The following is a 215,807-nucleotide window of genomic DNA, read 5'->3' as shown; positions in this document are numbered from 1 at the left end:
TCCATTACACTCAAAGTTTTCTATTTTAGTGACTTCAAAACAGTGGTGTTCCTATAGACCTCAAGATCTGCTGATCACTTTTAAAGCTCTTATGGGTCTGGGCCCAACCTATATTTATGATTTATTGTTGTTATGTGAGCCCCCCCCCCCCTCCAAAGTCAATGTTAAAATCTAAAGGTGGCCGAGCATTCACCATCAGGGCCCCTCGGCTTTGGAACGACCTGCCTGAAAATATACGGCTTGCAGATTCAGTAACTTCTTGTAAAACACTTTTGGAAACGTATTTATATAGACTGGCTTTTAATTGATGGTGTCCTCTATTTTAATTAGTTTTCATTTATTTTTTTATTTTTTTAATAACATTGTTTTATTATTTTATGGTTCTTGCTTTTAAACTGGGTACCTCGTCTCATCAATGTCCCTTGACGCCACTGTTGCATTTAAAAATCTGTTTTATACTGTTTTGCTTATTGATTATGTATTTTTTTGTTTGTATGGTTCTTGTTTATTTTTTATTGTCTATAAAAGCGCTTTGTGAATTTCATTTCTAGAAAAGTGCTATATAAATAAAGCATATTATTATTATTATATTAGTATTATTATTCGTAATATTCGTACTTTGGACAGTAAGGGACGCTGTTGGTTAGTGAAACGAAGTGAACAGACTTGACTTAGTGGATGCAGAGCTCTATTCTTCACAGTTTGGTCAGGGAGAAGGACAAACTGAGGCGCTTGAGCAGAGGGACTGAACGCAGATTCATTCGGAGCGAGGACTTTTAAAATCAAAGGATTACTTGAAGAAACTGCTTCTGTTCTCTGCGGACTGTATTCAAGAGGCTGCTGATATCGCCCTTTATTCACGCAATGGCGTTTGAAAAATCATCTCGCAATTGTCAAAAATGGCGTTTCCGTAGCAGGTCGGTATGGTCGTTTCTCCTGTCGCTGTGCTGCCTCGTTCACGTCGCGTCTGGCCAAATCAGATACACAATCCCAGAGGAGCTAAAAAGGGACTCTGTTATAGGGAATGTAGCTCAAGATCTTGGATTGGATGTGCAAAGGCTCCGTTCTGGCCGCGCCCGTATCGTGAGCAGACAACGCGCGCAGTACACGGAGCTGAAAGCAGACAAAGGCGTTTTAGTCGTGAACGAGAGAATAGACCGAGAGCAGCTTTGTGGAGACGTAACACCGTGCAGCTTCAGCTTTGAGGTGATTTTAGAAAACCCGATGGAACTACACCGAGTAACGGTCGAAATAATTGACATAAATGACAATTCTCCGACATTTACAAAAGATGAAATTAAATTTGAAATAAGCGAAATATCCACACTTGGATCACGATTTCGTTTGCCAAGTGCCGAAGACGCAGATGTCGGCGGTAATGGTCTCCAGAAATATATACTGAGTACAAACGACAAATTTAGTTTGAACCAACATTCGAGTCCGGATGGTCGAAAATATGCGGAGATGGTCCTCCAAAAGCCTTTAGACAGAGAGAGCGAGCAACGAATATCATTAAAGCTGATCGCTGTTGACGGTGGAAATCCGCATCGATCTGGGACAGTAAATATAGATATCGCGGTACTTGATGTTAATGATAATCCTCCCATATTTAACCAGACTATCTACAGAGCTATTATCTGGGAGAACACATTAAAAGGCGCATATATTACCACAGTAAAAGCAAGCGATGCAGACAGTGGATCAAATGGCCTTGTCACGTACAGGTTTTCAAACATGAAAGCGCAGCTCCTTGATTTATTTAATTTAGACCAAATTACAGGGATAGTAACTCTTCAGGGGCCAGTAGATTATGAAAAAAATAGGAAATATGAAATTGTGATCGAAGCCACCGACCAAGGAGGTCTGTCAGATTCAAGCAAAATGGTAATCGAGATTATGGACGTTAACGATAATGCACCGATCATAAATGTGATGTCGTTCTCCAGCCCCGTCCTCGAGGACTCTGCCTTCGGTACAACAGTGGCAATAATAAATGTGATGGATGCAGACTCTGAGAAAAATGGTAAAATTAGTTGCACAACAGACAGCAGGCTCCCATTTAAAGTCAAACCGACATTAACTAATTATTATGCATTAGTGACCGACTCAGTTTTTGACAGAGAATCTGTACCGGAATATAACATTACTGTCAGAGCGACTGATTCGGGATCGCCGCCATTGTCAAGCACAACTATATTGCGTCTGAAAATCTCTGATGTGAATGACAATGTCCCTGTATTTGATCAACCGAGTTACGTTTGTCACGTTATGGAAAACAATTCACCAGGAATGTCGATATTTTCTGTGAAAGCAGAAGACATTGATTGGAATCAAAACGCTAGAGTATCCTACTTTCTCGAGGACTCTCAGATCAATGGCAGTCCAACTTACGTCTCCATAAATAGTGAAACAGGAGTTATTCAAGCAGTGCGTTCATTCGATTATGAACAAATAAAGCAACTTCAGCTGGTAGTCAAAGCGCAGGATGGAGGCTCCCCTCCACTCAGCAGTAACGTCAGTGTGAAAATACTGATCCAGGACCAGAACGACAACCCTCCTCAGGTTCTGTACCCGGTCCAGACTGGAGGCTCTCTGGTGGCTGAGATGGTGCCTCGTTCAGCAGATGTGGGCTACCTGGTGAGCAAAGTGGTGGCTGTTGATGTGGACTCTGGACAGAATGCCTGGCTCTCCTATAAACTGCAGAAAGCCACAGACAGGGCGCTGTTTGAAGTGGGCTTACAGAATGGAGAAATCAGAACTATCCGCCAAGTGTCTGATAAAGATGCTGTGAAGCAAAGACTGGCTGTTATAGTGGAGGACAACGGGCAGCCCTCTCGTTCAGCTACAGTCATTGTTAACGTGGCGGTGGCGGACAGCTTCCCTGAAGTGCTGTCGGAGTTCACTGACTTTCCCCTCGACAAGGAGTACAATGACAACCTGACTTTTTACCTGGTGTTGGCTTTGGCTGTAGTTTCCTTCCTCTTCATCACCTGTTTGGTGGTTATTATATCAGTGAAGATCTACAGGTGGAGACAGTCTCGCATCCTGTATCACTCCGGTCTCCCTGTCATTCCATATTATCCTCCACGTTACTCGGACACTTTGGGGACAGGGACTCTCCCACACGTGTACAATTACGAGGTGTGCAGGACGACTGACTCCAGAAAGAGTGACTGTAAGTTCGGCACAGCTGGTAGTCAGAACGTGCTGATAATGGACCCCAGTTCTACGGGAACGATGCAGCGGATACAGAGTGAAAAGAGCATCCTGGATGAAGCAGACTCTCCTCTCGAGGTGAGGCTTTCCGTTTATAACCCGTAAGGCTTTTGACATGACCATCAGAGAATGTAAATAGATAACACAAAGAGTAACACTCCTTCTCTGGATGAGATGTGTTTCAGCACTAAGGACAGCGCAGGACGAATCCTCTTTAATAATTTTAATGTAGGACTTCCTCTATGAAAGGAATTAATGTAAAAGTTAAAGTTAAACATATATTTACTTCAGTGTGTTTATGTTTGAATATGTGAGAGGCTTTGTTTTCTTGTTTAATTCTCTATAATATTGTCGTATTATGTATTTTCATCATTTGGGCTTCAGCGGGTTGTTTTAAAAGGTTTGGTGAGTCAGATCATCCTGATACAAAATGTTGAAATCAAGCTTTAATGTTGACGGACTCAATTTTTTACATTATTATTCGTTAGATTAATGTAATTTCAAATTGAGCTCACGACCCCATCAAAGTATTCGCCCTAATTTCTCTGATTGGCACTTCTACCGTTTGACGTTAAAAAAAAAAAATAATGAAAAAAAAATCACGTGCTCTTCGTGATGAGGTCATTGTAATTGTAGAAACATTAATATTTTATTGCAGAACGAACAAGCATGTTTTAGTCCTTTTTCACGCTTCCTTTTAACACATAAAATCCTGTGCATAACGTGACTTGAAGTTATGCCAGACATGCAGTCTTGAAGGATTCACGCAAACCTGTTTAGGATGCGTTTCTTATTCTGCGGTATTTGTGATCACGTTGAATGAATTCAGGCTTGATCACTGTGTTCTGAACAGAGATTTCGTTCATGCTGCTTTCCTGCAGTTTTATAATATGAACTCTTAGGGCCGCTGTTGACCAGAGGGTCCGTCGGTTGACGGTCTCGTTGTTGCAGCACCTCCCGGTAAGATCGACATAATAAAGAAAGAGCACGACGGGAAAGCACAGAGACACGAGCAGTGGCGGATATTTGGAGAGGAATCTTTCATATTTAAATTCGTTTTTCTTATTTGGACGATCCAAGTGATGAATCAAGTTCTCCTGCTCGAATTCTTGGCATGTTTATAGGATATAAACTCTCTCAATCGCACGGATTTAATTCGGAGAGAACAATGACGAGGCAAGTACTGCTGTTTATCGCTCTCCTCTTCATCCGCTCCGTTCATGGACAAATCAGCTACAGCATTCCGGAGGAAATGAGCAAAGGCTCCTTAGTCGGAAATATAGCGCATGATTTAGGTTTACAGCCCAAACGTCTATCGTCAGGGAAAGCTCGAATTTATACCCGAGACAGCGACGAATACATCGAGCTGAACAGAGAGAGAGGAGTCCTCCTGGTGAAGGAGAGAATCGACAGAGAGGCGCTCTGCAGACGGGCGACGCCGTGCGCTCTCCACTTTCAGATCATTTTGGAGAATCCCATGGAATTTTACTCCGTCGCCGTCCAGATCACGGACATTAATGATAACGCACCAACGTTTGAAAAAAGTGAAATGAAATTTAAGATAAGCGAGTCAGCGAATCTCGGAGCAATATTTGTTCTGGAAAGAGCCGCGGATCTCGATGTAGGAACGAACGATCTTCAAAGGTACGAATTAAAACCGACTGATAATTTTATTCTAAATCCGCAAAGCAAAGCTGACGGGAATAAAATCGTGGAGATGGTGATGCAGAAGCCTTTAGACAGAGAGAAAGACGAGCTGATATCTCTCGTGTTAACGGCTGTAGATGGAGGAGAGCCGCAGATGTCAGGAACAATGCTGATTGTCATCACAGTTTTAGATGTTAATGATAACGCTCCCGTTTTTACACAGCCGACATACAAAGCTACAGTTACTGAGAATTCACCTAAAGGCACCTTTGTAGCCGCTGTTAAAGCCTCAGACGCAGATCATGGCTCTCATGGAAGAATTACTTATTCAATCACGAATACATTAGATAATGTCAGGAAGATATTTGAGATGAACAAAGATAGCGGAGAAGTTACTTTGAATGGAAACGTTGATTTTGAGGAGTCACAAAACTATAGAATAAATTTACTTGCCAGTGATGAAGGAGGACTCACAGATTCGTGTAAATTAATTGTTGATGTGACGGATATAAATGACAACAATCCCGAAATTAACATAATGTCGAAATCAAATGTGATATCAGAAGATGCAAAACCAAATACAGTCGTTACAATGATAAATATTGAAGACAAAGACTCAGGAGAAAACGGAGACGTTAAATGTTACATTAGTGAAAATATACCTTTCACTTTAAAAGCATCTGCAAACAATTTCTATAGTTTAATAACGGACAATGATTTAGACAGAGAGAGATCCTCTGAGTATAATATCACAGTGAGCTGTTCTGATGAGGGAGTACCCTCCCTCTCCAGCAGCGTCACTCTCACTTTGCAGATCTCTGACGTCAATGATAACGCGCCTGTCTTTGAGAGGAGCTCATATGAGGCCTACATCGTAGAAAACAACACACCAGGTCTCTCTATATTCACCGTGAAAGCTAGAGACGCTGACTGGAAGCAGAATGCCCGTGTTTCTTACATCCTGGAGGACTCCTCTGTTAACGGAGTGCCAGTCTCCTCCTTCGTGTCCGTCAGTGCTGACAGTGGAGTCATCCACGCAGTGCGCTCTTTTGACTACGAGCAGATCAAAGATTTCCACTTCCGCGTCAAAGCGCAGGATGGAGGCTCCCCTCCACTCAGTAGTAACGTCAGTGTGAAAATACTGATCCAGGACCAGAACGACAACCCTCCTCAGGTTCTGTACCCGGTCCAGACTGGAGGCTCTCTGGTGGCTGAGATGGTGCCTCGTTCAGCAGATGTGGGCTACCTGGTGAGCAAAGTGGTGGCTGTTGATGTGGACTCTGGACAGAATGCCTGGCTCTCCTATAAACTGCAGAAAGCCACAGACAGGGCGCTGTTTGAAGTGGGCTTACAGAATGGAGAAATCAGAACTATCCGCCAAGTGTCTGATAAAGATGCTGTGAAGCAAAGACTGGCTGTTATAGTGGAGGACAACGGGCAGCCCTCTCGTTCAGCTACAGTCATTGTTAACGTGGCGGTGGCGGACAGCTTCCCTGAAGTGCTGTCGGAGTTCACTGACTTTCCACACGACAAGGAGTACAATGACAACCTGACTTTTTACCTGGTGTTGGCTTTGGCTGTAGTTTCCTTCCTCTTCATCACGTGTTTGGTGGTTATTATATCAGTGAAGATCTACAGGTGGAGACAGTCTCGCATCCTGTATCACTCTGGTCTCCCTGTCATTCCATATTATCCTCCACGTTACTCGGACACTTTGGGGACAGGGACTCTCCCACACGTGTACAATTACGAGGTGTGCAGGACGACTGACTCCAGAAAGAGTGACTGTAAGTTCGGCACAGCTGGTAGCCAGAACGTGCTGATAATGGACCCCAGTTCTACAGGAACGATGCAGCGGATACAGAGTGAAAAGAGCATCCTGGATGAAGCAGACTCTCCTCTCGAGGTGAGGCTTTCCGTTTATAACCCGTAAGGCTGTTGACATGACCATCAGAGAATGTAAATAGATAACACAAAGAGTAACACTCTTTCTCAGGATGAGATGTGTTTCAGCACTAAGGACAGCGCAGGACGAATCCTCTTCAATAATTTGAATGCAGGACTTCCTATGAAATGAATTAATGTCATAGTTAAAGTTAAATATATATTTACTTCAGTGTGTTTATGTTTGAAGATGTGAGACGCTTTGTTTTCTTGTTTAATTCTCTGTAATATTGTCGTATTATGTATTTTCATCATTTGGGCTTCAGCGGGTTGTTTTAAAAGTTTTGGTGAGTCAGATCATCATGATACAAAATGTTGAAATCAATCTTTAATGTTGACGGACTCCATTTTTTACATTATTATTCGTTAGATTAATGTAATTTCAAATCGAGGTCACGTCCCCATCAAAGTATTCGCCCTAATTTCTCTGATTGGCACTTCTGCAGTTTGACGTAAAATAAATATCACGTGCTCTTCGAGATGAGGTCATTATAATTGTATAAACATTAATATTTTATTGCAGAACGAACAAGCTTGTTTTTGTCCTTTTTTACGCTTCCTTTTAACACATAAAATCCTGTGCATAACGTGACTTGAAGTTATGACAGACGTGCAGCCTTTGTCTTGACGGATTCACGCAAACCTGTTTAGGATGCGTTTCTTACTCTGCGGTGTTTGTGATCACGTTGAATGAATTCAGGCTTGATCACTGTGTTCTGAACAGAGATTTAGTTCATGCTGCTTTCCTGCAGTTTTATAATATGAACTCTTAGGGCCGCTGTTGACCAGAGGGTCGTCGGTTGACGGTCTCGTTGTTGCAGCACCTCCCTGTAAGATCGACATAATAAAGAAAGAGCACGACGGGAAAGCACGGAGACACGAGCAGTGGCGGATATTTGGAGAGGAATCTTTAATATTTAAATTCGTTTTTCTTATTTGGACGATCCAAGTGATGAATCAAGTTCTCATGCTCGAATTCTTGGCATGTTTATAGGATATAAACTCTCTCAATCGCACGGATTTAATTCGGAGAGAACAATGACGAGGCAAGTACTGCTGTTTATCGTTCTCCTCTTCATCCGCTCCGTTTACGGACAAATCAGCTACAGCATTCCGGAGGAAATGAGCAAAGGCTCCTTAGTCGGAAATATAGCGCATGATTTAGGTTTACAGCCCAAACGTCTATCGTCAGGGAAAGCTCGAATTTATACCCGAGACAGCGACGAATACATCGAGCTGAACAGAGAGAGAGGAGTCCTCCTGGTGAAGGAGAGAATCGACAGAGAGGCGCTCTGCAGACGGGCGACGCCGTGCGCTCTCCACTTTCAGATCATTTTGGAGAATCCCATGGAATTTTACTCCGTCGCCGTCCAGATCACGGACATTAATGATAACGCACCAACGTTTGAAAAAAGTGAAATGAAATTTAAGATAAGCGAGTCAGCGACTCTCGGAGCAATATTTGTACTAAAAAGAGCCGCGGATCTCGATGTAGGAACGAACGATCTTCAAAGGTACGAATTAAAACCGACTGATAATTTTGTTCTCAAACTGCAAACCAAAGCTGACGGGAATAAAATCGTGGAGATGGTGCTGCAGAAGCCTTTAGACAGAGAGAAAGACGAGCAGATATCTCTCGTGTTAACGGCTGTAGATGGAGGAGAGCCGCAGATGTCAGGAACAATGCTGATTGTCATCACAGTTTTAGATGCTAATGATAACGCTCCCGTTTTCACACAGCCGACATACAAAGCTACAGTAACTGAGAATTCACCTAAAGGCACCTTTGTAGCCGCTGTCAAAGCCTCAGACGCAGATCATGGCTCTAATGGTAAAGTTACGTATTCAATCACGAATACATTAGATAATGTCCTGGAAGTCTTTGATGTAAATGAGGAAAACGGTGAAGTTACTTCTATTGGAAATATTGATTTTGAGGACTCGCGAAATTACGAAATAAATTTACTCGCCAGTGATGAAGGAGGACTCACACATTCTTGTAAATTAATTGTTGATGTGACGGATATAAATGACAACAAACCCGAAATTAACATAATGTCAAAATCAAATGTGATATCAGAAGATGCAAAACTAAATACAGTCGTTACAATGATAAATATTGAAGACAAAGACTCAGGAGAAAATGGAGACGTTAAATGTTACATTAGTGAAAATATACCTTTCACTTTAAAAGCATCTACAAACGATTTCTATAGTTTAATAACGGACAGTGATTTAGACAGAGAGAGATCCTCTGAGTATAATATCACAGTGAGCTGTTCTGATGAGGGAGTACCCTCCCTCTCCAGCAGCGTCACTCTCACCTTGCAGATCTCTGACGTCAATGATAACGCGCCTGTCTTTGAGAGGAGCGCATATGAGGCCTACATCGTAGAAAACAACACACCAGGTCTCTCTATATTTACCGTGAAAGCTGGAGACGCTGACTGGAAGCAGAATGCCCGTGTTTCTTACATCCTGGAGGACTCCTCTGTTAACGGAGTGCCAGTCTCCTCCTTCGTGTCCGTCAGTGCTGACAGTGGAGTCATCCACGCAGTGCGCTCTTTTGACTACGAGCAGATCAAAGACTTCCACTTCCGCGTCAAAGCGCAGGATGGAGGCTCCCCTCCACTCAGTAGTAACGTCAGTGTGAAAATACTGATCCAGGACCAGAACGACAACCCTCCTCAGGTTCTGTACCCGGTCCAGACTGGAGGCTCTCTGGTGGCTGAGATGGTGCCTCGTTCAGCAGATGTGGGCTACCTGGTGAGCAAAGTGGTGGCTGTTGATGTGGACTCTGGACAGAATGCCTGGCTCTCCTATAAACTGCAGAAAGCCACAGACAGGGCGCTGTTTGAAGTGGGCTTACAGAATGGAGAAATCAGAACTATCCGCCAAGTGTCTGATAAAGATGCTGTGAAGCAAAGACTGGCTGTTATAGTGGAGGACAACGGGCAGCCCTCTCGTTCAGCTACAGTCATTGTTAACGTGGCGGTGGCGGACAGCTTCCCTGAAGTGCTGTCGGAGTTCACTGACTTTCCACACGACAAGGAGTACAATGACAACCTGACTTTTTACCTGGTGTTGGCTTTGGCTGTAGTTTCCTTCCTCTTCATCACCTGTTTGGTGGTTATTATATCAGTGAAGATCTACAGGTGGAGACAGTCTCGCATCCTGTATCACTCTGGTCTCCCTGTCATTCCATATTATCCTCCACGTTACTCGGACACTTTGGGGACAGGGACTCTCCCACACGTGTACAATTACGAAGTGTGCAGGACGACTGACTCCAGAAAGAGTGACTGTAAGTTCGGCACAGCTGGTAGTCAGAACGTGCTGATAATGGACCCCAGTTCTACAGGAACGATGCAGCGGATTCAGAGTGAAAAGAGCATCCTGGATGAAGCAGACTCTCCTCTCGAGGTGAGGCTTTCCGTTTATAACCCGTAAGGCTGTTGACATGACCATCAGAGAATGTAAATAGATAACACAAAGAGTAACAATCCTTCTCAGGATGAGATGTGTTTCAGCACTAAGTACAGCGCAGGACGAATCCTCTTCAATAATTTTAATGTAGGACTTCCTCTATGAAATGAATTAATGTAAAAGTTATAGTTAAATATATATTTACTTCAGTGTGTTTATGTTTGAATATGTGAGACGCTTTGTTTTCTTGTTTAATTATCTATAATATTGTCGTATTATGTATTTTCATCATTTTGGCTTCAGCGGGTTGTTTTAAAAGTTTTGGTGAGTCAGATCATCCTGATACAAAATGTTGAAATCAAGCTTTAATGTTGACGGACTCCATTTTTTACATTATTATTCGTTAGATTAATGTAATTTCAAATCGAGGTCACGTCCCCATCAAAGTATTCGCCCTAATTTCTCTGATTGGCACTTCTGCAGTTTGACGTAAAGAAAATATCACGTGCTCTTCGAGATGAGGTCATTGTAATTGTATAAACATTAATATTTTATTGCAGAATGAACACGCTTGTTTTTGTCCTTTTTTACGCTTCCTTTTAACACATAAAATCCTGTGCATAACGTGACTTGAAGTTATGACAGACATGCAGCCTTAGTCTTGAAGGATTCACGCAAACCTGTTTAGGATGCGTTTCTTATTCTGCGGTATTTGTCATCACGTTGAATGAATTCAGGCTTGATCACTGTGTTCTGAACAGAGATTTAGTTCATGCTGCTTTCCTGCAGTTTTATAATATGAACTCTTAGGGCCGCTGTTGACCAGAGGGTCGTCGGTTGACGGTCTCGTTGTTGCAGCACCTCCCGGTAAGATCGACATAATAAAGAAAGAGCACGACGGGAAAGCACGGAGACACGAGCAGTGGCGGATATTTGGAGAGGAATCTTTGATATTTATATTCGTTTTTCTTATTTGGACGATCCAAGTGATGAATCAAGTTCTCATGCTCGTATTCTTGGCATGTTTGTAGGATATAAACTCTCTCAATCGCACGGATTTAATTCGGAGAGAACAATGACGAGGCAAGTACTGCTGTTTATCGCTCTCCTCTTCATCGGCTCCGTTCATGGACAAATCAGCTACAGCATTCCGGAGGAAATGAGCAAAGGCTCCTTGGTCGGAAATATAGCGCATGATTTAGGTTTACAGCCCAAACGTCTATCGTCAGGGAAAGCTCGAATTTATACCCGAGACAGCGACGAATACATCGAGCTGAACAGAGAGAGAGGAGTCCTCCTGGTGAAGGAGAGAATCGACAGAGAGGCGCTCTGCAGACGGGCGACGCCGTGCGCTCTCCACTTTCAGATCATTTTGGAGAATCCCATGGAATTTTACTCCGTCGCCGTCCAGATCACGGACATTAATGATAACGCACCAATGTTTCAAGATCAGGAAATCAAATTTAGAATAAGCGAGTCAGCGAATCTCGGAGCAAAATTTGTTCTGGAAAGAGCCGCGGATCTCGATGTAGGAACGAACGATCTTCAAAGGTACGAATTAAAACCGACTGATAATTTTATTCTAAAACTGCAAAGCAAAGCTGACGGGAATAAAATCGTGGAGATGGTGCTGCAGAAGCCTTTAGACAGAGAGAAAGACGAGCAGATATCTCTCGTGTTAACGGCTGTAGATGGAGGAGAGCCGCAGATGTCAGGAACAATGCTGATTGTCATCACAGTTTTAGATGCTAATGATAACGCTCCCGTTTTCACACAGCCGACATACAAAGCTACAGTAACTGAGAATTCACCTAAAGGCACATTTGTAGCCGCTGTTAAAGCCTCAGACGCAGATCATGGCTCTAATGGTAAAGTTACTTATTCAATCACGAATACATTAGATAATGTCCAGAAAGTTTTCCAGATAAATCAAGAAAACGGTGAAGTTACTTTGATTGGAAACATCGATTTTGAAGACTCCCGTAACCATGAAATTAATTTACGTGCCAGTGATGAAGGAGGACTCACAGATTCGTGTAAATTAATAATCGATGTGCAAGATATAAATGACAACAAACCCGAAATTAACATAATGTCGAAGTCAAATGTGATATCAGAAGACGCTAAACTAAATACAGTCGTTACAATGATAAATATTGAAGACAAAGACTCAGGAGAAAACGGAGACGTTAAATGTTACATTAGTGAAAATATACCTTTCACTTTAAAAGCATCTACAAACAATTTCTATAGTTTAATAACGGACAGTGATTTAGACAGAGAGAGATCCTCTGAGTATAATATCACAGTGAGCTGTTCTGATGAGGGAGTACCCTCCCTCTCCAGCAGCGTCACTCTCACCTTGCAGATCTCTGACGTCAATGATAACGCGCCTGTCTTTGAGAGGAGCTCATATGAGGCCTACATCGTAGAAAACAACACACCAGGTCTCTCTATATTCACCGTGAAAGCTAGAGACGCTGACTGGAAGCAGAATGCCCGTGTTTCTTACATCCTGGAGGACTCCTCTGTTAACGGAGTGCCAGTCTCCTCCTTCGTGTCCGTCAGTGCTGACAGTGGAGTCATCCACGCAGTGCGCTCTTTTGACTACGAGCAGATCAAAGATTTCCACTTCCGCGTCAAAGCGCAGGATGGAGGCTCCCCTCCACTCAGTAGTAATGTCAGTGTGAAAATACTGATCCAGGACCAGAACGACAACCCTCCTCAGGTTCTGTACCCGGTCCAGACTGGAGGCTCTCTGGTGGCTGAGATGGTGCCTCGTTCAGCAGATGTGGGCTACCTGGTGAGCAAAGTGGTGGCTGTTGATGTGGACTCTGGACAGAATGCCTGGCTCTCCTATAAACTGCAGAAAGCCACAGACAGGGCGCTGTTTGAAGTGGGCTTACAGAATGGAGAAATCAGAACTATCCGCCAAGTGTCTGATAAAGATGCTGTGAAGCAAAGACTGGCTGTTATAGTGGAGGACAACGGGCAGCCCTCTCGTTCAGCTACAGTCATTGTTAACGTGGCGGTGGCGGACAGCTTCCCTGAAGTGCTGTCGGAGTTCACTGACTTTCCACACGACAAGGAGTACAATGACAACCTGACTTTTTACCTGGTGTTGGCTTTGGCTGTAGTTTCCTTCCTCTTCATCACCTGTTTGGTGGTTATTATATCAGTGAAGATCTACAGGTGGAGACAGTCTCGCATCCTGTATCACTCCGGTCTCCCTGTCATTCCATATTATCCTCCACGTTACTCGGACACTTTGGGGACAGGGACTCTCCCACACGTGTACAATTACGAGGTGTGCAGGACGACTGACTCCAGAAAGAGTGACTGTAAGTTCGGCACAGCTGGTAGTCAGAACGTGCTGATCATGGACCCCAGTTCTACAGGAACGATGCAGCGGATTCAGAGTGAAAAGAGCATCCTGGATGAAGCAGACTCTCCTCTCGAGGTGAGGCTTTCCGTTTATAACCCGTAAGGCTGTTGACATGACAATCAAAGAATGTAAATAGATAACACAAAGAGTAACACTCCTTCTCAGGATGAGATGTGTTTCAGCACTAAGGACAGCGCAGGACGAATCCTCTTCAATAATTTGAATGTAGGACTTCCTCTATGAAATGAATTAATGTCATAGTTAAAGTTAAACATATATTTACTTCAGTGTGTTTATGTTTGAATATGTGAGACACTTTGTTTTCTTGTTTAATTCTCTATAATATTGTCGTATTATGTATTTTCATCATTTGGGCTTCAGCGAGTTGTTTTAAAAGGTTTGGTGAGTCAGATCATCCTGATACAAAATGTTGAAATCAAGCTTTAATGTTGACAGACTCCATTTTTTACATTATTATTCGTTAGATTAATGTAATTTCAAATCGAGGTCACGTCCCCATCAAAGTATTCGCCCTAATTTCTCTGATTGGCACTTCTGCAGTTTGACGTAAACAAAATATCACGTGCTCTTCGAGATGAGGTCATTGTAATTGTAGAAACATTAATATTTTATTGCAGAACGAACAAGCTTGTTTTTGTCCTTTTTTACGCTTCCTTTTAGCACATAAAATCCTGTGCATAACGTGACTTGAAGTTATGACAGACATGCAGCCTTAGTCTTGAAGGATTCACGCAAACCTGTTTAGGATCCGTTTCTTATTCTGCGGTATTTGTGATTACGTTGAATGAATTCAGGCTTGATCACTGTGTTCTGAACAGAGATTTAGTTCATGCTGCTTTCCTGCAGTTTTATAATATGAACTCTTAGGGCCGCTGTTGACCAGAGGGTCGTCGGTTGACGGTCTCGTTGTTGCAGCACCTCCCGGTAAGATCGACATAATAAAGAAAGAGCACGACGGGAAAGCACGGAGACACGAGCAGTGGCGGATATTTGAAGAGGAATCTTTGATATTTATATTCGTTTTTCTTATTTGGACGATCCAAGTGATGAATCAAGTTCTCATGCTCGAATTCTTGGCATGTTTATAGGATATAAACTCTCTCAATCGCACGGATTTAATTCGGAGAGAACAATGACGAGGCAAGTACTGCTGTTTATCGCTCTCCTCTTCATCCGCTCCGTTCATGGACAAATCAGCTACAGCATTCCGGAGGAAATGAGCAAAGGCTCCTTAGTCGGAAATATAGCGCATGATTTAGGTTTACAGCCCAAACGTCTATCGTCAGGGAAAGCTCGAATTTATACCCGAGACAGCGACGAATACATCGAGCTGAACAGAGAGAGAGGAGTCCTCCTGGTGAAGGAGAGAATCGACAGAGAGGCGCTCTGCAGACGGGCGACGCCGTGCGCTCTCCACTTTCAGATCATTTTGGAGAATCCCATGGAATTTTACTCCGTCGCCGTCCAGATCACGGACATTAATGATAACGCACCAACGTTTGAAAAAAGTGAAATGAAATTTAAGATAAGCGAGTCAGCGAATATCGGAGCAAAATTTGTTCTGGAAAGAGCCGCGGATCTCGATGTAGGAACGAACGATCTTCAAAGGTACGAATTAAAACCGACTGATAATTTTATTCTAAATCTGCATAGCAAAACTGACGGGAATAAAATCGTGGAGATGGTGCTGCAGAAGCCTTTAGACAGAGAGAAAGACGAGCAGATATCTCTCGTGTTAACGGCTGTAGATGGAGGAGAGCCGCAGATGTCAGGAACAATGCTGATTGTCATCACAGTTTTAGATGTTAATGATAACGCTCCCGTTTTTACACAGCCGACATACAAAGCTACAGTTACTGAGAATTCACCTAAAGGCACCTTTGTAGCCGCTGTTAAAGCCTCAGACGCAGATCATGGCTCTAATGGTAAAGTTACGTATTCAATCACAAATACATTAGATGACGTCAGGAAGATATTTGAGATGAACAAAGATAGCGGAGAAGTTACTTTGATTGGAAATATTGATTTTGAGGACTCGCGAAATTACGAAATAAATTTACTTGCCAGTGATGAAGGAGGACTCACAGATTCTTGTAAATTAATTGTTGATGTGACGGATATAAATGACAACAAACCCGAAATTAACATAATGTCGAAATCAAATGTGATATCAGAAGACGCTAAACTAAATACAGTCGTTACAATGATAAATATTGAAGACAAAGACTCAGGAGAAAACGGAGACGTTAAATGTTACATTAGTGAAAATATACCTTTCACTTTAAAAGCATCTACAAACAATTTCTATAGTTTAATAACGGACAGTGATTTAGACAGAGAGAGATCCTCTGAGTATAACATCACAGTGAGCTGTTCTGATGAGGGAGTACCCTCCCTTTCCAGCAGCGTCACTCTCACCTTGCAGATCTCTGACGTCAATGATAACGCGCCTGTCTTTGAGAGGAGCTCATATGAGGCCTACATCGTAGAAAACAACACACCAGGTCTCTCTATATTCACCGTGAGAGCTAGAGACGCTGACTGGAAGCAGAATGCCCGTGTTTCTTACATCCTGGAGGACTCCTCTGTTAACGGAGTGCCAGTCTCCTCCTTCGTGTCCGTCAGTGCTGACAGTGGAGTCATCCACGCAGTGCGCTCTTTTGACTACGAGCAGATCAAAGATTTCCACTTCCGCGTCAAAGCGCAGGATGGAGGCTCCCCTCCACTCAGTAGTAACGTCAGTGTGAAAATACTGATCCAGGACCAGAACGACAACCCTCCTCAGGTTCTGTACCCGGTCCAGACTGGAGGCTCTCTGGTGGCTGAGATGGTGCCTCGTTCAGCAGATGTGGGCTACCTGGTGAGCAAAGTGGTGGCTGTTGATGTGGACTCTGGACAGAATGCCTGGCTCTCCTATAAACTGCAGAAAGCCACAGACAGGGCGCTGTTTGAAGTGGGCTTACAGAATGGAGAAATCAGAACTATCCGCCAAGTGTCTGATAAAGATGCTGTGAAGCAAAGACTGGCTGTTATAGTGGAGGACAACGGGCAGCCCTCTCGTTCAGCTACAGTCATTGTTAACGTGGCGGTGGCGGACAGCTTCCCTGAAGTGCTGTCGGAGTTCACTGACTTTCCACACGACAAGGAGTACAATGACAACCTGACTTTTTACCTGGTGTTGGCTTTGGCTGTAGTTTCCTTCCTCTTCATCACCTGTTTGGTGGTTATTATATCAGTGAAGATCTACAGGTGGAGACAGTCTCGCATCCTGTATCACTCCGGTCTCCCTGTCATTCCATATTATCCTCCACGTTACTCGGACACTTTGGGGACAGGGACTCTCCCACACGTGTACAATTACGAGGTGTGCAGGACGACTGACTCCAGAAAGAGTGACTGTAAGTTCGGCACAGCTGGTAGTCAGAACGTGCTGATAATGGACCCCAGTTCTACAGGAACGATGCAGCGGATACAGAGTGAAAAGAACATCCTGGATGAAGCAGACTCTCCTCTCGAGGTTAGCTTGATCTTTTTTATAATAACATTAATAATAATAATAATTCTGCAATTTCATATGATTGGATATGAATTCAAACTATTGCTTAGCGTTGATGTATTTTCTCTTTATGCGTTCATTAAGAGTGAATTGCTGATCGCTCTGGAGGCAAATCGTTGTTGTTGCACCATGGACAGCATCTCAGTGTTTGATTTCTTGCTGCTGCTTTCACATTGCGAGTTTTTCAGAAGGAATATTACTGGATTCACGAATCATGACACATTGATGATGGGTAACTTTGGTTTTTGTTCACATATAATAGCAATAATTTAATTGTTAATTGTTTAAAGTGGTTGATCTTTCTTTACGTACAAATTATGAATTTAATTGTATCATGGCATATATTTTTTTTATTTTAGACTGCATTGATTAGTAAATTATTTGACAATTTATTCTACTTTTAATTGAGATCATTTGCATTTAGTCCTTCAGGTCATTTTTAGAATAAGTTCAGTCATATTCTTTCCTTCAACTTTTTTTCTTGCGTGATTCAACAATTTATATTGTGAACAATGTCCTAATAATATTAGTTCTAGTCGTATAGGTGTATTAATTGTGGATTATTTTCAGAAATAAATTCTCATTAACTTTCAAAGTGCACTTCACTGCTCTCACCAGATTATTCTAAAAGGCTGAAGAGTTTTTCGCTCATTCAGAGTTCATTCATTGAAGTACAGCAGATGCCCAAATAACTTATTCACTCACAAGTGCTTTTTTAAATCACTGCTTGCAGTTATTTTAATGTAAACGTATCTTCGGTTTTATTTTTTATGTTAATTTTCCTGTATTCATAATAGAGACAAAAGAAAGTCATATTTGTCCCTTTCCAGTCTTTCATTTCCACCTTTGAACCCCGTATTCCTGATTTTCCTGCTAGGTCTAATGACCACATGGCCTTTTTTCTCTACTATTCTCTTTAAAAAAAATGTTTTATACATAATGGTTATTTCAATTGTATCTTTCCGTTGATATTACGTCCAGTATATTAATTTAAATATTGTAGTTTAATGTCCACATTATTTCATGAGTACTCCAGAGCTAAATTTTATCTGATGTTCTGCAGTTTTAGAATATGGGCTCTTAGGGCCGCTGTTGACCAGAGTCTGGATGAATGAGAGGAGGTTTGTTGCGCCTCCCATGTAATATCGACACAACACAAAGACATCACGACGAGCAAACCGGGATTTTTTTTTCTCCTTGTGGATTCTTGTCGACAAAGAAGAAAACATTTCGATCTGATCTAAATCTGCCTGGAACTAGAGGATAATACAGCTCTTTATTTTAAATTATATCTTGAATTTCAACGTATATGGGATTGCTTTCATGCTTGGAATATAAAAAGAACACGGAGTCTCACTGGAAGAGATCGCATAGAACAATGAATCGGCAAGTACTCCTTTTTATCTGTCTCCATTGCCTTAATTCGGCGGTCGGGCAGGTCAGCTACTCCATACCCGAAGAACTGGCAAAAGGATCGCTCGTGGGAAATATAGCACAAGATTTAGGTTTAGAAATGAAACGTATGATATCAGGAAAAGCTCAAATCTACTCAAGAAACACCGAAGAGTACATCGAGCTGAACAGAGACAGAGGCGTCCTCCTCGTCAAAGAGAGGATCGACAGAGAGGCTCTGTGTACAGAGACGGCCCTGTGCGCTGTGCATTTTCAAATTATTTTAGAGAATCCAATGGAGTTTTACTCTGTTACCGTGCAGATTACTGATATAAATGACAATCCACCTGCCTTCGAAAAAGGTGAGATGAAATTCAAAATTAGTGAGTCGGCCATAGCTGGAGCAAAATTTGTTCTGGAAAGAGCTGCGGATCTCGACGTAGGAATAAATGACCTGCAAAGGTATGAATTAAAACCAACGAATAATTTTGCTCTTAAACTACAAAATAGCCCCGATGGCAGTAAAATCGTGGAGATGGTGCTGCAGAAGCCTTTAGACCGAGAGAAAGACGAGCAGATATCTCTCGTGTTAACGGCTGTAGATGGAGGAGAGCCGCAGATGTCAGGAACAATGCTGATTGTCATCACAGTTTTAGATGCTAATGATAACGCTCCCGTTTTTACACAGCCGACATACAAAGCTACAGTAACTGAGCATTCACCTAAAGGCACCGTTGTAGCCGCTGTCAAAGCCTCAGACGCAGATCATGGCTCTAATGGAAGAATTACTTATTCAATCACAAATACATTAGATAATGTCAGGACACAGTTTAAGGTTAATACGGAAAACGGAGAGGTTTCATTAATTGGCGACATTGACTTCGAAAAAGCGCGACATTTTCAAATAAATTTACTTGCCAGTGACGAAGGAGGCCTCACAGATTCTTGTAAATTAATTGTTGATGTGACGGATATAAATGACAACAAGCCGGAAATTAATATAATGTCGAAATCAAATGTGATAGCAGAAGACGCTAAACTAAATACAGTCGTTACAATGATAAATATTGAAGACAAAGACTCAGGAGAAAACGGAGACGTTAAATGTCACATTAGTGAAAATATACCTTTCACTTTAAAAGCATCTACAAACAATTTCTATAGTTTAATAACGGACAGTGATTTAGACAGAGAGAGATCCTCTGAGTATAATATCACAGTGAGCTGTTCTGATGAGGGAGTACCCTCCCTCTCCAGCAGCGTCACTCTCACCTTGCAGATCTCTGACGTCAATGATAACGCGCCTGTCTTTGAGAGGAGCTCATATGAGGCCTACATCGTAGAAAACAACACACCAGGTCTCTCTATATTCACCGTGAAAGCTAGAGACGCTGACTGGAAGCAGAATGCCCGTGTTTCTTACATCCTGGAGGACTCCTCTGTTAACGGGGTGCCAGTCTCCTCCTTCGTGTCCGTCAGTGCTGACAGTGGAGTCATCCACGCAGTGCGCTCTTTTGACTACGAGCAGATCAAAGACTTCCACTTCCGCGTCAAAGCGCAGGATGGAGGCTCCCCTTCACTCAGTAGTAACGTCAGTGTGAAAATACTGATCCAGGACCAGAACGACAACCCTCCTCAGGTTCTGTACCCGGTCCAGACTGGAGGCTCTCTGGTGGCTGAGATGGTGCCTCGTTCAGCAGATGTGGGCTACCTGGTGAGCAAAGTGGTGGCTGTTGATGTGGACTCTGGACAGAATGCCTGGCTCTCCTATAAACTGCAGAAAGCCACAGACAGGGCGCTGTTTGAAGTGGGCTTACAGAATGGAGAAATCAGAACTATCCGCCAAGTGTCTGATAAAGATGCTGTGAAGCAAAGACTGGCTGTTATAGTGGAGGACAACGGGCAGCCCTCTCGTTCAGCTACAGTCATTGTTAACGTGGCGGTGGCGGACAGCTTCCCTGAAGTGCTGTCGGAGTTCACTGACTTTCCACACGACAAGGAGTACAATGACAACCTGACTTTTTACCTGGTGTTGGCTTTGGCTGTAGTTTCCTTCCTCTTCATCACCTGTTTGGTGGTTATTATATCAGTGAAGATCTACAGGTGGAGACAGTCTCGCATCCTGTATCACTCCGGTCTCCCTGTCATTCCATATTATCCTCCACGTTACTCGGACACTTTGGGGACGGGGACTCTCCCACACGTGTACAATTACGAGGTGTGCAGGACGACTGACTCCAGAAAGAGTGACTGTAAGTTCGGCACAGCTGGTAGTCAGAACGTGCTGATAATGGACCCCAGTTCTACAGGAACGATGCAGCGGATTCAGAGTGAAAAGAGCATCCTGGATGAAGCAGACTCTCCTCTAGAGGTTAGAAATATTTATTGATCACTACGTTTTGTTTGTATGCATGTCATGATACTGGTACATTAACTTCATCTAACATGTATTCAATAATAGTCTGACCAGAACACAGAAATTGACATTCCCATGCATTCAGCACCAAGGACAGCAACACTTACACTTCACTCCCATGAAGCAGCAAGTGTGTTGTTCTTGTTGTTTTTCGTCTGCTTCATACTTGCCTTTCATTCTCAAAATCCAGAACCGTTTAATTTCGTATTATAGCATCGAAATATATTATTATAGCAATTTGAGGATCATTTTATATTTATGAAAAAATATTTTGGGGAAATATCTGTTTAGGCTAAAATAATAATTATCTGTGGTTTTCAGATCGCCATCATTACTGGCCTATCACAGAATTAACATGCACGGATCTATTTTATTCGTTGTAATTTGCATTTTCAACTCAAAGTGTCGCTGTTGGAAAGCGTGTTGCGACATAACTGGATGAGTTATTTATTTATATTCTGCGTGCGACGTGCCCCCTTTATACGTCGGCCACAAGAGGAGAAGCACAGAAAACACAATACGCGCTCATGCGGATCCTCGTGAGGACTCATTTCCACTGGATGTATATATATTTTAAATTGATCTTGGATTTTGTACGATTTTTTTCATCACCCGCCCTGGCCGTTTGATTTAATCGAGTGATAAACTACCTCGGACAGAACAATGAGACGGCAAGTACTGTTGTTCGTCTTGGTCCTCTGTCTGCGATCCGTGCTCGGGCAGGTCACATATTCTATTCCTGAAGAAATGACGAAAGGATCTGTCGTCGGTAACATCGCTCATGATTTAGGTTTAGACCTTAAAAGGCTGAAATCAGGGAAGGCTCGCGTGTATACAGGAGCAAGCGTAGAATATATCGGTCTGAATAAAGAAAGGGGAGTCCTTCTCATCCAAGAGAGGATAGACAGGGAGGCTTTGTGCGGAGAGACGACGCCTTGCGCTTTGCATTTTCAGTTAATTTTGGAAAATCCAATGGAATTATTTCGTGTAACCGTTGAGATAACGGACATAAACGACAACACGCCCAGTTTTACAAATGCGGAAAAACGCTTTGAAATTAGTGAGTCGGCTGTGATCGGATCAAAATTTATTTTGGACAAAGCTTTTGATTCCGACATTGGATTAAACGGCTTGCAAAAATACTCACTTACCCCGGCTGATAACTTCCTATTAAAACCTGCAAACCAGGCAGATAGGAGTAAAAAGGTGGAGATGGTTCTGCAGAAGCCTTTAGATCGAGAAAAGCAGGCATACATTTCTCTGCTGTTAACCGCAGTAGACGGAGGAGAGCCGCAGATGTCGGGAACAATGAAGATATTTGTCAATGTGTTAGACGCGAATGACAACGCACCAACATTCGCTGAATCATTGTATAAGGCAAAAATACTGGAACATTCTCCCGCGGGCACGAGCGTCACGACTGTGCGCGCATCTGATAAAGACATTGGCGCGAACAGAGACATATCTTACCTTATATCGTCAAGCGAACGCATTCCTGATCTCTTTAAGATTAACACAAAGACAGGCGAAATTATCTTAGTTGGTGACATCGATTATGAGAAGATGAGAAGATATGAAATGCATATAGAAGCTGTGGACACTGGAGGTCTATCTGATTCCACCAAAGTCATAGTTGATATCATTGATGTAAATGACAATAATCCTCATATAAACGTTCTTTCGAGATCCGAATCCATATTAGAAGACTCGCCTCCAAATACTGTTATATCTATGTTAAGTGTAAATGATCCGGATTCGGAGAATAATGGAGAGATAAACTGTGTCATAGAAGATAACATTCCATTTAAAATACAATCTACCTTGAATGGATTTTATACTATAATTACTGAGATGGCTTTGGACAGAGAGGTCGCGTCTCAGTATAATATCACAGTGAGCTGTTCTGATGAGGGAGTACCCTCCCTCTCCAGCAGCGTCACTCTCACCTTGCAGATCTCTGACGTCAATGATAACGCGCCTGTCTTTGAGAGGAGCTCATATGAGGCCTACATCGTAGAAAACAACACACCAGGTCTCTCTATATTCACCGTGAAAGCTAGAGACGCTGACTGGAAGCAGAATGCCCGTGTTTCTTACATCCTGGAGGACTCCTCTGTTAACGGAGTGCCAGTCTCCTCCTTCGTGTCCGTCAGTGCTGACAGTGGAGTCATCCACGCAGTGCGCTCTTTTGACTACGAGCAGATCAAAGACTTCCACTTCCGCGTCAAAGCGCAGGATGGAGGCTCCCCTCCACTCAGTAGTAACGTCAGTGTGAAAATACTGATCCAGGACCAGAACGACAACCCTCCTCAGGTTCTGTACCCGGTCCAGACTGGAGGCTCTCTGGTGGCTGAGATGGTGCCTCGTTCAGCAGATGTGGGCTACCTGGTGAGCAAAGTGGTGGCTGTTGATGTGGACTCTGGACAGAATGCCTGGCTCTCCTATAAACTGCAGAAAGCCACAGACAGGGTGCTGTTTGAAGTGGGCTTACAGAATGGAGAAATCAGAACTATCCGCCAAGTGTCTGATAAAGATGCTGTGAAGCAAAGACTGGCTGTTATAGTGGAGGACAACGGGCAGCCCTCTCGTTCAGCTACAGTCATTGTTAACGTGGCGGTGGCGGACAGCTTCCCTGAAGTGCTGTCGGAGTTCACTGACTTTCCACACGACAAGGAGTACAATGACAACCTGACTTTTTACCTGGTGTTGGCTTTGGCTGTAGTTTCCTTCCTCTTCATCACCTGTTTGGTGGTTATTATATCAGTGAAGATCTACAGGTGGAGACAGTCTCGCATCCTGTATCACTCCGGTCTCCCTGTCATTCCATATTATCCTCCACGTTACTCGGACACTTTGGGGACAGGGACTCTCCCACACGTGTACAATTACGAGGTGTGCAGGACGACTGACTCCAGAAAGAGTGACTGTAAGTTCGGCACAGCTGGTAGTCAGAACGTGCTGATAATGGACCCCAGTTCTACAGGAACGATGCAGCGGATACAGAGTGAAAAGAGCATCCTGGATGAAGCAGACTCTCCTCTCGAGGTTGGAAACCCTTGTATTTATTTTTATTTTTATTTTTATTATTATTATTATTGGTATGTCAGTATCTGTGTCAACTGTCGTCTGTTAATTTTAGCATATAGAGTATTTTCTTTTTTCAATTTAGAGTCGTAATTTTGTACATACAATAGCTGGGGAAAAAAAATCGTTTCACCCTATAAAGAATCATATTTCTCATGTGCTTTCTTCCAACGTTTGCTGTTTGGGGTAACGAACAGAAAGGGCCGCTATTGGCCAGAGTGTGGCAGTCTTCGATAGGCTGTAACAGCCCCATGTGACATCGCAGACAATAAGACACGCACCGAACGCCTCCCGTTCTTTAAATAGAAAATGCGCACGGACAATGAACCCTGCGGTTTATTGTTGATCATTTACTTGATTCTTGGTTGAGGATTTCTACTTTTTTCGCATGGATTGCGGATTTATTAAAACGACAATGGAATACACCGACAGAAGACGGAGACGGCAAGTGCTGCTGCTGATCTTCGTCCTATTTGTGCCCTCCGTATTCGGGCAGGTCAGCTACTCCATTCCAGAGGAAATGGAAAAGGGTTCACTGGTCTGTAATTTAGCTCAGGATTTGGGTTTAGATTTTAAACGTCTGAAATCTGGAAGAGCGCGCATTCATTCAGGAGACCTTGTAGAATACATCGAGCTGAACAGAGAGAGGGGCGTCCTCCTTATCAAGGAGAGAATAGACAGAGAAACGCTTTGCGGAGAAACGACGCCCTGCGCTTTACATTTACAGATGCTCGTGGAAAACCCGATAGAAATGTTTCGCATCACAGTAGAGATCACGGACATAAATGACAACGCCCCGAGTTTTGAATCGAACGAAAAACGTTTTGAAATCAGTGAATCGGCCATTATTGGTTCTAAATTTGTGCTGGAGAAAGCTATCGATGCTGACATCGGTACGAACGATCTCCAGGGCTATTCTCTTTCTCCAGCAAACAACTTCGCATTAAAGCTGGAGAACCAAGCGGACGGTAGTAAAAAGGTAGAAATGATTCTCCAGAAGCCTCTGGACAGAGAGCAGCAGGGGCAGATAGCGCTGTTGTTAACAGCCGTAGACGGAGGACAGCCGCGCATGACGGGAACAATGCGCATCACTGTTAACGTGTTAGACGTAAACGACAATGCACCAGTTTTCACCAAGTCGAAATACAAGGCAACAATAAAGGAGAATTCGCCGAGAGGAACCAGCGTGGTGACTGTTAGCGCGACTGACAAAGATAGAGGAATTAACGGAGAAATAACATACGCGATATCAAATAGTGTCCGGAGATTAACGGACCTATTTCAGATTAATAGAGAATCCGGAGAGGTTATTTTAATCGGTGAAATAGATTATGAAAAAACGAAGCTCTTTCAAATTGATATCGAAGCTACGGACAATGGCGGACTCTCTGATTCTAGTAAGATCCTAATTGATATTACAGATGTTAATGACAACAGTCCACAGCTGAAAGTACTGTCTCAGTCGCACAGCATCTTAGAAGACTCTGCAGAGAATACTGTTATCGCTATGCTAAGCGTGAACGACCCAGATTCTGAAAGGAACGGAGAGGTGAAGTGTAACATGAATGAAGAAATTCCGTTTAAAATCCAAGACACAATGAGCGGATTTTATAGTTTGGTTACAGAGATGGCTTTGGACAGAGAGGTCGCGTCTCAGTATAATATTACAGTGAGCTGTTCTGATGAGGGAGTACCCTCCCTCTCCAGCAGCGTCACTCTCACCTTGCAGATCTCTGACGTCAATGATAACGCGCCTGTCTTTGAGAGGAGCTCATATGAGGCCTACATCGTAGAAAACAACACACCAGGTCTCTCTATATTCACCGTGAAAGCTAGAGACGCTGACTGGAAGCAGAATGCCCGTGTTTCTTACATCCTGGAGGACTCCTCTGTTAACGGAGTGCCAGTCTCCTCCTTCGTGTCCGTCAGTGCTGACAGTGGAGTCATCCACGCAGTGCGCTCTTTTGACTACGAGCAGATCAAAGATTTCCACTTCCGCGTCAAAGCGCAGGATGGAGGCTCCCCTCCACTCAGTAGTAACGTCAGTGTGAAAATACTGATCCAGGACCAGAACGACAACCCTCCTCAGGTTCTGTACCCGGTCCAGACTGGAGGCTCTCTGGTGGCTGAGATGGTGCCTCGTTCAGCAGATGTGGGCTACCTGGTGAGCAAAGTGGTGGCTGTTGATGTGGACTCTGGACAGAATGCCTGGCTCTCCTATAAACTGCAGAAAGCCACAGACAGGGCGCTGTTTGAAGTGGGCTTACAGAATGGAGAAATCAGAACTATCCGCCAAGTGTCTGATAAAGATGCTGTGAAGCAAAGACTGGCTGTTATAGTGGAGGACAACGGGCAGCCCTCTCGTTCAGCTACAGTCATTGTTAACGTGGCGGTGGCGGACAGCTTCCCTGAAGTGCTGTCGGAGTTCACTGACTTTCCACACGACAAGGAGTACAATGACAACCTGACTTTTTACCTGGTGTTGGCTTTGGCTGTAGTTTCCTTCCTCTTCATCACCTGTTTGGTGGTTATTATATCAGTGAAGATCTACAGGTGGAGACAGTCTCGCATCCTGTATCACTCCGGTCTCCCTGTCATTCCATATTATCCTCCACGTTACTCGGACACTTTGGGGACAGGGACTCTCCCACACGTGTACAATTACGAGGTGTGCAGGACGACTGACTCCAGAAAGAGTGACTGTAAGTTCGGCACAGCTGGTAGTCAGAACGTGCTGATAATGGACCCCAGTTCTACAGGAACGATGCAGCGGATTCAGAGTGAAAAGAGCATCCTGGATGAAGCAGACTCTCCTCTCGAGGTTAGAAATATTTATTGATCACTACGTTTTGTTTCTATGCATGTCATGATACTGGTACATTAACTTCATCTAACATGTATTCAATAATAGTCTGACCAGAACACAGAAATTGACATTCCCATGCATTCAGCACCATGGACAGCAACACTTACACTTCACTCCCATGAAGCAGCAAGTGTGTCGTTCTTGTTGTTTTTCGTCTGCTTCATACTTGCCTTTCATTCTCAAAATCCAGAACCATTAAATTTCGTATTATAGCATCGAAATATGTTATTATAACAATTTGAGGATCACTTTATATTTATGAAAAAATACTTTGGGGAAATATCTGCTTAGGCTAAAATAATAATTATCTGTGGTTTTCAGATCGCCATCATTACTGGCCTATCACAGAATTAACCTGGATCTATATTATTTATTGTAATTTGCATTTTCAACTCAAAATGTCGCTGTTGGAAAGCGTGTTGCGACATAACTGGATGACTTATTTATTTATATTCTGCGTGCGACGTGCCCCCTTTATACGTCGGCCACAAGATGAGAAGCACAGAAAACACAATACGCGCTCATGCGGATCCTCGTGAGGACTCATTTCCACTGGATGTATATATATTTTAAATTGATCTTGGATTTTGGACGATTTTTTTTCATCACCCGCCCTGGCCGTATTGGAAATGCGTTTAGAAATTCGTATGTCTAATAATGTAATGCCAGCTCATTTTAATTTCCAATGAAGTGCGTTTTCAGTGCCACGGATAGCGAAACAGCACTGTAGTGTTTTTTTTTCTCTTGAAAGTTTTCCATTTCCTTGCTTCTGTTTCACCAAACAGAATATTTACTCAGCTCTCATGGGCCAATATCCGTGCTCATCTTATCTGACCAAAGATCAAGCTCTTTATTTTATTTTTTTTATGTTATAATTGCAGCAATTCCCCCGTTGTGATACATTCTTTGCTGGTAAACTGAAAGGCAAAAAAAATTGTAAGTCATGTAGTTTCATTTTGTGAACTCGTTGGGCCGCTGTTGACCAGCGTCTGGTGATTTAGATTTATATATAAATAATACGACCTCCTCTCTGTACTTAAAAGCGAGATACTGTGCAGCGCAGCGCACTGTCGTCAGCGGATGATACGACAATTACGGAATATTACAATGGAATAATTTCATCGTTGATCAGGATTTAACAGAAACGTCTGCTTTTATCATTTTCATTCCTTAAACGACTGCAAGAGTCGGTCGGGGGCGTTCGTTCGTTTTACTCGATGGATCTCCCTGGCAGAACAATGAGACGGCAAGTACTGTTGTCTATGGTCCTCTCTTTCTGCTCGGTGCTTGGACAGATCAGCTACTCCGTTCCTGAGGAAATGACTAAAGGCTCATTTGTCGGCAACATCGCACAGGATTTAGGTTTAGATGTGAAACGGCTACAAGCCGGTAAAGCTCGGATCCACACGGGCGACAGTACAGCGTATGTTCAGTTTAACAAGGAGAAAGGGCTTCTCATGATCAAACAGAGAATAGACCGCGAGGCTCTCTGCGACCAGACAACGCCTTGCGCTTTGCATTTTCAGATTGCATTAGAAAATCCGATCGAAATATTTCCGATTACCGTCGAAATAACTGATATTAACGACAATGCGCCCGTTTTTGAGAAGGAAGAGCGGCGCTTTGAAATCAGCGAATCGGCCGTCATCGGCTCTAAATTCATGCTCGAAAAAGCGATCGACCCTGATATTGGGCTGAATGGTCTTCAGAGCTACACCCTGAAGCCCAGCGAGCACTTCATGCTGAAATTGCAGAGTCAATCAGACGGCAGTAAAAAGGTCGAAATGATTTTACAGAAGCCGCTCGACAGGGAGAAGGAGGAATTCTCCTCCTTACTGTTAACCGCTGTAGACGGAGGAGAACCGCAGAGATCCGGAACTATGCAGATTCATATTAGTGTTCTGGACGCGAACGATAACGCTCCTGTTTTTACGCAAAACATTTACAAAGCAAATGTCAATGAAAACTCTCTCACAGGGACACTCGTTACAACGGTTAGTGTCTCGGATGCAGACAAAGGCTCGAATGGAGAGGTTAGCTACGTCATTGGAAGCAGTATTAGTGGCGTTTCCAAATTCTTCCGCATTACTGAAGAAGGTCATCTGATGCTAAATGGGCCTATTGATTATGAAAAAGCGAAAAAATATGAGATTGATATTGAGGCGATTGACCGCGGAGGGCTATCTGATTCAACGAAAGTCATAATTGATGTTGGCGACATTAATGACAACAGCCCCGTTATTAATATGATTTCATCGTTGAATTCGGTCGGAGAAGATTCCCATCTAAATACAGTGATAGCTGTGATGAGCGTAAATGATCCCGATTCAGAGGAAAACGGTAAAGTCCGATGTATAATCAATAGGAATTCACCATTTATCATTACGCCTACATCGAGAAATTTCTACAGCATTTTGACAGACAATAGTTTAGACAGAGAGAGATCCTCTGAGTATAATATCACAGTGAGCTGTTCTGATGAGGGAGTACCCTCCCTCTCCAGCAGCGTCACTCTCACCTTGCAGATCTCTGACGTCAATGATAACGCGCCTGTCTTTGAGAGGAGCTCATATGAGGCCTACATCGTAGAAAACAACACACCAGGTCTCTCTATATTCACCGTGAAAGCTAGAGACGCTGACTGGAAGCAGAATGCCCGTGTTTCTTACATCCTGGAGGACTACTCTGTTAACGGAGTGCCAGTCTCCTCCTTCGTGTCCGTCAGTGCTGACAGTGGAGTCATCCACGCAGTGCGCTCTTTTGACTACGAGCAGATCAAAGACTTCCACTTCCGCGTCAAAGCGCAGGATGGAGGCTCCCCTCCACTCAGTAGTAACGTCAGTGTGAAAATACTGATCCAGGACCAGAACGACAACCCTCCTCAGGTTCTGTACCCGGTCCAGACTGGAGGCTCTCTGGTGGCTGAGATGGTGCCTCGTTCAGCAGATGTGGGCTACCTGGTGAGCAAAGTGGTGGCTGTTGATGTGGACTCTGGACAGAATGCCTGGCTCTCCTATAAACTGCAGAAAGCCACAGACAGGGTGCTGTTTGAAGTGGGCTTACAGAATGGAGAAATCAGAACTATCCGCCAAGTGTCTGATAAAGATGCTGTGAAGCAAAGACTGGCTGTTATAGTGGAGGACAACGGGCAGCCCTCTCGTTCAGCTACAGTCATTGTTAACGTGGCGGTGGCGGACAGCTTCCCTGAAGTGCTGTCGGAGTTCACTGACTTTCCACACGACAAGGAGTACAATGACAACCTGACTTTTTACCTGGTGTTGGCTTTGGCTGTAGTTTCCTTCCTCTTCATCACCTGTTTGGTGGTTATTATATCAGTGAAGATCTACAGGTGGAGACAGTCTCGCATCCTGTATCACTCCGGTCTCCCTGTGATTCCATATTATCCTCCACGTTACTCGGACACTTTGGGGACAGGGACTCTCCCACACGTGTACAATTACGAGGTGTGCAGGACGACTGACTCCAGAAAGAGTGACTGTAAGTTCGGCACAGCTGGTAGTCAGAACGTGCTGATAATGGACCCCAGTTCTACAGGAACGATGCAGCGGGTACAGAGTGAAAAGAGCATCCTGGATGAAGCAGACTCTCCTCTAGAGGTTTGTGATTTCGAGTTTATTTAATTTGGAACTTGTTAGCCGGTATTTCGTTTACTATCTGTTGGAGCATTAATGGTCACTTTGTGTTCGCTCGGTCATCAGCACCATGGACAGAGATAACATTCCCGTCTTGAATGAGATTGACTCATCAGTCTATTTGAAATATTTGCTTGTTTTGAATTGCAACTGTTTTTTTTATTACCTGCAACATTTGACCTGTGCTACTTAGTAGATATGAATACATGTATGCTGCAATCCCCTGTCTTTTTTGCCGCTCAATCTCTTCCACTCCCTCTCTTCCCGCGTTGTAATAAGAATTACCAGATGCGTGCATTTTTAACTGAAGATATTTCGTCACCTATCTTACAAATAATCACTATTTTCTTGTGGAATTTAATGCATTCCGTTGCTTTGTTGTTACTGTCTAAAACCGTTGTTAAATCAGACATTTCACTATTTCCTCCTGAGAAGGCTTCGAAAATTATTCTGCAATTTAGATTTTGAACTCAAAGGGACGCTGTTTACCAGTACGTTTTCGTTTTATACCAGATACTGTATGTAGTACCTCCCAGCGTCATCGTATATTTTGGCTCGCAGCAAGGAGGTGGAGTTGGAATAAAGCACACACGCGTTGCAGATCAGACAAAACGCCGATGTTTATTTCGTCTCTGATGTGATTCTAAAGGGTTTTTTGGCCGGTGGATTTTAAAGGTGAACTGAAAGGTTCTCACTGCGAAGATGAAGTCGGATTTAACAATGACACGGCAAGTACTGCTGTTTATCACAGTCCTCTCTCTCAACGCAGTCCTTGGGCAGGTCAGCTACTCTATTCCCGAGGAAATGGCGAGAGGTTCCTTCGTCGGTAATATAGCTCAGGATTTGGATTTAGATGTAAAACGGCTGAAATCCGGTAAGGCTCGCGTTTTCACTCGCGACAGCGCGGAATACGTCGAGCTAAACAAAGAACGAGGCGTCCTCCTTGTCAAAGAGAGGATAGACAGAGAGGCGCTCTGCGGACAGATGACGCCTTGCGCTTTGAATTATCAGATCATATTAGAGAATCCAATTGAATTCTACAGTGTGAATATCGAAATCACAGACATGAACGATAACCCTCCGTCATTTCAAACAGATAACGTGCACTTTAATATCAGCGAGTCCACGCCCACTGGAACAACATTTATTTTAGAAAGGGCGATTGATGTCGATGTAGGCGAAAACGCTTTAAAGACGTATGTTTTAAAACCCTCGGATACATTCTCACTCAAAATTAACAGTCGCGTGGATTCGACCAAAATTGTGGAGATGGTTTTGCAGACGCCGCTGGACCGAGAGAAAAACGATCGTTTAGCGCTCGTTCTGACAGCCCTGGATGGAGGCGAGCCGCAGATGACGGGAACAATGCGGATTGTTGTCTCTGTTTTAGACGCGAATGACAACGCGCCCGTTTTTACACAGTCTGTTTATAAAGCCTCCGTTAACGAAAATGCATCCGTAGGAACAGTTGTAGCGAGAGTGACTGCAGCAGATGCAGATCTTGGCTTCAATAGTAAAATAACGTATTCAATTTCAAATACTCTAGATGAGTTATTTGAAGTAAATAAAGAGACTGGTGATATTACTTTAGTTGGAGCACTTGATTATGAAAAGTCAAGAAATGTTCAAATGAATATTCGAGCAAGTGATGGTGGTGGGCTAACCGGCGCTTGTAAGGTGGCAGTTGATGTCTTAGATGTAAATGATAACAAACCCGATATTCATATTATGTCTAAATCAAATGTCATATCGGAAGATGCAAACATGAATACTATAGTAACAATAATAAATGTTGAAGATGCTGACTCTGGTGAAAACAGTAAAATAATTTGTTTCATCAGCGATGACTCGTATTTTACATTGAAGTCCACGTCAAATAATTTTTATAGTTTAATAACGGACAGTGATTTAGACAGAGAGAGATCCTCTGAGTATAATATCACAGTGAGCTGTTCTGATGAGGGAGTACCCTCCCTCTCCAGCAGCGTCACTCTCACCCTGCAGATCTCTGACGTCAATGATAACGCGCCTGTCTTTGAGAGGAGCTCATATGAGGCCTACATCGTAGAAAACAACACACCAGGTCTCTCTATATTCACCGTGAGAGCTAGAGACGCTGACTGGAAGCAGAATGCCCGTGTTTCTTACATCCTGGAGGACTCCTCTGTTAACGGAGTGCCAGTCTCCTCCTTCGTGTCCGTCAGTGCTGACAGTGGAGTCATCCACGCAGTGCGCTCTTTTGACTACGAGCAGATCAAAGATTTCCACTTCCGCGTCAAAGCGCAGGATGGAGGCTCCCCTCCACTCAGTAGTAACGTCAGTGTGAAAATACTGATCCAGGACCAGAACGACAACCCTCCTCAGGTTCTGTACCCGGTCCAGACTGGAGGCTCTCTGGTGGCTGAGATGGTGCCTCGTTCAGCAGATGTGGGCTACCTGGTGAGCAAAGTGGTGGCTGTTGATGTGGACTCTGGACAGAATGCCTGGCTCTCCTATAAACTGCAGAAAGCCACAGACAGGGCGCTGTTTGAAGTGGGCTTACAGAATGGAGAAATCAGAACTATCCGCCAAGTGTCTGATAAAGATGCTGTGAAGCAAAGACTGGCTGTTATAGTGGAGGACAACGGGCAGCCCTCTCGTTCAGCTACAGTCATTGTTAACGTGGCGGTGGCGGACAGCTTCCCTGAAGTGCTGTCGGAGTTCACTGACTTTCCACACGACAAGGAGTACAATGACAACCTGACTTTTTACCTGGTGTTGGCTTTGGCTGTAGTTTCCTTCCTCTTCATCACCTGTTTGGTGGTTATTATATCAGTGAAGATCTACAGGTGGAGACAGTCTCGCATCCTGTATCACTCCGGTCTCCCTGTCATTCCATATTATCCTCCACGTTACTCGGACACTTTGGGGACAGGGACTCTCCCACACGTGTACAATTACGAGGTGTGCAGGACGACTGACTCCAGAAAGAGTGACTGTAAGTTCGGCACAGCTGGTAGTCAGAACGTGCTGATAATGGACCCCAGTTCTACAGGAACGATGCAGCGGATACAGAGTGAAAAGAGCATCCTGGATGAAGCAGACTCTCCTCTCGAGGTTAGAAATGACCCGCTATCTTTTATTTTATTTTAATCACACTTAATCAACTTCCTCGTTTTCAGGACCATGGATAGTGGATTGTTCACCCATAGAACACCATGTATTTTCTCGGGCTGTATTTCAACTCATCTCTTTAAGTTTGTAACTATATATTTGCATTAGTGCCGCCGTCTTTACCAATACAGTAATCATGATGAGTATTCGTTCCTGTTCTACACATTTCTTTTGATGTTGTTACCCACGGAAATGTGTTTTTAAAGTGGCGATAGGCTGTCATCCTCCCTCGAGCTCATGTCCAAAACAATTTACATTACATGTACATTTGCCCCCCCAAAAGAACTAGAGGATACATGTGATGCTGATGTTTGTGCTCTACAGTATTATATTATCTTCAAATGAGACTTATTTATCTAGTATAGTGCTTTCATTTGCTGTTTCTTATTTTGAACACAGACATATTGTTCATGCCCATGCAGCTCACATGCTGTTTTACATTTTGAACTCAGAGTGCCGCTGTTCGTCTGCGTTAGATTTACCGCAGACTCGTTGTATCTTTATTTTCTACAGAGAGAGAGAGAGAGAACGAAGCAAGGCACAATGTCTGGGATTTAACGGAGATAAAGAACACGGAATATTTTTTTTACGCTGGACTTTTGCGTTAAAACGGATTTGATACAACAATCTGACGGGAATTAGATACTTAATATATATCGTTTCATTATTTGGTCTAACGTCGGACAGAACAATGAGGGGGCAAGTATTTCTGTTCTTCGCCGTCCTCTCCCTCTGCTCGGTGCTCGGCCAGGTCAGTTACTCCATTCCTGAGGAAATGCCGAAAGGCTCTCTTGTAGGAAACATGGCGAAAGATTTTGGTTTGGATGTCAAAAGATTAAAATCGGGTAAAGCGCGCATTTTTACTCGAGACGACGACGAGTATATTGAGCTTAATAACGAAAGAGGAGTGCTCCTCGTCAAAGACCGGCTGGACAGAGAGGCGCTCTGCGGGCAAACGACGCCCTGCGCGTTGCATTTTAAGATTATACTGGAGAACCCGATGGAATTTTACGGTGTAACTATCGAGATCACAGATGTGAATGATAACCCTCCATCTTTCGAGAAGAACGACGTCAAATTTAAAATAAGTGAATCCGCTGTTACCGGGTCAAAATTCATATTGGATCGGGCAGTTGATCCTGACATGGGCTCCAATGGACTGCAAATATATAGGCTTGAACCGACAGATAATTTTGCTATTAAATTATACGATCAGGTAGATGGAACGAAAAACGTGGAAATGGTCTTAACAAAAGCTCTAGACAGAGAAAAAAACGAACATCTCTCCTTGGTGCTGACGGCGGTGGATGAGGGAGAGGCTCAGATGACGGGAACAATGAAGATCTCAATCACCGTTTTAGATGCTAATGACAATGCTCCTGTCTTTACGCAACCTATTTATAAAGCGACCATTAAAGAAAATGCGCTCGTAGGAACAGTTGTCACGACAGTAACGGCGACAGACGCAGATGTTGGATCTAATGGCAGAATAGTTTATTCAATTTCAACGAAATTGGACGATTCACGTGGTCTATTTGAAGTGAATAGTCAAAGTGGTGAAATTCGACTCAAAGCGACTATTGATTATGAAAAAGCGCGAACATTTCAAATAAATATTCGTGCCAGTGATGATGGCGGACTGGTTGACTCTTGCAAAGTGATAATCGATGTCATTGATATTAATGATAATAAACCAGATATACATATCCTGTCAAAATCAAACGTGATATCAGAAGATGCTAAACCGGGCACTGTTGTAACAATGATAAATGTTGAGGACGCGGACTCGGGAGAAAACGGCCACGTTCAGTGCGCAATAAATGATAACATTCCGTTTACGATGAAATCATCAACCAATGATTTCTATAGTTTAATAACGGACAGTGATTTAGACAGAGAGAGATCCTCTGAGTATAATATCACAGTGAGCTGTTCTGATGAGGGAGTACCCTCCCTCTCCAGCAGCGTCACTCTCACCTTGCAGATCTCTGACGTCAATGATAACGCGCCTGTCTTTGAGAGGAGCTCATATGAGGCCTACATCGTAGAAAACAACACACCAGGTCTCTCTATATTCACCGTGAGAGCTAGAGACGCTGACTGGAAGCAGAATGCCCGTGTTTCTTACATCCTGGAGGACTCCTCTGTTAACGGAGTGCCAGTCTCCTCCTTCGTGTCCGTCAGTGCTGACAGTGGAGTCATCCACGCAGTGCGCTCTTTTGACTACGAGCAGATCAAAGATTTCCACTTCCGCGTCAAAGCGCAGGATGGAGGCTCCCCTCCACTCAGTAGTAACGTCAGTGTGAAAATACTCATCCAGGACCAGAACGACAACCCTCCTCAGGTTCTGTACCCGGTCCAGACTGGAGGCTCTCTGGTGGCTGAAATGGTGCCTCGTTCTGCAGATGTGGGCTACCTGGTGAGCAAAGTGGTGGCTGTTGATGTGGACTCTGGACAGAATGCCTGGCTCTCCTATAAACTGCAGAAAGCCACAGACAGGGCGCTGTTTGAAGTGGGCTTACAGAATGGAGAAATCAGAACTATCCGCCAAGTGTCTGATAAAGATGCTGTGAAGCAAAGACTGGCTGTTATAGTGGAGGACAACGGGCAGCCCTCTCGTTCAGCTACAGTCATTGTTAACGTGGCGGTGGCGGACAGCTTCCCTGAAGTGCTGTCGGAGTTCACTGACTTTCCACACGACAAGGAGTACAATGACAACCTGACTTTTTACCTGGTGTTGGCTTTGGCTGTAGTTTCCTTCCTCTTCATCACCTGTTTGGTGGTTATTATATCAGTGAAGATCTACAGGTGGAGACAGTCTCGCATCCTGTATCACTCCGGTCTCCCTGTCATTCCATATTATCCTCCACGTTACTCGGACACTTTGGGGACAGGGACTCTCCCACACGTGTACAATTACGAGGTGTGCAGGACGACTGACTCCAGAAAGAGTGACTGTAAGTTCGGCACAGCTGGTAGTCAGAACGTGCTGATAATGGACCCCAGTTCTACAGGAACGATGCAGCGGATACAGAGTGAAAAGAACATCCTGGATGAAGCAGACTCTCCTCTCGAGGTTAGAAATATATAAAAATAAATTCAGCACCATAGATAGAGACACTTCTTTCTTTCTGTCTAACTTTCTCTCTGTATTTATTTCTGTCAAGTTATATACATATCAATATTTCTGCATTTTATGTTTTCGTCCCTAAGTGCCGCTGTTGGTTAACGTGATGAAAATAAGGACGTTTACAAAGTGAAGTCCGCCGTCATCCCTCTGATGTTCGGGTTGGTCCATTGCGTTATCGAGCTCCATTTTAATCGGAACTATTGCCTGACATTGACAGCAGCTCCGCTCCCAGCAAAGGATTCGTTATGAAATATTTCGTCGGGTTCTGACGCGGGGATTTCTTTATTTTATTTTTTTTAGCGAGGTTTAATCGGTTTTGGAAGGCTGTCGCCATGACGGAAAATAAATTATCGTTGTTGTTCCCGTTTCTCGTCTGCCTTTGTGTCGCAGACACGGCTCTCGGACAGGTTCGTTATTCAATACCCGAAGAGATGGTGACTGGTTCGATTGTCGGAAATATCAATCAGGATTTAGGCGTGGACATAAAGCGGATGAAATCAGGCCGGGCCAGGATTTTTACCGAAGACGGCAGTGAGTACATCGGTCTGAATGCAGAAAAAGGAACTCTGATCGTGGCTAAAAGGATAGACAGAGAAGAGTTGTGCAAGCAAGCGTCTCCCTGCTCGTTGCATTTCCAAATTATCCTAGAAAACCCAATGGAGTTGCACCGAATTGACGTAGAGATCACAGACATCAATGACAATGCGCCGCTCTTCTCAAAACGGGAATACGCATTCCAGGTTATTGAATCTGCTTCGCCAGGTTCTCGCTTTTCTCTCGAACGTGCCAGAGATCCAGATGTAGCCCAAAATACCATTTCAACATACACACTCAACCCTGCTGATCATTTCAAATTAAACATTGTTTCCCGGCCTGACGGAACGAAATATACTGAGATGGTTCTTCACACCTCGCTTGACAGAGAAAAACAAGAGGAGCATAAATTAACCCTGACCGCATTCGACGGAGGCAATCCTCAGAAATCCGCATCTGTTAAAATAAATATCGTTGTTTTGGATGCGAATGACAACGCGCCGGTTTTCACTCGGTCGGTTTACAGAGTGACCGTTCCGGAAAACGCGTCTCGCGGTGCCGTTATTTTAACCGTCATTGCTACCGATAATGATAAAGGATCGAACGAAGAGGTGTCCTATTCTTTCTCCCGGCACACCGACAGCGCGTCGTCCTTATTTAATATGGACTCTCACACCGGGGAAATGACCGTAATCGGTGTGTTAGATTATGAGAAAGCGAAGCGTTATGAACTGGATATAGAAGCTACAGATAAAGGAGGGCTGACGGACACAAGTAAAGTCCTCATCGAGGTGAGTGACGTGAACGACAATGCCCCAGTTATAAGCATCATTTCTCTATCGAATCCCATCGCAGAGAACTCGGCTCCCGGCACTGTTGTTGCGATGCTCAACGTCAAAGACATGGACTCGGGTAAAAACGGCCAAGTTAAGTGTTTCATTAGCCCCCATTTACCCTTCAAAATCAGGCCGTCGTCCACTAATTTTTACACCATGGTGTCTGATGACGTTCTAGACCGCGAAGCAGAGCAGGAATACAACATAACTATAACGGCAATGGACGACGGCTCCCCTCCTTATTCGGCAAACAAGACGATTCATTTGAGAATATCGGATGTAAACGACCACGCCCCGATGTTCCCGCAGCCGGTTCTGACCGCGTTCATGTCTGAAAACAATTCACCTGGCGCGTCGGTTCTTTCTGTCAAAGCAAGCGATAAAGATTCCGGGAACAATGCGCGCATTTCCTACTTGCTTGAACACATCCAAATGAATGGGGTGTCAGCCTCAGACTATTTCTCAGTAAATGCAGACAGTGGGGAGATTCTTGCCTTGCGTTCCTTTGACTATGAGCAGACAAAAGAGTTTAATATTCGCGTCAAAGCGCAGGATGGAGGCTCCCCTCCACTCAGTAGTAACGTCAGTGTGAAAATACTGATCCAGGACCAGAACGACAACCCTCCTCAGGTTCTGTACCCGGTCCAGACTGGAGGCTCGCTGGTGGCTGAGATGGTGCCTCGTTCAGCAGATGTGGGCTACCTGGTGAGCAAAGTGGTGGCTGTTGATGTGGACTCTGGACAGAATGCCTGGCTCTCCTATAAACTGCAGAAAGCCACAGACAGGGCGCTGTTTGAAGTGGGCTTACAGAATGGAGAAATCAGAACTATCCGCCAAGTGTCTGATAAAGATGCTGTGAAGCAAAGACTGGCTGTTATAGTGGAGGACAACGGGCAGCCCTCTCGTTCAGCTACAGTCATTGTTAACGTGGCGGTGGCGGACAGCTTCCCTGAAGTGCTGTCGGAGTTCACTGACTTTCCACACGACAAGGAGTACAATGACAACCTGACTTTTTACCTGGTGTTGGCTTTGGCTGTAGTTTCCTTCCTCTTCATCACCTGTTTGGTGGTTATTATATCAGTGAAGATCTACAGGTGGCGAAGTGAACGCATGTTTTTCAAATCAAATAGGAATCTTCCTGTTATTCCATACTACCCACCCCTGTACGCAGACATAGGAGGTACTGGTACTTTGAAGCAGACACTCAGTTATGACGCGTATGGAACTGCTGACTCCAGAAAGAGTGATGTGAAATGCTCCCAGCCCTTCACCCAGAGCACGCTCAGCGTTGAAAGGACACTGCCAAGACTTAAACCTGAGTCAGAGACCATGCTCACAGAGGTGAGACAGAGTCTTCTTAACATCTTTAAAACTCATCTCTGTCTTTTTTCAGACTTTTTATTTTAACATCCAACCGATACTCACTCATTAGTTATATTGCTCAGGTTTGGTATACTGTAGTACTTTCAATGTGTTATTTTTCTCCAACTTTACTGTCCAGAACATTCCCCCGTTAAATTATTTAGATGTTTGTGGTTGTAAAGGATGTTAGGTCGCTATTTATTTTATGACACAATACTTCCTCGACATACTGGTTTATTTTATATTTGCTGTCACTACTTCCTTTGCTGTTTTTTTAGAATTTATTTATTACAGTGCTGGCAATATACTGCTTTGAAATATGACATCATGTGCAGAAAAGAATAACATTATATTTAGTTATTTTTACATCTAAGAACTGCAATGTGAGAGATATTTTAGTTTATTCCCATGCTGAAACACTGCGTCTTGTAGAGACATGCAACCATGTACTGCACTATTTTTTCAGTGACCTAATTCCCTTCATTATGCGCTACAGCTATGGACATAGTTTTCACACACACTGAGGAAAGGGGAAAAGTGCAGAGGATGGATGAAACCTATAAACAAGGCATGTGATCCAAATCAACAAGACATTTAACAGTGAGAGTTAGAAAGAGGATTTAAAATTCAGGAGGGGGGGAGAGAGAACAGTCGCTGCTGCTGGGGAGATTGAGAGTGAGGCAGCAGAGAGAGACTGATGGGAAGAAGAGGAGAGGCAGTGGGGGAGGGGAAGAAGCACGTGGTATAGCAACACAGGCTCCACCATCCCTGTGCAGCCTTCTTGTCAGAGATGCAGGGCAGCCATTTTGATGTGTAGTCCTCTTTGTCTGCTGAAATTGAGGGTTGGGGGGGGGGGGGGGGAGTTCTGTTTGAGAAACAGTTGTGACACATAAAGGGTTGATGAGATATAAAAAAATATTAAGGGAATCGATGATGGAGAGAGATACACAGAGAGGGAGAGATCTGCATTAGTTACACAGCAGATAGCAAGCGCATCAGGAAATCAGGGCAGAGGATGAAGGTGACATAGGCCTTTATTAAAATGTATCAAAGTCTACAAGGCAGTGACATTAATGAGCATCATATACGCTTTAAAAGTACCTGTGAGGGTTTGTGTTATATTTTAAATATAAAAGCATTGTGCCGTTGTTGTTGTTTTTAAAGTGGTGATGTGGTGAGGAAATTAAAGGCAGATTAAGTATGTTGGCTTTTCAATTAACCCAAAATATAATGTCTTTAAAAGGACATGTCTACGACTTAATATAAAAATGCAAGACTGTTAAGTTTACTATGAGACAGGAAGCGTTAGATCAGTGCTTGTGCTCGGTCTGTTCATGCTGGTTCATGCATGCTTTTTACTTTCCATCATAAATTCTTCTGGACATTCTCTCCATGGGAGTCAAACCTCAAACAAACACCTTTGCAAGCAACTAAATGGTTCCCCCTCATTTATATTCACTGCCCCTCCTGTGCGTCGGCGCTTTGTCTTTCTCCTGTTTGAGAGGCATACCTTGGGGCAGTCATTAATTAAAAAGACCAAATCATCACTTTGTTAATTTGTCACCGACCACAAAACTACAACCACATGCAGAACTCCTGCTTCCCACAGACCTATGATCTTAGTTAAATGTCCCACCTTCAAAGCTAAGCTGTCTGGGGAGCAGCTGTGTGTCCATGTGTGTGTCCATGTGTGTGCCGGTGGGGCTTGTCAACACACTGTGCACTGTGTGTATTTCTGGATGCAGGATGTGGTTAATGTTTGTAACTCCTCCTTTTGTTAGCAATCTATCCCACATATGTGAGATCAGAACAGACTTTTTAGCACAACACGCATAAAATTATTATTGTTAGCCGAATAGCATAACGTCTTGGGCAATGCCTATTGGCAATGGGCAATTATGCTATGAGGCTAACGATATGTACATGTCCCTATTGTATAATTCTATGTCTCCATCTTCCACTTGTCTCTCCGGAAATGTTGTTTTGTTGTTTTATATACCAGAGTGCATTTAAATTAGTGCAGGACGGGGTCACAGAGCTTAAACTTCAAGCTCCTCTGTAGCACGTATCCACACTGCTCAGGCGTCATGAACATTACGTGATTCTGGTTCTGACACTGATTTATTCTTTCCCTGTTCAAAGGGGTCAAGAAAAAAACACACACCGTCTCTTAGGAGGACGTCATAAAATCCAATGTCATTACTAGCAAGGCACACATATAGCTTGTAATATTATGATATGTTGTTTCGACAAATACAGAAGTATGTGTATTACTGCTTTGAATATCTTAATGTAACTGATTTGTGTATTTATTTTCATCTGTATTTTATTCCCAACTCACCACCCTTTACTTTTCATATGAGAAAATGAACAAAGACTTCACTTCTAAGGCAGCCATAATGAATACAATGATGATATTATTACTTCATATTGCTTTAATATAATTAATATTTCACTACAAAGTGATTCAATGATAATTTCATTTAACATTTACACCTATCTTATTCTCTGCGGCTACTATTAGGCCAGATTTCAGCTGAAGCTGGATGACCACTGTTCAGAAGTCTTGCTGGTTTACAGAGCTCTTCCTTTTCCCTATTCTGTATCCCTCCCCCCTCTCCAGCTGCAGCAGTCTGTCGCAGAGAGAAAGAGATGAAGAAAAAGGGAGAAGGACATGGCTCAGTGTCAGACATTTTGTTCAGTCTATAAAAAGTCATTATATGTTACATGGTGTTACCCTATCCCTTTGTAGGTCACCACAAGATGAAATATCTAGCTTGTATCATTTTACGGCTGCTTATCTATAGAGAGTCTTTATTAGCTAACAGTCCTTAAACCTGCACTTTATTTAACTAACAACATTATACAAATATGGGTCTGTCTGAATATAATTTGTCTCCTCATTTATCATCCCTGTTGTTTCTACCATCATTGCCAGCTCACAGGATACAGGGTGGGATGCAAGAAAACAGGGTGGGATGTGTTACCATAGCAACAAGCTGACTCACAGGCAGGGCTGTTCCATTTTCAATTGAGCCATGGGGGTTCAGCAGCAGATGCATCCAATGAGCTGTGATGGCTTTGTGTATGAGTAGGTAATGGTTGAATGTGAGACACCCCTGCTTTTGGCAAGCAGATGCAACATCCTCAGATCTGGGGTGTCTGCTGATGGAGAAGGAGGTGGTGGGGGGGGAGAGGGTGATCATGGTTGCTTTTTAGACATTGCTTTTGCACATGGTGCTTTGTTTATTTGACCTTCTCTTTTTCAGTAAACCCATGTCCATTTAAAATTGCAGTTTTATATTAAAACAATTTCTCATTTAATGATCTGTATCATTCAATGATCTGTATATGTGAAAGCTTCATATTATATAATCTCAACATTATTTCTTTTCTTGTTGACTTTAATTCAAGTTTAATTTGGACACATTTATGTTTTGGACCCACTCTCTAAACCTCATGATATTCTTAAATTTCCTACATGTGCAGGAACAAAGGCACATTCCCTGCAGTTTATTGCTTAAGCACTGCTGCAGCTTTGCTTTGTCCTAAAAGGTTGAATTGGAGCTCACAAAAACAGTGCAGACATCAGCTGTGACAGACAAATGAGCACAGAGTGACGAATCCTCTTAATGCAGCATGCATTTGTATAAGGGGCATCGCCTTGAGGCCCTCTGCTGTTCTAATGAGGGTAGTGGCTTTGTGCAGCAGTGCAGTATTTTGTCTGTGATTTATACATCAGTGGTATCAGGAGATGCTGTTGTGGTTGTACAGCACCATTTTCCTACATATAGCATAATCATACATGTCATAAACTATTGACTGAATTTTGTTGAATGAAATTATTCATAAAGCTTGGCTGGATATATTTTTATTTAGGTGGTTATAACTTCTTATGGAGTGTTATTCTTTTTCATGTGTTCTTTTTGTTTCAAGGCATTTATTTTGACAGGGAGCAATGAGCAGTAATGTAAAAGGAAAATTACCTTCTCTCTCTCTCTTTCTCTTTCTTTCTCTCGCTCTCTCTATAACACACACAAGCAAATTCATACATAAACAAACACACTTGCATGAAAATGTGATTATTTAAATGCCTTTGATACTTTAGACTCTGACATTCTTTCCTCAGTTAAAATGATTGTTTTTCATTTGTTTTCTTTTGAGTAAACAATAACAGGAGTTGCTATAGCTTATTGTGTTGACTGATCAAACAACATATCTCTGTCCCACACAAATTCTTTAACTGTGAGCCACACGGTAAGTATTCAAATTTCCTTACTTCCAAAAGCCAGAACATCCATGCTGTCCACCAGTCTAACCAATATCCTGTCTCTCTCTCTCTCTCTCTTTTGTCTTCCATGTGTTCCCATCATCGCCCGATGCTGTTCCTGTTTTCTCCTTAAATCCTAACTCGCAAAATAAGGTAAGACACAGTTTTAATCTAAATCCCAGAACAAATTACTGATTAACTGATGACGCTACAACACACTCTAGATCACTACAACAATAGTTCAAAAATAAATATAACACTGATATGTTTTATAGCATCTGAACATGATGCATTTGACACGACACTGAGCCAGACAGCTTTTTGTATTTGTTTGTGTGCATCACAAAACAACCTTCACCACTGATAGTTTCTTCAACATTACATTGACGGTGAAACGTTACGAGTTATTTAAAGCTCAAAATAGGATTGGATTTATCTTGTCTGTTCCACTCACTTCCACTTCCAGTTCATTTGCTCTTCCTACTTACTGGCTTGTGTGGTTCCGATCAGTTGAAGTAAATACATTCTACATTCATACACCATATATTGGTTTGTATCTTTTGTTTTGGTGCTCTGGACCAGTATCGTTTTTACATATGGTCTATCATAAAGCAAGGTAAGTTGCTAGACAAAAAAAAAGGCAAACAGTGTATCCAACAACATATACGTGTTTGGTGATGCAGTTTATGGTGCTGAGTGGTGTTTCCTTTATCTTACCCTCACTAGCATAAGTTTATAGAGAAAAACTTACAACAGCAGTTCAACACATCACAAACTGCAGCCTCCGTGTGTGTGTGAGAGAGAGAGAGAGAGAGAGAGAGACATGGGCAGAGGCAACCACTCCCAAAAGCAGAAAAAAAGCATTTTAATAATGCAGATCATCATAATACACAATGGCATAGCATAGATACATAGTGCATTTGTGGCCTGATGATCTTGTGTTATAAGTGTTTTACATTCTACTTGCATCTGTTTAATCAATAAGCCACATTTTACCAAAGGTCATCCTTCAAATTTAAAGTCTTTATTCACTGTGTGGTTGTTTTCAACACTGATCAATGACTGATTATAATTATTATAGGTGAGTGCACAGCAATGATGACACGGGCACTTCACAACACGTTTGAATACACTTTGTAGGACTGCAGTGTTTTTGGTGGATTCTGTGTGAGTGTTTACCCTACACTAAACAGATGGTCCATCTGTAGCAGGATTTGCTCCAGCCTGCAATATATGTGGGCATGTAGGCGTGTGCGAATGAAAGGTATTGTTTAGTTCACCGTCTGACAGTGACCACATGCATTAGCAGGAAATGGAAGGTGTAAATAGGATCCTGTTTGCTTCTGATCATTTACATCAGGATTATTATGTCTGGTCATAATGCCCAGAAGACATGGAAATAACATCACTGATCAAGTAGCAACATTACACCAAGACAAAATGTCATGTTTTAATCCAAACTTAACCCAGACAAATTTAAATTCTAATTATATGACAATACAATACAATATATTACTATTTTCATGCTTGTTTTCCTGCAGTAGAAATTAATCAGTTGCTCCTCTGGTAGATCTCACTACTCTTCCTCTACACTTCCTGTATTTAGTGGTGAGGAGGCGGAGGATTGGGTTTTTTTTACCGGCTGGATGCTGTCGTCGGTCAGACTGGCTGCCTCTCCGGCGTCATGCAGCAGCAGCAGCTGGCCGCCTGTGTGGCGCTGTCCACTCTGTTGGTGCTGAAAGCAGCCCCAGCCTCCCTCAGCCTCCCTCCGTCTGTCCCGCTGCCTCTCTACATCTCCCTCTGTCGCCCATCTTTATTTAGAGCACGTGGTTATTTCAATATCCAATGCTTTACTTATCGTTTGTTTTTCATAAAAATTTGGATATGCTATGAATGTTTATTTTGCCATTTAAAATGAATTTACGTTTGATATTTACAAAGAAAATGTAGAGTATTCCTAAATTGAGAGAGAGAGAAAGAAAGAGAGAGAGAGAGAGAGAGAGCGAGAGCGAGAGAGAGAGAGCGAGAGCGAGAGAGAGACGCGCAGCCTTTCCCACACTATCTGCGCTCCCCCTCCCTCTTCGTTCGCTCTACAAACCTCCATCCGGGTATTTTACGCTGGCTGCTGACGGTATTATTTCTCTGCGGTTGGGTGAGAGCTGAGCCGACGTAATGACGTGTGCCGAGACTGCACTGGCATTTTCTGGCCACAGGAAGGCAATGAAGAACCTTGTCAGCCACTAAGGCAGGTGCATGCATGCAGGCAGACATGGAGGAGAGGCATTGATCAGAACAAAGGATTAGAAGTGATCTTATAATGATCAGTTATTTCGAAGAGAGAGTACTAGGTCATCTATTTCAATAATATATTAATAAAATATGTGTGTATATGTGTATTTGACATTATCAATATTATACAATTATAATAGTATTAGCAGCAGCAGTAGCAAAGGTAATAGTATTGCTCTTGTTATATTTCTAAATATAAATACAAACATGCTTAATTTAAAAAAAAAGGTTGGATTCAATGTGAGATGAATAGTACCATGATAATATTTCACCTCTTCTTACGTCACTGATCTGTAGTTTTAATCTGATGCTATACGATTGGTGTAATGGGTATATTCTGTCCACCAATGAAATCGAGTGTTGTAAAAAGAGATCTTCTCTCTCTCTCTCTCTCTCTCTCTTGCTCTCTCGCTCTCTCTCTCAGAGAGGCTCCCGCTTATAGCGCAATATTCTGCACGGGAGGAGAGGGGTGCACATGCAGACGCAAAGCATGAATATCACTCTTATGTTGGAGGGCGCGTCTACGTTGGAGTATAGATCATCTGCATTTATTCATTTTAGAAGCTGGAATTGGAGTGGACAGAAACGGGATTTATGGAACGAGGAATAATGATGAAAAAAATGCCTGCGTGGCAGGTGATTCTGTGGTGGCATCACTGCGTTCTCTTGTGGAGTACAATAGAAGGACAGACTCGCTACAGTATCCCAGAGGAACTGAAACAGGGCTCTCTGGTAGGAAATCTAGCCAAAGATCTGGGTCTGGTTGTTTCTGACCTATATCGTCGTAAATTACGGATAACCTCGGAGGCTGGTAAGAAATATTTTCGCGTGGACTTGGGGAAGGGCGAGCTGGTGGTGACCGATAGAATAGATCGGGAGGAACTGTGTGAACAAAGAGCTTCATGTCTATTGCCTTTAGAATTGGTAATAGACGACCCTCTACAGCTGCATAGAGTCGAAATTGAGATTCTGGATACAAACGATAATCCGCCTTGTTTTCTTACTAAAGAGAAAGTGGTGAAAATTGCGGAGTTGGTAAACCCAGGCGCGCGATTTCCGTTGGAAAGCGCAAAGGATCCTGATGTCGGCACCAATTCTGTACGCTCTTACCTCATAGGTAGAAACGACCATTTCAAATTGACTGTTAAAACACACAAAGACGGAAGAAAAATCCCTGAACTGGTCCTAGAAAAACCGCTCGATCGAGAAAAGCTGCCCGTGCACAGGCTCGTCCTCACTGCAGTCGACGGCGGCGATCCGGTGCGTTCAGGGACGTCTGAAATCACAGTTATTGTACTTGACAACAACGACAATGCGCCACAGTTTGAAAGACAGATGTACGAGGCGAGTATCAGTGAAAAGGCTACACCTGGAACTGAGACACTGCAGGTTAAAGCGACAGACGTAGATGAAGGGTTGAATGGTGAAATTGAATATTCTTTTGCTGAGCAAACAACAGGTCTGATTTTATCATTGTTTGACATTAACCCGTCCACTGGCGCTATTATGGTTAAAGGACCTTTAGACTATGAAACGAACTCCTTACACAGATTTGACATAACTGCCAAAGACAAAGGTAATCCTGAGTTGGAAGGACATTGTGGCGTCGAAATTAAAGTAGTTGACATCAACGACAATATCCCAGAAATAATTGTTACGTCTTTGACAACGCCTGTTCCTGAAAATGCAGCAGTAGGAACTGTTATTGCGCTAATAAGCGCAAAAGACCCGGATTCAAGTGACAATGGGAAGGTCTCATTGAGCGTCTCTTCCAAATCCCCTTTTAAGCTAAAACCATCCGTCTCTAATCATTATTCTTTGGTAACGAATGGGCCACTTGACCGTGAAAGAAATGATCAGTATAGTGTCAAGATAAGTGCTATGGATTCTGGTAAACCTCCATTATCCAGTGAACGAGTGATACTGGTTGAACTGTTAGATGTAAATGATAATCCACCCGTTTTCTCTCAGCCTTCTTACAACATTTATATCAAAGAGAACTATCCTTCCGGAAATATTTTGTGCTCGGTGTCAGCGTCTGATCCTGATTTAGGTGAAAACGCAAAGATCTCTTACTCCATTCTGGACTCTAAAGTGCAGGACGTTTCTGTCTCGTCCTACGTTTACATTAACTCAGATAACGGCAGCATCTACAGCATGCACTCGTTTGACTACGAGAAACTGAAGGTGCTTCAGATTCAGGTTCAGGCAAAGGACCAGGGCTCTCCGTCTCTCAGCAGCAACGCCACCGTCCATGTTTTTATCCTGGACCAGAACGACAATGCCCCCTCTGTTATTTACCCCTCCTCCGCTGCCCAGGGCTCCCTCTCTCACCAGAGGATGCCCCGCTCCGCTAAAGCGGGTCACCTGGTTACCAAGGTGACGGCTGTGGACGCTGACTCGGGACATAACGCCTGGATCTCCTACAAACTGGCGGAGGCCACGGACGCCTCTCTATTCACGGTCAACCGGTACACGGGGGAGGTGAGGACTAAACGCACTGTGTCCGAGCAGGACGACTCCTCTCAGAGGCTGCTGATAGAGGTCAAAGACGACGGGGAGCCGGTCCAGTCCGCCACCGTCACGGTGTCCATCCTGCTGGAGGACGGTCTCCACGAGCCCGTCTTAGACCTCCGACAGAAAGCGGCCGAGCCCAGCAGGAGAAATGGGAGAATCGCCCTTTATCTGATTGTCTCCCTGGCCTCGGTGTCCGTGCTGTCTCTGGTGACGTTTGTCATCTTAGCGGTTAAATGCATCCGGAGCAGCAGGAGCAGCGGTAGTTGCTGCGTTAGGCGGAGCGACTGTGATGATCACAAGAAGCCCAACAGAAACCTGCAGCTGCAGCTCAACACCGATGGACCCATAAAGTACGTGGAGGTCCTGGGGGGAGACATGTTGTCTCAGAGCCAGTCCTTCAGGTCCTGCATGTCTCCGATGTCAGAGTACAGTGATTTCACTTTGATCAAACCCAGCAGCACCACTGACTTTAAGGAGGTGATCAGTGTCCTGGACGCGTCTTTACCCGACAGCACCTGGACCTTTGAGAGCCAGCAGGTGAGCAGAGGATAAAATGATCCTTAACATTTTGTAATATTTGTAATGACGTATACTAGGAATTACATTTGAGGAATTAACGAGCAACTGATTTTGGTAACCAACAGCTAATGAGTTATTTTATGTATTAAGATGCTATTGATAACTTAATCATTACATTATTATTTAAGATATGAGAAATCAATCAATACTTTTTTATGTTTAATATTTCTGGAAAGGTATTGTAATTATTTTTCATTATGGAAATCACAGATTAATTATTTGTTGCTGTTCGATGCCTTCTTCGAGAGTAGCTCCTGCTTGAGGAGCTGTTGAAGACACTAAGCTATAGAAAGAACAAACTGGGCTCTTAATTTCTATATAAGATATATCCGCTGAAATGTATACATCTAAAGTCTATAACATGGTTACATCGTACTCCAAAAAATGTCTTCTTTCTTTTTTCCTCTTTAGTTATTATTATTATTTTTATTATTATTTAATGTTTAGAAGAGAGAGGGAAAAAAAAGAAAGAAAGAACAAACTGGCGACCAATTTCTTATCATATAAGCGGCTGGTTTCCTTCGCACCTTGTCGTCATACCTCATGTTTTCTAAAGCTGTTTATTAGACTCGTTTTACGTCATCATTATCTTGGGATTCCTGACACATTTTGTGTTTGCCTTTAAGTAAGAATCAAATGTCTTATTTGTGGTTCGATTTGTTTTAGCCTCTTTGAGATTTGGATCTCGTGTTGTGCACTTTGGACGATGAAATTCTTAATTTAGGTGCTGTGGAACATTTAGGCAGTGGCAGTGGATGATTGTGTGATTAAAGTAACAGCTAAAACCAATTAGTGCAACACCTGAGAGTATATGAGAGTTGTGTTTCTGTAAGTTAAATAAAATGACCCTGTTGTGTACCAGAGCTATATGTGGTTTATTTAAGTTTTAGTGAGTGTAATTTTAGAAATTTCGATATTAATTATTATACAACAGTATAGTTCAAACCATATCAAGCTAAATAAAATAAAAAATATTAATTATACATTTAATAAACTGCCCATATGTTTTGCGTTGTCTATAGTAGCCGTGCAGGCATTTTGCCATTTCAGCCAACTGGTTCCAGACTACACTGCTGTTTCAATCTGACTGGGTCTCGGGTGGATTCTGCGCACCAATAGCATAACGAGTTGTACAAAGAGATCTACTCCCTCCCCCGTCATGCAGCACTGTAGCCAGTATATTGCTTCGAGCTCGACGTGGAGGTTGCGCTTCAAGTCTCCTGTTAAATAATACAAATGTAATTTGGACCACAAGATGCGTAAATATGGCTACATGTGGAGGACATCGAACTCGTCTTTGTTGGATTTTCATTTTGACATCTTCCTTTTGAGTCGTATTTTAACGGCTTGCAACGTCGTTTTGTAACGGACCGGGGATGACAAAGAGAACGGGATGCAGAGGCTGGAGATGGAAGGCGCTCTGGTGGCATCACTTCTTTCTCTTGTGGACTACAATAGACGGACAGACTCGTTACAGCATCCCGGAGGAGCTGGAACAGGGATCTATGGTTGGAAATCTAGCCAAAGATCTGGGTTTGGGAGTTTCCGATATTTATGACCGTAAACTGCGCGTTGCCTCGGAGGCTGGGAAGCAGTATTTCAGCGTGGATGCGGGGAAGGGCGAGCTGGTGGTGAATGACAGGATAGACAGAGAGGCTTTATGCGGACAAAGCGCCAGCTGCGTTCTACCTCTGCAGGTTGTTTTAGAGAACCCGCTACAGTTACACCGGATAGAAGTTGAAATTAAGGACGTGAATGACAATGCCCCGAGTTTTCGTAAAAGCGATCACGTAATAGAAATTGCCGAATCCACCGTTGTAGGTGCGCATTTTCCCTTAGAGAGTGCAGAGGACGCCGATGTCGGCAGCAACGGATTAAAGACGTACACGCTCAGCAGAGACGAGTGCTTCAGCGTCAAAGTTAAAGAGATTGAAAACGGAAGAAAAATACCAGAACTTGTGTTAAATAAATCATTAGATCGAGAGAAAAAAGCAATTCACCATTTATTTCTCACCGCTGTGGACGGAGGGAATCCGGTGAAGTCCGGGACTTCAAAAATAACCGTAAAAGTGCTTGACATTAACGACAATCGGCCGTTATTCGAAAATAAATTGTATAAAATCGCTGTTAAAGAAAACAGTGCAAACGGATCCTTTGTAATCAGTACAAAAGCGACGGACATAGACGAGGGTCCGAATGGAGAAATAGAGTACTCGCTTGGTATTCACACGCCGCCGTCAGTCCTGTCAGTGTTTCAAGTAGATGATGTGACAGGAGATATATTTCTGAAAAAACAGCTGGACCACGAAACTCAGGCCTCCTACAGAATAGATATCAGTGCAAAAGACAAAGGCTTGCCGAGGATGGAGGGTCACTGCAGTGTGCAGGTGGATGTTTTAGACGTAAATGATAACGCGCCAGAAATCGTTCTGACTTCAAAACCCACCTCTGTGCCCGAAGACGCTCGCAGTGGGACAGTCGTGGCTTTAATCAGCGTCCGTGACCTTGATTCTGGTGATAACGGTAAAGTGGCGTTAAAACTCTCTAAACATTTTCCGTTTGCTCTTAAGCCATCGTTCTCTAATAATTACGCACTGGTGACCAGCGGTCCTTTAGACCGGGAGAGATTCTCCGAGTATAATATTGAGATTACAGCCACTGATTCAGGCTCTCCTCCTCTGTCCAGTAAGAAAGTGATTCCTGTCAGCATCACTGATGTGAATGACAACCCTCCTGTGTTCACCCAGCCCTCCTATAATGTCTATTTAAAAGAGAACGGGGTACCGGGCTCTATCCTGTACTCGGTATCAGCGTCTGACCCGGATTCTGGGGGGAACGCAAAGATCTCTTACTCCATTCTGGACTCTAAAGTGCAGGACGTTTCTGTCTCGTCCTACGTTTACATGAACTCAGATAACGGCAGCATCTACAGCATGCACTCGTTTGACTACGAGAAACTGAAGGTGCTTCAGATTCAGGTTCAGGCAAAGGACCAGGGCTCTCCGTCTCTCAGCAGCAACGCCACCGTCCATGTTTTTATCCTGGACCAGAACGACAATGCCCCCTCTGTTATTTACCCCTCCTCCGCTGCCCAGGGCTCCCTCTCTCACCAGAGGATGCCCCGCTCTGTTAAAGCGGGTCACCTGGTTACCAAGGTGACGGCTGTGGACGCTGACTCGGGACATAACGCCTGGATCTCCTACAAACTGGCGGAGGCCACGGACGCCTCTCTGTTCACGGTCAACCGGTACACGGGGGAGGTGAGGACTAAACGCGCTGCGTCCGAGCAGGACGACTCCTCTCAGAGGCTGCTGATAGAGGTCAAAGACGACGGGGAGCCGGTCCAGTCCGCCACCGTCACGGTGTCCATCCTGCTGGAGGACGGCCTCCACGAGCCCGTCTTAGACCTCCGACAGAAAGCGGCCGAGCCCAGCAAGAGAAATGGGAGAATCGCCCTTTATCTGATTGTCTCCCTGGCCTCGGTGTCCGTGCTGTCTCTGGTGACGTTTGTCATCTTAGCGGTTAAATGCATCCGGAGCAGCAGGAGCAGCGGTAGTTGCTGCGTGAGGCGGAGCGACTGTGATGATCACAAGAAGCCCAACAGAAACCTGCAGCTGCAGCTCAACACTGATGGACCCATAAAGTACGTAGAGGTCCTGGGGGGAGACATGTTGTCTCAGAGCCAGTCCTTCAGGTCCTGCATGTCTCCGATGTCAGAGTACAGTGATTTCACTTTGATCAAACCCAGCAGCACCACTGACTTTAAGGAGGTGATCAGTGTCCTGGACGCGTCTTTACCCGACAGCACCTGGACCTTTGAGAGCCAGCAGGTGAGCAGAGGATAAAATATGATTATGGAATCTCAAATAACTGTTTAGATACAAGTAAAATAAATATAATGGATCATTACTTGGTATCATTGTATTTCTAAAGGATCAAAATGACGGTGTAGAAATCATCGTCATGCCTGTAATTCCTGAAACATTTCAGCACCACGGAGAAGGACAGCGACTCTTTGTGGAATGCAGGGAAACATGGTGATCTTTAGGTCTTTTCATTTCTCTTCTTTTTCTTTCTTTTTTTTGTGAAAGCTGAAAACTGGCATCTCATCAGCTGCATATTCTGATAAATAGTGAAAACTATTTTGGTGAAAAGTCAACATGAGCAGAGCGCTTCTCATTGCAAACATGCTTTCAACTTACATCGAATTCTGGTGTTTGGCCGACATGTAGTTGGAATGTCTTGAGTTTTACTGCGTTTACTTTGATATTTTTGCTGCATATTCGTTTCTGAGAATACACATTTGTATACTTTGATTTCATACTCAGCATATTGTTTTCGCAATAGACTTGGAAACCCCCAGAGATGCGATTAAATTGACAGCCCATGGCAGCACATTTAAAGGCGGATTGTGACGTCGCTGTTGTGTCTTTAAGAACACTGCTCACCCCCCTTCCTATTGGACGCGAGCGCTGGGTGCTGCGAGCCAATCACATACAGAATTGTACAAAGAGATCTGCCCTTCCCCCTCCGAGGCTCAGCACGGTAAACCTTAACAGTAGATGGAGCACGGCGGGTGATACACTCATATTCCGGAGATGAAAAGCGACTTGATGATTTAAGATTCAGCATGACAAAGAATGGTGCTTACATTCTTTTGGGAATACCGCCTGATTATTGGATTGGAATATTATGATTTTCTTGATGGGGAGTAACATATTGTAACGGATAATGACAAAGAGAACGGGATGCAGAGACTGGAGATGGAAGGCGCTCTGGTGGCATCACTTCTTTCTCTTGTGGACTACAATAGACGGACAGACTCGTTACAGCATCCCAGAGGAGCTAAAACAGGGATCTGTGGTAGGAAGTCTAGCCAAAGATCTGGGACTGAGACTGTCTGACATATTTGACCGTAAATTGCGTGTCGATACGGAGGCTGGGAAGCAGTATTTCAGCGTGGATGAGGGGAAGGGCGAGCTGGCGGTGAATGACAGGATAGACAGAGAGGCGTTATGCGGACAAAGCGCCAGCTGCGTCGTACCTCTGCAGGTTTTTCTTGAAAATCCTCTTCATTTACACCGGATTGAGGTGGAAATAAAAGACATAAATGACAATTCGCCTCGTTTTCATACAAAAGAATTGTCCTTAAAAATCTCTGAAGCAGCAGCAGTTGGGACCCGGTTTCCTCTCGAGAGTGCAGAAGATTTTGACGTTGGTAGCAATTCAGTCAAATCCTACGTGTTATCTAAAAACGAATGTTTTACGTTGAAAATGAAGGAAATCGAGGACGGTAAAAGAGTCCCAGAGTTAGTGCTGGAGAAGCCCCTCGACCGAGAAAAGACGGCCGTTCACCAGCTGCAACTCACTGCGCTAGACGGAGGAAACCCAGTCATGTCTGGAACCTCCGAGGTCATTATCTCCGTGCTTGACGCAAACGACAATTTTCCAGTTTTTGATAAGAATATATATAAAGTCTCCTGCGCGGAAAATGCTGCAAACAATACATTTGTTATCAAAGTAACAGCAGCTGATGCTGACGAGGGCCCGAACGCAGTGCTTTCATTTTCGTTTGGCCCGCGGACACCAGAGTCCGTCTCATCAGTGTTTAAAATAAATCCCTTAACAGGAGAAATACATTTAATAGGGGGGGTGGATTACGAAAGAACCCCTTCGTATAAAATAGAAATAACTGCTAAAGACAACGGTATTCCTGAAATGGAGGGCCACTGCCGTCTCCAGATAGACGTCGTTGATGTTAACGATAACACTCCGGAGATTATTCTCACTTCTGAACCGCAGCCAGTGCGCGAAGACGCAGCAAGCGGCACAGTGGTGGCTTTGCTTAAGTCACGTGATGCTGATTCCGGTGATAATAGCAAAGTAACACTGCAGGTACCAAAGAGGTTTCCTTTCACTTTAAAACCATCGTTCTCTAATAATTACGCACTGGTGACCAGCGGTCCTTTAGACCGGGAGAGATTCTCCGAGTATAATATTGAGGTTACAGCCACTGATTCAGGCTCTCCTCCTCTGTCCAGTAAGAAAGTGATTCCTGTCAGCATCACTGATGTGAATGACAACCCTCCTGTGTTCACCCAGCCCTCCTATAATGTCTATTTAAAAGAGAACGGGGTACCGGGCTCTATCCTGTACTCGGTATCAGCGTCTGACCCGGATTCTGGGGGGAACGCAAAGATCTCTTACTCCATTCTGGACTCTAAAGTGCAGGACGTTTCTGTCTCGTCCTACGTTTACATGAACTCAGATAACGGCAGCATCTACAGCATGCACTCGTTTGACTACGAGAAACTGAAGGTGCTTCAGATTCAGGTTCAGGCAAAGGACCAGGGCTCTCCGTCTCTCAGCAGCAACGCCACCGTCCATGTTTTTATCCTGGACCAGAACGACAATGCCCCCTCTGTTATTTACCCCTCCTCCGCTGCCCAGGGCTCCCTCTCTCACCAGAGGATGCCCCGCTCCGTTAAAGCGGGTCACCTGGTTACCAAGGTGACGGCTGTGGACGCTGACTCGGGACATAACGCCTGGATCTCCTACAAACTGGCGGAGGCCACGGACGCCTCTCTGTTCACGGTCAACCGGTACACGGGGGAGGTGAGGACTAAACGCGCTGCGTCCGAGCAGGACGACTCCTCTCAGAGGCTGCTGATAGAGGTCAAAGACGACGGGGAGCCGGTCCAGTCCGCCACCGTCACGGTGTCCATCCTGCTGGAGGACGGCCTCCACGAGCCCGTCTTAGACCTCCGACAGAAAGCGGCCGAGCCCAGCAAGAGAAATGGGAGAATCGCCCTTTATCTGATTGTCTCCCTGGCCTCGGTGTCCGTGCTGTCTCTGGTGACGTTTGTCATCTTAGCGGTTAAATGCATCCGGAGCAGCAGGAGCAGCGGTAGTTGCTGCGTGAGGCGGAGCGACTGTGATGATCACAAGAAGCCCAACAGAAACCTGCAGCTGCAGCTCAACACCGATGGACCCATAAAGTACGTGGAGGTCCTGGGGGGAGACATGTTGTCTCAGAGCCAGTCCTTCAGGTCCTGCATGTCTCCGATGTCAGAGTACAGTGATTTCACTTTGATCAAACCCAGCAGCACCACTGACTTTAAGGAGGTGATCAGTGTCCTGGACGCGTCTTTACCCGACAGCACCTGGACCTTTGAGAGCCAGCAGGTGAGCAGAGGATAAACACCCGCGTTTTCGTTCCTATTTCGTATTTATTTATTTATATACATTCTATTTGCATCTATGACCAAAACAATAATTAGAAAAAATTGACTCAAGCTGTTTTTTATTGTCTTTGATTTTTTTTAAAAATTATTATTACTTTATAGCCTCAACATTTATTCAGTTGATATTACAGTTCCTCAAAAATCAAGGGTTGTTTTTTTAGACTTGTTCGATCAACGTCTGTCTCTCCCGGGCTATATTTAATGCGATATTATCTCCATGCTTTCTCAGTCATTTTCATACTTGTCGCTCCACGTGTTTTAAACTTTCAGGGTGATTAAAAAGGGAACATTTTAGCTTCAAAGTTGAAAATTGTAGTTTTGATATGGCATTTCGTTTCAGCACAATGTATTAAACAACAGTCTTGGTTCATTGTTTAATTGTTTTGCGTGCACAGATTATATCGAATTGTTTCAACAATGTTCATAAATGGAGTAATCCTTATTTTTATCGAAGTTATACGTGATTATAATTTCGTCCTATACCGTAAATTCCCAGCAATGGAGAAAGTCCGTCATGATGCGTAATCGAAACGAGAATAGAACTTGAATACATTCTGGCGGCCTTGAATAATTCTGCCGCGTGAGATCGGAAATCATTTCATTGGCAATAGTGGTTGTTTACAGATCACATATTATACTCTTTTTCCACAAGGTATTGCAGTTTCCAGACATTTGTATGAAATCTCTGTAAAGGTTTTTGTCCAAACACACGTTGCTGGACAGCATCCGTTCCTTCTGCCTCAAACAGCTCTGTCAGAAAAGCCTCTGAGAACGAAACTGCAACTAAGTTAATTGGGTGCACCTGGGCAGCTGCGTACACGCAATGAATGTGCATGCATGTGCACGCACATCTTGTGCACGTTCGCCCTCTGTGACATCACAGGGAGCGAGATTTCTGAGATTTATAAAGTTAATAATAAATTAATGGTAGAAAGTATATGCAAATATGCACATATATTTTCATTTGAGAGGACAAGGTGCTCCACATTCTATTATTGACATCGATTTCGATATTTTCCAGTTGCACTATAGGAAGATTAGGTTCCCAACTGTTTTATAATTAAAATCCGGATGTTTTCTTTAAAGGTTTTTGTTGTCATTTTTGTTCTTCGTGATGTCACTGTACACATAAATTATGATTGCATTCCTTCAGTAAGATTCATGAAAGTGCTTTGTGACCTAAAGGGGGGGTGCAGCAGCTTGAGCAGTTCGTTCTATGTGATTGGATAGCAGGGCTTGACGCTGTGAACCAATAGCATGCAGGACTGTACAAAGAGATCTACTTCATCCCCCCCACACAGACACATTCAGTCTCACCACGGTAACCCTCGCGGAGCTGGGAGCTGCAGAGGAGATGCGCTTATTCGAAGGCTCCCGAAATATTGTATATTTGGATATCGAATATTTGAGCAGCTATTAATACAGGACTATTTATTTCGGAGATGGATTTGATTGCTGGCATGAGGAATAATACTTCAAGATGAGGAGTTGTAACGGACCGGGGATGACAAAGAAAACGGGATGCAGGGTTTGGAGATGGAAGGCGCTCTGGTGGCATCACTTCTTTCTCTTGTGGACTACAATAGACGGACAGACTCGTTACAGCATCCCGGAGGAACTAAAACAGGGATCTGTGGTAGGAAATCTAGCCAAAGATCTGGGTTTGGGACTATCAGACATTTTCGACCGTAAATTGCGTGTCGATTCCGAGGCTGGGAAGCAGTATTTCAGCGTGGATGCGGGGAAGGGCGAGCTGGTGGTGAATGACAGGATAGACAGAGAGGCTTTATGCGGACAAAGCGCCAGCTGCGTGTTGCCTTTACAGGTTCTAACAGAGAATCCGTTGCAACTACACCGGATAGAAGTGGAAATAAAGGACATTAACGATAATTATCCCAATTTTTTAAGGGAGGAAAGAGCATTAAAGATAGCAGAATCTACTGCGACGGGCATTCGTTTTCCTTTAGATACCGCACAAGACGAGGATATAGGTAGTAATTCAGTTAAATCGTACACTTTGAGTAAAAACGAGTGTTTCAGTTTGAAAATGAAAGAGCTACCTGGTGACCGACACGTTCCGGAGCTCGTGTTAGAGAAATCTCTTGACAGGGAGAAAAAAAGTCTACATCAATTATTGTTGACGGCACTAGACGGCGGCAATCCGGTCAAAACCGGTACCACAAAAATTATAATTACTGTATTAGACAATAACGACAACGTCCCCGTTTTCAAAAAACCATGGTACAATGTAACTGTGAACGAAAATAGCGTCTCGGGCTCTGCGCTTGTAAAAGTTGAAGCGACAGACGCAGATGAGGGCGTGAACGGAGAGATTGAATATTCCTTTGCTGAGAATACACCAAAAACTCTCTTATCGATATTTCAGTTGGATTCGAGTACAGGGGGGATATCATTAGTGGGTGCGTTAGATTATGAAAGCAGCACAGTGCATGAAATACGCATTACCGCAAAAGATAAAGGCGTACCTGAAATGGAGGGGCACTGTCGCGTGCAAGTAGCAGTAATTGACATTAATGACAATGCCCCAGAAATAGTTCTCACTTCGAGCCCAACCCCAGTGCGCGAGGACGCAGCAAGGGGCACAGTGGTAGCTTTAATCAGAGCACGAGACCTTGACTCCGCCGATAACGGTAAAGTGACGTTACACCTCGCAAAGGGATCACCTTTCACTTTAAAACCATCGTTCTCTAATAATTACGCACTGGTGACCAGCGGTCCTTTAGACCGGGAGAGATTCTCCGAGTATAATATTGAGATTACAGCCACTGATTCAGGCTCTCCTCCTCTGTCCAGTAAGAAAGTGATTCCTGTCAGCATCACTGATGTGAATGACAACCCTCCTGTGTTCACCCAGCCCTCCTATAATGTCTATTTAAAAGAGAACGGGGTACCGGGCTCTATCCTGTACTCGGTATCAGCGTCTGACCCGGATTCTGGGGGGAACGCAAAGATCTCTTACTCCATTCTGGACTCTAAAGTGCAGGACGTTTCTGTCTCGTCCTACGTTTACATGAACTCAGATAACGGCAGCATCTACAGCATGCACTCGTTTGACTACGAGAAACTGAAGGTGCTTCAGATTCAGGTTCAGGCAAAGGACCAGGGCTCTCCGTCTCTCAGCAGCAACGCCACCGTCCATGTTTTTATCCTGGACCAGAACGACAATGCCCCCTCTGTTATTTACCCCTCCTCCGCTGCCCAGGGCTCCCTCTCTCACCAGAGGATGCCCCGCTCCGCTAAAGCGGGTCACCTGGTTACCAAGGTGACGGCTGTGGACGCTGACTCGGGACATAACGCCTGGATCTCCTACAAACTGGCGGAGGCCACGGACGCCTCTCTGTTCACGGTCAACCGGTACACGGGGGAGGTGAGGACTAAACGCGCTGCGTCCGAGCAGGACGACTCCTCTCAGAGGCTGCTGATAGAGGTCAAAGACGACGGGGAGCCGGTCCAGTCCGCCACCGTCACGGTGTCCATCCTGCTGGAGGACGGCCTCCACGAGCCCGTCTTAGACCTCCGACAGAAAGCGGCCGAGCCCAGCAGGAGAAATGGGAGAATCGCCCTTTATCTGATTGTCTCCCTGGCCTCGGTGTCCGTGCTGTCTCTGGTGACGTTTGTCATCTTAGCGGTTAAATGCATCCGGAGCAGCAGGAGCAGCGGTAGTTGCTGCGTTAGGCGGAGCGACTGTGATGATCACAAGAAGCCCAACAGAAACCTGCAGCTGCAGCTCAACACCGATGGACCCATAAAGTACGTGGAGGTCCTGGGGGGAGACATGTTGTCTCAGAGCCAGTCCTTCAGGTCCTGCATGTCTCCGATGTCAGAGTACAGTGATTTCACTTTGATCAAACCCAGCAGCACCACTGACTTTAAGGAGGTGATCAGTGTCCTGGACGCGTCTTTACCCGACAGCACCTGGACCTTTGAGAGCCAGCAGGTGAGCAATAGGACAATGAGTGGCAGATACATGCATTCCAACCTACAGTAAAATAATTAAATCGTATCACTTCCTCCAGCAGTAAAATGTCCACGGATCTCCCTAAATTTGTGTTATTTCTTACTTTATTTAAAATGAGTTTTTCTCCGACATAAAACGTGTAATATTTATTTTTTAGTTTCACTTTGACATCGTTTGTTGCTCTTCGACTGTTGTTTCATTTGATGTGAAGAGTGTGTTGGATGTTTGGTTTCTTGCTGACCGGTTCAGCACCACAAGAACGGACAGCTCCTCTGACCAGCGGGGCAGCCGCTGTTGCTGCAATCACCTTTACTAAACCTTAACAAAGAACGAATTCATTTATCTCCTATCTAAATGATAACCATTTCATTTTTACATTCACGTAATTATTAATTTGCATAACACTAAACTATATTCATTTATAAAGTTGCTTTCAGTGAAATATCGTTTCAGTACATCCTGAAGATATTAATGGAATCTCTTGCTTCTTCACCTGCTCTTTCATACTGGCCAAAAGTGGGTAGTGTACCTTTAACGATTCTGCTCAGCTCTGCTCTCATTGGACGAGAGAAGGCTGCTGTGCACCAATAGTATCAAGAACTGTACAAAGAGATCTACCCCCTCTCCCCCCTGCCATTTCAGCACCAAAATGCTCTTGAGTGGGAGGAGAGTGGGTAAATCGCGCATGCACCCGGAATATAATTTTAATTGTATATTTTTTAAATCATGAAAACGCATTTTCTTAACGGAATATGTCACGCTGCTGGACTACATATTTTTACGTTATTTTCTCTGTTCTTGTGGAATGGAAATGATGCATTTCACTGAATCAGTTATGACAAAGAGAACGGGATGCAGAGACTGGAGATGGAAGGCGCTCTGGTGGCATCACTTCTTTCTCTTGTGGACTACAATAGACGGACAGACTCGTTACAGCATCCCGGAGGAACTAAAACAGGGATCTGTGGTAGGAAATCTAGCCAAAGATCTGGGTTTGGGACTTTCCGATATTTATGACCGTAAGCTGCAGCTCGCCTCCGAGGCTGGGAAGCAGTATTTCAGCGTGGATGCGGGGAAGGGCGAGCTGGTGGTGAATGACAGGATAGACAGAGAGGCTTTATGCGGACAAAGCGCCAGCTGCGTTCTACCTCTGCAGGTTGTGATAGAAGACCCGCTTCAATTGCATCGAATTGAAGTCGAAATAAAAGATATTAATGACAATTCTCCAAGTTTCGTTTCAAAAGAATTGTTATTAAAAATAGCGGAATTAGCATTAGTTGGCACGCGTTTTCCGTTAGAGAGCGCAACGGACCCGGACGTTGGAGGTAATTCGTTAAAATTATACACTCTGACTAAAAACGAGTGTTTTTCCCTTAAAATAAAACAAAGTGAAGATGGAAAGATTGTCCCTGAACTTGTTTTAGAGAAACCTCTCGATCGGGAGAAAAGATCTGGCCATAAACTCTTACTAACGGCGTTAGACGGGGGGAACCCGGTCAGATCCGGAACCTCACAGATTACTATAAATGTACTTGACATAAATGATAATTTTCCAGTGTTTGAAAAAAGCGTCTACAAAGTAACCCTCGGTGAAAAAAGTGCCACGGGCGCTATTGTCGTGAAGCCCAAAGCAACGGATGCAGACGAAGGTTCAAATGGTGAAATCGAATTCTCATTTGGCTCTCGGACTCCAGATTCGGTGACGTCATTATTCGATATAAACCCGTTAACGGGTGAAGTCACTCTGAAAGGGCCGCTAGACTATGAAACCACCCAGTTATATGACATCGATGTAGCTGCAAAAGATAAAGGCAGTCCCGAAATGGAGGGTCACTGTCGCGTGCAGGTTAATATTTCTGATTTTAACGACAACGCGCCAGAGATTGTTCTCACCTCTCATCCAAAACCGGTGCGCGAAGACGCACAAAGTGGCACAGTGGTTGCTTTGATCAGTGCTCGGGACCTTGACTCCGGTGATAACGGTAAAGTGACGTTACACCTTAACAAAGACTGCCCTTTTAATCTGAAACCATCGTTCTCTAATAATTACGCACTGGTGACCAGCGGTCCTTTAGACCGGGAGAGATTCTCCGAGTATAATATTGAGATTACAGCCACTGATTCAGGCTCTCCTCCTCTGTCCAGTAAGAAAGTGATTCCTGTCAGCATCACTGATGTGAATGACAACCCTCCTGTGTTCACCCAGCCCTCCTATAATGTCTATTTAAAAGAGAACGGGGTACCGGGCTCTATCCTGTACTCGGTATCAGCGTCTGACCCGGATTCTGGGGGGAACGCAAAGATCTCTTACTCCATTCTGGACTCTAAAGTGCAGGACGTTTCTGTCTCGTCCTACGTTTACATGAACTCAGATAACGGCAGCATCTACAGCATGCACTCGTTTGACTACGAGAAACTGAAGGTGCTTCAGATTCAGGTTCAGGCAAAGGACCAGGGCTCTCCGTCTCTCAGCAGCAACGCCACCGTCCATGTTTTTATCCTGGACCAGAACGACAATGCCCCCTCTGTTATTTACCCCTCCTCCGCTGCCCAGGGCTCCCTCTCTCACCAGAGGATGCCCCGCTCCGCTAAAGCGGGTCACCTGGTTACCAAGGTGACGGCTGTGGACGCTGACTCGGGACATAACGCCTGGATCTCCTACAAACTGGCGGAGGCCACGGACGCCTCTCTGTTCACGGTCAACCGGTACACGGGGGAGGTGAGGACTAAACGCGCTGTGTCCGAGCAGGACGACTCCTCTCAGAGGCTGCTGATAGAGGTCAAAGACGACGGGGAGCCGGTCCAGTCCGCCACCGTCACGGTGTCCATCCTGCTGGAGGACGGCCTCCACGAGCCCGTCTTAGACCTCCGACAGAAAGCGGCCGAGCCCAGCAGGAGAAATGGGAGAATCGCCCTTTATCTGATTGTCTCCCTGGCCTCGGTGTCCGTGCTGTCTCTGGTGACGTTTGTCATCTTAGCGGTTAAATGCATCCGGAACAGCAGTAGCAGCGGTAGTTGCTGCTTGAGGCGGAGCGACTGTGATGATCACAAGAAGCCCAACAGAAACCTGCAGCTGCAGCTCAACACCGATGGACCCATAAAGTACGTGGAGGTCCTGGGGGGAGACATGTTGTCTCAGAGCCAGTCCTTCAGGTCCTGCATGTCTCCGATGTCAGAGTACAGTGATTTCACTTTGATCAAACCCAGCAGCACCACTGACTTTAAGGAGGTGATCAGTGTCCTGGACGCGTCTTTACCCGACAGCACCTGGACCTTTGAGAGCCAGCAGGTGAGCAGAGGATAAAAGACAGTTATTTTAAACAGATTAATTTTTCAAATTTTTATCAAACTCACAATAACACAATTGACTGCCCTATCTTGCTGAGGTGATATAAATAATTCATTAAAAAACATTCTCTATTTCTTTAATTGTGCATGACCATGACATTTATTTTGAATAATCTGGGATTTTGTATTATTTATTTTTATGAACTCTAATCTTTGTCTAGTTTTTGATAAACCCTTCTTTCACTGGTCAACCACATTTTTATTTCTTATCGTGCTACAACAATGACGCTGAGAGAGCGTTAACCTTCCTGTGACGTCCTTCTGTGCGTTTTCTGCGATGAACGAATAAGCGATTGAATATTAGATTTTATGTCGGCAGAAACCAGTTTGGAAACCACGCCCCCATGCGGTTACAAATAGTATTGCTATAAATAACAGCTGTGTCTTTGGCTCAGGTCTTTGGCTCAGGTCGCTCGGTGGAATCACGTGACTGAGTTTTTATTTTTTCTATTCTCAGTCGGATAAAATCTATGATTTTATTTTATTTGATAGTGCCAGATTTGCATTTTTGTTTGTTATCTAGCTCTCATTGTCCTCTAAACTCTTGACGTTGACAGCTCAGTTGGTCTTCTCCTCTCCTCTCCTCTCTCCTCTCCGTGGAAACGGAGTCACTGAAAAGTTCTCACTCTGCGCGCGCGCGCGCGCGTGTGTGTGTGTGCGTGAGCTGCCTGGACCGAGCAGTTCCAGCCCAGTCTTCCAATGAGAGGGAAGGCCTTGGCGGCCTCTCCCCGCCCACGAGTGGAGCGAGGCGGGGGGAGACGCAGCGGAGTTTCACTGGAAGCAGAAATTACTTTGATTTTCGTCCTCGTTTGCGCGTAAAAAGAATGCCGCCATGATAACATCAAAGCTTCCTATCGATCTATTTTTAAAACGGAGACGACCCGGCAGCGCTGTTTTAGTTTTGCGATGGATCCGCAAGGGTGAAAGAAGAAGATAAAAAAAAAAAAACTTTCCCATTCTCCGATCCTCGGAGCGCAGCACAATGGACTCCAGACAGAGGAAGCGCTCCGGAGGAGGGAGGCTTCGGAGGCTCTGCTTTTATCTTGCTTGGCTCTCCTGCGCGTCCGCTCAGCTCAGTTATTCCGTACCGGAGGAACTCAACCCGGGCTCTGTCGTTGGGAATATCGCTAAAGATTTAAGTCTGACAGTTGACGGGATTACGCAGAGGAGGTTACGGGTCGTGTCAGACTCCACGACGCAGTACTTTGAGGTGAAACAGACGACTGGAGATTTGGTCATAAAACAAAAAATCGACAGGGAGCACATGTGTGAATTAAGTTCCGAATGTTCACTGTCCCTTCAAGTGCTTTTGGACAATCCTTTGGACTTTCACCGCGTCGTGGTGGACATTCTGGATGTGAATGACAACGCGCCGCAGTTTTCAACAAGCAACATTTCTCTGGAGATATCAGAGGCGGCTGCGCTGGGCACGAGGTTCCGTTTGGATAGCGCGCACGACCCAGACGTCGGGGCCAACTCGTTACGCACGTACCACCTCGTGGCAAATGACTATTTTGTGTTGAATGTAGAAACTAAAAGCGACGGCAGCAAGTTTCCAGAGCTGGTGGTGCACAAAGCTTTGGACAGGGAGACGCGGGACTCGTTTCGCCTGTTGCTCACTGCAGTAGATGGAGGTCAGCCGGAGAAATCTGGCTCAACACTCCTGCTCATTAAAATCCTGGACGTAAATGACAACGCGCCCGTCTTCGTCGAGTCGGTAAAGAAAGTAAGGCTATTGGAAAATGTGGCTCCCGGCACTTTGGTCACGAAACTGAACGCGTCTGACGTGGATTCGGGTAATAACGGAGACGTATCGTTCCTGTTCAGTAAGTACACGCCGGAGCGCGTTCTCAACCTCTTCAGCGTGGATTCTAAAAGCGGGGAGATCCGTGTGACCGGTGACGTGGATTACGAGAAAGCAGCTGCATACCACATCACCGTGCAGGCCAGAGATGGGGGCGCGCCTGCTTTGGAGGGCTCCTGCAACGTCATCGTGGACGTCATTGATGAGAATGACAACGCACCAGAGGTCACGCTGACGTCACTGACAAGTCCTATCAGTGAAGACTCTGCGCCGGAGACCGTGATAGCACTCATTAGTGCACGAGACCTGGACTCCGGTCTGAATGGGAAGGTCACTCTCGCTGTCCCGCCAGGTTTGCCTTTCAAACTCAATTCAGCTTTTGGAATGCATTACAGTCTCACCACGGCTGGAACGCTGGACCGTGAGACGGTCCCAGAATACACGGTGGTCATCAGGGCCACAGATGCTGGTTCTCCTCCCCTTTCATCACAAACCACCTTTGTTGTGAAGCTCTCTGACGTTAATGACAATGCCCCCACCTTCTCTCAGCCGTCCTACTCCGTGGACATCCCTGAGAACAACGCTCTCAGTGCCCCCATCGCTGCTGTTTCAGCCACTGATCCGGACCTCGGCGACAACGCACGGATCTCCTACTCCATTCTTCCCAGCATGGTCCAGGGCTCGCCCATCTCCTCTTATGTCTACATTAGCCCAGAGAGCGGCCACATCTACAGCATGCGCTCTCTGGATCATGAGCAGCTTAATGCGTTCCGCCTTGAAGTGCAGGCCCGGGATGCTGGGGTGCCGGTACGGACAGCTAATGTCACCGTGCACGTGTTTGTTGTGGATATAAATGACAATGTGCCAATGATTGTGCATCCCTCCTACCCAAAAGACAAAAGACTGCAGCTCACTGTGGCCCCATCTGCTGTCCCGGGGCATCTCATAAATAAACTGGTGGGGATCGATGCTGACAGTGGGCATAACGCGTGGCTGTTCTATTCCATCGTCCCTGGACCGAACGCTGGCATGTTCCGTATCGGGGCACACACAGGTGAGCTCAGGACGGCTCGTAAGTGGGCAGAGGAGGAAGTAGGCTCCACTTACGATATTGTGGTTATCATTCAGGACAACGGTGACCCACCAAAGTCCAGTTATGTGAATATTACAGTAAGTGTGGATGAGAAAGCCACGTCCAATGAAGTTCCAGCAAGCCCCCGCCACACACCTTTCTCCCACCGGACTGGGATGTCGGACATCACCCTGTACCTCATCATCTCTTTAGCTTGTGTTTCGGCTGTGTCCTTCATCACTTTTATCGTCCTTATGGTACGCTGCCTGAGACACCGTACCCCGGGGCTGGACGACCCCGACTGCTGCTGCTGCTACGGCAACCATAGGTCCAGCCGGTATCATCACAGGCCCAGCAAGGACCTACACCTGCAGCTTAATGCAGACGGACCCATACGCTACATGGAGGTGGTGGGAGGACCCCAGGATCCGCACTCACGCACCTACAGACCCTGTTACTCCACCCTATCCAGCCGGAGTGACTTTGTATTTATGAAGACGCCCATGTTGAGTCCCAACAACACACTCAGCACAACACTCAGCAGGAAGCACCTCATGAACTCAATCAGCGAGGTGAGAGATTAAATGGGAGATCACGCATGGTATGGGATATACACCATGTTTGGGTGAGAACAAAAGTTGAAATGCTTGAAATATCTCGAGGCCTGTTTTTTTTCAACATACAGTTTGACATAGTGATTCTAGGTTTATAGAATAATTGGGTTAAAAGCAAAGTTTTGATGCTCGTACTGTTGACAGTGTTAGAAGATAACCCAGATTTTCTTTGTCATGTTTCCCTGCAGTTTCCTTTTTTAATCTCCTCTTGTATTAGCAGGAGGATTCGTCGCTCTAAGTAGTGAGAAAGCTCTCAGAGCTTTGTTGTCCTACAAAACTGGTTTGGGCTTAATATTTAATGTTACCACAGGCTTTGAGTTATGACTTCTATTTTAGACTTCCAGTTGCTCATCACGCACAGAGTTTCTGTTCTTAATGGATAATAAAGATTTACACAAAGGAAAAAGCCATTCAGAGAGAAGGTAGCAGGAGGAGGGGAAGTGAGAAGCAGAAGTGCTTCTGACAGATGGAACGGATCAGACAAATAAATGAGGAAAAAAACCTTTAGTGTTGACTCTGTGCTATGACTCTGAGCCAGAGGGGAACAGGAAGACAGAGGGGGAGACGGAGGGTGAAGGAGAGGAACAGGGCCAAGGAAAGAAAATTGTGACAGGGCTAGGGAGGAAAGAATAAAGCGGGAGTTGAAAAACAGGAATTCACGGGGTCAGTGGCCTGCCCTCTGACTTCCTGTTGTCTTCTGAACTCTTAATGATCAGCTCCAGGACATCATTGGACAAGTCAAGCTGTGTTAGCTCTGCAGACATGTGCAATTTCCATTCTTGCATGATTTGTCAGACATTTTGAGTCACAGACAACACGTTTCATGTTTGAAGCACAAGATTAGAAATAGAAGATGACTGATAGACGTTTTCTCTTCGACTCCACTTCACAGTCATTCAGCCCGAGGGGGTCATCCCGAGTCACGTCGTGTTTAATGTAGGGTTGGTAACCGAAGATAAATATGTTTCAGCACAAAAAGTGTTTCTTTAATATCCATTATGTTTTCTCTTCAGCCTGTTACATTTCCGCTCTGTGTGCTGAACGAGCTTCTTCCTGAGATCAGCAGGATGCCATATGTCCCCTGCTCTAGTGACACGTATGCAATGAGGACAATGGCAGATAATAGATGGGTGGGACAGATAAAGGAAATGGAAAGATGGCTTGATGGACGTGTGCCACGGCAACAGACTGCACAGGCGATAATAGCATTAGAGCAGCAGCAGCCATCTCTATGGGAGCTGATGCTTATTGTGTATACAGAGCATCCAACATTAGCAGCCCTCTAGTAGTATGTAATATTAGCCGGACCCTGGGGCCTTTACGCCTGGTTGTTTGTCACTTCCCTCTACGTTGTGTCCTTTGTTCATTTGCAGTGTGCTGTTTTGGCGGACTTCACCTCACGTGCTACATGCCTCCTTTTTCCAGCCGTTAGAGTTTTTGGTAAATTTACCTTATTATAGATGATAAACCTGCACATTTGCCAAACTGGCTCATGTGGTCCATGAAACTGTCCCCAGGTGTTTTGTCAGTTGAGTCATGGTATTTGTTTAAGGAAGTTGAAGATTAAAATCAGGCTCCACCCTTTGTGGTTCTTCTCAGGGCTCCGCTGCTGACTACTAATTATTAATAAAAGCCAGCGCTTTAGTGTTTGGACATCCTATTGTTCTCTGTATATGCATGTTTGTGTACCTGTAATTACTGCTTTGTATTAAAGGGCATAGGGACGGAGGAGTGAATGCACGCTTTATGGTGGCTATGTGAGCTGAAGGTTATCGGATTAATAGAAGAAGCACAGCTTCCTCTTTTCAGACAGAGCGGCAGCTGCAGTCCAGTCACATTTCTTTCAACATCAATATCCTCTATATGTATGTATGCTATATGTATGCATATCCGTTTTGTGTATTTTCCTACCCGTTGTCAGAGGGTAGGAAAATACAGGAATTCATTTTGTAGGCATTGCACTGAGAAGGTTCCATCATGAGTTCATCTGGAGCTTCCACAGAGCTCTTAGTCCAGTTTAGACAGATAAGCAGTGTGACAGCACGTAAAGATTCACGCTGGAATGAAATTCTTCGTATGGTTTGAGAGTTCAAGCCAACAGAACTGTAAACCCTTCACATCTCCCTGAGTTGCCTATTTGACCTTGCTCTCGCTCTCATGCCTTTAGATTTAAGTCACATCAGAGACAGTCTAGTGAAAATCAAACACAACTAAAGATGGTTAGATAAGCAGAGCCAAATGTTTTGATCCCTCCTGCATGCCATTAAATGGTTTGGAATGTTTTTTTTCCTGAGCAGCATTTTTTTTTTGTCTAAACCACCTTGACTTGAGAGTTTAGCAACTTTTAACAGTTTAGTATTTGGTTCAGAGAATGACAGTCTCGGCTTATCTCTCTCCTCATGCCATGTTTGTGTTGATATCCTGTCCGTGTGTGACTTGACATTAATGATACAGTAAAGATAAGGTGTTAACCTGAAGCTAGCAGTGCTGCCCAATACGCAACCCTTGTTCCACTCGCCCGCAGTGGGATCTGACCTGTGAAATGACAGACGTGCGCGTGTGTGTGTGTGTGTGTGTGCGTGAGTCCCTCTGTGATGAGAACAACTCACACACCTGGAATGCTCGGCCTCTCTGGATGCTTCCTCCAGCCAGTGTTGATTTTCTGCCTCCCCACCGAAGCTCAGACAGACTCGTGCCCACACACAGAGTACAGTGCGTACTTATCTCTGAGTCTGTTTTAAGATAAATCTTTGCCAGAGCTTGTGATTTGTGATTTGATAGGACTGCTGGGCCCCATCCGCATCTTCATCCTTATCCGCTGTGGTTTTATGTTGTACTCACCGATGGTACCGATTGAACAACAAGATGAAACAAAGTCTCTTGAACAAGCTTAATCCAGTGACATGGATTTCCATGACGTGCATTATATGGTTATTCAAAGACATTGCTATGCAAAACTTTTTGTGAATTGGCTGTCACTCAATTTGTCGAACACTCTTCCATGTTTCACACTGTGCCGTTGTGCCTTATTTACCTGTATTCAAATCAGCATTTCTATAGTCACCAGTTTGGCCTGCGTGGGTATGTATCTTGGGATACTTTTTCAATCCTGCTCCCTCATGTTTTTTTCATTCCCTTGGGAAGAACAGCTCTTTTAATAATGCAGCACATCATCCTGTTGGCCTCTCCCTCTGGGGAACTCTTGTGTCGATTAAGCAGCAGAATATGGAGCCGGGCCAAGTCTATTCACCACATCAGTGAACAACAAGAGAGCCTAAGAGACGGGGAGAGTGCTAGAGAGATGGAAAAGACATGGTGACATGTCCACTGAGGCAGACATGGACAAGAAAGGACTTGAGGACATTTATAGAGAGCCACTACAGAGCCTCTATTAGCCCTACCTGTATGGTGTTAGATAACAAAGGACGTCAAGGACCCTCTTTGTCAAGCATCTATCAAAATGTTTTATAGGGGGTACATCTAGCAACAGACAAGCTGGATATTAAATTCTGTATTTTAGGTTGACTTATTTTCAGTTGCAAGAACTTTGTGTGTGTGTGTGTGTGTGTGTGTGTGTGCAGAATTGAATACATGGCAGCTGCAACACGGCAACACTGAACAAACGTGTATTTGCTCCCATCTGTAATCCGTTATCAAGCCTCACTACAAAACGAAAAGGGTTTCTAAGTCACAGACAGTCACAGACAGTAACAGACACACACCATCACACACAGACGTGTCAATCACAAAGCAACACCATTTAAACCCAAGTTTGGGTTTCAACCTCAGAAAGGAAGCCACTGTTGATGCAACGGAACTCACAATTCATGATCAACCCTCTTCTCTCTTCACAGCAAAAGCCTCCCAACAACGACTGGCGCTTCACACAGGGACAGAGACCCGGACCTAGTGGGTGAGTAAACTGACACAAACACGCACATGCACTGATAAAAAAAAAAAGACATGCTGTGTTTTACAAGGTTAGCTCATGGCAGAGATGGAGGCAGTGATAAAGGATGAGAAATATACACAGAAGAGGAATAGGAGTGAACTAGTATCGACCGGTAGGGAGCTGATAGTGAGACGGCGTTTACATCAAAATCTTAACACAACCTGAACCCGACTTTGATTTCGAATGAGGCGACACATTTTTACTGCATGATTCGGCATCTCTGCCTCGTTTCAGGCTGCGTTATAAAATGGCTGCTGCAGCTTCCACTCCCCTCCCCCTCCCCGTTCCTCTCCTCTCTGCGCTCCCCGAGCCTGTGCGCCATCACTCCTACTGATGAGGGACGGCGGCTACGGCTAGCAGGGGGGGGATGGGGCACCATGTTCTCCATCTGATGCATCATTCCTTTGATTGTAACCCTTGAACCCAGTGGCTGCTCTGACAACTAGGAGTAGACGAGCTGCGTTTCAGTAAGCTCTTGTGTAAACGGTTGATGTTAGCCTGTGTAATGTCAGCTGAAATGCAGCACATGCAGTAAGAGTTCTCACAACAATGATTGCACAACACATTCTGTGAGTCGAGGCTTCTCTCTGAAACGTACCAGCTGCAGCTGAAAGTTATGTCGAGTTAGGAAAATGTTAGAGACACAGACACGCACCGCTGTCATTACGAAGCCTCCAGGCTTCTGGACTCATTGGATGCAGTTCATGTTAGCAGTGAAGAAGCGGAAAGCTGACTCTCTCCATCTGTGGTGTTTTAAATTGGCATGACAGACTTCACATATTTTCCACTGAGATCTCCAGCACAATATTTCTACACCATGGTTCTTTCAGACTGTATAACTTGTTGTGTCTTTAGTCCCCACATGCCATACGGTACACACATACGATGGACGCCGAAGGACGGGACAAGGTACCAATTTAGACATACAGAATGGTTGGCTTTCGGTCCTCAGCAGCTGATCGGTGTTCACTTTTGTCCACTCATTTGGTGAAAGAGGGACCTGATCACAAATCAGCTGACGAGGGCAGAGAGTCTCTAAAATATTCTAGCTAGTGCACTGCAGTTGAATGCTGTGCTGTGTGTAGATGTACCTAACCCATAGCTTCTGTTAGTCTCCCTGAAAGTTTGATGGGGTCTGTTGATCAATGTGCTTAGGCCACAATGCCTGCTGTGGCATAGAAAAAAGGATTGTGACACTTTTGAGTTTGCGTGCAGTGTTTTATAGATTTGTTCAACCTTGTATGTGTGCTATACATATAGTCATGTTTTGCAATTGATTATGTCCGTGATGGTAGTAATTTAACATCACAGCAGCATCATCTGATTTGTCCAATGATTGACTTCAGGGACTAAAAAAATGCAGACAGCTCTCCCACGATTCATTTCTTTAAAATGCCTAAGGACTAAACAGCTATTCAATGAAGTAAGCAGCTCTTTATGGTAAATGACTGTGGTCAACATTAGGACAAGCCAGTGTGTGAGACATGTGACTGTCTTTATTGGCTTTGGTAAGACTTTGAAGTTATTACTGTATCTCAAAATGTCTCTGTAAAACACCAGGCAGGAAATAAATCACATTATGTACATTGTAGAAGACAAACCATGGGCCATCTGGTCAACAAAGGATATCCCTTTCATGTCTTGCCCACAGGAAGTGATAACCCTAACCACAGGAAGTGCTTAACATGGTCACAGGATGTGATAAGTACAGAGAGGTGCTAATTTAGCACAAATGAAGCATTCCATGTTATCTGAGGTGATGTGTTAGAGCAGAGAATGACTCGACTCACAGAGTTTTTGCCCAGCCTGTTTCTCATTTTCCGTCTGGCACAGGGGACACATCTTTCGAGTCTCTCTTTGGCACTGAGCTGAAAACCAGTTTAGAGGTTTGGCAATAAGATCTGGCAACCTATTCTCAAACAAATTCCTGTATGTTAGAATTCCTTTGCACTTTTTACCTCATTGTGTCCTTTACTTTCTCTGGTGACTAATTTGTCCAAGAGATTTTGTGGTTTTAAATGGTAAAGATTAGGGATGATCCGATCCGATCACGTGAGCGAGTATGTCTGCGTGTGGAAGTATTTTGAAGTCGATGACAAAAACCTTGCGATTGAGTTGCTGTTTATTTTATTTTAAATATTCATATTTAATATTTCCTGTTGTCCAAGTCCAAAGTGAAAAAAGTATTTTATTTATTACTTGAATATTCGAGCTACGCCACAGAAGTGCTCTGTTTAAGAGTTAAATGTTGAAATAAGATGAATAGAATAAAAAATAGGGACATCCTGGATTCGTTTCTTCACTCTTCTTCAATTTAAAAAAAATGTATTATAGAAGTATCGAATCGGGACTCTGTGTCGGTTCAAAATCAAATGACTCGGACTGATCAGGACATCCCTAGTAAAGATGGTGTATTTTAATCAATTATCCCAACTACAATCTTTCTATCCCAATTTATTAACGCAGCCCATATTTGTTAGGATATTTGAAACTTCTAATCCCAAATGTGTCCCAAAAAAATCTCCTTTCTTGAATGGTTACTTCAGAACCTTTGCCTCAAGCTTCTGTGTTCTTAATGCTCTGCAACAATTATAGAAGCTGGCTATTTGGTTTTAGATTTCGATACAGTTTAGATACTGGATTTGCACGGAATTAAAATGGCATTATTAGGTCTTTGTTGACTTAGTGTACAAGAAGTATAAATCAATAAATAAAAAACATGCAGCAGCACAATTAAAAGTTCAGAAATTAAGGTTTATCAGCACTTCAGGAACAGGGGCAAAGCTGCGGCTAAAGTGTTGGTTGTCCCAGTCGTCGTTCTAGCGCTTGAGTCGGCGTGTCACATGTGAGGGATGTAAATAAGTAGGTAACCATAATAGATTGCAGGTCTGCTTTCTCCTCTGCTGCCCACACATGCAAATTCCAGACTTAAAGTAAACAAGCCTTTGAAGGTGAAGTTGGCCCAGATGGAAATGATCAGTGCTCAGTGATCACTGCATGTGTGGACTACGCAGACGGGTATTTCCTCTAAAGGTATGATCATTAAATATTTAATAAGCTTACTTAACTAGACGGTGCAGTTTTCGTGCTCATGCTGCAAAGAGAGTGAACATTGTAGGCTTACTGTGTGTGAATGGAAACACGCTTTGCTACTGTGTGTCTGTGTGCAGACACAATTTGCTTATGCCTTAACAGGGCTGTCTTTAAGAGTGCGCCACACCCTGTTTTGTAAAGTATACATCCTCCTTGTTATCTTTGCTGAGGTCTCTTCAGGCTGTACCACGCTGTCCAGTTGCTTTGCCTTTACATCATGAATCACCAAATGTTAAGCCAGCAAGTTCAGAACATGCAAACACTGGAATTGGACACACCACACTACATTTTCAGATTTGTTTTCTCCTTGTTTTTTCCACAGAGCAACTGGAGGACCTGAGGTTGCCATGGGAACCGGTCCTTGGCCCCAGCCCCCAACTGAGGCTGAGCAGCTCCAGGCCCTGATGGCTGCAGCTAACGGTGAGTCCTGTACCCACCTCATCATCTTCCTCCTTTTCTATCATCTCCAAATCCATTTTTAGCAAAGTCGTGGGTGGGAAGCGTTGGTTTGTTTGGTCGTAGGAAACCTAGGTTAGCTCGTTGATAAAGCTCCATGTGTCCACATTGGTGTTGTCTGAAGATAATCTGAAGCCATATTGGTGGCTTCATATTCTGTAAAACAGTGATTATTACTACGTTCGCTTCCTCTGATTAGCAGTACAACTGTATGTTGAACTGAAGAATAACAGAGAAATGCATATTTCTACAGCAGAAGAATAGATACAAATTGTGGATCATTCATAACCAAATATTTCCACATTCCACAACCTCAGCTTGTGTAAAAACTCACAACAAAATACAAATAAGCTCACAGAGATATTGTGGGACAAATTCAGCCTAAAATGTCTTGCAAAATAAGCTCAAGTCATTGTTTCCACAGTTATTTTAAGTAGCGACGCTCCCATTTTCCTGTCTCCCCAGACACACCCTTCACCTCTTAGATGCTGGACATGGTGCAAAATGGGGAAAAACTGAGGGATGGAAAGAGAAAAAGCTGCCTTGAGTTTCGCGGTAGCTTGTATGTTAGCACAGGATCCGAGCCATTACTGCCATCAGGAATGAAAGGACATGTTAACATGTTAAATAATGATGCATCCTGCTCACTGCGATGGCACTTTGGGAACCATTTTGGTTGCCATGGCAGTGTTTATTATAAGATTTAGCCTGAGAGGGAATTCGGGATGGGGGAGGGGTCATTTGTGTCTCGGGCTCTGCATTGCAGGGGCTGTGGAAGAGTTGTGAGCTCAGCAGCTACGTCATGCATGCGCACACATTCACGATGGAAGATCAGACATACAAAGGAATATTCTGGGGAGGCTTCGTCGTTCCATCTGCACACGCAACCATCTTCTAACACAGCTCATGTTTCTCTTTCTCCTCTAATCTCCCTCCAGTTAAATATATTCTGCAGCACAGAACCTTTAAAAGGAATATCTTTCATCTCCTTTTTAGACCTTTTTTCATTTCACTACTTTAACGCAACACTGTCATCCTAAATATTTCTTCCTATCTAACAAGTTTCATCCCTCTCTCCACTCCCTTCTCTCCCTCCTCACCCTTTATCCCCCCCCACTCTGTCACCCTTCCCCCCAGAAGTGAGCGAGGCTACAGCCACCCTGGCACCCGGCACCATGGGCCTGAGCACCCGCTACAGCCCCCAGTTCACCTTGCAGCATGTGCCCGACTATCGCCAGAACGTCTACATCCCCGGCAGCACGGCCACCCTTACCTCCAATCCCCAGCAGCAGCAGGCCACAGCCCAGCAGGCCACCCAGCAGGCACTGCCCCCTCCCCAGGTCTCTGCCCAACCCGAGCCGCCGAAGGCTGTCCAGACCCCTGCCTCCAAGAAGAAGTCTACCAAGAAGGAGAAGAAATAGAGTCGGACTGGAAGAGGTGAAGGAATGATAGACCCAGTCTGATCTAATTGAGAATTTGAACGCCATCACCCACACCCCCTTCCCATTAGGTATCTTCTTGCTCTGTGGTCACTCGTGCGAGCCACGGTCAGAATAATGTCAACACATCACTTCTGACAGCATGGACGATGTTGATGTTTCTTTAAAAGAGTGTCTTGAGGAATTTGAATGTGCTGAAGGCCGTTACAGGTGTTGATATCCCAAGCTGTGCTTAAGGTCATGTATTTAGTATTTCTCATGTAATCTTCATTGGTGGATCATTTTGGCAGGGTATGGGATGTTAGAGAGATTTATCCTTTGTTTGTTTTTTTGCAAATTCAAACTCATTTGGATAAAGAGATTCAGTGTGAGGAACTTTGCTGGGATGATGAGGCTAGTGCATTGAGAGATGAAACGTTAATGTCTTTCATGTTTGATTTATTATGCTGTTTTCCTCTGACGGAAAGTTAGAAAATGTAACGTAAGCTAGGTGCCATCCATTAGAGTCCTACATAGGGTCAGCCTCGCAGGGTCTTGGGCGGGGTCCTGTGGATACGAGGCTCTGATTGACAGCTTTTACAAACTCTTCTGCATGCTCTTTGAAGTTCAAACTGCTTATTCTAGTTTAGAGTTGCAAACGTATGCATTGCAAAAGCAAAGAGGAGGACACCCTGAATCTGTTTACCCTCTCTCCAATCGCAGGTCAATAGAATGCACATGTAGCATCTCATTGACAACAAATGGGAAATTACTAGGGTTTGAATCTCCTGATATTTTTATGACCTGAGCATGCATCCAGAGGAAGGGCTGGCAGAGGTTGGCATGGCGGTTGTGTCCCTGTTGTCCATGCATGTGGTCCAACAGGAGGGAATCGTTTCTTGTGTGAAACCACTAGATGGGCAAAACCATGAAGTGCTGCCCTGTACCCTCTACCTCTCTTTACGCTCAGCTTGTGTCCTCCCCTCTCTCACTGCCCCACGTTGAGAGCCAAACAAAGAAGCCTGCACTGTTCATATTGTGATAAGATGATGTAAGGGTAGTATTCACGTTATTCTTAGTGAGATGTGGTAAACTCGAGTCGTTCTAGAGACTTTGCAAGCCACTCGAGTATTTCTCTTCACTATCTATGAAACTGAAGAAACGTCTTGACACCGTAACATTTTTCGGGGAGATAATGATTCCATAGCTTAGAACATTTGTTTGTATAAGAAATAACGTCCCTTGCCCCAACCGTCCATCTGTCTGTTCGGCCTCTTGGCCAGATACAACTGCATGCGAAAAGACAGCATGCAGGCTCCATCAGGGGAGGGGGGGCTGAAGGGGGTGTGGTGAGGGGTATACAGACTGAGGTGGAACCATTATCCACCTTGGGTGGGGATAACAACCTCCGTTCTACCCACTGAATGTACAGAGGGTACCACTGTTGACCCGCCCACCCCTAAACTATCTCTTATGCACTGACCCAGGTAGGGGTCAACAGAGCCAAGCACAGCTGACCCTGTTGGTGAGGAGATGCCACTGGAGACCCTTTGAGCGATCCGTCCTCCACTAGAGTCAGTGGGGCCTTAGCCTCTGTACCACTCCCCCCCCCCCCCCCCCCCTGCACGCCCTGCTCCTGTGAGGCTCTTCTCCCGCTGTAAATAAACACAAGTCCCGTCGATGGTATGAGCCAGTTGTTTGTAAAGTAGGGACCATGTCTAACATTTTCAAAATAAAAGTCCCTCTCCACAAGGCGTGGCTTACTACTGGAATGTGTTGCATTTTGTTTTTCAAGAAAAATAAGAAAACCACATCTTAAAAAAAAAAAAAAAACATTATAAATAAATGTAAAAAAAATCTGAGATGTTCTTCAACAGTTTGTGTTGCAATGTAGTAACTAAGCACCATGGAAGCCAACTAACTCTTCAGTGTAAATAACTGAATTAAAGATGACTTTAGACAAGTACACAACGTGACACATGTAGACTAGTTAACTTGTGATATGTGTTGCGCATATTTTTATGTTCATTTTCTCTCTACTACCTTTTATCACCCTGTATAGAAACCCCCCAAAAAATATGGAACTGTTTCTATCCTTCTGTAACATCTTAATGTTTTTTTGCGGTGATTTTTTCTTGTGCATTTGTGAAAGAATGCCTCTCATTCTCTTTCTGTCCATATGAATAAATGATTATAAATATTATATATGTGTAAGTCCGTCCGCTGCTGAATTAACTACTCTATCCTGCTGTATTATCTTTCTTATCAAATGCTTAGCCCCCTCGCTATATCCCTGTGTTACTCTTATTTTTATGCTAATATTTATATTGCTGTTTTATTTTCTCTTGAACACTGACATTTCAAATAAAAATATTCTGAAATCATTTAAAGAAAACGCTTTTGTGTGTGTATGTGTGGTTTGTTTTGTGCTAACGGATAACTCCCATGCTGACTCCAGTTTGAGTGAGATAACGAAGAGCATCACTTAATTCATGAGACTCACTTAAAGAAAACTTTTTATCTGTGTTGTGCTTTTAAATAAAAACTGTTGCTTCTTGTCTGTGTGACCCACATTCACCAGGAATGAAGCATTCCTATTCCAGGAAGCCTTGCTGTATCTGTGGCCCATTTCAGGTTCTTATGGTGTTGGGGAAAGAAACCACACAAAAACAGCATGCGGCTGCCAAATAGTATATCCAATAATGTGCCTCTTGTCACGTGTAAAAAGAGACATGAAACTTTGCTGCCACGCCATTTCTGTTGACAAAATGATTCAATTATTAAGCATGAACAAAAATGAGCCACATGTTGCTTATAAAGTCACCGCAAAAAAGAAAATGAGGTCAGGAAAAGTATTGGCCTGCACAGAAAAACAATGTCTAAGCTGCTAAATGTAATATCTGATGCTATCTTTAGTTTGGATCAGTAGTTCAGATGAGAGCTAGAAGCATCACTGTTTACTTACAAACATGTCAGCCTAGTTGTCCTTGTAGATGATTAATGCCAGCAGAGAATTCACCAACAACATCTGTAAATTGATGCTATATAAACGCCTGATCTGATAAAGTCTGCCAAATACATTAATGGAAACCAGACTACAGGAAACCATCGAAATAATACGATCCATTTTCATAGAGATCATTCTACTTTAACTCATGTCTAATCAACTGACTCATTATTCCAGAGCCACATGTTATTCTGCATTCCTCTCACAGATCTTGGGCCACCAAAGAGAACGAGGCGACCTGCTAAGGCTGATCGTGCTTTTCACAAGGCATAATATATATGTGTCCCTAAAAATAGCCCACAGGACGTCACCGAGCACAACAAAAGGAGCAGCCTCTGCTGCAGATGTAGGGGGGTGGCAGGAAAGAGCTGGGATGCAGACGATGTGAATCAGCAGAGGGGTCCAGCACATATTTCCACTCATTTCTAAATTTAAAAAATCTCTTTCTTTCTTATTAAGCATTTCCCTTTTCAGGTTAACCCAAATAATTTTGCCTCAATAGTCTGGTTTTTCCCCCACAGGAGCACTCTCGCATCAAACACCGCAGATTCACATACCCAAAATGGCCGCCTTCGCTCATTGTGTTATGTTGTTGCCACAGCAACTGTCAGCCGCAGCTGCTGATTGGTTTTCTCTGTTCTGCACATCTTCATTACACATCTATGCAGTGGCCATTATTGGATCGCCCTGCCTGGGCTGAATGAGCCGCCGGGAGACACACTTATTCAGTCAATAGTCAAACCTGATGGTGACGCATGCAGGAAACATGGCAGAGCGGACACTGTGGGTTTGTCCCAGACTGACTCACTGGAGAACTACAACTTCCACCTGAGGGTAATATATTAACTTTGGGTAACAATTAAAGGAAACAGAAGTAGTATTTATAGTATTCTACTGTGTACATAAACTCTTTGCCTTTAGTGTATATTTTGCTTCATCGGGTGACGTTTGTCATCCCGTGATTCAGAGCTCCTACTGTCCCCATGTGTCAAGCATTTCTTGGAAGGGAGACCCAGCAGAACAGGGAAGTTGCTCTTTAATTTCCTCCTAAAGCCTGCCTCCCCATCGCACATAATTAATCACATTCCCACTGATTATATGCACTGTGGCATACACAATGGAGTGACACACACACAGCCAAAAAAACAAACAGACAGTGACTTGTCGTCTGGAAGCTGACAATAGACTGTTTGTGCACTGTAATCACATTAGTCAGACTGCTCGGGCACCCGAGAGAATAAAAGCATCGTCACATTCTGGATGTACATGTGATAAGGCACGTGGCAGGCCAGATAAACTGGAGCACGGTGGTCAGAAACGTTCAAATACATTTTGTAATAGAGAAGTGGGAAAAAAAAAATCTGGAGTAGCCTCGTAAAAAAATAAATATTGTAGTTCATCCAAGTTGGAGCAGAAAGTGGAGCAGAACTGCCAGGGCTATCAGGTGCCAGAACAGGATGTGATGCAATAGCTGCTTGTGCCGGGACAGGAAGTTAGTTTCCGAGCCTCCCCGATGCTCCATGCTCAGTAGTCACTGACTGGAAGGAACATTGTCCCTTGTCCTTCCCCTCTAACTTCCTGCCCCCCCCCCCCCCCCCCCCTGACTCAATTCACGCCTGCCTCCTATCCTGCAGCTGTCTCTGCAGTTTTGGGTCACCACATGTTGGAGGACAGAGCATTGCTGTGTGGAAACACAGGCCGGATAAAGACCAGCTTAATCTGATAACAAGTGACTGACTGAGGAGAAATGTATATACATCTGCATGGCCTGAATCCAAACAGCACGGTTATTGGAGATTAAATATAAAAGTTTAACAGATACAGAAACAGATAACATTGGGATGTGATTTATTTCCATATAGAGGCAGAGCGATGTTCCTGATTAAGACTTAACAGGGAGAAAAGGAATGGAGTCTTTTAATTATGTGGCACACGCAGTAAATTCTAAAACAAATATATATAGCCCAGACTTTGTATCTATACAATATCTACATAATTTGAGTAATACCCACTGATTGGTTGCTTAAAGCACCTTCTCTCTGCATTTCTAAGCACACTATGTTTAACATATTTCTTGAATAACTGCCTATTTTCTCTTATCGTGTCAGCAGAGAGGAATGTGGCCATCAGGCAGAGCTGAGTTCAGTAGAGGCCATGAAGCAGCAGCGCTGGAGCCGGAGCATTACTAAGACTACTAAGGCCAACAGAGCCCTGATTTAAAGAGACAGTAATGTGTTGGCTGCACAACCAAACCACAGCAATGGAACTGGAGCAATGTGGAAGAAGAACACAATGCCTGCTTTCAAAGCAGCAAACTCTTTTTCTCTTCATATGAAAAGCCTGCCCTCATCTTCACTGCCAAGAGTTCTAGGACCTGTTTTCTCAGCTGGGGGATGAAAATCAGACAGACGGGAGACGAGGAATGGAGGGGGGAAGGAGACGGTGAGAGTTTGATTTCAGGCGATGAAACTTAAATGCCGCATTATTATTTTTTACTGCTGCAGGTCGAAGAGAGCAACTGAGAAAATATGGCTGATTAATATGATCACGAGGGTCACGTCAAGGACATTAAAGGTAATGTAGAGGAAACGACAAACAATGTCTGCCTTTCCATTCAATCGATAACAAGGTGCAGCTTTTGAGAGGATCAAAAGCCTCCATCTGGTGCAGTGTGGTTTGAGGCCATCTCCGACCCCCACCTCATTTCTACAGCTACAACTACCCTCAGCCAGAACCCCGATCCCTCTTTACGAGCCGTGCACCCCCCCCCCCCGGATTCAGCAGCAGCTGCCACACCCCCAAGCACAGACAGAGCAGAATATATCATCCATTTCCTCCACCACTGTGGTTGTCATGGAAACACAAAATTCCCCCATCAGAGTGAAGAGAGAAGGAATTGAGTACGGAGGGAGAAGAGAGAATGCTGGGAATTCTCTATTTAACAAGGAAAGCCTAAAATGGTCTTTATGCATTCTTAATATTACAACTGCATGTTCAACACTGCTGCCCTGTGTGTGTGTGTGTACGTGTGTGCGTGTAGGTGTGTGTGTGTGCGTGTGTAAATTGATGGCGACAGTGTTCATGGAGGATGCTGTAGTCCATGCATGATATTTTGCACATGGCAGATTATTAGTATAGAAAGGAGTGTCGCAGGACTTGGACACGCTGTGAATGTGCAGCGTCTCCGTCTCAGGCACGCAGACACTGGCACAGAGGCATGTCGACAGCTCAGCGTGATGGCGACAGGTGTTGCCATGGAAATGGTGCAGCTGCTACGTGGATATTTCAGGGTAATTTTTTAAGATTAATTTATATATATACTGTATATTAATATATATCCGGATTGCTCTCAAAAGTTAATGGAATCTAAGTTCGACCAAGACCCATCTTCAGATGTTTTTTTCCCCCCCGATCAAGATCCATCACGCATTGTTCCCGTAATTCTGCTAACAAACACACAAACAGACAATCAGACAAATGGCATGAGAAACACAGCGACAACTACCTACATTGTAGCTAATCAAACACTATTGGACATCGTGGGGACAGAAGGGATTCTGCTTCACGCTGAGACACCCTGGGACAGCTGCTGCTGGGTTTAGCAGCTCGCAAAGCTGGAAGTCTAAGTTTTCACCATGGGAACGGGTAATACTGTAATACAAGACGTGCCAGGGAACGATCATTACTACAGATAAAGATGTAGATATGGGCTGCGTGGTGGCATGTTGTGAGTTGGCTCCACCTCTGTCTCACACTTCAAAAGGATGCAACAGTGCTGACTGGAGACTTTAAATTCCCTGTTGGAGTGAATGTGGTTGTTTTTGTCTCACCATGTGTTCAGACCTGTGATAAACTGGTGGCCTGCAAGAGCAAACCTCACCGCTCACCCAGAATCAGCTGGGACAGGCTGCAGCCCCCGATAATATATATGCTCAATACATAATATTACTGTAACAAATAAACAAGAAAACATATCCCACGATCCATATTAGTCTTTTTTGTGTAGGATCGACGTACTGACGTATCCCAGTGAGCGTATTGTGTCACTTCCTGTTTGCTTGTTTCACGGTTTGGTTGTGTACTATTTTTACCATGAGCCTTAGGTTCCGTTCAAGGTTTCTGCCTGTTAAAGGGAAGTTTTTCCTTGCCTCTGTCACCAAAGTGCTTGCTCTCGTGGGTCAAGATGGGCTCTGTGTTTCCCTGCTACCCCTTGAGATAACGTTCTGTTGCGATCGACTAATACCGACTAATTTGTTTACTTGTATGTCGATGGACGACAGTAACAGGAAAGCAGGGGCCAGTTAGTAAATACTGCAGGACAGTCCGAGAATTCAAGAGAAAAGAAGTGGAGGGAGGAAAGAGAAAAAACAAGCTCAAGTGCCCTAATTTACAGCTCTCATGGCACGTCATCCTCCCTCCCTCCCTCCCTGTTCCTTTGTTCTTGTGCTCCCATCATCTACTATGCATTTCTCTTAAAATAAAGAACTAATTTAAGTGGTCAAAATAATTTTATATCCCCCACCCCACCTCACACCTACACACAATTGGTTTTTCTCTCACTGTCTCTACTATTTTCTTCCCCTCTTTGCTATCAAACAGCACGCTCTCTGCCCTAAATAAAATGGAGGTCTGTCAGTCTCCTTCTGTGGCACGCCCCCCCCCCCCCCCCGTTTCTCCATCCAGGGTTGCAGTCAAGGTCCAGAGAGCATTTTATGTCATTTGTCTCTCTGCGTCCATAAAGCTCAAATATTAATGTGCCCGTTCTGCGCTGTGCAACAACAAGATGATGTCGGGGAGCAACAGACTCCTAGTTTCCATGGCAACCGCCACCATCCGTCCCCTCCTCTCTCTGACACATGGTAGAGAGGCATAGCGGTGGCTGCAATTGACTTCCTGTAGCACAAAAAGGTGAGGTGGGAGCATAACAATGAGTAGAACATTGGGAAGTGTTGGAAAGATGGAGGAAAAGGGAAAAAATTGAAATATTTAATGTTGATTTCAGAGAGGAAGAAGAGGAAATTAAAAAGGAAAGAGGTTTTTGTGACAATAACACATCTCTCAGCAGGGAGGGACACTAAGATGAGTGTCCCAGCCCTTCTGCTGTCCCTGCCAGTCCTCCCTCCCCTCCTCTGTGATGTCTCTTTGTCCTGTCAGTCCAGCAGAGGGACAGTAAGCTGCTTACTCTCTAATGCGTCTACACAATGCCTCTTAATACTCCTCTTTTAACCCCCCCCCCCCATCTACTCTGCCTGTCTGCAAAATAAATTGCAATGAGGTGCACTGCCCCCCCCCCCCTTTTCTCATGGGTATCTTTACAGTGGGTGCTTCGGTGGTGTAGCTTTTCTGACCGAGAAGACACTGCACTAGAGTAGAGTAGAAAACCTAAAAAAAAAAAAAAAAAACGTTAAGCTGAGCATGCTGTGAAAGCAGTAGGAAAGAGGGCACGAAAGAGTGAAAGAAAAGCATAGGAGTCGGGCCGCGAAGAGAACGATACCTGGACGAGGAAACTCAGACAGAGATGTAAGGAAACCAGACTAGACACACAGGAAGGGGGAAGAAAGAAAAATCACGGGAACTCTGGTGTGGGTGATGATTTGTACAAAAAGGAGTTGAGTGTATCCATGGTAACGAGGAAAAAAGAGTGACGTCATTGACTCTGGGTGCTTGGCATGGTGGTGGTATTTTTAGGGTTGGCATTTTAAATCTTTTCTTGACTCTGAGCAAATCACTGCAGCACATCAGGAGACAAAGAGTCACAATCTTGTAGATGAGTTTAAACATTTGGGTTTTGTGAGTTTCATTTTGTTTGTGCAGTGCCATGGCATCACCACCAGGCATTTTTTATATTGTATAATATAAAAAAGCAAATCCTCAAATCTGAGAGGCAGGAAAGCAGTAATGTTTTGTATATTGGATTATAAAGATCAATCATTTTAACATTTGGCATCATTTAATGTGGATTAATTTACTTCTGTAGCACTAAAATATGCTAAAGCAGATGGCAGTTTAGATTTTCTCATTTAGAATAGCTGACATGTCGACTTGAAAGACATGGGTGTGAATCTGTACCATATACCTTCTACAAAATGATACCCCAAAACATAAACGCTAAAGCTTTCCTCATCCTAAAAATGCAACCCAGGCCTTCTGTGAGGTCAAGCTGTCTGCTGATCTTAGTATCAGCACTTTATAACCTCTAAATGTCACTGTGTATTAAGCCTTATTATTATCACACCATTCCCAACCTCTGGAGATGGTGCCATAGCTCATCTCAAACACCCGCGCGTGCATGCAAACTAAAAACACACACAAAAACAAAGAAGTCCAGACCACTCCCTGAAATTTACTGACCCCCCAGATTAAACCAGATTGTCGCAGGCTCTGTTAATGTAGGTCAGTGGACTGACAACTGCACTACCGCCACAAATGTGTATAGACAGATAGTAAGCAGAGGGGAAGGGCAGGCATAGCAGACAAGCCCTAAACTCTGATCAGCCCATGCGCTGCTGGCTTTTTTGTTGGAATAGAGAGGTCTCACTCTGTTTCCAACGCGCAACTCCAGATCTGCTAAAAAGTAACGACAATAACGATCTATACATATCCGAGTCGTGATCAGGAGCTAACGTCCGATTCCGATCGAGTCTGCAAGCACGTTATCAGGCCCGATTTCCGATCACATGATTGGTTCGGGACATCCCTAATAAGTAGTAGTTAGCTATGTTGAAATGTTCTGGCAATGGCAGTTAGAATTTTGCACTACTGTACTCACAAACTTCCACAATGCATTGAGTAAACACAGATTAAAAACTTGTTTGTTGTGGGCTTATTATAAATATCAGGAAAATTGATCAGAAAACAGGTCAAAATACAAATTCTTCTGATTGATAATATATGTTTCTATTAATACTTAGATGTCTTCATAAAACAAATTGTCTAATATTTTACAGGATTCTATGCATACGTTGTCTTAATATGTTGGAAGACCTCCACTTTTTATAACATGACGCCTGTTACATGGATAAAGTGTCTGCGGACAATTCAGGACATCTGGTCTACAGGAAAATGGATTGATGCCTGTCACATTGGATCATCATAATGTTTTATTTAAATATTGTAAAAAAAAACATCCTTTGTTTCTATATGACAAGACACAAGCAGACAAATCAGAATGCAAGCAGATGTTCGATGGCAAATTAAATAAAAAACAAAGGAACGTGACTAAGAACATGTCAAAAAAGCATAGGTACATGCAAGGGGGCAGAAAGTGAATCACTGATGCAACAGATCTGATGGAGATGTCAGTCAGTGTCACGGCACAGCCAATCGGTTTACAGATCACCAGCGCATGATAATTGTCTGCTAATCACGTGTCACATGATGAGTGTTATACAAGCAGCCGTGTAATTTGATTAAGAGGATATTAAGATATGAAGGCCGATGCAGAACAACTGAATGAAGCAGGTCAGGGCGCTGCTCCGAGTAGCAGGCATGGAGAAATTTCCATCTACTTGTAGGTAAATAGTCATGCAAAATAAAAACAATAAACTATATTTAAATTCACGATCAAACAGTGGAAAAAAGAGCTGGTTTGTTAGTCAAACCCTGTTTCTGCAGGGTTTCAATGCCGCAGTCGTCCATCTCATTCCTGAAACAGGGGAAAGCTGAGGAAAAAAGCCAATCGAAACAAATGAAGAGTCTTTATTCCACACTTCTCAGAAATGGAGGCTGAGAGAAAGACGGAGAAGCAGTGGAGTGTACCGCCAAGTTAAAGACAAATGAGACAAATTTATGTCAGAGCCCTGGCAATGCGGATGCTAGTAGCAGCCAGAGGAATGAGAGCCAGCCAATCACAGGCTTGTGCACAAATAAAACCTTCTGGGTCAGAAGGGGGGAAAAGAAAGCTCGGTCATTGAAGAAGGGATGAAAAAATATTTATCATTTAACATATAATCTATTGTTTTCCTCTCTCAGCTGAGGTCATATGTCCTCCTCTATATCCTCTCTCCCTTCTCCAGGAGCAGGAGGAGGAGGAGGAAGAGGGGTGGCAGAATGCTCCGAGGCTCACTTTGCTACCTGGAGACCGACAGCCTCCATCAGCCAGCCAATCACAGACTGTGAAAAACAGACAGCTGCTCTCCCATTGGTCCAGCGCTACCAGTGGCCGTGTGATTGTGTCATCTGGCAGTGCTGAAGCCAATTATACTGCCCCCGTTCTTTGTCCAGACCTTTTTATACCCAGCAGACCCCTGAAGAGACACACACAGACACACAAACACACCCTGTCTCTGCACCTCCACAGTGGGCTTTGAACCCGGTACCTTCTGGTTGTGACTCCCCATTGCTATACCAACTAAAGTACTAAACCATCTGAAGACCATAGTTATGACACAGACTATTACACTTCAGTTTAGTGCGAACAAGTTAAACTTGGCAGATTAACACTTTGAGTGCCATTAATGTCTAAAGACGTTTTCTGAAACCCAAACATTCACTGCCAACCCCGGCATTGAAATCTGCCTTTCTTCCACCAGGAACACACTTTTTTCTAATGAAAGAAGATACTTTGGTCTTTCATTTTGTAGGTTCATTGTTTGCAACGTCATAGTAAAGAATATTCTGTGTGGCTTGGAAAATCAGGAAAAATGCACAAACCGGGGCACTCAGCATATCGCCACGCTGAAAGTGGCTGGCACTCAATGAGTTAAATTAGATGCTTCAAAAGGTATACAAATAATCTACAATATGCAAATGCTGCGAACCATCAAGCATTTTTGAACAATTTTCCAGCTTCCACTGACACAAAGGTTCCTGAATTAGTATTTCCCGAACCAGTGTTGTTAAAATAGTAATGGGGAACCACATGAAACATATTAGCTGTCAAACTGAGAAGTGTTTGTTATTCCATTTGAAAATGTCTGTTCTTTTTTTGCTACGCTATCACCAAGTGAGTTTGCAGCTTCCTCATGAGTATAGTGGACACTATGCCTGGAAGTACAAATCTGTGAATATCGTTCCAACTTCACCAAACCTTAGCTTCAGACACGATTTACAGAGAACGGGAATTGATAGAGTGTGTCACGGTCACCAGCCGAATTGTCTGAACATATAGACATACCTGTCAACCCCCTTTCACTGCCCGCCGTACTCAGAACCCATGAAAGCCTTCCAATCGGATTAGAATCAGATGCCGAGAGGAAGAGCTATACACGAGGAAAGAAGAGAGATATACACGAGGAAAGTCACATAGCCTGAATCACTGTGTGGCCTACATGTGCCCAAGCAACAATCCTAAATGAAAGAAAGTTGGGGCCTTCTGGTTTATTTCAAAAGGAAGTTAATGAGGTGGAAGCGGACAGCAGCTGCAGCTCAGGTCCAAGCTGAGCGATTCATTTACAGAACCAGAGAATCAGCGCAAAATCCATTTCCTCTTTTCCAGGTTTGTCACGTGAATTCAATGAATAACTCGTTTTCTGATGTCCAGGCCGAGCTAACACTGTTCAACTGTCCTTAATAAGAGGAAGAACAAACATCCAAAGATGACTCGCACAAGCATGTTACAAAAAAAATCTAGGTTCTGATCTGAAAGAATGACCCGGGCACATCAAAGTATTTAAGACATGTTTAATAGTAGTAAACAGAATGTTCAAGAAGAAATCTCTGGAGAAAAAAAAAGAAAAGAGTCCTGCCTCCATTCAAATACATTAAAATAATCAACCGTAAAAATCTGCATACAAAACATTGTTAAAAAAAAAAAAAAATCAACTCTAGGAATGATCCAAATTAGGAAACAAATATTCCAGTGATGTTCCGATATCCTTTTCGTTTATTGTGTGCGTTTCTTTAACGCTGAAAAGCGCCACTTTTCAGTATATGGTGCTTGATGAGGCGAGTACAGCATCACAGACCAACAGCGATCAAGTCGTCTCTTATTGCAGCGACAACACGTTCTGTGATGAAGGCAAAGCAGCGCAGCTTTTGCGTCTAATCATTCTAAGCGTTAGTGGAATCAAATTAACCACCAGCACAAATTATATATCTATAAATTAAAGAAAAAAAAAAACAGTTCTGATATTTCCAATGACATTCAAATTGTGTTCACCAAGGGCACGAAGCACTGACCTTCCACTAGTCCATCCAGCAGCTTCTACATCCTGACTACAGTATTGTGTTTGCATAGGAATACAAAGAGCAGCAAGGCCATACTTTCAGCAACTACTGTTGCAGTTCAGTGGGAGGGAAGGTGGGTGAGCAACACAAACACACACGTGCTCGTCTCAGCAGTATTTGGGCAGTTTCCAGTGTCATATATTCTTGGGAACAAGTCCACAAATCCGTTTATGAAACCTCGTATTTATGACAACAGACAGGAGCCTGCAGTCACTCCAGATGGACACCCACATGCACGGACAGAGGAAGTTGAACATTCACCAAACTGAAAAAAGGCGCTTTACTTCACACTTTCTAGACAGGCATGTAAACTGCTTAGATCTTGATTTGTATGGATACACCGTTTACAAACTTCCTGCTCCTAACTAACTCCACTTCGCTCTGGGGTTTATGGCAATGTTCAATTTCAGGTATGCAACTGCTATGACAAGTTTGTCTTAAAAAGATGATCAAAAATGTCCCTCTTTTCATGTGAAATCTAAATAACGCATGCACACCGTGAATGAAATCCCTTCTCAGTACAACGAAAACACACTCTGGACAAAAATGTCCGAGCAGTCCGCGTGTCAGCCCAGTGTAGAATGTGATATGACAAATCTGGAGTCAATCAGCCTATATTTCCATTGGTTGGCACTTGTATTACAATAATACAGCAAAATGAATAACAGTATAGTAACATCTGATAGACAATTATAAAGCAATATGTTCAGGTTCTATGAGAGACAAGTGAAAGAGCATGTGGTGCTGCCTCGGAACAAACACAGAAGATTATGCAGCCTTCATTCTGGAACAGTCTCAGCTTAAATTTGGGATTTGGAAACAACCATGAAAGAACTGTGGCTATGTCCTGACTCAGTCTTTGGAATCACTCAAAATGCCTTTGCAGGAATGATGGGGGGGGGGGGGGGGGAATTCAAGTGACGTAGACAGAAACAGATGAGAACATTTGAATGGACATTATGTGGCAAAGACGCAATGACTGATGGGGCACCCAGGGGTCATATGGCTGACGTTAGAGCCCCTCACCCTCATCCTGTCCTCCCAGAAAACCCAGAAAACAAAGTCGGTGCTGAAAGCTGGTTCTTTTAAGGCAAGTGTGAGGGAAATTCTGATTTTTACTTATCGATTTATCTCAGTGGATATCGGCCCTCGGAATGAATGTGGATTAAGTTTGTGTTTGGATATCACCGACTGACGAAAACCACTTTAGGCCCAGGATGCCTAACTGGACCGACTTGGAGCGGCGTCCAGTAACTCCTCCAACGACACTGCTCCTCCTAATGCGGGCTCCTCCGCCTCTTCTGGCTTCTTCTTCTTCTTGGTGGGCACTGCGCTGGACGGAGGCGTGTCTTCCTGCATCAGCTCTTTGGCCAGGATGTTGGTCACTGCATGACCAGCTCGTCTGTGGTTGGCTGAGAAAGAAAAAAAATACATACATAAATGTACATTTCAGTGAGGTGGCGTGTTCGGATCAGAACGACTCCACACATGTCGTTTGCAGGCCTCGGCTTAAAGGAGCACCAATGAAGGATTTCCAAAACATATATATTATCCCTCAACCGTACAGCAAACAATTCCAGGCTGGAACATCACAGGATTTTCCCTCCATCCCAACACACTCGTATTAAACTGACAGGCAGAAATGGCTTAATGGTGTGGATGCGTATGCATGTGGATTAGAGTGACATCTGGAACAACTCGCTGCTAATGTCAGCTTATCTGGAAGAAGAGGAAAAAATACGGAACATAAAAAAACCCCACACATTTAGCATAAAGACAAAGATGAAGACAAACTGACAAGATGAGAGAGTGGAGATGGCGATTGTCAGGAGATGGGAAGGGAAGGAGGGATAAGAGCGAGGAGTGAGACAACCAGGAAGAGCAGGATAAGTCACACTGTGGGAAGATTCGAGGCACGGATGAAAGAAGATGAGATGAATACGGATAGTGAACGAGCAAGAGGAGGAATGTATGGAACGATAAACGGAGTAAAATATCTCACATGCAAACGGTAACCGCAGTGAGGAGGTGAGAAACATAATCATGACAGAATGTGCCCTTAGGCTGCTTTCATTGCTATTCTACCTGCTTACTCTGGCTTTTCCTCCCTCTTCTCTCGCCCCCTCCCTCCCCTCTGTGTCCTCTACCCATCTTTATTCTCCTGTGTGGGTAGACAGCTGTGCAGTAGTGGCCATTTTCCATTTTGAGTTGCTCTATATAGGTCAGTGGGAGGATTGCGCTTTGATATTTCATGCCAGTCACACGTTAAGAGCTCTTCATCCCGAGCATCGGTCCGAACGTCATCATAAATGCAGACATGCGAATAGATGCGAGGAGTTCCTGTGCAGCCGATCCCGTTTACAACATCATGCTGCCAAACCAAACGACCACGGCATGCAAATGATCCGTGTCTACACACACGGTTCTGATGCAGCAAAAACACACACAGTGTTACCGAACAGGTCTCCAGAACCAGTTGTGACAGACACAAGTGAGTCTGGGGAGAAAGAACGTTTGTTGATTTAGACAGTCTTTATTTGTGAGCCCCAGCTGGACGTTGAAAAGACACAACTGGTGTCAATTTATCGGATCGTCCACCATCCTTGAAGAAACGCACAAAAAAAAAAAAAAGTGATATATTTTCTTTTTTTTAAAGCTTAACATATGAACACATTTATTTTTCCCAAATAGACTCTCACGTCTCTCCTTGATACCCGTTTGCAGGCCGATCCAATGCCCTCCTTTATTCAGACATATACCAATGACTAATTATGCAAATGAGTAAAAAAACAAGAGACGGTGTGCCTCGATGTAGGACTGTTGCAAGTCTGTTCTAAAAACAATAAATTAAGAAACACGGCAGAAAGGATCTTAAAAGGCCGTCAGGTCAGCTCAGCTCCTTTCAACCCAAATCATCCAGTCCCTCCTGAGGGACAAGTCAGAGGAGGAAGAGAAAGGAGGGTGATCAGGATAAGACAGTTGCTCCATGGGAACAGCATGCCTGCAGATTAAAATGAGGTTGTCAGACATTTCTCTTAAAGTAAACAACCTTGAACAGCCTGAGGAGATGATCATTTCGAGTACGCTGAAGCCAGACGGGTTTTAATCAGCACATATAGTTGAACTCTAAAGTCAAGGCCATTCTCAGAGGTGATTCGTGGTGAAACGGCTGGATTAGAACAGAGGAACACCAAATATGGAGAGGACTACCGGTACTTCCTGGAAGTTCATACTGCCTGTTTGACAATGGGCTCCGACACAGGTTCAATCTGCCTTTAAATTGAGGATGTGATAACATGCAGCAGCTGAGGCTTAGGTGGTCCGAGCCACAGCCACAGCCATATTTTTTTAAACGACAAGAGAAATGAGCGCAGACGTGAGAACGGCAACTACCTGCACCACCAGGAGCTAAAAGAAAAAACTCCGCCTAGAACAGAATATTTCCGTGTCATGACATTTAAACAGTCAAAACGCAATGTTGAAATTATCCAGTCATGCCTGCAGCAACATTCAGATTTTCTGTCCTTATAGCCGTCACTCAAGTAAAATCATGGTTTGCATGTTTCCTCCAGTTTTATCTTCAAAGGAAGGATTTTCAAAGAAGAACCGCCGTTAACCATGACATCGAATACACTTACCCTACAGTGAAGATCTCACACTGGGACAGCCCTTAAAGATGCATAATATCACACCATAGTTTTATTGTGTTTATCATTCTGTCTATTGTTATAACTCTTCTGCTAATTCTTTAGGGCCAAACTTACTTGTCAAAGCTACCTCCTAATCCAGCTCATCCAACTGTCACACAATCCCCTTTGCAAAGAGAATCAAGCTAGATTCCACATCCCACTGTTTATTCCTTTATAGGCCATTACAGGAGGTTTTTAAAACTTTATTCCTAGCCATTTCACACGTGGCACTACAAACACAGGAAATACTCTGCCCTGTGCGTGCATGCTCAAAAACTATCTGTGATGTTGATCACATGATCCATGCCTTTGGCTAAAAGCCTAGACTTTGCAGCAATGAGAGAAGAGATGGCGGGACTCGCAACAAAGACGTCTTTCATGGAGCTTTTACTGATGGGAGTAAGATTGAATTGGTTTGCACACTTAGGCGCGATTAGTTGCACAAAAGACTTTAGTGAACGATCATCTGTTAGGCATTACACTACGGGAGACGCAGTAATGGCCACTGATTAAAAGAAGGCTTAATTGTACAGTATTATGCGCCCTGTTGAGGGTCAAAATGCAGATACGGGGGAAAAGCATGATGACAGAATGACAGACTCGAAATGGCTACTTGAGAAGAGGCGCCTCCTTAGGAAATATAAGGAGCATCAGCTACTTCTGATTACAGGTAGTGGGATCCCAGTGGTTGACGAGGAAGCAGCCATTTGAATGCTCTGGTGTTTATTGTTAATACAACAGCTGCAGCACATTTCAGCCACACAACAAGGAAGCAGTGCCACGACTAGCCTGACGGCGAAACTGCAGATGCAGGATGGACCTCCATCACTGCTATCCATTTCAGAAGGGACCGATATCGCCCTCTTCAGGCAGCACAGTGTAGCGCAGGATGCTCTGCAGCACAGCAGAGTGACGTCGTGGAACAGCGTCCGGCTTCTGCCTGTGGCTTAGTATTGATGTGTAACTTTTTATGTCACATATGTGGGACTGGGTGGCCAGCACTTCTCTCAATGGGAATTAATTATCCCCATGACACCAGATGAAGAGTCTCAGTGATCTGAATAGCTGTGTGTGTGTGTGTGTGTGTGTGTGTGCGTGTGCAGGCACAGACTGCCTGCAGAGCCAGCGTGTGCCTATTGTTACCAGACCTCCTAATCTTTGTCCCTGTTGTGATTGGTGACCTGTCAGCTAGTTGCTACTGTGATCGGTTGCTTTGGGAGTCATGACCCAGCAGATGGAATTATGGGTCGGGGGGGGGGGGGGTTGAGTGCCATTCCTCCAAACACGGAAACTCTCAAATTCATTTAAACACGTACATACAAATAAGCCTATAGAAAAGGTTGACAAGTCGAATCGATGAACAGAACAGCAACAACTGGCAGAAGGCCAGAGACATGGAGATTGAAATATTACGTAAAGCTACCCGTCCTCTGGAACGGGACGCCTCCGTTCGGCTGCATGTGTCCGTGTGCGTCTTTGTAATGGCGTGCAAGCATCTGCCGCGTGTTCTTTGTTTATGTGCGTTTGAAAGAGGGGTGGTAGACGGCTGTGGCTGCTCCGTCCACACAACTAGCTCAAACACGCAGTGAGCTGAGGCACAGGTCATAGGTGAGGGGGGGGGGGGGGGGGGGGGTATACAGCCTCTGAAACCTCATAGCTTCCTCTTTAGTCACGCTGCTGTGATACAATGAGCGTAACAACACACTCAAGAGGCCCGCGGAGTTCTTTAACATCAAGCTGGTGACGTGTGCAGCCGCCACAGCTGTGAGGGGAGGAAAGGGAGAGGAAGTAAAGGGGGGGGGGGGGGGGGGCACACTTTATGTAATGAAGACACTGGCATGCTCCGTAGCGATCACCAGCGCCATGAATAATTGTTTTATAACAATTCTGACCTACATCCTCCCTTCCTTTTTGTGCAGAGGAAATAGCGACAGGAGGGGAAAGGAGGCCCTCCGCAGATATAATACAAACCACTGCTTATATTTTACTTTTATTTCTGACCACAGGCAAGTGTCGATAGAGAGAAATGCTCTCTCTAAAACACGTCACGGTATTTCCTGTCAGGACTGTGAGGTGGCCAGCCAGTACTCGGGGTGACCGACTGAACCCTCATGTGGGCCTCATTCCCCCCTCACACAGTATTCTTGCTTCTCCCTTCACTTATTCCTTTTAATGTTGCTTCTCTCAGCCCAGTGGCGATACGTTTGTGATTAAACATTGTTTGCTGCACTTAATAAGTTTTCTCAGTATGATTTTGTGGACCACCGGCGGCAACATTTTACCACCTACATTTAATGGCTATGCACAGTAAAAGCTAGGAGCCTATGAAGATGCATTTGATAACAGATGTACACAGGCAGGATGAAAGCACAAAACTAAGAAAGGAACAGGAAAGACGGCCGTCTTCCCTCTGGCTCCCAGCTATTCCACTCTGGAGCACCACTTTGTCACATCTGGCTTCTATTGAGGGAGGGATTGGATTCCACATACTCCCCCCCCAGCCTCTCTTATGTGTGAATACTCGACCCACATGCGAGTGCGCACGCACACACACACACTCTCTCCCGCTCTTTTCCTCTCTGCTAATGGGCACCGGACACTTAACCACTCACGTGGTTCTGACCGCCACGCATCATGTTACAAACTCACGACCCTAATAGCTCACATTGCCTAGTTTTTATGCTCATACCAGAACATATTATCTCTAGAATGAGCTACATGTACTTTAGTTTTTCTAAAAAGAAAAACAGCGGGGACAAAAATAAGGTCTGAGAGAAGTGAATGTAATTGGACTGGGCAGTGGGACAGACAGTGAAGTAAGTAGGTAACCAGATTACTAGCCTGCCTTTATGAGCTTAGAGAATGAACAGCAACCTTAAACGAACGTCAACGCAGACCAGCATTAAGCGCGTCCTCAAATACAGGAGACGGGCTTCTGGCTGGCCCAGAAATAAAAAATACAACATTGCAACTTGTTTTGGCATAAACATAACATGGATCCAAACCCATGTGGACATTTAGGGTGTCCGTCGGCCACAGCGATGTGAGAAACAGGTGTTAAACGCTGGACCAATGGCTCCGTCTCACCTGAGAGCATGCCTACATGTCTGGAATCAGATCGATGCTCACAACAGAAACGTAGTCTTCTGCTGCTCCAAGCGAAGTCACAATAAGCAGAAATATATTTGACTGGATGGGAACAAAAAATATTTCAAACGTGCCGTCTGTTGCCCAGCCACTGACCCAGTGACGTCCTACCCACACGTTGGTCCATCCTCCTAAGCCCTGCATTTAAATTCCTTGTTTTCCAACACCACAGCCACACCCCCACCAGCTGCTCCTCTCTGATGTGCTCTGCTGCCCCCCCCACCCAACCTTGGCACTCTTCAGTTGTTGTTGCACCAGCAACTGGTGGAATTGGTTTTGCCCCCCTCTAAACATGGCCAGAAGATAAATACCACCACATCCCAGAAGCTCTTAGCCGAGCAACAGATGGAACAGAAACAGACAGACACAAACAAATCTGTTGTTGTGTTAACAGAAATGCACAGACAGGGGAAGAGACGGAATACATAAATATATACATCACGTGAGCTTCAGGATACGACTACACAGGTGTGTGAAGGGAAACACAAATCTGTCTACCAAGTTTGTGGAGGATTCCTGCCTTGGTTGAAGCCGATTACCTGCTTGGCGAGGTCCTCGCTTCCTCTTGAAAGCAGCTCCAGACTGCAGCGCCTCCAACAGGCCATCCATGATTCCGGTTTCATCACCCTCTGCAAAGACAACGTCAAAATACATGACATGAGCATCTCCAATTGGCCCAGGCGGGCATTGACCCGGTTCGGCTCCGGTCACTGCTAACCACCACACTATACGACCTCACTGGACAGACGCACCCACTGAAACCAAGCCTCCAAACTCAGCATTATATTACGGTACTCCTGCAGAAAATAAGATTGAATTGTTTGCTTAGGTTTAAAATAATAATACTCGGGAGGAGAACGTCAATCTTTATATTTACACTGTCTGTACAAAGAGCTTGCTAGCCCAAAATTACAGAAGGGCGACTGAAGTGCGGGTATGGAGCAGGACGACGAGTGATTAGTGTGTGGGGAGGTTTCAGTAGCGCCGTTCAGCTCAGCCAGATGGTTTTGATTATTTCTATTTGAACCTAAATAGAGACAGGGGGTGCAGAAAAAGGGGCAGAGGGGTTGGGGGTTAAAGGTTTATGCTGTTGCCTGCCCAACACACACCAACAGAGGTGTGCACGCAAACACACACGCAGTAATCTTGCAATAAGCCATGGAGCAGATGTCCTGCTGTCATGGCCAGAGAAAGTCTCTCTCACACACACATGCCCAGTCCTTCCACAACTCACACACACACCCCAGTGTTGAAGTCCTGGAACTGCAGACAGGCCAGATTGACACAGGCCATACATTTCTCCATAAGGGGGAAGCACATCTGGCGCACTTCCCCTCAAACTAATCATACGGTTGGCTTAAACCTCTGGTGAAACCACAAAGACACACACAACTATTTGTGAATTCAGCAATTGTTGTCAGAGTGAAATCCCCAACTGGATAATATCCCAAAAATACACCTCTGGAGTTTGTAGGGAAAACCCACTTTTTCAAAGACGTCTATTGTTTATCAAAGGAAAACTTTACAACCATTAGTGATTAGTAATTGGGTTAATAGTGTGTGTGTGTGTGTGGGGGGGTGCACACATTTCTGTGGTTGAGTCACTTGATCGTCACGTGTTCTGGGAACACAAAATGTTAATATTGATTAGACGAGGTCTCTGGTTAATGGAGTTATTGGCAATCAATTCCAAATCAATATTCGGATGGCCTAAAAATGCAGCAGCAAATTGAGACTTAGTACAACAATGGGTTCCCCCCCCCCCACACACACACAACACAAAAAGCAAGTTATCACCTGAGAGAGGTAAGACGGTAAGAAGAATTCATTAGTCTAATAGCATTAGCTCATTGGATACCTCTATGGGTCAGACCTTCATTGCAGGCACACACTGAGATTCTTCTCTCTCTCCCTCTCTCTCACACACACACAATCTTCACACAACCACAAAACATGGGAGAGAAAGAACAAACAAGCATAATAAAGAAATGGTTTGGCGTAGGAATGGCCATTTTCTCCATTTGCCTATTCCCATGCATCACAGCAGCCTGAAAGGAGACGTCAGTCTACACATGCTTAACTCCATTTCACCCCACCTTACTCTGTGCGCTCCTCCTCCCCACAACACTTTTTTTTTTAAAGGGACAAGAAAACAGCGTACTTCCCCATGAGAGGATCTGCTGACCTGCTCTCATAATTCCGTCTCCCTCCCCCGCACGACTGCTTCCCTTGCTCTGTGTGGAGCACGAGCACCCCTGGTGCTAGTTCCCATAATAACACCAGTGTGGGTGTGAAGCCACACATGCGCACTCTTGCACTCCTCTAGCATCATTTTTTGCAGACAGTGCTGACACCTAGCTGCAGAAAGGACTAAATGTTAAAGTCCTCTGGCATCTGATTAAAGATGAACATATGAAAATGAGATATTATATTAGACTCATTATATTATCAGATTGCTTCAAGAGTCGAAGAGCTTCCCTAAGATTCAAGCAGTGAATGTTAATCTTTGAGTGCGTCATTGAAGTATTTTGTGAGCCTCGAGCCCTGAATCCTAAAATATAAGGCTCTAGAAAAGTCAAGTAAAAGCGCCTAATAAAAAAAAAAATCAAGTATAGTAATCTAATAATCTCAGAACCATAACTTACTTCATAAGTACATGCTTAACACAGTGAGAGGCTCCACTGGGCCACGTCTGTCTGACTCACATGGGTCATAAACTGTAAACACAGACTGACCTTCCGGGTTTAACAAATAACTGGGACATTGTGTCAACACAGAGAACGCAAGAAAGAAGAGCATTGAGAGGATTCATGAGAAGGAGGAACATTCAGAGATAACACACACACACACACACACACACACACACAACCCTACAGTATGTGTGTTATCTGTGGAGATGTCATTAACACAGAAAACAACCTGGATAACAGGAAGCCGGCACGAAGGCTGAAAATAAATACAGAACAAAGCGCAGGCATGTGTGTACCAGATCCGCACAGGGTTGTATTTAAATATGGGGGGGGGGGGGGGGGTGTTGAACAACTCCGGGCTACAGGGGCAGCCAAATATGCCACCTGTATGTAAACGATCTGGAGCCCAGTAACACACACACACACACACACACACACACACAGTTGAGGAACTTTTATGCTCCAGTCACGCATGCCTCTGAAGGCTGAACATGAAATTTGACTACCTCACTTTATACTACAAAATGTCCAGCCTATACTTCTAACACAGGCACACAATATACAAAGCAGAGCCTCTTTATTAAGTGACCTTCACACGAATGCCAGATACAAAGGGAGGGAGGGGGAAAAAAGAGGAGAGGAGACAGGAGAAGCCAGCTGGAACATGGAACACTAGCAAAAAGAAAAAACAGAAGACTTGAAAGAGTTCAAAAGAAATAAACAAATGTAACCCCCCCCCCCACACACACACACACAGAGAGTGTGGAAACAGGCTAAAATATAGGCTCATTCACAAGTAAGTAGTTGTAGTTTCGTATCTTTTGTAAAATACAAAAAGCTACACGCAGGCTGGAGCAAAGTTTGAGGTCCCAGGAGAAGCCGACTGCAGCCAGAGTGAGGAGGAATGCAAAGAAACTAGGTCAGTGTGACAGAATGGCAAAATGTCCCTGTGCATTAGCTGTAGAGCAGAAAAACTACATTTTTGGTGATAAAGGAATTACAGTCTCTTTCAGTTCTTTCCTTAAAGCACATCCTCCGGTTCAAAGGACTAAAAAGAGGTAGAGGGGCTCTACGCATCTCTTTTTGTTCTCATTCCTCTCACTGAGGAATTTATTGTTTCCCTCTTACAAAACTGGAGTCATCATCATTCGATTAACTCCGGTCTTTAACTATTGGTGGGATCTTGCAGACACACAACTGCTCCACAGAAGTGTGGACTCAGACTGCCCCCAACTGGAATCTGAGGGAAATGCAAGCTTTGACAAGTGAATTATTCTGTATCCTTCAGTCACTCTCAGGATAAGATCCAATATACCGCATGATAAAATATGAGAAGGCATTTGTGACCTGTGTTGATGTCAAGAAGCTTCTTCCTCTTGAGTTTCTCCTCCTTCTCCTTCTCAGCCTTCTCCCTGGCCAGCTTGGCCTTCCTGATCTTCTCTTCAGCCTCCCTCCTTTTCTGATTCTCCTTCACTGCTTGCTGTTTGGGAGAAAAGACGAGAAAAATGAGAGAAAGGTAAGACAGAGCATATATGGATATAAAAAAATCTGGGTTTGGTTTGCATAAAAGAGTTACAAGCTGGATGTTTGAGGGATATTGGTGACTGTAAACATAACTTCAAATATCAGGGATGGCAGTTATCGTTACAGACTGGTAAAACGAGTTACCGCCACCCAAGCCCTATTAAAGAGGACAGTCACAGCCCTGGATGTCAATAAAAATGTGTGCAGTCTTCTTCCTCTGCTCTTTCATCTTTACCACATCCATCTATTTATTTTTGCTCTTCCTCCTCCCATTGTTGTGTGTGCCTTTGTATTGTATGTGTACAAATCTCATTTGATGGTGGTCAAAGCAAAAAAAAAAAAACCCCACTGAGAAGCACACCTGCAGCCTTTTGAAAAAGATGAAACATAAAGTCTGTTCATTGACAAGCACAAAAACTCACCAGGAACATGTTTTTGAAGGTGTTGAGGTCGCCGAAGAATTCCTCTGCAGAGATCTTTTTAGGGTCAAAGACAAAGTACTCTCCCAAGTCAGTGTACTCCTTCTCCATATTCTGATGCAGCAGGCTCAGCTTCTCATACTGCTCACGGGCGCTACCCACGAAACTTTGGAGACATGGTGTTAAGGAATATAGAAACCATCTCTGACGGTATCAGCCATGATACATAAGTATTTTCCCAATTTCATTCATATAAAGTACACAAATTAACGGCTGAATAACCATTAAAACATGCTACAGAATTTAGAGGATATCGACATCTTCTCCGAAAACTTGTCCTTGTCGTTTTGTGGAGGTGGGAATGTTTCCAGATCTTTTTCCAAGTTCTTGATCTGACGGCACATCATCTCGAGGCTCCTCTGAAGCATCTCTATAGAAACTGTCAGAGACAAAGGACACATTTTCTTTGTCAAATTTCCATTGGGATCAATAAAGTATATCCTATTACCTCAAGATGAATGAAATGTGTAGCCATGAATTGTAAGGGCGGATGTTGGGATTATGCAGACAGATGTCACCGTTCCATACCTCTGCTGGCCTTTTCTACATGGATGAGCTCGTCTGTAAAGCCCATGACATCGGGATACTGTTCCTGGCACACGTCGGCGAGGAAATGGAGCAGCGTCTGCTTCAGATCAGCTGATTTGGTGTCACGCAGCTGAAAAGATGAATTTAGAACATGACATGGTGAAAAGGACAAGAACTGAAAGTGATTTAAGGCCACGCGTTTAGAACTTCTACTCACCTTGGATACACAAACAAGATTTACGGGTATTGAAAATGCTAGCATTTATGCTCCGTTGTCTGTGAACCCATGTAACCTCGTCTACTTTATGAAATTAGGCACAAACACAATAAAGGTCATAAAGAGGTCATCTCCTGTAATTTCTTGATCGTGGCATAATCTGGTACTGATGACAGCTGGCAAACTCCATACTCCTGAAGAGCCTATTCAAGCGATGGTTTGATTGATCTGGGTTGGTAATCATTAGGTCTGGGGGTGTCTACTCTAACCAATTAATGTAGTTTCGCATTTTGTTTCTTTGAGAGGGGCCACTTTTTGTTTCACAAGCCCAGCTGGAATTAGATAACTTGTTCGGTTCAACAAATAACATGACTTAAACTTGTTTTACATTTTAAGTTCTATTGAGCATTAGAGACACAAAAACAGAAGAAATCAGGAGGTGGCCCAACATTTCTTTACACTATACAGCTGACTAACTCACACACACCGTTGTGACCGTGTCTATTGAGATGTCCAGACACTGTATAAATCCATGTAGAAAGTAAAGAGAGGTAAATGAACTGATTCAAGTGATTTTTGTCAGTGCTATTACCACACCTTACCTTGCACAGGTAAGACATGGAGAAACCAAAGGCCTTTCCATTACGGGAGCCGGAATTCATATAATTCCCAACGAGCAGGATGATCTCCAGCAGCTTGGAGAAGCTCTGACTTTTCCTGAGCTCCTCGCAGGCTGCCGTCACAGACACTATATCTGGCTTGATGTTGTTCAGCTGCTCCTCAAACTGCATCTTAAACAGGATGGACTGAAGCCTTGGCATAAGCCGCTTCACGCTGGACATCTGGAGAGAGAAGGGAGGGTGGATTTGTTGCAACACAGTGTGTGTGTGTGTGTGTGAGAGAGAAACATCGCATCTTCCCGGCAGAACAAAGCGGTTTGTGCTCAACAACACGATGACCCTAAATCTTAAATAAAAATGTTCTACGCCTCCTTTGAAATTAGACTGCTGTCCCAGCTATATTTGTGGTTAGTCATGTCAAAGTCAGTTGGAAAGTGAAAATATACAAATCTTACAAAAATAACACTGTTTTGTGTTGGTTTGTGTGTTTCCTTACAACAACTGCAAACTGTTCAGACTCAGCCAGATCTTCATATTCATCTTTCATCTCTCCCAGGACACTCAGTTGCTCTGGAGCTGGCATTTGTTTGATCAGATTCTAAGAAGTAATACAATGAATTAATCAATTTTGTGATGTTTATTTATATGTGTGACACACGAGTCGCTCAGAACTCCGTACCTGAACCAACGACTCTGTAAGGATCTTCTCATCAACCTCCAAGATAGCGTTCTTGATGTCTTCATAAGGCAGACGAAACGATCCCAGAAAAATGGCTGCATGTGCAAAAATAATTGTCAACATTCAGCTGGAGACGTTTGACCTTTTGATAAATGTGTTTGCTGAATGGATTTAAAGCACATTTAAATCACTATTCTGGACTTTTAATCCAAAACGGCACTTACAAAGATTCTGCGAACTCTTGGAGTCGAGAACCTTCAGTTCCTTCACCTTCTTCTGCAGCTGCTTCTTTTCGTCTCCCGCATTCTGCTCCTTTTTGGCTGTAAAAATGAAGAAACAGATAGGGAGGGTGGTAGCAATGATCAGGGAGAGACAAGACAGAGATTTGTTGTTATGAATCAGATTTATTAACTTGCATGGCTTGATGTCAATAGAGAGAATCCCGGGAGGACAGCAGGCTAATTAGTGGGCTAGTAGTGGAGCATGGATCGAGGGTCCTGGTGAAGCCGATGGAAACTGACAGCCTTGACATAGCCTTCACTATTTTTTACTCTCTCCTAACTGTACGGTGTCATGGAGGTGTTGGGAATACTGCATCAGTGGCCTCGGGTAAGATAGCAGTGCAATGAAGAGGCTTTATCGCCGGAGGAAAAACATCTCTGGTATGTTCTGAGCCTGATAAACATGGTTGGACGTTTGTGAGCTGGAAGGCATTTCAAGACACCAATCAGCTTATCCTCATGTAAACAAAGTGCATTCTCATAAACACAAGCACGCACACACACACACACACACACACACACTTGACAGAAACTATTTGCATTAATGTTTTCTGGTAAAGGTCAAGATTGTGACTGTTCGGATGTGTCAGTGTGCGGGGGGGGGGGGTTACACTGGATGAAGATCAAGCGCATGTGTTTGAGCAAATAGCCGCCTTACAGCTCACGGTGCACGCGCACACACACACACACACACACATCATACCAGAACAGTAGCTAGTACAGCTGTACCCTCCCAGTCATTGCAACACGAACGTGAATGTTTTTAACCAACACTGCGGGTCTGAAATCATTCGAATTCCATCACCGACCATGCTGGGAAAACTCCTGCGTAATTATTAAAAGAGTGTTTAAATCATTCTCGGGCCGATTCTTAACCAGAATCAATGTCTGCAAAATGGCCACCGTTACTTTGCATGTTTCGGTGAAACTAAGAACCAGCTGTCTGTCCGTCACTTCGCCGCCGGCCGGCAATGACCTCTCCTAATGACATTACAACCTAATCAAGTCTTCAATTGAAACAAACAAGGCTGGACTAGATCAGAGTAGTAATCACTACTTTACAGAGACGTTATTAGGGTTATTCATGTGATCAGGATGCATTGAATGCATCCTGATCCGTTTATAACCCTTACAGTCACTCATTCCATCGTCTTTTGCTCCAATCTGAGCAGACCCAACTGTAGATCTCACTCTGTAAATCTTCACCACACAGACTGCTCAGATATACCCTTCAGCATAAAACCGCATCCTTCCTTCAGCCCAATCAAATAGGCCATTGTGTGCATGAGAGAGGCCAGTATGCTGGACAGTCTGGTAACGAGTACAGGCCTCTCAATCAGCACCTCGTCACCATTTAGGACACACGAACAGACAGAAAGGTCATTCAGTCAGGATCGCTCGGCGTCAGCTTCACGACTAAAAGTGTGACTCAAGTTCAGATGGAAATCTTTCTGAACTCTTCACTTCTACCATTTACAGTAATTTATTGTGTATCAGTATCAGCTGTGTGTGTGTGTGTCTTCTTTATATGAATCAGTAATACCATTGTGTGCCCAACACTCCTGCTGAAACACAGATATCTTGGTACAAACACGCCCAATTACAGCTGAAAGAGCAGGAAGAAACTCACAGGAAGTGACAAGAATCTACAAATAAACATACGAGAACAGACACACAAACAGGAAGACTGATAGCGAGCTCGAAGAATCAACGTCTCCAGAAAATTAGGCTCGTTATGCCTCAAACGGTGCAAGAATTAAAGAGATTTACAAGGCATTACCAAAAACAAACTGCTAAAGTCTACACCCTGTGAAGACATGCAAATATTCACACGCAAACGCGACAGGAAACATGAACGTCTAATCTCGGCACCGTTTAATCTCAAGGAGATAATCCAGTTGGTCTGGGACACAGCTTTAAGTCACGAGGTCAGTGTGTGTGAGAGATAGTGATGTGGCGAGCGGGCATGGATGTGTGTGCGTGTGTGTGTGTGTGCGCACTCGTGCTATAAGAGCTACAGATACTACCAGCTGCGCTGTAGCCAATGAAATCAGGTTCAGCTCTGCTGACATCATGCCTGATTCATAAAATGGGGTCTGGTGTGCAGTTATAAAATGGCTGGTCCGCGCCCACGTGCAGCGATGCCTTCTTTTCATTTATGAGCCAATGGCACCTCCAGTGGCAGTTGCGGATCCCTACACATTATACACTGGCGATCGTGGGGGAGGAGAGGAAATGACAGAGGCAGAAAACATGTGCTACTGATCACGCACACACAAAGCACACAGAAAACACACACAAGCAGACGCCAGCGTGGCTGAGGGGCGCTGGCATCCTCTCTGTCACATGTCCTGATATCCCGACTTTGTCTTTGTTGCACCGTTGCATAAACGGGGCCCTCTTGTTGGGACTAATCACTACCAGCCATATGAACGCACACACTTTCCGGGAACACCTCCCCTTCTTCCAACCAACAGCTGCTTGGCACAGTCATGAGAAGGAAAAAAGGATGTGTGTGTGTGCATGCACACGTTAATGTCTGTGTCATGGAAAAACCTAATTCTTCCATTTCTGACTTCTGTTTTTAATTAAGTGGGAAGAGAGAGAAAACAGGCGAAGGAGGGGAGCCCACACAATCATGAGGAGCCAAGTCATGAGGTTTGTGTCGATACATAACTGTGTGTGTGTGTGTCTGTCTTTCTGCACAAAGAGGAGTCTGTTTGTCAGTCAGCAGACCCGAGATCGTCCTCCCCCCACATCCACATCCACCCCCAATCCCTTCCTCTCTGGTTCTCTCTCCTTAAAAGGAGAAATGCGTGGTGGTGGAGGAGGTAATGGATAGCCAAGAATAAGAAAAAAAACATGGAAAAAGAGAGACAGAAAAGGAAAGCAGGGAGGAAAGAATGTGTCGAGCTCGATCTTCGCCGTCTACTCTGCACTGCAGTCTCACCAAACAACAGCTGAACAGTTAAAGTCGTCCTCCATAAAGCAGAGCCTCGTCTCTGTCCTTTCCTGCGGTCTATTCATCCTTTCATCTTTGTCCTGCGTACGGAGGGCAGGAGTTTATTCTTAACCCGTTTCAAGCTTTTAAATAATGTGCCCTATTCTAAAGCAGATCCAATTAAAGTGGTTTCCAAAGTCCCTCTGGACACAGCATAACTTGGAAATAAGATGTTGGTTATTTTTTCCATTCAGCATTCCGGAGCGGAACATGCGAGATGGTTTCCAGTCACAACATCAAAATCTACGGGGCGAGCAAGAGAAAGAAGTGCTCAGAAACACAAACAAATCCTTTGCCAGCTTCCAACATCAGCGAGGATTTTGGATTTATGGTTTAAAAAGGTTAACTTTAATGACATGAGACAAAGGGGGGGGGGGGGGGGGGGGGCATTCTGTTCAGTCTCTCAAGTAAACAGAAGGCCTAAACTATGACATAAGGACAGCTGTAGCCTTTTTCCCTTTAAACTTTAAATGTCCTGCATTATGTCACTATCTCCATGTGTGTGTGTGCTACAATGAAAGCAAGTTTGACAAAAGAATAAAAGGTGTTTCCATGGTAACCCCAAGTCTGAAAGAGCCCCTTCATCCTGTTTTTCCACTCTGAAAGGATATATGAGAAGAAGGAAAAAATCCTGGCCGGCTGGCTGTGTGTGTGTGTGTGTGAGACGGACCAGATGGCAGGGTGGGGCAGTGAGGAGGGGGGACCCGGGCAGGAAATAGGAGGGCCAGGATACAGGGGGAGGGCTTGTGGGAGGGGCTAAGTGATTGCTCACTTGCGCTCCCCTGGTGCATGATAAGTGCAATTGCATCTTAAATCTAAAGTTGGATATTTTCACACTTAACCTTGAAAATAAACTAAATAAATTTAGCATTTTTTTAAAGTAAAAATATTCAGAGATGTAAAAATCAGAATTCCAGTTTGCTTTAACATTTTTACGCTCAATGGACATTTCCTGTTGGCTCTAACACACATTCAACAAAACCTGAATGACACCAAGTTTTGGAAATATTAATTTAAAGAGATCTAAATATATTATTTTCATTCTCAAACTTATAGGAAACATCTTTCAGATTGTATAAAACTATGTGTTATTTAATAGCACAACATGATGTACAATTATAAGTATAACAACTTGGATATAAATAAACTTTATTCTAAGTCAAAACTAACATGTTAAAGAACTGGGTCTTGATCTTAAACTGACTGAATATGTAGCTCCGTCAAAATGTAATAACGTAATAATATTCAGAAGGATTTTAAGATGTAAATTAGGTGTTAGGATTCTGAATTAAATCAATTGTCAGCCCATTGATTGGTTGGTCTCATATTGTTGCTTGTTTGATTATTTTGATTACAATTGGATGCATGGTAACTTCGGTACTTTAAGGACAATATTCTTCTTCTGTTCTTGCACTAATTTACCCAAAACCTTTGAAAGATAAAAAACATGCTCCTTTTTGATTTTACTATGTATTCTAAATCTATAATGATCCTTATTTTCCTTGAGTTACATAGGTCAAAATAATAATTTGAGATACTGTCTAAACTAAACCCGTTTCGTCAACGATTCTGAGCTTTTAACAGTTTTTTTCATTTATTTAAATGCATTTAATACGGGCATTTTATAAGTCTCATCAGTCAGGCTCCTGTTTATTTGTGGAGTCACAGTGCCCTCCAGTGGCCAATGTGATGTACTGATGCTATATGATACCAACCCCTAAACCAGTAGTTTTTTTGCATCACACTTCATCTCACTTGCACCCAAGTCTGTATAAAAGAGAGAGAAGGAAAACAAAAGCTGAAGAGTAACCCAATCCTGTGTTTGAGACAGTTTTGGGGGTGCGATAGTGGTTGCAATATGGGCCATTTCCAAAAGCCTGCTGAAGAAAACATGGCAGGGTCTCAGTGATTCAAGCTCTGAGGAGGAAGTAACAGAGGTGAACAGATCTCTTTTTAAATGTGACTAGGAAAGACAACGCGGTGATGACGACATACTGTAGGCAGCCCACACGATAAAGACTAAATATTAAGGTAGCAGCAGTAAGCAGATACCCAAAGAAAGAACAATGACCAAAAAATGTCTTCAGGTACGAGAAAGCTCCAGGAAGTCCTTACCCTCGAAGCAGAGGACAAGATCAACCACCATATAGAGTGCCTACAAGATAGTTATTTTTGAAGTGCTAACTCACGTTTACGAAGCGCTCCCCAATGAATATTTAAGACATCACACTCAACACAGATACCGCTGTGTTATACAACACGCATCTTTTGCAAAACCTCATCCTCCTACTTAAAATAACACTCCGGAGCTGTGATGTTCCAACACTGTCTGGTTCAAAATAACAAACAAAGGCATCATGGACAAAGGTCTTCATTGCGGCACCATTGTGCAATCTCTGTGCAAAAAAAAAAGCTGATAAGTGCTTGGTGTTTGGGAACGGCGGGCTCGTGCGTGCCAGTGTTGTTCTCTCAGGGCCATTCCGACCCCTCGCTGCTCTTCTGGCCATGAAGGTCTTCAGCAATGACGCACACACAGCATCACTGATGAGACACACACACACACTCAAAGTATGCTGCCTGCATTGCTGATAAGGTGCAGTACAGTCGACAAACCGACACAGCACTACCTTGAACTTGAATTCGCACTTGCTGAAAGCACACAAACAGCCCATAAATCCCCATAGCAAATAACAGAGGGCACAAACAGGACCCCCCCCCCCCCCCCCCCCCGGCCTGCGACGCCACACTCACACACGTACGCGGGGAGAGGTGAGTTGCAATGGCGTGCTTATTATATCAGTCCTATATCAGCCAGTCTCCTTGGGCAGAAAAGATTTACTACAGCAATTACACTGGCTAATTACAAGGGAGAGAGACAGAGGGAGAGAGGGAGCGAGGGAGAGCTACAGAGTTGAGGAGGGGAGGGAATCTAATGAAAAGGAGCGAAGCGCCGAGAGCAAATATAGGTTGGAAAACTGAGTCAATGAGAGCAAATACGGCAGAGAGACGGAGAAGTTAGTTTAAAGGAGAGAGAGAGACAAGGACGTGACCTTGAGTCAGCCACGAGACCTATGCCTGGAATCACGTGCACGCAGCACAACAAAGCACACATTCTGTGTTCTAATCCACAAACCAGACGAGTGTTTGCTTTACTGACTAACCGAGGGACTCGCTGAGGATGGAAGCAGTTTTGCTTCCCTGCACGGTGTTTCGGCGTTTGTTATTCACCAGTGTGAATGTCCTTGACGCTGCACTGGCCTTCACAGGACAGTGCTCCCTCTATGGGGAGGAAAGTGAATTACATCATTAATCCGAGGTATCAATCAACCCTCATTCCCGTTCCAGCAGCAGCGGAGGGCATGCTGTGACATTACGTGTTCAAGCCGTGTGTGCGTGTGTGTGTGTGTGTGTGTGTGTGTGTGTGTGTGTGTGTGTGTGTGTGTGTGAAACTGCCTGGTGAGATTTGTATTCTAACAGAGTTAAGAGAAATCAGCTCTCAATTATTTTGACTCCAACGTATCGTCGATGTACATTTCATTCCGTCAGACCGATTGTGCACTTCAATGCGGCTAACGGTCGATTGCACAGACATTTCCTTGCCTCCCAAGAGCAGTGTCCATCCTGACTGGCTGCTAGGACTTACGCACAACCATGTAGAGAATCTCATTTACATGAGCGCAGATGTAGAAATGAAAACTTATAAATTGGGTTTCTATCTAAATTAAAAAGTTGGATGAACTGTAACACTCATGCAACCCGTGAGGCACATTTTGCCCTGAGCAGAAAAGATTAGGTGGCCGCGCTCCTGTCAGTCCTAAAATATTCATTATTACCTTATGGAAATATAGCCGACAGAGAGGGAGCGGGAGCAAGAAGGCACAAGCATAAGGGAGAGTGCAAAGAAACGAGCGCGAGTAAGTGATAGAGAGGCACTTTAGAATACAAGCAACTTTGACTTATGCAAAGCAAAACAGATGAAAGGAAGACGGAGAAAAAAATGGAGGTCTGCGCAGTGTCATGCCATGGACAGTTAAAAGCTCATTGCAGGACTGGAGCACATTCTCTCTGCTAATCCCTCAGTTTCTGTCCTCTTGTCTCCAACCATCCATCCTTTTACTCGTCTTTATCTCTGCTTCAACGATGAAGACAAAGGAAAGCTCTCACTCATTTATTCCCATCCTCCTACATCCCCACACTCACTTCCCCTTTTCTTGGTCTCTTCAGGCAAGGCTTTCGTGCCTGATTAGCAATTGTGTCTTGACCACATGTAAGAAAGATTGGCAAGCATGCACAAACACAAATATGCACCATGTGGAAAAGAGGAGGGGAAGGGCCAGTTTCGCTCGGTCTAATCACCCCCTGAACAAAGCCCAGAGACCAGTAGCACGCTGGAGGGGGAGGGCGTGTCCCTTTTTCTAATGTTATACTTGGAAAAGTGTCTCTCTGAAGGCAAAAATATTGCTCTGTTCTTTGGTAGTTCTCACTGTGGTTTTAGTGTGCGTTTTTTTTTCCCAGCCAACTTGCAAGAGAAACAGGATGATGAAGATACAATAGAGGAAAAAGGATGAGAGGAACGGATGAGCAGGGAAATGTGAAAAGGCAAATAAGAGCAAAAAGACAGTCGTGCTGATTCACACAGCAAGACTGACTCCACACACACAAAAAGTGTTATTTGGCTAAATAATATATGTAGCTTTGAATATTTGGGTGGAATAAAAAGCAGGTTTACTTTATTCTACATCCATCAGATTGAAAAGAAAGGGAAAAAAAAGCCTATTTGCATTTTGTATGAGAACCTCTTTGTTACAAATGCTTCAGGAAAACTACTGCAGGTGTTTGAAATACATCAATAAGAGTAGATCAGAGTCAAACCAAGTAGCTGCAGGGGGATGACAACCATGATCTGGCAACCTTCACCACCCCTGTGTGGGAAACTGGGGAAAAGGCTCTCTCATGTGCAATCCACTGTGGCGCTGCAGGTTCTACAGGTTGTGAAATCGTTTTACCCCCTCGCCCAAAAGAGACTCCCAAACAGAAGAAATGAAGTAAACACAGGGGGGGGGGGGGTATTTAAATATAAAGCCAGACATGCAAATCCTCTCATAGAACATCTGTCTGCTGGCCTCTCACTGGAATTGGCTGTAGTTGGGGCGAGACAAAAAGAAACACATCCATGCACAGGAAGACACAAAAACACAAAGTACACACTTAACCCCACTTTGTGTTTAGAGAGACATCAGGGGGCGTGGTGCCAATCAGATATGCAAGACTGGGAAAATGAATACAATCATGGGGTAACACATAATACGGCGACTAGACTGCCATGTGTTTTCATGGTGTGTGTGAGAGAGAGAGAAAGAGAGAGGTGCAATGCAATCACGGATTACCCTCTGTTGTCGCTCAATGAATTCCCAGGGGGCTGGGTGAGGATATCTTATGTATATTTATATTTGACTTATCTTCTGGAACTAGCACTGATTAATGACAAGAGTAGTCAGGGCAACAATCAATAACGCACGGCCCATGAATTCACGTTGCAAAATGAATGGAAGGATTATATTTTTGTTTTAAATTAAGGCAGAGATGTGACAATTTCACATATATGCTGCGTCTCTCGATACCATTAAATATATACTACTATACCGTTTACGGCAATAGCACCACATGTAGCATTGATGCTTGAATGATTGGTGACAAGATAGACAAAATTCATTTAGGTTGCCAATGAAATGACTTTTTAATGGATTACAAGTAACAGCAGAAAATCTCAGCTAACATCAATCTGGAAAATCAGTTAGATGTGAAAACACCAAAATACAAGTCGTAAAAACCTTTTAGGTTTGATAGCAAGTAAACATAATCTTCCAAAAACTACTGTGTATGATATAGTTTGCTCGACCTGTTGTTTGTACTGCAGACCTGTGACCCAGCGTGTGTGTGTGTGTGTGTGTGTGCGCGCGCGTATGTCAAGCAAGCTATAATTCCTCTCTCTGTCTTGTCTCTTCTCACGGCTCAGTGAGTGTGTCAGACTGCATTGGCCTTCTTTCAGAAGCTACTGAGAGATGGCAGCACCATTAAAATTTAACCCACCATCTCACCACATACTGACAAGGCATAGAACGACATACAGGGATGTATCCAGCCACAGACAGGCACACACAACCAGGACGAGGCTCACGGGGTAGAAAGAGATGGGAAGCATCCCATACAGATGCAAAGTAAAGAATAAGATGGAACAGATTTCGAGGTCACACGTTTGCACACACACACACACACACACACACACACGCACCATTGACTGCTGCAGAAATGAGTGGCATCAATTCAGCAGGGGAAATGGAGAATGTGTCTTCCATCCATCAGTTTACCCTATCCCCCTCACCAAATCCACACTTTCTATTACTTTCTTCCTCATCAACTCTGGCTTCTCACTCCTTCACCAGCAGTCCCTTCAGTCCCCCCCCCCCCCCCCCTCTCCTTTCTGTATCTATCATTCTTTCTGTTCCACGTTTTTTCTGATGCATAGCTTTTTCATTTTTCTCTCCTCCCTCTGACTCCCATTTTTCTACACTCTTTTACACCCAATCTTTCTGTTCTGTTCCTGCCCCCCCCCCCCCCCGCCAGTTCTTTTCTGCCCCAGTGGAGAGCAGGATAGGAGGCAACGCTGGAAGGCCCGTGGTCTCTTAATTAAGAAGCAAGGCGGAACGAGGCCACAGTTAACAAGGACACACATACTGGTTGATTTACAAGGACCCACATTATCTACAGGCCGTCTTGTTAAAAGTTTGCATCAGCACCACACGCCTGACCTTGGTTTTAACTCTTTAATACTGATTTGGATACATTACATTTATTAAAAGACCATCCTTTCCCTTCATTTTTAATGCTTAAAAAAATACCTAAGAAATACGAACGATTTTCCTGAATTCTCCATTTTCAATCATAAGATCTGAAGTACAAATTATTCCTCACAAGCAGGAAAAGCAAGAACACACACACACACACACACACACCTCATCAGAGGCTGAGGACCTGAGTTGAAATCTATGCTGGAGGGACTCAATCAGCGATTGCAATCAGTCAGAGCACATCCACACACAGCTACAGTAACACACAGGGATGACACACATGTAATAAGCCCTGAGCATATGGATGAGGGGAAGGCCATCACATTATTCAGTCTACCTTGTCACCACTGTAACCAGCACACACACACACACACACACACAGATAGGGCACGAGGAGGCGGGATGGAAGAAGCTATTTTCAGAGCGCATTTGTCCGTTCCCTTCCAAGGTGACTTTGGGCTGGCTAGGGTGGTAATTGGGTACACATACAAATGGCTTTTTCTTCCTCTTCCCCACGATCTTTTCAAAGCCACCCCCTCCCACCTTTCCTTACACCATGATTCCCCTCACTGCAGCTCCTGAAAGTGTTTACATTTCCGACTTGAGTGAGGGGCGAAGAGAGCAAGCAGTGGAATGAAGAAAAAGTGTTCGAGACAGATGATTGACTTGAAAAACAAAGAGGATAGGAAACAGCTCTGGCACCAGGTTGAATAATAAAACAAATGCATAGACACATATGTATACATTAGCATTTGCCACATGCACACACCTATATATGCATATATATATCATTTACTTGGCAGTGGAGGAAAAGGTAGGATGAAAAATACACAATGTCACTCAAACTGTCACCCTGATCTTTCCTTGACGCACAAGCACGCGCACACACACACACACACACACACACACACACACAGAGCAATGGCCATCTCATTTCCTCAGACAAGTGACATTTTCTCTCTCTCTCTCGCAGTCTTATGTGGGGATAAAATTAGCATTCCTTCCCCTCCTCTGCCTCCCGAGACGGCTGGACAAGAGGTGATGACCACAGAGACAGGAGAGAGGGAGAGAGAGAGAGAGAGAGAGAAAAGAGAGAAAGAGAGAGAGGGGGACAAGAAAGAAAGCTGGGAACAAAAGAAGACATTAAGAGAAAGAATGAAAAGCCAGAGGGAGATACGGAGACAAAGTAAAAGAGAGCAGCGTGTGACAGGCAGAGTACGAAGAGGAATTGGAAGACAAAGACAGAAAGACGCAATGACACAAAGGAACGGAGAACAAGAAAAATACAGAAAAATGGACAGAATGTAGACTTGTGGAGAGAAGGAGCGGGGATATGCCCTCAAGGGATTCTCATCACCATGACTACCCTCTCTCGTCTCCTTTGCCGTCCTGTTGCACGATGAACTCGGGCTACTTTAGTGAGTCTTTGCATGGCCATAATCACCACTGTCATGGATTGACAATGAATCTGTGATTAAACAAATAGCAGTGATGACTTCCAAGAGATTCGGCCATTAATTACGAAGACGATGCACGTTGAAAGGACTGGCTTTCAACATGCAACCTTTAGGAATTAATTGCAGGACAAAGATGCCCACTTTGTTTACCGAGCAAGTGTGCTCCAAGCCCGAGTGTGAAGGGAGGTGAATAAAGCCGCATGCGTGCCGGTTTCTACAGGGACAGGGTAGAGGGTCCACAGAGTATAATTAAAAGCCAGTGACAAAGAGTCCCTGGGAGCAAATGCAGCAAGAACTTTACGGAGAGAAGAAAGAGGGGAAAAAAGAGAACTGACCTTTAAAATCACAGAGGGAGGCAAAGCAAAATGGAGAGAGATGAGAGGTACAATGATAGATGGGCTAGCGAGAGACAGACTGAATAGATTATGCGCAATTAAATATGTCAATGAAAGAATGAAAATGTGAGGGAAAGATTTAGATTGGAATGAGCGGTTTGTAGGGAACGAAGATGCAGAGGAAGAAAGAGAATCATAATCAGAACTGTGAAAAACAATATAATGGCTGTAGAAATGTCAGCTCAAGAAGGGCGGCAGATGGAGGAAGAGAGAGACAAGGAAGGGAGAGCAGAGGAAAGAAACATCCAGGAGACGACAGGTGAGGCCGTAGTGATGGAGACGCAATTACCGCTCTCTCCAGGAAGAAGGAATACAATCATTTTGATGCTTAGAAGCAAAACATCACCAGGATATTCTCTATTTCCCAACGGAGGGGAAACAGAGCCGTCAGGTCAGGAGGGTGAATCCTTGTGTGATGGTGTGTGCGAGTGTGTGTCCGTGTGTACACCAACGCATTCATTGTCTGAGTGGGAGGATGTTGCCCTTGAGTCAACCTTGACTGCAGTTTCCCTCCAGCTAAGCTTTGCTTTAATTCCCAAATCAAAAGCCATCTTCTTCTCTCTATTATGCTTCCTCGCTACGCGATGGTGAGCCTGTATCGATGCCGTCCATCACAACACTCTTCAAGCTTTCTTCATTTTGCTGTATGAAGTGCTAGTATAAAAAACATTGCTTCTGATCTTGTTAAACCCTTAACATACAGTTTTGGGACATTTAACAACCAAATTGAAACAAAGACAAAGATTCTATCTAACTTACCTTTCAAGAACCCTAACTTATGAACCATTAAATACTGGAGACGTCACTTTCAAATTGAATGCTGACATTTTCTGGGGACAGATAAGAAAACCACAAGTGGGTGACAAGTGGAGGCGCAGATCTAACTGTAGGAGCGACGGGGCAAACACGGGGGTTAAAAAATGTCAAAAGCAAACCTGCATAAAAACATCGACGCACAAACCGCTAGTTGTGGGACACGAGAAGCCGGAATTAATTAAGTCTGGTTTCAAATTCGCCATTACTAAAGTATGAATACGCTTCTGAACAAAGCCTTACAAAGTAATTAGAGACAAACTGATTTTTACATAGATGACACTTTCAGAGGTTGGAGCTGAATTAAATCAGTGGGCGTATGGAGGAGGGGGGGGGGTGTTTCAAAAACAGCAGTTTATTTTGTACTTCTCTGACACGGCACATAGTTAAGATCGCCTTTATTTTTTTTGCTGCTCAGAAAAATTCTTCATATGCATGCGTTATATCAAACGATGATTTAGGAAACCAATTCACCGAATTCTGTCATTTGAATAAATCAGTCTCAGCTAAACCAGGTAATTAATTTTGCATTGCTGATGCTTGTTAACATTTCCTACAGCAGGGTGATGACCACAGCCTTCAATAATGAAGAGACTTATATAACAGTAGCAATAATTAGCACAGATAAGCATCATCACCAAACTTCCTATCTGGAGAATCCAGTTTCTCCATCACTCTTCAGCGTCTTTCTAAGTGAGGAAATCTTTTCAATCACTTGTCCTCTCATTCTCTCCCTCGCTACATCCAGTGAGTAATGGCAGGAGCAAAGGATAGTGGCAGACAGCTATAAAAGTGTAATTTGCTCCATTTTCCTTGGGAATCCAAATTCACTTTTTGCGGCGCGTTACAAACCGTTAACATTCAGATGGCCAGCGTGGCAGACGCCACATTCGCACGCCTCCACTCCCTGATAATGACCCTCACAACGGGCGCACATGCAAACACTCAAAAGCAAGGACACAGAAGTGATGTGTATAAAAAAGTACAAAGTGTACACGTACACGTCGCATGTGCACAGGCTATTACGGAATGATTGGTTGCGATGGCCTTAGAAAAGGGAAGGGGGAGGGAAAGAGCGATTACAAGGGGAGAATGTGAACAGGAAGAAACCATGTAGAAAAGACGTTGCTCTTGTTCAATCTCATATTTCAGTGTCTAGACTTTCTCCTCTAATCTGCCTTTCGTCCTCCAACTCTTTTCGATGTTTTTCCTTCCATTCTTTCTCCTGATCAGAGAAAAACTCCCAACCTCTCTCACTCCATCTCCTTCTCTTTAACTTCGATGCTCGTCTCATTCTCTTCCCATTCCTCACTTCTTTGCAAATTGTCTCTCACTCATTTCCTGTCCCACCCTCACAGCAATCCTTTCTCCCCTTCTCTATCCCTCTCCTCCATTTCCATTCCTCCTCTCTTGGGGAGCTAAGAGCCGCCTCCTTTGTTCTTGGAGAACAGCAGGGGAACAATGGCGGAGAGGGGGGGCTTGTCGTTGTGGCAACAGGCATGAGACAAGAAACAGAGGGAGAGAGACAAAGAAGAAAGGCCGAGAAAGAGAACGAGCACAGAGGGGATGCTGGTCGTTAGCCGGGGAAGCGAGCGCTAGCTAATTACACTCGTTTCTATGCACACTGCAATTAAACCCCGATTCACACACATACACCGCCAGCGCTCAGAATATCTGCAAATAGTCGCGCACACACACTCTCTCACACTTCAACATGAGAGAAAGAGCAATGGAGGAAAGAGGTGACAGAAACAGAAACGGTGCGGCTGGGAAAGAGAAAACAGAAATGACAAGACTGAGGCTATTTTAAATCAGAGCTACTTTTCTGTCTAGTGTAACAGCACACACACACATCAAACACCTAAATCTTCTTTTTTATGCTATAAGTTGGCATAATGAGGTGGGTCTATGACCTCTTCACACCACACTAGCTGGCCTCAGCGTCATACCCCATCCTCGGCTTTACTCACGCTCCTCTCATCTGACATTAATTTGTCTCTATCCATCTCATCAGCTCATTTGGCCCCGTCGCTCCGCTGGATGGATCTTGCTCTCTCCAGAGATGAAGAGCTCCAGCTTCGCAACAAATTAACAAAGCAGGAACGTAGCGGAAGGGGTGAAGGAGAGGCTGGTAAAAAAAAATACGCAAGTGGAATGAGAGAGATGGAAATGAGGAAACTTGCACCCAGGTCACACCACCCCGTAGGGTAGAACTTATGCTCCGTATCATAAACAGCACTTCCCAGTTGTTGTTTTCACTCGTCTGTCCACGTCCACTCTTTAGGATTAACGCACATAGGAGAAAGGTGTTTGACGCATTCTGGCTATTCTATTATCCACACCGTTTGATGCTTCCCAAATGTGTGTGCATTTAAGTGTTGGACATTCATGTTAAACTGCATGTTTGAAAACCAGTCGATGTGTCGGTCACGTTAAAGTTAACGTGTTAACAGCAGATCAGCCAGAGAATGTGCACGTGTGAACCAAAGGCAGATCAAGATGCACACAAAAAGCACAATTCACACAGTCGCATGAAGCCACACACACACACACACACACACACACGAACGCAGGCTGCCTGCCAATGAGGCAGATGAAGAGTGAAAGGAGTCACATTAAACAGCCAAACTTGTCCTGTTACGCTTTCATAGCCCCAGTCCATTTTCATAATGCATTAAAACCACCACTGAGAAGCGAGGAAAAGGACGGGGGAAGTAGTGAGGGATGGAAACACACACACACACACACACACACACACACACACACAGAGCGAGAGAGATGGAAACGAGGGGAGGGGGGGAAACGAAAAATTCTCTATCTAAAGCTATATGGATCTATGGGAGTTCAAGGAAACAAGATCAGGAAGGAAGAAGATTTGAAGAAGTAAGAAGAGAGAACTCGTCTCAGAGGCAAGATATGGTAATAGAAAGTGTCTGATAGAAGCAGATTAGGAAGGTGGATCAAAGAAGATGGGATGCACTGATAAAACAAGAAAGGACAGCCGTGAGAGATGGGGAAAGGCGATTAAGTTAGAACTTGGATTTTGTGTGTTTATAAATGCACACGAGTTTCCTTATGCATGCATGAGTTTGTAGTGCTCACTGCTTGCTCACTCACTCTGTGTGTGTGTGTGTGTGTGCGCGTGTGTGCGCGTGCACACAGTGGCAAGGGGCAGAAGGCTTTGCATTTCAGCACCAGCAGGCTGATGAGAGTTCGGGGCCAAACAGCCTGCAGGCAGAGCTGGCCTTGATACTCTTTTTTTTTCCTCTTTCTCTCTCTTTCAGAAACAAACATACACACAATCTCAAATTTAAACCAAACAGGGCCAGAGACACCGTAACAAGATGAACATTTTCAAACTCACATCAAAGGAGTAGATATGAAAACGGATGCTGTGATACTTGGACTAATCTTTCAAACATATTCTGAGCAACTAAAATAAAAATACAACCGAGTTAAATAGACTGTATATATCTTAGTAATTACTGCACCAGCCAATACTAACCTATTATACTTTCATTTTATGGTATTTTTTCATTAATATTTAATTACATGATTCCAGTAACATGGAATAACTTTTACTACTTGATAAAACAAATGAAAGGATATTACTAGCGCTTGAAACTTGCTTGTGATAGATAATCAATTACAGCTAATTTTATGCATGCCCTTCTTTCTGATAAATTTAGGTTCAGTGACAACCACAACAAGGCAAGTGTGATGCTTTTATGGTCCAAAGTGGAGCTGCTTAACTCCCATCATCTCAAATTATCCCATAACCTACTGTTAATCTTTATATAGTCAAGCTGGTATGAGCAGAAACAAATACATACTTAGAGCTAAGGGAAAAGTTACTGATGGTTAAGGAACAAAAACAAAATGATTATTTGCAGCGCGGTAAACACGCAGTAGAGCCAGTATGATGAATTAAAAACCTGTATATATTCAGTCAAATTAACAGAGCACAGAATGGTTGGGGAGGAAATAGTTAAGGAAACGGTCGAACAGGGGCTGAGGCATCCAAAAGTCTATCTCCTCCAAGTCAATGGCTTGAAAGCTGGCGTGAAGGCTATCTCGCGCACACCTGACAGAGACGGAGTGTGGCCAATCGTGCCGGAGGGAACAAGAGAGAGGGAGGGCAGCAGACGGAGGGAAAGGAAAGAAACGAAGCAAAGAGAGCGCAGACAGCTAAAGGAAGTAGAGCTAGAGAAAGCAGGAAGGGGAGACGGCTGGATAACGGTAAGCACAGCGGTCAGATGGCGACTGTTGGTTTTCATTTCACTGCTGGTTGCTCATTATGAGAAAAACACAGGAAAGAGGAAGCATTTTGTATCGACGTGGCCAGGAGGCCGGGTTGCTGTGTAACAAACGACAGCCATACTCTAAAACTTCAATCCGCCATTAATAAAAACGACACCATTAGTGTCTCGCACACACAGCATCAACACACATCGCACTTCATCTGGAAGGCAGATACACAGAAAAACACTCTGAAAACAGAAAGACAGACACAGAATGGACATCTAAGGGGGAAACACCTGAGTGTCTTAGCCTTTTTGAAAGAGCAGCGGAGCTTTAGAAATCTCTCACTCTTAGACAAAGGTTGGCTGTCGGCGTCAGAGCAGCTGCTGAAATCCTACCCACGACCTTAAAAGGAAGAACAATGTCAAAAGATGCACAAAGAACCAACAGAAAACTGGACGACTAAAAGAGCCCATTTATGGACGTCCCCAGAACCTACAAAAAGAACAAATGTGAATGAAAAGAGTATGAGGACCGACAGAGCAAGGAAGGGTAATAGGCAACAAGGAATATAAGAAGGAAGGCAGTCAGAGAAAGAGGAAGGGAGGAGAACAGAGAGAGTAAAAGTAAAATCAGGAGATTACTTTACTTTTCTTTACTTATGACTAGTATCTGGCCTATATACGCAATCAGAGCGAGATGGGGATGTTCACGGATGTGAACCAACCATGCACCGATAGCATTACACTCCTTAATTCCTAATTAATGCCTCTAAACTGGATTATGGCGCAGAGCATGACAGGAACAGGATTCCAACCTGATGACTGTGTGCGTGTGTTCACTATTCGCCATCTTAAGGTCTCAAAATACTAGACTGTCCTCGGTTACATGATATTGGGAAACGAAGCTGACATGGTCTGTGGTCCCTTGTGACTGACACACACATACACACACACACCTCCCATACACCCACGATAGTCTCTCAACAGGCCTTAGAATGCTGATGAATTATTGTGCAGAATTGCAGAACTCTCTAAGCATGACTTTACACATTTTAGGAAAGGACTCACTCGTAACAGGTACAGGTCCACCGACACATTCACGTGTCAGTTCCTCGATAACCAAGTCAGTAGTCATCTCAATAATTCATTCAACTGGACTATCCTTTGCAATCAAAAGCTAACTGTATATTGAAGTACTCAGTGATGGCATCTATTCATGAGAAAAAAAACAAATTAGAACACCTACAGCAATATATTCATAACAGCCCAAGAAAAATGCAAGTGGAAACTGAAAGTCCAGAGAAAAACTAAACACATGTGGACACATTATAAATGGCTAATGTGTAACATACTGTATGTACAGACTAGTGTGGAAAGAGGAGGTCACAAAGGGATGGATGGACTAAGATGGAAAGAATGAATGCGCTTTTACTCATTCTACATCTCTGCGGAGCAACACGGGGCCTGTTGGTGGCTTTACAGTGCTCTGCAGTATTAAGCAGACGATCTCAAAGGAGACCTGCTTTGGCGTGTTTGGTCGTGCACAACATATGCTGTGGCTGACCATCAACCTTATTGGATTGGATGGATGGAATTGGAGAAAATCTATGGAGATCCAAACAGTGTCAAAAGAGGGATGCATTACACTACAGTAATACCTTGACATACGAGTATAATTCGTTCCAGGACCGAAATCGTAACTCAAATCACTCGAATGTCAAATACATTTTCCCTTATCAAATACGGCCGTCTAAAAACACTCAAATTGATGATAATGGGAAAAAATGTTTTTAGTTGCTATATAGATTCACAAACACACACAAAATATGTGGTTTATTAGGAGCTCAAATTCGAGACAGACTGTAGCGTTACTGGTGGTGAGCAGTGCGCCGGAGGAGGGAGGGGGAGTCGGACAGATTGTAGACACTTTATTCCTTACAGATAGACTTACCTAAACTTAGACATAACAGTTCTGCCTTTGGAAGGCTTTGTGTTGTTGATAGCATCCTTCTGTTTGAGGATTGTACATATCGTGGATGTACGCCGCTCGTACTGGCGCGTCAGATCACTTACACGGACACCACGATTCATGCGTTACCTTTTAATTGTTTGTCATTCCTTCACGGACTCCCTCACTGCTCTCCACAATTGCACACAGGTCACTTGCTGCCATTCAGTTCTCTGAGTCTTATTCACTCACCCGTAACCAACTCCCTCCTCTTGTCGAGTGAACCAAGATTTCCTCCCATCCATCTATTTCTTTGACAATACTCTCCTTTTTGTCTTAACAGTATTACTACTTGCAACTTTTGAAAGTTATTTTTAATTTTTACTGTATATTATTTTTTGTTTTCTTTTGCTGGGAAACAATGCAGAAACCTTCATGTCTGTTTCCTTCATCTAGCTTCAATGAAGCAGCATATTTCTTATCAAATCCTGTATTCAAATATTTGGACTTTCCTATATTGGTGGCAAGCTTGTGTGTTTCTTGGGTTGGCCAAGTATCTGGAGAAGCAACAAACAATGTTTTCAGCTATTTTCATCTTCAAAGGCTCAGTGCTGCATCAGACGCTACCAAATTCTTTTTTTTTAACAAAGGGAAAGCAGCACATTTGTTCTATCCAAGAATCTTTACAGTCCTGACTACATTTAAAATGTAACTGTTCCTGCTGATTTTTATTACATTAAATTCAATACAAAAGAAGCCTGTCTATAAACAGATAATGTATAATAATGCATATTTATTATTTCTCAAGATGTGCCTAATACTTAGTGATAAAATAGACATAAGTAATTAGTGTTATGTCAGTTGTTGTTTTTGTAGTAATAATAAATACAGTATTTCTTTGACTAAAAACAAAGAAAGCATTGCGAAGGACAGAAACTATTGCAGCAAAAATCAACATGAATCTTTGAAAGCAAAGTCTCAGGGTTCTTCAAAAAGTTTCCAGAACCGACCTAAAAAAACATTTTCGGAGAGCTCTTTTGAAGTCTCTGGCGCATCGCTCCGTTCAGCCAAACAGACAGGAGATGCTGTTGTGCATGCAAAACAAACCCTGAAAGGTTTTGCTCTGCTCGCTGAAAATCTCAAAGTAACTGGCTGAGCAGACAAAGCACTTCCAAGTACAAGGCAACAAACGGAGTACCAAAACATGCAATTTCCTTATAGGTATGGTATAGCTCATACTGCAGCTCATTAATGAGTCATTTCATCTCACTTGAAATGGCATTGTTTTTAGTTCTTAAGATTACTGCATTCACTCCTTTGAAACTGCATTAATAACTGGTTGCAGCTGGAACAGACAAACCCAGGCCAGATTACCACCAGCCCCGATCAATCAAACCAGTGAACGCTTTCACACTAGGCAGAGAGTTAATTTCCTCTTTCACACTGCATACGAACTGAACTAGGGTTCAATTGCAAGCAAACACAGACCCATGTTTTTAGGCGGACCAGAGTTCGGATGTGAAAATGAACATTTTAGGAGAATGAAGTTGACTAGTATAGGTCTAACCAGTAGCACATTATGCCACAATCAAAATAAGCTGTGGAAAATAAGAAGAGCAATGCGATTAAAATATATCAGTTTGACAAGGGTTTCAAAGCCATGGCCAAAAGCTCTGGGATGCCACAGCTCCACAGTGAGAGATATTATCTATGAATAGGGAATAACTGGAACAATCATGAACCTCCTCAGAAGTGGCCAACGCAGAATACAGTTTAAAAGAAAAAAAAAGGACAGTGAAGGTTTATTTAGGAAGTCACAAAAGACCCAAAGAATGTCCGTGAAACTGCAGGCGTCTCTCATCCAAGTAAAGGCCAGTGTTCATGAATCCTCTATTTGAAAGATGCCGAGCTAAAATGCCATCTGCTGAATAAAGGCAGGGTGAAAGCCACTGCTAAACTTGAGCAACATTAAGGATTTCTGAAATTTACAACCTCAAAGGTTCACAGACAAACAATTGTTTCATCATCAAGGCAGTCATCAACATAAATGTGACCAACTCTGCTTGTCGAAACAGGAACAAAACTCCAGACATGAACCGCATTGAGATGCTTCGTAGTACCTGAAGAAAGCAGTTCATGCTCATAATCCCTCCGTTGTGGCTGCACTAAAACAGCTCTGCAAAGGGTCTGCAATTATTAGAAGTGTTGCATTGCAGTTGTTGCGGCAAAAGGCCGCACAACCAGGCATTAATGTCATGAGGGCTTACCACTGTTTTATACTGGTGGTTTAGGTACCAATAGCCATTTTGCTGATCTAACAATCTAATAGTTTGGTACAAGTTAAACAGGAAAAGAAAAGTCCAATGGTTCTCACAGCACTCTGTGCATACCGTACTAAACGTGATACTTCAAATATTTAGGGTAAACCAGGGATGACTGTCTCTGACAACGGTCAAAAACAAGCTGAAAAATGAGTAGCTGGCAATGTGACTTTGTAGGCATTGGGTACATTCAGACATCAAATCTTATTCCAAGTCAAGCCTTGTGGTCCTTTTGATATTATACAACTCCAAAGTTCACCAAATAAGATCCATACTAAGCCGTACCAGCATTCACACAATGATGAATTACTCATCTGTTGTTTCTGTTTCTTTTCTCTTTTCAGTCCCTGATGCCCAACTCCCATCAACCTGCTTTGACAGTCTCAGTTTCCAACTGCAGTTAATCTGCCGGGTGGACTGATGAGTGCTTGGGGAACCGACAAGACTAAGATGAAGGAGATGACGAGAAAAAAAAAGGGAATGAGAGCAGGGAGAAAGGGGAAGGGGAGTGAGAAATGGCCATACATTATTGAGCATACAGAGTGGGGTTTTAGGGAATAAATGTGAAAGCATGTTTAGGGACAACCTTTTCCCTCCAGCTCTCCCCCCTTCTTTCCTTTTCCTTCATTACTTGCCCTGCCTCCAACTTTATTCACCCCAAGAGGCCAACCACATTTCTTATTCAGTGGGGAGGTTAAAAATTCAAAACTAGGAGGGAGAAGGCTTGGGGGGGGGGGGGGGGGGGTAGAAAGAGTACCTCAAAATGGTCGAAATGAGGGAAGGTCTTTAGGGAGCTTTGTCACGTGCTAATCTAGAAAGCTCCTTGCTTTGATTAGACATGTTTGTGTGACTGTGTGTTGGGGGGGTCGTGTAGTGGGAGAGTAACAGGATGGGGGGGGGGGGTAAAAAGAGAGGGAGGAGGAGGAGATACACTTTCCCGAAGCGCAATGTGGTGTAGCACACAGCGTGGTAAAAAATTAAGGTGCCTGCAGGCTGAAGCAAAACCCACGTCTCACAGAACATGACACACGCAGATACTGAGTAATGGAGACACACATACACACACACACACACACACACACACACACACACACGAACTAGCTGTTGACCAAATACCACGAAAAAAACAAAGCATTTTGTAATCAGAAACTAAGAATTCAAGTCTGATTTAATTGTATTTATTGCAGTCTACACACAGTCACATGTTCGGTGGTAGCAGATTGAGGTCAGAAAGTGGAACAATGCCCGGTCCACCAAGCTCTGTAAATACCATTGCTTTCTGGTGTAAATGCCACTGGGTTATCCATATTACCAGGGGCCATGTCATACCAGTAGCAATAAAAGCGAGACGGGTTATAATGTAAAAAAAACAACAACACAAGCACACTCTGGTCAAACAAAAGCGAAGTTGGTGCACGATAAACAGGATAATGTGTGCCTTAAGAAAGTTAGCACAAGTGTGCGCAAAGTTTGGGAGAAATTTATAGTTTTAATATGTGATTGTGTGAGAACCCTGAAGACATGGTGTGAGCGACGAGCATAATGGGATAGTCTAACAGCACCATAATAAGTCAGGAGCTCGCTAACACCACATCAGCAGCAGCTTAAGGCTACTGTTAAACAATTAGAGTGAGATAGGAGCTCTGGATTTTAAAGGATGGTTTAAAACGCCTGTGATACTGCAATCTATCATGCCTTTTCTCATTTTACAACTTGCTTCAGCTTCTCCCCTCCCCAGTCTTCTTTCATTTTTCCAGCGCCATCCCTCACTCAGTCTCTTTTCACGAGAAACCCTTTATCAGGCAGCGATAAGAAAAGAGAGAAAGGGGAAATCAGGAGAGAGAAGATGAAGAGGAAGAGAAGGGAGAGGGATGGGTGACGATGCTCCTGTCTCGTAAACGCCATCGTTGAAGTTATTTGCTTTTTGCAACTCTATTTTCCATGTATGCTATCAGTGACATCAAAGTGGGCCAAGTCTCCCATGTGAGTATGCGTCTAAGCAGGATTATGTACAAGTCACTGCCTTCAGGGGCCTCTGATATTAAAAACAATACACCACAAATTGCTCTTGTGTGGTACATTTAGAAGTACACTCAACTGGAACAGAAAAATAAATTAATGTTCTTCAAAAGCATGAATACAACTTCAGTATGACCCTTTTTTTTGCCCATCTATACCAACAAGGAAGCCCCTCTACATTCACAAATGCAGGCAAACACACAAATGCACACAGAAAACGCGTTTATAAGAAAAATGGAGGGCTAGAAAACAAATAAAAATATGTATTCCGTTGAGATTGGCAACCCAGGGAAGAGGAGTGGGTGAAAGTCGTGTAGGAGTGCACACATATGCCCCTCCATTCCCACATCCTGCTCATTCTTTCCCTCTTGGCCTGAGTGAAAAGAGATAGAATCCCAATCACTGGATATTTACCATCCATAACAAGTTTGAGCTCATCAGCCAATCCCGCAATTAAAACACAAACACACACACAAATGCACACGCCATCTTTGTCCGTGCTCAGCTGTCACTGGGAACATTTAAATGCTAATGGTGTTGCGATGAGAGCTTGGAACACTGGCTGCTCGGAGGACCGGTTGGTCTGCTTAAAAACAGGATAATCTTCAGGAGAGAGACAAGGCAGCGGGAAGATTAGGCACACACAGCGGTAATGCTCCAGCACGAGTACACAGCTCATTTGCATGTAAAGCAGAGGGGAGTGATATAAAGAGGGAGAAAATGGAATAAAGAGAAAGAGCTGGACAAAAGTGTGTTTGAGTGTGTGCAGCGCTTACATGTGCACGCGAGCGAGTTGTTGCTGCAAGAGGAAATGTGAGCAAACACAGATGTGTTTGAACCTGATAAGGCTTGATGAATGAGTGGCGTTTTGCGGCTGTTCCTCAACCATAAAGAGCTGGTTTATGAGGGAACACTTGCCGTTGCTGCGTTGCAAACACACACAGAGGCTTAGAGAGTGAGCAAAGCCAACCTAATGCACTGCTACGTTTGAAGGCTTACAGAGTTATAGTTAGAAATAAACATATTATGCCAAACACAATCTATACGCATGAAACCTTTTCATCCTCTGGTGACGCATGCATAAACAGACTAGAAGTTTTGGCCAGATGTATGCAATTGTCCAATTGCGAGGTCATTTGTTTTTGAGAAAAATGGTGGCAAGAGAGTACAGGGATGAGAGATATAAGCAGAGAAATGGATGCATCCATGAATGCAGTGAATAAGAAAGACTATGCAGGAAAAAAATGGGATGTTTTTTCTGAGTCTTTCTACAGCATTAGTGACCCTTACATTAACCTGCCACTCTCTGCAGCCCAAGCCAGAACACGGCATGATTTATTAACAAGGCTTTCCATGTTGGCTACACAAGTACAAGCATGCGCACACACAGAGAACTTTAAAAGTGTTACACACACACACACACACGGGCCTCTCAAAGCTAATACCAATTCAACACAGGCACAGACAAACACCGTTATGACTTAATACAGCATTCCCATTCCTCATTTAGTCAGTGAAGTGCCCTATTAGTATATATTCTGAGGAGTCCCAGGAGACTGCAGCCCTGAGTCTACGCACACTAGCCATAAACTCAAATCCAAATCTCTGCCTAATTATACATAAACACACAAAACTCACAAACGCTCATTGGCTGCGGGAGATCTAACAGTGGAAAACAAACAGCTAGAATTGGGTTGCAGGGGTGATTATGAAACTGGGATGGAGTGATAGGAGGAGATGGAGGTGAAGAAAGCGAGGGATCTGGTTAAACTAGTTCTGTTCCATTTCTCACATGCAGTTACTTTCGACAACAATCTGAAAGTTATTTATCGGGCCCGTCGCATCTGCAGCAGTAAATATTCCCATCTGGCACAGAATCTGAATAGACACTAAACTGTACCATTTTTTAGTATGATGCATTGTCCATCAACTCTACTTCATGAAAGACCAAATGACTAAATTTCAGTTGCAATGTATCAAGCATTTAGACATTTTTGCAGCAGATCTTTAATCATTTTGCAAAAAACCAGAGGAAGAATCCCCTCAATACATCGTCGGACAACCAACCTGAAGCCATTGCACAGACACACACACACACACACACACACACACACACACACACACACACACGAACTCAAGTCAGACAAAGCATTTTCCTGATGATGCCTCATTACGGTGAGCAGTGAAAGAGGCATGCCAAAGAAGAGCGAGAGACAAACAGGAGGATGAAAAGCAAAGACAGGAAAGGAGATCAAAAGGGTTGTTATATTTGATTTGTCAATGTGGCTGAGCTCCCTATCCCACCCACTCTCTTGAACATGGCATACAGACAAACAAACCTGAGTTTATTTGTGACAAATTGTCCAAAGTTTTAGGAACCTATGCTTCCATAGGCGTGATTTAGTCGTACTGGTGAAAAGCATCACAGAATAATAACGTCTGAGATCATCATGACAACAAACAACAGAAACACAGGAAAGAGAAGGCGGCTGTAAAGCCTGGAGAACCGGGAAAGGAAAATGATGCTCGCATTATGAGGACACAAAAAACAACAAACAATCAAATACATGTATGCTACAGGCCCTTTCATCTCCTGCATCAAATTAATGACCACTGTTCCCCTTAGCCCAGCCTTTCCCTCAGCTCATTCTTTTTGTTTTACCAGCCCACACCCTGCTTGAGCCATGTAATGCTCTTTCTCTCTCATTCTTTTGCTAATAGGGCTATATGAGGTGCAGAATTCAAAAACACCTGCTATTAACCACAGATTTAAAAAAATAAAAGTGAGAAAGGGACAGTTCAGAGCATACGTGAGAACAACAATGCAAGAAATCTAGCCCTGCACTGCACTCCTACCATTAATTAATAATTGGCTAACTATAGACAAACATGTCCTGTATTACAATACAGTATAATATACACTATAGAATTACATAAATGAAAGAAAAACAAAGTATTTAATGTATTATAGACGTATCGGATCGGGCCTCGGTATCGGTACAAAATCAAATGACTCGGACCCGGGAAGAAGGTGGCAGTATACGAGCAGCACATCTCTAGAAATAAATAAAACTCACAATACATTCTTGTTGTATGGATGGAGATCGTAAAATATGTTTTTGTTAGGCCAAGCTAAGCAGATTTATAATACAACAGTTCATGAGTTCAAACCCAGTGGAAAACAAAACTCAGTACGCTATCTATTAAGAATGTATGCTCACAATTTCTTTCCAAAAGAGTGGCGATTGGGATCAAAGGACCCCCCATATACAGTACGTGGTACCTTCAACCTCAAGAGCCAGTGAGGAAAATGTATTTTCTTTCAATTAACCGAATAATAAGTGCATTTCCCAGGTTAACAGATTAATTTTAAATGTTTATCCTGTTGAGATAGTGTAGGCTCAGGAAAAAGAAAACTGCAGGTCAATTCACTGAAGTGATTTTACTGAAGGCGTCCAAACAAAGTGGTGAACAAGCACACACATTAAGTTGTTTTGAAAGGAAAATAATTCGACCCCCGTTGCACATTAGGTTAACTGGCATTACAACCATCCCATCCCCAAACAGTTAAATAGCCAACACGTACAAGTCCTTTATATCCAGAATGCTGCTTCTCCTGATCACAGCAGTCTCTAAATCATGCAGACCCTTTGTAATCAGTATTTCTACAGCTATGTAGAAAATATTTTGCCTGCTTTGACCTGTTGAATAAACAGGTACCAGGTTCTGGAGGCATTCCTGAAGAACTTCAGTTCATTCCTCATGGGCAAAGGTTTCGGTTCTGTGACATTTCTGGGTTTACATGCTGCGACTGCCCTCAAATCCTACTAGAGGAAGTAAATCATGCGATTGTGACAACCATAATTTTCTGAAACCAAGCCTTGGTGGACTTTGAGGTCTGGGATTATTGTCCCTGAGGAATGTCCACTGAAGCCCAAGCTTCAGCTTGGTCATATTTGCAGCTAGTGTGCTGCTTGGATTGCCTGTACTTGATGGAATTCATCTAACTATCTGCTGCCTGCTGGTTTCCAATTTCGGAGAAATCAAAGCAACTTAAAAGCACCATCAAGCCACCGCCATGTTTCACGGTAGGCTGTTTTTTTTCCTCGAGTATGTGCTGATGTGTGATTTTTCTCCTCTAGACATTGATAACATAACTTATACATATGAGCTTATGAGGGAATACAGTTTGTGCCCGCTATGAATTTAGTTTCGGCGTTTCTGACAGAGCAGAGAATTAAGAAAAATACTTTGATATTTGAATAAAGTCTCCAAGTTAAAGTATGTGGATGTAGTTAAATTGGATATATTTACACCCACATAACCTTTGCATAGCAATAATGGCTGTTTGCAAGGAAAGTTTAATAAACTGTACAGCAGTAAAATGTCTTGAGGGAACAAATGCGACGCTGGAATAAATCCTAAATAGGTCAAAATGTTTCTCCGATTGCAGTCAGGACATGTTATATAGAATAACTGACGAGATCATGCATTGAAATAAAGGGAATTGGAGAGGTTGGGAGAGAGAGAGAGAGAACGAGAGAGAGAGAGCGATCAACATATAAAAAATAAAAATAAAAGTAACTGCACTGAAAGAAAAAGATACAGCAATGCACAGCTAGAGGATGCATCTCCCACCATCAGCTCTTTACTCTTCCACCAGAGCTCAGAGGTCACCCCTGACCCTGCCCTGGGCATAGAAGAACCCCCGCCATACTTCGATGTGGTGTGTGGGTGTATGTACAAGTGCTTGTGTGTGTGAAAACCTTATTGTGCTGCTGGGCAGATAATGAAGAGGAGGAAGACGGGTCAGGAAGGGTCAGTGTTGGCTCAGTGTGGCGTCGGCCTGTACTTGCTGGGTGAGGAGGAATGGGAAGTACAAGAGGAAAAGCAGGAGGATGAGAGGGACTGGAGCAAGGCTCTCAGAAGTGAGGAATAGGAAAAGATAGGGAGGTCAACAGGAATGTATTAGATCATGAGTGGTGTGTTTAAGCGAGAGGAGGAGGGATGGGAAGGGTCCATCTGCGTAACCAGACATGCATTGATTAAAAGCTCAATGCTATACCAGTTCCGAAGATAAATTCAACAGATTAGAAACATGCAAAGGAAACCGACACATTAAACAATGAGTGATGGTCCGTCTTGCTCTCTTGACTCTAGACGTACACAGCACGTCAGACAGACAGAGGTTCAGCTTCAGACAGGTGTGGGGCTACGAAAAGGCCACAGTGTCTTTATAGTCGGCTCTCAGAAAAGGTTATTAGACATCAACCTGAACAGGCGGCTGTCTCAGCCAATAAGAAGCAGAGGCATCGGTGTACATGGCAAGAGGATGGTAGTGGCGGATCACATCAAGAAGTGACAAGTGTGCATCAGGATTTGTACGGGTGAATGCAGATGGGACAGCTGACATTTAACTGGCATCAGCTGCTAGCATCAGCCATGTGTGCAGGAGCTCTTCTGTTTATGACACAGCAAGTGTGTGTGTGTGCGTGTGCGTGTGTGAGTACAGAAACCAAACTTGAAGGTCAGATTGAATTATGTGCACATCCAGACACACTGTCTGATTTCCTGGTGTCCTGCTTATGGAATGAATATGGAGGAGTTAGAGCAGGAGGGGACAAGGTGATACGAGGGGACAGGTGTGTGTGTGCGTGTGTGTGTGCTAGCATTCGCCTGTGTGTCAGCGATTTGTGCCAGGACAGCAGGTGGCTCGTCAAAGGACATTAGTGACCTTCTGCTTATCCCTCCCTCAACCCCCCCCTCCCTTTGTCCATCTCTTCCTCCCTGCACAATTCCCATCTCACTCGGTGGTGAGCGTTCCGTCTCTACACAAATTACAGGCACATCCAAAGGTGAACACACACAGATGTCGGTGGATTATTCATGAACTTTTGCGAGATGCCGTTTCGACACAACGTTCCTGAATAATGTAAATGTAGAGTGCGTCCTCCAAGCAGACGAAGGGATGGGTGAGAAAGGTTGCAGGAGATGTGACGAGGAAGAACTAAACGTGCGTGAGATGTTCTTACCTTTAGTGGCTGATGGCAGCAGCACAGGAGAGAGGCAGTAGACAAGCAGATGGGAAGACAGGAGACAATACTCGTTACTTGGGAACAAAACATGAGCAAAGCAACAGTGAAAAGGCACAAGCCACACACTCACTCTTGGTTTGTGAAGAGAAGGCTAAAGTGAGTTTGGCAAAGATCTCATTGTTTTCAAATTGCTCCTCTTTTGCTGAAATCCAGAAACTGTTCTCAGAAAGGTCCTCTGGTCCGACCTAAGAGAAGCAAATGGCAATATAAACAGTGAGAGGAAGACAAACACAGAGGGAAAAGAAATAAACACAAGCATTGTATGACTTGGAAAAAAAAAAACAATCTTATTAAATTGATTGAACTGCATTCCAAAATTGGTCATCTGTGCAGCCGGCACACAATGAGGAGCAGGTTAAGAAGTCACCAGCATTAAAAAACTAAAACAAAAAAAAAACAGCAGGGCTGAGAAGGGAAGAGGCAGGGTTATGATAGTAGAGGGGAGAGAAAATGGTGACGGAAGGAAGGATAAGGGGAGAAAGAAATGAGTAGTCATTTTCTCTCATCTTCACACACCGTCTCTAACACAAAGCACCTTGAGCTTCACACACAAAGGCAAAGGAACAGAGGGGTCCACTTTTGTCATGCCCTTATTCTCTCTTTCCCCAGCCTTAGTCATTGACATTGCATCCTTCTCTTTGTCTTAGCACAGCTTTCTCTTCATTAACTTGACTAATGCAGTGGCCGTTCTGAACATGCCTATTCAGGTTGGCCTCTGATTGGCCCGTGCTATTGCTGCTTGTGGTTTTGTTGACAAAAATTTCAGACTTTGCTCTTCCTTGGGCCAGACTTGAACAGTTTCATCTTCATTAAAGAAGGTGTAAAATGACAACCTTTTTGCAGTAACCAGTTCTTGGCATAACCAATTCATTGTTTTTGACCACTTCTTCTGATTTCCAGAATACTTTGGGAAACATAAAAAACAATCATAAACTCAGGTCCAAAATGCAATTATTGGAAAGAAAATGAAATGAATCTCTCTTCTAAAGAATTGCATTTCATTTTAAATAATTTTCTCTAAGTCAGTAAGACAAAAGATGAATAAGTGCTATTTTCAGTATCCAAGTTTTTTGATTAATTATGGAATTTATGTCAATATGTCCCATTCCCCATGTCTGCACAGAATACCATTCACCTGTTCATTATGAATCTATTAATATTGGGCACATTACATTCATATCGCACCTTGGTTGGACTCAGTACTTCTTTCGACCACCAGCAACTAGTTTGACGCAGGTCAGATGAACCATTTACAAAATAAGTAAACAACAGACACGTAGAGAGCGATGACTCCCATTCTAGAAAAACGAGGCCACTCAGAAAGTGAAGGGAAAAATCAGGAAGGGAAATAAGAAGAAACTGAAAGAGAAAAACAGGAAGAAAGCAGTGGTAGTAAATTTACGGATATCAGTCCTTTCATTATAGACAATGCCTCGGGGATGGCACAAAAGAAAGAAAAGACACAGTGTAGCGGAAAGGAAATGTGATACGGGGATGAGCTGAAGGAGCAGAAAAGAATGCAAGAGAGCATGCAAAAAGGAGGATGAGACCAAGCCAGAAAAAAAAAAAAGTTAATTTAAATTACAAAAGAATACTGTCCTTTCTAGCAGCAATTTAATTATCTTCTAGTGCCACAGTTAAAAGAAGAAGGCTTATTAAAAAGCAATTTCTGTGACATCCTCGTCAAACACGCTCAACAGCCTGAGAGAGAGAGAGAGAGAGAGTAAGAAAGAGAGAGAGAGAGCAAGGGAGAGAGACTAAATGCTGATGAAGCCTGCTGAAGCCATTAAACAGTAGCTTTAGGCTAAAGAAAGACAGAGGGCCGTTTTGATGTTTTAACCATCACAGATGAGAGTGAGGAGAAGAACATGAAACACATATTCATGAGAAACACGTATGCAATGCGAGTCACTTTAGGTCAGCTCGCACTGTTAAAGCTCCACTTCATACGTCCCTCATCGTGTTTAGCACAATGCTCAATATTTCCAATGCTATATAGTACGAATTATTCAGATTATAATTACCTCCGCCAAGGAGGTTATGTTTTTCATGGTGTTTGTTTGTTTGCAGGACTACAGGAAAAAACTGGATTTTTCCTGTCACTGGTTGGATCTTGATCAAAATAAATTAATTAATAAAAAGATGGATCTTGGTATAACTCTGATCCCATTAAAATTTGAGAGCGATTTGTACACCCAAATCGCTCTCAAATTTTATACGATTTTCCCATTTATTTATGGTAGTTCGACAAACGTCTTTCCATTATAAGATGGAAAGACGGATCTTGGTATAACTCGGATCCCATTAAAATTTGAGAGCAATTTGTACACCCAAATCGCTCTCAAATTTTATACGATTTTCCCATTTATTTATGGTAGTTCGACAAACGTCTTTCCATTATAAGACCCTGAACTTAAAGACGCCTGCAAAAACACCTCAGAAAGGGCGAAAGACATCGCCAAACACCTTTGTATACCCACTAACCCCATCAAGGGCAAGAATGTGGACATGCTTGTATTTCTGAGAAAGAACATGACCCTTAAAGATTAGCTTGCACTCAAGAACATTTTGTCAGCAGCTATCCACCAATGCCTGCGTAAACTTGTTTTGCACTTTAAATAGAAAGCATTTTATTTTGTTAATCCATTCCTTTCAAGAAAACACCTCTGCCGTTATTGCAAAAGCATTTAAAAAATGAGGCTGTAACAAAAGTTACTCTCCTTTTCATGTCAACAGTTGCATTTTTACAGTTTGATTGTTAATGTTGCAGTCTGCTCAATAAAATAAAACATATCTTGAAAAATACTTTTTATGCAATTAAAATTTAGTTTAAATCTAGTCTCGATCTCGTGAACTCAATCTTGTGAGATGTCTCGGCCCGCCCATAATGATTTTTGTTAATAAATGTCTCTCTCATATTAAATCATTGTATGAATAAATACTTCATTACTTTGAAGTTTCTCTTTGAAAACTAGTGGTAATGTGTCTTATGACTGACCTTGCTCCAGTTGGCTCTCTTCAGCTGGACCTCGGGTTTATAGTCCTTCTTAGCCTGGAGCCCAAAAGGCAATGGAGGTGCTGGGGCACCCCAGCCCCCCATGCCAGATGATGGGGGTGGAGGCATGCCTGGGCCTGGAGGAGGAGGTGGCATTCCAGGAAATCCAGGTGGTGGTGGCGGAGGTGGTGGTCCCATCCCAGGTAAGGGTGGGGGTGGCGGAGGTCCTGCCATGCCAGGGAGGGGTGGAGGTGGTGGAGGTCCAGGCATGCCTGGTAAAGGAGGTGGGGGAGGAGGAGGGGGCACACCCATTTGACCTGGTAAAGGAGGAGGGGGAGGAGGAGGAGGGGGAGCAGGCATGCCTGTTTGGCCTGGTAGTGGTGGAGGCGGAGGTGGAGGTGGAGGGGGCACACCTGCATGCTGTCCAGGGAGGGGAGGGGCGGGAGGTGGAGGGGGCATGCCTGGTGTTGATGCAGGAACAGTCACTGTGATGACTTTGCTCTTGGCCTCTTCCAGCTCTTTAGAGAGCTTTTCAATCTGCAGGGAGGGGAGGACACACTCAGTCACCGTCCATCCCGATGTTTGGAAAACAGGACACATCACGGCATTGATAAATTCAGACTGTGCACCGCTTCACAGACTCCCTTTCACTGATATTAATTTTGACTAATTTTGCCAGTTTCCACCATTTCAAATGGACAGCCATGCCAAGAGAATGATTATACTTGAGACAAAGAGCACAGAAAGGGATTAAAGACTGGGCAGGATTGAGTTTTGGGAGAGAAAGGAGTGCAAAACACTGAGAAAAAAAACATACATTGCATGCCAGGATGCATGCAAATTAGCTCAGCCTATAAGCATCGCTTCATAAACCTTACACATGTTGTAATGTTGATTGATGCAATGTATGGTCCCTGACAAACAAACATGTCAAGTAAAAAATATCGGGAATATTACGTCCCCAAAGGGATCCAAAAGAAAAAATTTCAAAGAAGGACAAACTTCCTAGTTGGAAGATAGAGTGAAACTGTGTTTTTAATATAAAGGCTGTAATACTTCTACATAAGTGACATAAATTCTTTCAAAATCAATAACGACTTGCACATAAGGTGGGGGCTGGAATGGGAATGAAACAGTTTATTATTTACTGAATCTGTTCTTAGCCTGCACATATGCGTGTGACTGTATGTGTAGGCCGTACGACAAACTGCTTTGTTTTAGCAAAAACCCAAACATAGATGAAAGAGCTCCAAAGCGAGCTTTTTAGTAAAGCAGCAGATAAAGATGAAGAGTTGGCTGCAGCATCACACTCAGCTTCAGGGAGAAATCTCTACATGTGAGGAAATCTTCGATGGGCAGTGCCTCAAACACAGAAAGTGAGCCATCTTCGTATGAGACGCTTGTTAACGGTCTGGCTGGTGATGCTGTTGACGGGTGTGTGTGTGTGTGTGTGTGTGCGTGCGTGCATGCGTGTGTATTAAGAAGATGGCTCTGCTGGCATCAGCTTCTTTGAATAAAGTTCAAATTGGACGTTGTGTAGTTGTCTTACTGAAACACACACACACACACACACACACATCTTCCCGTGGCGATGGGAATACGTGCGTGGAGGCATACTGTTCTGGGTCACTTGGTGCATTCGTGAGTTTGGATGTCACTGTGAAGCAGAGTCCAGCTGGTGTGGCAGCAGGACACTGACAGCCAAACAAACCTCATGTTTGCCTTCCGAGGAGGAGGAGTGTACACTGATTAGCACATACACAGCAGCGTGCACTCACACGCAAACACACACAACACCCTGTGCATGCATCTTGGCCTGAAAAATAGACTGTTTGTCCCATCTCCATCTTTTCCTTTATTGTTTTGTCTTCTCCCATTTTCAGTCTTTTAAGCTCACATCATCCTACTTTCTATGATTCTACAGAGTTTCCTAAATGGTTCAGTTCCTTCTCCCAATATGTTTGAAGCCTTTCTGCTCTTTTCATACCATGCTAGTGGCTGGCTAAACAATTTAAGGCCAGGGGGCTTCTGCATGCATGTGGGCATGCATGTGTTCTGCGATATTTCATTTCTACGAGCTACGACAAGTACTTTGCTTTTGCAGCACCAACAATAAGTTTCTATTTTGTGCGTGTGTTTGCCAGACGTTAAATTATTCAAGTATCTCACTAAATCTTAATTGATTCTGTCCTAATGTTCTGGTTCTTATTAGGGCATACCCAACGCTCTGAGGTTTTAGCCACTGCAGAGATAATCAATCCAAATCAGGATGGGAATAATTAGGGTTTTTTTCTACATGGAGGAAGCCGATAAGACTGTGAAAAAAAAAAAAAAAACATTGTTAAAGAGTGAGATATGGTAAAAAAAATGTTGGAGTTTAATCAGTTTCAAAACCTGCGTACATAAAGGATACACATAACAGGATCAACAAGCACGTGTGCATAAATGCGGTTCAGTGAGCAGCAGTGGCTGAAGTCTCACCTCCAGGTTTCCTCCCTCATTCAGTCACAATAACAGCAAGCTTGAGCTAAATAAAATGGCTCAGATTACTTATCGCTAAATTCACCAGAGTCTGCATCCAGACAATGAAATGCACCCAACACTGCATGTGAGCAGTGTTTGGTGCATTTCATTGTCCTTCTACCTTTGTCTGTAACTATAAACCACATTGACGAGCTCATTATTGTGTATTTATGAAGACACAGAATGAAACCTTTAATGTCTGAAATAATGAGAATACTCTGAAGAAGCATGGCTGCTTCACTCCAAACACTTTCATTGTTTGAACATGGACTGTGTGTATGACATTTTGGATGTAGGTTTGCATTGAGGGAAGCTTTGTGGGTAATTTCGCACCAAGGATTTAAAAACCGGAGACAGCCCTCGTACATAAATATTGATAAAGCCATGAAGCAATAACAGAAATAGGTTGGCAAGTCTGTTTGAGGTCATCAATTTGTTACAAAGATTTCTGTACGCATCATCCTGGTTTCAATCTACACTTTCATCTCAGGGTATTTAAGCATAAAACATGAATTTACATAATACAAATCTAACCCTAATCTTAATATCATGACACATTTGAAAAGAAAAAGAAAAACGCCCCGCATGAACAGGAAGGTTCTAGCGAGAGTTTACCTGCTGCTGCAGAGTGCCCAGCTGTTGTTGTAGTCCCTGGTTCTCCTTTTCTTGTTCCAGCTTAGAGGAGGCCATCCGATCCTTATCTTGGCTCAAGCTCTGCAGCTTGAGCTCGTAGTCACCTTCCAGTTTCTTCACCTCCACTTGCAACTCGTGGCGTGCCGTCAACTCTGCATCCAGCTAACATACATGTAAAGGGGTTATAACTTGGGACAAACGGCCTCACACTATCCTAAAAAGTGCTAAAACCGCTAGGAAAATTAGCATTTATGTTTACGGTTGCATTTGAACCGGCATAATCTTGAAGCCAGTAAACAGTTTTATTTTAGATTTGGTCCCACTGGTAGCAGGGCTCTGCAGATACTGTGCCACCGCTATGAAAATGGTGTTCTTATGCTTGTGTGATAAGATTCAGCAGTTCATGTGCAGCTATTACCTAAAGTATTGACAATAAATGTACAATACACCTTGTAAACAAATATCTTGCCCTAGACAGGTGTCAGCTAATTGGTGTTCAGCTCCGACAGTCAAATCATTGCGATAGCATTAAGAAAAAGAGAAACCGGTATTTTTACTGGTTGCTCTTTTAGTGATGATGTCATTAAATTATAGGAATATACTGACAATTTCTATTTGATACCAGCCACAAGACAAAACTTACCCAAAAAAGGCTTCCTAGCTAAAGTTCGTGTTATTCTTATTCATTTATTTTTTTAAACTGTAAAGGGAAGAGAAATGTTTTTCTTTCCATTTCAATTAACGTTACGTTTTCAGGGATTTTTGGGACACTTGACAAACAGGATAAGAGCATTTGAATAGATGAATGCATGAACACAGAGACACACACACACAGCTGTTTAATCTGCAGACAGTAAATCCGTTACGCTTGCCGCAAGAGCCGACAGTCTCATTCCTAATTCTTCTCAAACAGTGTCCCATCATGCACAGCCAGCACGATGGTGTGACTGTGCGGTCACTGAAAATTAATCCAAGTGCATCCATGTGTGCCTTTTTGAATGTGCACATGTTCAATTAATGAGCTATAAGAGATTGGGAGTCATTACGTGTACCTAAATTAAAGCCAGCTACCTCTTTGCAATTACTGTCACTCTGAAAGAAACATCATGGTGGCGACACGCTGCAAGGCATTTACCCTTTCCTGTGAACGTTTGTGCATTTTATTTTGCCAGCATGTTATTGTCTGTAGGGTGGCTGTCAGGTACCTGTATTCATATTTGTCAGCCAGACTTTTGTATACAGTTTTATTACCAACGTGTACAACACAAACTGCCTTTGTATGTTATTATAAAGCATCTAAAATATTATTTCTGATTTCACAGGACTAACCTTCTTCTCCAGCTCATTTGCCTTGGCCTGGCTAGTCTCCACCTTGGTCTGGTCTACCATGTTGTCTGTAGACAAACAGAGAAAGCATAGGAGAAAATCTGGTGAATGAGGGATAGACCATTTCCCTATGTTTCCTACATCACACAACTCAAAGTCAAGATCTACAAGATGGTGGATACATCTTGCTACAACAGGCTGCTATCTGTTGCGTTCTGCTTCTACACATCATTACCTCCAGAACATAAACCCAGAGAGGTCGGAGTGCACAGATTTATTTCAAAGTACATCCATCACACAAAACTTTGTTTCAAAGTCTTGAATTTACCACTGATTTTTTCCAACAGAAAATAAAGAAAAGACCATATAATAAAAAGGAAATATTTCCTGATCTGGGGTTCTGCTTGGCAGAGGACAGGGTGAGAAGGACAGAGACTAACCTACTGGGTGCTTTTACAGAATAATTGCAGGGACTACAGGTGGTTTAGAGCCCAAGGGCTTGCCAAGCATGTGCAATAAAAGAGCTAATTAACATGAAGATGAATGCCACAAAGCCACTGGATCAAAGACAGCTAATCATGATGCCCAGGAGAGGGATCAAACAGCTAGATAGCAGAGATAGTGGAGCTGTAAAAACCTAAAAAAGAAAATGAAGCAATTACATAAAACGTATAGAAACCGAATTATACAGATTGAGAGGAGATTATGTTTGAGCCTTCACAGTTGAAATAAGAATTTAGTGAGTGGAAGGTGGACTTGTTACTGTGCAGAATTCATCTCAATCTAGTGAGGAACTGAGAGAAAAACAAAAAAATCTATTTGTGAAAAAAAGGATGTACTGCCAGATGAAAGAGCCTCACAATAATATGCCAACCCACATACGATTTCAGAATGTACACTTGTCTAAGAGCTTACACGGTTATTGGATGTGCAACTTCTGTCACAGTAGCTAGGCAAAATGGGACAAACTTTGAATAGAAAGCACTAAGGGAACGCGAATGTGGGGGGAAAAAAACTGTGCTAAATTTCAGAGTTCAAAGAAAAACACTAAATAATGCATGGAGGGCAGAATTGGGCTGCTTTCCACCGATAATAACTCTGGCAGCCTTAAAGGGGGCCAGCCAGCGTGTGTGTGTGTGTGTGTGTGTGTGCATGCTCACGGCAGGACACATTTAGAAGCCGTGCAATTAGAACCTCCCGTGGTGAGGAACGTAGACCTACGATAAAGGAGTATTGAACTCTCGAGACATGGCCTGCACTGCCATTAGCTGTATTCTAGTCTACCTTTAGGGATATCAACCACATCCTTAGGTAAAGGTCACGCTTCTATTCAAGAGACGGCAGCATCTCATCTCAAAGGATACGATACCACCACCGTATCCATTGAGATCAAGATCCTTCTACGGTCAGCACGAAAAGGAGAAAGCAGCACAGTAAATCAAAGTCGGTTTTGTTGCTCATAAGGACACTAAATAATGTGTGTCAGGGGTCAAACAATGGAGGAGAGAAAAGACACTGCACCTATTTAATTGAAAAATCAGTGCCTGGGAATATTTAGGCTGACTGATCCTTTGTCCTTTTAATAAAGTTGCTGTCCACTGATACACGCCTTCTCTCTGCCTCCTCCTGGTGGCACTAGCAATCCACTACACTTTTTGGCAACCATTTTAGATGACATAGTAATGTGCATCATGACTGAGTGAACATTAAATCATACATGGCTGGCTTATTTCATTGACAGTAGCACAGCAAAGGGTCGGTGATTGGGGTAGGACTGGCTTAAAATAACATGCTGTTTAGTGTTGGACTCAACGCAACACCGCCACACTGACTTCTGATCTTTGTGTTCATTAATGCCTGTGAAGGCGCATGAATATAGGCCCATTATCTGTAGAGGTTAGGTCAAGGGTGAGAAGGTAGCCGATCCACGCGTGTGCTCTGGTCGACAAACTCACCAATCAAGCCTTCAATGTGGAGGCTGAGGTTACGGCACTTAAAGTCAGGGTCCGCTCCATTTCTGTGAAGCACGATCTGAGCAATGCACTCATCTATCAGCTTGTAGTACTGAGGCCTGCAGAAAGGAAGTAGAGAACAGGTTTACGGGGAAATAGATTAGGGGACAGGAAGAAAATTGGTGACAGTTGAAAGATAAGGTGAGCGGGTAGCAATAAATGGAACAGTTTAGACATGGAGCTGGAGGGGAAAACTATTTGACTGATCTTCTACAATACACTCTGCATGCTGTGTTCACAATAACAGTTATGACAAATCTGTTTTTTTATGACAGCATGACCCAAAAAAAAAAGAATCGGCACACTGTAAGCCGACGGTGGGAGCAAGCAGGTCTATTTGTGCAGACAAATGTGTGAACACACAGGCTTTGTCACGTTGTCTGCAACGGAGATTGGCTTTCTGTGCGAGCATGACAGTTTGAGTTTCTTGTCACAAAGACTGATTGTGTGCAACTGTGTTCGCGAGCGTGTCTCGGTGTATGTCCAGTCTGATTAAGCCAGCTTCACACAGACACTCAATTTTGGATGTGTCTTATTCCCTGACCCTATTAGATGCTGCCAGAGTCACAAACTCAATATTTATTCAGTCCTCCTCCCTCCCCTGTCTCTCATAGTGACACTGCCTTTGTCTAACACTTATTCCACTCAGTCGCTATACTGCACAACACTTTTCTTTTTTCTTTTTTTTTTTTTTAAAAGTTTAGCTCAAATTTATCCGTGAAGCGAGAGAGACATCTAGTGTCCGTCTGGAAAACTGGATGTATTTGTGAAACCTTGCAAAACCATTGAGCACACGTGAAATTTCTAATGATGACACTGAAAATGTTGTAAGACGAATACACATTATATATATATATATATATATATATAAAGAAAGAAAGAATGCGATAATTTGCTGATCATTCTCAACATGTACACCTGGTGCTCCAGCACCCTGGATGTGCATGCATGCATTGACCTTCAGAGTGATGGTCCATATATTTTCAAATCCATTTCAAACTGCAGTGCCACCATATTCCAAATATTTTAGAGAGTTATGCATGTACATTGCTACATCAAGTGCTGCTAATTCTAACAATTGTGTGAGATCAGTTAGGATGTGGTTTCCCACCTTGTGAAACACAATTGTATCTTACTACAGCGGTTCGTTTTGTGCACAGCATCCCACCTTGTTGTGTATTGCTATTAAGACACTGTTCCGATGCATAAATGTAAGTACCGGTACTATGACCGTTTATGAATGCATTTGCCCACTCTACTCGATTCCCATGCCTCTATATTCACTCGAGATTGAAACTGAAAATGGAAATGAAAAAATACAGAAACAGCAGGTACCATGTCATTAATCGCTTCTAATTCCGTGCCTCATTCTCTCAACATCTTCCTAGTAATTTATCTCAACTTTCAATTTATTGTTAACTATTTCCTCCGCCTCCCTCCTTGTTTCATCTAATCATCAAGCCTTGTTCTACATGCCGATTTTCCACTGTGTGTCTAAGCATCCTAAAATGGGTTTATTCTAGTTTTTACTACCCATACATGACAATGTATCTAATAATTAGGAATATTATGTTGTGTGTTACCTGGCCAAATAATCATTACGGATCAGGAGTAGGTGCTGCATCAGGGACAGGAAGTTACCCTCGGCCTTGGAGTCCTTCACTGTGTTGACAAGGATTTCAAACACTTCCCTCACATCAGTGAAAACAATTAAGGCTCAATAAATGCAGTAAATGGAAGCAAAACAATTAATACAAACACTTAAGCCATCAGTCCTAGATAGTGCCATTTATGGATTGTACACATATAGTGGCACACAAGTCAAAAACCACAACTTCAGTCCATTTATGATATTTAGAGACAGTATGATGTAATCTTGATATGTCAGGCTCATATTGATTGCAGGCAGCACATGTGTCATTTCAGAGAAGGAAAACAGATTTAGATTGTTTTGAGGCCCTGGGAGACACCTGGTGTTGGAAATCAGAACTGCATGTCTCAAGCAGCAATGCTAATTCTAGCAGTTGAAATTGGTTTTGAGTTGATATTTAAAAACAAATATAGTACAGATGCAATATAATGTCTCATCCAATAACCTATTAAGAACTTCATTAAACCAATGCCAGAATTTACCGCTTGTTGGATGTTTTAGATTTTTTACAGCACTACAGAAGATGAGCTAATGTTGATGGGATGCAAATTGGTAAAGATGGACTTTGAATGTTTGAGGAGTTCTGACCCCAGGGCTTATTTTGCATATTAAGTAACAACAATATTAAATTTGCATCCGTCTTTGAATGTCTTAAATGGACAGGCTGGCCAGGAGACATATGTGCTGCGTTAGAAGCAGTCTCATTAAAGTGCAAGGGAAATACACTTATAATTAATCTACACTGTCTGGAACTTGCATATTATTCTTTGTCAAATAAATGTCAATCCTGTTTTACACTCACCAATGTAGGAAAGTGATGTAAATGGCAAAACACAAGTATGCGAAGTTATATCATAAGTAAGAATAGAGACTTTCAAGGTCAAAAGCAGACCCTCAGAGGGACAGTGTTGTCTTGTGAAAGGATATTCCATCTCAATGCGGATGTCATCAAGACGTGCTTTGAGGTCCTCAGAGTCATCTTCAGCCTGCTCATCAAACACTGTGAGTTGGACCCTCAGCTCTTCATTTTCTATCATCCGCACCTCCTGCAGAGACCATAATGGCATAATGGGTATGAAAAGGCAATGGGGGACAAGAAGAGTGGGAAAAAAATCGAGTGCCAGCTTCATGGGTGTAGGAAGCATGGATAATGTGCGATAAGTTAAGTCGGGGGGGGTCCTCCCTCAAAAGAAATCTGGACATCCATGACTCGCCATCTACACATGTGCATTTGTTTTTTTTTTTACTGTGTGAATCTATCCATTTAAGCTAGCTGTAAAAACATGGTACAGGATTTCATTGATTTGAACTAAATAAGCAGAATCGATTTGACAGAAAAGCACCAACAAAACACTGCAAAAAATAATGCTGAATGGATAGACCAACTTTTGTTGTGTGGGTCTCAAGTAATAACTTTTAAAAGTGTCTGGCCCCTCATATAATAGCTGCCAAGGTCGAGGCAGTCATCGAGATTCAGGCATCAAAAGTGAGACTCAGTCATCAGAAAATGTGTGTTGTTGGAGTGACTTTGAAAAAAGCTCAAGACAGAGGACGCACCGTCAGCTGTTCTCTGAGTCCCAACCTTAAAAGTTCAGAGCGAATATGGATCCTAAAATCCAACTCCTCTCCGCGGCTGATCAAGGCATTGATCAGCTGCATACAGCCGCCCTGTAAAAAAAAAAAAAAAAAAGAACATTGCAAAGTCAAGTTCACAATTTATGTATTGAAGACACTAGGAGTCGGTCTTCCATGATGCTATTGTATAGAGCACATTTATTTATGTAATGCAAGTGGGTTGGGGGTCTTTTCCCAAACTAACCACATGGGAATGTATGGTTTAAATATAAATATAATATGCACAGTTACCTTGAGAGCAATATTGTGACTGTCCATTCCAGCAAGGAGCGGCTGAAACCTCTCAGCGTCCTGTTTCTCTGCCTCTTCTGTGATAGCCTCCAAAACCCGCTCATGACTGCAAAAAGACGGATCATGAAACTGCTTTTTGTTGCATTCTTTAACACTTCTTTTTAAACCAAACTATTAAAAATGATTGATAGTTTTTCATGTCAATACAGAAGACTAACTGCTTGACTCAGCATATTATACCTGTACCACAGCTCGTCCAGTCAGATGGCGGGTGGTGGTTTTAAAATTATTTTACAAGGTGTCAATATTACACACATGCTTACAGGTTCTCATGATGCTCCAAAATGGAGATGGCAGAGAGCAGCTTGACTGCATCCACCATCATATGAGGCACCTTGGGGTTGATAGCTCTGACCAGGAGAGGAATTCCCTCATCGGATTCCAGCATGGATTTCAAGCCATACTAAAGGGGGGGAAAGGAAGAGGGGGGGGGATGTGTCATTTGTACCCAGCATGTTGAAAAAAAGAAGACAGCATTAATAAAATATGAATAAGCCTTAGGCAAAAATAATAATTTTTTGAATAATATATTATCTGGATGTAACATAAAATACAATATAGTGTCTAGAGTGTATTTCCCTCAAACGCATTTTCACAACCCCTCTCATAACAGAATAATTTAAAGAGTACTCCATTAAATACCATATTAATTACAGGCAAGTTTTAGAGAAAGGATAAGATACTTAGAGATGAGTTAAAAACAACAACAACTATTTGTTTTACCTTGTTGTTCATAAAGGCTTTAAGACAGCGAATTATCTCATGTTGACATTTAACACCCATCAATCTAGTTGGAAGATGAGAAAAACGTAGAACATTAGAAAACACGTATTTCTGTATACATTCAATGCTACATGGATTAAGGATCTTACGGGTATTCGTCCTTGTCCTCTTGTAATCTTCTAAGCAGATTCAGCAATAGGGCCAGCCCCTCATCTCCAAAGTTCTGCACCCAGCTGAAGTGAAAAATCACCAGTGTGAAAAAGGTCTCAGGACTACTATGGTGAGGCCACTCAGGAGGGTTTTTGATTTTGAGCATTAACTGCGCTCATCATATCTAAATGCAGCTCAGGCCCAGACTGACTCCAAAACCTTAGTTTTGTTTCACAGAGTATTTTCATATCTCTCTCATGGATCAAATGTTTGCCCAGTAACTGTGTTTATTAAGCATCTTATAAAATACATTAAGAGCAGGTCTAATGCTTTTTCATAGCACTGCATGAAGCTGAAACTGCAGACCACAGGCTCCCCAATATGTTATGGCAGGTCAGTGTCTGAACCAGCATAGACAAAATATGAGAAAGTGTTTTCTGGTACTGCGGGAGTTTGGAAAACTTGGAAAGAAGAAGCTCTATCAGCGTAGAAAGTACCGGTAGGTGTGATGGTCTGGACTTTGGCTGGCATATTGACAGTTACCTTGACATAATTCCAAATGTGCATTCTTCATTTTCATTCGTACTACTGTATATGCGTGCATCATGGGCATGTAAGCATGTGTGTATTTTACCTGACAGGATTGTTATTAAGTGAGACTCGCAGAGATTCCAGACAGCTCAGCAGCTGTGTGTCTCTGTAGTCCGACTTTAACTCCTGGATATACATCATGGCCGATTTGGTGCTTTCCTTCTGGTTTTGACCCTAAACAACAACAAACACACATTTAAAGCACTTCTAGGACTACTACTACATTTAGTAGGAAAAGTAGCAAGAAAAGCCTTTCACCACCCGTTTGAAAACGAATGAACACCATCATCTGGAACATTTCAGTCTAGCTTTACCATAGACAAGACGCAGCGATATGTTTCTGTAGCATCGGATAAATTATCATGTAAAGGAGCAAACACTTTGTAAGACTTTTAATTTTAGCAAGTACTAAATAAATAAGCAAATGCAATAAGGCTTTCGCCAGCTTTCCTGCAGCACTGTTTAGCATGATTTATTCAGTACTGACAGCCTTGGACGTGTGGAGATACTGGGAGACCATCTCTCGCTTGATCATAATATCTTTTTCCCTTAGAGGCTGCTGCTTGGCCTCATTCAGGTTCATATCCACCTGGAGACAGACAGGAGGAGGAGGAAAAACCAAAACAAATTACGATGGAGGAATAAGCAACTCTTTTTGAAACTCATCACTCTGATAAAAACTCTAGAGACTCGAGCAATGAGTAAATAGAAAATCATTTTTACATTTCTGAAATTAGGGAAATCTAACCCCAACAGATACCAGCGATCAATCATCTAGATAAATAATACTACTGGTGGTGGTATTACTTTCAAGATTACACAAGGCTGAAAGCTTTACATATATCTTTGCAGGAGAAATACGGGAATAAGAATAGTTATCGTTTCATTAAATCCGTATATTAAAGTTCCAATTACGACACTGTAATAACCGCTTCACCCAAATCACTGTTAACGATGTTCACATCGGTGTATGATAGGGAGTCTACAGTTTCTCTTACCAGCATTTGTTCAAAGAGTTCCAGGACGTACTCATCTGAATGATCGAGTAGCATCGCACTCTGAGGATTTATCTCATAGTTGGCAGATGAAGAGTGTCGCTGACTGGGCACAGGAACGGCTTTCTCCTTCTTCATCCTCATACTGGTGAAACGCTCCAACTGGATTAGAAGTAAATAAGTTAAAGGAAAGAAGCCAGAGAGGAAACACTGAAAAGTGTAACCACTGGATCCAAACTTCAGTCATTTTTAAAACCAGTCCAAATTAAAAAATATATATGTTGAATAACTTATCACAATATCTCCAATGGCTTTCTCTCCCTTAGTGTTTGGGACATTTTTTTTTTTTTAAAGACAACATAAAGGCTTCATCACAAACTTGTCATGCCTACATAACACAAGTAAGCACAGAGCATGCAGCTAAAACAACCAGGGATGCTTCCCACTTGACTTGAATGGCTTCAAGTGGGAAGTGCACTCGCAATGTTTATATCATTTGTGGATAAATGAAAACACCAGTGAAGAGTCTCAACCTGAGGATACATGCAAGCACTGGCAAATATTGACATAGTGACCCGTCATAACGGTTCACTCTGTCAATATCGATAATTCCAGCCTCCATCAGTTACAGACAGATGAACAGAGTCAGGTTTCTAGAAGCAAAGCATTCCATGCATTAGCGAGTAGCTTCCAACAGGACAGTGAAGGATAGTTTGACAAGTGATGCTATTACAGGTAGGATAGCTTCAACTTGGTTAATAAACAAACACAGGGATAAAGCAAGCAGTGACAAACCTACCTCATCAGGTATCAGCCGTTTGAGTTTCTGTAAAGAGTGAAGGGATAAAAAAAAAAAACAATGGCACAAGAGTGCGAGAAAAATTAAAAAAAATGGGAGGGAAATGTGGTGACAAGAAGGGAGGGAGAGAAATATATAATCAATAACACAGACATCATTCAAGATAAGAAACTGTTGAGACAAAGTTTCTACAAAGTTGAGGGGTTTGGAGCAGGACAGAAAGAAATATACATAAATCGTAGATATTGAATAAATCCTGTCATTTATACACATCTATTTAAAAAAATAAAATAACATTCGGTTTACAAACTGGTCCACAACACATGTGAAAGGTCGTAAAGCACATGTGTGACCAATTTGCAGCTGTAAATTAGCACTAATGGACAGGGCATATGAATAGCAATAGAACCTGAAGCCGGGTGGCCTGGCACACATTTATCTAAAGCACACTTACCAGTCTTAGTCACTAGGTGGCAGGCTACATCAAATAATGTTAAAAGCTGCGTTTGAACACGAAGTAGCAAGAAGAGTCGAAACAGAGAAGATGCTGTTCAAGAATCTCCTCTTTATGAGTAGGATGATATTAAAATCTTGTTCCTGATTGCACGTATAAAAGCAAGCCATTTTCCACAATACCGTATACATTGAAGCGCAATCAGGATCAGTCTAGATACGAGACCCATCCACTTGATCTGATATAACAGCCTGTAGTGTTAGAGGTTTGTCTGAGCTGGAAGGTCAGTCACACCACACACGTAATTAAAAAGATCTTCTTTAAAGGCTCTAATTTATCTGAACATTTACACAAACAGAGCAACAACACAAACAGTTTCTAAAGCAAAATTTTAGACAATTAAATTGTTTTCATGCTTTAGTCCCTCTGGCCAGTAAAATATTTAAAAAGACAAAAGTCATCATTAACACTTATTGATTTGATGCTGTGTTTAGAAAGTTTCATGAATAAATATTCACCCCTTGAACCCCAACTTGTAACCGTGGAAACAAAAATATAAATTTGTGAGAGAGAACGGTTTACACAGTTAAAACAGCTTGTTGTCAAATCGACTCCATGGATAACAGGAGGGTTAAACGGGGTCGTAGGAACCTCAGTCCTCTGTTTTATCAGTTAAGCGTATAAATATGACTGCAGACTGTTTACTCCACTGAGCGCCTGCTGCCTCATTCAAACGGGTTCAGCAAGGCTGTTTACATTATGTTGCATGTTAGAAACTGCCGCATGCTCACTACGCCAAGGCTTCTTTTTTTTTTAAATCATGATCATACACTCCTTCTGCACAGCCCACCATGTTAATGGAGGAAACATTGTGGATAGGCATTTATACAGGGACGGACCAAACAGATGAGACAAGAGACTACAGCTGCAGCAGTTTTATGATTTACTAGCTTAAAATTAGCTGAATCCACCATGAACATTTTTACCTCCGCCAAGGAGGTTATGTTCTTGATGGCATTTAATTGTTTGTTAGCAGGATTATGGACAAACTGCTGCATGCATGTCTGTCCTGGTATGTGTACCAATCATCATCTGAACATTCAGTTTGCTCTAGTTTTATTACAATCAAGATGCCAAAACGTGGAATCAGCACAGAGCCAATAGTCCATTTTTTACAGTAAACACTGATCCAGCTACAGGTACGGCAGTCTGCCATCGCTTTTTAGTCCTGATTAAGAGTGAAGGTATAAGAGGGTCATTTACTTATTAGTCGGATAAGTATTGTATATCAATGACTGAATACAAGTTCCAAAACAAAAAAAATAAAATAATATTTGCCCCTAAATTACAAACTCCCATGCTGGTGAGCTAGTTTTACATAACCACACTTTTCTCTGACCACAAAGCCGATCATCCGTAATAAATACAGAATTATTTAAACTTTTCTACCTGCAGTTTCTACTCTATCCTGTGTCTAATAAAGTGTCAATTTAACTGATCTTTCCAGCCTGGCAAAAAGATTAAGCCCATGTTTCTATGTATCCAACTGTTTGAATCGGGGGAAGAGGGTTGACTTACTATTTCAACTTTAATTGAAACCTCATTTCTACATTTTATTCCACTGAGTGACGGGTATAGACAGTTCTGCCCCACATGCACGGACCCACACGCTATTAATGGTTGTTGTGGAAAGATACACATAGCAGTCTGAGATTAGCTATAATCTGACGGGTAGACTGGGGAGAGTCACAAAAGAGGACAGTAATCCTAACTAAGCCCCCTTTCGCAGCACCACAAGAGCATAGCAGGAAGTTTCCTTAACAACATTGACTAAAAGCAAAAAAAAAAGGAAAAATCACCAGAAAAAATATATATATTCACTTAGGGATTCAGAAAGAAGGGAAGAAGATCAAGTGCTTTAACAGAGCAAATATTATATGGAATATTCAATTAATCTTTTTAATTAATGCTCACTACATGTTACCGTTTTTACCACTCATTTGTACGCAAGCTACAGATTATGTGCTTCTTTAAACCATTAAACAACAGGTGATCATGTTGATCAGTCTAGAGTAGCTGATAATTAGTAATGATCACTTTGGTTTCCGATCACGCACATCGTACGATTAGGATAACATTTTCAGAATGCAGGTTTGTGAGCCTGGTGTTTTTGTTGTTTCCCTTAGAACAGGGTTTCTGATTGACCTGCCAGCTGTTTTACTTTGAAATAATTACTGACTAACTGACCTGTCTACTAAATAAAGAATAAACACAGAAGTATACAAGGACTTTGTAGGATACAGACAATGTGAAATATTTGTGATTTTTTTTTTTTTTTAATAGGAAACTAGAAACGAAACCCGACACCTTGGAAGAAGAAAAATGTAATATACCGTACTGTTATGCTCATGATATAGTTCCAAATATAGTTATTAGGAACTGCTGTTAAAAAGCATGCTGCAAACTCTGTGTTCCCATTATAGAGGAGAATTCAAACCTGCTAAGCAAATGTTGTCCAAGCATTGTTAAGTCAAAAGTCATCAAGTATGGCAACATGTGCCTCATAAATAGAAAGGAGATGCCACTCATTGGTGAGTTGTTCCAGGTATGCATGTAAATAATCTAATTTCCTTTGACAATGTAACTTGTTATTCTTGTTTTAACAACCCTGAAGGTGCTCACCTGTTTAATTTAATTGCATTCATAATTTGTAAGTCGTATAAACTGAGCTGCAACAAACTTGAGACATTAAATCTGGGCCTGCACAGCAAGTACCAGCAGATAACCCAGTTTCATAATATGTGAACAGACAGATTCCTCACATTATAGTACGTCAATATTTCCTTAAAATTGAATTTTAGTGACCAGTGGAATTCCACGTAGGGAAGATATTACATTATTTCCAGTAAGTGTCATGGATGACCATGATGAGGGTAAAATGATATCACCCAGCTGTTTTAACCAAATGTTCTCTTCTGCAGTTCATCCAAAAACACACATATCCCAAATTGTTTGTGTCTCTTTGACTACCTGTTTGTAATCGGTACTAATGACATAAAGCTCATCTTCACTCCACCCATGTGGCCTCGATGCAGTGACGAAATCCTCTACAGGTGCTCCTTACTTCACGACGTGTACGTGTTTAACGACGGGCTTTCGGATATATATACACGCATGTATATTCATATACTCAAATTGACAGAATAAAGAGTGAGAACTAAGACGTGACAGTTACAAATGTTAGTAATGAATAACCAGGTCAGAGGAGCTTGAACATTAAACCCACATTATTTACGTTTCCACTGAAGGACTCCACACACGTAAAAAGAAGCAGTTCATTATAAGTCGAAGAGATGAGTGTGAACAACTGTCAGGCGTCAGGACAGCCAGTGATATCTATTCAGCTTTGAACAGACTTTAACCCAATGAAGACTTTAGACAAACATTTGGGCATGTGAAACTGATAAATACTGAATGGCTCTGGGCAACATATGCTCAAAGTTGAAAGTTCTTCTATGAGTAACAGGAAATAAGCATGACAAAGCTTTCCGTTAAAAGCACCAAGTACAGTAAAAATATAACATTATCTTACAAGTACAAGAGTTTTCACAAAGACAGCTTTTTCTGAAGAGAATAAGGGGATTCTTGGATTCTTGACTGGCCTTTTCTGGCCTTGTCCTCTTATAACTGGCCCTGCCAAAAAACACATTCATCGTTCCTGGCGCAATTCAACGTCAATTCATTGCCACGGAATGACGTGTGACATAACATTTCACTTTACACTGCAGCCTCAAGAGATCCAATACATGCCCACCCCACAAAACAAGCAGTTGTGGAGGCCCGCCCTGCTGGCTTCCTGTTCTGTTCTCTTCTGTTTCAACACAGTGACTCAAAAAGGCACAAATTGAGCTGCTCTCCAAGATCGAGGTGAAACATGTAGAACACGTTCAAGGTGCTAGCGCTAGTAGACAGTTTAAAGCTTGCAGCAGTGCAGACCCGCCAAAAACTTGCTGCTATTTTTCCATAAGCAAATACATTCTCGAGAATTTGAGATTTGTTCGAGTGAGAAGATACTACTTCTTTGGTTTAGTCTGCAAAAACAACAACATTGTTACAAATGTTATAAATTAATATAGAAATTGATTTTATTCTGTGAAAGACAATTTACAAATACCAAAACGTTTTAAAACGTCAAGATTTCTTTTTTAAATAAAACCAGAATCCACCAAGATCACTGACAGGTCAGACTTCTGGAAAATAAATAAATAAGTGTCCGTCCCTATGTGACTCAACACCACTCGACTCCAACGGTTAAGAGCAAGCTCAGTAATTTAAGCTTTCCAACACATCACATGACCAGAAACATGTTATTATTGTTGATTGCACCTTACACATTTTAGGTTTTACTCCTCATCTACATTTCTCTCACTCCTTTCTAACACTGTTCTCCCTTTCAACCTACGCAGTCTCTGTGCACTTGCATCTTACTTGCTCTCAATGGCTCAGCCTTCCTGTCTGAAAAATTCCCGTTCACTCCGATGCCTGATGATCCTGCAACAAGCAGGCCAGTAACCATTCCAGTTTCACACTGACACTCACTCATTCTAGTTGTCAGCTCAAAAACAAAAACTAGGTCTGTGCATTTCTAGCCGAGTGTATTGAAGAAGTAGAAAAGGCACTCGTACAGAGAGGACAAAAGAGATGCATTGTTCACCAAAGCAAACTTAACTACTCAGCTTGACTCAGGCTGCTTGACTACAGGGTTGTGACCTTACTAGCACAACTCACTGAGCATCTCAAATGAAGCATTTGCTGAGGTAGTTCCCCCAGGAAGTAGGTACACTGCTGTGGATTGGCACACAGAAACAAGATTTTATGTCGTACGTAAAGGCCACCTATCTTTGATATTAATGTATTGAATGAACAATGTATCAATTGTAAATGGTGTTCAACACTTAAGATAATTTTCACAACTCGATGCAACACAGTTCGACTTAGTCAAGTGTATTGTACAAAAAAAAAGTCCTATGAATATTTATACTACATTAGCATTTCAAGCACACAGTATGCACTGTTCATTGCCTCAATGAAAAATTGGCTCAAGTTGAGAAGCTCCTTATCAGGACATATTCATTATCAGAACCTTTGGAAAAAAACAAGTCTCCTTCCAAATACAGAACAGATAACCTTCCAAACTCAAAGGAGGTGTCCAACAGGCAGTTGTAAACATCAATTAACTGTGTATCTCGAACAACTGTCCAAGGCAGTGATCCCTGGCTAATCCACACCGTGTCTGCATTGCCTGATAGAGGCAGCCTATTTATAGCAACAGCATTCACGGATGCTGATCCTTTCCGTCTCTCTGTGCCCGAAGAACACAGATAGCGCATCAGGGGGCACAGCTAAAACAACCTGCTTTTGGCTTCAAAACAAAATACACGCAACACCCGCCAAAAATAAGTGGCTGAAAGCGAAGCACCGCTGCAAAACACAACTACACTACACCCATGCCAAACCAGAGTGCACTCAGACAGCATGTACTACTGCCAAGCAAAACATATAAATTCTACTATGGCTTGGCATGACCTTTCTCCTACAGGCCTTCAATGAAAGAACTTCAACTATATGAGAATGATTACTGCCATACCAAGGCAGTCAGAGTACGCGTAATGCATTTGTAGTCGCAAAAGAAAAAAATTCACATTTATTTCGCCCCTGCGTTTACTTTCTGCAGCAACACCGACTAAATGAAGGATTACAGCAGTCATGGATCAGATTTAAGATAGAAAAATGTAAAATGAAGAGAGAAGCAGTGATGAAGATGAGAGAGAAAGAGCAGGCACCGCCCAGTGAGTAAATGGTAGGATCAGAATTATGGCCCTGTGCTGTTCCACCCACAATACGTCATAGAACTCCACTGAAACCTTTTTAATTCTCCTTCTTACAAAAGGCACAAAAAAAAAAGCCCTGCAGTAATCACATTACATCCAACATTCAATGGTGGCGTAAAAAGCCATCAGTGTATGAACCGAGACAATTACACAGAGACAATCTCTGATTAGTGATTACGTTGGTGTTAGGCAACATTAGACACACCGGTCATCAGGTCATAAAAAGTTTAAAAGTGACCAATGCTGCAAATTCTGCTAAAAAAAATAATAATCCTGGCAGTTTACTCCATTATTTCAATAAAAATAAACGTTGAGGAAAAGAAAATAATTCCTGTTTCATTCATTCATTCATTTGCCAACCGCTTATTCCGTCATCGGGTCGCGGCCCAAGCTGGTGCCAATCTCAGCAGTCAATGTTTCAATTCCTGTTTCAACACCCTAAAACTCAAAAACACGAAAGACAAACGACAGCCTTCCACCAGTACTGCTCGATATGCCTGCTATCTATATGAGAAGCTCAAAAGCAGAGATTAAACTGTTCAGTGTTTGTTAAAGTCACCTCAGAAAGTCACAAAATGCCAGCATGCATTAGTGTGTGTGTGTGTGTGTGTGTGTGTGTGTGTGTCTCCTCCATGGTTACTGTTTGCGTGTGCAATATCAGTTTTCACCAGCAGCTAGACATGGCCAGACAAGGGGTTAAGTTACAAACTTTTTGCTAGCTGATGACGTCATTACTGACGAAGACACCACACTGACGAATGCTGACATCACATGACCTCATCATGCCTGACTCACCTTGAGGACATGGGGGGGGAACATTCACCACAGCCATACCCTGCCATACATTCATCCATCCATCTATGCAAGAAAATCCATACTGTATGTGACTCTACTAAGTGGTAGGTCTGTATATATATAGACATATATATATATTTTTTTAACACACACGTGTTGCAATTTCTCAGCTATACTACTTCCGGTTGAATGCACATAGCAATTCCTCAGAGTTGGAAGAACTAATACTAGCAGAATCATGAATGCTGCAGGGAAGCCTTGCATGCTCTTGAACAGCCGGCGCACACCTTTAGACGGTTAAAGGTATTTAATTGCAAGTATGGTGGCAGTTTGCTGCCTTGTAGCTCTACCTATAACACGGAGAACACAAATCATTGGAGCTTGGTTTAACGCCTTGAAGCCTCCGTGCTCAAACAGCTCAGTGTGCAGAAAGTTGTAAACCTGGCGGATACTTACAAATTTCTTTTTCCCGTCTCCATCCTCGTAGTTTTTCTTCGATTTCTTCTCCTTCTTAGATGCAGCAGCTGAGGCGGAACTCCCCGTGGATGGTTCCATTTTTTGGTTCGTTTCCTTGAACTCGGTGTCACAATAAAACCCGTGTGGTAAGACCAAATCAAACGCAATAAAAAAATAAAAAAATAAAGTTTCCTCGGACGGTGTTAACAAGCTTGCGAAAAGTTGAACTGTCAATTCATTTGGGCCTTGGCTAGTACTCTGGGCTAGCTACAACTCGCAGTGTTGCAAATGTTTTGGTAGCGAGCCAAACACACCGAGGAGGAACCCCCCCCCCAGCAGAACACGGAGGGAAATTCAAAGCACGACCCCCACGTCCTCAAAACAACAACTATGGGCACCGCGTTACATTCATAAGACACAAACTCGTGGTTTCTCCGTCGAGTATCGTCGGTGTAACACAAACCCAAGTCGCAATAAAGTCCACTTCACATCCCAAGACTGTGCGGCACAAAGTGCGCTAACGATAGCTTCAGCTAGGCTAGCGCGTCTAGCCACAGAAGGTTAAAAGAAAACAAAGTCTCAGTGGAAAGTCAACAACGTCCTACTTCCTCAAGCTGTTTCGGTGACGAACAGCGCGGGGGGAGACGGATACGCTGTTACAGAACACTTCGGCCCGCAGCGTCTTGCAAATTGGTTTCCATGACTGCTACTTCAAGCTGAGATAACTTTTTCCGCCCGTGAATGACAGCAGGACAGAGACAAGCTCGGCGTCATTAGTCTTCCTGTTCCGAGCGCGTGCGTGACAGTCCGGTGGGCGGAGCCTCGGCTCTGCGACTACACCTGAAGGAGTTTAAACTATCTGTGACGTCATGGACCGGCGCTATCAAAACCTTACATCTAAGGGTCCTGGCAAAACAAAGACCGGTTTAGGTGTTCACTAATGCAGCAGAATGTTTTCCCGCATCCTCGTTCACCTCAGGTGCTGTATAACAATAAACACTAAACGTGACGTGGTTCAGGAATGTGTAGCGTCATAACTGCATCGTAATCGATTATCTAAAATCCATAAATAAGAGTCAAAAAAAATTACTACAAGTAAATAAGTAATTTAGTAGGAGAAATACACCACCAGAAGGCAGCACCTGAACGCAACACTACAGTTAAATTTAGGCTGTTTGGATAGAAAACGTCTATTTAAAAAATCCTAGGATGCACCTGCTATTTGGTATTACACAGGAAATGAATCGCATACCTGGAAAAGAATTCAGATGCTGGAGTAAAGAGAGGCTAGATAGGACATTGATTATTAATAAACATCACTAACATTCCTTTCCTTATTGAATTTGTTGTTGAGAGAAGTGATGCTGTTTTTGTTTATTGCTCTCTATGCAGGTCTTTTTTTTATCTAGTACAAGTCATGTCTCACTGTGTGAAAGCTTGGTAACATCGCACATGGTGCTACTAATATACTGTATTTGTACTGTGTTAATAATCAGACGCGTGGCGCCACCTTGCGGTGAAAGGTCATTCACCAGAGGTAACTCATCATGCATGTCAGTTAAACTCATATTGTCAGCTCGAAGTACAGTAAATGCGTTATTGAAAATGACTTATCTGCAGTTATAAAGCCAGGTCGGCCTGAGTGAACACAGTATCAAGAAGGTCCATCAGTTTCTTTTTCATCTGAACACACTGACTGAATCGATTCACTTCTAACATTAACAACATGCAGTCGGTGAATATATCAGAGGGATTCTTTCAGTACAATTCCACTGGTTTGACCAAAACATTTTAGGCATAATACTCTGAATGCAAGGTTTCTCTTACATATACACAAACCTGTGCACATTCAAAAACACACAGACAGGAACAAGATTACAGTCCGTCTCGTGAGAGAAGTTTCCCAATAACAAGAATGAAGAGGATTTTCACATCATCCCATACACAGATTAAGGCAGTCTGGTTTATCACGCGGATCTCATCGTGAAACCTTAAACCATCGTAAACTATCCCTGCAGGGAATAGAGGCTCTTTAAATTGGGAGGAAAAGTTTAGTTAAAAGTGAAAATGCCCGAATTGGTCGTATAGTGGGCATACCCAACGAGACGCATCCACACTCACAGGAAACAATTAACAGTTTGGCCCTTCACTCCAGCAGCTGCAAGCATCATCTTCAGCATCGCCATTCACAAACAGGTGGATAGAGGAAGGGACTACAAAATGCATTTGCATATTTTATGTGTATACAGTGCTACAGTCTGTCATTAAGTCACCATTTTGTATAAGGGGCGAAAAGGGAGAAAATTGCATGTTGATTCAATTCACAAGACAAAAAACAGTTAAGTTACAGAGATGTACAAAATATTTTACATACGTACACTGCAGAGTCGTTAAAAAACACCATTTATCTTGCCAGGAGAGTGCGACATTCCATTCAATGGACCCAAACTTGAGGGTCAAATTTGCATTTGCAAGCGACTATTATATATTATATATATATATATATTATATATTTATATATATTGTATATATTATAATGCATGTGATCTAGCCTAGAACGAGGAAACCATATTTTTCCAAACTGCAGTGCGGCTGGAGCATGCAGGATGATGGGTCATTTCACAATTCATTCAATGACTATTTTTAGTTCAATGAAGGAATATTGTTGCTGATTCCCCTGCAGTGGACCCACCACCAATTTCCTCCACATGGACTGAAGTGTTATACTTTGGGGATAAAGAGGATAATCGTGGACAATATCTAGCATCATTAAGAACTAAATAAGTGTTTTGTTAGGTGTTGAAGGATATTTAGGCTTCCATTGCCCCTTCCAGCCCCTTCATTGGACGCTGCAGCAGATCGGAGGTTACAATAAAGTCTGTATCGCCACAGGAGTCTCTGGAGTTCAGTTGTTGTCCTTGTATAGCTCCTAATCTATTTGTAGGAGGACCGGGCCTCTCGCAGCGACCTATCATATGGCATGGAGGCGAAAAACGAGTTCCGGAGCTGACAGTTGATGAAGAACACAATGAGCAGCACCAACAAGAAGAGCAGCAGGCACATGACTATGTAAGTGATCAGGTCCGGTTTGTGGAGCTCGCCCTCCCGGAGCCCTCCTCCGCCTCGCCCCGCGGTGGGTCTCAGGAGCGCGGCCACGCTCACCGAGCCGCCGTGGGAGCCGTTCACGGAGGAGGGACTGTGCGTGGCGGACTGGGCCATGAGCACCAGATCGAAGTCTGGCGTGTCGGTGGAGTTGAGGAGGATCTGCCTCAGCATGGCGCCAAGCGGGCTCCCCGGTGCCGTCGGTCGGCTGGAGGATGACAACACGGGGAGAGGGTTAGAGCCTATACTGCCCCCATATGACGTGAATCTTAAAAAATAACGATCCCAGAAATACGTTACTGTTTGTCAAGGTCACTAATAAACTCCATCCAGCGAGACAGTCTGCGCCATGCCTGTGCGTAATGGTAATGAACGCACCTTGAAGTAGCATCGAGGCTGGAGTCTTAAGGGCAAACTAAATATTCCTAGAATGTCTGTGTCTTTGTAGAATCCCGCTGCACTTTGAAACGAATCTCGTGGTTTACTTACTTTGACGTGCGCTGCGAAGGATTCCGCAGGTGATCTGAAAAAGAGAAAACCCCGACTCCGCATTCCTCAGCGTCCCCGGCTCTGTCCGCTCCAGCCCCAGCGAAGACGCGCAGTGGAGACGCGGTGGGTCGACAGCTTCCAACGCGCCCCCAGGGACCATATATGCGTGGGGGGTATTAAAGCGGCCTATCCCAAAATACAAAGCAAGCGGATAAATCAAGCGAAATAGCGCACGTCAGAAATCTAGCCAAATGAAAGTCATTACCAATTCCACTTGTTGGGAGTTGGAGTCAAACCGTCCTGCTTGAACACAAGCTGCGTTGCCCCGAGCTTCTCGAGCTGACCATCCGAATGACGAGGATTTATCCGAAGAGACGGAGTTGAACGGCGACTGCTGGTGCGCACACGTGTCGCCGTGCGCGTCTCGGCGCTGGTACTTCGCGCAGTGTTTCCTTGCTCTTTAATCCGGTAATCGATACGTGTTGAATAGTTTCAACCATCAATCTACGGTCGCGGGATCATTGATCCAGTTTAACTAAAAGGAGAAGAAAGGATGAATTATTGAAGAACACAACAGCCCACCGGGTCGTGTGGACAGCGTCCTGGCTTTGTCCCGCAGACAGGGAGAGGGAGGGAGAGAGAAAGGTAGAGCGGGAGGGAGAGAGAGTGGGCGAGAGAGGGAGAGAGAGGGAGGGTGAGGGAATGAGGGAGAGAGAGAGAGATATCTGGTCCATGCGTTAGTAAAGTTTCTTGGCTGTTGTGGTAGAGTAGGAAATACCTCATATCCGACTGATGGTGGAGCAGAAAAGGTGTGATATTTGTGAGTGTGCTTGATTGTATAGAAGCTAAAAGCTCTGGTGATCTGTTTCATATTCATTTTGTCATGATGGAATGGTAAAAAGGCACACACACACACGCACACACACACACTCTATTAGCAAATTGGCAATCAGTTTTTACACCACGTACCACAAGAAAACAGAAAGTTTTAGGCAAACACCAACAAAGAGGATTATATGGACCACCGTTTGGGTTTGGGTGTCAGACAAATATAAATACAGCCTAGGCCCTAGGCCCTAGGGCCTTGTTTACTTATGTAAAGCACAGCAGTAATTGTGGCGGCTATGGAGATTACTGTTTATTATTGCTTTTTGGGCTGTAGCACTCATTCCCTTCTTTGCTAAGGGCATGTTGCTATCTTCATCCCTTTAATACATTTGAACTCAAATGCACACAAATACACAAAACTCATAAATGACAGGCTAAAAGGCAAGTGTGAAGACACACAACGAAAGTCTGACCCATTTTGCATTAAAACTATGAAACTGCCTTCAAGCAGTGATATTGCAGTGATGTGTTTGCAAAACTTCACTTTGAGGTTAACAGATTAAAATGACACATTTTACCCTGGCTGTCTTCTGTCTTGTCTTTGTCTGTCTTAGTTCCCCAATTCTAGCGTCTATTTCTATGTTATGTGGTCACTTCGCTTCATGTTTTTCCTTCCATCAGTCCCCCCCCCCCCCCCCCCCTTTGCTGCGCCCATTTTCCATCTCTTTCTTTTTCTTAATCCTTTAAATCCATATACAGGGGGGAAATCCCAACTCAACCGTGACACACCAAGAGCTCAAAAAGTAGACAAACAAGAAAACTACAAGTTTTAACATTTCTTTTTAATACTGTTTTTCTTACAAGATGAGGAAAGAGAAGCTTATTGTCCTCGGCGATAAAACGTAAGCAACAAAAAGCTTATGTAGCTCATGCACACAGAGTCAGCGCTCTCGTTTTGTCATTCAATGCACACTAATTAAACACATTCTGCACAGAGGAAGGGGGAAGGATCGATATTTTGAAAATCCTCCCTTAAAAATATTGGACACTGTTTTTACATCATGAGTTTCAGTCGCCTCGAAACATACCATGTCAAGCAAGAGTGAAGGAAAGAGTATCTAGAAATCTGCATTCACAGCAGACTAGTTCTCATCCCTTATTGCTGATTCTCTATCTCTACTGTCTACTGAGCTTTATTTTATTTTTGCCTCTTGAGAGTATAACATTGTTTTATTGCTTTTCTCAGCATAAATTCCACAGTGGAGTGGTTTCATTCGCCACACAATCAGGATTCTAATCGCCAAACAAATAGACTATCTTGCAGAGTATATCCATTTTTGCTCTGCTATTCACGGCTCCACTGGCAGGATAGCGTGGGAAACCAAAACCACCAACACTCTGATATAAATTTTAATCAATATTTCTAAGCAAAGCTGCCATCTTACCTCACGTGCAGACACAGACACACATAACACGCACTCACACACACTGATATAAACAGAAGCGTAGACAGAGCTCCATGCAGTGACACTTGCAAGCACACACATACTCCACTCTGTCAAAGCATCCCATTGCATGATCAATGCAATCACTAATGGCAACACAGCAAGCGAGGGTTCCTTTATCCCTTATGTCAGTACATTTTCTGTCTGACTCACTTCAAACAAGTACATTATGCAAACAACAAAATGACATGCAATTGTCTCTTCTCTCTCATTTATGTCCTGCCATCTTCTTTTTAACATCAGTGGTGGTGGTGGTGGTGGGGGGGGGGGGGGATCAGACGGTGAAATAGGATTTCTCCCTGTCTGCGGATCAAACTCCCCCATTGGCAGAAATCAAACGCTTCATAATGAGACAGTTGATTATCTCGCCAGAACACCAAACACTGCTTCTCTCTAACACAGGCATTCACGATACATTTACTGTAGCTGTCATGTAATCAATGAAACACTATTACATTGTACATGTCGTAAATTGACTTTACATTCATTACAATGTTGTAATAATCTTTAGTTACCTGCATTTTGGGAATAATACATTTGAATTAGCAGTATATAAAGGTAGTGGAGGAAGTATTCTGAATCTTTACTTCAGTGTGATACCAAGAATATAACTACAACACAAACCCCGTCAGTATTAAAATCAGGATACAATACCTTATATACAAGTATGTCTGGGAATAAAATATTTAAACTGAAAGTAGATTATTATTTAATTTCTATACCCATTTTAAATGTGAATATATTTGCAGAATTTGTGTTCAGGATCAGTGAAGGGGTTTTTTGGAAGGCAGGGGTCAGAGGGCAAATGGGTTTTTTTCTGCATGTGGGGAGGGCATCTCTGGGCCATTAGCCACACAATAGAGAAGAAGGTCACGCCAGAAGCCCCAGAAATGGATGGTGAGGGAGTGGAGTCAAAAAGAAGAGTCACAAGGGAGGGACAAGGGAGAGAGAGTTTCTGTTCCCACTCGGAGTCTGAATGTATTTGTAGTGTGAAGCTCTGCTGCCTGTAGGCTGAGTCTGGATGAGTCGAGGAGCGAACGGGGTGAGAACAAATAGTTACTGACTACTGTAACGAGTGTGGCCCAGGACAGGAGAGATAATAAAACAGCCAGAGGGCCAGTACAAACAGAAAGCTAAAGAGGAGAGTAGTTATTGAGAGAGATAAGATGAAAAGGCGTAGTGGAAAAACTCAGAGAGACAAACGGAAAATAGCAGGGTGTGTGAGTGAGAGAAGCCGAAGGTAAATCAAAAAGAAACCCACACAGTGGCGAACAAAGAAAGGCCAAGTGAGTCCGATGAGGAACGGTTATGGCCAAAACTATGGCTAGCCCATAAAAGGGAAACTATGTTGCAGATCCATAAATACACCGAGGGGAAATGCTGCTGCATGCGAACGAGCAGCGGCGGCAGCGTTGTGCTAAACAGAACCCCCTCGCTACGTCTTGGTTATTCTGCTTTCATACTCGCACAGAGCTTTTACAGAGAGCATGGGCGAAACGCAGGAAATGTTTCAGCACTTCCAGTGTTGCATATTACATATCAATGTACTCATCCCTGAACAGCGGACATGCTAGATCCCTATGGATTACAGCAGTAAGCCAAATGCGGCTTCATTGAGAAATGTGAGTTATGAGGTGACATTTTGATGATGAATTTGTATTTTTTGAAATGATCTTGTTTCTGGAACATTGTTGTATTTACATTACAATGCTGTAAAAAGGATATTAAAAATGGTTTAAAAAAATATAAGATCAGGATCAATATTATCTTAATGCTTAATGTAATGATAACTATAATAAATAAGTAAAATATTAAGATTGTTTTTTTTTAGCGCTAGCTGGTGGGACACAGGGAAGGCAGACTTTAGAGCGAATGTATGGCATGCAACAGGCATTTTCATGTAAAATATGTTTTATTCATTCATTAAGTTTTCATCATTGTTTTTGGAATAAATATGACCGGTTTCTGAAGATTGATTTCATTGAAAGAGTTTCACACAGTATGTCTCTTCAGAAGAAAATTAATCCCCAATCATTTTCCCTAGTAAGGAAATAAATCCCACCGGAGGGACATGAACAGATATTCCCATTCAGGGACAGGTGTTGGACAGAAAAGGTATTCACCAAAGGATCGGGGAAGCTTGTACAATAAACCGAGATGCATTACGCTTCCAAATCATCAGACATTATGCACAAATGCGCAAAACAATAAAACCCACAAATGCTTGAGCAGCGCGGAAAGTCGAGTCCGATCCGCACACCCAACGCATTTATTCTGCGTGTTCATGCTGCGCCACGCTCTCCACTTGCAATTTTGAGTATAATCATGGCTGCGTGTGCTCCCATTTCTCAACGCAGCCTTGAGGGCCAGTTGAGCCACCTGGAGGGCTTGTCAGAGAGTTGTCATTTCAATCCCTCCATCCACCCTGATGCAGTCAACCGTAGCTTTGAAGAATTTGGTAAACACTGATGAGGCTTTTCTTTTTCATAGCCCCTTGACAGCCCTGTTCTCCTTCACTCATCAGCCACCTGACTGCTCCGAAAACTGGATATTGATGTTTCTCAGAATAGTTGACATTTCAAAATCACACGGTCATCACACTGCAATCATGATTCTTTTTTGACCATGCTGTCCTATCGAAGCTGCAAAATAAGTGGGTAGCGCAGGCTATATTGTATTATTCCAACTATGATGGATGTTTAATTTTTCTGGTATGATTGTAGGGCATCTTCATGATCTTCAAAAATCCCTTATGTGTTTAAGGCTGGCCCTCATTATATCCCCTCTGGAGGGCTTCCTTCTAATGAGACGCAGCAAAGAATTGCTAATTTGGCTTGAGGAGGCGATTGATGCCTACGGGATGGAAGCGACAGCCACACTTGGGTGTGTTCCGAAATTATCGAAGACAATTGTCCATGAGATACAGAATTGTAGAGAATGTATTTATGATATGAATTTTATGAATTTAAAAATTACTTTTTTTTATTGGCAATAAACAATGCAATAAAATACTTTCAAATACCATGTTCTGTCTGTGTTAGGGGTATTTTCTATATATGGGACAGATTGCCCCTTGATTTTCTTCAGAAATCAGCCATTTGCTCTTCACGGTTGCTTTTCTGCAGTGTGTTACATTCGTGCTGTTCATTTCATTTCTGATAGCGACCAGTGCACAGTCTCACAAATGAGAATAAGTGGAATGAAGAGGAGGTCTGATAAGCCCTGATGTTGTCTGTTCTTAAACAAGCCAATACTCTGAAGTACCAGTACACATGTGCCACAAAGCTATAAATATAGTTCGTAAAAAAAGGCAGTTCGATTCGTCATCGGATGACCGACACGTGCCGAGTATGCTGCAAGCACTGATCCAGCAGCACACTGAACATTTGAACTGAGACTTAGGCGTGTGTTCCGCATAATTGCAGAGACTTAGGTTCAGTTAAAATGTTGAATACACAATCACCCGACAGTACTTGTACATGCATACAAATAAGAGACAACTAATATGAAAGATGTAGAGCAGTTAGAAATGATTGATGATGTAAAATGCACGACCATATTGTGTTTTAAAGCAAAAAGTGTATATGCAAGTTTTCACACCTCAGTGAATGTTTGCGGATGTCTATTCTGGCAGAGAGAGTATTTGAGCCCACCCACGCATGTTTCGAGCTTCTAACAATAAACCAGGCCTAGCTGCTATGTACGAGTATATTTAAACAAGCAAGCATTTTATTTTTATATATCTGTATACATGCTGCTAAGTTTGTCCCAGAGCCAGCTTTCAGGCAGTAGTCAGGAGAAAGGAGAGTCAGGTCTCCAAAGTCCTGAAATCCCTTTCCTTCAGTGATTGGAGGCCATATCGCTCACTACTTTGCCAGAAGAGACATAAGCAGAGATAGAGGGATGAAAGATGGAGAGCGCGAGAGGGAGGAGGAGGAGGAGGAGAAAGCGAGGGCGGAATGGAAATACTTTTGTGCCTTGGGCCTTTGGGACAAATTAAACCAAGTGATGTCATTTGCTCCAAGACACAGAAACACAAACACACAGTTTTCTATGCAAGTCCAGAGTTGAATGTCCCCTCACAGGTCACACAACCGCAAAGTGCATCTTCTGTTTCAGATACATGCACAAAGCCAACACACACACATAGATGGAGTGTATTAGTGAACACTATCCTTAAGGCTAAAATCCCCTATTAATATTCAGTCAGTGAAATCAGATAACAGAACATCCTTGGACTGACTCAGTTGCTATGGAGATAGTCCAGTAAGAATCATGATTTGATATGTTGATATATGTGTGTGTGTGTGTGTGTGTGTGTGTGTGTTGTACAAGCTTTTTTGGACTGTATTGGATGTTTTCTTTCATGAGTGTTTTAATGGTCTGCTTATACAGTGCAGCATTAAATGATAGGGAAGAGACAGAATACTGGAGGAAACAGAAGTTCAGGATGTGATGAAGGCTATAAACCAGACTCCATACCACACTCCTCTGAAATTGTGATTAGCACAGAACATTTGTGTTGAGCAACGACTCATCAAAAAATGCGACTTGAACCACGACTTATACTTGACCTATTGTGCGAGTTTGGCCTTCTGGTGGAGTGCATGTCCAAGAAATGAACGATAAATCTTAACTGCCACTTTTACCATCTGTATTTCGTGTGAGAGCTTCTCTTGCACAGAACACAGGACTCGTGAACAAGATTGAAGCGAGAAAGAAACAAGCTCACTATCTGCATCGTCAGCACTCTCAAAGGGGATTAAAAGCCCACTTTAAATGTTCACAGTACCGGTACTCATTTTGTGGCTAACCTAATATACTTTTTGCCCTGAAAATCCTCATAAAACATAAATAGTTTTAAATTCTAAATACCACAAGTGGTTGATATGTGTATGTGTAATGTTACTTGGATGGATGGACAGATAACTTTTGCCCAGACGTGAAATGATGGCAAAAAAAATGGAAAAACGTTTTTACTTAAAAATTTATCTGGACCTGCAATGCCGCATCCTATATAAACCAGATTCAATTCAACTTGAACAAAAAGACATCCAAAACAAAATGTCAACCCTTTGCCAGTCGGCAAAATGTCCATGCAAGGGAAGTGCAGGTGAATATATCACAGGGGTTGTTAGCCCTTGTATAACGGAAGCTGAGCCAATAAAAGGAAGCCATTCAGTGACAGGCTGAAACAATGCAGAGCTGTAAATGAGCGGTGCGGAGGAACTGAGGCCGGATGAACAGCTGCACGCATGTTGGACGGGATGTTGATGCAGTGCATCAAATGGATTTTAGGATGGCATGCTAAGGTTGCTCGTCAGGTTATGAGTCAGCTGTGCACATACCGAGTATATAGAACAACTCCTAAAACTAAATATGAGGTATATGTATATATACACACAAACATTAAACTGCCCTTGTACATTTTAATGTCAGTGTAGTTTGGTGGATGTGTTATTGTACCTTGAGTGAATTCTGGCTGCTCAAATGTTTCTTTAAAGAGCCTTTGTCCTAACGTGTACCTTTGAGTCAGTGTGTGTTAAAGTGTGTGCATACCATTACCGATGGGGAGGGCGCTGCAGCAACTTGCTTTGTCAGTGAATTTGCTGAAACTCCGCCTCTGCTCTCCAATGATTGGACAGACAGTTTTGAGCTTGCTCTCTTTAATCCAAGGATCAAAAATATGACAATATACAGTACGAGATTTTGTTTATCAATATTTCTTGTGTACAAGTTAAAAATACAGCATTTCAGGTCATTTTATCCTTCAGGAGATGGAATCATAAAACTTTGTCGGGGAACCTTTTTCACTATTTATTGTAGAACTGCGGACACAAAATAGTTAGCAACCTGGTGAGACGACTCATCTCAGTCTCTATATGTATAACCAGAGCTGGCCTCTGCTGATTCTTACCACCTTTTTGTTAGCATCCAACAGTCATTTAAGAATTGAATTACTTAAAGTACTCTGTATGATGTATTCTAATTATTTGATTCCAGGGCTGAGCTCTTATTGGGACCCATTCAATAAATTGATTAAAAGTTAGACAATAAAAGTGTCTAATGATGATAATCACATCTTTAAATTACTACATGAAAATATAGACAGAGCAGTGGATGACAGAAATTACTGAGGTATATCCGAAATCAAGAATGGTTAATGACCAAAATGAAATAATCCAAAGAATATCATTCAAATTGTAGAATCATGAACGAGTTCTGGATTGGGTAGGATTCCACAAAATAAGCAAATAGATATTTTTGTTGTTGTTGTTAGCGTTCATAGCTTGCCGTTGCAAAAAGACCAGATACTGTGGCTGGCAAACAAAACCTTTAGCACCAGATTTGTATCCACACCTCCATGTTGTTTGCTTAAGAAAAGGTCTCCCACTTAGCCTCATTCAAATCACTGGTGAAATCTAAAACAGCCATTTGGCTTGTGCAGCAGGATGTAAAAACAAGTCTCCATAAGCAAGACCATAAAATTACTCCACACAGCTTAAGCAGCAAAATGACAAACGACGACGCTGCCGTTTCTTAAATAAAATGTCATGTCTATATCTCACAAATTATTTTTTATCTCCAGTGACTGAATCAAACCGGACTATCTATCCTCTTGGTAAATGCTGTTATTTGAGGACATTTTAGCAGAAGTGTGACATGCTGGTGCAGTTCAGGGACCAGGAGAAGATGCACACTGGTCATTCATTCATCTTCTTGAAGATGAGACAATCATATTCGTCTCGTCTTCAGTCGCTTCTCCGATAGGGGGTAGCCGTTTATGATGAGCCTATCCCAGATGGCTAGGGGTGACAGGCAAGGTACATCCTGAACAAGTCGCCAGCTCATTTCAATATACTAGTTATCTTGATCATATTGTATTGATATGCAGTTTTTCAAATATGCATGGCATATATTGATTTTTTTTGTATGAACTATCTGTGCTTGCTTCTCATGAGCCATTATTACAACGTGGAACAGTCAGGCTAAAGGTAAGCTGTCTGGAGTAAGGTTATAGCCCCCCCCCCCCCCCCCCCCGGAATTCAAAGTCAAATAGTTCTAAAGGAAGATTTATTGGAGAAAGTCCACATTTGTCTATGTGTGTTAGTTGGACATATAAAGCTCTCTGACAAACACAACAATACGAGGGTAACGTTACATTTCTAAGTGAGACATACATCCTGCCTTTCCCTGAATCATCGGAGCTCTAAGTTAGGAGACATGGGTTGAAATGCATTAATTAGATTAGCCTGTATATAAAGGGCTATACAGTACCTGGAGAGGCTTCGCTATGCCTTTTCTTAGAAAGACCCTCCGTGTCATCCTCTCTCTCTCCTTCAAGTGGGGTAACGTGCCGAGATCTCTTGGCAGAAAACATGTTGGTCCTTTTTACTGGACTGCCTCAGTCCCGACCCGTAATGCCTTTTCATTTCTCATGTTGCTGAAGTTCTCTTTCTCATGCTTCTCACCCCACCACAGCCTCGGTCTCCCTCTTCTTTCTCACTCCGCCGAAGACCTTGCTTTTAATTGGCATTCAGCTGACAACACAAAGCCACTCCAACTGCGTTCACTTCAACTCTGACCCTTTAAACTCACACTTGCCGTTTCCTGCTTTCACACCCCCCCCCCCCCCCCCAAACTGGCCATTGCATAAACACACCAACTCGTCTTTTGACTGAGCATATTTTCTATCTGTGCTTTATTTGTTTTTCCCACCATTTCCCTCCCCTTTTGTTCCCATTTCCAATTTTTTACCAAGGTCTTTAAAAAAAATATCTACGTGGACCCTGCATTCAAGCCTCCCTTCCTGTTTCACATATTGCTTTCCCTGTCCCCATCTCGCAAGTTCTGTCAGTGTCTCATGGTGTTCTTGCCAAACTTGTCACCAAGTTGTTGGATAAGCAGAGCCAGCTCTCCGGCAGCCTGCGACTTCTCCTCCAGGAGCTCGTAACGGAGGCTGGAAATGTCTTGCTTGATCTCCTTCAGCTCACCTACAACGCAGTCAGACATGGAGACAAGAGTCAGGGCTTGTAAACCAGAGGATATGCAGACATGTCTACGTTTAACAAGGCCGCAAACCTGTCCTATTGGAATGCACGAGCATATGCACGACGACCTCATTCCATGACCATCTCTCACACACACGCACACCTCACCTTTAATCTTTGCATATATTGATGCATGCACGTTCCCTGAGCAAACAATGGCACAATGACAGCACGCTTTGATGAAGAGGGGACTTTTACCTTCGTTGACTTCGTCACTCTCCCTGTCCACTTGAGCCTTAAGGACATAGCGCTTAATCAGGCGTTTCATGATGTTCTATGAAGAGGACAGAAAGATTAAATACAACCAATGTGGCAAGTGTGATGCTCTGTTTTTCCTCAAACATTTTCTTCATCCTTTATGCTTCTTGCTCTTTTCCACTCATCCTTCACCCCGTGTCTTACCTGATATCTGGTTGGGAGTTTTCTAGATCGTCTCGGGGTGAACTCTTCCCCCGGGCGCGGATAAGACCTGAAGCACTCATCCTGCTGCAGACAACAGTCAAGCGTTAACATCACACTTCAGGGTCGAATAGTCTTCTATAATTGAAGCATCTGAAAAGGGTGTCAGTGGGGGAAAAGCATTGCCAAACAAAACAACAAAAGGCTTTGCTTTAATACTTGCATCCAAAGCTCTATATATCTTCCACTTTATTTCTGCACTGAGGTGTCAAAATATCTTTAACAGAGTGGACACAAGTTTTTCTGCTGTGATGAATAGCATTATGAAATGACTATCCATAATATGGCACATAGACACAATTTTAGCAGAGGTATTCAGTCACCCACAGTCCCTTATTGATCTTATTGGTTTATGCTTTTGACTCCTGAATACTGATTATCTGTTTTTCAGATAAACTCATTTGTATATGTCTGATAAAGTAGAGTAATTACTGAACAATTTAATGTGAATTACAAGAGGCTCAGTCATTAATACTGGAATTATGGAATAACAAACTCCATGTCCGACTGTCTGGACATGCGGCGACTATAACCCAACATAATTCGCTTCTATTCTATTCTTAACTTCCCTAAAACCGAGGAACTTTTGTACAGATTCAGAGCGGTCGCTCTGTCTTCTCCGAATCTTAGATGACATTATCTATCAAGCTTTCGGGTCAAATTTGATCTAAAGCATTGATCGCCTGTTCTAGCTGCTTGGCAATTCCCTCGAACAGTTAAGGCAGGAGAGAACTTTCGGCAGTCTCAGAAGTAGATGGATGCAAGTCAGCTCCTTCCACCCTGAAACCTGCCTGGGCAGTCGGACAGGTCAGACGACCTGACTAATAGCTAAGAACCGTTTGACCTGAGGAAAGAGACACACGCCTGTGGACAAGTCCATCAAATAAGATGGATTCTGTATAAGGTGGTTTGTTATTTTCTTCACCTGAGAATCTCATTTCATTGCAGTTATTCTATTTGGGTGGACAATTCTTGATAGGAAGAAGCTGTGTAAATGCATGATGCATCCCAAACGCATTATATCTCTTCAGTTGCAAGCAGTTAACCCAAGCCTATAAAAAGACACCCACTGTAGATTGGCCCCTTCGCTGAGTTTAACAGTCCATTAAGTGAATCTAAATGGAATCTCCATGCTGACCTTGACCTGTTGGTTTAGCATGCCCAACTCCAATTCATTGTTTTGCCGATGGCTTTTGGCCTTGCAGAGCCATATCAGGCAGGACTTGATGCGGAGGACCAGGTAGTAGAACGACTTTGGGCTGGGAACCAGGTTGAAGGGGGCGGGCAGTGTGCGACCCTCATCAAAGTAGGACAGCCACAGCTTGGCCCGTGCAAACTTCCACTCCACATCAGCGTCCTCCTGCAGAGACAGGCCGACATGCACTGATAATATCGTGTCATGGTCAAGAAGACAGTCGAGGCAAAACGATAAAACCAATGTTAGAACAGATTTATCAACCATTTAACACAGGAAACTAATGTGTCCTAGTGCTATGTGTGAATAAAGACAAATGTAATTCTGTGTTTGTGGGAAATAAGCCTCACTTGGACCCTGCCAGACAGCCCAGATTTCTTGCAGAAAAGTAAGTTTCAGTCATCTAAGCATGTTGGAATAACTCTTAACACGTTTGATTTGTGATGTTTTTAGCTCTCACTCTCATAAGCAGACTGAGTGGATACAAAGCGACACTGATCAACTTACTTACCTCGATCTCCTGGTATGAGCTGTTGATCATGGCTATAAGCATGTTGAGAAGAACCACCACCATTGTGACGTTATAGACTCCATATAGCACATAGCCGATGTTTTCTATGAACTTGTGGTCGTACTTCAGAACCACTGAGATCACTTCAGAGAGCCCAAAAATCGACCAGAACAGAGTCTTAAAACTCTCCTCAACCCTGGAGGGAATGAAGGAGAAAATGCAGCAGTGAGAAATCAGTGGACAAGGAATTGTGTTAGCAGCTTATTGCGCGTTCACACAAATACAAACACACAGTTGTGGGGTTTATGATGTGGCACTGATGAAATACCTGATGAGTCCTGAAACCATTATGCATTTCCTGTTCTTTCATTTAGAAAATAAAGCATGTTCTGTCCTGGGTTCCACAGTGAAACGTAGGCATTCGAGACATGTAAGCAGCAAAGACGTTGTGAGACCTGTCAACATTAACATTCAGGTACGTGTCTGCCAGTAAATATTCCTTGACTGGCATGTGGCAAGGAGGTAGAAGCCTCCTGCTGGGATTGCTGGGGGGGCTGGAGTTGGCACGTGGCTGCGGGGAGAGAAGCTATGTGGGTCTGTGGCTGTAGGAAGCTTCCAGCTTCAGTTCTCAGAGATGCAGTTTCATTTGCAAGCAGAGAGCAAAAAAATGCAACCTTAAAAATGTATTAGAAAACAGACACAAACAGATAAATCGGTCCACCTGTCTTCCTTTCAATGGAAACAAGACCGCAAGGGCTTTTTTGAAATGCTCCTCTTAGACAGAGTGTTTGACTGTACTTGTACTGTAATACATACTATTGTTTGACTGTACTTGTACTGCTCTAACATTCAATCTAATAAATATATGAATCATCATCATCCTTACAGACCAATGGAAACAAACCCCTCTGCGTTCGTCGGCTTTAACCTTTCAGTCAGACAAAAAAAACCCCACTATTCAACCTTCAAGACACTTGTGATATTATGTGTCGAATCACTGATAACCTGGATCTATGCATCAAACCTCTAGCTATTCATAGAGTTTATAATGAGTGTTGAAGATTGTGTTGAGGTGCAATCGCTCTCTCTCAACCACAGAAGACTCCGCTTCTCTTTTTTTATTGGTCTTTAAAAAGAGAGATGAGATGAGCAAATAACGAGACTAATAGAAGAACATCAGTGACAACCTTGAATAGCATCAGTCCTTTGAGTTAGACGTCCTCGCCATCAGTCTGCTCTGAGACAAACGACAACCAAATGCTATGTTCAGCAACATCGTCCTCTCCCTCACCATCACACATATCCACAGCCTATCATGCAATCAGGAGAGCTGCAAAGGGTGATTTTGGTTTATTTTCAGCTTCCCTCCTTTAAATCACTTATCTGGAACCTCTCTCACAAGATAAAAAAAACATTGTCCACGTCTTTGAAATAAGACACTTTAAAATAGGACAATTATCTGGTCCAGATTATGCAATTTTTCCAATTATCTTTTTTTTAATCTAAATATTCTAGTCTTCCCCAGCTCTCCTTCACACCCGGGCAAATTTTGCATTTGATTTAGATTTCTGTGCTCAGAAATCGTGAGTGTAGATACTGATGAAGGGCTCCATTACAGGCCACTTTAATGTGCTATTGAATTTAGACACTTGCAGGGATAAGTGTCCTCAGCAATTGTTAAAATTACACTCTCAATAAGTAGCAGACTATTCCTGCACACTGCCCGTCTGCTCAGCTTGGCTGCTAAATTGAAATGACAAAAGGTCTGTTAGAAATGTGTGTGTCAGGACAGCAGTATGGAAAGAGAACCCCTCCTTATGGCCCCCATATGAGTTAACCATGTGGGTCTTGACAGCATGCATTCCACCTCCATCCTGAATACACCGTGGTAAGGAGAAGATATATACTGCATGCGAGTAGAAAGTCTTCTTCCAGACTGGACACTGTTTTCCTGAGTTTCTGAGCATTGGAATTATTGTGAGATAGCTCTCTGGGTCAAAGTGAGATTGACAATCTGATCAATAAATAGCTTTTTGCTCCTACTAGCCGAGATACTGGTTTATTCCACGTGTTCGAGGAACTGAACAAATGAGATGCTCAGTGCTCTGTGTGTGTGTGTGTGTGTGAGAGAGTGTGTGTGTTGTGCAGAATTGTACACCAGGCAGTGAATCAGCAGGGACAGTGGGCATCTGGAGACAGAGATGGACAGTGTGTTATCATCTATCATTAAGATTGGCAGCGCCCAATACGGTGTCTTCGTGCACGCAAGCACACACACACACGCACACACTGACAGCATAGTGCGTGTTGGGGGGAGACTGGTGAGTCACCTCAGCTCTGCGGGATCAGTCTAAACCCAATCACCATCTGAAAAAAATCACACCCCCCCCCCCCCATCTCTGTGGCTTTGTGTTTGTCACTTGTTTTTGCTTCTTTCTATCTTCTTCCTTCTTTCTCATGTCTGCCTCTCATTAGGTTTCTCTTTCTCTCGCACCCATTTTCTCATTACATTCCCATTACAGTGCTTTTATATCTTTCTCCGCATCTCCCTCCCTCCCTTCCTCAAGCTCTTTCAGTCTTTCATCCGAACAGCTTTTAGCCATTTCTGTATCAATCTATTTTATCTGTAGAATTACTGTGACATTGGCTGTATATAAATGCAAATCTAGATTTTCTAAAGGACTGCATTTCATTTTCTGTTCCGTCTCCCTGCTTCGTACCTTCTGTCATTAGGAAGATATTAATCTCTCCTCTCCTCTCGACCACTATTCCAGCATGCATGTGCGGATGAAATATCTTTAAACATTAAATTCAAAAGAGCTGTCATCATAGTGCCAATATATCAGTTTTGAATTAATGAATGATTGAAAGCATGCAGCCGCTCATCCTTTGAGTGTGTTTGGAGACAGAAAGCGAGGGAACCAGAACAAGGAATTGAACAAATGTTATGTGTTTGCATTTCATGAGGCCGTGTGCGTATTTGTGTGACAGACCACAGGGCTTAAACTGAGACATAAAGACAGCAAATCAACAGAAACCGTTTTGTTGCATGTCTTGAGGCAAGTTGTGAAACAAATCTTATTAAGTTGGGAATATAACTCCACAAGATGAGCAATTAAAAATGTTTTGATAGGGAATTGACCTCAACGTCTTTGAACTATTTTTTTTTTTTTTAGAATTGCCTTCTCCTTTGTCGCCTGATCTTTTCTTCCTTCATCTTTTTTTTTATTATTATTGTAAGCAGCACTAACCCACGTCTTGGGACTAATTTCTGACCCCCTATAATAAAAAAAAATAGCAGCCAGTTTAAAAATCCTTTCGTTTTGTTCATTTATCACTAAAACTGTTAACGAAGATTCGAACACATCCCACAGAATGTATCCACTTGCTGAAGCAGTGCATGCGACCAACAGGAGAATATGTCCGTACTTGTCTACTTGTTATTTTTAAATACGCTGTGGGATTTGGGGGCATAGGGTCTCGTAAGGGGGGTACATTTGACCTGCACCTGTGTGCATTTACATTCTAGCTTTTAACATCCCAAGAGCATCAACATGATATAGATAGTCATTTTTGAATGGAAAAAAAAAATGTATTTGCTCCAAAGGATGTTGAAACTATCAATTGACTAGACCAGCCATGCATTTTGAAGGAATTGATTCCTTTCCCAAGGGTTGGAATAGGTTCTGAAATGAACCAAGTTGCCACCGACAGTCAATCAATGTCAAAATAATCCATCCAGTTATCACGTTGCTGGGATATGTATAGAGAACAACTGGCAGCTGGCCCGTTAGCTCATTGACAGATGCCTCTGCTTTGTAGATTGTTTTATGGATTTTCAAAGTCTGCAGGTTACAGCTATAACGCAAAGTGTTTTCTGGTCGTAGTGTGACCATCGTTGCTGTCGTATATCATTTATTGCTTGATTCAACTTTGTGATTCTCAACCTTAATGCAAGTTTCTTGCTAGAATGAATGCTTTGGGCACGTTATCAGTTGAGGCGTCATTAGGGGAGTAGCCTCTGCAGCTGAACTCGTGGTATTAGGACATATCCAGGACATTGCCAGACAGGTTCATGCTGGGGTGCTATATGTTTGATGTAATCCCCTATCCCTCTGTGATAAGATCAGAGAGCTCTGCCACGGCCAGCATTCCCTCCATAAAGATCCAAGACTATTATGACGCATTGACCCACCCTCCTCTGCCTATGACAGGCTCGGTGTGACGATGACATTTCTCATGTACTCGAGGTTCCTCAAGTGAGAGTTGAAGTAAGAAATGTCGTCATTATGCCGAGGCAATCAGAAGCATAGTAGGGTGGGTCGTGACATTTCCTTAACAGTATTCCTATCGTCGAGTGGAGGTAGGAGTGTCCTGTGGTCCATGCTTCCTCCCTTCACATTCACATTTGTTCATCTGCTAAAGGCTGAGCACACTCCTATCTGCTTTCAGAGTGAATACATTCTTTTTTGCCAACTCCAACCCCGTCTCAAGCATTTCTTTCAGCCACTTCTCCTTTCAGACCTAGTCTCTCTCTCATCACGAGTCCAGTCTGGCAGCCTTATTCCAACTTTCTGTAATTTCCGACTCAACGACTCGCACCTCTCGCTTTTCTCTTACTTCTGCCTGACATGTTCTTTTGGTCTTCAACCTCAACTTCACGCCCCCCCAGATTATAACAGAAAGTTATCTCAAGGAACTTTACAGGAGTAACAGGGAAAGACCTGCAGGGAGAGATAGAACCTACTTCGTCCTACAGGAGCAAGCACTTTGACAATGGAGGCAAGGAAAAACGTCCATTTAACAGAGACAGAAACCTTGAATAGAACCTCAGACTCCTAGCGGACGGCCATCTGTCTTTACCGGCTGGGTTGAGCAAGAGAGACAGAGGTAGGAAGACAGAGAGACAATGACAGAGGGGGAGAGACAAGGACAGGTACGAGGAGAGTCAAAAACAAAGGGAGGGAGAGAGAGTGATAGAGCGACAGCGAGCAGGAGCAGACAGAAACAATGTATTTACACTACATCCAGTGATTTTCAACATATAAGCTGCTGAGCAAACCACTGACTAGAGAGCTGCTTTATAAAACTATAAATGCTAATGCTAGCGATAAATATATCCTATTTGACAGTGGCAGGTTCAGGTTCTGCAGCGCCACAGACAGAAGGACCTGCAGACTGAGAGACAGAAAGAGGGACAAACAGAGGGAACGAGAGCCACACTACAAGGATGAGAGAGGGATTACTGCCATGTATTCATAAAATGTGAATAAGCAGATGGAGAGAGGAGCTCAGTGCGTCATAGGAGGTTATGCCTAGTCTTTACCTCAGGCTGTTTGACCTCTTATTCTCGGCATCCTGGCTGGTCGACTGCATTTTTGTTTACAGCTGAGCCACAATCACCCTTCTTTGTATTTCTCCTCGTTTTTTGGGTACATTCATTCGGTATTTGGAATCTGTATAATGTTAAGATTATTTTTCAAGGTCTTTGCACAGAAAATGTGGACAGCTTTCACCTCTGACTATTTCAAACAAGTTTCATCCATCTCTCCTTTTTCTGCCTCTGCCTCTCCTGTCCTCCTCCTCCTCTTCTCTCTTTCTATGCAGCATTGTCATGCATGGTTGACTAAAACATGGAGACAGGTCCACTGCCTCAGCGGCACTGTCCAAATCAGAATCCCGATAAGAGTGTGTGTGAATTGATCTGTGCATAAATGTTTATTTGCCCTCCACAGCACCTGACATTGCATGCCCCCCCCCCCGATAACTAAAATAAAGTGAGGCTGAGAAAGTGTCAGTATGTTTCTCCTTCCATGTGTCACCCCACTCCAGTGTTTTTGTATGTTTGAGAACATTAGTGTGTGTGCACTCAACAGGAAGCATTGTGTGTGAGTAAGATAGCCCCGTCAGAGTCTTCGCTCCTCTGGGGATTGGGCAAGTGGGGCTATTTCTGCTCAGTCTTCATTAAGCACTACCCAGCTGTGCATATATGTGTGTATTTGTGTGAATGTTAGCTTGTGTGTATGACAGAGTGATATCATCTGCTACACCCCTGCACTATACCCATCCCTCCTTCTGTCCCAGAGTCTGAATGGACCCTCCTGAGGTATCATTAGTACCTCCACCTGGCTCCCTGCTCCTTTCCCCCATATCAGAGCTATCAGAACAGCCCTTTCTTCTGCCCCCCATCAAACATGTCCTGGCAGACAGTTAAAGACACACAGCCCACACACAGAACTGAGCACAAGCGCATATGCTTGCATCCATACTGTCTCGTGTCCTCTACTGAATGACAGAGCGATGTTGTTTTGAATTCACAATTAGCCCCATCAAACATATCACACTCTGAAAGCATTTGGGTGGGGCAGAATAATAAACATGCACAGACAGAAAAGATTCACAAGAATGCATCATAGTGCATAGATTTCAAATTCTTAATAATATTTTTGTTGTTGAAATATTTAATTATTTTCTCTCTAGACAACTCAGTCCAGGCTTTGGTGCCAATGCTCTTCTAAGACAGGTGAGATTTAACACGAGAACGACCCCTGGTGGCGATACTGACAACAACAATGAATATTAAGAAGCATCTGTCATGTTGAAACATCTCTGATAGCTTTTGTCAGCAGGTAATTCAGAGGGGGCACCTTAGAAACAGGAAAACAAACACTTTTATATCGTCGCTGAGACTTTTACTATTACACAGACGTTCGACGCCAGCTTCAATGAATGTCTAGCCTCAACAATCAGCAGGGATGATAACGCACTCCATCTGCAATTTCCTTCTGTACCTACAACCACAATCACTTTAACTGTCTGTCTCAAACCCATCTGTCATTCTTATATGACAAACTCGTCTGAAGCCACGGTCCGGCCAGTTTGCTCATCACATTGCCTTGGATCTCGGGATCCATGTGCGCAGCAAAGCAGAAATCGCAGCCTCTGAGGCCTCTGAGCAGAGGAGCTGCTGTATTCACACCACAGTGTGGGGTCAAGTCATTTTGGAAAAGAAGAGTTCTCACACTAGAAGTCCAGTCACTCATGTTTATCATCAGTGATTCTAAGGTGCATGCTCAGCAGGTCATAAACATGGCAATCGCTCCCAGGCTTCATATAACACACAGGAGGAATATAGGAGGGTAATGGAAGCTAAACATCTGCTGTGCTGATGACATTTTGCGTAATTATGGCAATTCATTGTTCTAAAGTTATATACTGGGAAAGATATTTGACTAAGCTCCTTTTATGGATATTCCTGGCCTAATTGTTACATATTAATTGATAAATATAGGATTCATTCTCTGATAACTAATCATCATAACTATTTAGTTCTCTCTATATATATATATAATTATTGGGAATATTCATCACTATAGCATGAACAACATGTAACTAATTACTTTCTTAGTTAGTTAACTAACTCATTAACCGATGCTTACCTACCAACTCTCATTAGTTCCCCAGAAGTTACTTACAATATTCCCATTCATTTGAAATCACAATCCAGAATGCTCTATTGGACTCAAACACAAATGATCTGATGTTATCAATTTGAATCTGGAGATGTTTTTTTTTTTTTTAGAAATATGTGACCGTGAATGACAACACACATACAGAGTTTTCATTCCAACATGAATAATGATCAAAGATTCTGTCAGCAGCCAAAGATGAATGAGTGACCTACAGATGTGAGACAATTACATCATCACTCAGGGTGGCTGATGGGAAAGGATGAGTTCCTACTTCAAACATGTCTTTAGACTAAATCTCCACGGGCAACAATAAACCCAAAGTCTATAAATTCTTACTGCTGCATTCCTTCAAGACATTTTACAAGAAGTTGCTACTGTGCCACATGCACATGGAGATACAAACACATGAGTGTTTCACTCCCTGCTTCAGGTCTGCCACAATCATCCCTCTGCCAAGAAGACCAATCATCAGCTTTAATGGCCGTCTTCAGGTGGCACTCGCAGCAGTAATAATGAAGAGATTGGAGAAACCGGTCGGACGCCACATCATTACCAGCCTCCCCGTCCACTCCGCTCACATCGATTTGCATACAGAGCAAATTGATCCATGGTGGCTGCCTCTGTCCCAGCGCTGCGTCTATGGGGCAGAGTCTGGTCTGAAACATCAGGGGGGTGTTGTGAGGCTATAATTACCAAGGCTCTGCCTCTATCCCAAACAGACTGGTTACTATTGGAGTTTGAACAAATACCACTTCAGGATCAGCGTCTTTCCATGTCATTAGTCGAGCTACAGTGGATCTACATAGCACCCCCCCCCCCCCCCCCAGACTCACCAATAGCCCCATTCATGGAGACATTTACAGACTCTGTTACTCCACAATCTACAGACCCATTTCTGCATCCACACGCAGAAATAAAACAATAAAAACACTTCTTGAGAATAATTCCTCTGTCAAGAGTCTATGCGTGTTGTTTTTTTGCTAGTTGCTCTGGAGCAGCTGAGGAAAATGTTTTCCAGAGCCCCTACAAATCATCGGCTATTCTCTCCCCTCCCTGGAGTACATTTACAGAACTTTCCCCAAGGCCTTGTTGCACCGTGAAGCTCACATATTTGAATTGAGGCCTTCTGGAAGGATCTCAGAACCATTAAATCAGACAGAGGAGCCATTACTGCACCTGATAGGAACACTGCAAATTCAATGTGCAATATTACCCTGAAGCATAATAAGGATGTCCCAATCAGGGGGGGGAGGGGGGTTGCCTGGGAGTCCAAGTGATTTGATTTTTAACCGATACCGAGTCCTGATCTGATACTTCTATAATTAAAAAGAATTTGGATGACAGCATTTTATTTTTGAGAATCCTCCAATTGTCACACCATGGCCCAGCCTACTCTGATTAATGAAACCTTTATCATCCTACCAAGACAGAAGGAGAGAGGAGGACGGGTCATTACAATAGTGGGAATAGGAGATTTGCCTGGCACTGTTAAATTTCATTTAAAACTGTGATGACTTCATGGAAGTAATACAGATGATCTATTTTCTTTGGTACACTAAATGCAAAACAGTCGAAACCAAATGTTCTGCCCATTTGTTAAAATTGTGAGATAAATCCACAGTGTTTGTTGTAAAAGCTAATGAATGAGACGTTGCATTTACCCCAGCCTCCTTTAAAAAAATTAACATAATATTCAGGTGGTCACCATTAAGTCTGATAAAAGATTAAACTTTAATCTCTGCCACGGACGAAGCGCCATGGATCTAATGAACTCAGCAAGCAGTCTCATTAGGCAGGACATCTGACAGTTGATCTTCTCATGAGGATTTCCTTGATCTCTGCCTTTATCTGCCAATATAGTCACATCCAATGAGACCCTTTAACAAGAGTTCTTTGAATTCATTTGCCATCAATTCTAATTTAAACATGAACAACAGCGCCATCATGAGGTATCTATTTTGGAAAGGCATGCAACTTTCAGAATATCTCTCTTAATTGTTTAGCAACAACTTAAGTGTGATGGGAAAAGTAGAGGGGGGGGGGGGGGTACCATGCAGCAAAGAGTCCAGGCTGGAGTAAAGCCCAGCTCTAGTGCACAGTGTACACAGTTCCAGCTGCACCCTGCTCATCCATGGTTGGACATAACCATCAAAAAAAAGTGACGCACATCACAGCCAAGCGTAACTCACGTGGTGAAGGCAGGATTGTACTTGGCTCCCAGGTAGTACGAGTACAGGTTGAACATGCCGATCATGAAGGCCACAAACACCATGATGAAGATGACCATGAACTTGAAGATATCTTTGACTGTGCGTCCCAGTGAGATCTGCAGTGGGCCAAAGCTCTCATTGGCTGGCAGGATGTAAGCGATGCGGGAGAAGCTGAGCACCACAGCAATGGCGTACAGGCCTTCTGAGATGATCTGAGGGTCTGAAGGACGCCACTTGTTCCTGGCTGGAAGAAAATCAAAGACAAATGAATAGATGGGCTCGACTCATCTGAATGAGCTCCTGAAGAGTCAAAACATGGCTTGCTGAGTCATCTTGTAATTCCAAGGGGGCTGTTTTTACATAAAGACAATGAAACAATGAGCTCTTGGATTTTACTCACTTCAGCCAGGCATTAAAAGTTCCAGGATTAATGATGAGTTCCTCCACCAGGTTGCAGGCTGAACTATGGAAACTGCTATAGTTCAATTAAATGTGTGGTGATATGGATAAAACTGCACAATGATGCAGAATGTATGGTTGAATGTGTGTTAATTAGTGCAAATGCAACGTCGCACTACCCTGGAATTTACATTTATAACTGTATTGCTACATTATAAATGTTCAGTCCTTTTTCTGGACAATTAAACTGATTATGCTGCATGAGCCTTAGAATATTATATAATTATTCCTCACTTAATTCAGTGGTTATTTTTGTCATGGGACCATAAACATTCACAGCAGAAATGTTGCAGTTAGGATGACGGCATTTGTTTTTCCTGGTATGCAATGAGAATATAAAGTAGGATCTCCACGTTTGCTAGAGATTTTCCTAAAGAGCATAGTCCTGCATCTTTAATCAACATGTACTGTGATGTAGGAAAAAGGGATAATGAGTATCAGCGTTATGTGATGAGGGAAAAGAAGGATGAAGGAGGAGGAAATCCAATAAGTATGAGATGCGTGTACAGCGACGAGAATGGATAAAGGACAGTGAGTCTGAGAAATAAGGACACAGAGAGAGAGAACAGGAGGGAGTGGCAGCAAAAGAGACAGACAGATAAACAGAGAGAACATTTTACCTTGAAGAAAAAAGGAGGTACAAAATAAATAAATTAAAAGCCATAATGGCAAACGGCAAACAAATTAAGAAAGAAAGAAAAGAGAATCAAGTTCAAAATATAATTTGCTGCAAAACTGGAGTGCATACAATATATCCTTTTGGTAACGAAAAGGAGACATATGGACAACAATACCAGGTACACTAGTAATAAACACTCCCCTTTCGCTTTAATAATGTGCCATGACCGTGTCAAACCACCAGATGACAGTACTGATGAAGGTTCTCTGAGCGGGCCACTCAGGAGTGTCCCCGTCCAGTAGCCTGAAGCTGGTAGATGTGCTTCCAGCAGCACGTTTCAGAGGAGCCATTTTTAGGTTGACGTTTTTAATATGCTCTTCCTCATCAGTGACTCATGCAGAACAATAACGATCCAAGAATCTCACGAAAGACATTACATTTCATGGGATGATGTCAAATGATCCCTTCTTGGGAAGCATTTAGCTGATAAGGCTGTGTGCTTTTGCTTCAATCAGAGTAATTGAATGGTGAGAAATATATGCTATAACTGGCTGGGGGGGGGATGACTTAACATGAGCTTCAGCAAATATAATATGGCTTACCGAAAGTGAAGTATGCCACTTCGTCAGGCAGTGAAGCATTGCTGATGTCGTCGTCTGGCACGTGCAGGTCCACGTACTGCTGGGCTTTGGAGGCCTTGAGGAACGCCATGAAGCGTGCCGTGAAAGATGCCACGAATATGGACAACATGCCAAAGTCCAAAACATTCCAGAGGTGCATGACATATTCTCTGGGCCCATCACTCCAGATCTCCTTGCATTCTAACCAAATCATACCTGGGAAAAGACGACACACTCGCACTCAGTGAAAACAGGACTACCACATGCCATTTGGACCCAATCGAGGGGTAAATTGTCTCCTTTATCACCATCATCGTTCGAAGAATTAATTGGCTTTGGAGAGACACTGCAGGAATTACAATTACTCTGCTCTATCCGAGCCACCATTATTTCCTGCACACTCACAAGCACTCACACAGCCACGAGCACCTGCTTCTGGAAATCTCCACATCTGGAGATTAAAGGGTGTCATTACACATAAGCAAATAAAAATAGAAACCGGTGTACACAAACCACCCACATAATGCTGTTATGTGTGTGGATGGAAAGAAGAGCATCAGCAGATGGGAGGTAGCTGAGGTCTGATAAACATCGCCAGTGGCCATTTATCTGCTCGTACCCATCTTTCTTTCTGTCATCCCTGTCGATCTGCCTGTTTCTTCATGCCTGGCCTTTTAGTTTCACCTGTCTCACACCACTGCTCCCGTCTTTCCTCCTCTTCTCCCGTCTCTCATACGTCTTCACCACCGCCTGTCAGGCCAACATCTAAATTTGCCCCCGGCTAATCATGAGAACAGCGTGGCCACTGCTCCTACAGGTCTTGCTCGCATTGTATTCACCCTGCAATACTTATTTGAATCCATGAAAGATTAAAAAAGGACTTGGATTTATTGATTTGGTTGATATTTTGCGAAATTAAGCTTTAATTGTTCCTCATATTAAAGCTGGACAAAAAGCATCATTCAACAAGGCAAATTCAAAGTGAATGATTTCCTTTTTTTATTTGTGCAATTGGCCCATCAATGCAGCAATTCCAACCTAAACACCCTGCTGGGTGGCGGCTGTATTTCGTTACATTTCGATCAGCTGCTACTGTGGCTAATTTCATGATGGCTTGCTGTGTGGCCACTCACCCAACACCCACTTCATGATCAGCATCTCTGTCCAGGAGAACTGGGTGGTCTTCAGCCTGAACACCTGCCGCGGGTGGTCTGTGATGGTCTCATTGGGCAGGTTCTTAACACCCTCAAAGCGGTCGGAGGCATTGATGACGAGCAAACCCAAGAAGATGGTGAAGGAGACGGCATGAGCCACAAATTTCATGAAGGGGCTTCGCAGGATCTGACCAATCTGGAAGTGGGAGGAACGAGGGCATGATCAGACACGCAAAACACAGACACAGAGCAGCAGCCGCAGTCAAATATGTTTGTCAGACTGCTCTGGTTTACGTGATATTCACTGTTTGAATCTGGTTTGGTAACAATGACCCCCCTAATTAAAGCGTGTAGTTTCACTGTGGCCACCTGCTGAATCCTGGACAGACTAAACCGTTGATTTATTAGAGCCTGCTTTAAGAAACGTGGTTCATGAAAATGGATCCTCTTCATGCAGGGAATAATTATAGATGGTTATGCCACTTTTATTTTGTCAGTCTTTTGATTCTTGATTCTTAAAAACAGCAATATTGTTTGCATATTGTTCTCAGGCCAAATATGCGTCAGTGTTTGAGCATCATACATACTACACCTATGCTTTCCTCGCGTTGCCAGTTGAGGAATTTGACAAATATCATTTTACACATGAAGAAATTATTATATCATGTCTAAACATGATCTAATAGCATTTTTATGGATTCATCACTTGAGAAATGAAAACGCAATCCAAGAGGAGAATCAGACTGAAGTTCAAGTTGCAATCAAACAAAAATATCTGCTTTTATTTACAGGTATGACCGTGTTCACACTTTTCACAGTCTCCTCAATCCGTGGAGATTAGATTCTGAAACCCAACCATCACAACCATCTGAGCAGGCAGACAGCAGCTGTTGTATTTCGTGGATGTGCTTATAGCACCAAATCCCAACTCGAGGCTAAACAAATCGCAGAGGGAAATAATGCGAGGAAAATGTTATGTACTGTGTTGCTGGATGAGCGTCAAACATTGTGCCACACAGAGGGAAGCTTCTCATATTTGAATGAAAATATGGCAGGACAAACACACATACACACACACACCCCATACAGACATCACTGAGATCCCAAGCCCGCTGAGTTCAATATTAACTACCCACAGGATATCTTTACTCTCTGCATGCACACTAACACACCAGATTCAGTAGCTGCCCCATGAAACAAATACTTCTATCCTACGTATACTGCAAGTCTGGTAAACCTTAACCCTTCAGACCCTCTGCTGAAAGTCCTCCTGCCACTGGGATGATTCTCTTTCCTTCCCTCCATCTGTGCTGCTGATAAGGCTCGTCAATTAACTCTGCGCTAAAAATGCAGATCCAAGATCAAATCGACTGCAGAGTGACAAGAACCTTCTTGCCTCTTCTGACAACGTGGAGGCTGCTAGTAACAAGGGCGTGCTGACCGCATACGATGTCTTGTGCAAAATGGAAGTTTCACAAGGCTAGAAAGGACCCGTCGTATGCTTCATTATTCCTCATCAACATGTCTTTTGAAATAATCTGGACCGATATATACTGAGCAGACATTTATGCAATTTGTATAATTTTTTAATTAATGAACATAAATTGAGTGAAGTGTGTTATGTTTAACTGATAAGCATGCTAAATAATTCCCTATTGTATGTTGCTGATTTTCACGAGCCCCCACCCTCTGTGCTGCTGCTGTTCCAAAATAAATTTGTCAGGTTAAAATGATCTAAAAATATAACCACACATGCATGTATGTGCGCACACAGACACACAATACTCATGGGAAATACAAGTGTTTCTGTGGCACACTGAGATCTAAGGCAGAATCTCATGAGTGATTCCTTGTTTCAACAGGGAGGCTTTCAACATGAGTACCCTCCATCATCTGTCACACACCTGAGAGCAGCTGCTCTCGCCCTCTTCCTCCAGCCCTCTCTCCCCCTGTCTCTCTCTCACCCGCCGCCCACCAAAAAAGAAAGCCTAATCAAATAGTCACACTGTACAAGTTCCACTCAGCATCTAAACACGTTTCTGAACCTACCACAGCATGTTTGCACACACACAAAGCTAGACACAGCACTTGATGATGAGGAAGACGATTATCCAGGTTGACGAGCTGATTTGCACACAGCTCCAGTGTGAGTAATGTGTGTGTGTGTGCGCAGCCAGATAATTTCCCTGATGTCATATTAACAAAATGTGGTTTTGGGGCCTTATCCTCAAATGGCGATTGCACGGCTGCTTTTACATTGAAGCCTGTGGTGTTTAAAGGTATTATGTCTGTCTGTCCAGCATTAGGGTCCAAACTTGAATATCCTGATAAATAATCAATGAATTAATATTGAGTTTTGGCTACATATGACTTCTTCCTGAATAATCCTGACTAAAAAGATTGTGATTCAAAGATATGGTTACAGAAATGGAACCCATGCATCAACACAATCTCTAACCTACAATTTGTTTTTGGTAAAATCTAAAATAAACTTGTTTTTAAAAAGTTATATCTTTTTCAGAGAGGCTGTGAAATTTTCTAAATCATTCTGGCTTTCAGTCCAAGCCTAGTATCAAATTGTAGGAGGCGTAAAATCTCCTGAAGTTCAATCAGATCAAAACTGATGCAGAAAGACAAACGCAATAAGAAACTGCAAACACTGACATTATCTCCAGTCCACAAAGGAAACTCCTCCCCTTTGTGGGTGTGTGGTTCTACCTTGCTGCATGGCACAATCCAGTAGGCGATGGCCAGGAAGGGCAGACCTACAGTTACCCCCAGCACTGTCCAGCACTTCACCCCGACGGACTGTTGTCTCAGACCAGGCAGATTCTCGTACCAGATAGTCAGCAGCTGCTGCTGACAGTTGGGATGGGCGACAAACTGGAGAGACAGACATCGATAAGAAGTGTAAAAGATAAAATTCAAGGGAGAGGAAATGGGGACTGAGGACAAGGAGAAAAAATAAGACAGACACGAGAAACTTGCAGCCATAACAGACATTTAGAAGGAGATTTTCAGAGAAGCAATAAAATGTGCTTTTACCACCTTGTCCAGCATTTTGAAAGAATGCAGCCTGTAGCAGCTACACTGAAACAGCCCAGCAGTCACAAACAGGGAGGCTATAACAAACTGACAGCTGGCACTGCATGTTGGTCAATATTTAGCAGAAAACCCTGTAGAACAGATTTATTTGAGCATTTACTGAATTATATGAATGCACATATACATATTATCATAAATAAACAGTGCATATGTTTGTTTCTCATGTCATTTATACCTCTCACACATTTGCAGACTTAATTTCATCACCATTGTCTGTGGTCATCCATTAAGTTATCACCTTTCCTCATCAGATGATCGTCTATCTGATGGTACAATGACGCACCAACATAATCAGCATCTTTGAACTACTTGGTCTGCTCCTCCCCCCACCCCCACCCCTCTCCACAGACTCCCCAACTTCATCGTTCATCAGTTCGAGTCAGAGTAATCAGCCAATAACGGCAGTATCTGGACTCTAAAGGCAGAATATACGCTGCCCGTGATGTTTAATCAGATTTACCTGCGTTGGTGAAATTGAAAGTGACAGGAACCCAACAAAATAACATCCAGCTGGCGACTGGTGTACGTATCAGTGACAGGCTCCGTGAGCATGGCATGAAAACCCAACGCTCTGAAGTGGGACCGTCTAATCTTATGATCCTGCACTGTGCAGCTTGAATGGAAATCACCAGAGAACACCAGAACTATCAGGTCTGTCAATGACGCCCTGTTCTCTTCACAGATTCACTTTGACCACATGTGACAGGCATCTGGACATGCCATGTCGACCGTTATGCTGCCTGTAACACTGCCCAGCATGACCTCACCGAGCAGGGCTGATAGTGATCAATGATCTTTGCATATTCATACAAAAAGCAGCAGATTGGATTGTTACCTTAAACAAGGAGGTTAGGTTTCTGCCAGCATTGATCTGTCTGTCTGATACAAAAAAAATCCGGACTTTCCCCATTTACTTATAATGGAGGCTTTTTCAAAAGGTCATATCTTGTAAATTATGCATTTAATTCACTCACCAACAACCACAGTCATAAAGGGGTCCGATATGAACTATCATGCAAAATGTCTTCTGGATCTGATCCAGAATGAGGTCAGGAAGGAATATTAAATGTTATCATTGAAAACTCCATTTATAGATTCAAAAATCTGTTAAAAATACACATCAAATCTGATTCACTTTCACTTTCCATGGTTGGTGTATAAAGGTAAGAACCATTTAGAATATTTTGATGAAGATCCAGATCACCATGTGGACGGTGTAAATCCAAATAGGAGGGGAATGAGCTGCTTGGCGGAGGTCTGCGCTCTCCAAGTGCTCTTCTAGTTTTTCTCTAATTGTTGCCTAGAATATAGAATAGCACCATAATTACCGTTATCGTGAAAAGTCATGTTTTTCTGCTTTGGGATTAAGCTAATGAAATGAATGTAAAAAGGAACCAGTTTAAAAAAAAATCTACTTAATATTCATGGAGAGGGCCTGTGATGCTCCTCCCTGTATTAATATTAAAGATATTCTGAAGCAGCTGGGAGGGTGAGCTGCTTTTCATGGTCCCCAATTTATAATGGAGAATGTTTGCACAGGTTGGAAAATGTCCATGTAACATAGAATATGCAGAAGAAAACCAGCAGCAAATAAGAGGCACCAAGTGCTTCCATTCATGCATGGTAGCTTTTTTGGACAAGTCTTGGTCAGCATCTGTTGACAAGTTTATTCCAAGAAAGGAAGTGGATTAATCCCAGAAAGCGCAGGTCTGCTGAGGAAGGTTGTTTCTTTTTGTTCCAACCCGATGAAGGATGCACACAGAGAAATTCAATGCCCTGCATTTGGTTAGCCAGAGTAAAAAAATAAAAGAAATCACATGGCTCGTGTATTATGTTTCATTCATATATAAGATCTGAGCAACAGATCATCTCTTATCATTGATGCTCTTCCTTTTCTCTTTGTTTTCTTCCACAATCAATCACACCAACCTCTTTCCTCATCAACCTCCCTCATCAGCTAAAGGGAGCGTTTACCTGAGGCGCCGACTGGCATCCACCAAACAGCAGCGCTGCATGCGATGTTAATGACGCACTTCTACATTCAGAGGTAAATCTCACGGAGCCATTGGAGATTCAATTATAAGTAACAGTTTCCTCGTCTCGCGACTAGTTTACCAACTCGCTGATCCAAAACATGAATCCTGCAAACATGCAGCCCTGCTAGCAGCCACCTGGTCCCACTACAATCTCACCCGCAGCTTTCTTCCCGCCTGCAGTGTAATTAGCTCTGAGTATTGGTCACACTCTCCTCTACAGCTCTAATAAGCCTTTTACTGCCAAACAAACAGAAAGACACACACGCACACACACACTGAGGATATATAGTATGTGACTTGAATAAACATGCAGGACGTGAAGGTCAAACGGAAATATGTGTCTATAAAAGACAGATGGGAATGGGAAAGAAGGACTGGCTCTTGTAAGAACACTTCGGTTCAGCAAGGATGAACTCTGTTCTTAGCATAGGCCACATTGATAAACATTCAGTGTGTGCACGCATGCCGATAGGTCTTTAACGAATGTGAAAGAACCACCACAGATGCTTTTTTCCTTCATACAATGCTCCTGAATTGATTACTGATATTTTTCAGATTAACTATAACTGCAGCTACTTGTAATCTTTGACAGTGCATCCCAGCACATGGCGGATTCCTATGGTATGTTTGCTCATCATACCTTCTTGACTTCATACTTGATGGCCAGCTTGACACGGCTGAGGCAGGGTCGGTTGTAGGGGCTTGCAGGGCACTGGTCCACATCACCATTCAGTATGGCCTCCACTTCTTCCGTGTTCCGACAAAGGTCCAACACACCGACCACAAAGTCCTTACACTGCATGGATAGCTTGCGGTAGTCGTTCTGCATGGGTCATGGGCGTATGTGAACAGTTGAGTGAAAAAGGAAGAGAAAGAGAAGAAAGGGCAGAAGACTCAGTGTTTTAAAATGTATAAAAGACTGGCTTCAGAGAATTAAAACAAATCAGGATGAGTGGTTTCGTTAAAACTTGTGGTTAGGTTTGAAGCGCAGAGGTTTGACTCAAGAAATGTCAATCTCTTAGAAACAATATCATTCCAATCAACAAAAAAATTGATAGGTTGGCATTGTGATATTTTTCATGAACTTTCCATTTTGAAATAAACAAGTATATACCAAGACTTGAAAAATCGTTTGTTTTAGACGTAAGGCCAAAGACACACCCAAAGAGCAAGACCATCTTCAAAAACATTTTATCTCTGGATGAAGATGCCGTGATTTAATCTTGCATTGGCTCTCAAATTACCCACAAAAGTAACAACAAAAAGAAAATTCCCTTGATGCTCATTTTAAATCCGCATTTTCTGTATTGTGAGGTTTCAGGTTTTATTTACATATAAATTGTTGGAATTTTGAAAACTACATAAATAACTGAAAAAAGATCTAAAGGAGGAAGCCTTTATTCAGATAACATGCTTGTTGTGTCAGCCATCAAAGGGACCTTAGCTCAGTTGCTCAGTTTTTCCACCAGTTGAACAGAAGCGCTGCCATTTGTTTTTTTCCTTTTACACCATTGGCATTCTTCGTGGATGGGTTAACACTGGAGTTCCATTACATTCTGTCAGCCCATTCCTTAACAAGGACTACAAGGTTGAAATGGAATTCAAACAAGGCACTATAGGTTCGCAGCAACACAACTAAAATAAAAAAAACTATAAAAAAAAACTAGCAGCCATCTGGTTTTTGGCCTCACAGACCGTCGACAGGAAGGATGTACTATGAAGACCTTTGAAGACAGGACCTATGGCCTTCTCCCAAGCGCTGTACCAGAGATAGAGAGAGAACTGGAATCAAACAACACCAGGGAAGGCTCCGAGAAGGGTTAGAACTCTACGTGGGCCCAGAGGAGAAGAGACTCTGCACCCCCCCCCCCCCCCCCCTCCCCCTCCAATCGTCAGAGGCCCTGGGTAAAACCAGTCCCGTTCCTGGGACCACTTCGGGCTGATACGTCAAATTAATTGCATGTCAGGGAGTGCTCGATTAGATTTTCAAGGAATCAAAGAACCAACATACCGGTAATTATATTATCTTTCCCATAGCTTCCAACATCTCTGTGGAATTTGTTGGATAGTGTTTAACCTGCCAACGGTTTATTCTTTAGTGAAAGTGTTCCTCCACTCGGGGGTCCTCGAGTTTCCAAACAAGTTTAAATATTAAATTGGTGCAGACTTTCAATGTTACTTTCTCCTCAGAGGGCATTTATACTTGCAGTTCACCCTCGATACACTTATTGCCTTGTGTTGCTTCTGCTATTTGGCCTTTATTTCATGTAAATGAGTTGCAGTAAGTTACCGGCTTGTTTTTGCAACCCGACTCATGCTGGTTCCTTGTTATATATTCTACATCAATTCTAATTAATTATTTAATTAGAGTGCTAAACAAACGTAATCAGTATTACCCACCATTGATTGTTTGTTTGGCTTCATAATGACAAAGAAATTATACCGCTTGAGCAATCAACAGCGCTTTGGCTGAGCTGCAGTGGTTTGGGGTTTAATTTTCATTCATTCTTCATTCTGATTTCTCTCCTTTTGTATCGTTTTCTCGAGACATTTTGTCTTTGGTTTCTTCCTGCTTCCTTTCTTGCTGTAAGGATTTTCAGAAGCCCCTCTGTGCTTTTTGACATTTCATCTCCTTTCCTGAGGTCTCTGTTTTCCTGCGTTTTGATCAGCTATTGAATTCATCTTGGTTCTTTGTTAGATCAATCTTACTGTGATTGTGTTCGAATGATTTACCCAAACTTCTATCCAACGTTATTTTTTTTGTTTGTTGTTATTGCTGCCACCTCCAGTCAGATAAACTGAAACTTTTGATTAATTTACTCTCGTTTCTCACCTCTTCCTTCAGTATTTGGGTATTTTACGTTGAACTGTAAATGTGACAGTACCGGTAATTATTAATGAGACCATATTTCCCCATGAGGGAAAACACTTTTCATCTCGATAGAAGAAATTATTTTCAAACTTAAACTTAACGACTGCATTTGGAGGAATATTCGATTCGATTCAGTAACTCAGTCCAACAAATGACACAGATCTCACCGCTTTGCAGGTCACATGAATCGCTGGAGCCCATCCCAGCTTGCTATGGGTGAGAGGCGGGCTACACCTTGGACATGTCGCCAGCACATCGCGTGGCTTGACTACCATCAATTATCTTTTCTGCTGTCGACAGCATTTGAACAAAGCTCAAATCCTGACTCTGAAGCCGGTACCTTAGATGTGGTCATGTGAGCGCCGACAATGTTTTAGGTACAGGAACCAAGTATTCCCGTATGTCAATGTATTACGGCTATAAATTGAAACTACCTATAGTGGATGGCAATCATCCACATGCATATGACCGACAGAGGGCGTAGACTCAAGCAGTGGTGACGACTAGGATCCAAAATGCATTGGAGTTTGTTTAATAAGATCTACATGATCGTAATGTTGCAGTAAAGACATTGTAATTGTTTTACAACAGTGTCTTGGAGGGCTTTTTTTTAAAATTCCACTAATATACGGTCTGTTGGAGAAGAAGAATCAGTCGCTATGGGGAACCAATCAGCAGTTGAAGCTTTAGGATGTGAAAGAAAAGGTGACATTTGTCGAGTTTTACCTTCAGGCAGAGCGTGAACGAAATCAATTACAGTCTCACATTTACTCACATGTAGAGGACAGAGCTTCAGGTTATTAAACACGCAATATGGATTTCTTACTAGCATTTCCATCATCAGAGAGCCATCAAGGACACACCATACACAATAATTGTACATGGAAATCCATACCATCTGTGAGAATAAAAATAGAGACAGATGAGAAAACTGAAGGCTATGAAGGATGAGCAGAATTGAAGGAATGAAAGATGTGGACATTCACGACCATCATTTTATGTCTTTATGTTGCTTTCTGTGGCTGTGTCCGAATTAAAACGTGTGTGACACAGACACAGAGTAAAATGTGATGGAAAAAAAGAAATCCCATGAAACCCATTTTGTCAAGCTCTCTCTCTCTCTCTTCTCAGGCTGTGTGATCTGTTTGCGTTTCAGTGTGTGTCCAGAGGCCCTTATGAGAAATTGATGACCTGTCTCAAAAAGTAAGTTGTTGAAGATCAATGTTAGGCTGTTTTGCTGATACGCCTAAAGTAGTCCTCACATAAACATGAAGCACTTTGATCCAGTCAAACCTTAAAAAAGAAATCCAATCCTGAAGAAGCCTGTTGCTTCAGATTACAATAACCTGGATGAATGAGAATCTACAGCAAAAAATAGATAAGTGACTGTCATAAAGCAGTGTTGCACTCATGGACACGATGCCTCAATCAATGTGCTGACTCCTGTTCCCCATACTTTATCACATTATATAACTCAAGACTCTGTTTTGCTGTCGTTTGATATTGTATCTCAATAAGAGGATAAAGCGGAGAAAGACAGAAGGTAAAATAATAAAGAGAGAAGGCAATGTAGTGATAATGAGAATGTAATGAGACAGATAAGCTCTCACACAACCGCCGTCCCTCAGGTGAGCTCTTCTCATTAACTTGTCAGGAAATGGGAAACAGCAGTGTGTGTGTGAAAGCGAGAGAGTGGTGAGCAGGAAGCCTGAATGGCAAACGCCTTATAGCTGAGGAGTGAATGAATAAAACAGACAAATATTCACAAATTAATTATCCGTTCTGCTTTAAATTACTTGACAATATTTTTCCATACACTATTTGGCTTGAGAAAAAGAGACACCCGCAGTAAATCCAGACCTTTCTGCCGTCTTTGGACGCACAAGTGGATGAACAAAAGGACAATTTTCACAGAGGACTATAAGCTGGAACCGGATCCGCAATAGAACCAGAAGAGTGGAGACAAAATGAAGTATATTGCTCACAGACTTTATGAAACCATCAAAACACAAAAACTGAAGTGTGAACAAAAGGAGAATACATCTCTCAATACTTCAGTCCAGCTCAAAGTTGTGATATTTAGTTTTCTTGTTTTAGCCCATTCGCTATTTGATGACAAAGTCGAATCCACACAGTACTGTAGTCCAGTCAAGAATTCTTGAAAATACATTTTTTTACTTAACATTAACATTCAGGAATAGCCACCCATTGTGGCCATATGTAAACATGTGATGTCAGGCTGGACCCAAAAAGGATCTTCCAACACGTCCTACACTGCACTGGGTTGTATCATTTAATATATCGTAATAATTATTTGGATGATTAAAATTTTATTGAAAATGTATTCCTCATGGCCCTTAAGTGATTCAATTGACTCATTTTAACTTATTCAATAAATTTCCTTTACAGATTTCTACATGACTTGAAAAAGATTTTCATTAGCGATTTAAATAAAAACCTGAGTGAATCATTTCATGGACCCAGCTCATACAGGCCTGATTTAAAAAAGGAGCTAATTTAAGTGATACACTTTTCTGGGAATTCAGGACTTACTTGATGATTGTTGGCTGAAGCTCCAGGTTGACAAACACTTATGTTGTGCAAAATGCAAAACGTTCTCTTTATCATGCACAGGCAGACAGACAAAACTGAAATCATGTTATGTTCAATGTCTGGAAATGGTCAACGATTGCAGCTTGCACTAAAATTCATACAACTATTCTTATTCATATTCTGAACACTGCGTCATCGTGCATTTTGACCACACACGCAACTGAACTCGCAGGCAAAACCGATTCTGTTTTCGTCAAGGGCCACCATTCTTCTCTGGTTTCTGTCCATGGTGCTGAAAAACTATAGTGATGTTGCTGATAAGTGTTGAGAAATCTTCTTTTACTGCAACCGAGGGAAAAATGGTGTAGGTAATAGATAGAAAGCGTGCTTTGGGAAATCAATTTATGATGAAAGTCTAGTGACAAAATTGAATCATTGGAAGAGAGGAACCAACAATTGTTTATTCGGCACCGTGTCCCTAAAGAACTCAAAAACCAAAAAAGGTCAGAAATAGTCAGAATGTTAGGACTGTAATCATATACAAATAATAAATGACCACACAATACAACACATCGTTATCTACCATTCTACATTTAGAAAATTTGTGTTGAATTATTCTGGCATCTTTAAAGTCAATGCACTTACAATACACTGTACCGGTATTTATACTTTTGATGAAAAGCATATCTCCCTACACCGCTCTAACAAAATTTAGATCTAAAAATGCTCAGAGTATTAAAAAGTGAGAATAATGCAATTGTGAATGCTGGCAAGTATAAAAGAAGCAGGCAAAGACATGGAGGAAACGTGTGGGCATTGTCTCACCTTAAACTCTGTCTCGATGTTGGCCAGTCTCGCCAGTTCATTGCTGAGCTCGAGAGCAGTGAACACAGGGTCCTCACTGCTGAGCGACAGATAGGCAGCACTGGCTAAGCCCTTGTATGCATTCATCCTGGAGCGCGAGTGACTGAACGAGTCTCTCTTCTGTTTCTCTATGCACTCTGAACACTTGCAGAAATAGTCATGTGGCCTTTCAATGCGGGCCCCATTCGTCAGTAGGATGTGTACAATCTCATATTCCTGGCAGTGAGAAGCCAAGATGATGGGAGTGACATCGTGCGAGAAACGGGTCCCATCTTCATCATAGGCGTAAAAGTCATCATCGCGCATCTCTTGCTCCAGAGTGCTTAAAGCAAGTCGAAGACCTCCGCAGAAAGCAGGGTTGGCGAGAATCGCCTCGACGATTCGAACGTAACCCTTGAATATAGCCAAAAGCAGACCGTCCCCAATGCGTGCCAAGCCTTCCTTCTTTAGCAACAACTCGGTCACTTCGAGGTGCTCATTTCCCACCGCCAGCTGCAAAGCGTTCTGTCCCATGTAGTCCACACAATTGAAGTTGAGCGTTTTGGATTCTTCAAGCATTTTCCGGACCACAGGAATGTTTCCGTATTCAGCAGCATCCAGAAAACGCTCCTCCTCTGCAGTGAGAGGCGAGCCACGTTCATTGAACATATAGGCCGGGCCACGCACTGCCTGGCGGCGCCCTTTCTCCCTCAGTGTGGTGTGCCGTCGATGCATCGCTTCTACCCTGGAGGACAATAAAGAGGAGACCGGATCATAAAGGAGTGATGATGTGACGGCGGTGCATTACATTAAAATTGATGATGGCATAACAAGGCAAACAGTCATTATACATATCATGTGTCTGTCCTCTGTCCTCCACAGACAAGGACAGATCAAACACAACCAGAGGTGCTTAGCAGAGACTGGAGAAGAGATTTCTCCCATAGCAGCCCCAGAAAACAGATCTCACCATGACGTCCATCTGCACAGTGCTAGAGATCAGCGGGCCGGTACCGGGTTCAAAGATCATTGCTCAGGCATCTCAAGTAGGATGATTTGCAAGAGAGAGAGCGCTGAAGCCATCACCTTAATTGGCTCTGGCATGATAAATTCACACTGCGAGTCAGTGGTCATCCAAAGAGGTGAATCCATAGGTTACATATCAATGCTCACTCACACACAGCCATGAGCATATACCTCGTGCTGCATGATTCCCTTTCCTTTCTAAATGCAGAGCCATCAGCCAATCCGAGTGGGATAAATGGGTTTATCTATAGGGACTCTTCAAATATAACTACTGTAGCAGTACCTCCCAGAGCCCCAGGGAAACATTAATGTTACTGAAAAATACATTTTATTGCCACAATTGTTTGTTTCTCCTGTTGTGTTTGAGAAACACAAAGACTTGTTGGTGACTTGTCTGACACTTTGAGCTGCTGAGAAAGCCTTGCTGTTCCCCAAAGCTGGGAAAAGGAGAAAGGAGGAGTGATGTTGTGTTCATGAAGGGAGAAACACTCCATATGAGCTCTCAAATCAAAAAGCCATTAGGGTTGTTGGGAGGAAATTAGAGCGTTGAGTTTACCTTTTCCAGGGTGAAATGTGAAATCTGGATGTAATATATAAAACGGCAGCATCATCCCGTGTATAATTACTGCATAGAAGAGATGAAGTGAGACCTGCTCGTTTCAATGGAGAAATGATGTTCCCTAAATTTACGAAATAAACTGTCCAGTTTGGCAATAAGTCCTGCCACAATATTGTGTGCGTGTCTGCGTGGATGAATGGACATTGAAGGAAAAGGTGAAAATGGAAATTCCCTGGAGGTGTCAAAGGAGGTGAAGCTCCCAGTTTTAAGAGAACTCACCGAGGCAAAACGCTGTGGGAGAATGTAAATGTGTCTGTGTCAGAGCACGTGAGATACAGCCCTACAGAGAGAGTGCGTTTTTATCAGCTTGTGCTGAAAGGCTAGGAAAGGCTTGCGGCTCTTGATTTTCGATTTACACAATCAGTTTGTATGCCTTCTGATGTCAATCACAGGTGGATGGCAAAAGCGCTCTCTCTCACACACACACTGCTGCTGCTATGCATCTCAGACACAAGAGCATAAGATGCACCCACATATGAATGTGTGTGTGTCAGCACCACACCATGTGTACCCGTAATGTGGACACATCACAAGGCTGACTCAGAGAGAGAACCCCATTCATGCTCACATTCACAACTATGGACAGGTCGGAGATGCCAGTTCAGTTATTTTGCATGAATGTGAAATGGGGGGAGGAAACCAGAGCCCCCCCCAGGGGGAGCCCGCAGAGGCAGAGAGACAACATGCAAACTCCACACAGAGGTCTGAGGCATGGATCTTTGTAGGAGTGGAGCACTAACTAACTAACTAGCTTTGGCTAGTAGCTTACCACCACCAAGTATGGTGTGAATGAATAATGCACAATGTGAGGCGTCTTTGGGTGCCTAGAAAAGCGCTATATAAAATCAAGCATTATTATTATTATTATTATAAATCTGATATTAGCCAATAATACAGAACACAAAAGAATACTACACGTTTTTGTTTATCAACCACTAGTCTGCTTTGAAAAGGGTAGTTAATATCTCCTCCAACCCTCCGTCTCCATGCTTGTGATCATCATCTTCATACATGAGGGAACAGTCTGGCTGCCAGCCCATTTAGATAACCTTATAGTAACATAATGAAATGCCTGTCTCCATCTTGCTGTGTCCTCCTCTCCATCCATCTCTGTGTCTGTGCTTCTGATGTGAAATAGAATTTACCTGCATCATTTCGGTGTGGAATTACAATCACAAAGATAAGAGGGGGCAGATACAATAGAAATGGAGAGAAAGTGCGTGTGTGTGCGTGTGTGACAAAGGTTGTGTATACTTTGTGTATCTGCTTAGAAACATAGTGTGTGCACAGAGAAATGAAAAGCACATTATGTTCTTAGGACTAAACAGTTTGCGGCATTGCTGTTCCATCCAGGTGTAGCAGAACACATGATCATTTGACACGTTCATGTCATGGAGAGGAAGAGGTCCCAGAAGCATTTATGATAAAGTATACAGACTACACACAGCACACGCTCCAGACGAGCCCAGTAGAGCTGCCCATCTGGCAGCCTGTTGATTCATCATTGATATATTTACAGACATCTGAGATAAATATGCAGCTTTGTAGATGCCTGCCCGTCTCATGATTCTACTGACAGGTGAATCTGAAAGCTCCTGAAAGCTGCAATGAATTGCAAAACAGTGTCCTCATATGCAACCTGTTGCTGTCACAATTCATTTAGCACTAATGTACAGTTTGAAGGATACATTGACCACTTTTAAACCCCACACTTCACTTATTCAGCTGTCAATGAAATGCAGTTCTCATTTCGATAATGCAGCCATGTCACCGGCGGCTACAGATGATTGGCTGGGCGAGCAGCTCCCTCTCCTCCCTACAACAAACTCTCAGAGGAGGCATCTACAGTGGGTTTAAATTATACATCTTTCATCCAGTCAGCCTGTAGCTCTTTCAAGCCAAGTGTGGTATTGCATTTGAATCATATCGTTATGTATTTTTATGCAAGTTAAGCTTACAAATGACAAAGGCAAGGTGCCAAAGAAGCTCGATGAATTGCTTCACTGTCATTTATATGTATATGTTCAGGTGACTTTAAAGAGGATCGATTCAAGAAAACATTTGATCAATGCTTGGACATTCATGATCTGTAAGTTAAGCATCAGACCAGGAAGGCTATGTGAAGAGGTGCCGACTAGAATTGTGAAGAAAAGACGAACCAGGTTTGGAATTACGTGAAAAGACATTCCGAGTCAGCAGGAATATTTACAGAACCGACTGATGAGTCGGTCTTAACAGCATAAACATGTGAAAAGAACATTTATCACACATTTTCTCTCATTATTAATCAAACAGACATGCGTGCGCACACACACTTTCAAGCAGTAAATTTCCAATTTCTAAGATCAAAGGCAAAATCCTCACAATCATATTTCACTCATAATGAGAAACAGGCATGTTCAACCTTCCCATCCCTCTTTTACACATACGTTTTTTTTCCCTTGCTTAACAGTGGCGAATCAAAGGACAGAGCAGATCAAAGGCCTAACAATGAGGCCTGCCATTCTCCACATCTGACGTCAAAGCTGTGCTACACGAATGTCCATTGTCACATCACAGACGTCTGCCCCCCACTCATCTGTGGATGTAAATCATCCATCATAAGGTTATGTGTCATTTATTTGACAAGGAGGAGTTGGAGGAGTCGACCTACTGGAAAACTGGGTTAAAAATGCAAATGAAAAAAGGTACATTTAAATCCAATTAGTCGAGTCGCCTTGATTCTACCCCCTCCAAAATTAAATACTACTTGTTGATTGGTGTTTTGTTGATTGAATTCTCTTAATGCAGAGCAGCTCCACCAATTCCAAACCATCCTCCAGCCTTGTTTTACACCTGCAAATAGCAGTGTCTGAATTAGCACATATACAGTGCAAGGCCTAATCGTGCACTTTACTCATTTATTGCGTATGAGGGTTTATAGAATTGTGTATGTGAATAGAAAAGGATGACTCACGTTTGCCTGCTTTGGGAGTTGAACTCGGGGTCGACGGGCACGGCAGAGAAGTGGTTCTCCTTGTCTGAGAGCTCCGTGGTCCGGTGCATCTCTCCGCCGGACTGAAGGCGCTCGGCGTTCGCCGCGCGTCGCCCTCTCCACTTGGGAAACGGGTCATCGTTGCGGTCGTACACCGCATCCATCCGCCACGAACGAAACGGAGAGCCATTGTCTTTGGTGCCCTGCTTGAACTTTGGCGGTGTGAAGTGTTGGGACTCCCTGGTTCCCTGGTCCTCTCGGGACGCGTAAAGGCGTTCCGGAGAAGCGAGACAAGGCGGGTCCGTAGCCTCCAGCAGCGGTGAAGCGGAAGAGAAGAGGTCCAGGGTCCGATCAGAGGAAGGGGATTCTTGTGGCGCACAGACAGACGGAGGCGGGGAGGGAGACTCGGAGCGATGCCCTCGTTCTCCGCTGTCGCTTTCCTCTCCCTCGTCAGACATTGAGGGAGTTCGCGAGCAAACACGCACTTTAAATATTTCAAACTACGTGACAGACATAAAATGTTATTTTTTTTTATTATTTTACTTCCCCGCTCGCACAAGTTTCTCCTCAGCCACGAAGCAGCGACGAGTAAAGTGCGCACCTTTACGCAAGAGCAATCAGGGAGCACCAAGTGTGCGCGCGCAGGGAGCCAGTTCTGACTCCACAGAATGGGGGGAAATGAACAACTGGCAACACAAGAAACTACCTGAGATTACACTTTGCGTTGCTACAAACTGCTTATATGGCATGTCGGCACGCACTTTTGGACAGAATACGAGTCTGCTGCATGTTGACTGACGTGATGAGATGACGTTGCTCTTTTAACCTTTGAAAGTCAGGTTTCACCGTGCTGTCCTTTAAACCCAACACAAATAAGAGTACTGGTCATTAAAGCAATATTCACACCTGTTGGTAGGGGAAACCACAACACATGGGGAGAGAATCAAAGTGCAAGAGCTGAAGGTGTGGCCGGGTTAGGCAGTGAAGGGGTTAACGAGCCCTCCTGGTGACATAATCTTGTTGCGAGACAGAACAAGCAATTAACCATCTGAGCTGACTCCGTACTTTCCCCTTGGTGTGTTTGAGGTAAATATGGTCACCTGAATGCAGAGGAAGATAAAGCAGCGCCGAGTCGCTCCCTGTGAGCGTTCTGTGTGTTCCCTGTGAGCGTTCTGTGTGTTCCTGCAGTTAGAGGTAGCAATCTGACACCCAACAAACACAACAACAAGTCGTACCCCAGTTTCTGTCATCCATCAAATACACCCAGATCACAGCAGATGAAATGAACATGCATCACAGTAACAGTTAGCGTTGGCTCAGAAAGCCTGAACTGTCTTGACTGAAGACTAATAATAATGAAGGAAAAAACACTGTGGCATTGAATTTCATAAAATCATACATTGCTTAATGACAGTGTAATTTTACAGATGAGCAAGGCCCATTATCACTATACATATATATATATATAATATACAAATATTGCTTTAATCTCTTTGCGGGTTGTGATTTTTGTGTTCAGTTTTGACTGTTAAGCTTCAAAGCTTCCATGTTTAAATCTGTCTCACTTCAGCAGCTTGATATAGTTCCAAGAGATAAGAAATGTTACATGCAATTATTTTTTCTAGAGGAAATAAAGGAACCAACAAAATAGTTTGAACATGAAGTGTTGTAGCAAGAGGCACTGTATAAAAAAATACACGGAAAAAGAAGAAGGTAGCCCGTGTCTTGGTGAGTATTTGTAACAATTATGTAGCACTCCATTTGTCCAAAACACACTATTAATCTTCCTGTTATAGAAGCAAACCACTGGAGATTTGCAGAACCAAGAGTTTATTTCTTCTCAAAATCTATTTGGATTTCAATACAGGCAGAAAGAGAACGTTAGAAATGAAAGGCAGGAAGCAGGAAATGGTTGGGCCATTTAAATCCCCCTATGGCGTCTCAAACATTAAGCACCCTTTGCTCATAGACCATGCAGCCCTCATTAATCAGATGAGAGACGAACACATGCAGAGACATCCAGGGACCCTTGACCCCCTTTAGATTATCTGCCTTCGACCACTTCCTCTGGATGAAACAATGCAGTTACAGGATAAAGGCTCACAGGTACGGCTTCAAATTTCACAGGTGGTTCTGTCAGGATTCATGGCATGCTCTAGAAAGTCCAAGAGCTGACGGTCCACGACGCCCTGAGGGGTTTACTCTGAAAAAGAAAGAAGCAACCCTGCTGTCACAGCAGGTTCACTTAGCCCCCCCCCCATTACCTTCAGCTATGGCTGCAACACGCCTCCTCACTGATACCGTGACCACAGGAAGTAACCTCAAGTGTAACGGATCTTCAACATTAATCATCTGTATCGATTGTGTTTTGAAACTGAGTAAAATTTTTAGAGCAACACACAATTGCATCTAAATGGACAGTGGCAAAAGATCGAGAATCAGAAAACGGGCAGACAGGCAGGCGTCTAGGAACAATTATATAATGTACAAAAATACAATGCCGAAAATTAAGGTAAAACTAAGGCTGGGACTGGCTGGAGTCCAGAAATATGAAAACAAAATACACAGCTCAACAAGATGTGCAAAATTGACTAAACTATTTGGCGGGCATACGCCGGAAAAGCAGAACAAAAAGGCACTGCCAAAACAAAAAATCAATATGAAGTCTAACTATAACTGACAGCCATGAGAGAGCTGGCAAAAACACATGAGATGACACGGCCAAATAGAGGATGAATGCATGATGCAGCGGCGGCGCGCCGGCAGGGCCGGCACTAAACAGGAGGATAGTAATGAGGGTGAATGAGCAGCAGGTGTGCCTCGTTGTGTTCTGCCAACTCCCTCTCAGACACGCCCACGCTAAAAGACAAGCAGAAACCCAGGATGAGAAACACGAGGCCATGACAGTGCTGTCTCTCCAACCAGTTGCATGTTTCAAATATATATATATCAGAGATCAGTGATTACAACCTAGCTTGCAGTTCTGATCTCCACCGCTTCAGAGGGTTACGACAGTCAGCACGCTCCAACACATCCAGACTGGAAGCACCAGATCAGCAAAATGTCCAGCTCCCTCTCAGCCATGTAATTGCATCACTGATTTTTATATTGTCTTCATCTTCTTTCGCTGTCATCTTGCCTGTCATCCAAAATTCAGAGTGATGGTCCTCACCTACATAGAGCATTTTTACATGCTACCACAGCTGGAGTGTCTTATAAAGTTATCCATGTCATCTTACAGCTGCATATCTGCTGAATATTCATCTAACTTCATTTCACATATGATCCATATCATCCTCTTACCCTTCCCAAATACATGGTGACTCATCTGTATGCAATAAAATACCTAATCATATAATACCAGGTTAGTGGCTTATTATTCATGGTACTAAAGTTAGCACGTTTCGTGTGTTAGACAAGAAGGTGAGCTGTCCCATTATTTTATTTGGATTAAACTGATTGATTGCTTGGCCTTATTACAGAATACAGAAACTATCATTTTTTTGTCTTCCTTTTTTAGAATAGAACCTTTGCCATTAGCATGGCAATTTCTTTTTAAATAAATAAAAGAAAATTGCTTTTAAAATTCACTTCCAAACTGACCTCAATACAGAAAGAGCATACATCTCAGTCAAATAATCCACTGCTTTCAGCTTCCACATCTTAATCATCAACATTCATCTCAGGTGGCTTCTTCAGGGGGGAAAAAAAATCTAAAAACAATCTCAATCCATGCTCTATTTTATTGGATTGAAGTGAAATTTTATTATGTCTGCCAGTCAGGATTTGATAAACGACTTATAACAGAACTTTAATTAAGTAGCGTACTACTGCCACACATTTTTTTGTTTCCAGTTGTGTGCAAGGCATGCAAACCTACATTGTTTTGTATGTGCATGCATATGCAACAAAACACACACACGGATGCACGCACATCCGCAATGTGAAATCAATCACGCTATTCTCATCTCGTCTATCTTACATACATATTCATAGCCACTTTTGATGCACCAAATGCTTTTAAATGGGATGGATAGCTTGAATTCATTATTCAGTGTACGGAAATTGCAATTACTTTCACACGAATACACTTTCCGATTCTGGGTCCCAATACAGCGCACACACTGAGGAATGCAGACAAAATGCCTCTAGCTGATATCTAATCTGTTTTAGCACTTAATGAGCATGAGGAATATCATGCTTAAAAAAGAGATTAAAAATAGTACATTTTATTGTATTTTTCTGTCAAGTTACTTCAGTGTATGTGTGTGTGTGTGTCGTATTAGAGGAAACTTTGGTAGAAGTCATCGAGGAAGCTCAAAGCTGTGCTGTGGACTGAAGAAATCACATGCGATGTGGGACTCACCTTGAATAACATTTTCATTGCGATCAAACAGTTGACGACCAAGATAAGCTTTTCCTTGTCTGCCACAGCATAGTAGAATATGTCATATTCTACTATGGCGAGACAAGGGCTGAGGGCAGACAGTCTATTGCTGTGAGATGCGAAGACAACTGCTGCTGTATCCCTTCGGTGAGGAGACGACTAACAGAAAGAAATGTCAACAGGCAGGGGAGATTAAAGTAGAAAATAGGTTGCACTCAGACAAAAAAAAACTCAGGACAGTGAAAGACTTAGGAGGCGGGAGAGATTCTTGGGATACAACTGAATGAGAGACGCTACAGTGCGAAAGCCTCGGTGCAGCAGACAGTGGAGGATGAAACTCCTCTCGCAGAGCGAGCTCTGACGCCTTCCGGGGGATCGCTTCCACAGAAGAGATAAGCCTGTCAAAGCACCTCACTCAACTGGTGCGACAAGCGGCGTGCACGCAAGGGCAGCGGTGAGAATATTATCTACAATTCACAAATAAATCCAAGGAACAATACCAGGCACATGGGTGCATAATGTAAAACAGCTCTGGGACAATGAAGGTGAGCTGGTACTTCACTTTGAGCCGTGAGGAGGCATAAAGAGGCACCAATTGTGTTGCTGATCTGTGCATGCGTGAGTCGCACACAGGGCTGATGAGTATACAGTGACGTGTAGGGGCAGTTGGGAGTCAGCAGGTGGCAGATTTCAGTAAGGAGACAGCTCTGGGGGAATATCCATCCATCTATCCATCCATCCATCCATCCATCCATTCATCTCACCTTCGATCCAAAAGAGATCCTGATGCCTCGATTGTAAAAGCAGGTGTGATGCCTGCGGGTTTATGAGGTGCAAAATACCTCAGCTGCCACCTCCTTGTATCCTGAGGCAATGTGGAGTCACTGACAGAGCAAATTAATGAGTATTTTTGACAATATCAGAGCCCAAAACAGAGCAGGGCGGTTTCAGAGGCTCTGGTTGAGCCTTCATCGTATGATTCGCACAGCAGGAAAGAACATCTCAAATTGTGGCACACTCACACACTCAGTGGCTTTTCCTTGTAAAGCAATGGGAAGCTAGGCTTTGTTTCCTCAGACAGAGTGGTACATTTTAATAAAAAGAATCGGATTAACTGTTATTTTATAAGGCTGTCGTATAATCTCTTCTTCCACACTACAGTGAATGTGTGTACCCAGATTCATCATTCATGACTACAAAGAATTAAATGCATCTTTTCTGCTTCAGTTTATTTACCGGTTTCTTGGGTTTTAAGTTTTAATCATACCAAACTTTACCACTACTACTATTGCCCCTCCAACTTTTACTATGAATGCTTGATTTTATTAGTGGTAGAGAACGAGCACTGTTCTCAAGCCAGGTTTGAACTCACAGAGCTTTTTCCTCCACTGTCTTGTTACACCTCAGATTTCCTGGCAAAAATCCTTCATCCCATTCTCACCCTGGACTGAAAAGGGTCCCGAGGGAATGAGGTGAATGGCAACATTTTCTTTTTCACGCTTCTGAAGAAAGCTGTGAACGTCTCAGGAGGCTGCGTTGTTAGGAGTGAGTGGAACTCCGTGTCAGTTAATGGTGCTGCGAAGCACAGCAGCCCAATGCATGCCCATTTAACCTATTGATGATTTGATGAAAAAGGAAAGCGAGATTTAAAACACATCATTGACAGAACTATCTTTGCAGTTTCAGATTCCAGATAAATGTAATAACTGACTTCTATTTTTCATATTGGTTTTCAGTGACATAAAACTTGATGTTGCAGAAATAGCAGAAAATAATCAGTTATAATCTTAAAAATATTCAACCTTCTTCAAATACCGATGCAGGCTCTGCACACACGGACCTAGTGAGAGCTCCACTGTCGATCCGTCAGAGGAAGAACCCATCATGCAGAAATTCAAACGAGATTTCTATCTGTTCTCATGCATTTAAATGATGTGAAATATTGGTTCTAAGCACTAGCTGATCATCACGGCATATAAGCCAGTCCATGCATTTAAATGAAACAGAATGAAGGTGCAATGCATGCAATCACTGAAACCATGGATGGCTTTTTTTTAATCATTCTTTTTGCCTCCTGATGATTAATCTTCTATTACAAAGTCAAGAAAACGTGTGAGCAAGCGTTGAACAGATCTCCACGTTTAACAGGCAAACACAGCAGCGGATTTAAGGCTCCCAGCAGAATGCATTCATATGCCTCTTGCATCCTTGAGGGAGCTTTAAACCTCAAAGACTGAAAGGTCTTTCTGCCAAATTTAACACAATTCTGTGCCTGGGTTAAAATCAGCCTGGGACTTTTCCATGTGGCGTTTGCATGTTGTCACCATGGCAATTTCCTCCCTCTGCCAAAACAAACAACATACCGGTAGGCAAATTACTGTGTGGTTTTTTTTGTGTGTGTTTTGCGTGGCGCTATGATGAATTAACAACTTGTTCTGGGCGTATCCCGCCTTACACCCAATGTCAGCAGCCGACCCAATAAGTGGTTAAGAAAATAAATGAACATTCTTTTAAAATACATGTGCGTAGTATATAGTGTCTCAGCTGGAAACATTTATGCTGTAGGAATTAGGTATTTAGAAATATGTTCACGCAATTAGACTTTGAAGAATGTGCTGCCGTCTTGAACACCTGATGTACCAAAAGTGTGAATCACTGATGGTGAATGATAAATGAAGGTCATCTACAGAAGAAGAGAGAAGAAGGGGAACCTCAGACAATAAAACGGGGGATGAGTTTGCTGGGTTGGACGGGTTGGACTGTGCCTCGTGTTTTATGACCACAGTGTGATGTTTAATGATAAAGACTCTGGGGAGAGAATCTGCACGCTGCATCCAATGCGTTCCCCCAAGGTAAATATCTAATCTACGAAACACAAGCATTGTTTGCCGACTTGCCGCTTGGTTGACGCTTTTGCTCGTTAAATTGAGCAGAGTGCATGTCTATGTGCTTCCGTGCTGCAGGTGTTGCCATGAAGCAGAACACAAGAGTTGATGCCAACAAATAAATTGCAACTGTCAGATGAAAACGTGGCTCATAAGAATGACACGTTTCAGGGTTTCTTTTTTTTGTTTTACTTTCAGTTCAGTGAAAAAAATAATTTCTCAAGCATTGAAGGAGCTTGTGACATTTAACCAAGCAATGAAAGCATGGCTGCCTCCATGTTTTGCTTAAGATGGAACGCACCTTTGTTGTCACAGCATTTTGTACAAACTTTGATTTATAGAAACAAGGTCTAGACAGGTACACGGGAGACTAATGATCACGTAGATACAGATTCAGTCTCCCCTGAATGAAATATTCATGGATATAATATCTACTTTTGAGATTGACACTGCTAGACAAAGTGAACCACACTGTTTGCTACACATGACCAGTGTGTGTGTGTGTGTGTGTGTTTTCTCTCAGAGACAAACAGGAAATGAGAGCTTGTGCAAGTAATTGGGTTTAGGTGCTAATCCATAGACCGGGGCAGGATTTAAATTCCAATGTTCACAGACACACAACAAAGAGAGAAGGCAAATACACAAGTTGCACACATGGTTTTGCCTCCATTCATGCCTTCCACCCCGTTTCACAATCATTTCCCCCTCTTGCAACAGCTTCCCTTGTGCTGCTCCTCTGTACATCACATTCACATGCACAGTTTCTCTTTCTTTCGCTTTTCCACGTTCTTCTCACTGTGCCCTTGGTCAAAAAGGGTGAAATAGACAGTGTAATTATATAAACTATGAATTAAACTGTGCTGTGTCAAACAGGCTATTAGTAAGATGATGGAAGGGATGCACTGAGAAGGGAGAGGCAGAGACATTAATAGCAGTAAATGGTTTGTAGCCCAAATTTAATGAGGCACAGACAGTAAAAGGACAGTTTGGGGATTTAGTGACAATAAGTCCAATATACAGTTCAGAGGGTAAAGACAGGAACAGTCCATAAAGCAGAGAGGTGCAATCGCTGGATCCAAATAAGCAACAAATCCAAAACCAAGAAAGCTTGCTGAAGGGTCAGGATGACAGAACGTACAGGTCAATGAGGACTGACAGTGAGATGCTAGAATCTACAATAGAATGGTAAATGAGGCGTGTGACCAGGAGGAAGACGAGGGACGAAGGATATAATGAGACCCGTACAGATATCACTGATAGAATGTAATGTCATGAAATGTTGTAATTGGGCATTTCATTCAGAGTTAATGGGAGCAGAGAGATGCGCGCTCTATTCTTCATCATATTTTACTCCAGAGCAACAAGGGAGAATCAAACCGCAGCAAAAATAATGAAAGGAGATGAGTTCCTGTAATGAATTACAGAAACTCATCTCCTTGCTTCTGTTGTCTTTTAGCCGAGCACCAACACCACCACCACCTCTGCAGGATCTTCTGACACATTCAATTTAACACATTTATATTGGATTCAATACGCAAAGAAATTATGCTTAAGAGAATCATGACAGAGCCAGACCTGAGGAATTAAAGTCACGTCTTTCCCCATGTCAGTATTCCACTCTGAATTGGAAGCTGAAAGCATAAAGCTGGAGGAAGACGGGCTTGTTGCTGAAAGGTGATTTTCCTGCCTTCAAGCATGCAGAAGAGGCGATATCAGAAGACCCCAGAGAATTTCCTGGCTTATCTTTCAAGGTGCAGAGCAGCCCCTTGTCTGTGTCACATTGTCCCCCTCCCTTCCACCGTCTCGCTCCCATTTTGTCTACTTTATGCACCCCACTTTTTCACAGCAGTTCAATGACACTTCACCTCATTTGCAAATTAAACATTTAAGCACAGAAGGCTGGGCTATAAGGGGTGGCGGCTTGTGACTTTGCACAGTTATTGCTAAAAGTAATTATTTTTTGCCGCGCTATAAAACATCACCACATTTTCAGGAGACATTTTGGCCAGTCAGTCTTAATTTATTTTACAAATCCAGCTTTAATATGATCAAGACAAAGACCTCACACAAAAGGAAATTGAATTGCAGCAAAAAAAAAAAAGAAAAAAAAAGTTCTCATTATTGAAACAGACATGAGTTTGTTTCAAGAATCATTCTGGAGAGGTCAAATTGCATTTTCCAGTGTAAGTGACACCCTGTCAGAGAGAGACAGGAGGTGAAGGGAGGTGAGAAGGGTGACAAAGTCAATGCTCATGGCTGTAAATCAAATGCATGTTTCGTGACATCCACACTGATGCCTACACAGCATGACTTATATCACTTTCGGGTAAACGTTCTCTCCGAACACGATCATAAGCCGAACTTTAACCTCGAATTAATTTCTTGCAGTGACACAGCTTTGGACCCAAATTGGACAAGCCATCCCCAGTTAATTGATCATTAGTCTGAAATGTGTCCTGAATGCCGCCCATGTCAGATGCGATATTTTCAAAGGTTGTATTGATTGACAGAAAGAGTAGATTAATGAGAAGGTAAGTAACAATGAGCCAGGTTCTGCAGAACAGCTAATATTTAATATTTGAACACAGCAAAAAAACTCAGTTCAAAGACGCACAAGCAAACAAAACACACAACCAGCTAAACAGGCTTGTCAGAAACAAGTTACCAAAGTAATACGTTACAGCAGCAATGACCAAGACTGCTACAACATGGCACAGACTATGTCAAGAATCTGTTACCACCCAACCTGATGTGGGTCATAAATATTATATATTAAATTATGCAAATCTAATTATGAGGGGAATGAGCTGCTCGGCGGAGGTCTGCGCTCTCTGAGTGCTTTTCTAGTTACTTTGTAAGTCTCAGTATTAAGTTGTACACAATACATAAAACTTTGGTAAGTAACTTGCTGAACATTTGGCTTTTTAGCTTTATAATATACCCACTCCGTTATTAATAGGAAAAGACATCATCATCCTCTCAAGGACAAATTATGTCAGTTATCCACTCATAAATAATTGAGACAACTTAATGAATGATTTTTTTTCTTCTTGAATGACTTTATTTTAACATAAATACTTGCTTGAGTCATAATCCAACATCTAACCAATCTAATCTAACAAATGTTTGTGTATGAAATACATTAATGCATACTATTGGTAGTACACTTCCTTTAAAATATAATCAGAATATGATTTGTGAGTTCACAGATCGCTCAAATGCTCTTGATTAATTTTTTGAGCCTTGGTCTCGATCGTATGATTAAATATAGAAATGACTCGTGATTACAGAAATAAAATATTTTGTCCTTCTCATCCTCCTTCATTAATTATCCAAACCTTGTTAAACAGCATGCAACATTTAATTAAGCAGGTCTCCCCCCCTGGTGAGCTGGAAATTAAAATCTTTTTTCTGACATCCTGTGTTTCATCTCTTTGTTGAGCTCCTCCATTAACCGGATTCTCATCCAGAGAGCCAGCACACGAGCTAATCTCTATCTTGTTTTTTGATCAGCACAGAAATTAATTTACTCCAAGTCTAAAATTGCATAAATCATCCAGAACACATAAAAAGCATTGCATCCACAAATTTCAATTATCGCATGATCACACTCCGAGGCTCAAGCAAAGCATGTGTGAGAATGAGACGTCACCTCTAGGATCTGTCTGAACCAGGCTGTAAATGAGTAGAGCAGGCGATCCAGAATCACTGAGTACATGATAAATAATGAAGCGTATATGTATATCTATTTGAACGATGGTGAATTTGCAACTTGGTCCTTTCCAGTGACAGCAACATGCGCCATGCATGGCTGTTTGTACAGATATAGGAGGCTTTAAAGTTGTTTGCTCAGTGGACAGACTTAAACATTACGTTTTATTGCTTTCACGTCACACAAGACAGATATGTGATTCTGTAGTATAATTTAAAATGTAAAAAAAAAAAAAAACACGCAGACATGGGAGAACATAAAAACCAGTCTAGGATTATAGCTCCTTTTGAATTTTAATTTATGACTTACACAACAATATTGAGGCCCCATTGAGAAACAGGAAATTTAGTTGAATTGAATTGATGGATTAATTGAAGGACTGCTCATTATCCCAAACAGAGAACGGCTTTTCGGTAGTGGTACTATATAAAGGTAATTTCCCTATAGATAATCTGTCAAGTTTGATGTCCTTGTCTTAAAATATACATTAAGTATAAAAAAAACTACCTTTTGTCAAGACAATTGACTGATTATGAAAATGGGTGGAATGGAATGGAATCATTGTGTCTTGTGGATTTTCTTTTTTTTTTTTTTTAATCAATTACAAATAAACTATTTCCATAAAAGTTTGAAACATGTGCCAAGATTGATAAAGGTATTGATCCATGAAATCAGATTAGAGTCTAAAGGGTCCCTCAGGTGTTGATGGAGGTGCAGCACGCTCTCGACTGGGTGCCTTTCTAGTTTTCATTAACACTCATCACAGACAGCCGCCACATGTCAGTTCCTGTTTCCCTCTCAAATGCACACTTTTCTCCAACAGTCACCACACACACACACACACACACACACACACACACACACACACACACACACACACAGACGCCATCAAAATTTAATTAAGAAATGAAAAAGTACAAACTCTCCCACAGGAAAATAAACACAATTATAGCTGATGCAACAAAGAAAGTCACAGCCAGACAGAAAGATAAATAAAAAATATGAGCATGGTCCACCACCAGAACTGCAAAGACTGAAATGACTTTGGATTCGTGTGTCTCCTCTTCACACATCAGTGCCAGACCATGTTTAAGGTGCTAATGCTGCTTTACCTGAACCTTTACCACCGATGGCAGGTTGTGATCTTGTAGATCTGGTCTTCAACCACTGGGTTGAAAAAGGCCATGTAGGCTAAAATGAGTAAATAAACTATCCATGTTAAAAACGACAGATTTTGCAGTTCAATACTCACACACACTCTCACATATATTTACTGTATATTTATACCGACATACTGTCAGCTTGACCCGTGATGGGTCGCCACAGCAAATCTCCTTCACCCTGTCCTTTGCATCGTCCTCCCCAACACCAGCCACTCTCATGTCCTCCCTCACTACATCCATGTATCTTCTCCTGGGTCGACCTCTAGCCCTGTTCCCTGGCAGTTCCATACCCAGCATCCTTCTACCCATATAGTCCCTGTCTCGCCTCTGGACATGTCCAAACCATTGAAGTCTGGCCTCTCTGAGCTTGTCTCCAAAACGTCTAACCTTCACTTTCCCCCTTATTGTCTCATTTCTAATCCTATCCAACCTGATCACTCCCAAGGAGAATCTAGACGACCCAGGAGAAGAACACCTGGATACACCCCTGCCCTTCATTTGCCACTTAGAAATGTTTGCTATATAGACCCTATATTTATAGACCCTGTCCGAGTGTTCTTGCCTTCTCTTCCATGACCGTGAGATCCTATATTGTAATATTTTGTTTTGTCAATGTTTTTTCCCAGCGCCTGCCCCCTGTGTAGTTTGCAGTATTTAGTATATTTTTGGTTTTGGCTGTATTTTGTGCTTAAGTTTTTCTGGCACCTCAGCCAGTCCAAGCCTTAGATATTTTACTGTAGTGAGTTTGCATTTTCTAATTTCTGTTATTCTGTATTTAGCTTTTTGAATCTATGAATAAAGTGTGTTTCTTTTAGTTGAGCCTCTGTCTGTGCATTCTTGGTGAATGCTGAACCTCGGCCTGTCTGGAATAATGTCAGCAGGGTTTAATGTAATTTCAGTGTAACTTATACTTAAGACATACAAATATCATTTCACAGTGAAGGAGACAGAGTGAAAGAGGCACAGGATACCAATAACACCCCCCAGGCCTCATTTCCTAATCACAACTCTAATGAAGATGAATGTCTAGCCTGTTTGTGTATCGAGGCACACACTTCGTGCTCGATCAGTATTTGCTATTCACCATTACAAATGATATGGAGATAAACAAAACACGTTTGTTTGTGTCTTTTAATAAAACATTGTTTTGATCACTTAGCTGCATCTGTGTTTGCAAATCATTTTCTGAACCCCCTATGACATGTGGGAAACTGCATGAAGCACTATTGACGATTGCATTTAAGCTGCACATCCCCTGCTAAGCTCCTGCACGGCTTTGTTACCCCGAAGAGACAATTATGAAACTATTGATAAGCAATCAGCTGATCAACAAAAAAACAAACTGCTATCTGAACATCATGAGCATCATACATGCCAAGTCAGATATGAAATACTAACAAAAATATATATATATATATAAATGCGTAACTTGAGAAAAGTGACAATAAAATAATACCTTTTGATTCGTACCACCGAGGTTTTGAGTAGCAGCTGTGCTGATCTGTTCATATTTAACTACGGAAGAATGTTTAAAGATATAGAATCCATATGTTATCTGTGGCCATGTAACGAATTCTAATCTGAGGCTTTCATCAGTTTTAAGGAGAGCCTTGAAAGATATAAACATCGGAATATTCTTTGCAAATAATTTGTTTACCTTCACAGGCATTGAAACACACACACACACACACACACACCCTCAGGACACACCAAATACGTTCCTTGCATGGCTATGTTTAGTGTGGATAAATGAGATTTTGCACAGATGATGTTGTCTTTGCTGGATTGATGGTACCTCTATTGTTAAAATCCCCCCCACCCCCCGTTTAAAACATGACAGCAAGAAAAATGAACGCACTCCTCTGGTGCCGGCCTCTCGGCTCATGACTGACAAGCCTTTAGTGTCAGCAGGGAGAAACAGATTTAAAGCGCACACACTCCCCAGTTGTACACAATTCTAATACACACAAACATCCTCCCAATCTAAATGCTGTTCTATTCCACTGTTGTTCTGTATAGCATTTATTTTACAATGAATATTTTTATTTGCGTCACCAAGGAGTCCTGAGACGATGGTGCTACAATAATGAGCGTGTGTTGCACATCACGGCTTTAGAATTCTGTCGTGACTTTTCTGTTTCCTTAGATCTACAAACACATAATGGGTTGAAATATGCAAATTACAGATTAAACATTTCTTTAGAGCCTCAGTCCATGTCAAACATTTGAAAGTGGTTTCTGGTTAAAGCTCTTCCTGTTGGGAGAAAAAAAAAAAACCTTATTCATCCTCTAATTAGCTTTGCAGCTTGCAACAGAGCGATCTCATAATGACTGTTTCTGTGGCGTCCGTAGTCGCTCAATAAGCTTCCAGCGAAGGAACAATGTACTAAGTCTTACAGCTGAGAAGAGAATGAGAACGTTATCAGTCACCAGTAAGGGGAGGACCGAGCTAAACGGATCCAGTGACACTGAAGGATCCATAGGGTTCTACGTAAAGGCCCTGTTGTACAGATTTATTGGTACTACAGCAGTGATACTGATGTGACTCTTTTATATCTCCCTGACAACCCGTTTATTGTTGGTGCTGACAAACATAAAGTATATAAAGAATTC

General features: G+C 43.0%; 19 protein-coding genes across 19 annotated transcripts; 16 read left to right on the top strand and 3 right to left on the bottom strand.

Annotated features, from left to right (window-relative positions):
* Positions 1-864: 864 nt before the first annotated feature.
* Positions 865-76,259, top strand: LOC137895222 (protocadherin gamma-B4-like). Its single transcript, XM_068740705.1, has 4 exons — positions 865-1,239; positions 71,192-71,250; positions 74,705-74,802; positions 75,976-76,259. The coding sequence occupies exons 1-4, from the start codon at positions 865-867 to the stop codon at positions 76,257-76,259; spliced, it is 816 nt and encodes a 271-aa protein (XP_068596806.1).
* Positions 4,385-6,796, top strand: LOC137895129 (protocadherin gamma-A2-like). Its single transcript, XM_068740615.1, has one exon. The coding sequence runs from the start codon at positions 4,385-4,387 to the stop codon at positions 6,794-6,796; it is 2,412 nt and encodes an 803-aa protein (XP_068596716.1).
* LOC137895128 (protocadherin gamma-A2-like) lies at positions 7,846-10,257 on the top strand. Its single transcript, XM_068740614.1, has one exon. The coding sequence runs from the start codon at positions 7,846-7,848 to the stop codon at positions 10,255-10,257; it is 2,412 nt and encodes an 803-aa protein (XP_068596715.1).
* Positions 11,309-13,720, top strand: LOC137895127 (protocadherin gamma-A2-like). Its single transcript, XM_068740613.1, has one exon. The coding sequence runs from the start codon at positions 11,309-11,311 to the stop codon at positions 13,718-13,720; it is 2,412 nt and encodes an 803-aa protein (XP_068596714.1).
* On the top strand, positions 14,772-18,078 carry LOC137895126 (protocadherin gamma-A2-like). The gene is made up of 2 exons (XM_068740612.1): positions 14,772-17,156; positions 18,073-18,078. Exons 1-2 carry the CDS (start codon positions 14,772-14,774, stop codon positions 18,076-18,078), a joined length of 2,391 nt encoding a protein of 796 aa, XP_068596713.1.
* Positions 18,574-20,976, top strand: LOC137895125 (protocadherin gamma-A5-like). The gene has a single exon (XM_068740610.1). It carries the CDS (start codon positions 18,574-18,576, stop codon positions 20,974-20,976), a length of 2,403 nt encoding a protein of 800 aa, XP_068596711.1.
* On the top strand, positions 21,667-24,344 carry LOC137895124 (protocadherin beta-16-like). Its single transcript, XM_068740609.1, has 2 exons — positions 21,667-24,048; positions 24,285-24,344. The coding sequence occupies exons 1-2, from the start codon at positions 21,667-21,669 to the stop codon at positions 24,342-24,344; spliced, it is 2,442 nt and encodes an 813-aa protein (XP_068596710.1).
* Positions 24,503-26,926, top strand: LOC137895123 (protocadherin gamma-A11-like). The gene has a single exon (XM_068740608.1). It carries the CDS (start codon positions 24,503-24,505, stop codon positions 26,924-26,926), a length of 2,424 nt encoding a protein of 807 aa, XP_068596709.1.
* On the top strand, positions 28,192-30,594 carry LOC137895121 (protocadherin gamma-A11-like). Its single transcript, XM_068740607.1, has one exon. The coding sequence runs from the start codon at positions 28,192-28,194 to the stop codon at positions 30,592-30,594; it is 2,403 nt and encodes an 800-aa protein (XP_068596708.1).
* LOC137895120 (protocadherin gamma-A2-like) lies at positions 31,327-33,779 on the top strand. The gene is made up of 2 exons (XM_068740606.1): positions 31,327-33,702; positions 33,768-33,779. The coding sequence occupies exons 1-2, from the start codon at positions 31,327-31,329 to the stop codon at positions 33,777-33,779; spliced, it is 2,388 nt and encodes a 795-aa protein (XP_068596707.1).
* Positions 34,451-36,850, top strand: LOC137895118 (protocadherin gamma-A2-like). The gene has a single exon (XM_068740604.1). It carries the CDS (start codon positions 34,451-34,453, stop codon positions 36,848-36,850), a length of 2,400 nt encoding a protein of 799 aa, XP_068596705.1.
* LOC137895117 (protocadherin gamma-A11-like) lies at positions 37,222-42,277 on the top strand. Its single transcript, XM_068740603.1, has 2 exons — positions 37,222-39,600; positions 42,245-42,277. The coding sequence occupies exons 1-2, from the start codon at positions 37,222-37,224 to the stop codon at positions 42,275-42,277; spliced, it is 2,412 nt and encodes an 803-aa protein (XP_068596704.1).
* LOC137895116 (protocadherin gamma-C5-like) lies at positions 46,775-49,249 on the top strand. The gene has a single exon (XM_068740602.1). The coding sequence runs from the start codon at positions 46,775-46,777 to the stop codon at positions 49,247-49,249; it is 2,475 nt and encodes an 824-aa protein (XP_068596703.1).
* LOC137895115 (protocadherin gamma-C5-like) lies at positions 50,653-53,121 on the top strand. Its single transcript, XM_068740601.1, has one exon. The coding sequence runs from the start codon at positions 50,653-50,655 to the stop codon at positions 53,119-53,121; it is 2,469 nt and encodes an 822-aa protein (XP_068596702.1).
* Positions 54,008-56,476, top strand: LOC137895114 (protocadherin gamma-C5-like). The gene has a single exon (XM_068740598.1). The coding sequence runs from the start codon at positions 54,008-54,010 to the stop codon at positions 56,474-56,476; it is 2,469 nt and encodes an 822-aa protein (XP_068596699.1).
* On the top strand, positions 58,025-67,307 carry LOC137895113 (protocadherin Fat 4-like). The gene is made up of 5 exons (XM_068740597.1): positions 58,025-60,478; positions 61,142-61,169; positions 61,333-63,792; positions 64,405-64,408; positions 64,826-67,307. Exons 1-5 carry the CDS (start codon positions 58,025-58,027, stop codon positions 67,305-67,307), a joined length of 7,428 nt encoding a protein of 2,475 aa, XP_068596698.1.
* Positions 76,260-90,398: 14,139 nt separating the features above from the next.
* LOC137894616 (protein diaphanous homolog 1) lies at positions 90,399-156,444 on the bottom strand. Its single transcript, XM_068740057.1, has 27 exons — positions 156,346-156,444; positions 148,750-148,776; positions 147,954-148,112; positions 147,443-147,544; positions 146,999-147,129; positions 146,364-146,447; positions 146,215-146,278; positions 145,755-145,894; positions 145,432-145,537; positions 145,123-145,233; positions 144,493-144,611; positions 143,498-143,614; positions 141,858-141,973; positions 139,906-139,970; positions 138,559-138,738; positions 135,424-135,957; positions 132,490-132,610; positions 103,228-103,323; positions 103,004-103,098; positions 102,821-102,922; positions 102,307-102,546; positions 101,488-101,617; positions 101,215-101,338; positions 100,903-101,068; positions 100,304-100,436; positions 96,799-96,895; positions 90,399-90,832 (listed from the first exon to the last, which is right to left on the bottom strand). The coding sequence occupies exons 1-27, from the start codon at positions 156,442-156,444 to the stop codon at positions 90,652-90,654; spliced, it is 3,639 nt and encodes a 1,212-aa protein (XP_068596158.1). The 3' UTR covers positions 90,399-90,651.
* Positions 156,445-159,279: 2,835 nt separating this feature from the next.
* Positions 159,280-159,621, bottom strand: LOC137895389 (small integral membrane protein 32). The gene has a single exon (XM_068740871.1). It carries the CDS (start codon positions 159,619-159,621, stop codon positions 159,280-159,282), a length of 342 nt encoding a protein of 113 aa, XP_068596972.1.
* Positions 159,622-170,123: 10,502 nt separating this feature from the next.
* trpc7b (transient receptor potential cation channel, subfamily C, member 7b) lies at positions 170,124-201,505 on the bottom strand. The gene is made up of 12 exons (XM_068740182.1): positions 201,030-201,505; positions 196,411-197,173; positions 190,801-190,983; positions 187,738-187,902; positions 184,999-185,215; positions 183,848-184,081; positions 182,147-182,411; positions 172,486-172,681; positions 171,918-172,139; positions 170,723-170,803; positions 170,519-170,594; positions 170,124-170,263 (listed from the first exon to the last, which is right to left on the bottom strand). Exons 1-12 carry the CDS (start codon positions 201,503-201,505, stop codon positions 170,124-170,126), a joined length of 3,018 nt encoding a protein of 1,005 aa, XP_068596283.1.
* Between the last annotated feature and the right edge of the window lie 14,302 nt (positions 201,506-215,807).

The sequence above is a fragment of the Brachionichthys hirsutus genome, chromosome 6 (genome assembly GCF_040956055.1).
Source record: "Brachionichthys hirsutus isolate HB-005 chromosome 6, CSIRO-AGI_Bhir_v1, whole genome shotgun sequence".
Taxonomy (NCBI): Eukaryota; Metazoa; Chordata; class Actinopteri; order Lophiiformes; family Brachionichthyidae; genus Brachionichthys; species Brachionichthys hirsutus.
This window is presented reverse-complemented; position numbering and strand designations above follow the sequence as displayed.

What these genes read in the sequence shown, in the direction of transcription:
- LOC137895222 (XM_068740705.1), top strand. Translation starts at nt 865, where the DNA reads ATGGCGTTTGAAAAATCATCTCGCAATTGTCAAAAATGGCGTTTCCGT. An exon ending in ACCCGATGGAACTACACCGA is followed by an intron (nt 1,240 to 71,191) that starts GTAACGGTCGAA and finishes CTCTCTTCACAG; the next exon opens with CAAAAGCCTCCCAACAACGA. An exon ending in CAGAGACCCGGACCTAGTGG is followed by an intron (nt 71,251 to 74,704) that starts GTGAGTAAACTG and finishes TTTTTTCCACAG; the next exon opens with AGCAACTGGAGGACCTGAGG.
- LOC137895128 (XM_068740614.1), top strand. Translation starts at nt 7,846, where the DNA reads ATGACGAGGCAAGTACTGCTGTTTATCGTTCTCCTCTTCATCCGCTCC.
- LOC137895120 (XM_068740606.1), top strand. Translation starts at nt 31,327, where the DNA reads ATGACACGGCAAGTACTGCTGTTTATCACAGTCCTCTCTCTCAACGCA.
- LOC137895114 (XM_068740598.1), top strand. Translation starts at nt 54,008, where the DNA reads ATGACAAAGAGAACGGGATGCAGAGACTGGAGATGGAAGGCGCTCTGG.
- LOC137895127 (XM_068740613.1), top strand. Translation starts at nt 11,309, where the DNA reads ATGACGAGGCAAGTACTGCTGTTTATCGCTCTCCTCTTCATCGGCTCC.
- LOC137894616 (XM_068740057.1), bottom strand. Translation starts at nt 156,444, where the DNA reads ATGGAACCATCCACGGGGAGTTCCGCCTCAGCTGCTGCATCTAAGAAG. An exon ending in GACTCAGAGAACAGCTGACG is followed by an intron (nt 144,612 to 145,122) that starts GTGCGTCCTCTG and finishes TGGTCTCTGCAG; the next exon opens with GAGGTGCGGATGATAGAAAA. An exon ending in AAGTTTTCGGAGAAGATGTC is followed by an intron (nt 101,069 to 101,214) that starts GATATCCTCTAA and finishes ACCATGTCTCCA; the next exon opens with AAGTTTCGTGGGTAGCGCCC.
- LOC137895389 (XM_068740871.1), bottom strand. Translation starts at nt 159,621, where the DNA reads ATGCTGAGGCAGATCCTCCTCAACTCCACCGACACGCCAGACTTCGAT.
- trpc7b (XM_068740182.1), bottom strand. Translation starts at nt 201,505, where the DNA reads ATGTCTGACGAGGGAGAGGAAAGCGACAGCGGAGAACGAGGGCATCGC. An exon ending in AACTCCCAAAGCAGGCAAAC is followed by an intron (nt 197,174 to 201,029) that starts GTGAGTCATCCT and finishes ATTGTCCTCCAG; the next exon opens with GGTAGAAGCGATGCATCGAC. An exon ending in GGATTGTGCCATGCAGCAAG is followed by an intron (nt 185,216 to 187,737) that starts GTAGAACCACAC and finishes TCCCACTTCCAG; the next exon opens with ATTGGTCAGATCCTGCGAAG.
- LOC137895123 (XM_068740608.1), top strand. Translation starts at nt 24,503, where the DNA reads ATGGAATACACCGACAGAAGACGGAGACGGCAAGTGCTGCTGCTGATC.
- LOC137895116 (XM_068740602.1), top strand. Translation starts at nt 46,775, where the DNA reads ATGGAACGAGGAATAATGATGAAAAAAATGCCTGCGTGGCAGGTGATT.
- LOC137895126 (XM_068740612.1), top strand. Translation starts at nt 14,772, where the DNA reads ATGACGAGGCAAGTACTGCTGTTTATCGCTCTCCTCTTCATCCGCTCC.
- LOC137895124 (XM_068740609.1), top strand. Translation starts at nt 21,667, where the DNA reads ATGAGACGGCAAGTACTGTTGTTCGTCTTGGTCCTCTGTCTGCGATCC. An exon ending in AAGCAGACTCTCCTCTCGAG is followed by an intron (nt 24,049 to 24,284) that starts GTTGGAAACCCT and finishes GGTAACGAACAG; the next exon opens with AAAGGGCCGCTATTGGCCAG.
- LOC137895118 (XM_068740604.1), top strand. Translation starts at nt 34,451, where the DNA reads ATGAGGGGGCAAGTATTTCTGTTCTTCGCCGTCCTCTCCCTCTGCTCG.
- LOC137895113 (XM_068740597.1), top strand. Translation starts at nt 58,025, where the DNA reads ATGACAAAGAAAACGGGATGCAGGGTTTGGAGATGGAAGGCGCTCTGG. An exon ending in GGACCTTTGAGAGCCAGCAG is followed by an intron (nt 60,479 to 61,141) that starts GTGAGCAATAGG and finishes CTGCCATTTCAG; the next exon opens with CACCAAAATGCTCTTGAGTG. An exon ending in TGCTCTTGAGTGGGAGGAGA is followed by an intron (nt 61,170 to 61,332) that starts GTGGGTAAATCG and finishes TCACTGAATCAG; the next exon opens with TTATGACAAAGAGAACGGGA.
- LOC137895125 (XM_068740610.1), top strand. Translation starts at nt 18,574, where the DNA reads ATGAATCGGCAAGTACTCCTTTTTATCTGTCTCCATTGCCTTAATTCG.
- LOC137895115 (XM_068740601.1), top strand. Translation starts at nt 50,653, where the DNA reads ATGACAAAGAGAACGGGATGCAGAGGCTGGAGATGGAAGGCGCTCTGG.
- LOC137895117 (XM_068740603.1), top strand. Translation starts at nt 37,222, where the DNA reads ATGACGGAAAATAAATTATCGTTGTTGTTCCCGTTTCTCGTCTGCCTT. An exon ending in CAGAGACCATGCTCACAGAG is followed by an intron (nt 39,601 to 42,244) that starts GTGAGACAGAGT and finishes CCCCCTCTCCAG; the next exon opens with CTGCAGCAGTCTGTCGCAGA.
- LOC137895121 (XM_068740607.1), top strand. Translation starts at nt 28,192, where the DNA reads ATGAGACGGCAAGTACTGTTGTCTATGGTCCTCTCTTTCTGCTCGGTG.
- LOC137895129 (XM_068740615.1), top strand. Translation starts at nt 4,385, where the DNA reads ATGACGAGGCAAGTACTGCTGTTTATCGCTCTCCTCTTCATCCGCTCC.